Below are 288,358 nucleotides of genomic sequence, written 5' to 3' on the forward strand. Positions count from 1 at the left end.
TAATTCACACATTCAGAGATGAACCACAGTTGCATCACACACCGTGAAAAGACCATTAAGATGCATAACTGCATTTTCTAACAGATGTTCCCTGAAGTCGGCCTGATTGTGTGGTGGCGCAGTGACAGCGGTGGAGCTAACACTCCCCCCCCTCTCAAGATTGTCTTACCTTTTCAGCCTGGGGGTGGAGTGACAAGCTTGAACTATGAGGAGGGAGCAAAGTAAGGAGGGAGGCACTGGAAATAGCTTTTCAAAGACGAACAATTGGGTGAGGTAGAGGGGAAACGAAGGGGGACCTGCGGCTCCTATTAACCACAGCTCTCCTTGGGTTTCAGTCATCAGCTATATCCATTCCCCTATGCGCAGAACTCCCTATGCCTTCACAACAGGCGAACACAAGCTGTCACTGCCAGTTCTCCCTCCGTCACCCTGCTCCATTGGCCAATTAGCATTATGCTCAATGAGCTCTTCAGTTAACTAATTGAGTCCAATTAAACTAATTTTCAACATGACAGACCATCAAGAGGAGCCTCAGCAACACTGGCAGAGATCAAATCTGCAACAGGGACAGAAGAACTTTTGCTTGATTCCTCCCGTTCACTGATTAGCCTCACTTGTCAGTTCTGTTTCCCATCATGCACTGTTCTGCTGGCAGAGGGCAGGTACAGAGTGTTAGGAGGTGTTACGCATCTGGCAACTACCATGAGGTTGTTGGCATTTCCTGTCTGCCTGTGGGAAAGACTGTTGTGGGGCAACGCACAGCAATTTGTGACTGAAGAAATATTATAAAACCTGACATGCATGTACAAAACGTTCATGCATTCCAACGTTTATAAAAGTTTGCACAATTTATGCTGCACTCAGTAGACAGCTCCCTCTGGCAAATCATTGTAGATGTGTACGAACAGCGCCGGATATGAACTCAGCAATGCACAACAGCCATTCAGCTGTGCACCAATCTCAGATCCCACAAGAATCCCAATTTATTCTGCTTGTTATGAAAGACATATAGAGGCAGACATGAACTTCCACACCGCAAGCCAGAGGACTGGGCATCTGGCATGGACCCTTTTCCAACCGCTCTGAGGACACCCACGGGTGAAGAGGTTTTTCCGGACTCTGCTGACCATCACCCACCGTTAAAAATACACAATCGCTGACCAAGTTTCAAGCAGATGAGAGGGGTGAGAGAGAGCATCTTGGTTAGAGGAGGATGGAAAACACAAAAAGTAGCAAAGGCAATACAACATATGAACATAACCTCTAGACTAGACTAGCTTTTCTGCTCCTTATACTGCACAAATTAATGCAGGTTCTAGACCAAAGTAAACATGCCACCATTACTGTAGTGACGTCTCGCTCACAGCAACACGTTTTTATCAGGACTTCATTGCTTTTGTATAACTTTTGCCAAGAAATATGAACTACAACGAGTAAAAGCAAAGTATTTAAAATTCAGTTTGAATACCGGTTGTAATCCAGATGTCACAGAAATTAAGCCTAGTTTTAAAAGACACCTCTTTTCACCTGCAGATAACTAAGAAAGCCTGACTATGCTGTGTCAGCTGTAGCAATAATAAGTTGTAGCTGCTCTGTAGACGAAGAAGAAGAAGAAAATTTCACTTTTACAATTCAATATGTTTCTTATTTCTTAACTGATGTATTTCATCCACTTAAAAAGAAATAAAACATGCATTCCAAGTGTTTAATTATAATCCTAAAATATGATTAACTGCTTGGATAGGGCTTAATAACTACACTCAGATAATCCAAAACAATATATTTTTTCGCAAGACTTTGTTACAATAAAAATCGCTAATTTCAGACATTCACACACATTCCACGTTCACATCCTGTTCGGTCTTTTCAGAGAGAGAGCAACACATACATCACTCTGCAGATTAGTCTGTATTTAGTCTATATTCTGCCCAACAGATGCAAATTACAGTACACGATGTCTGCAAGTACAGTGATGCACATGCCCACAAAAGACTCAACGTTTTGTCCTGGCTCATGAAAGAAACATAAGTGCTGGGTGAGAACGAGTTGTCATTAGAATGTATTGTGTCTTAATAAGGCCATGCTGTGGGGCCTGAACATTAGTCACCATGAAAGTCTGGTTGTTAGGAAAACAGATTAACTATGTCGCCACATGACAATGGCCAGCCGGGTTGAAATGTGGCCATGCTAGCACGAGCCCCCATTCCAATTAGACTGGTGTGGTACGCATTGGTGTGTGTGTGTGTGTGTGTGTGTGTGATGTGTGTGGCATGATTGAGGAGTTTTAGAAAGAGTGTGTGGTGCGCCTGTCACACATGTTCAAGGCTGGCCAGCATCTCATGTTGAATTCCCTGTCAGGCTCGCTCTGTTTGGCATGCTACAGACAGCCTCCTTCCTTATGTCCCGGAGATGGATGAGCACTGGTGTGAATGTTCCATGGCTCCCTTGGGTGCCATTCCACCTTTCCAACTGTCTCTCCCTCTCTCTCATTCTCTTTCCATCTCTATCAGGTTGGAACTGAATTCACACATTCCCCTCGTGTTAGTTGGTATCTATTTTTTTTTTCCTCCACATTTCTCATTCATTCATACTTGTCTTGTCAGGATTTATCCCCTGTGCATTTCTTATCTGAATACCTGATATCAGTCGCTTATATTAGCATGCATGTTACGCTTGGAGCATGAATGTTAACTCACTAATTTGTTGGTGTATGTGTGTGAGCATGTGCATGATCCAGGACAGGGCCGGCTGCACTGGCTTGAGGGGTTGGAGGCAAAGCACGAACAGGCTCTCTAACAATGTGTTGTGTGGAGACTAGACCCAAGTGTCGTGTTCAAAGAAGAACTCATGTTAAATAAAATATGGTGCTTAAAAATTGCTTTATATCTCCTATGGTAAAGACAAAACCAACTCTGTTAGGTTTTCATATACATAAACTATAAAACAAAACAATATACTATACTACAATTAAATGAACCATTTCTTATTTTCCCTGCCATTTTGTCATATACAGATATGAAATGATGATTGCTGGATAATAAGTAGGTGGCTGTGCAATTTCGAGTCTCTATCTGCTCATGTGATGACATTATACTATATGGTAGCTCGGCTCCATCATAATAGCTTGCACTGGGACCCATTGTAACTACCTTACGCCACTGACCCAGAATAAATGAGCGTGCTGGTAGACAGGAGCAGCATTGATTGGCTCTGATTAGGGATTCAGGGATATCTGCTGCTGTCTGAATCTGCAGATTATGAGAGAGGGGAAATCAATGTTGTAGGGCTTCTGGACCTTCCCCCTCATACATCCTCATACTTACATGTATACACATTACCTCAGTTTCACAGACGGGATTTGTATTATATTAATGACACTAAAAACACAATGCTGGTTATCTTCACTACTGTTGGGCCAACAAAAGTCCACTTTTGACCTGGCACAGTACAACCTGGACTAAAGATAACTATACATAACTACATCCTCATGTATTTTCAGTTATTTCTTCATTGGCTGATGATGGTTATATTTTGAGTATTGGGAACGGTGGGAGAATTGGGTTGGACAGATTTGGGTCAAGCAGCCAGTTGCAAAGTACCTTTGGCATATTAATTGGTGTATATGTTAGCGAGCCTAGCTATCTTCCTTAGTTTCTGTGCTATTTCTTTTTTTCAGACATTACCATATGCTTAATGTATATTAACTATGACAGGAAAGCAATAATATAGATGGAGTTTTTCTTGAAGCAACATTTTAAAAAATGAAAAATGAATAACTGAGCCTTTAAAAATACAAAGTGGATAGAATACAAGAAATAAGTCATGAGGACGAGTGGGAAAACTTTGGGGTCCTGACACTGTATGCCTCCATTTAGAAATTGAAGCTAAAAAAAGGTATGCACGCTCTGGTTTTAATCTTTGTTAGGTTACCTTGTGATGACCCTGAGAATTCAGTCGGATCATTTCTCCAAGAAAAGGGAGGTAAGTAAAGAGAGAAGGTACACAAGTTGACACAAGTGTCAATATTGTTTATATAGCTTTTCCTCTGGCAGATAGAGGGTATTAAAATGATCCTTTGGCATGCTGAAATCTAAAGTTTTTAGCTATCTATAGGCATGTTGTTAGTGTTACAGCTCGTGGTTGCATACTGTGGCATTGACTGTCGCAAACTTCCTTAGTAGCACCTAATGCATGCTTTTGGATTGTCTATCCACAATACAAGAGGCCAAACTGATATCAACCATCCTTCAAACTCCTGGTAAGACAGCAAACACCAACACATTAATTCTCAAATATAACGTCTTGGAACAGTGATGGCTACAGGGAAATGGTTAACACATGTATGTGATTTTAAGTTCACAATCCTTTCCAAGTATTTATCCATTGAGCAATTTGTTTTTTATTTTGGTGCCGAGGAGAAATTTTAAAACTTTCGTCACGGCTTTGGTACAATGGGGCAATCATTAATGTTCTTTTCATCTTTGGTGGCTTTCTGTTACAAGTTAAATGTCCATTGTTCAGAATGTTTGACTGAATTCTCAGGGAGCAGGATAATGACTGTACATTTTCACAAAATGAGAGTAATATGCCAAGATGAAATCACATGATTGACCTGTTCAGTATCTAACATGAGTCGGGATGTTATTTGAATAAATTTATGTGTTTTCTCCAGGACTTACTCTTCTTGACAAATATGTTTAAATATTCCTGCAGTTACAAATGATGTGTATATAATAATCAGTACTTTCCTTTCTGTAAATAGCCTCTCACTGTAGGCACCCTGTGGAACATGCATGTATGCATCACTGGTTGTGACAATGTTTTATGCTAAGCACATTTGTAACATTTGCTTCTGTAAAATGATGATTCAGTCAAGAGGGTCTTTTGCATCAGTAATGAGGCACACAGCATTTTTCCATCGCAGGAAATGTACACACAGCATTACAGCTCTATTTGAAATTCAACCAAAGGCAGACTGTTTATCAGCAGACAGATTTACAGGCTAGATTTGTTTTACAATCTGGTTTACAACATCATATGAAGAGAGTGCTGAGAGAAGCATCCGTCTAAATGGCAATTCTCCATTAGCTGCTTCACTCTGATCAGAGATGGAAAAGGCTCCAGACGAAACCAGTGCCAAAGCTGGGAAGCTTTCAAAAGTGGTTTGTTTAAAATACAAAAAAAAAAAAAAATCTGACAGTTTAGGAATTGATCAAGTGTTCAAACTGAGTCAGCACCGATGCATTGCACTAGTTATGCAGTCTCTCTCATTAAAAACAAATTGGAGAAATGTGAAGACGAGTTATGTGATAAAGTGCTTCTGTACGGGGGAGGCCTGAGAGGAATGTTGAAGGAATGTGTGGATATTCTGAAGTGGCAGTGGGAAAATAATGAAGGACTCCTCATAGGGGGCTGAGAACCACACAGAGATGTGGCCTCCCACTGTTTCCAAGGTCCACGTGGAGAGAGATGCTGCCAATCTGGATAAAGATCTTCCAAAGAACCACATAAAAAACCTGCAGTTGAGGTTAGTTGACTCTGGACCATTTGCATGCATCAAAATTCAAAGAAGACTTGTGGCCAGTCTGAGTGTTTAAATTTCTGTTATGATACCAAGGTCACTGTCAAGGTCACTCTGAGGAAAATATTATCCACCAACCTTGTTATTTTTGTAGCAGAGGACATGCTACAAAAATAACATTACCACCGTGATTTAATGATCATATGGATGTACGCATTAATGCCTCGGAAACAATTACTGCTGCAAGAGTTGAGAGGTCATCTTGAGTATTGCAGTTTTGTCATCTTCCCATGAGTTTATGAGTTTTTCACGGCAAGAGGCAGACAAGGCGGGTAGTTCATTTATCCTCTAAGACACATGACAAATAGAGGAGGTGAAATATTTATATGAGAACAGCATGCAAGCAAATGAAGAGAGTAATTGGATGAAGTTGGTAGGAGGACTGAGGAGACGCCACTGCCAGATGGGAACAGTCAGCCATTGTATGTGAGAGAAAGAGATAGGAAAAATACCAGTGTTTGATTCAGCACAGTACTCTTATTTGATAGCTCTGCATGAATGAGATATGTGCTTTCTTTGCTGTCTCGATGACTACATAAATGAACAAACATTAAAACACCACATTCAGTAGACATTATTCGGATTTAAGTGGTCTCTCAGTTAAAATTCATGCATTCAGTCCTGTGTGATTTCTGTAGTTTGTGGTGTTCTAAGTTTTGTTTCTCCTCCTCTGTCCATGCTTGGAGAAAACCGGAATGTGCTTGGATTACTGAACAGAAAAAGTGCCAGGATACCCACAGAGACATACAAAAGCACAACGCAACACACCACGGGGAGCATTTCTCATCCACGACAGTGCCTGTTTACAAGAACAACCCCAAGAATTCGAGGATTGAACCATGTTGGCCATTGGTTGTTTTCACTTAATTCTAACCCTTTTCTTTTCATTCCACTCCTTTGAAAACACTCTGTTTTATCTACAGCACTTCATCTATTCCACTTTGAATGAATCCTTCCTTGCTACTTTTTTCTCCCCCCAACTCACTTTTCTGTCATTCTCCCCATGTCATTCATCATCATATTCTCTCCCTCCTTATCTTGCTTCATAGGCTCACCCCTCCTCGTCCAGTTTCTCTTGCTATTTCTCATTTTTCTCTACAATACATATCTGTCAACCCTTTGCACTTACCATAAAAATTTCTCCTTTTCCTGTCATCATCTGTCTATGGCAACCAGGGAGGGCTCGGTGCATGTGTGGAGATATGCAGATCTCAGTATGTGGGGGCTGTGTTTGCACAGACAGAAAGACAGTCAGACACATAGTAAATGTGATCAAGGGATGATGTAGCGCCGCAAAATGGCAAAGGGACAGGCAAGAGGAGGAGGCAGGCGTTAAAACAACTCCGAATTTAAGTTTTATGCATGACTGTGTTTTAACAGGCAAGGAAAACGTGGATCATGTGTTCTCATGAGTCGTATAAAAAAGAGAAAGACAGCAGAGAGAATGTGCACAAGAGAGGAAACAGTAACGAGATGGACTGAAGAAAAGAGACAATGAATGAAAAAAGGGGAAGGGATAGACCCGGTGAGTAATGTGTACATACTCGAGCACTCTGGCGAATGTGCTGAACTCAGGGTAATGGCTGACATAAAAACCCAGAAAACAGGCAGAATCGATGCTATCTCTAAGAGTCCAGGATGAGACTGGTTTTAGGAAGAGGACACAATGATCTCCCTCAGAAGGCTGATTACATCTGTTGAAACAGCACACTCATATTTACATAGAAACCCAGCTGAGGCCCGGCAGCAGGCCCTGTACGCTGGCCAATCTGCTACTCTCTCACTGCATCACTTTATTTGTAGGGAGAAACTGGTGTGTGTATGCGTGTGTGTGTGTGTGTGTGTGTGTGTGTGTGTGTGAGAGAGATGGAGTTTGTGTGTGTCTTTTATCAGATCTGGCTGTACCCTGCTCTTTTTGTCATTAATGTCTTCATAAAATCGTAGTCCTGGATGTGATGGGAGAGCACTCTGTACTTATCACTGGCACAGTACGAAATTCTAAAAATTCTCCTCGGCACCATTTTAATATGATTACATATTATGACCTTTAATACAATAATGAAAATGCCTCATATACTGTATGTTTTTGTGAATAGATTCATTGGAAACATAACTCTTAGTTTGCTCTATGTCAGACTAGGAATACCTGCCCAAGTGGAAATGAAAGCTTTTGCCAATCACCTGTTAGCATCTGCTTTTGCCATCCCTCATAAACAATATTTAAAACTCAGCACAAGCAGACCTACACTGTCCAAATCCAAAGATGCGGATTAATTTTCATCCAAAAAGTTTCCACCCAGTTTCCATTTCCTGTAACTGCTTTCTAATAGGTTGCAGGAGCTGTTCACTCGTCATTAGCAGATGTTTCGTACTGCATCAGGTTTCAAAACTATCCACACAGAAAAAGAGAGAAAATTAGTTTGACAGCAGTGAATTGATGCAATAAATCAGGTATAATATTGTATAGACTACTGATGCAGAGTAAAATTCATTTTATAAACATATCCTGATGCATTCATGGCACAGAAAGAAAATAATCAATATGCTTAATTATTTTTAAGTCATTGTTACTTTGAAGGTGAAGGAGACTTAACTTTAAGGTTCTTTTAGACCCAGTGTGTCACCTTGGATTACCCATCTCTTCATCCATGCGTTAAGACAGTTGATGATTTATTATTAAAGTGCAATCCTTGGCTATGAGTAGGAAGACGTGATGGTAGCTACTGTCCACACGCTCCCTATAGAGTTGGGCTTGAGATGACTCAGCTGTGTGCATATTAAACGTACAGATTTACAGTGTGCAGATGCTCAGAGATGGGTTGTAAAGTTTGCAGAGGTCTGTGTTGTATTAACTTCTTCTTCTATCCAGCTTCTTTGGAAGTGTGAGTGTTTTTTCCTTGAAAGGAGTGGTACAACATCTCTGGTGTTTCTGTAAAAAAGTGATGCAATTTTCACAAGAAAACCTCATCACGCCCTGAAAATGCCGACCACATAACTGCTGCATGTGTACACTATACTGACAGTTGCTCATTTGTACGCTCTCTCACCCCGGTACTCTCCCCTCTTGTTGCTCCTACTCTCTCCCTCCCCTCTTTTTCTCCCCCCCGGTCTCCTGAACCCCCCCCGAACAGCATCCTGCTCCTCATTAGAAGGCCTTTCATGGTCAGAACCAATAAAACTTCAATAGGAGGCAGCCTGAAGAAAACATGGCTGTTCTGTGGCTTTACTGAGCGTTAATTGCATGATCCCAGTACCAGACAGTGGAGAGCCAATCAGTTACTCCAACAGCGCTGCCGACCTATGGCCACATGTGTGCCACAGTCAGACACATAAACTTGCATTACACACACGTACACACACACACACACAATAACTGCCTCTGACTCTGAATAAACGTGCGCAGACACACATACGCATAAAGGTCATGCATACACAAACCCATATATAACACCGACAGACGTATTATCACACACACTCTTTGAGGCCACTAGACTTATTAACCTCTGGCCACATGTGCTTAACTCTGCCCAGTGTTCCCCTACAGCAACAAGAAAAGTGAAGCATTATATATAATTAGAAAGTGCTTTAAAGGTTGGCTGTATGGTACAATTATACAATTTTCAACTTTAGCACAGCAACTGCAATAGTTCCAGATTTGCACATATGCACAGGCTGCCAATGAGTGAGACACTTGACATTGCACAAGGTGTAATTCATGCCTACTCACTTCAGAGCTGTAATAATGGGAAGCAAGTGTATAGTCATTTGTCAGTTAGTGATATGTGAAACGCTGTCCTCTTTGTTTGGACTCATCCAGTCATGAGGAACAGACTAATTATAGAGTAACATTTCCTAATGTATTCATAAACAATGTCTGCCTTCATAAATAGACTGATTTGGGAGGCAGGAAATGACTGTTCTTGCCATGTGGCTCTGTCCTTCTCTCTCTGTCCCTTCTCGTTTCTCTCTTAGCTTCTCACTTTTGTCTGTCTGTCTTTTCGTGTGACGGCTGGCTATTTCAGGCTGTGCTGGAGTTTTTCCATGTGTCACTGTGATAATGTGCGGTGGCATCTTCTTGCGCAAACAATCCTTAAAAAGCATCTCCCACAGGAGTGACACCATAAAACGCTGTCTGACTCAATTTCACACACCGAGATGACTAAAGAGGCATTACGTTAAGTGAGAGAACTGCATGACTCTTTGTTGCTACAACACAACTATCCAGGACGAGGTGTACACAACATCAGCAGAGCACCATGTACGTATATAATGCGTCACAGGAAACATGTTACGCTTTGTGGTCATTTCCTGTGTTCACCTATATTTCTGAATATGCATTCTGATGATGCATGAAACTTGCAAAGCAGTGTAATCAGAAAGAGGAAATGTTGCTTTTACAGAAAAAGTGAGGGCTCTGGATTTTGAACCGACCTGAACTGAGGGAACTTTTCCCTCTTGCATACCAAATACGTCAACAAAAAATGCATTAGCTATGGACACATTGCTGTCATTGACCATGACAAGGCACTGGATCTGGAAACCAGGACTTAATGATCCTATTAGACGTAATGGATCAACTGAAAAAATGTCAACTATGTTAAAAAAAAAAAAATAGCCTGCTTTATAAACAAATGATTTCATTCACCAAACAGCCGTCATATGGGGAAAGCCAAGGGGGATTATGAGACAAACACAAGTGAAAACCTATTTCATACTGAAGGGGAGCATAGTTCATGTTTCTCATCCCTTGTTTCCCATGCTCAAGGCTGAAATTATTCAGGAACACTTCATGCTTGTGTTATCATCCAACACACACACACACACGCAGAGAAACTCACAGATAATGAAGGCATTCACCAGGTGACAGGTAAACTGGGCAGGTACCGACGTGTCATTTAATTGCACCTTGAGGAGTGATGGAGGGCCTGTGCAGTCAGTGTGTGTGCGCATATACTCTCTCAGACAGAGTGAAGGAGTGTGTGAGTGTGGTGTGGTGGGTGGTTCTGGGGTCGAGGGCACGCCCACAGCTCACCTGTGATACCTGGCTGGTGGAGGCCAAGCTGTCAGGACGCGTAAAGCGCGGGGGGAGGGGGGTGGATGCATTCTTTCACCAAACAAACATTTACGCACTGACAGACTGACACACAAAATGGAAAGCGGCACAAGCAAACCCACGAATCATTAGACGGTGATGTTATTATATAAACACGCCTAAAAATAATATTTTAGATGAGACCGAATGAAACGGAAATGGCAGGAGGAACGTGAAACCTCTCTCTCTCTCTCTCCCAGTGTCTCTCTCCCGCCTCCTTCTCATTCCACAGAGTGGCAGCGCTGGCATAGCATCGTTCAGAAAACCCTGAGCTGGAAACGAGCTGCTGTGGCTGCCTGTGCGCAACCCTTTCCTCAGATTCTCCCCCCCCTCTCGGGGCCGTCAGAGCCGGTAGGCGTGCGGGGACAGAAACTGACTGCACAGCGTCAGCGCAACACACTGCTATTTTCTGACACGACTTCAGTTATTTCAGCTGTAAACGCGTAACCTAATTCTTTCATCTCATGCTTCTCCCTCTCTAGGTGAACCAAAAAGAAAGAAAGAAAGAAAGAAAAAAAAAGACCCACATCCCATCTGTGGATATATGAGACAGGAGGTCTGCGCTCATCCTGGGCACAGTGTCAGAAGATATAGTTCTTTGGGGGTGAATTAATAAAGCTCCTGTCCTGTCCAAATCGGCCCTACGTTGGGGAAGATAACGCTGTGAAGAGTATCTCCTGTGCCGTGCAGCAGTGCGCGCAGAGCAGCCACACACTCGGCAGACGTACTCAGAGGGCAGGAGGAGATAAAGGAAGGTGGAGGATATTTTACGCACAGCAGCATTCAGTAGCTCCGTTTGACACGCGGCTACTCACTGGGAGTCTTCTGCTCCGTTTAGGACTCAACACAGTCGGATTTGCACTTGACTAAGTCCACATACAAGAGTCGTCTGGGATGGATTCCTTCATCATAGCGGCTCTGGCACTGTGCTCTCTAACGGCACCAGCCTTTGGGGACAAAGGGACAGGCAAAGCCCGGAGTTGTTCGGATATCCGGCAGTTTTATAGCGGGAAGGGATTCTCTCTGGATGGTGTGCCCCAGTCTGAAATATCAGGTAAGCTTCTTTAAAAATGTTGTCATGGTGTGCACACTCCTCCTCTGGACTAAATCAGATTATTATTATTTTATTTTTTCACCCCTGAACTCAAACACACTTTCAGGATCATCCAGCTGTCTGTAACACACTACATCCATTGTTTAAATTATACCATAATGTGCTCAAGACACTGGGACAGTTGCTATAAACTCATTGCCACTGAAAACCACAATCCCTCTTCAAGTCCCCACTTGGAATGTTAGTCTATTCTGGGGCTAAAGACGCACCTGCAGTAGCACCAGCATTATTGTATCTACACTTAAGTGTTGGTGTGTGGATCTGACATACCCTGTAAAATGAATGGGAATGAAAATAAATGATTGTAGGTGTGTGTGTGTGTGTGTGTGCACACTGCAGGAGACTAACTTAAAAATATGTCTTGTGAACTGCAAGCTTCAAATGAAGTGTATTTATTTGTGTTGTGAGAACAAGCAAACCCAGTTTCTATCTTTATACCTTTTTGAACCTGTAGTCTCATTTCATATCACATGGGGCGGTAAAGCAGATGAGCTCTACCTCTCGGGTATCTTTCAAGATGAAACGCTGCTTTGAAAAGATATTAAGACAGCACAGACATGTCGCAGACAATCTGGCTGTTTGATCCCTGATCAAAAATATGAGAAAGTCCCTTCAAGTTCTACAACACATGATATTTTTGGAAACACAGATGCGAGTTCAGCGCCTCTGTCTCTCTCTCTCTCTCTCTCTCTCTCTTTTTTGTGCTGTTGTTTCTCAGTTTCTCTATCACTCCAAACTAAGCTGCTACTCCTGAAGACACTCCTTAATTCTTTCATCTTCTCCAAGCTGCCTGTTTTTTTTGCACAGGGAATTCTTTCTCATAAACCGCCGGCCAAGTCACTTGACCATGTGCCGTAACCATGCAGATACAATGTTGCTCACTGTGTCATTCATGGTCTGATGTCAGACAGTCACAAGCCCCTGTGTGCAGTTCAGATGATTACACGTGTGCCTCCATTGGAATTCTTTCACAGACACACATACACATGCACACACACACACACACACACACACATGCTGTTTACTGCAATTTCAGGTTCTACAGTTACAGTGTCGTACATGCATGGGCAAGACTGGAGACTGTGACTGTGTGTGCTTATACAACCATATTCCTGTGACCATTTTCAAAGGACATAAAACACAAATTTGAACTTGAACTTTTTATTTCATTGTCCCAAAACTATAAAATTAGTGAATGTGAAGAATTGTTTTCTTAAAGTAAAGAGAGTAGTAAAAAGTAAAGAGTACAAGACTAATATCTGAACTAATCTACAGCCTTTTACCACCAAGAAATGAGCATGGACATGTGCAGTGCACATTTGAGTTTTGTGACAGTGGCTCTTATGTTACACTGCTGCAATCTGATAACATATCCTTTCCTCAAACTGCCCCTCTAGACTCTGCATCACTCACCTCCTCCGTGTTGTCCAATTCATTCTCCACAGAGTGCTCCACTACTGTGACAGCAGATTATCTCTTGTGAAGACAGTGATGTTTGTCTATTAGTACATGCTGAATGGTACTGAGACATACAGGGGTGACTTTTCTGCAATATTCGCTGAAAGGTCACACACAAAGTAGAAAGCGCTCTATTTTTTTGATAGCATATGGGCTCTCGCAGCACAGCATGGCTGCAGAAAGAGAATGGTGTGTTTTGGTTCTCATCCTACAGATTTGAGGCGATTTTACTCACTATCTTGAGCTGAAACGGAACAGTAAGAGTGAATACATCTGTGGGAAACATGATATCTGACGCAAGGATACACAGTAGATCTTTCCCAGTGATTGCACTGATAGGAGAGATTATAAGATTTGAGGGTGGGGCGGTAATGTGATGAAACTGTTAGCTCATGTCATCACGCTGTACATCATAAGGTAGTGAAGGCCATGTAGTAACTGGACACTTCTAATTTAATTGATTGACCATACTGAATAAATCATTTGACAGAATTAACGCCAACCCCAGTCCCTTAGAAACCCCTCTTTTCTTCCAAATGTCTGTAATCCATAATGCGTTAAAGAGCAAATCTGTCTTGTCATGACACCACCTATTCCTTCTTGTTTCAATCAATGATGTGGAGCTTACTTAAATCTGGGGTCAATGCATTCTCAGTAAGAGAGAAAATAAGGGAGTGGGGTAGACACTGAGGGCCGGGAAGAGATGAGAGGGAAAAAAGAGAGATAGAGGAAAGAGAAGATTTGGCTTTGACAATATTTCTCCCTGCGTCCCTGTCTCTTGGCTCGCAACCATAAATAACCCCCCATCCGCTCCAGTCTGGCATATTAAACACCTCAGTAAAATATGAAAGCTTTAATTTATGCCTCCAAATTATGAGCCACCCGAATGTTGTGGCTGATCTCTGACACATGCAGAAGGATATTTTTTGCTGTGACACCAAGGCTTGATCAACCTAATGTACTGGCTCAGCCTAACTCAAGGTCACATCTTGAATACATCACCCTGGTTCAGTCAGGGAGGACAATGAGAGACAACTTGCTTCCCAACTCTGAAAATAGTGTCTAGTCACAGTCACTTTCAAATCCTCTTCAATGCTGCAGCACAATATATGAGACACAATTCCTGAAGTAAATCTACTTATTATGCAAGTAGAGTCTCTACAATTTCTGCAAGTAATGTGCCTTGAAAACAAGTGTGCTTCTAAGCTAATGTGGTTTCATTTTTTTTTAAATTAAATTCCAAGTGTCCTGGCTTTACATTTGAATTACATACTGAACATGTGAGGTATGTTTGATTATGCCTAGTCAGCAGTGAAAGAATATTCCTAGATCCTTACGCGTCCTGCTTTCATATCGATACGCCTCATATAACAACTTGGATGGTGCCCTGTTGTTGAGTAATTTGCCCTGCAGAAAAAGCCACGTGGAAGAAAAGCTATTAAGTTAAGGGTGAACTGTTTGTTATCATTGTGTTGAAGCGGTGTTTACTGGACCATGGCAACATCATCAGTTGAGGAGAAGTGAAAGAAGATTGCTCACAAGTAATCAAGTAAACTGACTCATGCTCTTAAAAATTTGTGCGACGATGCTAGTTTAACTCTGTCAAGTGTAATCAGATTTGGAAGCAGCTTTTTTTTGTTGATGTTTACCAAAAAATGGATGATTGATTTTTATGAGACTCATTTGTTTCCTCCCTGCACTGCCCCCTCCCTGTCCCACTCCATCATTACAAAGTCTCAATGACTTATCTTTTTGTCTTTCGAGGGAAGACATTTTTCATGTCTCTGTTTCTTTCCCTCTCTCTGATCGGCTCTTGAAGAGAGAGAGGCACCAGACGCTCTTTGAAAGCATCTGGCAGCCAATGAGTGTTAGATGCTCAATGTCATATAAGCCTATACAAAGAGGCAAGCTGCATGAGACATCTGCAGGAAGGCGAGTAACATTTTGGTATGGTGTTGGCTTTCCCATGCTGTATTTGTGTTGTTGTTGATTGCTGGTTGCTACAGGCTGACTGTGAGTCGCACAGGGCTCTGAAGTGTCATCTCTAACCAGTGTTTGGCTAATGATACAGTGGGAATGCTGCTCACCAGGCCTGCTAGGAACTGTTGTTGACTAAAGACTGACTTGTGGCTGGAAATATGGGCTGATCAGCATGGTAACCCACAGCGAAAAGTATGGGAATGTTTTGAACTCAGCAGCTTGACTGTGAATTTGGGTATAAGTCTTGAAATGTGTAGCTGTTGCTAAAACAGAGCACGGGGTTTTCACACAATCTGGGTAGAAAATCTCTGCGGGCAGCTCCCTCACCACATTGACTGAGGGTAATGATAAGGTAATAGCTGCTAGTATGTTTGCTGCCCCCTGCAACACTTTGCAGTCAGAGGTTAAATGGATATAGGAGTCCGCTGCCAGCATAAAACCATACCTTGCCAGCCAGGGAGAGGCTGCAAAGCCAACAACAACATATCCAATCCAATCCACTTTATTTATATAGCAAGAATTTTAGCCAACACAAGGTTTCCAAAGTGCTGCACAACAAGGTAAAACACAATAAATAAATAACACAATAGAAACACAATAAAAACATGAAGTAGACAATAGAAAGATAAAAAACAATAAAATAAAATAAAATAAATCATAAGCACTGCCCGCACAAGATAAAAAATATGTGTCAAAAGCCAATGAAAAGAGGTGGGTTTTAAGAAGAATATATCAAAAATATGAATTCTGTTAAATGTATTTGTCACAGACCATCATAAAAAATAAAAAAAACTTTTATATTAAAAATGCTATTTTGTAAAATTACTCTGATTTGAACTGATACTTTTGGAGAATATGACTTTTTATTTCACTGTCTGCAGTACAATGCAGACCGAGCTCTTTACACTTACATACATTATATCTATATCTATATCTATATCTATATCTATATCTATATCTATATCTAGCTATATATCCACCACTTACTGTTAGCGTAAGACCCTCCAACTCCTCTGTCCGCACCCCTGGTATACTGCTTGACCTTTGACTATACCTCATTCAGCAATGTACTCTCATGCCAGTCAGTCACTAATCAATTATTTATTATTTTTTTAGTCATTGACATTGAGACTTAAAGCGTGTCCCAGTCCAGGGATACCAAAACACATGATAGGCGCTTGGTAAAGTGTGTCACTGGGAAGTAATTACAATACTATTTATATGTATATGTTATTAAATTACATGTATTTATATATTTTTTTTTAAATAACCTTTAATATCCAGCCTCTCAACCTGCACTGTATTCAGGTAAACACCCTGTTACATAATGGCAATTTAACATTTTTCTGTCTACGTCCAAATCCCTTATTTAAATTACTTTTGGGTGCATTTTTGTCATTATTAGACAGAACACAGTCGAGACAGACAGGAAACCTGGGACATAGCAACTTAAAACCCAGAGGCACCAGGACACGCCTGTCCGGGTCATCTTTATGTAAAATTGTGATGGCAATCTAAGTAGGGCTTGACATGATAATATTTTCATAACACTTCCAATGTGGCATATAAATCTGAATTGAATGTTATTAAATTAATGTACAGCACAGGCTGCAACATAAATGGTAAATATTGTGTGTGTTGAGATAAGCATGTTGTGTTGTTGTGGCCCTTCTGGGCAACAGCCTTATCTCCATTCCATTAATATCCCCGTTGATGTGGTGCTCTTATTCTACATATAGTGGACAACTAATTGATCACACTGAATTACATATTGCTGCTGTGTGAATGGAACTCGTTAACTGACTTTGAGATAAGAGGGCTGAGGCTTATTTGAGGGTTAATGTCGGCCTAGAGCTCTGCGCATCTGTTGGTCTTCCTCTATAGACAGATTAAAGCAAAAGCAACAGTTGTTTCTGTATCACAGTGTGCAGGCTCATAACTCTGCTGCAGTTTAAAGTGTGTGAATCCCTGCATCTGGGCTCCTGTCTGTGCCCGTCCATGTGTATCTGTGTGTGTGTGTGTGTGTGTGTGTGTGTGTGTGTGTGTGTGTGTGTGTGACTGTGCGTGTCTTTCTGCGTCTGGGTGTTTGCCTACCGACTGAATATGCTGGAGTTGTTAAAATGCTGAAGTCAGTAAGAAGCCTCTTGAAGCATTAAGCCATAATGGGCTGCAGGGAGCATGAAACAGACCACAGTGTGTTTGATGTTCACCATAGAGAGAGAGAGAGAGAGAAACAGAGAGAAACAGAGAGAGCCAGTGGACTGCTGACTCTGACTTAGGCTGCCCTGGTCTGCTTGGTTTTGCTATTCCCTGCTCCGCCCTGTGACTGGCTATATCTAGGAAAAACAACAGAATACTAGAAAAGATGGAGTTAAAAACGAGTCAAAAAGCTGAGCTGCATGTCCTTATGTAATCACTTTCATTCTCCGACCTGTTAGCAACATGGAAATCTGGAGGACAGTCTGTCTAAACATGTTTAGTTGCTCTGAACTCTGCAAAGTGTGGGAACCTTTTCACAGTTCTCACGCTTACCTGTTTTTCCAGGAAAATCACAGAGCATCATCACGAAATGACTCATTTTGGTGATTCAAGGTCTGACAAATATGTCCCTGTTTTCTTTTCTTGAAAAAAACAACAACATTTTTTTTCTCTTCTATTTGCTATGACTAGTTTCAGAAAATTACAACTATTTGCCTTGGTGTATAAAAGGTATGACATTGAGGTCCTAGAGAGCTTTTCCGAACATAATGCACTACCTTGACAAGTATCCACTGACCAGCAAGCACTTCAGCTGGTGCCACACTTCTCTTCTCTTCTGTCTCTTCTTGCGCTCCTTGTGTCTTTTGTTCCCTATCACTTGTCTTATGTGAGAGTAGGAGTTCACACATACAGCCTTCTCTTGGCAAGCACACACACACACACACACACACACACACACACACACACAAATAGAGATGCACAGATGACAGCATAGGCCGGTCTTTTTTTGTCACCACAGGGGGTTGCAGTGTCATTACAACAGACAGTATGTGTGTGCAAGTGTGCGTGTGTGTGGCATCGGGGGCATGTGTGCCGTTCCTCTGAGGGCTGCAGTGTGTTGGTGTGTGACTCCTCCTTTGTCTCTAGAGGAATTGGCTGTGTCAAAAGGAGAATTATTCCCTCGTCACAGCAAGCCCCTTCACTGTCTCAATGTGTACGTGTGGCACTCCCTAACACCCTAACTGTTGTGGCTCATGTCCCCTACAGCTGTGCTTTCTCTGGACTAGGTGAGCATTTGAAGTGACAAGGAACTGGCTTTAGCTCTCAGTGTGGCTTTACCACGGCTCCAGCTACCTTTCCTTTTGCTCTCCTGCTGCTTGACAGATGGTACAGACCCAAACCAGGACGCCCACAACTGTATTAAGTGAGGGCACGCAGTATAAATTTTACAGGGTGACACACCCTACACAAACACACATGCATTGTTTGCAGTTGTGTTTGTTTGGAGACTTTCATTCTTTGGCTGAGACACATCCCAGAGGAGAAATACTTGGCAGGCCCACTGGGATGGACAAACACAGACATGTTGGGTTGGGTATTCTTTGGGAATTTTATTGATTTTAATTATTGATCTTGTTTACCTGTGTACTAATTATTTGGATATGAACAGATTTGGGTTGCCATACTCATAAATAAAGAGGTATTTTGTAATATTTCCAATCTGGTCATCAAAAAAATGAAAGGCTGTGTGCATAGTAACTAATTGAAATAATAATAATAAGTGGCTGCAGATGAGATTACATTTTATATAAGAGCAGATATACCTCTACAATAAATGAGGAAAACATAAATAGATGAATAATAATAGTAATAAAAAATAGCTAAGTGAATAAATATAGATCGATCGAATGGAGATCTACTGCTTGTATTTGTCAGTATTTCTGAGTTTTAGGCTGTCAGTCAGACAAAGCCAGACATTTAAAGACTTTTTTTGTACCTTGAATTAGATTAGAATAGATTAGAAAATCATAATGTCTTTTTTCACAAGTCTCTTACAAAATGATTGACAGATTAAGTTATAATGGTGCTTCACATTAAAAGGATTTCTGGTCTGAGCCTCAGCTGGGGTGTTTCAGTGTGGAGTTTGCATGTTCTCCCCATGTCTGCATGTCTCTCCGGGTACTCTGGCTTCCTTCCATAGTAATTGGTGACTCTAAATTGTCCTAATATTTGCCTTGTGATGAGCTGGTGACTTGTCCAGGGTGTACCTCACCTCTCGCCCAAAGTCAGCTGGGATAGGCTCACTATGACACTGATGAGCTAAAGCAGTTAAAGATAATGAATGGATAATTTATAGTGAATATAATGCAGCCTAATTATTGATAATTGCTGAATCTATAAAATGTCAAAAACAAAGTAAAACATCTATATCATAATTTCCAGGAGCATTTTCAAATGACTTGTTTTAGTAATCTAGAGTAGAGAAAAGCAAATACTCTTATTTGAGAGAGTCAACAAATATTTGACATTTGACATTTGATATTTTTCTTGACAAATGACTTGAAGTGATGACTATCGATTATCAAAATGCAGAAGATAATGATTCATCAATTAATCAACCAATCTTTATTTATTTTTTTTCACTTTCACATGCTGAGCTAAGGCTAAGGCAGTGACATGAAGCCCAGTCCACTTTTTTTTTAGGGCTTTCCACATAATATCCAACACAGATAGATATTCTCTGATAAATATATATAAAAAGAGGATATAGGAATTGAGGAGATGTATATAAAAAGATAGAAATAGATGATAACATCAGTACAGTTGCTGTACATCTACCTGCTGAATACCTGAAATGTGTCCAGCACCTTGCTGCTCTGACACCGGGCACACACAATACAGATTTAATAAAGATAGGACACACAAGAGCAACGGTACACATATTCCCTCAACTACACACTTCCCCTTGATAAGCAATCACGTCTGTTCTGCTCTGTTCAACAGTAGCTCTTTCTTCTTCACATAGATTGTTATTAAAAAACACTACAGCTCACATCCTTGGAATAAAACAGTGCAGGAGTAGCTGTGGAAAAACTGGACTGAAACTTACCAAGCCTTCTGCATCGAGTTTCTGCATGTGTGTGTGTGTGAGGGTGATATCCCAGGTGTTTCGGGACATGAATATCTTCTTTGTCTCCGGTTTCCCCTTCTCTCCCCTGAGGTGTAAACATTATTCTTTATAATCTCTTCCAAACTAGGAGCATGTTTCCATACTTGGGATTCAGAACAGTTGCCACTTTTTCAACATCTCTATCGGATCCCTTCACTCTCTGACAGTTCCCTCTTTGGCTTTTTAAATTGGTCATTTTGGAGGATTTTGTTTTTAGCTCCTTCAGGCAAGTAGCTCCACACAATAGTGTTATTTTGCTTTATTGTTACTTGGCGTTCATAGTTTCCTGAAGGTTTTCTCTCATCGAGATAAACTATCTCACACTAGTTTCCATTATCGTAATTATTTTCTCCTCTCTTCATCTCTCCCTAAGTCGTTTCTGCCTTTGAGGCTTTTATCTTTCTCATCCTTCCCCTATCTGCTCCTGCAGAGGAAGTTGTGAAATCATTTATTTTTCATGTGAAATTTACTGCATGCTCACAGATGCTCTCAAAAAAAACAAAAAAAACATTGCTAGTTTGTTTTCTTGTACTTGTCTGTGATTTTTATGACCCCATATTTCTGTGATCTAATTTTATCATGCGTTTTATAGTCTGAACATTAAAGTCATATGTTTTGAGAATGCAATACAAAAATCCAAGAAATCTTCATTGTTTATGGGGCTTGCACATGATCACACCCCAGGACTCGTCTGTCCTGTGGGAATCCATTTTCTCACACTCCCTTCAACCATCCCCCCAACTTCCTTTGCTCTTAGATTGAATGTAATTACAGTGAAATCTGTGTGTTGTTTTATTGGCTTCCTGGAAGCCTAGCAAGCACAATTTTTTCCAGTCTCTGTGATCGTACTGCATGTCTCCATCTCCGTCCGGTACATTTTTGGGATCTCCACTGTATAATTGGCTTAAACTGCAGCAGGCCTTGGTCCCCCATAACATTAGTTCTTCTTGAAACCAGAATACCCAGATGAGTTGTTCTAGCTGTGCACTGCAGCCTCTGTATCCATGTCCCTGTTTGTGGTGAAGCAGTTTTCTTTCTCTGAGTCCACTCCAGCGTTCATCTCCTGTTGGATTTTGCGCTTTCTAAGCACATTTTTTTGTAATTAGATAGAGAGATCTGGTTTTATGTGACATCATTTCTCATGTGTTATTTGTGGCTAAGGAAAGACCTGTGTAGTTTATGGTGGTTTGCTTATTTGGCTTGACCATGCCTGGCTATTTTGATCTGGAGGTAGACGGACTGAAGATGGAGGAGCGGGATTGACCAGAGGATTACTAAGGCTTTATGAGAAGAGGGGCACACAAAAAAAGCTCATAATTACAGGGGTAATATGTAATTACTGTCAATTGTCATCCTGTTTGCTGGTACCGGATTAGCTTTTATTACCTAAATCCTTATTATCTTTTCCGACTTGCCCTCTCTCACTCTCTGTTTCTTTCTATCTGTCTCCCCTCCCTTTAGCAGCCCCTCTTGCTAATTCTGGAGTTTTATAAAGCGTTTCTATCTTTGGAGAAAGTTTCCATTTATAGATATCACCTCTGTGCATGCTACATAGCAGCATGTCCTCAATACACCTGTCACTTGAGCCAATTCGTAGAAAGATTCTCATTCTGTATATCTGAAAAGCCTTCCTCACATTTATTACAGAAACTGACTGAATTTCACATTCCTGAACTGAAACAGGAATTGAATTGAATTCTGTAAAAAAGGCGTACGTTTACTTTTATAGGAAACGTAGTGTTAAAAAAACAAACAAAAAAAAACTTAAAACTCATAAAGCAATTTACAATATGAGTTTCTGTTCCATTGCACAGGAGCTTGGGGGTTTTGCAAGTGCACAAATATACCTTTATACACTTTCCCCCCTTCTCCCCTTCCTCCCAGGAGAGGATGGCAAGCAGTGAGCTAATGAACTTGAAATGACAATGACTTATTTAGCTTGCATTTCTTCCGCTCAGCCGTAACAGAGGGCATTCGAGTTGGGCCCACTCATCATCGTTTGATTCGTCTCGTTGTTTGCTATCCCTTCGTTGCTCCCTCGCTATTTTCATCTCTTCTTCCTCCCCTGCAGAGTCTTCTCTCATAAATATTTTACATCTTCCAAATGAACTCTGTCAACCCAAGCTTAGCGCATGGCTGGCTGCCTTGTGTGTTTCTAACGCGTATAATGTTTGTGTATAGTATGTGTGTTTGAGTGTGTGTGTGTACGTGTATTTAAATATATCCTATGTATAAGTGTTGTTAGACTGTGTGGGAGTCTTGCTGCATTACTCGATGCACGACTCTGTTTATGCTTGCAGATTTTGATAAGTGCGCACGTACAGTGTGTCTTTACACAATCTTTCCGTTTGTTTATTCAGCCGTTATTCCATCAGACTAAGGTGACTAAGAACGTGTTATTTACAGCAATGACCTGTTGGCTTGTACAGCACACATGCGGTACATATTGCACACATACAGTAGGAACCTGCTGAGCGGTACACCAATCATTGAGAGCTATAATTATAATTAATTTCATTTAAATTGTTGGACATTAAGTGCCTTATTCAAGGTCAGTTTGACAGTAGCGGGTGAAGAAAGACAGACGAGCTCCTATCGTGAACGTTCTCCAGACTCAGAAACCTACTGGCCAAATGTTACCTGCAGATCTGCAGAATAGTATTCACATTGTTTTTAGAGCAGTACTCTTTACCCCTTATTCATTTTTTTAATATGTCTGAGCTGCACGTGCACAAGGTGATACAGTAAGTGCAGCACCGTGTTTCAACAGGGTTTTATGAGAATGATTTTTTTTTTTTGTTGCCGGAGGTGCTTGCTAACATAAGCTATGGTCTCTTTGTTTGGATGTTTTTATCCAGTGACTTAAGTGGTGATTGTAACAATAATCTTTGTCAGAGATAGTCGTGGGTCTTTTCTCTATATTGTGTTTGAGTGCGCTCTGGTTTAAACTAAAAGCTCTCTCTTTAAATCTTTCATGCCTTTGCTTCTTTCCCGCTGAGATAAAATGGAGACGGATGATGCGCAGGGCTTATAAAGCAATAGGAACTTTAAACCTCTCTCTGTTTCATCCCATTTTTTCTTGTTTTCCTGTGCCTTTCCTTATCTTTATTTCACTTCAGCATAATAACTCTTTTTACTCCTTCCAATAAGCAACGCATTACATATTTAACTAGCTCTTCATCTCTTAACTATACAGCACTTGTATCACAAGTTTCATCTCACACATCTATGCTTGTGTCTGCTAAACATGTTGGTGTCCTGGTTATGGACATCTACAGTATGTGACTAAATCTCTTCCTCAAGCTGTGAAGCAGAAGTATTTGGCGCCCCTGTCACACTATTTGTCTCCTGTGTTTCACTGTTCCCTGAACCCTACTTTCCCAGCAAGCCCCAGCAGCCTCCAACCCTGGGGCATCACTCAGTCAAATTGAATCACAAATCCTGTAGGGCAGAGGAGACTGTGAGGCTCAGGGTGAATGGCTCGGGTATGTCATGTAATGTCTGTTGATGAATCGCCACGGCCGAGAGGACAGGGTGGACTGAACCAAGTGGATCTGGTGTGGGTCATTTCAGACAATAATTATTTGGAAACTTGATGTTATGATATAAAAAAGTTAGACTCTAAAAAGGAAAACTGATAAACATACCTCTTAGGTTTCTCGCTCTGTAGCTTCTTCTTGTTAAAAGCACAGTTGGTTGGTAGATGGGAACAACAATGTACAGTCCCTGTCTTGCTTCTGGAAAATATACCCCTCATCGCAATGTGTTGATGATGCAAAAAGAGAAGCATAAAGGCTTTCATGTTCCATATTGGGGTGTTTTGCACTCACTGGGACGAGGTCTTAGTGTAACAGTGCTTCATTTCTTGAATCTCCCATCCCTTTTCTTGGCTCTGCATTTGAGATATGAGTTTAGAGCTGAGACTTTGTTCCCCCAGTCTCCAGTCTCCCATATATCTCTTTTCCCTCAAGCTCTCTTTAGTTTTCTTCACCTTCTCTCAGTCCTTCTGTGTCCCTTCACATCTCTCTTGGCTTAGTTCCCTTGATTAAGCACAGCTGTCGCGCTCATCGCAAAGCCCCTCTTTTTTCCACATTGTTGAATAAATTGGCTGGCTGTCTTTCTCAGGCCCTGGCCTTGTTGATTTTGGGTGACGTCAATAACTGTTGTTTATGCTTTGGACACAGAGCTAAATCTGCTGTCTCCTTTGACTCTGGCCATTTAACCAATACATAAATGTGTGTGTCTGTGCATGTTTATTAGTGTATGCACCAGTGTGGCGTGCTCATTAAAATGAAATCAATCACAAATTCCTTCTCCAAACATATCCCTTCCCTCGACTGACTTGATGATTATTTTTATGCTTTCGCAGGCCCAATGAGGGCAAATTCTTATTAATGATAGTGTCTGTAAGGTGGATGAGGAGGAGAGCAATACATGTGACTGGCACTGGAGCACTGCTTAGCTTAGAGATGCGTACCTGCAGGGTACTAAGTCGAGCCATACCAGACTGGGGTGTGACATTGAGGTGATGGGAACTTAAATCATTCTCCATTGTCTGTGTTTATCTGCTGCAAGCTGGGCAGGAGAAAGACTGAAGGGTGAGATGACCTTTGGAATTGGACAGTATGCTGTGGCACACACATACACACACACACACACTTGCACATTGGCCCTCAGTTTTCCATTCAGTATACCCACTGAGCACGCCATATGCTTTAACCACTACAGGCCTGATGGACTCGTAAAATTGGTTTCCAGAAAAACATGTTACCAAGATGAAGTTTAATGAGTGGTTAGTTGTCTTTGCTGCCTTCTGGGACAGTTATGTGGTAACATCGTGGTAGCCAATATGGGTTACATAAAATATTTTCTTTTTGTGGTGTGGTATGCAGGATGTGATGTCCTTGAAGAATTGTGTTAAGGGCTTAAATGATTAGTCAAAGTTAAAAGAAAATTAACAGTTAAAAAAAGAAGAAGAATCATAAAGATTCCAAACATTTGCTAATCATAGCTTTTCAAACTTTGCTTGCTTCTCGCCATTTCATTTCATTGTAAACTGAGTACTGTTGTTCAGTGGCACTATGCCACTTTAATTAGCATCAATCAGGTTTGTTAAAAGCATGGGTGTTAATATGTTTGTGGATCACACCATTTGTAGGAATTATACACTGCAAAGCTCCGTAAGCTGTGCATTGCAGTTATTTGCCAGTATTGTGAAACAAACGTCTTAGGCTGGTCGGCTGACATCCGCATGCCAGAAAAGCTTATAGTGGGGTGGGTGGAGTGTCGAGACATTTTCAAATAGACATGTAAATACTGCGTACAATGTGCAATAAGCCTTGTGCTCCCACAGCACTTAACCTGATTGTTAAGTATCCTCAAAGCTGCCATTGATTGATCTGTCAAGTTATTTATTGATTAATGAATTGATCTCTCCTTAGTTAAATTAAACTATCAGTCTAAAACCCAAAGATATTTAGGTGACCATTAGCCAACAGAGAATAGTAGAAAATGCTGCTTAAAATCTTTTTAAAAGATGACTTGACATTCAGAATTGTTGCAGATTCATTTCCTGACAATAAACCTTTCATTAAACCTATATATTTTTTTGTTTTGTTATAAGGGCGATGTAAACCGCCCATCCACATGAACTGTCCATGCGCAGAACAAAATGTATGTACGCAATGATAAATCTGAGTAAGCACATATGTGTACAGTCGTATGCTATTTGGACTGTATCTGGCACGAATAACACTTAAATGTGTACTGTTATATTCATCACTCATTTTAGTGGCAGTATAAATTGAATGGATGCTAAATGTGTCTCAGACGGCTCTCCAAGGACATTGCTCCATTGTGATAGGAAAGCACTTCAGCCCATCTGATGAGCTGCACCCTCCCCCCCCACCATAGTTACCTTTTCTAAAAGCACTTTGCTCTCTCACTCTCTCAGGTTGCTTCTCTCAAACAACCATGCAAACTTATTCAATACGGGCTCTTCTGTAGCTAAATGACATGCAGCAGTTGTTAGAAGAGAGAGCTTTAACTGTTCGAACTCCAAACCTCCCACATCACCCATTTTGTAAATTGTAGCTTGGCCCCTTTCTCTCATGGGAACATAGCACCTAATGCACCATTAGACTGCTATAAATACCCTTTTCCATAGACCAGCTCACACTTCCATTGTTATATGATTATGATTTTATTTCCACCTACTTTCATGGGCTTTAATGTACTATTAATGCCCGTAGTCTTTGGGACGAAAGGGAAGAGAGTGCAAGTGGAGTCTTGCTGTTTCAATTTTAATGTAAATAGACAAACGTTATAATGTCCCATGTGTCTGATTAATTCCAAAAATAAATGTTTGTTTAGCATTTAGATACAGCATTCCTAAGCAGTGTTTTTGCTTGATTGTGTTTCCATAATTGCCCCTCAAGTAAAAGTTGTTTTACATCAATGTGCAGCAGAAATCTTTACAAGTCTTCTTTATGTGTTCATGGTTCAAAGAGAAAGCACTGTGTACTTTTTAAAGCTAATGCTGCTCTATCTCTATAATCCTAAGTGATGATCTCTTGGTTCTCTTTATTAACAGCTTTGTGTATTTCATTCTCCTTTTAATTATAGAAAAGGTTGGGACTTGACGAGAGAGAGAGATTTAACCCTTATATTAAATTAAAGTGAATAATAAAACAAGGGAGTATATGCTTATATTTTCTTTTAGGAAATCCAAACGTGGTATTCTTGCTTATTTTTACTGCCTCTCCATGATGTTTCTGTGATCATTAACTCATGTATTTTAATGAGCTTTTCAGTACAAGTCGTAATAACATTTAGGATTTGCACAATTATTTAGTGGCATTAAAGTATGAGTCATTGCAAACTCAACATAAAGTTAAAAGTCAGGTGTTTTATTCTGTTGATTCTCACCAGGATGTATCCTCTTTAAGAATTCCCCTTCATAGTAGTTGAGGCGGCAAATGTCAGACAGCAAAGTCAAGGAAACTGTGGCTTTACTGTTTACTCACGGATTAGGTTCCTATCTTCTCTAATTAAGTCTCCTTGCTCTCCCAGCGTCTCCATGAACTCCTAGTGAGAGACATTCACAGTAGCAAGCTCAGATGTGTTTCGAAGTGAAGTTATCTTTTTCGCTCTGCAGTAGTCAGCTTTTAATGATTTCTTTTTTAGGTCGACAAAGAAGAAATATTCATTCAATTCAATGCGAAGCGTTGTGCTCTCCATGCTTTGGAGGCGTGTCTGTCTTCTTGCCAGAATTATATTGTCTCTGCCTCGTTTAGCAGACAGAATCTGTCACGGTTTAGAGTTTTTTTTTGTTTTTTTATTGTACCTCTAGGTGTTTCTGTGGTCTCTATGTAGTTACTGTGTATGTGTGTGAAGCAACACGGTGGAGATACCTGCTTTTATGAGCAGGTCTGTCCTTGTAGTTAAACAAGCCTGTAGCACTTAGTCGTGCACTGCAGCAGTATCTGGTGATACAGACATCTGCCCTGGCAGTTAACTGGCGACTACCCCCGTAGTTATTATTGTAGTCTGTAAAAGGAACCTATCGTGCTGTCTGGAGACAGCCACCTTAATAAGACTCTGTCAGGTTCATGTTCCTTTCTCGGAAGTAAAAGGACCTTCTCTTTCACCCCCCCCCCCCCCCCTCCCCTAACATTTTCTTTTTCACCCAGTACTTTTACCTATTTTTTTTTTTCCTTTGCAGAGATTCTTGGTAGGGACCATTGCCTGTAAGGTTTTGCTCCCTTTTCACCCTCCTTTTTTTTTTCTTCCCCTATATCTCGCCCAAAGCAGGCTTTGATGTTCACTGTTTTTAGTCTCTGAGGTAACACTGTTCTGCTGCAAATGAAACAGCCCACATCTTTCCCTTTTTTCCTTTTTTCTTTTTTAAGACAGCAGGTGAAAAGAAACCTGCTCTTCGTAGCCTGGACTTTTTTTTTTTTTTTTTTTTTTTTTCTTCAATGTGACAACTATGCTCAGCCAGCTGTTAGATAGCTGATATTTCTTTCTGTTAAGATGAAGCTCTCATTTCACCCCCATTTTCTGCTCGTGGCTCGAATCTCAGCTTGGGTTGCGATTAACACTAGCAAAGCCAAGGAGACAGGTAATTAGGAGAAAAGGTCGTTTTCAAGCTCACTTTATTATAGTTTCACCTCCAGTGACAGGGGTAATAAAAATAACTTCATACATTAAGGTTAATGTTAGGAGCACAAGACCGAACATTTAACTATGTTACTGTAGACATGTACCTTTTTACTTCCAGTCACATTTTAAAACACAAAAGACATTGCGGGCAGATATACTGCACTTCCCTTACATGTGTCAGAGCTTGTTTCCACTCTGAAATCTGTCACAGCAGATAGTTACTGAAGCATGTATATCTGCGATCATCATAGCATTCCAGACTGAGTTTCTGAATCAGTTAGAGCTATTTGTCCATAGTTGTTCTTCATATACAAACACAAGATAAATCAAAATAAAATCGAACATTTAGACAAATTAAAGTCTAGATTTGCTAGTTAGTAGTTAGACATACATAATACCTTTTGGCCTTTTCTTCCTTTTGAGTTTCTGAGTTTCAGAGAATAGAGCTGTCCAACCCATTCCTCTCTAGTCAGGGCATGTAGCACAGAAGCTTACTGTACACAATACCTCAGGAACATTCATAAACACACACAGACAGACACAAAACACCTGTTGTATAACTGCACAAAGGTGCACACGTAACAGGTAAAAGTAGACTGATATCTTATGACGTCTATGTGAACAAAGTTTTTCCTCTTTTTCATTTTAGGGGAAAAAATCCCCATAAAGATCAAATGGGGCAAGAGCTGACATGTATGCCTGGCATGGCTCAGTAGTAGCTGACAGATTTGAAGTTAATTAAAAGTGTTCTTTTGTCCGTTGACTGATACCAGTGCAGCGGGATCTGGGTGGTGTGATGGGCGTGGGTGGAGGGCATGGAATGGGCCACACAATAGTGGGCTTTGTAGGTGGCTATGATGCGGGGAAAGGCTACATGATGTCAGGCAAGTGCTGGCTTCAGTCCATATATTCAAGTCCAGTGGTCCTCCTCAGAGCATTTATAACACCTTCACACAGCTGGATGAGGAGGAGGACGAGTGGGAAGAGCAGGTGGTGGAACTCTATCCTACAAAAGGAACTGCAGTACAATGGATTACATTCCTTGAGAATGGTTTGGTGCAGAATAATTTGGAGCGTCTGATGTATTTTAATAGGGGCTTCAGTCGGAGTTATACAAAGGTACTTTGCAGCTGCATTAAAGATTAAATCAATCGGACTAAGAAATGAGTAAAAAGGCTTCAGAGTTTTGTCCAGAAAAAATGAAAGAGGGCTCATTACACTCATTTCAGTTCCTTTGCACTTCTCTCTCTCTCTCTCGCTCTCTCTCTCTCTCGCTCTCTCTCTCTCTCTCTCTCTCTCTCTCCTTTTAAAACTGATTTAAAAATGTTATAATATACAGTGCTCTGAATAGTTTAGCACCTCCATCCTCCGCCGTTATTTCTCCTGCTATACCACAGAAACAAATGATTTTTCCAGAGAGTTCGATAAGAAGATAATTAAATCTTAAGCAAACAACATAATAATAAGCTTTTGATCCCATAGATGGATTTTTCTACGGGCTAGCCGTTTTCAGTTTTTGTGATACTCTACGCCAACTGGCTGAATGGCAGCAGCTTATATTTTATTATATTTTTACGGTACAGACATGCAAGTGATATCAAGAACACGTTTCCCAATGTGTTGTACTATGCCTTTAAATGCAAAGCAGTTAAAACTAAGATGTATGGAGAGGCAGTTTTCTCTTATTATGGAGCGAACTGTGGAATAGTCTGCGCATAAAAACTTTATTGTGATTATGGGCACACTTATGAAGAAGAAAATTATGCTGATCTGTGTCCTGGAATATGCGTGTATAGCTCCAACAAAGACAGATTTCCTTTTAACCGTTAAAGACTGATAAAATAAATATATAGTAGCCTCACGTTCCAATAATGATGCCAGCTGTGTAAGTTCAGTAGAGCTGACCTCTGCTTGTGCCATTAGCCCCGGTAGTTGTGCAGTGATGCTGCTGACTCAATGCCATCTTGTGCCTGTTTTTTGAATGGTGTTAGGACTGCAGATAAGATTCAGAGTCACAGAGGAGTAGTATTGATAACTACAGAGAGCAGTTCAGTCCTTTTTTTTTCCTGTCTCTTTTCTGTCTCTATCTCACTCTCTGTCTTCCTGCCCTCATACTCTTGTCTGTAAATTCTTAATTTCTTTTTTTTACTCACAATTTCTCCAGCTCCCTTCCTGCTTTGAGGGATAACCATCTACCCTTTCAGCAAAAGGCAGTGCCCTTTCTGTCTCACTTTTGGCCTCCCTCTCAGCTCTCTCCCTCCTTCTCCTCTGCCTCCGTCTTGCTTTGGGAGGATAACCATCTAGCCTTTCAGCACAGGCTAGCTCTTTCTAATGACTGTTTCCAGTCAGGGAGGACAGTGGAGAAGCTTTGTACTGCTCACTCACTGTGGTGCATTTTGACGCTCCAGGGAAGTCTATAGATTTTTTATATATATATATATATATATAACATATATATATATATAGATATATATATTATATGGTTATTCACTGAACCCTTCTTTAGTGAAAAATAAAATATGATTTTTTTTTACTGGTGCACAAAATGAACCGTGCATTAACATCACCTTGTTCAAATAACAAAACCAACACAGTGCATGAACTCACAACAACTTACCTCAGTGTGACTTCTGCTGTTGCCTTTGAGAGACCAGTTCAGATATGCGTGGCTTCACCTTGGCAAGTGCCAGTCTCATGTCATTTTCACAGCAAAGTCTGTTCCTTTTCTTAGTTTTTATGTCCAGCATCCTCAAAAAACGATTGCTCACAAAGATATGTTGTAACAAATGGTATAAAAAATTCCAGGGCGGAGGCTCCACCGAACCCCTGAGACCAACTCACCGAACCCCTAGGGTTCGATCGAACCCAGGTTAAGAACCACTGATTTAATGTGAGATGAGATGAGATCCCTTCATCTTTAAATCTGATCAATGTTTGTTAAAATTATATGTCAGCTAATATATGACACCAGTGGCTACTATTTTTTTAAAGTCAAGTTACACAAATATATTCCACAACAGTTTAAACTTTAACACGAAGCTGAATGTCAAGGGCAGCATCAAAATGGAAAACAAGCACAGCAACTGAATGTGCGTTGGAGCCATCGGCACAGCATCCTGAACTTTTTATAGCGAATAATAAACCATCATGTTTCCCAACAGACCACATATCTGTAAACTGAACGCAGTCTCTCAAATGTCACACTGCAGGCGGGGAAGTTTTGATGACTGAAAACAAGAATGGGGAGTAAAAATTGGAAACAAAAGAAGGTTGGAGGTCTTGACAAAGAAGAAACAAAAAAAAGGCATGTTTGAGAAAATCTGATGTTTGTAAAACTGATAAAAGACAGGTGTGGGGAGATGTGGGGATAAAAGGAACTGAGAGGAGCAAGACGCTCCATGTTTAAACAATAGCTAGGCTGAAAACCAAGAATTTGCGACAGGAACACACTTGAAACTTTAAAGTTGACGGGCACATGAGCACTTAAAGGAAAAACTTATTAATAGAGTCTATCAGAGCCAGGGAGGAAGATGAAGTCGAGAAACAAAAGAACTACTGCACTTCCAAGTTCAGGAGTGCAGATTTAACTAGCATTTAGATTGTCTTTTTACAAAGAGGAACATATGAAAAGCCCTCTTTTCATGCCTGGACTGAAAGGTGGGATTAAACAGCGGTATAGAGTGTAAGACACAAACATTCCTCTAATCATCTTATGCATTTACTTGTCAGACTGCTGCAATAAAGCAGCTCCCACATGGGCAATATGCCAAGATTTTAGATTCTAAAGGCCTAAATGGCTCTCTGTCAAAATCTGAATACCACAGTGGCTCTATGTCTTTGTTAAGGGAAATACTTTTAGATTACAGCCAAACAACACTTATATATCTGTAATGTGTACATACCTCTGACCCTCACTTTCCAGAAATCCTCCCTACACTATTTAAATGTCCTGTTAAAGAAATATAAATCAGTCTTGGGAGTGTTATGCATATCTTTTCCTATTCCTCTGAGTGTTACATTTCAGTCTGACCTTTTAGCATCAGAGTTGTACATCAGTTCCAAGCCCTTCTGGATGTAATTTCCCTTACAGCTATGGTGAAGAGTAATTTGCTGTGGTTCTCACTGATCTATCTGTGAAGAATGCTCGGATTGTGCTGTGCAGAACATAAATTCTCAAACTGCGCATAATCTGTCCACTGTCCCCATCAGTGGAGAGAGGACTAATGATTTTTTTTTTTTTTTTTACATCATTAAGCTTGTACCAGGGCTTGAGAGGTCATTGTATGACCAGTTAACCATATGCTGTCACACTAACAAGTTCTAACCCATGACAAATTCAGAGGTATTTGGACTTGCACTTATTCACTTTTCAGCAGTGGAATGTGTGAAAGTCTTTTTTTTATGTTGTTTTTATTTATATTGTAGTTTGACAGAGATCATCTGATCCAGTCTGACCTCATCCAAATGGACCTTGTTCCAGGAAACACTCCTTTATTGTTGGTTCTGGGCAAAGATTATTACACCAGCGTGAAAGCATTTTTAAGGAGGCCATCCAGCATAAGCTACTAGACGAGGTTAAACCTGTGCACTGTAGAGAGTCCAGTCAACGTTTCTTCTTTCATTTATTCAAATTTAATGTTTATATTTTGGTTATAGTTATAGTTAGAGTATACCATAGTTGGAACATTGAAAATTAAACAGTAAAAAGGCACATCACAAGCTTTTTCCTGCAGTGACAGCAGCTCATTTATAGTTGCCAGTAACTGCCAGGATTGATTCTGTATTTACTGAACAATTTTTCATTGTTTTTTTCTCCATTTAGCAGTTTTTTTTTTCCACTTACATCCATGCATCATTGACTAACCCTTTTATTTTGAAATGGTCAGCAGGCCTAGGTTATTGTGCGCATACGCTTCAAAACACACAAACCCCTGAATTACAACAACCTACAATTAAGTCTACCCTGCAGCCGTACAGCAAGCAGTGAGTGGCAGTGAAATGTTTTGCACTTTTGCAGGTTAATTTGAAGTGCACAACTAAAAGCATAAATAATGCATCAATTATATATCATGTTATGAAAAGCTATTTGCCTAACTTAACCACTCAAGTGTACTGTCGATATTTGTAATGCCAAGTTTAAGACCTAAAGTTGATCAAAGGTCAAAGCGTCACCATGTAGGTTGCAAGTTTGGAATTGTTGTAAAAGTCTATGTTAGAGAAGCGTCTAGCCAATGTACCCTCAAGCTAAAATTCAAGGAAGGATGATTGAACACTGTAATGATAATATACTTTAATGTGTGGTACCATTAAGTTAAAATCATTTGTAATGTGTTGCGTAATTGCAATATGTGTTTTTCAAATGTCAGTATACATGTGTCTAGATTGTCTGACGAACTTTTGCTTTGTGTCTACACTGAACTAATTTCTGCTTTATGACAGTTGGTGAATCACTGTTGTGTGACTCAGCTTCCAAAAACAGCCTTTTTTTTCCAACAAGTACCGGCACAGCTGGATTTTGTGGTTCTTCAGTCATTATGTGTCATTGGTCAAGGCCCATGCTGCTTTGCATCAGGCAGAAAAAGAAGAAAAAAAAGTGTGTGACATCAGAGATGGTGGCCTATATAGAACAATGATTCCGTGGCCTGGTTTCTGAATTGAACTACTGTGGTGACTGGTGCTCTGTGATGTTTCATGCAGTGTATTTGTGGTGTGCTGAGAAAGCACGCTGGTTGGATGCGAGGAGGAAAACAGAAACCACAGACTTAATAGTTCTGACATTCTCTAAGCGTCTTCATATTTGTCTTGACAGTGCTGTTGCTTCCCACTGTTTTGTGTGCGTGTTGACTATTTTCTCAAGCAATCTTTGCTGTCAGCCTACCTGTGCGCCTATCTGTTAAACGTCTTCTACTCTGATCTCTCGCTGGCCATCTGCCATATGACTTTCATGTTTCTATTTGTCTCACGGCCTAGCTGTCAGTTCGCCTTTTCTATATGTGTGTTGACAAGACCTTTTACTGACTCACAGTGACTAAAAGAGGCCTAAAGTGTGAGCCTGTCCTGACCTGACTTCAAAATAGACAGCTTGGCACGCACGCCATGCACACACACACACCATCACCAAAACAGGGCTTTCCTTGTACAGCGATGGTTCCCATGTCAGGCCCTCGTTCAGATCACACGTTTAATATATCTCACTGGTTATCAGACAATATGAGCGATCGTTTCAGAACAATTGAAACCTGCAACTACTGCCATAATGTGTCTGATAGGAACACACACACACACTGGCGTACACAGCTGTCTTTTGCTTCACTGATTAAAGTGCCACTGTTGGTGCTATGTTGATTAATCAGACCTCAGCTAGATTGTTTATTTTATGAAAACCCATAAACCCATTGAGTGTGAATGGAAGCAGCCACGCTACATAACCAATAAGTCAAGCAATTTCATACCCATCAAACCAGTAATGCCACCAAATGACAGATGATGATACTATTTATCTTGATTTATATTAAATAGACAAATGACACAAAATAATACAGATAAGAGAAAAACCCCTGATTATTGTCTAGCCCCAGCTGTAAATAAAACATGCCAGTGTTTGAGGATTTGGGCAAGTGTGGATTTGCTCTTTGGAAGACCAGATTCCCTGGCCAAATTCCCAGCCAGAGGCGAAGGAAGGAAAGGCGGAGGGGGGGGGCGCAATGGAGGGAAGAGATGAGTGAACTAAGAGAAGGACTGACAGACTTGTCTGTGCTTTGATCGGATGACTTCTCCAAGCTCGAAGGTATAATCACATCACCCAACATTTAATACTTATCTGGCCCGTTATTGAAGATTACAGCAGATCTGATTGAGGATTGGACAACCTATCTGTCTGACTTTGAAAATGGTTGGGTGGGAGTGGCAGGGCTGTGTGCTTGTGGGTTAAAAGCTGATGATTGATGGCTTTTTGTGATGGCCTTTGTACTGCTACAGCAGAGAGAGAGAAAAGAGCTGGATTAAATAGAAGAATTACATTCAAGGCTTCCATCATATGTGCCATTTGTGTTCAGTTAAAAATGGATTTCTGTTCATTTCTATCCAAAGAATGAGCGCGAGAGAACAGAGAGTACATTCTTGCAGTGCAGTGGAAGCTGGAAACATCAATCTGAGCATATAACTTAAAGAGGTCTAAGTGGTTTTATTATTATTACAATTATTTATTATTATTATTAGTAGTAATAGTATTATTTAGCAACCTTTATCACCGCCTTACTGTATAAAGAGGTAATTACTGCACTAAAGTCCCTCACTTGACATTGTTGGATGTTACCAATAGATTCAGAGGTAAGAATTTGATTTGCACAAGTGCACAAAATGCATTCTGTATATTGTGCAACTTCAAGAAGTCACAGTGTGAGGAAGAGGGTTGAGAACAAAGAGGTGTGCAGGTCTCAGGTCTTAGTAGGTAACAGCTGTGCCTCCAACTCCCTTACAATATGCAGCAGAGAAGATTGGCTGATGCATCAACTGGCAGGAAATTGTTAAATTGCAAATTTTGATAACAAGTGCCATCTGAATGTTTTGAATTCTTTTGATGTAAAAGGCTCCAAAGAGACTTGCAGACTTTTCTGTTTTGTTTAGGTTGTTTAACTCCTGAGGTGAATATATATATATTTTCTAATTCACAAGCTAGTTGATAATTGTGTCTGTCATATGATGGGCAGATAGCGTACAAGGTTGTTTGTCTAAAAGCCTGTTATATCTGAAAATGGTTACCGTACGGTTTCCAGAGTGAGTTGATGAGCGAGATAAAAGTGAACCAAAATAGCAGCAAGGACAAAACAGTGTGTCTGAAATATTCTATAATGCTCTGTACAGAACTGCAGCAGAATGTGATTTAATGTCAGTGTGGATTATAGCTGCTTTAATTTATACTGAAAACAACTGTGCGTCTCTAAGGTTACTAAATCATTAAATTCCTCACCTTTCTCCCTTCCTTACTTTCCCCAGCTTTCGTTTGTTCTCCGTCATTCTTACTGCATCTTTGGTTCCTTTCTGAAGACCCTTCATCATCTATGCTTTTTCTTTCCCCACGTCACCACACTTCTTTTATGTGCTCACCTTCCCATCTTTCTTTTGCATGCATCTCTCTTAACTGCATCACCTACCGCCCTCTGTGTCTATGCCTCTGACTCAGACCTGGCTGAATGTGTTCCAGCTCTTGTTGCTTTGACAGGCCCTGACAACAGCAGGTCAGCTTTTATCTGTCAGTCTCTCCACCTTTGAGCAGCACAGAGCAGAGGGGAACTGGCTGCTTTGTTTGTTCTTTCACCATCGGGAGACGGCTCTGCCACAAAGAGAAGCTTGCAAGTTTAGAGGAGTCAAGCACACACGCACACACAAAAGCACAAATACGTGTACATTGCCATATGCATCTATGTGTTATGCTGTACCGGCTCTCCCTTTCTCTGGCTGTCCAGCCTTTTCAATACATACAATTATATGCAGTGGCATTTTTTCATGAAAACATTATGCACAAACATTATGATAAATGAAAATAAAATAGTCTGCACTTTCTAGTCTTCCGACCTCACTAAGCTTTCAGCTCTGCATGTAAAATTCACTCATACACTAAAACATTCATACACTGAAAGGCAAAGTCAGTGCTGCCTCTTTCTGGCAAATTTATCATGTGAAAGTACACTGGATTTGTTAAGCCTTTAAAAAATGAAGTATAATAAATCCAGCATATTTCTCAAGACCTTGTGTTCTTAAAGCTGCATTAAATTGATTTTTGTCCACTTGAGAGCAGTACAACAAGCTGTAAACATAATATTGATATATTATCACATCATAAGGTGTTTGCAAAGCCTATTTATAAATCCAGCAGAGAATGAATGTAGGACAAATATTCACCCTTTTTTTTTAGCTATTTTATTTTATTTTTTCATTTTTTTGAGGATAATATGTGGCTTTTTGGCTGCTAAATGGTCCGCTATGATAAAGGTATGTGGGTTTTACGTGAACTTGGTAGTGTGTACATCATTATCAGTGGCTATTTTCCCATAACACGTAGTCATCTGATCCACTGTTAATATGAAAATATAAACTTGTGCTGCTTAAAAGATAAAGATTAACAGAACATCAGTCAATTTTACCTTTATTTTTTTCTGACAACTGCAGAACATTCTCCATTAGTAGCTTGGGTGTTGTCCGACTAGGCAACAGAATTGGATGTCAGATAATCAGTGATGATAAAATGCATTTGAGGCTTAATGTGGAGCTGAATATCACCACCACCACTGACCAGGATTCAAGCTGAGAGAAAAACATGACGACTGACTAGCAATTCTCTTTTACTTTGATCTCGTTTTTTTCCAGTTTGTTTTTTTTCTTCCCCCCACCGCTCTGTTGCAACAAAATTTATCCTGAACAGTCTTGTCCTCTGTGAGAACAGAGAACTGATCCCTGTCTGGGAATCTGAATGCCAAAAAGTCTCATGGGTGTTTAATGCCAGCAATGTTACAGGTTTACTGTGTGAAAAAGGTCTTCTGTTATTCCTCCCTCCTCTTCCCACATCTTGAAGAGTTTTTGCCAAACTTCTAGACTTCATTAAGTGAAGTTTAACGTCTTTCCTGTGTGACAAGATGTTCTGTGTCTAATATATGTCAACTGTTGTCACTTCCTGTCAAAGACCTTTGCTAGATCATCAGTGGAAAACTCACCCACACACACATTCCTCCAGAAATGAGGTCAACTCTTTGCAGCCCCGGTGGTTGCCCCTTTTTATTTTGAGATGGCCTACGACACAGTGTGTCTCAGATATGGTTCAGATACACATCAACAAGATAACTTTAGAATAACTTTTTCCGCTCCCTGTCACCCGTATTTTTTGCACACACTTGAAAATCAGCAAGTAAGTCAACACACAGACAAGCTCATGTTAGGACATGTCTGTAAGATGCAGGAGAAGGGTGGGTTCTAGGGTGTAACTAGGACAGCGTGTCTGTACTGTTTGTACAGTATATTGTTAGATGTGTTTTTCTTGTTAAGTCTGAGTAAATTACATTCTCCTGCATTCCAGATCCGCCCAATTTAATCTTATTTTACATACACAGTGGGAAAAAAACTGGTGGGAAAGGATAAAGAGTGAAGATGACATTAAAGAAGGCAGGACATGGCTGGGCAAGTTGGCAGGCAGGTTGGAAAAGCTACGACACCACATCAGCACTGTGATTGTACCTGCTAAGTGAATGGGACAGGTTGCTGCCACCACTTGAAGAAGTTGGCACTCACACTCTTTAGTTATTCATCGGCCACTGGGATTTGTGTGTCTCTCTGTATGAAGCGGAGAGCCAGACGGAGAGAGAGAAGAGACAGGCCTTGAAGAGGAATATGTGTTTGTGTGCATACCACTCTGTGCCTGTCCCTTATCAGAGCGGGCAGTCAAGCATGTTTCTTAAGGCTACAGCAACTTAATGACAAACCCTGTTATAATTCATCGTGTTTCTTATAAATCACAGCTCCCATTAAAGGGGTTGCCACAGAACTGGGAACCTGCTGGTTCCTTTGGACAAATGTCACGCGTTCCCTTCCATTTATCTCCAAATGAACTACGAAATAAAGTTTCTGTGTAGCTTCTCTCTCTCTCTATCTCTCTCTCTCTCTCTCCCTCTCTCTCTCTCTCTCTCTCTCTCTCTTATAGGGGTAGAAGTTGCCATCCCTAATCCATTTTAATCTGTAAACAATGACAATGCCACTGTACTTCTCCAGTCTTATGTTACAGCATCTGTTTCACATCTGTTGCTATGAAAGAAATTGTGAATTTGGATGGTGCATCAGCATGAGCACACAGTAATTTAAAGAAAAACAAAAAACTTGTTGGTAGCCGTAAGCATATTTAAGGAAAAGATACAATATCCTTTCTTATCTTTCCACAAGACAGGATCTGTGTCATCCCGTCCTTTGCTGTTCTCCACTTCTCTACTCCACTCCATTTCTCTCCGGCCCATTTGTCGAGATAGGCTGACCACTGTTAGGCTGAATCACAGCCAGAGCTATTTAACTCTAACCAAGTAATCTACTCCCCAGGGGCCCACATCATTACATTATCACCTTATTTCTCCCTCCTGCAGTCAAAATGAGTAACTAGTCAATTTTTTTTTCCCAGCCCAATAAAATGTGTCATGGCAAATGGGTGCAAAAAGCACCTGTTTTGTGTGGCAGCAGTGTGTGGTATTAGTCTGTTACTGCCGTGGTGTATTCATGTATTAATGAATAGCTCTCTTATTAGCTAGCAGGTAGGCAAATGTGTGGGCTTAAAGAAAGCAGCATGGAGATCAGCTGGCCTCTGTAGTAATGTGTTATTAATGTGTTGTGTGGCCGCCACCTCGTCTGGCTCGAGGAAGCTATTTATGTGACTTTCTGCTTGGCTCAGATTACCAGACTGGTGAGCGTCTAGGGTCTAGGTTAAAGCCTGGGTTGCCCATAGGCCGTTCTGTGAAGTACAAAGAAAGACAGACAGGAACAGGAATGCAGGGTGGTATCTGTTGGACAGGGACCATAATGTTGTCTGCATTAAACATTTGTCTCATCTGTATGCGAAATGTCAATGTGTACAGTTGGCAGATCAGAAATGTAAACATCTGTTGCCAAATAGCCCAATTATTTTTCAGCAGTTTAACCCTAATCCACTGTTCAACTGTGTGTGTGTGTGTGTGTGTGTGTGTGTGTGTGTGTGTGGATGGGTGTGTGCACATGTGTGTGATTCCTGGTGTTCCATGGGTGTTTTCCCTCGCAGTGGCAATAACCCACCAAACTGTGGACACACACACTCACTCTCACACCAATGACTGGATTAGGCTGCTAATCTATCTGATCCCGCAGCATGTGTGCACATGCATGCCTGCATACAAACACACACACACACAAACACACACACACACACACACACACACACACACATATATTGCGAATTGTGGTTTGAAACAGTGTGAGTTATGCAATGGCAATCATTACCAGGAGCCATCAGTTATGTGCGTCAGTGTATCAGAGTGGTCTCAGTCATGTGGTTTTGTCAGATGTGCTTCAGAAGAAAAGTATGGAGATTTAGCAGCTGTTCACATGCAATGCATCCTAAATTCCTGTTTACATACTTCTCCAAGGCCTAAGTGCCAGCAGTGTCAGACTCAATAAATAAAACCAGAACTCAAGCCTAGCATTATTTCCAGTGTCTTTATTTATACTAATATGTGAATCATAGGATTTATTTAGACATCAACTTAAATTCTCTTCTGTAGTCTGTATATGCTCACCAGTCTGCCTCCAACAGCATTGTGCAGCCGATAGTGACATGTTGTGTTGTGTGCCCACCTTCACATATGATATGCAAATTCTGGTACTGACTATAAACAAGAAAATAAGAATTTTAATAGAAGTTAATAATAAAAAGAATGTATATTGCTAATTGCAAAAATGTGAAGATAACCATGGTGACATATGGCACCGCCACAACTAAAATAAGGTCTGATGCAACTTGATGCTGTGCTATTTATGTGCTTGATTAGACCAGAAATATCACAAAAGTGCTATTAGAACACATGAAAATTGCCAAGAAAATATATGATAGATAATATATGTTCATTTGAGACGCCCACTGTGCTCAATTTGATGAGATCGAGCAGCATTCGGTTTCCAGGTAACATGCAACTTATTTTAGTGCGTACATACTGTTCACAAAGTATATCACAAGGCTCTGTCCCATGATGTCTAACCCTAGAACAGTTCGCACATGCACAAGAGCAGATGCCAAAGAAAAGTCATCAGTGCCCGTAGGTCTAATAGTCTAGACAATATTTACGTCTAGACAGTTGCATATATGTGAATTGTGAAGAGTATCCCATCTATTCAGACTAGTTTTAAAAATGCTGGAAGCCACACATATTTTTCTGCGAGGCAAACCTCTGCACTGCTGAGGTAATAGTTGTCATAATAAAAAATAAATTAGATACAGTGTACACTTTCTTAAAGGCCAAGAGTCTCAGCAGATAACAATGAAAATACTCATACCAATTTTCCATCATTCCACCAACATGAAGGTCTGAATTGCTTAGCTCAAAATTCCATATCTCAGTCACACCGGCGCAGGTTAACATATTCTGAATTGATGGAACTATTGTATCATCAAAACTTGCCACAGCTGATGTGAAATAAACTGCTACAATGGCTGGCTGTGCATTTTGTTGTGAGAAAATGTTTTGTGTTTGTATTATTATCTCAGTTCCCATGGACCATAAAGAAACAAACACACACTAAACAGTAACACAATGATGGTGGCATAACTGGACAAGGACAGTACAGTACTTTGACTTCTCATAGACTACCAGACAAATGACGAAGACACTTGGGCTTTGACTCATTCTTAATTTCCTGTTGCCCTCTCCTCCGTTTCCCACCATCTCTAAAAGCTTCTGACTGTCAGTCTCTCCCATGCTTTATCACAGTGTGCACGACCTTATACTGGCTTCCCAGATTGCCGTTTAATAGGAGCCTTCCTCCCTGGTGAACGGTGATAAGCTAATGGTTAGGGAATTGCTCACCATTTAGCAGCCGTGTCTGTCAAAGGAAAAGGGGAAGAAGTGATGGGCGACTTTTATGTGGATTCAAGTGAATAGTTGGTTTTCTTAATTTTGCTTTCATGCATGGATTAATGTTTGTGTGGACGGAGGGGGGTTCATCTGTGTAATTTTTAGGAGAGGCCAAATAATTAGCTCGCTACCTCTGAGCTGATTGGCCTCACAGAAGGTGGCTGATTAATACAAAACGCCTACACTGTCAATTTTAGTATATTTGAATGGATTATTTCATTTTAAGTAGATCTTATTCATGTCAGGTCTTTGTTTCATCACTATGTGCCAGTTTAAACTCTTTATGATGCATTGTTATGACCACATTTTTCTAGTTTTTCATACATTCCAGGCTGCAGGTACAATTCAGGAACAATAGAGGCAGGAAATGGCGAGAACAGACTGGAATTTTCTTAATGAGTCTCTAATGTATGAGGAGTGGTCCATGTGGCATGTGATTAAAAAACATCTTTCTAAGCGCAGAAAATGAGATGTGTCTTGTATTATAAGCACAGAAAATTGAACGTCTGGAACATTAGCATCTGCTGCCCTCTCTGTTGTGGCCTTTTAGATGCTATTGCTGGAGCCTCCCACTAACACAGCTCCTCTCCAGATTGAGCTGTCCTCCTCTGCTGATTACTCTAGTATCCTCTGGCTATGAGACTGGAGTGTGTGAATGTGTGTGTGTGTGTAAGAGAGAGAGAGAGAGACAGAGAGGGTGGAAGTGTAAAAATCAGGAGAGCCTGTCTGGTTGTTAGGGATACATTTCCTCCACGCTTTGATTGAGAGTGGCTTACTGTCGCTCTCACCTAAATAGACACACAAACAAATGCAGAGGCTTACTCCAGTTCGCTGCATCAAATTGAAGACACAGCTCTGTCTGTAACATTAGCCGATCGTTAGGTTACCCAAGTGTAAATATAATGCTCTAATACAGGTGACCTTTTCTACTGTGACACATGTGTGCGTCCAGGAGCGGTCATTTGTATTTAAAACAGCGTGTTTGTGTCCTCTCTGCAGATGTTGTGAGTGTATACTGAACCCTCTGAAGAGATCATTTCTGGCTGGCTGCATCTGGAAGCCTCACACCTCCTACTATCTGTGTGTGTGTGTGTGTGTGTGTGTGTGCATATCAAAGTGTATATTCCTGTTCTGTGCACAGATGTCCTTCAAATGGGAGGCAGCAGGCAGATTGCACTGGAGAATATGGCCACAGGCCTGTAACACACATCCACACTAAAACCAGTCTAGGCATTTAAATGGCCGTCCCAGGGGCTGACAGATTGCAGCTGACCCCTGATAACACTGTATGCCATCCTGGCATCAAGCTTCTCCCTGACTCTTCCTATCCCACCTCCTTTTTTTTCCCCCTCTTCTCCATTTCTTTACCCCTTAACCTTAACTTGCAGTTTATTTTTCCCTTCACTGACACGCACAAAAACCGCACAGACTTGCATACATATGCCCTTCTCCAAGTCCAAATTCTCGCCCTTGATGTGTGTGTGTGTGTGTGTGTGTGTGTGTGTGTGTGTGTGTGAAGAAAGAGTGTGCTGATAGACGCTCAATGTCACCTCCTCCTCCGATCCGTCCTCCACTTTCGTGTTTGAAGAGGAAAATTGCCTTTAATTGCTCCACTTTAGAGTTGGCCTGGATGAGACTCTTAAAGGACAGTTACAGAAACTTGTGTGACAAGTGAATGGTTACTTATCATGCACACATTGGCTGTAAAATGTGGCGGAGATTGGCGACTGGAGTGGGAATACACAGTGATTAACTCAGGCTACAACTACAGTAAATGAAGGTGAAACGCCTGCTTGCAATCACTGAGCCAGTGCACACAGAAATCACTGGCTTTCATGATGAAAAGGATGGCAGGATCAATCTTATCGATAGCAGCAGTGTGCCTATAGACTTGCCCTCAGCTGCCAGGTGCATGATAATGATAGCCTGAGGGACATTAAATCATTAATCTTGTACTTATGTGTGTTAACTGCATTTATGCATGCCTTTTTTTGTAGTCTGTGCAAAGCTCTGTAACGTGATGATGAGGATGCATACATAATAAAGTAATTAAACATGTAACCTGCAAAGCTTTAATGATTAGACTAAGGCTTAGACTTGTTTTAAGATTTGGCATCCGACTTATTATTAGACTTATCTCTATTAACAAAGGATAGTACATGGGCAAAGATCATGGGATGTGTTACAGTACATGGTATGCACATGAAAAAAGTAGGTGTAGGTTTTAATATTACAGATAGATTCTGTGTTGACAGGTAAAGGACAGCAAAGATTAGAGTTGTAAGGTTAAACCTGAGAGGTTTCAAATATTTCAGTAAAATAAGTTGACTCTTTCAGCTGCTGATAACATTATTTTGCTTCTTATACTTAAATGGCAGTGGCCTAGACACCATCATATTAATCCCGAGTCATCACTGGTGTGCTATTGAGAAACAGAAAATCGAAAAATCCCCAAAGAATTCAAAACTTTTTTCAGTAAGCCACCAATAAAACACAGGAGGCCTTAAGTTTAAATTTTGTTAGAACACAAAAAAAAGAAACAAGTGATAATTGTTACCTTTAGGGTCTAAATATGTGTGTGTGTGTCTACAGTATGTGTGTAAATTTAAGTGAACTCTTGTAACAGGCTGATCAAGACGATTTTTTCTCTTCCCTCTAGCAGGGAGGAGAAGAAAGGAAAATGACTGTCTGCTGAGGCAGTTAAAATGCTTGTCACTGCGGGGCCTTTGGGTGAGAAGGTAGACTCGGTGAGATTCGGTTAGGTGCCTCTTCCATGGAGGGGGTTATAGACTCAGAATGTAAATTCTCCAATCTGCACTCTACAGTGTATAAATGCTGCTTAGCACAAAGTGCGACCAATGGCACACTAATATCAAATAACACTGGAGATGCCGGTTTCTGTAATACAGACTCTGGACTTGTCAACAACAAATACTATTATTGTTATCACCTTCTTTTCACCTGGCACTCCTGTTTGAACCTGTGAAAATGCAGGCATAGAATGACAAGTTCCATCCCATATCTCCAAAAAAACCTGAAAATATTTGTTTACTTTTTCGGAGTTTGAACTTTTTTAAATCAACAGTGTGATCGACAGTTGGAGAAATGAACTAAAGAAACAGTGTTCTGTACGTGTGTGTGTTTTATGGCTGTTACAGATACAGTGGGATTACCTACTAGGCCCAGGTATAAATTGATGAAAATTTACAACCCAACAAAAAGATATGACTTTTTAGCACTGAGCTCAAAAATGCTTGCCATCTATCCTTCGGCATACTTCAATCTTTCTTTTTTCGTCAACAACTCTATGTGGGTTCATCAGAAACTTTAATAACCACATCTATAGTCTTTAGAAGTCTGGCAGAATAATCTCAAACCGTCATTATTTCCTTTGTTGTGGTTGCTTCCTTGCTTTGGTTGCTCCATATTATCCAGTGTATCCTTGTTTTTGTTACTTTTTTTTTATCACTGTGTGCCTTTGTGGTTCTTTGTGGGTTAATATTGTGTATATAAGTGTGTGTGTGTGTGTGTGTGTGTCTGGAAAAAGGAACAGTGAGGTAAAACAATTTTCATTGTCAGTCAAAGTGTTGCATCATACATGATCTTTTTCCCATTTACCTGCAATTTAACAACATGAATTTTGTTCGCCTTAGGCTTCGGTTGATGTAGATGTTATGTTATTTCCCTCTGACACAATTTGTTCTGATTTCAGCTGCAGCTTGACTGCAGGTTTAACCAACTTTGACAGCCCCTGTTTAAACTCTCTCATATTGTTATCTGGTTTGCTTGTGTGTTTACTCACACACATAAAATGAGCTCACACATCCTTTCTACTTCCCTGGTTTTCTGAGTTTGTGTATCTGCGTGCGTGCACGTGCACGTGCACAGGCATGCGTGTCAGGAGTGCTCATTAAAACTGTATGGGAGCTGATGCTGTACTCCTGCTCCACTGGTCCCATTTCCACAGAGTTCTCCACATCTTGCCAGATAATCAGGCGGGCAAATACATGTAGCCCTGCATCCGCGACTGCCAACAAGCTGGGTTTGAGGTCGTAAAAACAGCCACTTCAGCTAATTCATCCTGTCATGTTCATGTTAACCACAGAGTATTTTATACAGCAGCAACATAGGAACTATTAATCACACAACTTATGTTCTTAACTGAATTGATGGAACCTGTTAATGTTAATGCCATGTTTCTTGTCCCTTTTCTTCACTGCTTTTCTTCATCCCCTCCTTCTACCCTTTTTGTTCTCCTTTCCTTCGCTGTTCCTGCTCCTTTCCTCCCCCTTTCTCCACCTGCTAGGGGAGCACCTGCGCATTTGTGCCCAGGGTTACACCTGCTGTACCAGTGACGTCGAGGACAACTTGGCCATGTTGAGCCGCAGGGAGATGGAGGGACTGCTCAGAGAGGCTGGCCGATCCTTACAGACCTCCCTCAACGGACATTACAAGGCCTTCGATAGTGAGTTTGCATATTGCCAATGAGTGTATGAGTGAGCTATACAAGAGAAAAAAAAAACACAAATAGATGTGTTTATATGTGTGTGCACTGCAGTTCTTCAACAGTAATCAGCTCAGACCCAGTTCTGAGTGTTTGTGTGCTGGTTTTGATAGGGCATTGTTTTGCCAGCTGTGGCTTCACAAAAGTGCACGCACACAGACTGACAATAAGTAAAGGAGATAAGTTAAAGGCCTTTTATCATACAGTCTGCAGATTGATGCAGAGCATTGATCTACTGTCATGCTTCAACAGACAGTAGTAATGCCTTGCAGTGCTTTTGCCAGAATGCCAGGCTGTTGTTTTTCTTAACTTTACTACTAAGCCTGCTAAGTCAGAGCCACAGAAAAATTCAAACGATGTAAAATCATTTAATCACAACGTCCCAAGTCAGGGACCTTCTTTCATGTCATCTCTCTCTGACTGCTCCCTGTACTACATAATAAAGACAGAAGTAGCAGAAAAAAAAATTAAATCTGAACTTTGAAATAATAATAAATGACTTTCTTTAAAGCAGTTTTGTTATCACATAGCCTCCTGAAGGGAACGGGGATTATTGGAAGCAGTGTTTTCATTAAAACTTCTGCTCATTCTACAACAGAACAAACTTTGTAAGTCTTCCGTCCAACCATACGGAACCATAAACACATTTTTCAGGGATTTACATAACTGTGTTTAAATAAGTTTGACAATATTGTAGTAGTGTAAGTAAGTATAACAACAGAACTGATACTGGTAAGATGCATATGTATTATTTGCAAAGATTTGATAACTTAATCAAAGAAGGCTTTATTTAAAAAAACCTCACCAATCGCAGTCCTTGACTTCAACTCCCATGTTTCATGACACTTAGCAGTTCCTATTTCAAAATGCTTTAACATTTCGCAGTAAAATCAGGACACGTAATTGTGATGCTTTAAGTGTGAGACTAGAAATGAGAGAGACAAAGACAGACAGAGAGAAAGAGAGAGGGATTTTCAATCTTGGAACATTGGTGCACCAAGGCAATTATTTGTGTCTAATGACCTGCTCCAGTTAATAGAAGGGTGTCTCTGTGCTCCACTTGTTCCCCTTGGCCAGTCGGTGACAATGGATCTGTCAGCTGGGGCTCTGAGCTTGGCTAGTTAGCCTGACCTTTCCAGATCACAGTGATTAGTGGCTGAGTGACATTTCTTTAGTCTTCTTCTATCGCTCTGTGTCCTTCTTTCTCATGGTCCCTCCTTTTCACTAAGGAGGGACCATGGAGGTTGTTGCTGTGCCAAAGGAAAACAGTCATCGTGCCAAGTACACACACACACAGAAATCGACACACACAGATACAAACTCAAACTTGTCCAAGACATACAAATTCTCTCCAAGTTAGTTTATGTCACCCTACAGTTCTTGAACTTTACTATTCTTCAGGAAAACACCTCATTTAGCACAGCATGCCAGTAAACAACACAGACTACAGACGCGCATCCAAGCAGCACTCAACGGCGACTTCTAAACATTCTAATGATGTGCATCCAAGAACTTGTGGATAAATACACACAGAGACCCACGTCATGAACATTGCAACTTGTGTTGTCTCACAGTGAAGTCATTTGGAGCTTGTTTTTTTTGTTCCTGCATGCTTGCCAGATGTATCACACTTAGAAAAATTCAGATAGCTGCTGTTTTTCTTGGAGACAGAAAATTAATCAGGCCGTTGACCTCAAATCTAGTCACACCTGTACATGCTCTGAATTCTATTCTTCTCCAAAGCAACCAACTACCGTTCTGTTCAACTTTTTTTATTTTCCACTGCTTTTCATATTCCCTTATCTCACCCCAGCATCAGATGTGAATCTGACAGAGGGAGGAGAGAAGTGTATGTGTGTCCGGACCTTGAGGTCTAAAAACCATCTGTTGTTGACTGTGTCCTCTGAAGTTGAGAACTGAGAGATAGACTGGGGTTAATTGGACCATAATATGTTACATTTGCTGCCACATGATCAGTGCCGTTTGGCAGGATTCAGATATTCTTACTGAACACATCCTGTTGTTATACTTAGCTTTTGAAAAGTAAAGTGTTTCAGGCTTTGGTAAACAACTCACTTTAACTTTTCTGAATGAAGGGTGAATGTGGGTTATTTATAGGGATAGACACAAAATATTCTGCAAGGTTGATATTTGTTATTAAAAATAGGTGAGGATTAGCTGATTTCTAACCACATCCGGAGATTTTTTGTTCAGTATACAGGAGAGCACAGTGACATTGTACCATGCTGCCAGTCCCTGCACATCTGGCTGTGTTTAGCAGGGTGTGGGCTAGCTAGCGCCATGTGGCTAAGTGTAGGGTGTTACTGTTCCAGCCCAGGCAGGCTAGGCCTTTTTGGGTCCAGGGACTTTGGAAGAAGCCCCAACTAAGCCGCAGATTAGAGGACCAGAATACTCACATACAGCTGGATCTGGGCCTTTCGAGTGTGCACATTGTATATATGTGAGCATGCAGATGTGTGTTTATATACATGTGTTTGTAAGTTTGTAATTTAGTGTGTGTCACTCTGAGTGACTGAAAATGGTCTTTGTATACAGTATAGAGTGTACGTGGTTTGCACTTGGTACTCCCAATTTATTCGCTGTCATTCATACCGTGCACAAAGATACAAACTAAATAATACATTACGTTAAACAAAGACACAGTATTTTTATGCTCAAGAGGAAAAAAGAAGGGTGAAGGAGAGGACAGAGTGAAAATGAGGCAGATGGAATAATAAAAGATTACAGAGAAAACGGGCACATACTGTCAGAGCGTAGTTGGACAGTGGTAGCCAGAAAGAGTGTGAAAGAGAAAAAGAGATGGTGTAACATATGAAAGTGAGAGAGGAAAGGTCAGAAAGGACACGGAGAGTGATGGCACCAAAGGGAGCTTTGTGTTAGATGGCAACCAGGTGTATTAGACAGACGGTAGCCTTAAACCTGGCAGGTGGTGTTTGGCCTAATGGTGCCATCACTGGCATCTGGATTATGTGTGTGTGTGTGTGTGTGTGTGTGTGTGTGTGTGTGTGTGTGTGTGTGTGTGTGTGTGTGTGTGTGTTCACTTGTACTGTAGCCACATGGAGCTTCTAGCAAAAGTGTGCTTTTTTACTTTGTAGAACAGGATGCTTGTTTAGAGTTTATATACACATTTATATTGTGACAAGATGAAAAGCAAAGATCATATTAACAAACTTTGAGAGTCACATGAGAAAATAAATTCTGGTGATCCATTTTCAAAGTCTTTCAACTTAAGAAAGGGTGGAAAAAAAAGTTATATTTCTAGGATAATCTTTAATTTCAACAGTGAAAACAGGCAAAGAGAGTATTGGTGCACTTTAGTCTCAAAGACATTTTTCACATGTTTTCACAGATTTAAAAAAAAAAAAAAATGAAGAAGCTTTGAAATACTGTCCTGGCAAAATGTTTTTTTCACCCCCTAAACAAAGGAGAAAATAATTTAGATCAGGGTTACGGTGTTTTTACAAATGTTTCTGAATACAGCGCTTCATGGCCCTGCATGATTAAGCATAAAACTACTCCTGTGCATATCCAACTGCTTTCACAACTTGAGTTCCTCTAACTCCTGGCTTGAGTCTGGCTTTATTGCAAACAAGGTCAAATAATGACAGATCATTTTTATCTGGCTAAAAAGACTGTGGCAGCATTACTTCGTTTAGAGCTGAAATGATTTTGATAAGCAACAAAAAAGGCAAATATTCTCCGGTTCCAGCGATTCAAATATGATTATGTACTGCTTTTTTGTCTAATATGACAATAAACAGGTTTTTTTTTTAGGTTGTTGGTCTGACAAAGCAAGACATTTGCGGATGGGGTCTTTGGGGGCATTTTAAAGATCATTGAATGGGCTAAATTCACAGTCTTCTATATGTAGATACAGAAAGCAGGGTCAAAGACATAGACTGGATACTGATCTTAACCCAGGTCTTGAATCAACAACACACAGAGAAACTACACACACATTTATACACTGGCACACAGTATTTATGAGCAGCCAAATACTTATTGGCCAGTGTGTTCCAGCCCATTTCAGTTCAAGGCAGATCAGTGGTCATAGAGCTTAATCTGATTTGAGGGGTACTGGCTGGCTGGCTGGCTGGCTTATGGGTACACTCATTTCTAGATGACCAAGCAGGACTCGCTTTCTTATTCATTTAAGTGGAGTACTGAACATCTCCCAATGCCATCTTCACCCGTGGAGACTGAGACGACACAATCTACGAGAAGAATGACATCAAGCACAGTCAAATTTATCAGATTTACGCAATAGGCAATAAACTTGGATCAAAGGACAAGTCTGAATCACCATTAGCTGATAGCAAAGAACACCCTGCTGTACTTATTATCAGTGAACAGTGGGACAGCACATTGGGAGTTCTAGTAATTTGTAAGTCAGAAGACTAGAATGGAGTATAGCAGCAACAAGTAGCAATACCATAAACTACAGCGTAAAGTCGAATCAGGGCCTTTTTAAAACAGTTAAGACAAAAACTGAGCACAATACATAATGTGTTTTATTTTCATTTCCAAATCACTATATCCATGCCTACTAGTAATGGACACTGGCAACACGTATATGTGTTGCAATAGTTCTACAATTAGGCAACAGATCTGAGTCACTCCTGCCGCCCACCCTCTAATTTCCTGCTTTCAGGGTCACCTCTGATGATGTCATGAAAGACAAGGACATCTGTTCCCATTGTGGTGCTTGATTGGCTCATTTTATCTGCATGCAAATCACGTCGGTGGGGACCAGGAGTACATTGGCCTAATTATGCCAAACACATTACTCACTTGGAGCTATGGCGCCTTGGAAGGATGAAATGAAAGAGAGTGGGAGAAAGCATGATGGAAGAAGAAAAAAAAAGAGGAATGGGGTGTTAGTAAGGATGGCATTGGGGGCAAGCAGTGGAAAGTAAGATGAGATGTGAGGGGGGGGCAAAATGATAGTGAGGGTGAGGGTTGGCATGGCATTTGGGAGGAAACAAGCAGAGGAGAAAGCTGAAAAAGAGAACCAGATGGATACAAAGAGCAGGCATGGGTAAATTGTGCATAATGCTAGCCAGGGAAAGTCACAAGAGAGAAAGTAGAATAAAGACTTCCACAGAGAGCCTGTTGATAAATGACATGCATTATGTAATGTGTCGGCTTGTTTAATATAAGAGACCTTTTAATAGCATCTAAATGCTGGCTAAGGGGCTTGCAGTGCTCCTGGGGCAAAGTATGTGTGTGATAAGTGTTGTTATTGATGGAGACTCTGACTGACACATAAACAGTCTAACTGCTCCCAGATCATCATTTGTGCATTCACTGTGCCCAGGACAGCAATGTTTGTCTATACCTGTTGTGTTTATGGGAAAATAACAAAAGGAAAAGGCTGGGGATCATTGATACACGTGAATGTTAGAAAAAAAAAACAAATCACAAAATCATCTGGTGCCTGCCGAAGAGTCTGTGGGTGGTACGGAATACAGGCTAGCCTTTTGGGGGCTCAAACATTGCAGCCCTGTGTCTCTCAGTCTGCCTTTCTGTCCTTCTCTTGCTCAAGTTACCTCACACATAGGACCTAATTAACATATTTCAGTAAAATTAAGGAGAGAGTAGTTAGGCTCTGGGACAAGGTTCAGTTAAGTTGTTTCATAATTTTTGTGTAAATTGGAACATCATATTACCATTTATGAGACACTTTACATTTTGAAAGATCATTTCCCAACCAAGAGTGATACGATAGAAGCAGGTTTCCTTGCTCAAAGACAAATCTGTCTGTATCTGCCATATTTTTTTTCAGCCAAAAATAATACAAATTTTCCACCAATTCTACAAATTTCATGCATGGCCAAATGCCTCTTGAATGCATCCTGCACCTTCAACCAAATGCAGATGACAGATCAGAGATCCTGGAAAAAAAAAGGTGATGGAGTTTGGCTGCTGGTGCTACAGCAACACTGCCATAACTGGTAGTCCTGAGTTTGAGTCACACGATTGTTGCACAACATTCATTCTTGTGCAAATATATAATAATAATATTCCCAGACAGGATTTGAATATTCTCCAAAATTCATTGCAGCCAACATGATTGTGTATTCTGATGTAGATCAGATCCAGATGTCGGAGGTGCTTTTTTATTTTTTTATGTACCATTGCCACCTGATTCTTATATTTCTTTTCTTTTCTTTTCTTTTCTTTTCTTTTCTTTTCTTTTCTTTTCTTTTCTTTTCTCTTCTTTTCTCTTCTCTTCTCTTCTCTTCTCTTCTCTTCTCTTCTCTTCTCTTCTCTTCTCTTCTTGGCATATGCCTCAACTTTTGCTCTCTGTCTCTCTGCCTCTCTCCTCCCTGCCAAAGAACCATTCAGCTAATATGATCATTCAGCACTTGTCAAATGGACAAATAGAATTACGTCTGTCAGATATGAAAGAGATATACAATTGCTGCTTTTGCAGCCCTGTTCTTCTCCCTACTACTCCCTCTCATTTTTTCACGGGTGCGCCGTCTCTATCCAATCCTCTTATGTCAGTATTTGGTACACCGCCAAAACTCAGTTGATCTGTCATGTTTTAAAGATACTTCTCTATTTATGGACTCTAACTGTATGCTTAAGCATTCATGTCAACATCAGAAAACGAGAATAGCTTTCATTTTTCTTACATTTCATGCATTAATGTGTATCGCCTGCAAAAACAGAAAAAAAAGAAGAAAGAAACAGAAATCAAGCTTTTCCCAGAGTTTGAATTGCATGTTTTATAAAGTTTTTTTCACTCCTCCACTATGGTCCCTGGTGTTATAAAACATTTCCTGCACATGCAAGACAACGTTAACTGCCAAATGGAGGAAACAAACACCAAAATGAGTTTTCACAGGAGACGGGGGAGTTAGGTGAGAACAGACAAGTTGTTAAAGATTCAGTGATTCAGTGATTGCTTATTCACCATCAGATTGTTCAATCAGCTGCTGTGGGTTGCAACTTCATTAGACAGTAGCAAATATTGCCAGACCCGCTAAGCTCTCTGTATTAGAAAACTGATTCTGGTCTAGAATAAACAGATCAAAGCTCGGTCAGTTAATACCCTTATGTAAGAAAGTTATTTAGGACCAGCCCAAGCCCTCGGTGAGAGTGATTGGCAGCTGAAGGAACATCAATGGTACCTCTGTGTTACACAGGATATCTTGTCAATAACAACTTGACACAGGAGACAGAGTGAGGAGGAAGAGGACTAAACATAGAAACACCAGAAAGACAGGGTGGGGAGGACGGCACATGAAGGGAGACGCTACTTATCTGCCTAAAAACACTGTAAAACCAAGAGAGTGTACTGTGGAAGAGAGTGAAATACTTTAATATGTAATTTATTGCTATATATGGTATGTGCACTTTAATGTGTGTGTGTTTAATCAGGTTTAGAAGCAATGGGATAAGAGAACGTAGGAAGAGAGTTAAAATAAGCCTCTACCATATCAAGGTGGCCTGGATGTGAAGCTCCGAGTGATTACAAATGAAATCATTAACTCCCCTTTCACTGCAGAAAGAAAGTCATTAAGGCACACAAGTGTGCGCATGTGTGTGTGTGTGTGTGTGCGCGTGTGTGTGTGTGTGTAAGTGTGGGTGTATATGTTAGACAGAAGTGAAGGAATGAAAGGCAGAATGTGCTCTAGGTAGAGTGTGGCAAGAGATTTTTCTAATCTACCGTGAGGGTCACTGTGGGTTTGTCTCTGTAGTGCAGCTGGGCAAACATTTGAAATATTGTCACGATATCAAAAAGGCATTTTTGCCTCAAAACTCATATGCATCACATATGAAACAGTCAAAATGATTTTTCAGACCAAACTCAGTAGCTCGTTTTGCTCTTTTTGTTAACACAGCTTGTTTGGAGTTATTCATTTGGACAGGAAATTACTGAAAGGATGTTATAATAATAATCTATTTATACTTGATTTACATGACAATATTGAATTATAGCCCAGTCCTACTCTGTTTACAATTAAACATATAATCAATGTGGTATGGTTATAAAGAGGCTCATATGCTGTACAGATTGTAAAGTCCTTTGACACAAATTTAGGATTTGTGGATCTGGTTATCAATGCACAGTAAAATATGCATCTATTCTAAGCTATATACTGTACAGAAAATCTTCATAATATATATATATATATATATATATATATGTATGTATGCCCAACCTTCATCTGATATAATTATATACTGTAAGTAAAACTGAGCTGATTTGGCATTGTTAGAGTTAAATATCAGTATATTGGATCACATGACAATTATGTAATCTGATGCATTTCTAAATGAGTGAGATGACATCTAATCTGAAAATGAGTAAAACTGCCCTACAGTTTGTCTCCTCTTTGTCCCCTCCACACCCAACATGCTGGAATAAAGCAATTAAGCGTCCTCTCCCATCACTCCTTCCTTAGAAAGCAGGCACTGGGGGAGAGAAGGGGGAGGTTGGGCTTTAAGGGATGATGGAGGATTGAGAGAGAGAGAGAGAGAGAGAGAGTTAAAGGAAGGAGGGATGAGCTTGTGGCTCATCATATCATGGAGACACAAACAGATGAAGAATGAGAAAGGTCATCTCCACACACACAAAAGCACATGCGCACACACATGCACGGGGGCTTTGAGTCATACTAATGATGATCATTATTCACTTTAGCTGAAGGGCAGAGGAGAACTGGACAGCGTGATTCCATTTACTGAGATCTGCCCTCCACACGTGGTGACCCCAGAGCACTTAAAAACATGGCCTAGCCACATTAGGAATCTAAACAGAAATGTGTATAATTACTTTAATGGAAAAAAACAACTTCCCTCCATCACCTGAATGCAACTATTTCTGCTGAAACCCATTTCGATAAGCCAGTCTAAAGGCGTTTTTACAGTATGGCTGACAGTATGCACAGCAGGAATGAATTCTAATGGGGATTAAAAGCAAAGCTGCACCTGTCACAGCCGCTCCCCGTCTGTCTGTCTGCCTACCACTGTGTACTCTGGAAAGTGTGTGTGTGTGTGTGATGGTCTGTGAACATTGTGTGTCTGTGTTTACGTGCGTATGTGCTGTCACTTTGAAGTTGGTGTCTCTCTGTTCATGTGTGTGTATGTGCTTTTCTGCAAACTCCTGGAAGTTAAATTGTGGCCGTTGGTTCGCACAAATGTGCACGCTTGCGTGAGTGACATAGATGTAGCTCTTCTGCTACTTTGAGGCTGGCCCAGAGCATTGTTTCCAGATAGTTTGAGTGACAGGAGGTCAGGGAACAGGGGAATGATGTGTCATCTAGCCAGGAAATCTCGCTACTAAACAAGTGCTGGACATATGGCTGCAGCATGTCAGGAGCAGTTATCTCATAGAGTGTTATAATCCAAGAAATGATTTGTTTCACACACAGAGACACACCATTGCTACCATTTGCTCTTTGCGCCAAGGTCTGCAGCTATAATAAGGAACTAACTAGATACCTGATATTTGTATTAACCTTTTCTGACTTAAAAAAAGGATTCTTTTTTTATTTTTTTATTTAAGATTATGTCACACAATTTGCGCCTGGTCCCCAATCATTACTTACTTACTTAATGTGGTTTGTTTTTTTCAGTGTTTTGCAATAGAATTTGCACTTTAATGACATTTCATTAAATTCATACATTTTAAAATACAATTTTAAACTTTTAAAAGAAAAGAAAGAAAGAAAGAAAGAAAGAAAGAAAGAAAGAAAGAAAGAAAGAAAGAAAGATATATATATATATTTGCTCACACTAGTGAGGAGGCATAGGCACAGGCTTTCGGCAACAGTACAGCAAAAGACCAAAAAGCGCCACTATTTAAAATAAAGTTGTTTTTAACAAAGAGCTGAAGAAGTCTGTGGACCTTGGTGTGTCAGGGTAAAGAGCTTTCCAAACCAAACCAAAACCTGGACTTATACATTTTTCAGATATGCTGTAAGCCTTTGGAAGTACCCACCAAGCACAGAATGGCTATTAAATCTAGCAAAAGTAATAATAGGAAATGATGTATGTCTCAGAGCAAATTGTCTTTACAGGAGTACATTTGGGCTAAATACATCTCCACAAAATCAACGGCACCGATGACATTTTTAGCTTTGAGTCTGTGAAAAGGTCAGAAAAAAGCAGCAAATAACAGCAGCAGGCCAGCTGCTGTTTATTAATGAGTGAGAAAGCACAACAGAGATACAGTATCCATCAAGGCCAGAGCTTAGATAATGCCACGCAGATGCGTCAGGATGAGCTTAGCATATTAACATGTTATGGAACTCCAAGTGATGTGATTGTCTTCAGGCCGAGCGCATGTGGGAGTTTGAGTTTTGCAACTTGGCTTAATTTTTCCATATGTTGTTGTCACGGAAACTGTAAGAAGATTACATGTGTTTGAACTGTGTGTAAATATAGAGAAGAGAAGTGTGGTTGATGATTTTTGTTTGTGCCTCATTATGGGGAATAAGGCTACTCGAGTGTCAGGCCACAATCTCCCCCTTTCTCATCTCCTCCCAATCTGGGATGGTGGCAGGCAGAGATAAGACACCAACAAATAACAGCTTCCCATCTCCCTGAAATGCACACACACACACCCACACACACCCACACACACACACACACACACACACGTGTACCAGGTTTGAACCCATTATATACGCGGAGATGCAGAACAAACATTGGCTATATATACACTTCATAATCTGTGTGTGTGTGTGTGTGTTTTCATTTTCTTGTCACCCCATGTAAATGAAGCGGATGGAGTATTAGAACATCATTGTAGGTTTTGGATCTGTTCCCCATGTTTCCATTTGCTTTTGATGTTCGTGCATGTCTCAGACATATTTCAAAATTCTGACAGGCAGCCTACCTACCTGTCTGTCTATTTGCCTGTCTGCTTGTCTGGCTGTCTCTGCCCTGTGTCCTATATCTGTAAATCCTGACTTGGAGCAGTATATACTTTACCCTGAAGCGCTGTCAATTGTCTGCAATCCCCTAGAGGGACATTTTCACATACTTAAACTTTAGGTTCACCAAAAGTATGAGGCAGTGTTAATATGCACAAAGCACTATAAATAAGATTAAGATTAATTTTTTTCCCCCTTCATCCTACATTTATGTTTTGAGTATTGCAGCACCCTAGATGTTCCAGAGGTGAGAATGATAATATGGTCATATAGAGGAGAAAAATGGCACTAAACTAAATAATAATATGCAGAGTGTGATTGTAAACAATGTAGAAATATTTTACTATCTGTACTTCCTTCTTCTGTTTTTAAACCATTACCTCTCCATATTTGTTTGCAGGTTACTTCATTGAGTTGCTGAACCGCTCGGCTGTTATTCTACAGGAGACCTTCACTTCAACTTGGGGAATCACATATTTGCAGAATTCCCAGGTCTTCACAGACCTGTACACAGAGTTAAGCCAGTACTACCGTGGCTCCAATGTCAACCTGGAAGAGGTGCTGAATGAATTCTGGGCCAAGCTGCTGGAAAAGCTCTTCTACCAGGCAAACAAGCAATATTTCATAAGTATGTCAGCCTTTTTTTTTTCATAGAACACCAAATAACAACAAAGGCTTACTAATTTGTGGGTTGTGTTATTGCATGAGAACTTCCTTTACAGCAGCAATATAAAGTACATACATATGAATAGAAGACTAGAAGAATTTGAACTTTTTATTCCATGTAATCTTTAGATGTATTTAGATTCTTTACTTAGATAAAGATTTTAATGCACGGGTATGTTGATTGTGTATATGCATTGCAGGTGAGGACTACCTGGAGTGTGTGTCAAAGCAGATAGACACACTACGGCCCTTTGGAGACACCCCTCGTTTGATGAAGACGACGGTCACGCGCAGATTCGTAGCTGCGCGTTCCTTTGTTCAGGGACTGGTGGTCAGTGGGGAGGTGGTGCGCAAGGTGTCCCAGGTAAAAACTCCCTTTCCACATCCCATTTCTGTTCTTCTTCCCTAAAAATTATAGTGCTAAGCCATACTGGTTAGTTAGTTTTATTTGTTTTGGAGAGTTTTTCATTAAGGGTGACTAACTGCTGAATGTTGAATCTGCTACAAAGCTAATACTCTCTGCTCCCCCTACATGCTCATTGGTATTCTTGTGTAAAGGGGTCTGTATTCATCTCTCCTTAGTGATCACCATTTCTCCTCCTTGATGTGAACACCTAAACACACACACAGACACGCACACACACCCACACACACACACACACACAGGCCTGTTTTTACCAGTCCGTGCGCATAGAGCAACGGCAGATCAATGTTGGTGGAAACGAGAGGCTCCATAAAGTATGGCCCCTCGGCTCAGACAATCAGCCCCTGCAACAACAGTTAATGTCAGCTCCATGCTGAAAAATGTCTCCCCATGCCGTGGGGAGGGTTAATATCTCCCAAGAGAAATGGTCCCCTCTGTGTAAAAGACAAGAGTAAGGTTAAGATCAGAGCAAGACTAGGAAATCATTTCAGCTCCTGAAAGGGAGGTGGCCAGTATTGACGCACAAGTGAAAAATATCTCCCATCAGACACAGAGCCAGGAGTGTGTTGAGAGCAGTGGCCCCATGAGAAATATACGCATCCTTTGGGGAAAACAGATGCTGTACCAGAAATGAATATTACAATTCTTTCCTACCATGAAATATTACAAGGTCAGCCTGTGTGTAAACATGAAAAGACGAAGAACGAGAGAAACACAGTAGCAAACAGACAAAATAGGTTGTGCTGCTGTTACGAGACTTCAAGGCCACACATTTGGATCCATGTCAAAAAAAAAGAATCCATATGATTCTTTTCCCTTCAGTCTGATATATGTGCTCTGGCTTGCACTGTGGGTGGCACATACAATACTGCTTGCTATAGCATCAGTGTTAGACAGCCTGGCCTAGCATTTCCCTCTCTTTCTCTGCCTCTCTTTGGCCCAGAAAATAGGCACAATGTCTCACACCTACACAAAGGGACCGGAGGATGTCTCAATTAACTACCTGCACGTAGCAATGCCTGGCACATCCACAGCCACATGGGAGTAAAATCAGGAATAACCACGAACACAGCTAGTCTAGTGTTGTAGGCAGCTAGTGAATAACAAGGCGCAGACAGTGACAGTGACAAGTGAAACTGGAGCTGAAAGAATAATGCAACTAGTTTAATAGAGCCGGAGACATGACAATTAGTGAGACTCAAGGAAGCAAACAGGGGAGTAAGGAGTAGAATAAGAATGGGCAGGACACTAAGTTGAAATTGCTATTCATGATTTGTGTGCACATTGGTGGACAAGCCAGAGTAGCTTACAACCCCTGCAGAGCTCTGCCAGCAAGATGCTAAACGGATAAGCATCTCTCAGTGCTGAAGGGTTCAGAAATACGTGCACACCTCATCATTCCATCATTCCCTTCCAACGGTGATGCACATTTCCCCCGTGTGGATACTTAATAATTAGCACAGCTTTTACAAAATTACAAAATGTCATCTCTGCACTAATGCCAGGGCACTGGAGTCACAGCCACCCTGAATGAGGTCATGGACTGCCTCTTGCCCTATTTACACTCATCAAAAGACTTAAGAGGGAAGGCGAAACTGGCACACCATATTGCAAGGACAGTTATTAATGGACACATTTGGTCAATTTCTGTAAGAGGGAATTTCCACTGAGCTGTGTAAAAAAAGACGGATTTTGCCTAATTTTTCTTTGACTCATTCATGTCAGGGCCTGTTTGGTCCAATATGATTAAAAGAAGCACAGACTTCAACGAACTGTTTCAATTTCATATTCATAATTTGTATGTGGCTGTCTGCCCCAGCACAGAATCAGTACTGTGCTGTACTTATACAGATTGTAACAGCGCTGTGATGGGAACAAATGAGACAGTGAGAAAAAGCACGAGAGGGAGATTACAAAAAAAAGTCCCTGACAAACTCCAGCATCCTCTCTCGCCGCTATCTTACTCATTCAATCCTTTATTCTCCTTCCTTCCCCATTAAATTGTACTCCAGCATTTCTGTTGATATTTCCCAGAGCTGTGTCCTGTGCTGTCCTCTGTCTCCTTTTAGTGTGAATAGCTCGGTATACGGGTTTGGATCTTAGCTTTCCCTTCCTTTCCCTTGTAATTCTATCTTCGATTGATTAGGCCCTAATGAGACAACCACTCCTATTTATAGCTATGTATTGCCACTTAAAGGGCCCAGTGACTGAAGATTTTTACCACACACTGCTCAGGGACGTATTGCACTGCTCGAGTGTAAAGCTGGAGTGAATAAAATGAAATTCTGTGTGTTTGTGTATATGTGTGTGTGCACTCACTGAAGTTTGTGCTACCAACTTAGAGGAAACATGACATGAATCCCTGCATTGTTTTAGTTGGATTCGTTGTGAAAAATAGGAGCTGTAGTGAATGGTGATGAAAGAGTCTGAGGAGGAGGCTGAGAACACAGCAACGCAGAGCAAAGAGAGACAGAGACGTCGGGGGGGAAAAAGTGAATAATATGAGAGGTGATTTTGATCGAGTGAAAAAGAGATCAGTCAGATGCAGTCTTTCTTTCTGGTTAAGTATTAATTTCTCCCTTCGCTTTGCTCCGGGGCTGCACCAGTTGCTGTGTCCTTAACTTTTTCCGGACTGTTTTATTCCCTCGGGTGAGGGAGTGGAGGAAGTAGGCCACGCGCCACATAGCTCACTCTAGAGGCAAGGAGTCTGGATTGGCTCGCTCTATAACACATGGGGGGAGAGGTCGCTCATATATCCTTACTAATTACAGAGGAAAGACAAGCAAGGGGGGGGGCAGAAGAGTCTCTGTTGCTGTAGGCAATATACAGTAAAAGGTACTGACAGGTATGGTGAGCACGTTTTGAAGGTGAGGCAAGGACATGTGAGGAAGTTATAACACAGTCATGTCAAAGAGTTACGCATACGAACATCAAAGAGAGAATATAAGACCTAAACCTGTCTCTTGATACCTCTTGAGAGGCCACAGTATAGAGATGATTCGAATCACAGAGCGTGTGTTTAGTCTTTTCTTTTACTTAAAGGTGGAGATTTGCTCTTATTCTCCTGTTTTAGTTTATCACATTAACAATCAATAATTTAATCATTAATGAAGATAATCCTCAGTTTTTAGTCCTAATTATAGGAGTTATTGCCGTTTCTAATTTGAGAGTCTCTCTTTTACCAGTCCCTGGAGCACCACAGCTCCAAGGTTACAGAGGAAGTTGTCAACATCAACCCCCAATTAGCACCATGGAGGAGTTACACACTGTTTCATGTCTGTTGTGCCTGGCCTGGGATTCCCAGCATTAATACTGTATGGATGATGTAACAGAAACAAGATTAATGGCTGTCTGTCCTTAACAAGTATTTCATTAACATCACCCTGGGTTTTTTTTTTTTAACTCCCCTGCCAACGCCCCTCTGTGAATCGTATAGCTTTTTTAACACTCCCTTATCTCTCTCATTTTCAGTCTTTCCCTCCGCTCATCCCTGCACACTCCCTTCCCTCACTCACCAAAAAAACATTCGTCTGACTCATCCCTGGCTAATGAGTGGTGGGGTAAAGATGGGAGGAGGGAAGAAAAGGAGGGCAGGAGTGAGGATCTGACTCATGTCTCATATGACTTCAGATTAAGCCTGGGAATGTGGTTATGGCTTTTCTGTGTCACTTATTTCTCTTTATACTGTTCTCCTTGTGCAACTGGCAATGATTATCAAATTCTATTGGTCTCTTTTATACATGCATTTACTAAATTAGGCTTATTATGTATTTTTTTTAAAATGTGGTTTAAGATTTTTATTTAGAGTTGAAACATTGACAAAACAAATAACTTTTGCCTCATGTGTATTAAATATGATTATCTTAAACTTTAATGATCCTTGTGGGGAAATTGGATTGATACACCCATAAATAGTTGTTGGATAAATAAAATAAAAAAAGAACAGAACACAGTGATGATTGTTTGAAACTTTACCTCCAATATTTTTAACTGATGAAAGAATGTATATAAATGTTGTAGAAAGTGTGGCTCACAAAAGAAATGATAAAACTAGAGGAGCAACCGTAGTTAATGCTGATCACCGCTTGATCAGAGGACAATTCTACTTTCTATGGTCTGAAAAATGACCATTTCTATGTCCAGTTATACCGAGCAGACTTGAACTTTTACTGACAGGTCTGTAGAGTGTAGAGTCTGTCCATTTGTTTTCCCACCTGATCCCTGTTGTTGTCCTATTTTGACCGTATATTTGTTAAAAGCTGTTTTTTACTGTCACTTTGCTGTTGGAAGAACAGTTTCCAGGAAAAGCATCAGGCTGGCCCAGATGTCAGCTTAGAGGAGCTTTGTATGCGTAGCTGGGCTCGTTCTCTCTCTCTCTCTCTCTCTCTCTCTCTCTCTCTCTCTCTCTCTCTCTCTCTCACTCCCTCTCTCACCCACACGCTTCCTGAGGTTTTGTATGCATAGCTGGTCTCTCTTGTGAACAGAGCTTACTGGTATTAACCCAGTTTCACTTTTCGCGCACCGAGGCTCTTTCCTGGGGGAGCAGCCTCATGAGATAGAGAGAGAAATGGAAGACTCGGGAAGGATGGAGTGAGGGACTGAGAATACTTGTATGAATGTCAGGGCCTTTTCATCCGCATCTGAAACAAAAAGTGAATTCTCCCAAAGTGGTTTCCAAGGAAACTGTGCTGAATGAAAGTCTGGTGCAAACTAAAAAAAAAGGTCACCATGGGAGGTGACCTCCCACAGTTCTGTGACTGTCATTGTCTGGACAAAGAAATTTCCATCTTCACATCTTATTAAAACTTAACTCTCCTGTACAGTAGCAACAGGTTTTTTTTAACTGTTAGAGTGGTCAGGTTTTTTAGACTATTAGTTCATATATGCTTGACTAAACAGTCATTTTTCATCCAGGTGGTGTGTGTTTATTTTTGCCGTGCCCTACCCCAGGTGCAGCTGAGCCAGGAGTGCATGAAGGCCATGATGAGGATGACTTACTGTCCCCACTGTCGCGGCATGGCCTCCGCCAGACCTTGTGCCAACTACTGCAGCAACGTCATGAAGGGCTGTCTGGCCAACCAGGCTGACCTCAACACCGAGTGGAAGCATCTGGCAGGTAGGGAGCACACACACTTTCACACTTTCACATGTGCATCCAATTCAGCCATATGTTTGCTTAAAAGTTCACCCGACACATGATGTTACTTTGTACCGTTAATTCAGCAGAAACGCTCTACCAATGTACTACATATGAACCATTTCACGCATTCTTCACACTAACTGTTCCTCCTGTCTTTGTAGAAACAATGATACAGGTGGCTGATCTCTTTGATGGCCCATCTGGTGTGGATAGCGTGATCCTCTCTCTCCCGTATCGCATATCAGAAGGCATCGTTACCATGAGCGAGAATTTACAGTCCATCAACAGCAAGGTCAGAGCACACATTGATACGCACATACAGTTGTGTATAGCTCCACACAATACAAAGACATCAAATGGTATTGTGAGCTGAGCCACACGATTGTAAACATAAGTCAGATCAACCCTAAATAACCATGATCCTATAATATTAGTAGATGTGATGTTTTGAAGCGTCTTCTGAGAGGAAATAAATATGCTGATGCATGAGGTGCAGAATGTATGCCATTTGAAATAAGATCATTTTTTAGATTATGTCTGGAGGTTGCTCTAGCTGTAGTTGAATGATGCAATGTGAAAAAAGGGTTGAACAATATTGAAAATATATTATAAATGCCAAATGTACATTTGCAGCAAACTACCATGGGTAAAAACATCCATCAGCCAGTACATGGCAGCTTCATGGCATTTCCTGACACTTAACCTCTCTAGTTAGACTTAAATAAATGTAGATCATTTTTTCCTGCTCGAGGGAAGTCAATCAAAGTCAAATTGGCAAACATATATATATAAAACTGTTGGCACTCTATTTTAAAAGACCCTGCAAGCCTGTTCTCTCGATCAGCTTCTATTATGAACAAGGTGGTCCTACGTGAACAAACTTAGAACAGTTTTATTTTTATTTTTTCTTTCACGAGAAAAAGATTTCTGTGTTCGTGTTGTTGTCTCGTCTGTTCGCAGTGGTGAGAAGGGTTGGGGCTCAGTTGGGGGAAAAAAAAATGTGAGGTCACACGCTTCCATTCACCAATCAGGATTTAGGAATGTTGGAATTGAAATGAGATGTTGTGAGATTGTTTACTTTTGTAGCCAGGCGACTGTCTATCAAACCTACTCAAAGCGCACCCACAGTCCCAATGAAGCGGATTAGCTGATTAGCTTTTTTACTCATGAATATTTGATGTTATGGAGAAATACAGAGAAAGTTTCAGGGGCTTTGAAATATTCATATCACCTTGTAAAGCAGTAGAAATAGTACCAAGAAAATAAAAAATCTTTCTTGTCTCAGGAAAAATGTGACTGTGCAAACTAATATACATACCCTGGATCCATCAATTCAGTCTTTTCTCACTACACTATTTCATCAATGTGAGCAATTAACACCTATCCTGCCTCTAAATTAATGCTGTTGCAAAGTTCTGTGTGCCTGATTGAAAATAAAAAGGATGTGAGTCATGTCAGAGACTGCAGGCCAAGCATTTACGTCACTGTTTAATGGTGTTTGAGCAACAGTTTTATATGATCCTTAAAAGGCACTGACAGCAATGGAAATCTGACTGAGTTGTTTGGTGAAGGTGGAAAACGGTGTAGACGGTGCGAGGAAAGACAAAGCTTCCTCTGTGCTGGTTTTTGCTGTTAAAGAGCCTGGCTGGCTTGAGGTGAGCCATAGCCTGGCAGACTGCCTCTGACCTGGTTCAGTATATGGTAATCACACTCAGCTTCAGCCTCTGATCTTCATCTCTAGGGTAAAGAGCTGTGTTGATCCCATAGAAGTCAATTTGTGACTATGGTCTAGTATTATGGTAGACACAGTGTAGGACAGATTATCTCCTTTTTACATAATCTGTTGACATCAAAAGCCATACGTTGTGTTATGTACTAACAAATGCAGATAAAGGTGATTGCAGAATGCGTAAAGTAAAGGTGCACAAGGGATCTGCCACTACTCAGACAACAAAGTCAGCACCATATCTTTTTTATGTCCATTATTCAATCTACTGTACTGTGAACCACACAAAACCAGCGAGTTATGCTGACAGAAACACCTGCAAGCAGGATTATTTAATAGTTATGTGTGAAGGTTCAAAGGCTTGAGGCTCCTCTATGCAAGCCAGATTGGATGACAGATTGACTGCAGTCTTACCGTGCTCCCTAGGCTCCATTTATAAAATGTAACCCCCATAGGGACAACTAGAATCATTCTTCTGAAGCGATGCTGTGATTGACTCTTGGGGTCATGCAAATAACAAGTACCAATCATCACTGTTGATATATGAAAGATATTTTTGCATGTTCTTGCTCATGTTCTTTGTGTACTAAGTAGGTTCAACAAACACGAAATGTTTTGCTGATGCAGTATGAGTATGGGTTTACAGGATTCTATTCAGAGAGCTAGTTCAAGTGTTAGATTTATTTCTGTCTTGTTAACACCAGCATTAATAACGTATGAACTACATATGGTTGGAAATATAACATTCAAAGAGTAAGCCTGAAGCCTTATTTAACAGTTGTAGATGAAGATGAACTTACTTAGATCTGTTTTAGGTTTTGCAGTGCTTGGGAAACTGTGAATAGAACTGAGTCAATTTACTCCCCTCTCATGTACCTTCTCTCCACATTTCTGTCTTGTATTTTCTCCTCCAGTTGTTCCAAGCATGTGGCGTCCCTAGAGAGGGGGGGACCGGCAGCACAGGAGTTGACGACATGAAGAAAGGGAAGGTTATAGTGGAGGACAAGTTGGGATCCAGCTCTAGCAAAATGGACAAACTGGTTAGTATTTGCCCAACTGAATCTGTGTCCTTGTTATTGCTCTCTGATGGCCTAATACGGCCCTTTTTAAAAGGATGGTTTATGATGCAGGAGTGATTGCTCATCATGGTCAATTAAACCACTTTTGCTGTTCGTTTCACCTTTACACAGACAACTATGGGGTGATTAGATGGCAATGAATACTTGGATGGATGAATGAGTCAGATGACTGAGCATTGCAGTTGGTTATTGAGGGAGCAAGAGTTTTCTTACTCTCCTGTTTGAGTCTGCTGTCATGCTGTAGTATCATTTGGACAAAATGTAAAACTTCATAAATTTGCTCTTGTCAACTATGTTTTAGGTGTCTGATGTAACCATGAACCTGAGGGAGTTGCAGCCGTACTGGGTTTCTCTCCCAAGTGTTCTGTGCAGTGACAGAGTGGCCACTGGAACAGGAGCCGAGGACAAGTGTTGGAACGGCATGAGCCGTGCCAGGTAGGTTATATAATCAGATAAAGAACTGTGTTTTCAAAATAAAATATCAAAGAATAAAAATGGACAATGATATCTTGTGAAATGGTGATGATTCATGCGCAATATAAAAGGAACTGCGAGCTGCTACTGAGGTGACCAGATATCTCAAGAACATATTTTTTTTGTAATATACTCAACTATAATTTCAAACTGCTGAAAAAGTAGTGCAAGCTACCAGATATCCTTTCCATAATGCATATTATTGTAATGAATCTGCATATTAAACCTAGACTGAGCATGTTTTGAAAGAAACCCATTTATAATAATTTAGTTAGAAATGGAAACTTGAATTCATAAGCAAAAATACAACATATCCATGCTCACTTCAGTACACTTTCAGCCTTATTTGGTCTGGTATAACCAGCATGAGGGCTAATGTTAAAAAAAAAAAAAATTCAATGTGCCATTATTCTGTCATTGCCTGTTTTAGCCACAGTGGCATGTGTTCATGAAATGTCACCAATTAAATTTGATGAGATGATGCAAGATTTCAGAGTATGTCTATATTTTATACATGTTGAACAAGTGTTCGTGTGTGGCAGGTACCTTCCAGAGGTGATTGGTGATGGTCTTGCCAGTCAGATCAACAATCCTGAAGTGGAAATTGACATCACCAAGCCAGACATGACAATACGCCAACAGATAATGCAGCTGAAGATCATGACACACCGCCTAAAGAATGCTCTCAACGGTCAGGATGTGGACTTTCAGGACACTAGTGAGTACTTTCCCTCTCACAGCCCACAAGTTTCGAAAAGACATTCCAAGAAAGTTCCTCTCAGATGACTCACTAATGATTAAAAACTTTTAAGTTCTTGATTAAGGGCAATAAACAACTATTCATCTGAGCAGGCAGCGCACTTCTATCTTTTTGAAGAATTGAGGTCATATTTTGTAGTGCATAATGTAACTAATACAGGGTGATGCTGGCAGTAAAATTCTCATCCTTTTTCTGGGGCCTGCACCTGGACTGTCAACCTCATATTTCTTGCTGGTAGTTAAGCAAATACTGTATATGCACAGTATGTTTAATATGTATGAGTATATGGCAGCGGTCTTAAAATGTTAATTCTATGAATACACAGCCAACAATGCTTGTAATTTCTCTGCATGCCATACCATTAAACTCATGTCCTGATCTCCTTTGAATAGGTGATGATGTTAGCGGTTCTGGAAGTGGCTCGTGCCCAGATGGTGGATCGTGTTCCCGGAGCCCAGGCCTCATTGTCCCTGCCACTGACCAACCCATAATCTACCAGTACCCTCCAGAAAATGAGAAGGTGAAAGCTTCGGCCAACCAGAACCTCCCCTGCATCACCATTTACTTGCTTTCACTGCTCATTTTGCTGCTCCGGCGATAATTGCTGGCGGAATCTACCAACTGGGACTGAGTTTGGGACACGGGTTGGGGAGAGTCTGAAAGGGGAAGAGGGAGAAGCTGGGGGTTAGTTACTTTGCCAAAACTAAATAAGTATATGGAAACAACAACAACAACAAAAAAAATCACTTGGATGGACTTCCTTTTGGTTTTGGATTAGAACAAAATGGAATTCCAAGTATTCATAAATGTTTCGGTTCTGCTCTTTTCTTTTATTTCTTGCTATATTATGACACCATTAGAGCTGGTCTTATCGCATCTTCTAATGTTTTGTTTCTGGTGTTTGGTTCTCTGAGATTATATCTGTACCTAGGACATGTGTAAGACTATATTGTTAACAGTATGTTGGTGTTGACACCACGGGGAGAGGGAGAATGGGGCTTTGCAGTGGCGCTCAGATACCTATATTTGATATTCCACTCCTCTAAAACAGCACTTGTGTTCAGTAGAATAATTTATTTATTAATAACTCAAACAATAGACCCCAGAGTATATAAATCACTCTCCGATATGTAAAGAAATGGTACACAGACCACAAACTTAGAAGAAATAAAATATTGAAAATGTTTAAAGGAGGATAATCTGGACAGAACAACCCACCAGGCCTGTTAATGCATTAAGCCTCACAGTGAGGATGAGGGCACTTCGCGTCAGCACTTTTTGCCATTTCATCATGTAAGCTGTAATAATAACCGTGATCACATTCACACTGACATGATCGTCTAATGTGGGAGTAACGTGACCCGTCCACCACTCCATCCATCCACTCATCCCTACCTCCCTCCCCCTCCTGCTGAGGCAGATCCCCCTCTCTCTCCAGAACCCACTGGCTGGCTGTGTAGGATCAACCCAAGAGTCTGGTGTAAGCAAAACACATGCTAGGCCTGGCCAGGTCTCAGATGACAGAAGCCTTCCCTCTATAGAGCACTGTATGTGGAACGGGGGTGTCAGTTTAAGATAGCCCCTGCAGCAAAAGATTGACAGTTCATGAATTTGGAAACGTGTAGCAGAACAGAAATGTACACAGAGGCAGAAACAAGGCTGTCATGCAGCGCTTCTTTTTTCAGTATTCTTTTTATGTGCACAGCAAAGCAAAAATATAATATGCATAATTTTGTGTGCTCTCTGCAAAGGCCCAGTGCTCCTTTTGATTAGCATCATAATTGCAGCTAGAAGTGTCATACAATTTTGAATTGCAGCAATGATCCATATCGTAGTCAAAGCCACACCATGCACATCTTTGAATTGTACTACTATTTCTATGGCAGACACAAGTGTACATATTTTTGATTGCTTCTTTGTTGTTTCCTAGAAAAAAAAAAAGCCAATTAGGTATCAACGTTTTTATAACAACCAGATCATTGTATGTTACAACTTTTATTTCATTCACCATCTGTCATAGTGTACCCATATCTGCCTTCCATTTTTCTGCAACTTTTTCTATATCAGTGCCTCTTTCTTCCCCACCCCCCCCCACCCCCTCTCTCTACTCCTCTCCCCGTTCATCAGTTGTAATGACCTTTGAAAAACGTTCCTCATGCTTCTACATGATGGCAAGGCAATATGACAATGACACAGTGCTTCATTATGTGTCAACCTTACTGGGAATGTCGTGGGAGACACAGCGTAAGGCTTTTTCCTGATGAGAAGCTTGCCGTTGAGGAAACACATTACCACATTTGAATTCAAAGAAATATCAAAGCTCTCATTAAAAAAAAAAAAAACGCTGTGTGCAGGATGATGGGACAGTGCTTGCATGGGTGTATATGTACGTGTGTGAATGCGTGTACTTGTCTTTGATTGATAGAGCAAATAAGAGACGGACAATAGAGGCTTTCGAAATATTGTTTGGTTACAGAAATGAAATGTATGGAAAGGTAATGGAATAACATTGTATGACGGACTGTTGTTCAACTGACAGCAACGGGAGATTAATATAGCTCATTTTTCAAAAAATGGGATTTTTCAACCTGCTACTGTAATAACTCCCAATCTATTTAGATGACATTGAGGCTTGCCAGTATTGTATATGACAGAGAAATTTAATGCAGAGGACATAAATTGACATGCTTTTTAAAGTATATCATTGCTTCAGTTGCACACTGGGACAATCCACTATAATTCATTTTATGACAGTTGATAATACTGCATATCCAATTAAGTAGTTGGGGACTCTGTCAAAGTTTGAGAAGCGCATCTATTGGATAATTAATTCTCTCAAAATGGGTAAGTTTGTTGTCATATGTGTTACCTGACAAGTTATTTTGATGGTATTTTCTTTTTTTTTTTCTTTCTTTTTTTTTGACATTCTTTATTAATGAATGCTATGTCTGCTGTGCATATGTCTAACTGTGTGAGTGTGTCTGTTTTTCTCTTAGTCCCTGGTTAAGAAATCTGCCTGTGACTGCCTTTGACACTTTGTCTAGGGTTGGGGTCAATTTTGAGATTTTAAAAGAGAGATGATATTAAATGTACCACTGGGGGGAAATATACACATTTTCAACCAAGAACAATTAGCAAAAAAAAAAGAACCACTTCCTTTTGTGGTCCTCTTGAAACATCTGAATATGAATGTGAACGCATTAAGCCCTGCTAAGGATGAGAGATGACTTCAACTGTGATGGTGACATTCCAATTCAAAGACGACTTGTAACTCACAACTTCAGTTTCAATGACTGCCTCACAATGTCATCGGCTGAAATTTGCACAACCCCCTCCCCCCCCTCTCTTCCCCTTCACCTTTTGATCTCATTAATTTGTTGCTCAAAGTCCCCCCTCCCGTTTTATAAAAAACCTGCACTTTTATGAGGCCAATAAATGGCGTTGTCTGCACAAAGACATCACAAAATAGTCGATCAATACGCGAGTCAACACCTTCCAGAAACGACTATTGATTAGCGATGTGTGTATGCAGATAGATATGGCCCAGCAAGACGTCTCCTGTTCAACTATGGTGAAACAGTGTAAACACAAAGACCCTGTGTGTGAGAGAGGGCAGGAGAAAGGTTTGTCCAGAACGCTGATCTAACATCAGTTTGAGCACCTCTGTCCTGCTCTCATTCATTAGGTGGCAAAAAATGCAAAGCTTGATTATCATCCCACCGTTTGAAGATAGCTTTATTCTACACTGAGTTGAATATGAGAGGAATTTCTTAAAGGTGCCAATTTATGAGTAAAAGAAGGTACTTTTAATTTTCTTGTTTTTATTTACTTTGGTTTTATTGTTATCAGAAATCTATGGAGAGTTTGTGCTTATGGTGAAAATAGATGCCAGAAAGAGGTTGAAAAATACAAATGTCTCATTTGCTGTTGTACCTGAAATCTTGTGTCAATTATATACATTGTAAGATTTTCAACATGCCTGTGTCCCGTGTCTTTAATAGTGGGTGTGTTTATGTTTGTGTGTTTGAGAAAAATATTATATATATATTGTTTTAAACTAACATCTGGTAGATCTTAAATCATCTTCCACAAACCATTTAACTCGAACACAACAACATGCAGATCCATTGTACCCTGTTTTTTTCAGGAGAAGGAAGTGTCTCCTCTTCTCCAAATTCTCCATCCCATCTGCTCAAGCTGTTTCCCATAGCGCACCGGGGCACACTGCCACCTAAAAAGGGCTAACTTGCTCCAGTGATGATGTCAGAGGTGACAGCTGCTGTCTGGTGTTGCCACACAGCAAAAACTGCCACATGGTCAGAGCACACTGAAGTGCTTTGTCTTGTTCTCTGTGTAGACAATGGAGTGATCGTCTCCCTCAGGATGGTTTTAACAAGGTGTACTTGACCGTGATCCTAGGGGAGACTGAGATGCCACGCTTCACATACAGCTGTGCTACATATGAAGAGGCTAAGCTAAGAAGCCTTGTGGTTCCTCTGCGACGCTGCAATGTTTCCATGTCTGTCATGAGGTTACAAATTATAGGAGCGAAAAATGCGAGGAGAGAAGCCAACATGCAGTTGGGTCAGGGCTGCAATATTTAACCAAGATTATGAATATTTAAAGTATGTCACAATAAATCTGCCAAAAGTGCCACCCTCTGTCCTTGTGGGTCGACCTTGTTCACACCAGCGTCTGTTTGATTTCATAGCATGGGGATTCAAAGAAACTCAATCTGTGTCCAAATAAATTGAACAATCCCAGCTCTCAAATTGTTTTTGAAATCAATCTTATATTTAATATATTTTAGTTAGTGATAGGCTGCATTTGTCTCCCAACAACGACAGTTGTATTATTCAATTTCACTGAACTTATTAGCCATCTTTCTGCAGTCCTCTTCCCTCGGCATCTGCTTCTGTGCACTCATACGGGCAGACACATTCACATTCTCGGCTATCGATTGCGTCTGAAGCTTTTCACCTTTTCTCTCACTCACAGCACACACAACTGCACAAAATGCACACCAGTTATTCTCAGGCTTTTGGCTACCAGTTTGCCCTTTGGTTCGCAGCACTTTTACGAGCGACTGCCTCGCAACCTTAGATGGTCTCTATATTGGAAATATCAGCTCAGCAGGGCAAAACACTTGTCAGTAAACTCTCCAAAGCTCAATACACCCTGAACTGCCTTTACCTTCAGGCTCCATTATGTCTTAGGATAAGATGCCACTAGGATTGTGCAATATTTCATGGAACCCATTGGAATATATCAGAAATGGAATCAATCGAGGGTAATGACATAGAACATAAAATTTGGAATACATTCTCAGTTCAGTATGAGAGAAAATTGCTGGGGAGCTGAATAACTTAAAAGAAATCCAATCTCTGGAGAGGTGGAGAAAATTGGTTTTCTGTCTTATTCTGTCCTCAGCAGCAGTGCAACGGTAAACCTACCAAATCTTTTTTAAAGCGACGTTAAAGTAAGTGAATGTTTGATAAAAAATAAACACGGTATTTGGAACAGTTATCTTATTGTCCCAGCTGCCTTATCCTTTCTATTTGAACTTGGATTTCACAAAGAATGTTCAGGTGTAATAGATCCATGTTCAGTGAGAAACACTCGCATGCAGTCTGTTCTCCATCGAAATCTCCCAGCGTGGATGTAAATGTGCACAGGGCTCTTTTGCCTTTTGGCTTATTAAACATATTCTCTCACCTTTTCCCCTTTTCTCTCTCTCTCTCTTTGATCCACTTTGTAATTGAGCTAAAGCCTCCCCCTCTCTCTATCTCTCTTGTTTCTCCCTCTCTCTAGTATTGAGCTGCCTGAGTTGTTATATAATTTCACATCAGTACTTATATTTGAGATCAAGGGCTTCACATCATTGCCTCTGTCAGATGAGTGAATATAAGATGGGTCAAACTACAAAAAGCTCACATGGATACACAGATGCCTCAGCCTTGTGTGGTACAAATGCACACACTGCCATCCAGTGGAGGAAGACAATCATTACACATTAAAGAAAAAATGAGCTCAAAATGAAAAACATGTCTTCAAATCTTCAAAAAGTATCTACAAACCCCATGAGGATAAGATATTTTGGTAATGACTAAGGGTCATGGGATATGTTGTACTTATTTATTAAATGTCTTGTAAAGTGGAATGTAAGCTACTTATGTACAGATTTCAGGTACATAACTTGATGCATAATCTCATGCCATTTTGGGAAATATTGTACTTTTTAACAACATTAGTTATTGGTACTATTGGTCACTGGTGACAATTTAAGAATTTTGAATACTTGTTGACTGAAAATTAAGAGGCAACTTTTCATGCATAGTTCCAGCTTCAGGATTTACTACTCTTCCTGAAATCATCTCAAGAACTTTAATAAAAAAAAAAAGTTCTACTTCCTGCAAACCAAACAATCAATTGGACAAGAAAGTAATCAGCAAATGAATCCATAATGCAAATAACTGTTAGCGGCAAGTCCAACCTAGTTAAAATGAACTCTGCCTGAACCAACTAAAACAGCAAAATCTGGCTTTTAATGCATGAGTGATAATAATGTAATGATATAATGTTGTAGATTTCAGGCTGTTGCGCTTCCATAACATGTTTTCTTTCAGACGGTCAGTAATCAACAGAAGTTTAATGGTCATCAATACTAGTTAAAAATGTGCCCTCATCACCTGTGCTGTCTCACAAAATGTATGTAATTTATTTTTTCAAAATCTGAGAAATCTCCACTTTAGTAGCGCTTACATACACCAAACTTCCAGTTTATATCTATGAAGGTTTTTACACAGGGGTTTGTTCATATATCATATATAGCCTGATTTAAATATCCTTTTATTCCTTAGAATGTGTCAAAAATGTTTTTTTTTATCGCTGCTGGAATTATTTTCTAATTTATGAAATGATAAAACAAAATTCCCTCTGTGTCTATGTCAACAAAAGGAACCCAGCTTTATCCACTACTCACATTTCTGCTCTGTAAATGTATGCAAATTAGCACATTTTAATGATATAATGCATCATTTACGCAATTAAACAGAAAAGTCTGGGGGGGAAAATTAATTAGTCTTAATTTAATTTTCTTTTCTTTTTTTATTAATAAACTGTAGTGTCTCCCCTTATTATCCATACATGATAACTAACATTTTCAAAGAGTATTTTTACAATGTGGTATTAGTACTCTTACTTTAGTACATGATCTGAATATTTCTAAACTAAAATATTGTGTCTGTCGACCTCTGGTGGTTGAAGTTCATGCTATCATGTAGAAGTGACAGGGTGTGTTTGGTCTGCTCAGCAGTGATGCTGGTTGTGCTTGATTGTGTTGATACAAGCATAAAAGCTTTGTGAAACAATACTTGGTTGGTTTCAGCTTAATGTTTAAAGGAGGCCGAGCGAATAATATAAGGGCTGAACTTTTATTTGAATGTCCGATAACTACTTCTCTTGTAATGTCTGTGCTGCCAAGATTGCAACTGTCTACATGATAATTGTTTGTGTCCATGCTGGTTTTGGGTCCCTTTGAGTTTGTTTTTTTTTTGGTTTTGTTTGGTTTTTAATAAGGCAAACAAGTTTAGTTGTGTTTGACTCTATGCCTTCCACAATATTTGCTAATGATGGCCCAGAGACTGATCCTGAAATAAGGTTAAAGATATGTCTTAGGCACCAGAATCCGTACTATACTGTCAATGCATGTTGAAGAGCTAAATGTAGTGGGTGACTAGGGTACTGTTATCATGGAGGTTATATGTGCTAGGCTGAAAAGGTGTTGGAGGGACTGGGGGGAGAGGAAATTAAGAAAAATCGATAGAGCATCATGTCTAAAGGTTTTGAGTTTTTTTAAAACTATAAAGACGCCAAGACTTATTTGAAAGAAAAATTATGCACTTCAAGGGTGGATTCAGTTTTGACTTGTCACCACAAGGGGTCAATGTTACCTTTTCTGATTGAGGTTGGCTCGCAGTGGATGTGGATAGCTGTTTATTTTCAGTTGATTGACGCCTCACAATAGGCTTTGCAGTTCACACTAAGCTACTCTTCCTAATTACAGTAGTAGATGTGTTGTGAGTCAAAGGCTAAGGCTAATTCAGTGAATTTGAATTTGGGATTACTTGGCTGCATGAAACACTGGATTTTCGGCTTTTCGAAAACAATTATTACTGGATAGACTGGCGGAAATACAAGTGAACAGACACCTGCTATTATACAAAACACACGCTCACACAGAACCACACAACCACAACACAATTCTAAAATTTGCCAAGAACATGCATTAACTGGAAATAACTATTGGCACTTACCATGATGGTAAATTGCTATCAAGTGCTACAAAATCATTCCCCATTGCCATTTTCAAGTAACTTTTCAGTCTAGCATCTCATCATCGCTTTAGAGCCCAAGCATCTATAAACACAAGCAGCTGGCCAGAACACACAGATAAATACAACTGCATTCAGGATTTTTTGAAAAAAGTCTTTTATAGATGCTTTTATGGAAGTCTGACATTTAAATAGCAGAGTGGGGAAGCAGCTGCTCTGAGTCTGAGCCAGTATGAAACAATGCAAGAAGTGCTAAGTGTTAGACATTACCTAATTCTCTGGTGTAAGATGTTATATAGTAGTACTCAATCTGGGAATTGGAGACAACATCATGTGAAAATAGGCTATCGGGAACAACGTGAGCTGACAAAATGTTGCTTTTATAAGTGCTAGTCGTTTTCTGGGTGTGTTCCTTGACCAACAGCTTCATAATTTCCTCCATCAGTCTGACTGTTTAGGGGGCCAAGCTGCAGTGGCATATATTTATAACCAGGTGGCGCTGTGGCATCACCACAAGGCTAGCACAACACAGCAGTAAAAGTCAAGGATTGTTTGGCACCACAGGATGTGTGTTCACTCACTGCTGGGAAGCGGCGGTGCTCCACCAACAGACATGATTTCCTCACGCTGCACACACAAAGAGAAAAACAACACAGATATATAATTAACACAAACGTTACTGTGTCAACACACTTGTCCAGCAGCTTTGAAAGATTCCGGATGACACTTCATGAATCCAGCTGACATTTGAGCAACCCACGGGACTTTAGCCATCTTCTGTGACCTGGAACAATCCATAATAACCTCTGACCCCCGACCTTCTCAGTTGTCATGTTTGTCCTGGAGTTCAGTTGGGAGTTGTTGGAGCTCTGGAGAGAGGACAGCGTGCTGAACTTGTCAATTTGTCTGTCTGGGAGGACAAAAGGAGGACAGTTTCTTTGTTAAGCCCTTAACACCATATCACATCTTGGTTATTCTTCATTGCGAGATATTTTGAAGGAAGCAGTGAAGCAGAAGTAAACAGTGACATTTAATAATGTAAAAGTTGATGTAATTAAAGAACCTGGAAAATTAGTAGACCCAAGTAAAGGCTTAATTAGGTTTCTTCTGGTCTCTCTGGCATACCAGGCATTTACGGTGAATTTAACATCAGTGTCAGGCTTACCTCCTCTTTTGGTTAAAGCATGGTTGTGTGATCAGAGTTTATGCAGTCTCTACAGAGTGTGAATGTGACACTAAATTACTGATATTCATTTTGCTGTCTTTATGCCAACCAACAATAGTTATATTGTAGCAGATCTGGATTATTGTAGCATTATCAGTATTTTGTTGTGTGCAAAGAAATTCTGGAAAAAACTGTATATGATTTTGAAACTGTGTTCTGCAACATGTCAAGGCTTAGTGTGCTTACTTTAGTTATGTCACAATTTGGTACTATATTACATACTAAATGAGTATTACTAAATTGAGTATGTACTATATACGTGTCATACAGGGAATCATTAAATGTGTGTGCGGACAGGTCTGCCAATTAAACCTCACAAAAAGAAAGGAAATGTTTTAATGCTTTTCTGTTACCCAGGTGCAACCCACCATTTAATTACATTTTCAGCATCTCTTCCATTTCTTTTGTGGAATACACTGCATCGCAACAACACACTCAAAAAATCAAGCTTTCAAACATATACATTTGGTCCCTTTTTCCAGTGTGAACACGCTAGATACTCCGTGTTTGCATGTTACTGCCACTTGATATTATTTATACAATCTCTTCCTGGCAACAAAGCCCTTTATAAAGACGCTGTCACTGTGAAAGATTTTAACTTTTTAGGAATGGGAGCACTGGGGGACTTTAAATCTAGTTCCTTCCACCTGTCTCGTGTCCTCATATGGGGAGGGTAAACCATATCTTCACACACACACACACCATACACACACACACATACATGCACACAGAAAAATATGCGACAGGCCATCCATCAAGCCCTCAATGAGCTAAGGATCTGGGGAGTGTGGTCTAAATGAGAAATCATTGACTAGGAAACTGTGTGGTAATGGGGTCTGCTTCTGATTGGATAAGGAGATTGAACCAAGAACAGAGAGATGGCTGAGTCACCTGCATTTATTGTGGTGGGGGTACAGACTAAAAATGAGAGGAAAAGGCAGACGCAGAAAAACGTAGAGAAGGAGTGAAGCGGCGAGAGAGAGAGATTGGATTGGAACTGTTAATTGTTTTTTCTCACTTGTGCTCATTGCTTCTAACCACATAACACAAAACACTGATTAACAATTAGTAATGGTCAACAAGTCAACGCTGAGTGATAGCGTTTTGAGACTGTGTATTACAGTGGTAGTTAGTAATATAACACACATTCTGTGTGCAGCACAAGCTTTTGACATTTAGGATTTGACATGGGCTTTGTTGCATTTATGTGTGTGTGTCTGAATGTGTGAGCCTGCAACAGGCCGATAATTCTCCGAGCATCACCTGGCAGCAATGTTTATTGATCTGATGATGCATGCTGGGAGAAAAGATTGCTTTCAAAGGTCAATGTTAATATCAGAAGGTCGACGTGTTAACTCGGCTATTGTTTGTTTGCATGTGTGCATGACTGGATAACTGTTGTGTAGATGTGTGTATGTGTTAAATGAGGTCATTATCTAAATAATAAATGTCCAAGTGCATTGTTGTCTCTCGGCCAAGTATCATTTTGCACTTTCAGTCCTCCAGGCGAAAAGCTTTGAGCACCGCTAGCATGGCATTTATTGACGGCTTGTGCATCTTTGTTTGAGTCCTTTTGTTCTTTTCTGCTGTCACAGCCACCATCACATCCTGTGCCACTGAGGCCATGTGTGTGTGTGTGTGTGTGTGTGTGTGTGTGTGTGTGTTTGTGAATGTGTTGTATGCAGAGCAAGTGTATCGACGGCTAGATACTACGGTACATCTTTTTAATTGGAAATTAGTGACCTTGTGTTGCAGAATAAAATCACAAATTAGAAAACTAAATATGGAAAAACAAAATCAGAACAGTGAATTCGAATAAACAAAATGCAATCACAAACGACAACACTCAACTGGCAGAGCAAGTAATAAGAAAAGAAAAAAAAAAAACTCTCCGAAATCGCGAAGCAAAACAAACAGAACTTTAATTACATTGAATCAGTCTCAGATAATGCAATTCATTAGACTTATAGTGATAGGCACACTCAGGCTTTGAGTAATGGGGATCCAACTTCACAACAATCTCTATCTGTGTCCCTGTGTTTTTTCCTTCAGCAGTCATAATAATTATGCCATATTCAGCATTCAACTACCAGTCAATAATATGAGCATTTAAAGCGTTGGTTCAAGCAAATAGCTGTCAAACACACTTTTCGTTCAGCTATTTCTTTGGTTAATGTTGTTCAATGAAAACTCTTCATCTGGATGTTTGTGGATTGTTTCTGGGAAGCTTTGTTGTTGTTCAGTTTTTTTTCAAATTAATTTTTAATTGTTGTGAACGCCACAAACAAAATCGTGTGAGTGAGTGAAAGCGAGTAAAAATACATTGTATGTATTATTAAATTTAGATGTACTAATGACGTACCCTTTAGGTATCATTTGACCTTGGACTACAGTGTAAACCATTTGCAACAACGAAAAACAACTTTCATACATGTTGTTCCTTCAATAATAACCACAGTTGTTTAAATCTGTGCCAGTCATATTTTAGGTTATTGTTAAATTAATTAAATTTGATGTCATAAAAATGCATTGTAGTAAGTAGTATGTTTATATGTTTAATGGAAGTAAATGTAATCATCTGAATAAACATTTCAGTCTACCACTGTCAAATAGAAACTCTCATCCACTGTGTCTCACTAAAGTGTTGCACTCATTGTATTCAAATGCAGCACAGGAGTTTCATTTGCTGGGTTTTGCAGAGGCCAGCCTATGACAGGGGATCAGTGTATGGCAGACAGAGGGCAGATTGATTTGACCTCTGTTTCTCTCTCTCTCCACCACCAGATGTTTATCCCATTTAGCGTGACGGACTCAGGGATGTGGGCTGTTGTGTGTGCGTTGTGTCCATACGTGGCTCTACAAAGCACTGTCCCTGACTGAGGCAGACTAAGGTTGATAGATTGTACTGAACTATCTGTCACAGGCCAGAGAAGGGAGAAAAAGACAGGTCGGAGGAGACGGAGGGATGCATTTTGATGGTGTCCCCGAGAAACAAACAACTAGACGGGGAACGAGTGGGATAGGCTGTCACTGGGAGCTGACATAAAGTGATGAGCTGTCAGCCTAGTTTTGTTTTTCCTCATTAACAAGTCCACCTCCTGAATTTTGCTATTGTAGCCAGAAAACTACTTTAAGAACCTCTCCAGCCAACTAGCCCATGATAACATGTTCGGGGATACAAGAAAACAATTTACCATGTGTCAAATGTTGTTGTTGTCAAGGCGCCTCTTCTAAAGGAGGAGGGAAAGGTTGGTGCATAAATTGAAATGTGTATTACACGAGAGGGGGCTGAGGCCACACGGTTAATAGAAAACTTTCTTAAATGCTGCAAGTGAATAGGTGCATGAATGAGAACCCCATTAACCTCATCTGTGATTAGAGATCCCTAATCACAAGAAAATGAATGCATCCTAATCACCATGGCCATCAAGAAACATAATTAATCAGTGAATTGTTATAGGGGTTTGTGCATGATTTTGGATAGTGCTGAATTTCGTGTGCTTTCCACATTGTTTTTGGACTGGTAGCACCTTTTGAGAGATGGATTGTGTGCTCGCTGCTAAAACATTGTCTGCAACAGAAAACCCTATGGCAGCTGACAGAGCATGGAGTGAGTGAGGAGGGGGGGGATGCACCAATCTATTATCCATCATTCTGTGTTCGTGTCAGCCACACCACTCATGCATATTTGAGCGTGAGCATATGCATAGACACACGCAAAGGACTAAATACAAGTAAGGAACGTAGCCCGCTCGCACGTGAACTCACACAGTCAACCGCTGTGTTTCCTACACACACACACACACACACGCACTTGAAGAAGAGCAAGCTATAATGATGCCCTTACTCATTCAATACTGAGCAGAATCTCCTCATTGTGCTGTTGTGATTAATGGTAACTAAAGAGCTTGAATCTTGAATAGAATGAATGTGAGCTAACAACTTATTAATCAAACTGCAATACTTAAAACAAATAATGCTCTCAGTGCATCTTAGCAAGGAGAAATGGAGTGTGATCCCTCTTTTCTCTCTCACACTTTTCCTACACAAAACCATAAACATTTATTAAATCTATTTGTGTGTGTGTGTGCAAAGGTATTTTCCGTCTGTTTGCTTAGGCTGGTGTGTGGATGTTTCCGCTTTTTCTACAGATGTGCCTGTCTGTGTGTGTCGCTCTGTGTCGGAGAAGTGGAATGAATGTCTCTGAAGTGTCTGTGGGCTGATAGCAGGGGACAGGTACCATCAGTCTTGGCATCATTGGCAGATTAATGAGAGCGCTGTATTTAGCTCCTGCCCCGTCTCCCTGTCTGACCTACTGTCAGAGAGTCGCTCTACTCCCGAATCTCACTAAAACATCTTATTTCTTATTTGAGTTTTTATTGCAACCATAACACTGACTTTCGAACTTCTTATACACGTCTGGTTGAATGTGACTGTCTAGCAGACAGTGGGAATTCTTCACGGCCGTATCTACATTTTTAGTCCACTCAAGAAGACTGCCTTTGGAGTTACACTCTGCAGTATAACTTTGTGCAAGCCTACACCCTTTAAAAATGTATTACAAGGCAAACTTAACCAACCTAATGCATTCCCCACAATGAACCTATTTTCCATCACCTCTCTTGAGCCTTGACCCAGAAAGTACGATTGTGGCTGGGACTCACTAGTGAGTCCTGACCCTCTATTTGGGGAACACTGGTCCACAGCATATCTGTATTCAGCCTTGGCTCTGTACTCATATTGTCAGTGGCCAGCGCCCACACTCCTGAAGATGGATGAAGCTAAAGCCCAGCCTAATAACCAGTCTATCCCCCCAGGGTAGGTGTAGCACTGCACTCCTCTGTCACCTGGGTCCCTGCACTGTCTCCATATTGACTTAGGCATTTCATTTTCATGCATTCATATTCATCACCAGACAAACCTTTCCAGCTTGCATGGTCTCTGGGATACATCTCTCTCTCTTTTTGCCTTTCTCATTCTATACCATTATAATCAGTTCTTTTTGGTGTGTATATCTTCTTATAAACAACTGTGCCCCTCTTATGCACTCCTGGATCACATCTCGAAATAATGAATGTACATCTGAGTAAACATTGCTCTCTCCACAAAATGCACTTTGCCTTTTCATCCTAAAAGGTCTTGCGTATGACAGATACTCTCTGTTCTCAGTGTTGTTGTCAGTGCACAGAACAAACCACACATCTTTTTGTATTTCCTGTCTGTTGAAAAACAGAAAACAATCGTGTGTCAGTTTTTTTTTTTTTTTTTTTTCAGCAGCCAAATGGGAATCAGGAAACAGAAGACAGAGAAGAGAAATGTAAAGGTCATGGCACACTGGCCATGGAGAGATAGACACTGGTTGGATGTTTACAGGTCAAAAGCGCAATAACTTTGGGGTCAGCTCACAGCATGCACAGAATGGAAAAACATTTAATCAAACACAAGTCAGAGAATACCCCCAAACCCAGAGAGGCTTGCCTTTTTCATTTCGTATTGAATCTGGTACTGAAGAGGGAAGTGGAGGAATGAGGAAAACAAAATGGAGCTGGGATGCTGCACTTGCAGGCTTAACCACACAGAAAAAATCAGGCCACGGAAAGAATGAGAGGCTCTCAACAATGTGTTTGGGCGCAGTATTGGTATTGGGCTGAGGCTCTTGAGCTGAAGTAGGCAAGTGCTTGTGTGGCTTTGTGTGGATCATTATCAGAGTGCTGTGTGGGTGAGCGACTGCACGCACATTTGTGTTATTGTATGCGAGCGTTTGTCTGCGTGTGCATTGTGAGGGAGGATGTGCTACAGCAGCAGCACTATTGTTCCCACCTTCCCTCATACTCTTCCTTCCTTCCTCGCCACCCCCCCCCCCAACCCCCAGGGTGTGGACAGCAAACAGGGACAGATTGCTCTGTGCTGCTCCTGTATTTGGAGATGACCTGTGGAGTCATAGGTGATGATGACTGGCCTGGTGGAAAATAAGGCCAGGTGGCTCTCATAGGCCTACACAGCAGCCAACACCAGGGGCCATGCTGTGCTGTGCCATGTCACACTATAGCGCCACTCCTCACCACACCATTAAAAATGACAAATGCTCTCATCAACTGCTTTCCCAAGTTAGCAACCGCTGCCTGATGCTCCTGAAGCACTGTGTCTGCCCCAGTTCATCTGCCAGCCTTTGCTACCGTTGGAACAACCATTTATTAAGTGTGAGTCACTTTTCATTTAAAATGCGTTTGATTTTTTTTTTTTTGTCATTGTAAAGGTTAGGAGTTGAATCGCAAAGGGGCACAAAAGATAGAGGCAGTGAAAAACAGTTCAGACTTGTTGGGAGAAAAGAAAAAGCTCCATGTACTGAATGGCCTCTTTCAGATTCACACATAATTGTACACACATTTTAGGCATTCATTTTTATACGCTTCACAATATTTTCAAAACCATACCGCTCAACCCATTCATTTCAAGTCTAGAAAAAGTAAAGCAGGTAAAAAGTATCTGGGCCAGTATGCTGTGAAGGGACAGCACTAAAGTATTAGGCCATCCAGTGGCCCCGGGTATAACCGGGCTTACTCAGGCTGTAGATTAACAACTCCATCCCAATTCTTAAGCTCCAGGGACCTGGGGGGGGCATATCTAGCCTAAGACAGGTGTATGGTTCTGGGCTACAGGGCGGCAGTCGCCCCCTTCCTCTGTCGAGGCAGACCTCGGTCCTGTGTGTCCCTGCGGGGAAAAGCCCATTGTGTGTACCATCTGTTGCAGCACACGCTCACACAAAAGGGGTGAAGGGGGCAAGGGGAGGGAGCTGATGTGCAATGCCTGTTTAATATCATTAGGAGGTGCCGTTGGAATTTTCTAAAGCTATTAAAGAATATTCTCATTCCAAATAGGGTTTGCACTTGTGCGAGCATAATAGGAGAGTGAAAGTGACAGACCATGGAAAAGAAAAAGAATGTTTAGCAACTTCTATGGCAGGGCTGGGGTGAGGGAGTTGGCAAACAAACTGTCAGGCTGTTGTTGGAATGAAAAAGAGAGTAAAATACCTAACTCAACTGGCTTTTGTGAGTCTTAATTATGCAAGACATCCTTTTGTTTTTTGTTTTTTTAAAATACAGTATAATATTCAGAATGCTATCCATTGTGGCATACACTTTCAGCTTTTAAGGGAAACTGAGCAAGCCAGAGCTTAAACTGTTCAACAGCAACATTATCTTGAACCTCAGTCTGACAGAGAACTGAGCAAGTATGCGCCCGTTTAAAATCGTCTCCCATGGGGAGTCGGCTTGGATTTTATCTGTCCTTGCTTGGTTGCAGTGGCTGTAGTCACCCGACTGGCGGCGCTATTCCCCTTCAGTGAAGCGGACGCCGCTTCAAATAGGTCAAGGAAAAGTTTTGTGTTTTGACAATGCGAGGTGGGCGGAGCTGCGGTCTGGTGATTGGTTAGTGAGTTTCTGCTCCCAGTCAGTGATTGGCCCGTGCTCTCTAATGGGGGCTGTGAGAAAGCAATGTCGGACCCCGCCACCACCCCCCACCCCCCCCCAACCCCACACACACACGCACGCACTCTCACCACCACCTTCTCCTCCACCTCCTCCTCCTCCTCCTCCTCCCCCTTGCTCCTCGCACCCCTCAGCCCCTTACACTCCGTTCTTCCCCTGTGCTGATTGTCACACATTGTTTACTACGGCTTGAAATGTGACTCACAACACAGGCTATCTGCTGGAGTACCGCTCTGTCAACTGAGGGATTCTTTTTGACGCGCGCCGTGCGTCTTGGTTATTTGGGGACAGGCTGTGGACACTACCCTTCTGCCATGACAGTGGATTTGTTTGCGCTTTTATGCGTCCTGGTCGTCACATCGTCTGCGATGGAAGGTAAATAAGAAATTGGAATTATACTTGTTGTAAATGTGGAAATGTTTTTGTTTTTGTTTTCCCCTCCCCAAGACGCGCTGTGTCTGGGGATGCTTGCAACGGGTTCTCTTAGGCAGCGCAGCGCCTTTGGCATAGGGATACAGGGATGTCATACACGTGGATCGCAGCAGATTGCTGTGGTTTATTTCGGAGCGGCTCCGCTGGTTGTCACTGCTGTCACTCGTCCATGTGAAGAACGAAACTCTGTTTTATTAAAATGTGTCTTATAGCATACAGTAGTGGTTTTTCTGTGTGCAAATGCTGTTTTTCTCACTCTTAAGTCCTCGTCCTATAGGAGCGGAGTGCAGCATATGAGGACTCTCCTCTATAAATGGTGTTATTTTAGATTCTCATTATCCCCTGAGAAATTAGTTTCTCCGTGGGAAACGAAAGGCTACATTGTAAGTGCCTATCAAACCTCCAAGGATTCCCGTCACGTTTTTCATTAAATTGTACGTATAAAATACTATTACTACAAGCCCCTGAGCATCATTCTGTGGCATTTTCAATTGCTGAGACAAACTCTCTTAGATTGTGGATTGCACTGATTGGATGTTTCCCTGTGAGTTTGCTTTTACACTTAATTTGTCTCTCTTTTTTTTAACTTTTGGAAATCAACCACAATGTTAAAAAAACAAATAAGTAGCTGTGTCTTCTCTTTTCCCAGACCCCAGACTCCCTGTATTTTTTTTTTCTCCTCATCTATCTCCATTCCCTTCTCGCTGGCTTTGTCTTTCTGTATCTCCTCCTATTTCCTCTGTTCTTTCTCACACACACACTCTTCTGGACAAGCGGTAGTACCACGGGTAGCTAATATCTTCCCAGTTAAACATGTTTTTCATTTCCGCTGTGGGACTCTGGGGACCGAACACTGTGCTGTACCCTCAGACATTGCCTGCTGGATGGATATCCCAGCAGCATCGTGGATATATAATGTCTGCTCTCATTTTATTGTCCAGTAGCTCATCCTCTCCTATTCAACATAGACAGGAAAACACAAGTTTCCCATGGATCTCTGTATCCACGGTCCAAAAAGCATGAATAAGTAAACTAGAAACACAAATAAAATTAGTTTTCTCACACGCAGCTTTGCTCTTTAATCATTTACAACTCTGCTCCTGGACCGTTCCCTGCTCAGACTGTGCTCTGTAATTCGGCAGTGGCTTTCATGTTTGTGCTCATCAGATTTCAACACAGCCATGCAATACCAAGCCCAGGCCCAAATTGCTACCTCTGCGAGGATGGATATTTTGAGGTTCAAATGTTTACCCCGTGTGAAATGACAGCAGAAATGTCAATTCAGATAGATGAGTGGAGGAGTGATTTTTTTTTTTTCTCTGCAAGGAAAGAGGTGTGGGATTTCTCATCTGAAAGATGGGATGAGAAAGAAGCAGATGGGCAGGGAGATGGCCCCTGAGTTACCTCGGTAACAAGGATGAAAGTGATTTCCTTGTTTTGGTCGCTAATTGAAAGGAGGATGTCCCATGGGCAGGTTAAAATCTTCACTGATCTGAACTCCAATCTGTTGCTCTTTTTATTTTTTTGATGTTTGTGTCTGTTTGGGGCGTGTGTGAGAGAGAGAGGGGAGCCATTGACCACATTATCCCGGCCTTTCCTGTCATCCTTGATCTGATTACGAGTCCAAATCATCTGTGTCAGAGATCTGTGTGTGCATGTGTGTGTGTGTGTGTGTGTGTCTGTAGAGTAAAGAGCAGCTCCGACCATATGGACATGTATTTGCGATGAATCAAATGATTTATTTGATCTCCCTATAAATGCATACACTCACAGTAAACACCGCTCACGTCATTGATGAACTGATGAACTGTGTGATGAAAAATCATAAGGAGGAATTACTCAAGGTGTGGATGGATAGATGGGAGACAGCTGATCATTACAGAAAAAACGAGACGGGAGGGTTGAAGCTTGAGTACGCGCTGGTGCATGTGTAAAGGTGTGTGTTTGTGCATCTGAATGAGGGCCAAAGCGGTTTAATTGAGTGTAAAGTTGATTAAACAACTTTGAGTTTGCTGGATTTAAACTCTAGGCGCAGCTACCCAGCGCACAGACACACACGGCAAGCGAGCACGATCTCATACACAAGGAGACATGATATCTGCAAACAGAAATGCATTCACCCACAAGTTATTGAAGGGCCAGTCAGACCTAAAGCGAAAAGGCTAACAGAGGGGAGAGTGAAGACATGGATTTGCATGCCATTAGAAAAAAGAAGCATGTGCAGTTCTCCCCTTTTCCCTCATTTGTCTTCTCTCCCCATTTCTCCTTATCATCATCATCATCATCATCACCTTCACCCTCTCTCTGTCTGCCTTCCTCTACACCTCCCTTTCCCCCCCCCCTCCTCATTTCTCTACCTCACTCTGTCTTCCATAATTCTCTTCACTAATCTCCCCGTTCCCCTCTTGTCTGCCTTCTCTCCTACTCCCGCTCTCGCTCTCTCACCATGGCATGTGGATGGTTCTTGCCAACAGCAGCAGTAATTCTCCCCTACTTACAGAGCCATTGCTTATTTCTGTTTGCCCTTAAACCAATTAGGCTTAGATAAGCCCGCTCATTTAACGGCCTGGAACTGGGTGGTGGAGGAAAGAGGAGCGAAGGGAAAGGGGATGAAACGGTGGTTGAAAAATAGACAGGGATGGAGAGGGGATAAAAAGATGAGAGAGACAGAAGGAGGGAGGTCAGTGAGTTTGAGAAAAGATACAGTATGCATGTTTTACAAATGAGTATCCTGCAATTGAACAAGGCTGTGGAAGTGAACGAACACTGGGCTGTCTCAGTAATCAGACGCCTGTGCCATGCTTAGACTAGGGTAAAACAGCACCAGCATTCAGTATGAGTATCATAAGGGAACATTAGTAATGCGCTCTAACCAGTCCCCAAGGATGCTGTGTTAAGTACCTGTACTATACTGTGATAATGCCTCATCCTTAGAGGTGAGAAGTGGATGGAATGGAGGTTATTGTAACTTCCATAATAAACAATAATAATATGATAGTTTAACGTATCAGTTGATAATCATGGAGTCAAAACTCCACGCTGTTGATATACAAATATCAAGACCATTAGAGTGGCATATTGATGAGAAAGGTTAGAGCATTGAGGGGCAAAGTTCCAGCCCTTGTGTCAGAAAGCATCTGCCCTACTGAAGTGTCCTCGAGCAAGACACTGATCATCTCCAGGGTCATTGTCTCCTAGCTTGACCCCCTGCTCTGACCTCACTGTGGTTAGGCGTCAGACTTTGCCTCCCAGGATTCATAAAACATCACATTATTATTATTCTCTTGGTGAGTTCTAATCAGAGCAGCAAAGCTTATCGGAGTCGTGTTAAGACTGTCTTTGAATATAGTAGTAGCCCTGCAAAGCTTATTTCTTTGCCAGACCACCATCTTACTGCATGTTTGGCAAGGCTCAAGAGGCATTTGCATGAGACGGATGTCAGTTTGAGTAGGATGCACAGTAAATGATTGACAGCTCTCTGCTTCACTCGGAGATCAACTTAAACCCTTCATGCACCTGACTGGACAGATGGAGACCATCTCTGGGCTCTTGTTGGTCATTGTTTTACATTTTTAAACTAGAAAAGCACGGGGGCTGTGTTAGAAATGTCTCTTTTTATCTAATATATCTACCAGTATCAGAGTAAAGCCAAAAAATAAAAAATAAAAATCATCTAATGCAGGTTCTTGTTGGCCTGACTACTGTTTCACGGACTTAAGTCTAGTAGTGAAAACTAAGGTGGTAGTGATATAGACTGGCTCTTCAATGCTAGCGTACTATTGAGGAATTTTTCTACTGCTCATTGATGTAAGTTGTGTGTGCGTGCGCTCACCAGCTGTGCAGAGGAGACAGCCTGTGAAAAGAGTCCTGTTGAGTCTCTAATGGATGTGAATGCAAGATTGCTCCTTTCCTCGCTCTCTCATTTCAAACGGTTAGAAAAGAGAAGAATGAAAATATAAGTGCAAAACAGGCCCATGGGTTGAGGTGGTCGGACTGAAAAGACTTGAAAGATTGTGGGTATGTGTTTGCTCACATGAGTGTACAAGTGTATTTTGGCCATGGGCACTACTGCTGACCTGGGACCACCTGAAGTAGAATTCAATTTTCCACTCGTTTTGTACCGCCTTGTGTGTATTGTACGTTGGGGTGCCTGTGTCGTCAGTATAGAGCTAAAGCCATTATGGTTGGCAGGGGCAGCAGACATGGCTTCATCCCATAATGGAGGCTTTATTTTGCCCACAGTGAAAAGACTACGTGGTGTTAAGGTGCGCTTATGCGGCCTAGTCGGCTATGACGACCCTCAGTGCAAACCCCTGCCTGAAGCTCATGTACCTGCAGTGCTGTAAATGTGTTGCACTGCCTTTTCTGTGAAAGTATCGGGCTTGCATTAAGGCAATGTGACAGTCTCTGCACATATTGCAGTCTTCTGTGCAGTGCGTATTTTTTCTTGGATAATATGATCATTGGCTCTGTTTCGCTCTCTCACATACACACACTCACACACACACACATAACACATACGCACATAGAGTCCCCCTCACAGCTCACCTTACCCCAGAGACATCTGAGCCTTGGGAAGGCCAGATGGTGGATGCAGGTTGGGGGCTGGTATGCAAGTGCGCATTTTTGTGTACGTCTCGGCGTGAGAATGAGCAGTATCAAGGGAGAGCGGAGAGAAACCAGTACGTACTGTACTATTTGTGTGTCCTGCTCTATCCAATCCAGACTTTGGGATCTTCGATTACTCTCTCTCTCTCTCTTGCCCTGTGGATATTTCATGTTCTTTACCATGTCGTCTTCCAGTGTCTTCCACGCATATTCCTGTGTCCCGGAGATTTGCCGCAGAGATGCTATCAGCAGTGTTATGTTCCGTCCCGCCTTGCATCATGCTCGGCCCTTATCAGAGCAGGTGGCTGACTGTGGGACGAAGGCTAAAGCCTTATCTCTCCAATCTTAGGGATAAGCGTACCCACTGCATCAGCAACATACGAAACACATTAGAGCGCAGGAGAGAAAGCGGTGACGCTCGTCACACAGTTCAACCTCAAACTGTATGAGTCATCTGTTTTCCCAGTAAAGCCAGTTCTCTAAAATGGTAAACTGGTCGACGTGATGTGCACAAGAGCACAAACTTAGAGATAACTCTCCAAGCCACACCTAGTGGAAAATGGCAACGCTAGTAATTGATTGGGCGCAGTGACCCAGCTTCCCCACCACTCAAAGATGGTGGTGTGAAAAAGCTTTTTCTCATTATTTTTTCTGTCTTTCAGACTTTCCCCCCCCCCTCCATTATCACCTGTCCTAGAGATTGGGTGACGGTTGTTCAGTCAGCAGGAAAGGGGAGCCTCTTCGATATTTGTTGAGTTGAGAGGCGAGAAGAGAAAGCATTGATTATCGAGTCTTATTTCCCACTGTTCACGCCGCCTGGCTCCTAGGGCCTCTATGCTTACAGCCCCATATCAACTGTTTCTCTTTCACCCCATGGCCCCCTTTAGCCCTTGTCAACCTCTGCCCCTCCCTACATCAACACTAGCCAGTCCAGATCCACAAAGCCCTGTTGTTGACTTGACTTCCTGGCCGTTTCTTCTTGCCCGCTTGATTTTTCTTTTCTTTTTTTTTTCAATAAATTTTAATTAAATCTGAGAGTAGTTGCAAGCTACACCTCCTCTCTCAAACATTCATGCTTGGGAGTAATTGGTTGTTTCTACCGGCCTCTCTCCCTCTTTTCTCCCCTCCTTCCTCCCTCACCTGACTCCCCCCCCCCCCCCCCTTTTTTTTTTTTTTTTTAGTTGAAAACAGATGCATTTATGAAACATTATAGGGGTTACTACAAATAAAAAAAAAAAGTGAAATATGAGCTTGTCCTTCTGAAGACGTAATAGACGCAGCATTGGCAGGAACAGGAAGAGGGTAAAGAGACTGTTTGGTTTGTAGGCTTGTAGGAACAAAGAGCTTCATTTATGACTGTTATAATGAGATCTGTTTTTGAGTCAGGCCCAGAATGATTTAATTTGACTTTTAAGCCCTAAGGCTCAGGCTTAAGGGCTGCAAGTTGGAAGGCTGCAGGGCAAAGGCTGGCTAAGGAGTGGGAGGAGGCGGATGTATGGGAGCAAAGTTTTTGTGATTGTGACTTTCAGTGCGTGAGAAACTTTTTTAGTCCACAATCAAACTGATAAGAATATCCATTAAGCTCACTATTCATACTTGATAACTGCACATTGCAAACTCTCTATGTATCATTTTGTTTGTTTATGTAGTTAATTCCTTGCTTCTTAAGTCCTAATGTACAATATATTAAGTTGCTAATGTACAGGGGGGAAAAAAACAGTTTTGTGGTACTTTTTTGCATTTTATGTGAATCAGCAGCTCAAAGGATGCTGTGTTTCCAGCGCGCAGAGGTATTAAAGGCAGAACGTTAATAGGGCTGAAATTACGGATGGTGGTGGAAGCTGCTCCACTTCTGATTAAATAAAAGCTGGCTTCTCCACAGGCTGTTTCTCATAGGGACTACTGACAAGCACACACGCACAGATGTAAATATGCAATAGCCCCAACACACACACACACACACACACACACACACACACACACACACACACACACACACACACACACACACACAGATATAGACACATACACATAGCTTTGATGTGTGGAAAGGAAATGAGTAGAGACGGAGCACTAAGGGCCTGGGCCTGGGGCCTGTCCCATTATTAATGAGTAAGAGCCAGTTGCCTCTCACAGGTTCAGGACATGTGGACATATTTCACCATTTGCCCGCCCTTCTTCTCACCATAAATGTAATCTCTTATTAAGCATTGGGTTCTTGGCAAGAAAGGTGCAGATGTAGAGAAATTGTGCATGAATACTTGTGTCTCACTGTGTGTCTGTACGTTAGCATGAGAAATGAAAACTTTGTGGTTGAGAGAAATGAAGTGCCTGCGCAGTGCAAAATGGAAATGCCAGTTTCTGAGAGGGACACTGATGGGCCAATAAGTAGCAGTGGTGGGAGGACAGTTTTCACCCTGGATAACACTGAATTCCTCTGCCAGGCAAATATCTGCCTGCCCTGTGCTGTCCACTTCTCTAGCTGGATAAGAAGAGAGCTTTTTCGAGGTAATTAACTATTGATTTGAAGCACAGAGGGTAATGGGAAATGAGTGGACAGCATCTCGATCTACCAGCAGTCGCTTGGCTGGCTCAAGTACAACTAGAAGACTGACTGGGTGAAAGAGGCATTTCCCTAAAAGAGCCAAGGTCAAAGGTGATTTGTTTGGCTTTCAAGTTCTGTTCTGTGTATAGGCGAAGAGAGGATATCAGGGCAAAAGCAGATAGGAATCAAGCCAGTGAATGTTGACTGGTTCAAGACTGTGAGTATCAGATTCTGCTATCTAATACTCCAGTATTATTGAATATATTCTCCCAGGTTGCATATTTATTATATTCATATTGGTAACCGAGCTGACAAACTGATCTCAGCCCATGTTGGCCTGCTGACCTCCCCTCCTCTTCATGAATAGTTATGACAGTTGGGGACTCATTTTATTGTAATGCATTTTATTGTAATGCAACCTGAGGTCACATCACAACCAAACATCCCGAGGTCATAAATCCTGCCCAATTTAATTGAACGTGTACTTAAAGAAGATGCACGTAGAAGATGGTGAAGTATTCATGCTTCTGTTTCATCACTCCACAGCTGTATGTGCTGTTCTTTTAGTTAGAGGCGAGCTAGAGGACAAGGATTAGGACTCATTTGTGTAAGAGAACAGAGGCGAAGAGGGACAAAGAGACAGGGGGAGAGAGGGACAGGCCTGTATCTGCCTACGATCTTATTTGTGCTAATGAGGAGGCTGGTGGTTCTGGCTGCTAACCCCAAAGCACATTCAGCCCTTTTAGAGTGTGTGCCTGCGTGTATCTTAGTGAGAGCACATCTCCTTGGATGTCTGTGGGGAGTGTGATTTGCTGTTTTATGAAAATCTCAGCTATAATGAAGGATGTGGAGAAGATTGTTTGGCGCAGTGAGTCAGTGTAGTGTGTGTGTTTGCTGTTGGTGTGAGCTTTGTTTGTTGAGGTTGCTAAATCTGTGAAGGACGTCTTGTTTCAACTAGTTAGCACAGCAGTCTCAGTTATACACTCAACTCAACCCAAACCTGTTCTGTAATGGGGCTCACTGAACAGTAAAAAAAACCCCATGCCCCTCTCCAATTGTTCCCTCCCTCCTCATCCCTTATTCCTATGAAGTCTTCCCCCCCTCCCTGCTTTCTCCCAAGGCTGGGCATTTAAAGCGGCATGCCTTTGATGTGAGCTTCACACACTGTTAGACACCCACTCATCAGATTGACACTGATGTCTGGGCGGAGTCAGCCCATTTCTGAGAGCTAGGGAAATGAAGTGCTGGAATATACTGTACACACATATGGCATTCAGTCAGGTAGTTTTAAATAAAGTAAAGTGGAATGTGGACATGAATGAACAGATGTGCTCGTTCAGATGCACACATTTTTTTATTTATTTTTTTTCACCATGGCCGTGCTGCACTCAGCTGATGATATGTCAGGATGACAAACGTTCCCACTAAGCCGAGCTGAACGTAATTGTACAGCGGTTTTCCTGCCTGTGTTTTACAAGTGTGTCACGTCAAGTTTTAGAGGAAACATCAAAAGAAACATCCTTGACATCTAAGTGATGTGAGATTATTAATGTATAATATCCAATGCTGGCCTCTTTTATCATAAATCCTATCTAAATACAGCACAGCTTAGATCTCTACTACAGGCTCAGTTAAATGATAAATTATTTCTAAAGGCCTCACCTGACAGGAAGTCTGTAATCTGTGTATGTACGCGGGTGTATATTGTACTAAATCAATTCCCACAATTATCACATAAATTGTATGGCGGTGTGTGTCTGGTTCTATTGTGTTCAAAGAATCTCTTACCCGACTGTCTTAGCTAAAGTTGTTCCTATGAGTACGTATTTCAAGGTGTAAAGCTCAGCCATGCCATTACATTTTCACATAACAAAAAATTACAGGTTAGAGAGTTACTTAAAGGTCCGGTGTCTAAAGTTTAGGGGGCTCTATGAACAGAATATGTCAGAAACTGAATGTAATATGCATAGCTGTGTATTCATTAGTGTATAATCACCTGAAAAAAAAAGAAATCATTATGCTTTTATTACTTTGGATGAGCCATTTTATATCTATAGATACCTTGGGACCTTTTCTACTGAGTCTGCCATGTTGATTTATATATTCATTTACTTAATAACTCATTGAATAGTAAATCTTAGAATAAGAAGAAACTTGTTGAAATTCCCCTAACACTGTGAATATTTCTGTAAACACACATTAAACAACACTGATCTCTATCTTACTGTCATTTTTATGCACCAGAGTGCGGCATGTTTCCCTTGTGAATCAATATTACTTCAGTATTACCATACTTAAGTCTGAAGGAAGCACATTACTCTGTTCTTTTCAACCATTATAAGTGGATATGTCGTGTTTCAACCTGCACTAATGTCAATACTGACTGTGCAATACCAATCACAAACCAGCTATTCTGAGAAAAGCAGCTGGCCAAGCAGAGTCATGCAGGGATTTATTGTAGTGTGACAGTCTCCCAGGCTTTTGTGCTCCATGCCAAGGCTTTAGTCTTCCGTTTTACAGACAACAAACAGGTTACAGGGAGATGAAGACACTGTTTTGCAGATATCCAATATAGGAAGTGAAATTTTATTATAGGAAGTTTGGCTGACAATCACTTTCTAGCAGTGTGTGTAAAGGAGGGCAGCTAAGGCTAACAGCTGTTAACAGTGACAAAAAAATAAAATTAGAAAGGAGTCAAGTTATTGGTGTCATTTGACACAGGAAGGTTTACCTAGTTCATATTAATTTCTATTTTAATGACTCGCTTCATAAAATACTGAGTTTAATTTGTCGGAAGCGCTTTGCAGCAGCTGTTGGCTTGCGGTTTAACCTTAACCTGACCTCTCCTATCCTTTTTTTTTTGTGTATTTTCAGTTAATTATGAAACTGTGCTGGGACAAACTAGACATTATTATGTGAATGATATGGAAACACCGGTGATATCCCCACAACTGTTGGTCTCAGCTGGTCTTGAAATAATAAAGTTCTGAGTACTCTTTGTCTGAGTCCGAGACAAGACCGAGTAAAAATCCGGTCGATTCCGAGACGAGACCTTCAAAAAGTGTTCTTATGTGGGCTTGGTCTGTGTGTTTGTGTGAGTGACTATGTGTTGACACTGTCAGCTTTCTTCATTGTGTGTGTGTGTGTTGATGACTCCCCTCTTTGTAAGTGAATAAAGGGGCTCTATTAAAATCTCAACAGCCCACCTGGTGCGAGCCATGTTTATGCTATTTTCAAGGTTCAAAAATTTGCTTTTACTTTTCGAACAATGACAAAATCCAACCATTTTCACATTCATAAAGACTTGATACACACGTGTAACGCTTTCTGTATATGATGGTTACAACTCCCGACAAGGTCACGTTGTGTGAGTGAGTGTCTCTGTGTGTATTTCTGTGCGGGGAGTTTCAAGTATAAAAAAAAAATCACTCAATCGTTTGCTCTAAAAAGGCTTTCAGACACCTGGCAATGATTGGCTGAAAGAGGACACTTTCTTTCAGCTATTATTGACAGTTGAAAATGTAGAGAAACTGTGGGGAGTGACTTGCATTTCCGCACATGTTCTCAATCAATTTGAGGCTCAGGTAATGCTTTGAAAATCTACTTCCTTTGATAAACATCATGCGGCAGCTTCTAAAAGAAAAAAGCATGATGGATGGTCATAGTGCGTCTGAAAAAACGAAAAAGACAAAACGCAAACAAGAAGCCACTCTCTCTCTCCCTGACTCTGTCTGTTGCCTTGGCTCTGAAGATTGATTGTGAATCATCCAGGACGTATGAGCGTGGCGATCATATCATGGATCACAGCATTGGGAGGGAATGACAGATGTCGTAAGCGTCCTCTGTTTATTTGAAAAAGGCAAGTGTGTGTCTGATGGATTGGTTGCGTTTGGTGGATACAAGGATGATTTGTCATCTCTTATGTCTCTTTGTGTTTTTGTAAACATTTAACAGGAAAAACAATGGGGTTTGTCCCATGTAGAAGAATGTCCAAAAGTTAACAAGAGTAACTACACAACAAACTTGAAAGTACATCACTTCAAGGACATTTTGTAGCTATAGTAATAAACTAGAATTACAGGTCCATGATTGCTCGTAGGATGTATTTCAAATATTGCCTTTTCACTTCTATATTGGGATTTTCTTTTAGGGGCAATGTACACCACCTCCCTAAGCAGAGATCATTTTAATAGAGCAATTATATCTCACACGAACATTCTTTACAGATTTTATATTACTCAAAGAAATGGGGCACCTCACTGGGGTGATGGGTGGTAAGGGGGCTGTTGAAGAGGAGGGGTTAAGTGTGTTTCAGTCAAGGTTTTGAGTGGCATATGTATCCTATTTGAGAGCCCCAGAAACTACTGAGAGCAGTGTAGACATGAAATGGTGTTGACAGGCCTGCTCCGCCGTGGTCGCTACAGTCACATTGGAGTTTAGTTACTGGACCAAACACACACAGGGTCCTCTGTGTGTACCAGACAGTAGATCGGGTCATTAGTATGGAACACCATTTCTACACTAACAGCCCCTGATTGCTTTGCCTTTCACATCGTGGTAACATCAGCACATTGCTAATTGACAGATAATTGCCAATAATCACGAGATGGATCGGTGAGAGTGCAATTAAAGGAGCTCGCTGCAGCAGGCCAGCACCTTTAAGAAATCTGGACTGATCAGTTTGCCCTCATTTAGCAGAGCAGGTTAATGAAAAAGGTTTTTTTTTGTGGAACAATATTGGAAGCAGCTACCAATCCCAGTGTTGGAACATCATTCAAATTTTGGTTATATATTTTAGTTCCAGCATTGTAGATGTCTTCTGGCAATGTTTAGGACGTTCCCTTTGCAACATGTATTACAATGTTTGCTGCTGCCTCAGTGAGAGATAACAGCCAGGTGCTGGTAATGGGATCCTGTCTGTTGGGAAAAGATGGAGGAAATCGCTGGGAGCTGGAATGCACTTGACTCGCTTGTTTGGGTCAACGAAGGAAGTACCAGTGTGTGTGTTCTGTGTGTGTGTGTCAATGCAGGTCTGTGCGCCGTCCAAAAACTGTGTTTGCTCAGCGATAGAAAACTGAAATGTGATCTGAATATCCTCTCCATTCTTCCATGAAAGTACCTGAAAATACCCCTGAAAGGGCCCCATTTAGGCCCGCTCCCAGACAATACAGTACAATGCCCTGATGACAGGCTAACTGGGGGAGGAAATAGCCCTGCTAGGGCCAACATAATAGCAGAATATTCTGGAAGTCACAGGAGGGATTTATGGAAGCAAATAGTCTTTTTCTAACATTCAGTGAAGCAGTGTGTGGTGTATTTGTGCGACTGTGTGTAGTGTGCGTGTGTCTGACACGCTGACCCTTTTTGCTGTATGTGCCCCAAATTCTGTGACGTGCAAGATGTGTGAATTGGAGCCTTGCCGAGCCTGTCAATCAGATGAAGAGATCATTAGAGGTGTCACACTGAAATCTCTCATCTCTCTAATCAGCTGTCATACTAACAACACCAGCTTCTACGTGTGCCTGTGACCAGCTGCCAAATACTTGAGTACATGAGCTGAAGCTGAATACACAAAGGAAATGACAATTTAGATATTTTCCTGGTGAATTTTGTTCAGGTGTCTTACCACAGCGAAACACCACTCGGTTGTTCTTTCTTCATATGATCCTCTAGTGGGCAGCAGATGACTCCATCCCGGGGTCCATATGGACCCCATGTTGTTCTCTAACAGTGGGGGAATAGCAATTAGCGCTACATTTGCTGAGGATGGCATGGAACCAGAGACCTGTCACCTCTGCTTCACAGCTCTGTCTTTGAAGAGATGCATGCGTATGTGTGTGTGTGTGTGTGACCGTGTGCATGCATGTGTGTCAGCATGCATGGAGGGAGGGAGAATCGTATCACGGCACCTGCTTCGCAGCAGGGGGTGGAACTGCTTCACTGAGGCAAGGTGTGGTGTGTGTGTGTGTGTGTGTGTGTGTGTGTGTGTGTGTGTGTGTGTGTGTGTGTGAGGTTGGGGGGGCAGGGTGTAGCGATGGCATATTGTGTGTGATCAGAGGCAGAGCAGCATCTAAATGCATGCGGTTTACTTGTAATCAATGTTACCGCAGTTCCCTTTGGGTATGCTAATATATTTGAAAATGTTAATGTATTTCAGTGCCAAACCTCTAAGTTGTATCATATGAGTGAATGAGCAGTCGTGCATACAGTGGCAATGAAATGGAAATCTTCTCCAGGAATGTCATACGGTGTCATGGGAAAATGAACTCCTGCACGCAAGAACTAAGAGATTTTTATACTACTTCTGCCATATGGATTCCTCAGGTGGAAGCCATTACATCATGTTTCTTAGAATTATTTGATCATGGTTTAAAAGTCCCTTTGATCCCTTGCTCTGTAGTGAAGGACTGATGTGACACAAAGTCCCTTGAGGGCATTGGGGAGTCTGTATCACTGATGGGATAGGTCCCAGTCACCTTTGGAGATTGGGAGAGCGAAGACCCCTGTACACAATGTAATAAGTCCTATACAAAAAAAAAATAAATAAATAAAAATCTAATATTAAAGGAATCATGATGAAATCTCTTGCCTTCAATAACAAAACGGTGCTCACAGCTCATTGAGGCTTGTCTGCAGATGGCTGATTTTTGGCGACTGGTGACAGACGACCAAAGTTCAGACAGCCTCAGTAATGAATGACCAAATTCTCACAATTTTGACTGATGCTGCCAACAAAAATAAGACTCACTTTGTAGCATTACAATTCATAAGACATTCATCACACAATCTGACATTCCATAAAAATGATCAAACTTCACACTCTGTATGGTTGCCTCAGTGTTGAACTTTGTTTAAGTCTGAAGACCTCGAATCAGATTGTGGACCAAGATTTTAATTAGACCCATCTTGCACATTGTGAGATGCAATGAACCTGCAACATCGTTGTTACTGCATAGTCGTAGGAACTCTCTTGCCTTTCTGTCTGCTGTTTTTTTAGTCCTGGGAAATCCAAACATTCACTGATGTCATTAACGCACCTTCACATGGCAAAAGGGTCATCTTCTTCGCACACTGCCTCGGTTGATGGGGCCATTGTTAAATAGACGCTTGCAATGAATTGTTTGTTCTCATTTGTTGTGTTGTTATGCAGCCTTAATCAATAATTCTTCTTCTCTCTGTCTCTCTCTCCCTCTCTGCTGTCTGTCTCTTTCTATATCTCTTCCTCCACACATTAGGGTGCCAGGTTGTGTAACATATTGGTTGGCTTTGTACTCTCATATGATGACTTCTGACAGTTGCCCACATTTCTGGAATTAGCTTTGTGTAGCGAGTGTGCGGGTGCATGTGTGTGTTTTTGGATAAATGTGCCCACTTGCCTGTTTGTGTGTGTCTGTGAGCGTGCATGCTAATGACAGCTGACAGGGCCCACGCTTCTTAAATTAGCCTTGCTGTCTGGCCCCCGGGGGAAAGCATGGATGTTCAGATATAGAAGAAGCTTTAATGCTGCAATCCTTGCTTTCCTTCCCTATAGTATCCAACTAGTCCCTATCCTAGTTCCGCTCCCATGCCTCCCAGTCAGATTGAACTTATCCCACGAACAATAATGACAATCTGTAACTGGGCCCAATGCCAGTTTCAATGTTAGAAATGCGTTTCCCTTTTTAGTCTTTGAAGATGGCTTGCACATAGAAAATGGATGATGTTTTTCCTCCCCTTCATGTTTGCAGACTTTCTCAAGCCGTGTGTGCTGTTGCTTTAAGATATTGAGTTTCTTCATGGTATTGAGTTGCGTTGAGTGTACAAAATATTTACATTCAGGGTCTTCACTGTCAGCACTCCAGTAATTTATTCTCACAGTAAAGTAGTGGACAGGCTATTGTCAGCACTATATGATTTGTCACGAGGGGTCATCGGGGACATCCCATCTCTAATGAAGTTCTACAGGTTAGTGATTTTCAGTGTGACTCAAATGATTGTAGCGGTGTTCACGATGATCACTATGTGTGATAATCTAGAGGTGATCAGTGTATTGTGTGTGTGTGTGACTAGATAGATGAAGGAATGAAAGGGTCCCCAAGTGACTTGGGCTTTATTAAAGAGAAGTTAATGAGTTCCCCTGTCTGCCTCTCTCATTTTTCCTCCCCTCCCCATCTATTCTCAACTCCATCTCTTCTCTTTCCTACCTCTCTAATATCCCTCTCTCTCAGACTTTTTCAAACTGTATTCATGTTTTTAGGCGTGCCGCCTTGCTCTTGTGAGTAAATTACAAAACGAAGCCAGTGCAGCCTTGGGAGTGAAAATATCTAACTATGTGCTTACATCCCAGTCTCTGTTGCCCTTTTCCTCTCTTTTCTTTCTGTCTGCTGGTCTTCTCTTTCCCTATATGTGCCAAAGGAATCTTGTCTTTACTGCTGTCTGCTACTTGGATTTTCATGTTAATTCAAGCAGATCTATCTGACTAATGCTGATCACAGATGTTCTGCACTGTCCCCAGTTGTTGGCGTGTGCATGTTAGTGCATTTTGCGTTTCTCATATCGCACAGTGTTTGATTCTTTTGATGTTCAAAGATCCTCTGACAGCAAAGTACAGATTCCCTGCTTTTGAGAACGAGATCTTTCTAAATCAAATGACTGTTGCAGAGGCGATATCAGTGAGGCTAATAATTTAATACAGTGACTTGGTCTCCAGTGTTTACTTGAGGCTCGATACAAAGCGCCCTTGCAGTCTCTCATGTTTCACCGACCTGCACTATATCCTGTTGACTTCAGCCGCTCAGCCAACCTGTGTTGTGTTGTGCAGAAGTTAGACGCTGGGGGAAACTCACCATGTCTGCAGGCGGTCGAATGCTGAAGATGACGAGTGGCACTTTGTAAAACTTGTTAACTCGAGGAGAAAGAAAAGCCTGTGGTCAGGAAAAGGAACACAAAGAGGAAGAGAAAGGGAACAAGGGATACGAGGACAAAGACAAAGAGGGAACCATGTTCTTGTTTTGCTCTCTCCTGAGGCGCAGGAGTGCAGCCAGTGACCTGACATGCTAGCGAAATAGTGCTCCACTGCTGTAACATCAGTCTGCTTGTCCTACTGCAGAGGCAGGAAGAGAACAGGAGCGTGAACACACACCGCTTTGTCATTGCACACTTTGTACAGTTGCTCCTCTGTCATGGTCACTGGAGAAATTATACACAGCAAGCAGACGTGGCGGCAAGCACACAATCTTACAATCACACAGAAATGGGACCGATGCTGCACTTCTCCCTCAATAACAACTGGGACATGAGAACAGCAGGTATGGCTTGGGGGAAAAAAGGGATTCTCTTACGCCGCTTTCTCTGTTGAAATCATATTTTGCTTCCCCATATCCTGCTATATTTATCTGTGCTGCACACATGAATGAAGGCAGATCTATCCGTGTGTTCTTGCAGCACAATGAGATTTTGAACTCAGTATATTCCATGTCATCTGATTCCATTCCAGTCTTTATACTGGAGGCTTTCCCTCTCACTCCCGCTGACTGTAGCCATCTGGGCTTTTGATCCAGTGGAAATACTCTGACAGGCCTATTTGAGGGGCCAAGGGAAGAGAGATGACATTGTATTGCTGCAAATCCATAGGAGTGACGTGTGGGGGCCACTACTAGAAGTCTGGTGGAGACTGTCTTAAAAAAGGCAGGGGGATACTGTAGCCATCTGGAAGATCTATAGAGTGTGATGTGAGTGACATGGAATGCTATTTGTTGGATCCTCATTGGACAGGGTGAGCTGACACATCTGTGGCAGTAAGCCAAATCAACTCTGATTTACGCAACCCCGCCATCTAGAAAGGGGCCTGCCCAGTCATCCAGCCGTTACAGAAGATGTATTGTGAGGGGTAGCACAGTATCAAAAAACAATCACTCACAGAGACACACACACACACACTCTCACAGACACACAAACACATTATAAAAGATCTATGATGAGTGGGTTAAAGTATCTCTAGTCACAAGTTATAGCCGCTCATGTTTGACATATATAAATTTCCCTCATACACGCAGACGCAGACATCAACCGCCTCTGCCGACAGATATTTTCTTAAGAGGAAACCATTACTGCAAATAAAACAAGCTTGTTGGCCGGGCGCCTGTCCAGTTCTGACTGCATTTTAAACATTTAGCAAACCCTCAACATGTTCCCCTGCTGTTAGCCATCACAGTGCTGTGTTTTCAGGGCTCATACAGCATGGTAGAAAGTGTGGAGGAGATTGAAAAAAAAAAAAAAGGAACGGGGGTTGTGGGTGGCTAAGTAATTGAGAAACCAAGAGAGATCTAGAACATTTTGATATAAAATAGAGGGGTAAGAAGTAAGTGGTGGCAGAAGTTAAGATTGATAGGAGAAAAGAACTGGTCACCCATGGAGAAATTGAGGGCAGTGATTTAGCAGAGGGGGGAGATGAGGCAATGTCATTCTCATTGAATAGCTATAATAAAGGGAGTAGGGTAGTTGTGGGACTAATAGGGTGTGTGAGGGAGTTCTTCAGCACATCTTGAGAAACCTCTTCTTTCTGGGTTTATAAATATGTATAGAATTTCCTTCAACTAAACACTGTTTGGTTTGGCTATTTTTTTAAGCTGTTCATTATATTCAAGCAGTGAAGTGGTGGTGAATCACAGCTCAGGACAAAATGCAGACCAAAGAATCTTTGAATGTAGCTTTGAAACTACTTACTTTATGTTGCTACAGCAAGAAGTTAAAGTAACTCTTTAAAGTCGAATTTAAGTTTAAGAGAGTAACTCTCTCATTTGTCTAAAACTTTCTAAGTGCATTCATCTGTTTGCCCAGCTATGCCTACGTTACACTTTAATACATTCGCTGTAGCTGTGAGGTTCGGCAAAAGCTGCAGCACTGCAGTTTAAACACGCACCTCGGTAATCTCTCTGCTCATTTAGGAAGCCCCTTAAACTTTCACACAGGCACATGCGGCCCAATGTAAACATCCTAATTAGTGATGAGGTTGACGATAGAGAAGACGGCGGCTGCTTGGCTTGGGCCATCTGGCTGGGTCTGGCTGTCTCATCTATAGGTCTCTGGTTTGCCAAGCTCACATGTTTTACATTGTCTCATGATGAAGGGAGTACGAGTCAGGTTGGAACCTCCTGCTTTCAACAAAACAAATGTTACCCATAAACCTACATGGAAATATTCATTCATATCATTCTCTCTCTCTCTGTCTGTCTCTCTCTCTCTCTCTCTCTGACACTCACACACACACACACAGGAAAATTAATTAGGGTTGGCACAGCAGCAGCAGCCTCATTCTAATAAATCTCTCCATTATCTAAAGTGATTGGTGGACACAGCAGCTCATTTCCTGCTTCGGAGTTGAGACCTGAGGACAGGCGGTATTAACCCCATGGTTCCTGTTCTGCAGAGTGGATACTCTTTAGTTGTTTTAGTGCATGTGTAGATATTGAAATCTCTAGAAATCTTTGAGTTGTGAATGTTACATACATGATAAGGCACAGGAGTTTTTTTAATTTCATTTGAGACGGACTCCCAACAACATTTAGCACAAATCTGGATGATCTACAGTGTGCACATGAGTGGGCAACATCATTAGCTGTCTTCTGTCAGCGTTGATTTTACCTGCCAGAGAAAATAAAATTACTACTCTAGGTCTCATTATGGAGTCATTAGAGTCTGTGTGGATGCTATACCCTACCAGCTGGCCTGCAGTGCCCAGTGAATGGGCTATTGTGAAGCGACTCAATAGCATGACATGAATTGGTGACCCAGAAAGTTAAGTTTTGAGTCATAACAATGTTATGGCCAAAATTAAGTAGCTCTGTATGCGAGCGGAATTTAGAGCAGAACTATTTCCTCTTCCTGTTCCTTGATGACATCACAGGTGTCTAGGGAGCCATTGGTGCACCTGTGTCCCATCTCCATGACAACTGAGCTCGAGGCCTTTGGGTGATGGAACACATAGATGGGGCAGGTTTTTACACAACCGGGCGTACACATGCACACACTTGATTTAAAAAAAAAAAAAAGAAAGAGGAAAGATTTTGAGGCCAAATAAATCACACAACATGGAGTCTGGGGTGAGAGCCCCTGATGAGATATAGAGCCCACAGAAATAGGCCATCACAGACCCCATTCCTCCTAGCTAGCACTAGAGTTAATGGCTTTCAGATCTCTGGGTGCCTCTCTGACTCTTTCTGTGTTAGCAGGTTTGTCTTTGTTATCTTACAGCTGTTATCTTTGCTCCACCAATTCCATCTTCTCCGCTGGCCATTGTAAACGTCTTGCTTTGCGCTGTGTCCTAGTGAATGCTTTGCTGTGTTGTAGGCTATTTGTTAACGATAAACCGAGGGCTCCTTTCTGTTCCTAATTCGTTTCAGGATTACAGTGTTTATTTTGAAATGGAAGGAAGAGCTGCAATAGAATAGGGAAGTAGAGAAAGATGCAGAAAGGGAAGGGAAAGTCTAGATAGGAGTGTGGACAGAAGTGGAGAAGGTAGGAGGGTGACTTTTACAGTTATACTGGCAGAGAGTCAAGTGAACTGAATAATATGGCTTGAGCATGGTGGGCTGAAATGTGTCTCTCCAAGTGTGTGTTTGCTTTTGACTGGTGCACAACCCATGATTTTCTACGCAGAAGGCTTTACTTGAATTTGCTTGAATGTCAGTTTTTATCTAACAGACAGTCCAGCCTAACACACAGAGCCACTAATTGGCCTGGGACTTACAATATGACTCAATGTACCATGGCCTTCTGGTTGAAGTGGTGTTTTTTTTAATACAGACAGCACAACTCCAGAATATACCTGTGCTCTGAATATGTGCTATCAAGGTCGCGGACAGTGAATCAGTGTCGTCGAAAGACGTAAGTACCCTACATTAAATAAACTGATCAAGTCAATCATGGATTAACCACACAGAGCATGTGTCTTTGTCAAGGTCACATACGCAGGTTGGGGTGTGAATATACACACAATTACTCACAGCCCCTATTCAATCACATCTGAATATGGGGTTGCCAGGGGCAACAGAGACCCTACAGCACCCTTACGCTTACTGTTTGCCAAGCAGCCAAATATCCAGCACCATTAACCTCATCATTGCAACGTAATCAGCTGCGGATGGAGCCGCCACTAAATCGAGGCAGCCTTCAAGGCACAATTAGAAATGTTAATTAAGTGTTGCTCTGTCTTGCATTGACGCATAATGCAAAACCATCATTTGGGGCTGTACAGTATAAGCTTTCAGTCACTGAGTGATCTGTAGCACACAGTATAGATCACAAATAACCAAGTTGAAATAGCCTTGTCCTGCTGTGGTTGCTCTTTCCGCAAATGGGCTATTGTTTATTTTCCGACGCTGACCATATTGATCTTTACAGCTAAATATCTTGTGCTCTTATTAGGTATTTTTTTACCCTGGATGTTTTTAAGAGCGTTGGAGCATTGTTTTTCTATTTTTATTGCTGTGCGGTGGACACACACTAATGACTGAATGGCTTTTGTGTGTATGAACATGTGCACTTGTGTTGTGTGTTTGTGTCAAAGCTGCATATTTAAGTGCTTTAAGAGCACCTATCGTTCACTAGACGACTGAAAGCTCTGAGGTCTCCAAATGTTAGGGGGCTATTTTGGAGTGTTAATACAACCACTAATGGCTGATAGAAATAGCACCACACTCCAAACCCAGAATAAATGCCTGTTTGTGCACATTTGTAGTTGATCAAGCATGTGAAAGTGACCTGAGAGAGAGGGTCATTTGTGCAGTGTTTGCCTCTTGCAAGTGGTCTTAAAATGAATCCATATCTCAAAGCATCTGCAATGAGAAAGAATGCAGAGACATCAGCCCTAAATGGATTGGACAGATTGGACTTTCTAATACCATTTTATTAGATGCTGCCAGTCTTTGCCCATCATCTGTGAAAGATTGCTTGCTTTGCTGTTTCAGTCCCACAAAGGCTCGGCTCGAGTGAGACTGCAGCTTGTGTATGTGTGTGTGTGTGTGTGTGTGTGTGTGTTCGGGGCTGGTGTTGTTTAGCTATGGATGGAGCCACAGATGAAGGAAGCCCAAGAATGACAAGGGAGAGTGAAAAGGATTAAAAGCTAACTCTATTTAGACTGTGCTTAAGACAGACAGGTCTGCTCTAAACAGGTGTGTTTATCCTTCTCCAAACTTGTTAAAAAGACTCGGCTGTGCTTTGCGCGTGTGTGTTTGAGAAAGAGAAAGAGAGAAAAAATATGAGACAGAGAGAAAAAGTGAGAAGGAGGGAGAAAAAGATAAAGGGTATGTCTGTGTATATAGTGTGTGTGTGTGTGTGTGTGTGTGGATTTGGGTGTGTATTGAGTGTCTCTTCATAAGACTGGCTAATTTAAACAGGATTAGAGGAAGTAGTGATGGACTGTTCCTAGTAAATTACACTGTTGTAAAGCACTGTACCACCCACACGCATCCCACACCTACATGGAAGTCCCATAGTGGTTAGCATACGCTCCATACATATACACACACACACACACAGACACGGACATACACACAGACAATTGCTGAAGAGAGTGTTGGTTGGAGAAGGGATATATTGCCAGAGTGCGAGGGGTTTGTGTGCTGTGTGAATACTTTCCCAGCTCTAATCCGCCCATTCCTGTTGGCATGAAAGACAGGGATTAACAGACGAAAGGTGAACACGGAGAAAAGGCAGGGCCGGAAAAGAACACAGGGAAAGAGAGATAGTATTCCGGGAACCTCTGCAGGATTCTTCCATCGCTGCTTTAGTGAATGCAGATGAGTAGTCTTTTGTATGAAGTTAAATCCTCCTATTGATCAGCAGATTAGGTGCTGTCCTCTTTCCTTCTTTAACTTCCAAAACTATGAAGAGACAATGTCTCATCAGCCTGCTCTGGGTTTGGATATCTCAAGAAACAGTCAAAATACTGTCAGAAAACATAAAAGAAATTTAATCGAGGGCATTTATTGAAGCTATATAGCATCAAACGGTAGACTACTGTTACGTAAACAAAGTATTGTATGTAACAATACCTTGAAAGCCTCATTTTAACACATGCGGTTCAGCATCTTGATTTGCTGAGTTACATGTGTAAGACTGTTTTTCATTGCTACCTCATTTTCTCTCATTTAGTGTTAATCAAAACATGATGATATTCATAAATAAAACTGCCATCCTGTCGGTAATGTAGCACTACACGAGCTGCTCACATCTAAGGATGTCTCCAGCAATGAGAATTTCTACTTAACGCCCACGGGAGAGGATCTCCCTCAGTGTGAGATAAAAGCAAGGTTTTGCATCATTAGAGGATGATACTATCAAGGTAATTATAATATAAGCCAGTGTTGTTTGTTAGTGTATAGAGGCTATGTGTTCTTCCTTGCTGTCTAAATACTATCATATCAACTAACATGTCAACTCTTTTGACAGCCCAAAAATGGGGTGACAGGCCAAAAAGGTTTAGACAGTCTGTAAATAATAGATGGTTATACCAGGAATACAAAGCCTGGTAAACAAAAGATATAAATGGCATGTGTAGGATATTATACTTTCTACACTTTTCTCTCCTTTCTATGCCACTCACTTTTGAAAGGACAGCATGAACACAGCGGCGTAAAAATGCCTCTGTCACTGCCAGCTATTTTTGGAGAGCAAGCTACTCCTCCATGACAAATATATGCATAAGTTAGGTTTTTTTTTAAAAAAAAGAACTCATCTTCTCTCAGTCTCGCGTCAGAATTCATTCAGACTGTCTGCCGTGGCTTTGTTTTGATAGAGGGCCTTCCCATCTCTGCAGGTGTGCTAAAAAAAAAAAAAAAAAAAATCACCCTGAAGACCGGTGCAGAGATTTGCATCACTGAATGAAAGACTGCAAGCTAGTTATCTGAGCAGCCATTGTGGAAAATAGAGGGGCGGATGCTTTCAGCTTGCTTTGTGTACAAGGCCTCATCTGTCTGTTGGTAGACTGAGGTAGCACACACAAAAATAACACTTAAGAAAAATGTGTTAACAAAAGGAGTGAGAGGACCACCATCTGGTGCACTGTAGAAATAAGGGAGACAACACAGATTTAGGAATGCCTTCTAACACACACAGTTAATTTATTAATGTGGATAATTAGAGTCTTCTTAGTGGCTATATATATATATATATATATATATATATATATATATATATATATATATGATGCTGACTTTTAGCATTTCAGCATTATATATCTAAACTCTGCTGGAAGGAAGAAAGACACACTGTGAACTGTAGCTGCACCCTCATCATCGTACACCCGAGTGAGGGTATGTTTGCGTTACCTGTCTGTGTGTGTAAGAGAGAGATTGTGTGCATGCATTTGTGTTTGCGTCTGAGATAGTGTGTGTGTGTGTGTGTGTGTGTGTGTGTGTGTGTGTTCTTGCATGCATGAGTGTCTAAATGGTTTCCTTTCCACAACAAAACAAAGTTAATTGCTTCAATTACTGATATTATTTGCAAATTACGTGTCATTGGTTGTCTGTGACTCTCAATTTGGAGTCCTATGAATTCCTATCTCAAGTATGCATTCTATTTTGTTGTTGTCAATCGTTATGTTAATGGAGTTTATTCTTACTGTCCTTAGGAATACTGATTGAGTTGCCTTTGTCTCCTTAGCTCACACATTGCCCTAAATGTATTTAATTGTCCTTAATTAGATATTTGAATGATATTTGCCACACACACTTTTCACACTCACTCTTACACTTTTCCTTCGTGTCACGTAACCAAACAGTCCAAAAGATGGATGCTCTGCAGTTCCTCCCTGTGGCTGTGTTGACATCCCTATAGGGGGGAAAAAAGAGAGAGAACATAAACTTTTAGGTTTGAAATGTCACTGTCATTCCACATATATTCTACTGTAAAAAATAAAAGTTTTGGAGCTTTGTTGAAGCCAGGAGCTGTTTTTCTGGTATGCCGTATTCCATAGGTATGTGGGCTGATCATTGAGTCAGTTTTGTGTGTGTTTGTTTGCCTGTTGGGTCATCTTTGCTGTGATGTAGGTGTAATGTCTGACAGGTTATTTTTAAGCCCACCCAGGAGTTGGGAAACCAAAGCCAGGCGTAAAGAAAAAACAACAAGATGTGTTTGCTTTTTATTGTTCTAAAAGCTAACGGGACATATGGGGAACATGATTTTTTTTTACAAATATCCTGGGTTTAAAACTCCCTTTATTTCTAAATGGTATGTTTTAGGTAAGTACTGTTTAAAATGTAGGAGGTACATTTACTGCAGGGTAATATTTAGACAGTGGAGGATACACCATATCATCTCCCTAATCACCTGTAATGAGCAGATGCAAGGCAGATGTGCATTGCTGCTGGCACAGGTGCTGCACAGTAAAGATGTCCAAAGTTTGTCTTGGAATCCCTGATAGCCTTGGTGCAATCTACTGTCCCTCTGCATGCCAGTCTGTTCTGTCCTTTAGTCAGGAATGTGTTTCTGTCTATGAAAGAAGAAAAGAGAAACAGTGCGATGAAAAAGAGAGCACAGTGCAGCCTGAAGAGTTTAATTACTATGGCATAAGTATTCATGAGCCTGTCCTCAGCATTTTTTTTATTTATTTTTTCACACTAGCTCTTTTCTAAAGCGAGCATGACTCTCAGCACTGGCTTTAGGCCGTGTTGAAACCAAGTGGAGAGGTTTTCAACAGCCAAGTTGCGTTGTTGGATTTGGAACCCTCACAGGTGGACTCCCCCAAAAGCTCTGCTGCCTGGCTAGGAGTAAGGCCGCAGGGGATCTACAGAAAGGAGACATATGGTAGCTTATGATTAAAAGTGGAAAGTTTCACGCAAGCGAGTGAATGAGTGTGTAACTGTGTGTGTGTTTTTAATGCATTTGCACTAACTACAGTTATGAATGTATTAACTCTATAAAATATGATAATATAATTAGTTCTAATGTCATAATTTATCCAGCCATGAACAAGCTGAAACCTCTGCAGAAAGACAGGCTTGTCTGTCAACTTGACTGACAAATAAAACCAAATTAATTTACCTGCAGCTCTGGGGGTGTCTCAGAGCACAACTGAATATTATATAAATTATATAAAGCTGCTTATAGTCTTGGATAAAAGTTAAAGCGTAATTCTGGCTTCTACCTACAGTATTTCTTATCACAGTTAAGGCATGTATATGAACCTATCAAGGAATATCTACTTGTCCGTGCTTGCCAATAATATGCGTGAGCTTGCCAATATTTTTCTTTTTAATAATTCGACCAAGTGGAAAACATGTTTGCTTGCTAGCAGTCTCTAGCGGCTACCCACTTGTTCATTTTACAAGTGAAACGTGTTACATAACAGAACAAAAAACAGAACTGTGACTTTTAGACTGCTGTTCCTCATTTTTCTTTTAACTGTGCTAAGCCTTGGTCTCTTCTTAATACTCTCAGATCCCTATATAGCCTTTCCGAGCCAACTGCTGTTGAGATCCATTCATGCCATTTCTTTCCAGAAGGCTCCCAGACTGCCTATATTGTGTACGATGCACCACTGATGGTCACTGGTTAATCTGCATGGAACAATGTTGATACCAAGGGGGCAGTGAAGCAGATGAGCAGAATTAGGCCTTACAAGTGGCAATACTATAATTGTAGATAGTAGAGTAGTTTCATCAAACCAATGGGCAATAATCCAGATTGAGTGTCATCAGCAGGGCAATGATCAGGTTCCTCGGTGTGACATTTTATTTAGGTATACAGTGATTCCACCAAAAGCTGGCAAACATTAATCCACTCTTCAAAAATCCATAGCCAATAAAAGCTGTTGTACTTCATTACAGTAGCTCTTTCAGCTGATGAGTTTATAGCTTTTACTGTATATGACGCATTGACAAGGCCACCACCCAGTGATGAATTTTATCATGTTATCCATATCTTGGCCCTCAAATCGGCCACAATTTTACACAACTTTACTGTGGATAAGCTGTTATGGAATGTGAAATTGGTTATTGTCAGAATCTCCAGAGCGTTTCCTCTACAGTTACATATGTACAGTCTACACAGCTGCTCATAGCAAACGTGGAAAATACATCATCTATGGCTGTATAAGACTAAGAGCAATATTGTGATGTTTTTATTGGAAAGACTATGAAAGATGCCGTAACTCAAGAAGTGTAATAAACATAATGTGCTTTGATTTTTCTATATTCTCTGTAATGTGGAACAGGCCTGGGGTCTTGCTTAGTTTGGGCCAAGGGTTTTATATGATCCTGTCCACTGGGTTTGACATATCAATCTGAACATTTAATGTGCTTTTTGACTGCATGGCTGGGTTTTACATGCACATACAATATACTTCCTTACATAGCATGGCCACACAGTGGTCTACCCTAAAAGCAAAATCAAAAGAAAAGAACAACCAAAACTAAACCCCTTTTGCTGCTTTACAAACCAGACTTTAGACAATATGCATCATGTCTAAGAAGTGTGAGGGTACCGTGGCCCCGCCGTGAACCAGCAGTGTGCAGCTCTTAGCCCTGCCAGGCGTGTGTCTCCGCCTGGGCTTTGAGTTATTGCTGCCGGGGTCTCAGACCCATTCATCAGCGCTTCATTAAAACCCAAATCACTTTTTCACTCACAGCCTTCTCTCTCTCAACCCGACAAGTCCCACATACTGCCTGCTCAATTTCTGGGCTGGTCCTGATGTTAAGAGGCAGTTCAGTACCATGACTTTGCAGCCCCAAGTCTACTCTTAGTTGAGAATAAGGTGCTCTAAAGAGTACATTACCCACTTGGGAACCTCGTTGGCAGGAATGGCTTTTCACCTGGTTTGCAGCAGAGCAGGGAAGACTCACCTGGGTGACATGGGGGGTGAGAGAGAACGAGAGAGACATGAGACTGTTGAAAAGAACTCTCCATTGGCCTTTTCCTGTTCCGTTTTTGTTTGACGCTATCTCACCGTTCCGTGTTATTCAAACCGCACAAAGAGGTACAAAGCCGGCAGCGGCTGCTCTTGCTCCATCCCTCCACCCCTTCATCCTCCTCCATATTATAAGTCATTTAAAACGGATTTTGGCAGAGTGGAGCTGAGGCAGGTGGAACTGGAATGTTCACAGCCCCCTGACCATTCTTTGCTCACAGGAAATTAGTTCTCCATTGTGTCTTTGCTGTGACAGCTCGGTTGAACTCGGTGCCACGTAGAAGACAATATCTTATCAAAATTGCAGTTCAGCAGCTCTGTCACGTCTCTTTTTAAAACATTGTCTCTTACTCCCTCTCTTTACTCCATGAAGTTAAAAGACGTGACAGACTAGGCCATTTATTTCTCCACTGCAAAACAACACTTAAGTGAGTGCTGTAAGTGAGAATGTAGTCCAGTAAGTGAGTGTTGTAAGTGTATTCTATTGATAATGGTTAGTATTGATTTTTACAGTAAAACAAATACTTCACAGCCAATTGATTCTTTATGGTTTTACTCACTTCATAGCTCTACTGATGTACATGTGGGTCAATCCATCAGTTTAACCACAGATCCACAGAAGTGAAGCTTGTCTGGACACCTTTGGTTTCACGTGTAATACTGCTGAAGTGTGTGCACACGCTCCCAAGCATTTCCAAAGAATAAATCTGTGTTTTTATTAGTGCTATTACTTGAGGTTTTTCTCAAGTTTGAAGTACTTGATCCTGTTTTAACTACACAGCCAGTGTGAGTGCCAGTGGCTGTATTTCTCCAGAGCACGCTCATTACATTTACTATGACATGTGACCTTTTCCTCTGGTAAATGTAACACAGACCACAGGGGAGGGGGATAGGGAAAACAGGATCGCACATTGTGCGGCTGTGAGAAACTAAGAGAAATGAGAAGAAAGTGCTAGTATTGTTTTTCTTTTCTAGCTTTGGGATTTATCGGCAGCCAATACACGCCCTTGCTCGAGCGCAGAGAAAACACTTTAACTATCACCATCACGCATATGTAAACTTGTGCACACGTACACATGGCGACGCACACTCGCACTTCTCCACCCTCTCCCCACATCCTGAGGGGAGAGGTCAGGTTAAGTGCTGTGTAGGGGCAGTAGGCCTGGTTTTTCTCTTGGCTGGCATCCTGCCCACGTCAACAGTCCCTCTCTTCAAAAGCCACTAATGCAGGACTGAGCGTTGACAGTGTTCTGACAATGAGCTACTATCTGCCAGCCATGGCCCCTGTCCGACTGCCGGTCCCACTGAAAAACAGATCTGTGGCGAGAGCAAAGGTTAATCTAGCAGTGAGGCTCCACTGGCGACTGCCTCCATGGCCATGTGTGACTGCGAATAGGCTGGGAGGAATTAACACTGCCGCCTCAGGGAGTGTTGACAGAGGTGTGTGTGTGTGCGTGTCTGTCTCTGTCTGCAGCGTCTGTGGTTTTGTGTGTGTGTGTGTGTGTGTGTGTGTGTTGATGATAGGAAGTGAGGAAGGGGCAGATGACGAGGTTTGAGGAGGAGGTTTTGTGTTCACAATCCATTATCTTCAGGGAGGAATCGCGCTGGATAAAGGTTGCTTCATGCCATTTCAGAGATGTAAGACAAATACCAGCAGACCGTGTAAACAGCGCAGAGAGAGTCTGCGTGCTGTCTCCCTTCTGTCCGCTGTATCAATCGCTCACTGTCAACCTGTCTCACTTCATTGTTTTTTTAACCTAACTTGTTTTTTTTGTCGTTGTTTTTTTTTTTTTTTTACAATCTTCTTGCACGATGCCATCACAAGTCTCCTTCAATCTGCAAGTTACTTAAGAATTCCCCTGTGTTTGCATTTGTATGCCGTATACATGTCTACATTTGACTGAATCAGCAAAGGTCAACTTGGTTCGTGGCCTCCTGAAGAGAGCATTTAAACCGGTCTCCCTACCACTGTGCCAGCTGTCTGTTTCTAGTCCAAACAGCTCTGTTGGCTAAGCCCCTGTTGCTTCATCATGCCCCCCTGCCTTTTGGCAACATGCTCACCGTTAAAAGCTTACCGTTGTTAGTGTGTGCTTACTCCCCTGAGTGTTACTCGTACCTTAACTGGCAAGGTTTTTCTTCCCCCTAAATGGTCTTGGAAGTGGAAGTTGACATTCTCTTTCACTTCCATCATCGCAGGTGTCAAATAGAGTATGTTGTTGTGAAGCGTTCGTAATACTGAGGTTGATAATAAATCAGATTCCTCACCTTCGGATTTTTGAGATTAGCATATTTGTCGCGGCAATAAACCATGCATCAACAGCTGGGGATATTTTCAAGGATTTGTGGCTTATAAATCACACAGAAGAAATACCCAATTTTGTGGATTTCTTCAGATTATCTTTGTGCAGATAAAGTGGGAATTGAGGGATAAATAAGAAGGGGGGGGAAAAAGGGAAGCATCAAGGCATGCTGGCTCTGGCTCATCACAGTCAATTAGCTCTGTGAGGTATCTCCTGGAGCTATTTCACTTCGGATAATGCCTCTTCTGTCATCACTCTATGTGTGTGTGCACATAGAAGCACGTGTCTCTGTGTGGTATTCTGTTGCACGTGGGTATGAATGTCTGCGGGTATGTGTGTGGGTTTCGCCTGTGCACACACCTGCCAAAATACCTTCATATAGCCCTCCTTGTGAGACGGGGCAGACTGGAGTGCTTGTTTTCCCACTCACAGTAGGTGTGCATTTCTTTATCTCCTTTGCCTGTCGTGTTGACTGATGGGTAATATGCTAAATGGGGCCTGTGTTTACCTCACCCATGCCACCGGCAGGCCTCTGTGTGTGCTGGGCTGTGACAGGGAGCACTAATAATGCTTTAACTGCCCTGTCAAACTTCAATCACATTGACACAAGCTCTGGTGTAGCGCACTGTCCTGTTGGCAGAGGTGCTGTCGGTGGACAGATGTAAGTGAATTGTGTCCCAGCAGTTACATGGCAAATGGTGACTACGCACTGGAGGTCAGGTAAATGGGCTGTGCAAGTGGCACCATGAGTGCAGATGTGCATTTGTCTAAGTGTGTTTATTTGTATTCATGTGTCTATGTATGCAAATGCTCAATATGTGTTTGCATATGCGCGAGTGTATGTGCCTGAGTAGCTTCTCCCCCCCCCATTCATGTGTGTATCTATTGCAGGGTTAGTGGAGCAGCGAGGCCTTGCAGTGAGTCTCTCTACAGGAGTGTGTGATTTACGAGCCTGGTGTGAGCACTTCTCCCATCCTCCTGCATAATGTCCCCATTAGAGACAGCAGACACTGTGGCTCTGTTCATCATTTAGCCCCAGCCACCAGCACACCTGGGGAGAGCGAGAGCGCGGGGGACAGCGACAAGAGACAGAGAAAGGAAAGGAGGAATAAAGAAGAGGAGATACCACAGTGCATTATCTCACCATCAATTATCGCCCTATGCCTTTACAGAGGCCATGATCAACTACATTTGAGTACAGCAGAGCAGAAAAAAGTGAAAAAGAGATTAAAGAAGGGGGGGGTATGTTATGACTCATACACTACCCCAGCCAGCCGCAGTCACCACAGCAGTAGCTATAGGTCTTGCCAAAGATAGCGAGTTGCCCCCCTCGCTCCTTCAACTCCTCTGCTCTACTTTCTGCTTGCTTTTTCTTTCTTTCTTTTTTTTTTTGCCTACTTGTGTTCTGTACCTGTGTTTGTTTTGGTCTGTCAGCCTCATTATGTGGAGTGAACTGTCAGGGGACACACAGGCTAACAACACTCCTGGGGAGGAGAAAAAGAGTAGCAGTGTGTGAAATCTCTGGGAGTCATTCCAACACCCATCTACAGTACATTAATAACTGCATAACCGCAGATAACAAACACTTCATGGAATGGTAGTCATATTTGCTCAGCATACACTTAAGCCTAGCATTTTCTGAAATGTACTGTGTGTACTGGCAAACATTTGGAAAATTGCCTTTTATAAATTAAGGTGAAATCTTTGTTCTTTCCACCGTCTCATACAGTGTTTTGTGTTTTATCTTATTTAAACACCTGCTGTATGTACTGGGCTTACAACTAAAGTTACATTGTTGTTTGTTTTTCAGTCCTGAGTAGTGTTATGACATATATGTAAATATGTAATATGAGTTAGTTTCCACCCTAACGACATCTATAGAAAGTCTGATACCACCGTTGAGACGTTAGGGGTGTTACATTTTATTTGAAATTCAAGCTGCTGCGGGAAACAAATATTTGATCTTTAATGACGTGTTCAAACGGGCCTTGAACTTGAACAGTAGAGGGGACGTCCCTAAATGGAAATGTTCTCTTTAAAAGCATTTAGGATTCAACACCATAGTTGGAAAAAAAAATATATGGATAAATCCTGAAATATGTTTAAGGCTACTGCCTTTTGTGGTGCAGTTATAATAAACGTAAAAAACATTAATTCCACAGCAGATTAGGCTGTGTGTGTTGTACTTGAATTAATTTGAACATGGTACGTGTTGGCTTTCATTCATTTACATTTGAAAAAGTGACAGCTCTACCATATCATTTATTAATTTAGCAGTTAAATTACTCAGTAAAGCAGCAATGTTTGCTATTAAGTAAGAAGCTTAAGTCAGCTCGCCTGGAAGAAATTATGGCCTGCTCATTTGTATATCAGGTTTTAATGTCAACTGCTTCAGAGAATTTTCCAACCTATTCACAATCTGCATAGGAAATAACTAAATCATTATCATTGTCGGCATAACAGTGGTCAGATTTATGTAAATTATGTCTTTGTGTGTGTGTGAGAGAGAGAGAGAGAGAGAGAGAGAGAGAGAGAGAGAGAGAGAGAGAGAGAGAGAGAGAGAGAGAGAGAAGAAGAAGAGAGAGAGAGAGAGGAGGAGAAGAGAGAGCAAGAAACTCTCAAAGATATTAATATTTGCAAAAAATCCAGAAATGTATCTCCTTCTTTGCATTCGTGTTTGATTGAAGTGGTACACTTAGTGCAAATCTGGTGCCACAGAATTGTTGAACCCCATGGGTTGAGTGTTAATTTTTTTCAGGGATGAGACCGAGCCTTTCTGCTCTACTTAACATTTGTAATGAAACCTCCCGAGGCTCTCTCTGTCTGTCTCTCCAACACAATGCAGGTCGATGGCAGAGATGACTGGAACACCTGCAGTCGTCATGGCTTCTCCGTTCTTTCCATGTTTCAAGTCAAGTCGAATCAATTTTATTTATATATCACAATAACACAAATCCCAAATTTGCCTCAAGGGACTCTGTACAGCACATGGCACGCTCTATCTTTAGATCCCTTGATTTGTATAAGAAAAAAATCCCCCAGAAAATGTGCCTGATTTACATGAGGACGTAAAGTGATGTCCAAGGGATAGAAATTCACAGGATTGATGGAGTCATTTGATATATAACTATGATTATTAAAATGTTGTGGCACACAGAAGTACAGTAAATTCCTGCCTTGCACTCCAAGCAGCTTTAAACAAATGCTAAGTATTATATACGCTTTCTCCCCCCCGACACACACACAACACACCCAAAGGTGCACTTATTCCCTCCAACACAAGCACTGTTGCCATTTCATCTAAAATACAGTAGGTCCTGAAGGGGTGCTGTTCTCTCCAAACACCTGCAAACCACTTGTGTCTCCCATCAGAGCTATTTACACTACCAGCAGATACTCACACCCACACTGGACAGACACCTGCATCTATTCTAACCCAGTGACATACAACTGGAGAAATAATTTAACAGCTTGGAGCAGCTTTTATTGTAAGCTGCTTGTGTTTCCTGTATTTACATGTGAATGTGTGGATGCGTGAATGTGTGTGTTTCTCAGTGTTGGAGAGCTGGGAGCGAGTGTTTGCTGCCACTGCTTCTTACGTGTGAAGTAAAGGAACAGCTTGAAGTGGGTCGGTGGCACTACATATTTAACGAGGCGTCTCGGCACTTTAGCTGCGCCGTTGTAGTGCAGCGCGCAGTGTCGCACTTTGACTCCTGGAGCACACCTCACATCGCACCAGCAAACGGCCTCATCTGGCGGGGCTGCCAAGTAAAACCCTGCCTGGAAACTCTCTGCTTTCCTCTGGCAGGCAGATCTTAAACTGAGAGGGTAACCACAGGCTGTCTTACTACATCCAGTAGTTCACCCTCTGATCCACCCATGTTGTCTCCGTTACATTAACAATCAACTGAAGGTTTGGAAGATCCAAAATGGCAGGAGGGGGAAAAAAAAAATGTGAGTAGTGTTGGTGGATGTTGCCTGAAAGATGACAGCTAGTACTGGCACAGTAGCTGTCACACTGTTTAGAGAGCAGAGATGGCCAGAGGGATGGCTGATGTTTGCGCTCCCCACTAGTGTCAGTGGATGGTTGTGACATTTGGGCTTGCATTGTGGGCCAGATCTCAAGCACCCAGGCATCCTAGATGCCAAATCTGATGAGGTCAGATACAGTGTGTGTGTGTGCGTTTGTATGAGTGGGTGGCACGAGATCAAAATTACCCACACTCTGCCTGTGGCAAAACAGACTGAATGTATTGTGTGTCTGAAATGACATTTGCTCTCCCAGAAGAGTTCAGTGCTTCGCTGAGCTATTGCTTTGCATCCGGAGTAGCTCGGAGAAAGTGAGAGAGAGATAAAGACAACGAACAACTGATTAAAAAGGAAACAAAGGAAACAAGCGGGCAGGTTCATGGTGGACATAAAAACAGCCGCATCAAATGGAGGAACATCAAACACAAATTCCTCCTGGAAAGAATCAGTCTTTTCCTTATTTTAGGGTCTCCATTTCCCCAACTCCCAAAGAAGGACTAAAAAGCATAGTGAGAACATTTTCCACTGCAGGATACACTTCCAGGCAACTACACTCAAAAAGGTCTGTCTCACTCTTATTCTCTGGAGGTAAAAATTATCTCTCTTTCCCACCTTCTCTCTTGTTATAGATTCTCATTGGAGAATCTTGCTCGTCTCTGTCAGCCTCATGGCATAAGGTCAAGATCCGCTGCTGAAAGTTTTTCTTTATGCCTCAGGACTATTTTCTATCTCTTATTCCCCCACTGCCAAATGCAGAGTCCAGAAAAGCCCCGAGGAAAACAAAGTCCATCTCCAAAAATATATAGACTTCCCCAGGCATGTGAGCATATGCTGCAGGAAGGCAGATTTAGTGTTTGCTTTTAATGGAAGGAATTGTATTTGCTTGGAGGCATTGAAGGGGGTTGTGGCATTTTTATGGAGATAAATAGTGAGGAATGAAGTGGAGAATGAGGGGTGATCTTAACCTAAGAATGTCTGCAATCGGCAATGGTTTGGCCAGACTCTAGGGATGCATTCTCTGCTTATGTAAGTGTGTTGTTGGTGAAGCTGTGTGTGTGTGCGTGCGTGCATGTGTGTGTGGTAGAGCTGCACTAACGAGATCCCCGAAGAACACCTCATTCGCGGCAAAGGGAGTGAGATCACACTGTGCGTTTCCTCTCATTCACACCGGCTTAGCTGGCACCGTCCCCGTGGTGAAGAGCATACAGCTGGGGAATACCAAACTGAGGCATCAATTACCTGAATCTCACTACATTGGTCAAGGGAGAACACGGCTAAATTGAATAACACTTTCCCAGTTGCGTGTTGGCATAATGTGCTTTCGCACACACACGCTCACACACGCGTAAAAAACAATCAGCGATCCGTCCCGGTGGCACCCTCTCCCGACAGGGTACAGTAACCGCCGCTCAGTGAAAAATACAAGTGCGTGATGTGATTGACTCGCTCATACCTCCATATGACTGTTAAATCGTCTTATATGCACAGTCAATTCAGGCTTAGTGCCTTTTCCCCGAGCCCCATGGGCGCCACTGATAATTTGACTTTTATTGAAATTCAGCTCCAGTGAGTTCAAGGTGGTTGAAGGTCGTTCTTTTACCGCTGCAGATGAGACGGAGGGAGAGCAATGGCATCAAACGCTCAAGGCTCTATCTCTCTCCATCTCCCTGACTCTCTCTCTTGTCTGCTTCCCTTCTCTGCCAATTGGGGAATTTTTCTGGAGGCAAGAGTCAATTTTGCGGCGCACCCAAACATGGTTAACAACAGCGTTTAATGAGATTGGATATAGCTAGCTGGTGTTTGCCTCTCCCGCTTGAAAACAGTCTTCTTTATTAGTTTTCAGTTGGTACACTTGTCTTATTCTTGAGGAGAAACTAGCAGTGACAGAGGTTAAGAAGTACTGAGTTATTCTTTTGGGGATTAAAGGGCAGGCTGTATTCATTTTCTTCATTGGTGTTTTCTTTTTTTAGAAGAGCTTTGTCGCTTTGCCGTGATAAATGCCGCCCAAAGTTTTGAGTGTGACTCTCCGATAGAGGCTTTAAGAGGAGCAGCTGGGCTCTGCTGTGTTTTTAATGGGAGTTGTGAGCATGCATATATTGTGTTTTCCTGCACATGCACATGTGTGTCTTTGATCCCTTTTATGCATTTCCCTAGCATGATGTTTCTGTCCGTGCTAAGGGCGAGACAGTTTTGTTCTTGTGTTTTTTTATTGTTCATAAATATTGCAAGTGCCACACAAGAGCAGCCGGTCTTTGTATATTCAGGCACCAGGACAGAAATGGGGTCAGGTGGTTTCTAAGAAATGATGTGATTCTTGTGTTCGGCTAAGGTTAGATCCATTTCTGAGATAAGATAACACAGGGCGCTGCCACATGATGCCCTCTCCATCTCGGTGTCTCTCGGATTACTCTTTCAATATCTTGTTCAGTATCTCTCTTCACATGAACTGCACCCTCTCTTCTTTTCCCCTCTCTTTCTATCTCAGTCCTGTCTTTCTCCCCACTTTCTCTTTATCTCTCTATCTCACTCGGTTTCCCTCTGTCCTCCATACTGGTCCCACATATTACAGGATGGTTATCTCAGTTCAAGTGTGTGACAGAAAAGGACAGTCAGTTCTATCTATTTCTTTGCCCTCCTAACCCCCAGTTGCTGTAAAATGCAACCAGGCGAGTCAAACTGAGATGCCATCAGAGACCCCGGACACATAGTTGACATTAACTTTATTGATTCCTGTATTTCTTCCTTTTTTTGGCCTTAATTTTGTGATTTCCCCACCTCACATTCCCAACAACATGCAGGACTGTGCTAATGACAATCTTTACTGTCTTAATTAGAGTGAAGGACTGCGGTGGGAGCTAATTGGGTGACATAATTTTGTTCATTCAGCATTTCCTGGTCTGCTTGAAAAACAAAGATGCTTTAATTGACTTCGTATACCCATTAGCTGTAGCTTATACTGCTAAATGTCAGCTTCACGCAATCCCAGTGCAACCTGAACAGGGTTCCTCACCGTCACTCGACTTGATGGCCTCTAGCCAAGAGAAGAGTTGTCAGGGCCAAGTTTAGTCAATGTCTAACTCTCATATGTGAAGTTCAGAAATGTCAGAGCTATAGTGGATAGAATTTCATTGTAAAGCCCTTCTCCTTATGAGAAAAGGTTAAATTACATTGCCAGTTCTCCATACTAGCTCTCCAACAAAAACACTGAGTTTGGTACTGCAGTTGTTGTGCTGTAAAGTGATATTCCTCTGGCCCTCATGGTTCATGTCAGCCACTCCGCACTTTTAATTTGGGGCATTGATCGGGGAATTCTTTTAGTCGTGTCATTAAAGTGCTCACATTTCTGCTCTTTATGTTTTTACTGGAAACAAAGAAGAGTAGGAGGAGCAGGACTTGCAAAGAGAATAAATGACAGTGGATGGGTGTGGCTGAGTGATTGGGAAGCCAGCCAAAGCCTTGTTCCACAGCCAGTGAACCATTGGGGAGTAGTCTCCCTCTCTCTAAATGCTGTTTTGTGAGGTGAGGAGCCTGATAAGAGTTGTAATTACCTAATTTTACTGCAGCAAATTGCCAGGTTTCTTAAAAGCAGACAGGCTGGCTGAGGTAATATCAGCTGTAATGAGTATTGTGATGGTTGTGGGAGGCTAGCGTTACTTCCATCTGGATTATTGCTTGGTCACTGCTGCTGGTCTGCTGTTACAGCAAACCTTAGCAGATCCTGGGCTCATTATTGTGAGGTATAAAATGGTTTGATATTGAGTTTCTCTGCACTATGTGTTGCAACCCGATGAGGGTGTATGCAGGCATTAACCTTGCATAGTAACATATGTGAAAATGCATTTTTTAAAATGATTTCCCATTGAGTTTTCTTACGTCCAAAATAGATATTTCATATCAGATATTTTCATTCATTCAACCTTTATTTAAAACCTGACAAATCATTTAGGGAAATGCCCTCAAGAAAACAAAGAATAAACTATTTTTTATCTTATATCGTATATTCTAAAATTAACAAAATTAGAGGTAAAATTCTTGCAAAAACCTGTCCACAAGCTGAATATCAGTGTGTAATGTGTATGCATGTGTCTGCATATGCGTGCACACACAGCATGTTGTGTATTCATCTTTGAAATCGGATAGTGACAAGCATTATCTTCACTGTATGGGAGTGGGAGACAAGAAGAGAAATGTTGGCTTTTGATTGGTCCCTGTGAGAATCCGTTAAATGACGGACTACTAAAGTAACTGCAGAATTCCCCAAGCGGTGTCATCACTGCCAGGCTCACTCCAAAAAATTTACATGAAGGGTGATCATATTTCTGCTGTGTGCGTCAGGAGCAAGGAGAAAAAAGAGACGTTTGAAATAGCATATCCTTTGACAGAACGCTGAACACTGTGTTTCACCAGATTATGTTGATATAATTTAACCTTTTCATGGAAATGTTACTATCCTCTCTGTTTGGCCTGAAACTGATACATATGTTTTGAAATATTTTCAAGGTTTGCTCAGCTCGCATTGATCTGTGCTTTGCGTAAACTCAGCCCCCTCTGTTATGTGGTGTAGCTATTACTCATGTTTACTCCTTTTTTCTTTATGTAGCAGAGGAGGATTCATTGGAAGTCTTTGCACTTACGCTTTTAGTAATTAACTTGTTTGCTTTAATTGATGGGACTAATTGTTGCTTAGATTCTTCCTGTCTTTCTCTCGTAATTGGTTAGAATATAGAAGAGCTTCGGTTTAATGTGTCAACAACACAACATGAACAATTGCAGTTTCCTACTGTTTGTCTCAGATCAAAGCATAGAGTCACAAAGATATACATGCAGACATTTACATAAACATACCCTCACATTATGAATGTGTATACAGTACATGCACAAACACAAATATATGTTTTAGCTGCGAGGGTAGAAAATGACTTGCCATTTGCAAGCTTTAGAAAAGAAAGATAGGAAGTAAATATGTCTGCAGTGGAGATCAAAGATTGTGTGTGTGTGTGTGTGTGTGTGTGTGTGTTGAGGATGACTCCTTTTGATTGTGAGCTGCATTTCTTTTGTAATAAGCACAGGTCAAAGGGTCATAGTGGAGAGAGCCCTGTATAAAGCCTGTCTGGAAAGCCTCAGCTCAGACAGTTGCTTATAAGGTGACGCGGGCATGTTTTTTGGGTGTGGTGTCCCTTCTCCTTCCTATCTTGCATTGAGCTCATGCAGGAAGGAGAAATCAACCCCCCCCCCACACACCCCTCTCCCTCCCCCGTTATTAACAGGAGGCAAGAGAAGAGAAGGAAAGCTACCGGGAAGGAATGGAAGCGAGAAGGCGAGAAAGAGACAAGGAGGAAAGTGAAGAAGATGAAAGACGGTGGTAAATGAAGAGTGAAGAAACGTGCGGAGAAGAGGAGGAGAAAGGATGCGCTGGGATTTAGGGAAGAGGGGGGGAGGAGGGATGGATGGATGAGTGGGAGAGGAAAGAGGGAGATGAAGGTAGAGGTAAAGAGAGAGCGAGAGGGGTGGGTGGTTGGTTGGTTGGTGGGGTTATGATGAATTAAAGATGACACTCTCCGGCAGCCTGGTTTCTAAAGATCACTCTGTCTGCTAATGTAATGTTAATGAATGCAAATGATGTGCCTAACCTCTCTCCCCTGACCAGAGGAGGGAAAGAGGGGGAAGAGAGAGAGAATGAAAGCAAAAGAAATGGAAGAAGAAGGAGAGATGGGGAGGTGTGACGTTGGGGAGGGGGGAGGTTATGTATGAATGTGCTGATTCTGTGTAAAACCTGTTCGCTTAATCAGTGACTGACCACCGAGATATGATAAGAAGCACACGTCCGTTGTCACCAACCTCTGGGTGTGCATTGACTGTGTACCTTTCTGTGTTCACCAAACCTGCCTCAGGGGTGCTGTTGTGTTTTCCTGCTTCCCTTCCAAAGCAACTCTATTACAAGCCGGTAATAGCGGGTAAAGAGAATGTAGCTGCGCACCAAGTGCCGCAAGGTTGAATCTTAAGTTTGATGCGACGTGGCAGCCCAGATGTGTAAGGCCAAGAGAATGTCACCTTGCTGTGATGATAGGATAATTTCATCAGGTTCTGCAGATACTGCATGTTTATTAATTTTCCTATCTTGTGAGGCTTTCTGCCTAACATCTGCTGCTGATCTCACTTTGGCTTCTGTAACTCCCCTCCTCTGTATTTCCTCTCATCTCTCTTGGCTTTCTCTCTCCTGTCTCTGATACTGACCTGGTCTTCTTTCATGCTGAAAATTTTATTTTCACACAGCCAAAGTGAGTGACTGCGAGCCCAGAATATTGTTAATACATTGTGTGTGTGTATGTGTCTGCGTACGTGCGATCTGTGATTTGTGAGCCTGTTCATTTAATTCTGTCTTTGGCTCAGCGATGAGGGACTTGTGTATCCCATCACTCTGCGCCAATGTCTCAGAGGATGGCAGATTATTTTCTGTTCAATTTTCAAATCAGGCACATTGTCATATCTGTCTTCGGGGAGACATAGACGTAACATATTTCTTTTGATGTATTTCTGACTGTTCTGTATCTTCTATTTAAAGCAAAAGCCTTTCAGTATGAGTGACACAGCTTTAGCGCGGCGCAGATTAGAAAAGTCTCACATCTGTGTTCGCAAGGATTGTCTTTTCTGTTGAACACGGTGACTCAATCACCTCTTTGATATTTTACCTTAAAGCAGCATTGTGCTGTAAACCTAGTCACAGTTTTCAAATCAGCTCAGTGCCCTCAACCATGCTGGACTTGAGCTGGTACTACCTTCCAGTCCACTAAACAATCTTTTTTTTTGTGTGTGTGTGTGATTTCCTAGGATGTGTTGAGCGGACAATGTCTGTCTGTGTGACAAACTTCCACATGATTTGTTCAGAAAATACTTAACTTTGTCAGATTTTTTTTAAAATTCATAAATCCCCCGAGTGGACGGCTGATTAGTTTGGGAGACGTTGCAGCTTTTGCTCTTGTTTGTTTGTCACTTTGTTTCCAGCCCTGTATTAAGATGCCAGCCTCAGCAGGCTACCATGGGGCTTCATCATTGTTAAGTGCTCATTTCAATCCCGCTGATTTCTCCTCTCGGTTTTTCATCTCTGCCTTTCCTTCTGTCTCTCTTTTCCCCTTCGATCTCTCTTTTTCTTTGTCCTCCCATCTTGATTCCATTTTTGAGAAAAGATAAAAAAAAAACCTTTAAATAATGTCATTCAAGGCCCTCGGATCTTGTTTCAGTTTGTTGCAACAATCACAAAGAGTAGGTCCTCACTGCCCAGCATCCAGCATCTGGACATGATTGTCTCATTGAATTACAAAGTGTACCAGCATCCTTGAACAGGAGGACATGGTGGAGTGGGGCGATGGAGGGGGGTGGGGGGTGGGATGGGGGGGTTAAATTATAGATGAATGGAAAAAGTGTGTTTATGGGATGGGAAGGAAAGTCCATGGAGAATTGTCTGTCATATTGACTAAGGAGCCAGAGAGCTTCAGAGAGGTGCTTCAGCACATGTTCTATCGACCGGCAGCCATACAATCATACAGACATGGCCACAAAGGAGAGGGGGATTACACCGACATGTTGCCATTCTGACTTGCAAAGTCTAGAATTAAAGTCCTACACGAAGTCTCAAAGATGCTCGAGAGATTGGACAATCCATTCCTGCGATTCTTTCTTCTTTAAACTGTCTTTCTATAGATGCTCTTTTACCCAAGTGCTAGCAATATGTAATCATGCGTGTCCATGTGATGTATCATGCGACTGCTTGCTGACGTGTAATTGTGTGAAGAGGTCTGCCTTATTGATCGGTAACGCAAGGCCCCATCAATGTTTAATGCAGTCTCTCTCGCTCTTTCATTTCTCTCCCTCCCTCTCTCTATCCCTCTCTCTCTATCTGTGGAAACAGCCTACCATTTGGTATTGATCTACCACTTGCCACTAATAAGAAGGAGCTGTGCTTGCTGGGATTGGAAGCCGTAGGCCCCCTGGTTGGGCCTTGGTTTTGGCTCGGCTTGCGACTTCTGGGTCTTTGACTAGTACACTGGCAGTATATTGGCTTGAGTGAGCGTTACCCACATCCATTGTATGGTTTAGAGTCGCTAATACTCTGCGATATAGTCACAGTACATCCCCAGGCTTTGCAGCTCTTTGAATCCATTTAAGACTGGCTACCATGACACCTACAAGCTATTGTTTTCCAATAGATTTATGAGCCATGGTCATAGTCAACATTAAGCTCTCTATGTTAATAATTTTCCCACAGACTGAACTGCTAGTGAACCTGGTGGTGTTTAATTTATTGGAGCTTGCAGGTAGAGCTGACATAGCAGAATATGAATGCAGGAGAAAACACTCTGGGCTACCTTCCAAACATGAGGGACAAAAGCTAGCTGTTGTCTTTCCCTGTCTTCCAAATAAAAGGGAAAAGGGAGTAATGGGATGTGTTTTCAGATATTACTGCGATCAGAAACGGGGAGAGAGGGAAAAGGAGGACTAATTGTTTTTACGAGGGTTTTATGGTCTAAGCTGAGGAGTAACCCAGCGTTAAACTACTGGAACCCACAGACAGTGAGGAGAGATGAATCAGTGTCGCAGCTGGTACAGCATCATTTTTTTGTCCAAGCAAATTACCGTGTGCACGGGTCTGGGGAAATATCCATTAAGCAGAGAAATATTTGATCTCAAAATGTATATTAATTTGTGTCTTTATCTGAAAGATGTTTTTAATATAAAATGGATCAGGAGCTTTTTTTTTATTTTTTATTTAGATGATTATTTCCCCCTGAAACCTAATTGTTTTGTAAGCTTAGGTCATAGGATGAGTTATAATTTCAGCAATAAACCAAAATGTGGCTCTTATAATTTTGAAAGAGCTTGGCTTTTTTTTTTTTTTAATTAATGTGGGTAGCTCATTTTGAAATGAAACTCTTCAAACCCACTTATGATTAAATGGATGAATGGTCCACATAACAGCTCATTTAAAATTCACACACAGACACGTACACAAGGGACATTTTCTAAATCCCCAGTGCCAGTGGACAGGTGTGCAAGCTATGGCATGATGGCTGTGCGAGCCCCACCCTGCTGCTAATAAGCACTTAGCATACTCCATTTACTCATCTGCTACTCTGATATTCTGCTAATAGGTCACATGACACAGCTCAGTCACCCCTCCCGTGGGCCTTTGACCTTTTTTGTCTCCTACCTTCAGCATCTTGTGCCTCCTTCCCCCCCCTCCCTCCTTTTTTTTTTTTTAAAAGGAAATGGAAAATGCCCCACCAAGTGCCTGTGTGATTTGACTAAAGCTTCTGTGATTTCCCCTGAGAAAAGGGTTGGCAGTCCCTACAACGCTGGCTGGTGCTGAGGGCTGTTTCATGCTCCTATCTTCCCAGCTGACAGCAAGTCTTACAGGCAGGCAGGCAGCCTGGAGCTGGCTGGCTGGCTGGCTGTGGAAACTAGACAAGGCAAGGCTGATCTTAGGGAAATTGAAATACTCTGATGGAAGCCGGGTGTGAACAAGGCTGTCACTGTAGGTGTACACAGAAAATTGCTCTCTGAGTTGGCTTGTGTGTATGTGAGTGTGTGTGTGTGTGTGTGTGTGTGTGTGTGTGTGCGCAGCATGTGTGTCTTAACGTGCACGTGGGTGAGTCCTTGTGTGTGTGTGTGTGCAGCTGAATTACCTAGGCTAATTGGTTTCATGTCTGAGGACAGTTTCTCCCAGTAAGTGGAGATTGAGAATGAAAGGTCTCTTTCCTTCCTACCGGTGGCTTGTCACTCATCCTCAGTGTACTTGTTTTTTACCAAGACCACTTGAACTGCACATGACGGGCTTCGAGTGCTCCATCATTTGGAATGATTTCTAAATCTCTGCAAGTTCAGTGAAATTTTAAATAAGCAACAGCTGCGGATGTATGCTTCCCGGTTACGGGAGGGCGCTGAGGACCTGAAACCTCTCCTTGTATGAGGCCAGCGTCTGCTGGTTATGCCTTTGCATTCAATCAGGATGAAATTTCTCCCTTATCAACAACGCGTGTGGGCGTTGCTAGCCAACCGTTTGCTGCGATAGTGGATGATGTCCAAGACACAGCAACCGCAATTCCTCTAAAAAATTCCCACACTGCTGCCATCACTGAGTCATACCATTCACTCCGCTCCCAGTTTCTTTTTTATCTGTCTGGACACAACAGACACTTCTGAGGGCATGTTGTGGCAGGGGACATAAAAAAAAAAAAAAACTTAAAATATATCCTGGATCACTCTCAATAAGGTTTAGGCCAGAGAATAAACTGTCTGTTACAGGGGAAATTATGAATCTTATCATTACACTGCTAAGGCCAACATGTCACCCAGTCCATCACTCTATAAATCTGTGTGTGTGTGTGTGTGTGTGTGTGTGTGTGTGTGTGTGAGGGAGTAGGGGAGACCTGTGGTTTGTGATAACTCTCTTCTTCCCCGGAGCTATATGAGGTTTCCAGATTTCAGTGTGCCAACAAGGCAGATATTAATCAAAACAGGGCTGACAAACCTCTTGGGTGAGCTGCCAGACTTATTTGTCTATTTTGTCACTAAGGATTAGCAAGAGGGGGGGGAGAGCAGTAACGTTTGTCTTATATTTCAAACATATGACACTTTGTGTAATACAAGTCCAAAGTGAGATAGATAAATTCAAATCTAGTCTGAATTGCTCCTCTTTGTGCGAGATTTCCTTTCTGAAGTCACATTTTTGTGTGCGACCAGTGTACCATATAATTATTGAGGGTATAGCTTGAGATGTTGTGCAAATGTTTCGGAAAATCAGTGAGAAAACCCCTTCTCATTAATGCCATACTAGTTTTCTGAAAATGTCCCCACTAGGAGTAAACAAACTGCAATGGCCTCGCCTTGTGGGGCTGTCTCTGCATTCGCAAAAGCCACTTTCTTTGTGTAAACAATGTGACAAAGTTCAGTGCACACACCCAAACACACTCCGTGTTTCACATGTGCACACAGACACGCACAGATACAAAAATATCCACCAGTTTTTTTTCCACAAATGACGGCGTATCGTGCAAATGCATGCACACACATGCACACAAACAAAGGCAGGATGCACATACTGTAGTTTCATGCTCACACAGAGAGAGCACAATACAGAGCTCAGCATTTAACAGCACGACAGAGGCTCTCAGACATCCCTTCCAGCAAAGTGCCAAGGCTTTGTTTCTATGTCTCTTGTCTTAACAGAAGTCTAGCAGAGATGGATGAAACGCTGTGAAGGATTCGTCTCCTTTCTGTTCATCGATGATAGTGTCAAGTGATCACTGGGGCTTGAATGCAGTTCAACTCTGTGAAATGATACTCAAAATAGCTTCTATTTTTTTTTTCTTTAGGCTAACCGCTGTCTTTCTCTCTCTCTACCTTGTTTTCTTTCCTTGCTACAGAGACAGTGATGGACACTCGGGTGGCCACAGCTGAACTGGGCTGGACGGCGTATCCCAATTCTGGGGTGAGTTGCTCATTGACAACAATCATAAAGAATGCATGCTGAGTAAAGAAATAGTTTCAAAAGTTTTGTGTTCAATTCTTTTTTTTTTCTTTTCTTTTTTGAGAGCGGCAGATACCTTTTATAGGGCGATGTGTAACATGAAACAGTGCACGTACACATCAGCCAGACAGACAAATAGGCAGGAAGGCAGGATAGGAGTATAGACTTAAGTAGTGCCCAATGTAGCTCCTATTATGGGTATTATTTTCTCTCTGTCCCAGCTCATAATGACTTAATGACATAATGGGTCCACGTAAGCCCCAGAACACAGTACCTAAGTCCCTGTAAATGGAAGCTGGGGGGATACCATAGACATAATGATACTGTAATGATACATTTATGCAAGGAAGTGGAGGTATTAGGATGAAACGAGGGAGGAGGAGCTAAGAGGATGGAAATGCTCAGGGCTTTTTTCAGATTTTAGGAGAACTATTTTCAACTTACGTGCACATGAAAGGAGTAGAAATGAGTTGCCAAGTCATCAGAATGAGAATAGAGTTTTTAAAAAAAAAATTCACAGTATCAGAGGTATGATTGCCCCATTACACTAATGGACCTAAAAAGAATTTTAAGGCCTTGTTCTCTGTGATATAATTCAATAATTCAATGAAAAGCGCCATAGACCAACACTGATAGCATGAATCTTGCAGGAGCTATCCCGGACAGACAATGACTGTTTCTCACATTTTCTGGGTCTTTGGGTTTTTATGAGGCATTTTACACACATGTTAAGGGAGCCTTTATTGCTCTTCAAGAGAGCTTTGGCTCTGTTTAAACATTGGAGAGTGTGGCAGGCAGGTCTCCCCGAAGGAGTACTAACTAAAACAACCTGGAACCTGGAATAATTCAGTGTGTTCATTTTATGCGTATAGCAGTATGTATCATTTCAACAGGACCTCATAGCTGAGACATGTCTGCTTGTATTGCTCGTATGAATAACAGCGAGTCTTAAAAAGTTAAATACGTATTTTAACCCAGGAAAAAAATGCATCTATCATGCCACTTTTACCGCTCTAAATATAGGAATGTCCTTTAATGCACTTGGTGGTGTAAAAAAAAAAAAAACTATAGTACATACAACTTAATTAAAGTAGCTTGTGAGCAGACCAGCAACAACATTGGTTATTTTCTCAAACATCTCTTAAAATGAACAACTAATTATGTTGCAGATGAGCCAACATATTTAAAACAACATCAGTGGTTTCTGTTGCAAATGTTTTACCTAATGTCTTTGCCCTTTTCAGAATTACACACTCTGCACAGCTTCAGTCTTTGCACCAAATCAAGAGATTTTTTTTATGGATGCTTATATTCCGCTTGGTGCTGTTCACTCAGCTATGTTTTTTTTATTTTTTTATTTATTTATTTATTTTCAGATCAGTTTGGTCAATACATGACAATATTTGATTGCACCTAACATGCAATGCAATAAATCATTTCCTCTTATTATTCAAGTCAGCCTCCCATTGTCATATCTTTTAGAGGAAATATCTATGAAGAGGAAATATCCAGAAAAGACCCACTGAGTAGAGACATCTACAGTGCTATTTCCATCCAAGCTTGTTCAGTTCAGAAAGCCTCCAGGCACACAGAGCCTCTTGTCTGTGTTGAGAATAGTTTTTTAAGCTACTGCTGGTGTAAAGGTTCAGGCATGGAGAGACCCGCTGTAGGGAGAATACAATCATATCGCATACTGGAAGAACTTATCCCACTATGTAGCTGCTTCGACCTTGCTGGTAAAGATGCAGCATGATTGTGTATAAATGCACGCACTCTCTAACATGTACACATGAACACACACACATTCAGTTCAGCAGGTTTTTAATGGAGTTCTGTTACATGACAGATGGAGATGTAATTATGTTAAACCTGGTCAATATCAGATAATTAATAATAATAATGAAGTACCATGCAGTTAATTGGGTATTTGAGTATTTGATAAATAATGTGATAGACTCGAGTGTACCGTATAACTTATCACTGTAGCCTACAGGGGATGTAAACGTCATTAGAAGGTAACAATACAGAATATACAATGCACTTTGACATGTATGACTTTAATTTTTAATGTATATCTGTGCATATAGCCAGTGGCTAAGTGGTCAATTTTCTTTTATTTGTAAACACAATAACTGCCTCTCCAAGACACACCCAGCGAGTGAAAAGGCACACACACTATTCATTATTATACTATTCTCATTAATTTCCTTTAGTGACTTCTCCTTCAGAAATTCACAAGAAGTGTATGTGTGTGTGTCCGTGTGTGTGTTTGGCTGACCTGAAGGGTTAATTTTGAAGGATTGCAGAAGCAGTGTCATTAGTTCCAGTGGTGTAAACACGAGGACATACTGTATCATGGCTTTGAATATATAATAGAGCAGCCGTATGCGAACTCACACTCGTATGTTAGCATCTGCTCAGAAAGAAAAAACAGATGTGCAGAACAAACAGTCTTACAATATTCCTTCATAATGTGCATTCTTGCTCCAGCTTTTTTCTATTGTTTCATTTCAGCTGAATATATTCCTTCTCCGTCTGTGGACTTTACCCTCTCATGTCCTCTTCGCTGTTTCTGCCTCACCTCCATCCTTATGAGTCACTTCTTTCTTTCTTTTTTTTTCTTTCTTTCTCACTGTCTTCTTGTCATACGCACACACTTTCTCTATGACAAATAAAATATTGAGTCCCAGAAAGGCGAATGACCCCTGCCCTTGCCATGCGGCGATGTGACAGAGCAGACATGAAAGACAATGACACACACACACATACACACACACACACACACACACACTGGCCTCACTAATATACATTTACGTGCACTTATTGCTAATGTGATTATTCTCAGCTTTCAACAGTAACCTGATTTCTATAACATCATCTAAATGATAAACTCGCTTTTCTTTATCGTATTAAGTGATTAAAAGAAAATCATTTGACACAACCTATTAACTATTACTTACAACCAGAAGAGTTTTATACTGCGCATGGAAAAACAAAAGCAGTGAGGGGAATGATGAAATCAGGATGATAAAATTTGAATGTAGTACTGAGAATTATGTTGTATATAATTTATCTAAAAAGCAAGGATCACAGCTCACGTCTTGTTTTTTTACCACTTACTGTAAAACTAGATAGTATTCTAGTCTGGAAGAAGAAAAACAGATTTGTTCAATGTGCTGTTCTCATTTATTCCATTTTGATACACAAATGAATGACTATATATTTACACGAGCTAGTTAGTTGGAGAAAAATAAGACAAGAGAAAAGCTAAAAAAAAAGCTAAAAAATAATGTGGTAATGTTTTTGTAGGGTATATATATATTTGCAGAAGATGTGTTGTGTTTTATACAATAGTAGTGTCTTGTAATCCCCTGTGGGATGGGCCTAATGAATGGTACAGAAATAAAAAAAAATTAACTGAAAAGAAAAAAACTTTACTTCTACCAAAACTGCTCATCCTTTTAAAGAAAATGTTCAAATGCAGGGTAGAGCTTAAAGTGAAAACGCAATTAAAAAGTTCCAATATTAGATAGTTTTGTTTCTAAAACTGAACTTTATGTCATGTCTTAAAAAAAAAACCCCATAAAATCCAAGAGTGCACAGTGAGAAAACAAATGAACGGCTCCCTTTACAGAACTGTGTTAACAGTCCATATGCTGTTTTCCTACATGTGAACTTTAATACATGTTAGAGGACAGACAGGAATCAGATTACTCAACAACTCACAGTTGTGGATACTAATGTGTTATCTGATCTCCTGCTTGATTCTCACGTTAATCTGGTTTCCCTGTGTGTACTCTTAGCACAGGTATTGTGTAGAGAATGAGATAAGGAAGGTGACAAGTTGGAGTCTTGTATTACAGAAAGGTTGTGTGTCCATTTTAACAAGCAGCATGGCGCCGGAGGGAAAAACACATGAAGAAATGCTGAGATACCGTGAGGCTCATAATGTTATATAGTGCGTAGCACTACCACAGGGAAATATATGAACATAAAAACCATAAACACAGAGCCATACCAGGAGTCAGTGTACCAATACATTCATACATATTATTTATGTCTTTTGTCATAATTTCTATGAGATTTTCTCCTATTTTTATCATTAAAAACAATGATGACAAGTTAAAACCCCTCTTTAACTTAAGGTGTGTGAATGTGGTAAAAACAGGGTCCTCTGAAATGAAATGCAATAACTGTTTGGTTTTGTAATGTGTAAAATAATTGTTTTTAAAAAAAAGAAAGAAAGATGCCAGCAACCTGAAAAAGGTTCTAAACACACTAAGGAATTCTAAACCATTGAGTTTCTTTATTCTTAATTTATTCTGCATCATTCTTGAATAATTTAGATAAAAGGGGAACCAGAAAAAAAAAAATTGCTTTCATATGGAGGGGGCAGATGGGATGAGGGGGAGTGTGGACTGAGGGAGACAAGAGCTGGGAAGAGAAATGTGGTGGTGATGGTGGAGGTGCTGAAAGGGGTTTCGGGGTCAAGAAGGGAAGAGGGGAGGGAAGGGATTAGAGAAAACCAGAGTGATAGAGGGTAAGAGATCAATTGTGTGTGAACGGGGTAAGAAAACAAAAAAACAATCCTGTAGAGCTACAACATTAAACTGTGTGTGTGTGTGTGTGTGTGTGTGTGTGTGTGTGTGTGTGTGTGTGTGCGTGTGCGTGTGCGTGTGTGTGTGTGTGTGTGTGTGCGCGTGTGTGTGTGGAAAAGAGCTTGGGTTAACTCATGTGACTCTGGGAGGTCACAGACAGAGTCCAGACTTTAAGGTAAGAGCTTTAAGGGTGGGGGTTATGGGTCAGTGGGGGCGGCAGGGTGGTGGTGACAGCGCCTGACAAAGGCTGTGGGTGCTGTCAAGTGTGGAGAAGCAGGGCTGCTTAGTGTGGTTGTAAGGGGCTTGGGGAGGAGAGGGATAAAGAGTGGGCCAAGTGAGCAGAGAAAGGGGCGAGGAGGATAAATGTTGGGGGACACAACAGACAGGAAAATGTGTGGGGAGTGAGAAAGATAAGCAGATTTTGTATAAATCCCTCTGTCCTTTGGGTGTTGCAGGTGCGTGACAAGAGATGGAGACATGTAGATGGAATGAATCTCACCGTGACATGTTTGTTTGTATTTACTTACACTCCCTTTCCACATGTGGGATTGTGTGTGTACTCAGGGATATCTTCAAACGCCTAAGTGTGCTTTTGCATCTGCACCTGCATATGTGTGCATGCACAAGTACAGGTGCCGTTACAGGAGATACGTCTTTGGGGCGTGCCGAGCCTAGCTCCCCTCCTGTGCCCCGTGCTCCTACGGGCCTTAACTGGACAGGTGTCAGCATACACTCAGCGATTCCTAAAGAGCACAGATAGATCCATAACAGCCATCTCACCATCTGCTGACCAGACTCAATACACCTCAATTATTCATACCCTGACAGACAGACAGGCTTTGGCTCAATGGGCATAAGGGAACACAGGAGGGGAAAGTAAAAGTGAAATGAAAGTGAAAAAGACTGAAAGGTAGAGAGGGAAGGAGAAAGGGGTTGATTGAATGTAGATGAAAATAGTCCGAGAGAAATGGAGAGGAGAAAAAAAAAAAAGACGGAGGATGAGTTTGAAGGAGCGAAAAAGGTGAGAGAGCGGGATGAAGGTGAACTCTGAACCTGCAGAGCTCGCGCTGAAATAGAATGAGAGGAGAAAAAAAAAACCCGACAGTGAGTCATGCTGGCTGCGATTCAGCGGCCAGGTGAGAAGAGTGCCTTCATTACACGCATGCATGCGCACACACACACGCTCGTACACAAACGGATGGAAACTGCACACATGTCTAAGAATTTACCCAGACATGGGCACATGCACACGTCCACAAATATAATTCCTTATAAACACTTGTGGAATGAGTTACGGTTAAAAAGAAATGAGAATGTATGTGCACATTCTTGCAAATGCATACACACACAGCTGATGTCATACCAGCAGGAGACCTGGTTTCATTTTGCCTCCATGGTTATTGAGTGTGATTTAGTTGTGTAGCCAGACAGCTGAATTTGTTCTGAGCTCAGACACAGACATCTCTGCTCGGCATGAGGGCCAGAATAGTAAGAGAGCGAATCACTTAGTTCAAAATGTATCTATGGCTTTCGGTCTGTGTGTGTTTGTGTTTAGGCGTTTGTTTGTCTATGTAATTTTGTTAGTCTGTGCTTTCCTGTAGAACCACTCCCATATCGTATTTTAGCTCGAAACATTTGTTCTTTTTTGTAGGTAAGATTTCATTTGCATTCCAAATCTCATTTGTGAGGGAGGCCGGAGCCAAGACAACAACATCTATGCTGCATGTAGTTACAGACACAGCAGAACATTACACTACTGTATGTGCGTGACACGCTGCTTTGAAAATGGGCCACTTTTCTCTCTCGACTATTTCTTCATTTATACCTTTTCTCCATTTTCTATTTTCCTCCTTGAAATAAAAAAAATAAATAAAAAAAACCTCAATTATTGATTTCCTTCTTGTAACGTTCTCCTCCATATTTCACATGTAAAAATTCTCTTGGATGTGTTAGGAACCAAGGACAGTTTTTTTTTTTTTTTTCGTCAAAGAATAAATAAAAGAACAAAGTGACAGAACTAGGGCAAAAAATAAAAGAGAAATGAGTCTATCCCTAATTTGGTATGAATTTGAAGGAGTGCGAAGGAGCGGCTAGAGGCTGAGTCTGACTTATGTGTGTGGGAGTGATTGTGTGTCTTCCCCTAGTACCTGCAGTACCTGCTATATCAGCAGTCCTACGGAGCTAGCAGAAATAGCTGTAAATCCTCCCATTCTTCTCCTCCATCTTTTTACTCACAGTGACTGTTTCCGTTTTTTTTTTTTTTTTTTTTTTTTTTTTTTTTTTTTTTTTTTTTTTTTTTTTTTTTTGCTGCTTTTCTTTGCTCTAGCTTGTCTGTCTCAGAGCTCAGACTCCCTTTTTACTCTATCTTCACCTAACCCTCCCGTTCCCCACCTTGTGTCTAGAGAACAGGGCTGTCAAGTGTCATGCTTTGCAGGATTTTTATATACACAGATACACACACAAAAACACACATCTACACACACACATATGTAGACAGGCAGGGGCCCCTTTTTGCACCCATAAGCCTTAATACCTTGCCATTCTCCTGTCCCCTGCTGACACACTCTTTGTGGTTTGTCCCTAAATGGCCTCGCCTTGAGCCATAGGGGGCCAGGGGGGCCTGCAGGGTGACAGCTTTCACTCTCTCACTCCCCTTTGCATTTCTCTTACTCCCTTTATTCCCTGTTATAACAGCCCATTTCTTTTCATCATTTTTATACCCATCGTCCACTCTGAATTATTTAAGTTCCCACTCTTTACATTATGTCTGCTTCTTCTGTAGTTTTCTCTTTCTCTTGCTCCTCTCCTTCTACTTTTAGAATTTCCAATTTCTTCTCTCAACATACCAGTGCATCAGGGCCCATCTACAATTCACAAGGATGGTGAATCATGTAGTGCTCCTTATCATCCTCCACGAGTAGATCCATAAAGTTGCAGAGGCTGTCAGGTTTCAACGCAACACACGGCTTGAGACTTTTACACGAGGTGACTCATGGCAATGTTGCTCCTAGTAACTGAACTGCTGTTGAGGCAGTGTCAGCTGCCTGGTTTCTCCAAAGGTACCTGAGTGGGTGTTACCAGGTGCATCCTGAGATAAAAAGGCTTCAGGAAACAGTTCTCTGTTTCAACACAATTACATTAACCTTGTTTTTCTCCTTTTAAATACCTTGTTGACTTAATGAAGTTTTCCTAAGCGTTAACTGATTTATTTCTAGGCTCATTCATAAGTCAGACTTGGTCTCCAGCCATTCCTTTGTACAAATTCTTGAATGGTAATTGTGCAGATCTGGATCAAGAAGAAAAATCGGTTATATACTCATTCCTCACAGATCTGCACAAATTACCACTGTTGTTTTTTTTTTCAACAGCCAAACTAAATAATTGGATAGTACTGGCATTCATAATTACAACTATAGTTGATGTCATAAGAAATGAAATGTGCAGTAGAAAAAATATGTTCCTAAAGATCAATAACATCCAAGAGAAAAGACATGAAGAGGTTTCAGTGGTAAATATTATTCAGTTGTATTGAGCAGAAGTTTCCTAGTACATTTCTCTCTATAATATCATCCGCTGTATAATTCAATAATTCACTTGTTTCTGTTTTCCCACCTACAATGTCAAGTAACCTTGTAAAAGCTCCACCACCCACAAATCTCTGTGAATTATGTTTGTCCTAATAATTAGATTTTTCAAATCCTCTGTAGGAATGGTGAGGCCAGATTGCTTGCAGTTAAAATTTGAATTTCATTTTTCTTGGGTGGAAAAATAAAACAGCTTTTATGATCGTTTCAAGCCTGCTGTATTCAGTGTAAACAGTAGAAGCTATTCCTACAATATCTAGGAGGTTTGTGTTTACGAGCAGCTCAGTCTAACAGCATCTTCAGGCCAGCAGATCGACTGCTGCTTCAAAGCAACCAGCACGTAATTGAAAATGCGTGTTTATAATGATATTACAAAAAAGTTGGATGGAGAAGTGGGAGACTGAGGCGCTTGGGTGGATTGTTCATTTGAATGGCGCAGCGTGATGCCACATTATGTGCATCACTTTCAGGATCTAAAAATTCATATCAAAGACCCTTGGGAGCATGTAATGATGTAATTATGCAACACACAGCACATTTCTCACATGGTATAAACACACATTCATATACATACAGATAAAGTTTGGTGTAAAAGCCAGCAGTAAAAAAAAGTCTTCGTTTATCAGCAACATCAATGTGAACTTACTCGCTTAACACCTCAGTTCAGCAAACATATTGATCGGGGGCATGGGCGTGGCTAGGGAGCAGATCTTCAATGAGTCTCATGCGGACGGAGTTATATTTGGGCTCAGTCAAACTGTGTGACTGTAATTATAGAGTGGCTGGGATCTGGCAGGACTTGGGAGTGTTTCAGACATCACCATTTCCTCCCCATCCATCACATTCAGCCAGGCGGAACTAGGCCACAGATGCCTGCAAAATAATCATTCCCATGCAACTGGCCTGACAGCAGCCCTCATTCAATAACACAGCTGATCAGAAATGATAATAGCAATCATGCCACTGCATATTTTAGAGGCTGCAGTCTGGTTGTATGTGTGTTCGCGTGTGTGTATGTGTAAGGTGGGAGATGAAGCGTTCAGCTTTCAGAATAAGAGATATGAGTATGTGTCTCGAAGATTATGAGGGGATGTGAGTAAATGTAGCTGCAGTTATTGTTAAGAGCAAACCAACTGTTGCTTTATATGACATGTCCATTCTACCGACTTCAAGGAACAGACCCAAAGGTTGAAATGCAAATATCCTCATTAAGTCAGAGGGATTCGAAACAGCCTTTGGAAAGAAAAAGCTATCTGGCTTGTGATTACCGTCAGCGGTGAGCTTTGCAAAATGAGAAGAGCATCTTTCAGCAGGGGCATAAAGAGTTCAATCCCTATCTCAGCTTTTCATGTCCACCTATAATGCACTGTCCTTCTCAGACCTTGGCCTTTACAAATCTGTCAATGTGAATTTCGCCTGCATCTGTGCCATTTCTTTTTCTTTTCTACTCTCTTTTTTATCAAACCCCAGCTCTTTAAATGCTGATTTATTCATGCCTAATTATTAAAAAAATGGATTCTATGAGGGTATACTTTCTTGGCCTCAGTAGAATGTTGTGTTGTCATGAATAACAAAGAGGCTCATTATTGAAATGTCCATCCTAAGCCTGTAGTATGAAAACCAATCTCCTGCTTGCCTCCGCCCACATGTTTTAGCCCTGCAATGATAGATGAACAGGCAACTCTTGGGCAGAAAGTGCTCACAAATGTGCCAGCCATTCCTCTGGGTGTCACAGATGTAAACACAACACCCTAGACATACGGTTGGCGGAAACACTATATAAACACAATCTAGTCCCAGAATCCTTTGGGGGAACATAAAAAATGAAGCAGCCTCACTTACTGACATTCTTTTTGAAGGGTAAGCTCAAAGGTGAGTGCTTTAACTGAAAAGGGCACAAAAAATCAGTTGTAAACTGCATCAACAGAGCGTAGTCGGGGACAAAGTAGAGGGGAACACTGTAGCGATGGAGCGGTTAGGTTTGGCCATTGCTGTCTACTATTTAATAAAACCTCTTGCCTTGGGTACTGCTGTAAAAGCCCATCAGACTGAATAATGGGAGTTTTGACGGCCGTTCAAGAAACAGTTGCCAGACACTCATCGACTATTTGCAATAGCATTTTGTAGACCTCTCTAGGCTGAAGAGGTTTAAACATGGACATGTTCTGAGCTGCTCATCATGCAACTGTGCTCAGTGTGTCTAAGCATGTAGCCGTATTAACTGGCACTGATGGATTTCAAAAGCATTTTGTGAGCGTGACCCTGCTGAGAATCCGACAGCAGACTGGAGGTTAAAGATCAGCCCAATAAATGCTTCTCTATTCAAGTCTCGTGTGAATTGACTGAAGTTGCATAATAGGCTAAAAGTAGTCAAGACTCGTCTTTATGTGTGTGTAGTAAAGCCTCAGCCACAACCGATCCTTCTGCTGCCAAGTGTTTTGGCTGGTTTGTATGATTGAGGGTAGAGTAACAGAACATCAGGACAGAAGTCAAATTGCTCATATTTTATTGCTGAATTTCATCTGGTTGCAACCGTTGGCTCCCTTCCACTAATAATCCCCTGGAACCGAATCAGGAAAGAAAAGTCATTTTTGCGCACTCTAGTTTGCGTTTCCACACCATCTGAGGAACCCTGAAGATTAAGTCAATTATTACACGATTTTATCCACGCGACAAGACAACAACACAGAGTCACTGTTGTTCTTTGTTATCGACTGCTGTGCAACTTTAGGATATTGGAAAGGAGACCTGTTGAGCTAGAGGGACTAAAAACTTCAAAAAGGTGAAACACCAGTCTCTAAAATAGTAAAACAATTAGAAAGTAAAACTCTTATTCGTCCCTTTCACTGGCTCGATCACCATTCACCCACCAATCTTTATTACAGTAAGTCTAGTCTTGAATAAAAAAGAAATTCCCATTACTATTAATAATATGGATACTTGGCACCCTGTTATGTGTGTGTACTGTGTGAGTGATTGCTGTAAACATGTAAAGGTTCCTGGGTTCCTATTTGACTTAGGTAAGTTAAGTAAGTCCCCATGTTGGAAAAGTTCTTGCGTTGGAAAGGGGCTATGTGACTTTTTGTACTACTGCTATCAGTAGCTCTTTATATTTCAGTATCTGGCTTGACTGTAATCTTGCAGCATGTGTACGGTAGCTCCTGTCATGTTCCCACCATGTCTGCTCTAAATGACTCATTAGTCCGGCCCATTTCTCCTATTATTCTCCACAGGTGTTACATCCGTGTTCTGATAGGTTACTCTCAGCTCTGTGGTTTGAGCTCTGATTGTCCCTAGCTCACTGTTGGATGCTGTAGTCCTCTATAGAGCAAGACTGTGGCCATCTGAGCTGCTCTGTGTTATTTTAGCCTTTGAAGGTAATGGCAGGAGATCAATGTGATGAATGGCCTTTATGAGGGCAGAGTATCGATGGCTTGATGGCAGTGAGCTGAGGCTGTGGGAAGGGGAACATCAGCCTGAATATATTACCCCCCCTACACACACACGCCCACCCCCCACCTCCTCTCCTTGATTCCTCTCCCCTCCTGTATTTTTCTTTTATCCATCACTCTGTCTCTTTCTTTCCTCCGCCTTCTCTTCTCCAGCTCAGCTAGCTGTGACTGGTCATTAACACAAACATTAAGCGCTTTGTGAATCCATAGCTCCTCCATCTCCTCGCTACTGCCCATAAAACAGAGCAGCTATAATGACACACACAATGGGCACACTTGACAATCAGGGGCAAGGGAAGAGTGTCTCCTATATTACTGAAAAAAGCAAAGCTATTAGAGCGGAGCCAATGGGTACATTTGGTTGGCGTAAAAATGAGTGTTGTGTAAAGAGGCTCTAAATATTTGTCTGCTGTTTCATCAGCAAGAAAGTTTGTGTTCAGTGATATTGGAAACGATAAACTATATATACTGATGAAGAAATGTGTACATTAAAACTAATTGACAGAGAGGCTTTATAGAGACACATAAAATACTCAAATGATTCAGTTTCATCAAGAGGTAATTCACATCCTCTACTGCTCTGTGGTTTCTTGCCTGACTGCCACAAAGACAGCATTATCTCTTATCACCTGAACTTACTGGAGATATACAGCAGGGCAAACATGTGGTGGGGCTAGTACAAAAGCACATGGGAACATAATGATGATCACGCTCCAGTATCTAGCCTTGTTCACCTTGACACGATATGAATGATACATGCCTGGAACATACATGTGCGCTTAGGTTTATAATGCAAGGACTAAATATATACAGAGCAGGACTAATAGTGTTATTTTATACACAAATCCTTGAAGAGGAAATGGATGGAAGAACCAGGGAATTCCATTATCAGTAAGGTGACAGGTGATGATAGCTTCTCTTTTCTCTCTTTTCTGGCAAGGTCAGGGAGTAGTGGAGGAGATGGATTTGATTTAAATGATGTAAAAGGTCTGCAGAGAAGTTAAGAAATAGAAATAAACAGAGGCGGTGTACTGATGTGACTGTGGGGCATGTGCTGCTCATGTAGATGATGTCCTTGCTTCTTAAACGCAACTGCCGCATGCATTGCCATGTTGTCGGAAGAGAGCAAATGATAAAGATGCTATAGAATGGATACTGATGTTAATACTCAGGGTATTCAAATGTTTTGTACCTATAGAAACAGAAATGTGGCATATATTCTGAAGTTCTTCACAAGCAAAACAACAGCCAGCAAATCAATATGTGGTCGGTAAACCATCAAATTATAAACAGCATGTTCTGTGAACACACACACACACACAAACACACAGACGTACGTGAACAGCAGATGAATGCAACATGCTGAAATAATAGGGGGAAATTGTGTCACTAATTTTGACTTCTGATGCACCTGTAATAGTTTTGTCTTTGACACAATGGTGACACCGAATATCTACCGAGGAGAAAAAAAAAATAAAAATCTTCTTCATTATTATATGAGCCAATGAATTTCTGGACAGATTTCAGACGGGCATTATCAGAGACGCCTCAGGCCCCTCTCTGGCGTGAAAGATGGTGGTCATTTGGCTAGACGTGGGGCAGTGAGGACCCCCTCCTAGACCAGAGCAGACGGGTGCAGAGGAGCCTAGGGCTGGCTGTATTAATGAACAGGCAGTGCTGAAAGGGACGGGTTCCTGTAATGCTGATGAATGGTCATTACAGAGCAGAGACGAGAGAAGAGAGCAGAAGGGGAAGGGAGGAGAGGGGGGGGAAGAGTACAGCGAAGTGGGCACAGAGGGAACAGCCGTGAAAAAAGGCTTTAATTTGCACCTCAGATTTCTGTAAACTCGTTTATCATGGCAGCAATGTCACTGTTCTCCATGTGTCTTCTCCCCCCTCCCTGTCCTTGCCCCCACCTGACCCAAACATTCTTGTTTTTTCCAGATACTGCCATGTATTCCTTGGGCCAAACAGTTTTATCAAGTTCATTGTTTTTATATGTTTCCGAACCCCCAAAGCCAATGCTTCGGGTGCATCCTGTATATCTTGGCTCACTTGGCTATCATTTTATGGATTCATCTATCAAGATTTCTGAATTGTATCCATCATTGGAATGGTTGTTGGGGTTGTGTGTGAAGAGTCAGTGTCCTCTCCTCTCCATTAGGCCTGATTGAGCAGCTGGGGCTTTAAAGGTCAGAAGAAGGAGGAAGCACCAGGAGATATATGCACACAAGAAACATGAACTGACTGGAGGCCCACTCACTCCACTATAGACCTCATTAACTCCTCCTCGCCTACAGCTGTTTGGATCATTGGTGGGGTGGGAATTTGAAAGAATAAATCTCTGAGCCAAGCTGTTGCTTCAAATAGGAGTAAAAAGAATGGTATTATTACAGACAGTGGAAGTGATCTGAGAGGAAAAAATTCAAAACTGTTTCAAATTGCTCTCTGTACTCCACAAAATATTCATTTCAAGTCGGTGGGGCTTTTATGTGACTGTCGCAATGCATGCAGCCTTAATGTTTTTTTTTCTGTCTGCTCTACTGCGGTGTGCCATAGTATAACACCCGCCTTATAAAAATAGATTTACAAATTAAGATATCACATTTAGAATAATATTAGTAGGATGTCTGTCATGACCAGCTTTTGATCAGTTGGACAGTTTCATCTTAAAGCAAGCTTCTGTTTATTACAGTGATTTCTCATCCTGATTCTCAGTGATTCCTGTGAAAGGTTAATGGCACATTTTCATTAGGATTTGGAGCACTGGATTAATAACCCAAGGGGCTTCTGATGCTCATCCAACACACTTTCTGGGTCACACCTGCAAGAAATGGCCTGTAGTGTATTTTAGCTCAGCCTGCACGAAAATGCATTTCCATCAGACCGGCTCCTGTCTCCCATGTAGTAGTCCCTGCCTTTCTAATTGTAATTCATTCAATAGTGCATAATCTTGAATTTGTTGCACATGATATTTTATAATGCAATCAACTCAGTGCCCAGCCACACTTAGTGTAGATGGCAAACAGCAGCGCATCCAAAGTAATCACTGGGTTTGTGCTTATACAGTGGCAGTACACATACTACAGCTGTTGAGCATATTTAGAGAACAAGGCGGAAAAGTGGTGTTTTTGCTGTTTTTGCACTTAAGGAATTGTTTATGAATCAGAAAAAAAAAGGACATTTGTGTATCCACGGTGGATAAATAAACCCCACAGCCATACAAGCTGATTCCTTTCTGTTAATCCAGGAAGAAGACTCAAATGTAAAGCCCTAGAGAGATTACTGATATGTGTACAAATTCTCTGTTGCTCAAACAACATTAGCATTTTCTCTGGAAAAAAAAAGAGAAAACACCACAAATTTATCACAGATGATTAACTAATCAACCATGCACTTTTTTTCTCGCTCTTCTCTGTCTTTCTCTTTCTGTAGTGGGAGGAGGTGAGTGGCTACGATGAAAATCTCAACACCATCAGGACCTACCAGGTGTGTAATGTCTTCGAGCCCAGTCAAAACAACTGGCTGCTCACCACCTTTATTGATCGGCGTGGAGCACAACGCATCTATGTGGAGATTCGATTCACCGTGCGCGACTGCAGCTCCATCCCCAACGTCCCTGGCTCATGCAAGGAGACATTTAACCTCTACTACTATGAAACTGATGCTGTCATTGCCACAAAAGGCACTGCCTTCTGGATGGAGGCTCCTTACCTGAAGGTGGACACCATTGCTGCAGACGAAAGCTTCTCGCAGGTGGACTTTGGCGGACGCCTGATGAAGGTCAACACAGAAGTGCGGAGCTTCGGCCCATTGTCTAAAAACGGCTTCTACCTGGCCTTCCAGGACTATGGTGCCTGCATGTCTCTGCTTTCAGTCAGGGTCTTTTATAAGAAGTGCCCAAGTGTGGTCCAGAACTTTGCAATCTTTCCCGAAACCATGACAGGGGCTGAGAGCACCTCCCTGGTTATTGCCAGAGGAATCTGCATTCCCAACTCGGAGGAAGTAGATGTCCCTATCAAGCTCTACTGCAACGGAGACGGAGAGTGGATGGTTCCTATTGGGAGCTGCACATGCAAGGCTGGGTTTGAACCTGACAATGGCAACGTATGTCGAGGTAAGTTATAAGTAGAACTAGATGAATTTGTCATAAACATCTGACCTATAGTCCTATTTGTGATTGCTACTTCTGCTAGTTTCGAGCACCCTGCTTTCAGATTCTTTTCTTTTCATCATTCACTCTCTTTTAAAGTGATGGACTGCTCATAATGAAACAATCACTTCAGAAGAAGACAGGCAATGTGAATTTGTTCTATTTTAGGCTTACATATTACAAAGGCATACCTTGGATCACAGATTTTCTGCATCATTGGAATGGCTGAATTGATTGTGTTTCATGCATTTTGCTGAACATGATGTGTCGCACTTCTTCCTTGATCACACCCACCTCCGGTGTACTAGAAAGGCACATTAGCATTGATTCTTAATCTGTAGCGAATGCCAGCCTTCTGTGCAGCCTACTTTACAGATGGCGAGAGGTTTGATTTTGCCTCAGCATGATGTGCGAAGCACTAAGTTCTAAGGAATAGATAATAACACAAACATGAAGATGAGGTTAATCTGGGTTTTTTGGTTTAATCTATCAATTCCTCTCTCTCTCTCTGTCTGTCTGTCCTCTAATGCACTTTATGCTTTGCACCCTCATGCACATGTACAAAGAGAAAATTTGCTCAAGGTGTCTGATGATAATATGAGTGGCTTGGGGCTCTCAGTATGGTGCAGTATTGGTTGGCCTGCCTCTGGAGGTTAGCTGGAGAGTGTGTGGAGCCCAGATAAGATTGATTGACGCACATCTGCTCTGATCAATAAACAGATATGAGAGTGCCACATATCTACAAAGCTCAGTGTGTGACTGTGTCTACTGTATCCTTCTCGCATTGCTTTGTGTCCTACACAAAACACACACACACACAGCCACACACACACACTCAGTCCTTGGCTAAGGTGGGATGACTTTCAAATGAAAATGACGAGGCAAAAGTTGCTTACCTTAAGGTCGCTCATCACAGGAAGTTTTCATTTCAGAGCAAATTTCCTTATCTCATTATTCACAGATCATTTCATTTTGCATGACTTTTTCTATGATTATTATATTTTGTTTCAGTGCAAAATCCATTTAATTTACATAGTTTAAAATGAACTGTGTTGTTTAACACATACCTCTGGGAAAAGCATTTCAGTGCATTATATGCAAGCTTATTATTAACAGGCTTTGGTTTGCCTGCTGTGACTCTTTATTCCCGTTCAATTTTCAATGGAAAAACATGAGAGGTGTTATATTTTAAACCCCAGCATCATTAGGTCTAATAGAAAGTTCTCAAACCTACGGAAAGCTAAACACATATAATACTCTCTGCTTTTTACACTATTAAAAAGAGTTACTTGTTATGTTTTTTAATATATAAGTTAAGTGACCATGTGATATAGGATATACATATTTCAATTTTCCCTCCCTTGTTTCAACAGCTTATTTTCAATAAGTCTGTGCCTTTGTTCTTAGTCTTTACAATATAGAAAAAAATGATAAATCCCTTTGGCAGTATTTTATGTTTCACTTTAAAAAAAAAATTGAAAATACAATATGTGGCTCCTTTTGGAGTAGTTTTACTTTGTAGCTAGATCTCACCAGAGCTAGTCGTTACTGTATGTGAGATATTTAGTTTGAAGGTTAAACATGTAAAGCTAAGTTCAGTACAAGAATTTGATAGCAAATAACCTTGTCTGTCTAATGCAAGCAAACCTCCAGGCTATGTATGCCCAGTGTATGAATACTTTTATTTTACCTGATGCTGATCCATCCTTTTTTTTGTCCAGAAATTATTTTTTTCTCCATTATTTACCTCAACCTTATGCACACTCACAGCACAGTAATTGGAGCTTATCCCCAAGTGCTGGTAGGGGGCTTGTTGTGGCTTGTGTTAGTGGGGAACACTGGAACTGCTGTAAACACCACAAACACACGGGCACATGCACATACACAGTCCCCCAGTAGGAACCGCACTACAAAGACTCTTTGAACAGGAGTAAGAGACGTATATTTCCACTAATTCCCACAATCCCCTTGACTTCCTTCTGTAAGCACCCACAGCAAGTAGACTTCCTGCTGTGTTAAGTCTGACATGTGTCTCTCTGATGGAACCGTAGTATTATGGGAGGTATGAAAAACAGCCTGTGGAGGGAGTTGTTAGTGTGTAGCCAAAGAAAGTTGTATAAACCTGTAAAATGTTGTGTAGGTTGAAACCTACAACAACAACAACAACAAACCTCAGGATACATACTCAAACTTGCATGCATGCATGCATGCATAGAGAAAAGAGTTAACAGAGTTAAAAGAGAAACAAAATATGTTGCCATTTGTGTCTCTCATAACTAGCTTACTCTCCGGAGAATTGTATGGAATCTGTTTCCCTCTCATCTCCACTGAATGTCCTCTCCAATAAGAGCAATCTCAACCTTTTATTTTCCACAGAGTCCCTTTCATGGGATTGCAATCCATTATTTAAACAAGGAAATCTAACCTTAAAGTGCTTGTGGAAGTTGAGTACTATGGGCAAGCAATCAATTGAGGAGTTGGTGCAATAACATGGCCTCGGCATTGGGTCTGAAGTAATTGCCCATTAGAGATGAAGTAACAAGGAATAAAAAAGAATATGAGAGCATGCAGTTTCATGCTGAAATAATGCCTCTCGCTGAGAGCTGCATGAGAAGCAAAGCTGTTACATACAGTAGGAAGGGGAAGTCAATGTGGTTCTTCAAAGCAAAATTGGAATTCAAAAGAATTAAAAGAAATTCCTGTCTGTCAGATCTCGTCACATTGTCTGACTATACAGTATGTTAGAAGTGGAAAATGATGTGTATACACCTACTCAACAACTGCTTTGTTGAATATGTGAAAATTGTCCATTCGGTGTATTTGTGAATAGTTGTTGGGGAAATATTATGCATTAAAATGAATTTAACTGGCTTAACCCAACTAATGACAAAATAGTCAGTCCCACTTGAAACTGGCTGAGGACAATCTCAGTGTGAATTAACATAAAATGACAAAGCAAAACACAAATTTACCATCGTATGCATCACTGTATACAACGCGACAAAACACACAGCTGTTAACAGTCACAGAAATCTTGTCAATCTTGCACAAATCCATAGTTTGTTTGTGCATACTGAAAGGCAGTTGCTGTGAATGAATTACAAATGTTTTGACAAACTAATGATTTTTTTACTTATTTGAAAACGGAAGTCATTTGTTATGACAGAGAAAACAACGCTAATTGCTACTGGGTGTGCATGTGTGTGTGTTCATGTTCAAACGTGTTTGTGGTGGTTGTGTCGGTGTGTGTGTGTGTTTGTAAGCCTCCCTGTACCTGATTGCACTTTCTCTAATCTATATGTTTTAATTAGTGACAGGTACTGTGGCGTGTGTGCGTTTGTGTGTGTGTGCAGCCTGCTGTCAGTTGGGCAGAGAGACCATGTAGAGTTGTTGTGCTCTGTAACGACGATGCCAGCATGCCATCCTCATTACCAGCTCCCCAGCTCCCACACAAGCCATTTGGGTATCCCCCCTCCTCCCCTCTCTCTTTTCTCCACTCCCTCTTTCTCAGTCTCTCTCTCTCTCTCTCTGTCCTCCATTCCCTCTTTCTCTGTTTCTCTCTCTCTCTCCCCCTTGGCTATGTAAGCAATCTGCTAAATATTTTATCACCTCCCTGTTAAATCGAGCAGAGACACTCCAAATAGCACCCCACTACCTCCTCCAATGCAAAGCTTGTCTTGTGTGTGTGTCCTGTTCAACTCGAGTGTCTAAGAGAGACTGATTTGATTGTTTTACTGGACCCTCTCATGGTCGTTGTTGTGGTCTCCAGCTGAGTGATTAATAGAATCACCTTGATTAGTTTTGCTTCACATCCATCTCTGTGTGTTTTTTATTTTTTTATTTTAATAATCTGATATAATCATTGATCATTTTAATGTTCCCTGTATTCTCATATATGACGTGATTAAAACTCCCCGGTAAGCTAATTATTCTGATGTTCAAACTCTTAAAAGTGAATGATGTGGCAGAAATTGCTTCAGAGTCAACAGAGCTAAATGTTATACTACTGTATGAAGAGCAATTCCAAACTTTGGACTGCTTGTTCTTCATTGTGCTGTTAACACTTTTTCCTTTGGGGAACCAAATTTTCTATGAGCTGATAAATTCCTGCCTGGAGTCTATAAAGCTGGCAGTCTTATTTTTATGAGACCCCCTACTATATTTTGTCTTATTTTGTAATTGGTTAAGCGTACTCAAAGCTTATTGCTTCTCTTTTCTTTTAACCTCAGTGGGCCATCCTTATGAGTGTCTTCACCTGTGTGGACTAGGAGACTGGGTTAGGGCCAGAACATTGCATGGAGGATCAGATACTAGTGAAATAGGATGACAAGAAACATAATTACTTATTATAAATATTATCCATAATATTTTCTGGTTACTTATTCATTGAACTCTATTTTCGTTCCACCCATCCATCCTTAATATAACCTAATGCACTATCCATGATTATGCATTTATTTAGTCGAGTATTTACGGAAATGCCTCACCAGAGCAGTCCTATAGGCCTACACTGCAATCTGAATCTTCTCATATTTTCTCTCACCGTTAGGCTCCAGTGGGCTTTTGACACACTGGCACATTAATATTACAAATATTCAAATAACTTTATTTAACATTCTGCAGGCTGACAGTGGCAGCGGGAGATTCACAGCCCATTGAGCAAGTGCGCTTCCCTGGACTAAGTGCCGATTCATCATGGCTGCCTTACTCCTGTCTAATGGCTGCCATCATGGGGCACGAGCACACACGCGCACTGACACACACGCATAAACACACATCTTGGGCACATGCACAGAAAGAGTATTAGTTCTTCCATGTGTGCATTCTTAAAATGTGGAATGTAGTGTTTCGAGGCATGTTTATCACATTATTGGCCCTTGCTTAAAACCTTATAAACCCCAATATATGCCCCTATAGAGTTCATTGTCATAGACACCAGCTGGCTTATTCAGTGATTAGAGAATCTAGCTGAAATAAGATCATATTTCTTTCAAAGTATGCCCGAAACACACACACAAGTACTAAGTCTCTCCAGACATTTTCATTTGCTTAGAGCTTTAAAGTTTGGCATCGGAGGTTATTTACTGTAAACTTTTAGTTTCATAGTTTCTGGCTCCACTGAGGCTTTGATTACTTCTTTATTTGTCTTATCTGAGTGTAAAGGATCTGGCAGACAGGACCCACAAAGGCCCGGTAAGCTATTACAGCCAATTCCAGCCCATTTGGCCTTGTCTATTTCCGTTCCACAGAGTTTACTTCATTTGCAGAGAAGCATCCATGTGTACTCCCCAGCACACACACACACTCCAAACACACACACACACACGCCCACACACCAATTTCTACTAAGTCACCTTGAAGCCCAATTAAGTAAGCGTCTGACTCTTCCTGTTCTTATTAGTCCTATGGCAGTAAAGACCAATGTGATGAAGACAAAAATGGAGTAGTGGGTGGAAGAGACAGAGAAAAGCTGTAAGAAAGAGCAGAGTGAAAGACTTCTTGTTTCCATGGCTCTCAATGGGCTGAATAGAGAGATGGCAGAGAGCAGTGGTGAAAGAGTGTGACCCAAACAAAGACTCTTTGAATATAAGGCCCAAACAGAGTGTTTAAATGACCCCAAACACAGATGCGCTGCTCTCACTGGAATGACAGAGTCAGTCCCTAATAATGTGCAGGGAATTCAGAGATTTTGTTCACACATAATGGAAATACCCACCACACACAGAGCTGTTCTTATCCCCCATGGACGGACACATACTCCTACTCCTATTATTTTTCACTCACTGTCTCTGTCTTTCTTTCATCTGCTGTTTTTTGTCTGGTTCTCTAAGCTTCAGTACCTTTCATGCCATGTATTTGGTCACTGGGCTTTTTTTTCAGAGCCATACATTTTCATTTGTCACTTGGTCTTTTCCTTACTTGCTGCACTTTTTCAAGACGGCTCCACTTTGACCCGACATTTCTTCCAATCTTACTTGTCAAATCCTTTTTCAGTTTTCCTTCTCTACTTCAGTGTCAGTCATGTTTTTAGTTCCCATATGTCCCGTCTTCTCCTGTCCACCTACTCAGTCGGTGATGGACATTGGGTGTTGAGGCCAGGAGACAAAGGACCCCCAACATTCAGCAGATGGTTGGGGCTCTGCTTAATTTGCCGTTGTCACCCTCACTGGCAAAAACACAAAAGCCCAGCGCTACGAGGGCCTCCACTTCACCCCCTCACCCCAACTGTGACCCCCATCAATCAAATCCCTCACTTTATGCTTTTAAGTTATGATTGCACCTTTTAAAACACAACAAAGAAATGATCAATAATGCTGTGGAAAAGTGTCTGTTTCTGTCTGTGGTGTTGTCTCTCAAAAGTTAAATTTGGACAGTGCATAGAAAACTGTCTTCTCTCTCCTTGTACTTTTCTGCCTCCACAACTCACCCCTTCTTTATTCTCTCTCCTTCTCCCTTTGGAGTATGCTCCAGCAGGCAGTAATGAGGAGACGTGGTGAGCCTCTCCACTGATGGCCCCCCGGTTGAGGAAATACAAACACCCTCCGCTCCTCCATCGTCCCTCATTTGTTGACTCTCCCTCATCACTGTCCATCAATATTCACTGTTCTACTAATAACACAGCCAGGCCTGTTTGGTTTGACGACAGAGAGACACATTTTAATTCTGGGAAATTGTCTCATCTCTTCCTGGAGGTTATCAGCAGCGGGATGATAGATGTGGATTAGTCAAGGTTACGTTGTGGAACTTGTGGACGGACAATCTAATTAGAATTGAATTGCAATTATAGTAAGGCCAATATACCTCTGCTCATTCCACATGCAGTGAGAACTAGTCGAACAAAGCAACCAAGAAGAATGTGGCAGTCTAACAGGCTGGAACAAGGTCCAAATTTTCTATTACTGGAGCAGATTAAAGGGTCAGCCCAATTTATAAAAAAACATATTTCCTCAATTACCGCCAGTGGTATGTAATCATGCGGAATTGCAAATCATTCGGGATTTATTTTACCAGTTTTGAGATATCAGTCTTTAGAAGTTTTGTCTTTTCCAGTAGTTCAACAAAATTGAAAGAGTGTGAATTTATTGTCTCATGTTTCCAGGAGTCTCCAAGTTACAAGCCTGTGCTTTTAAGGGTAGTTGAAGGATCATAGATTACAGTTCCTGTAGATGAACTGATGAACCTGGCATGGTGAGTTTTTTTTCAATAAGCAAATCCTGGAAGCCAAAACTACATTTCATCCATGGTCTCGGGTTGATTCTGTCAAACCGCGTGGTTGCTTGCAATCAATACAAGGCTCAAAATCTTTGGTCTTTGGGTTAAAGCTTGTAAGATCTCTCTTTTGTGGGAGGCCTGCACACAAATGCACAAATCCACACACGTGTATACACACACACACACACACACACACACACACACACACGTGTACACACACAGTTTCCATCACCTCAAGCTGAACTTTGCGTGTCCAATTTCATAACCTAATCATGTTTGCCATAATTCCCGCACACTTGAAGCAAACAGCATTACAGTTCCACTTTAAGTGCTCCCTAAGTATCCCTGATTAAACATACGTGAAGAATTATGCCTGTGTAATCTATGTTATGACACCATGCATTATCCTAGACCAGCTCAGCTCCCTATAACTGGGCAGGTCATATCAAACACAACCTTAAAACCTTCACAATATGCAATTATCCGGCAATTAGACAACTCCCATAATCTCCACTGCACTATGTCATTGTGCGCGTTTAATTGCATGTTTTCGTTGACAGTAAACATAGTGTGTACTTTTTCGGGTCAGGGCATGGGGTTCTGCAGAAACCAGAGGAAACGTCTCTTTTCAGCGTGACAGACAGGAAGACCCTATGAAGCTCAATCTGGCAGACACATCTCTGTGACAAATTATTGATCTTGGCTTTGTTGTCACTCCTCATGCCAAGGGCCCCCTGCTATGGCTGTCTTCCGAAAACGCCCACTGGTGAAGACATTGTGTGAATATTGAATCTTGAAAGCAAGATGGGAAAGAGGAGGAGTGTATGTCTGTCTATCTATATATGTATATATATGTGTGTGTGTGTGTGTGTGTGTGTGTGTGCATGCGTGTTGGGGAGGCAGTGTGAAAAAAGGAGAAAGAGACTTGGTAATCCTCTCTTTGAGCACTTTGTGCTTTGTGCTCCATTTGTTTACTGAGTTCCCACACTGGCTGGGGGGGCTGCAGCTTTTCTCCCAGACCGGAATTAGCATAGCCAGACTTGTAGTTAGATCTGTGTGGCACTTATGTACGTGCATGTGTGTGTCCCTGTTTATTTGTGTGTATGTGTGTGCACAGTTGGTGTGAGGTGAGCTTATTGTATCCTCATCAGCTGAGGCAACTTGACTTTAAGGAAATCTTCAAAGTGTGTGGTTTCATATAGTTCAATCAAGCTTGTTAACCTCTCAGTCTGTTTTTGGCTATATTTTGTAATAAAACCCACCACACACACGTCATGCTTTCGCTGTGTGATGAGTGGGAACATGGTCTGTGTCAACAGGTTGAGTGCTGCCTACATGTTGCAGTGGATGTTATGTCTTGTTGGAGGTTGGATTGATTGCATTTATTGTGCACATTTTTACAGAGCTTCTGTAAGATATAATATGACAGTGAGAGAAAGAGGGGGGAAAAAAGGAAAGGAAGTCTGCATTTTGAGAAATGCTGACATTTTAGCCCTCGCTAATTAAATCAGCAGCGAAAACAGACTTGGTTGAATTGATGTTTTGTGCTCAAAGAAGTAACCTTTGCACACCGTCTCAGTAGTTTGAATGTTGTGAAACTCAAATCAAACAATACATGAAATCTGATGACTGACTAAAACATCTTGATACCTATTAGAGTCGATAGCTCTTATCTTTGGTACACTGCATGTGCACTTCTCCCTTTTTTGGAGAAGACTCAAGATTTTGACAATGAAAATCCATCTACTCAGTGACTCACATGGAGATGTACAAAAGTTGATAAACTGGTGGTTGATGGCGACTGAAGAAGGCAAGTTCAATAGTAAAAAATAAATACTCGGGGGTGTGGAGTGAAATAGAGAACTGTCAGAAATACGACTCTGTGTTCGAGTTGTATTATGGGCAATGGGTGCCAAGGAAGAAGAATGAGTGAAATAAAAAAAAGCAACATCTCTGGTTCTGATGCATTGATTTTGATCCTTATTTATAGTAATCTAGTAACTAAATTATGTAACGCTGGTGATTGAGCATACAGCCTATTGATAAAACAATATCAATACATACATATTTCTAGTTTTGGGTGGGGTCCATGGAATATTCTGTATTGAGTTACTGCTACAAACCAAACATTTCCTACTGATGCATTTAACAGGCAAAGCATGAGTTAGCTTTTATTATGGATCAGTCACAGCTAATGTAATATGTACTACTATCGTTCATCAAAACAGCGTCATGACAACGGTCATTTTGTGCGTTTTTTGACAGCAGATTAGTTTGAAATATTGCAGCGAGTAATGGAACGAGAAGCCACAGTAAGCTGTAAGATGAAGAGCTTCAGGCGACAGGCTGCACACCTCCAACTTTTCAGCGAGGTAACCGACTCCTTTCACTGTGCCCTGCTGTTCACAGACTCATGCTATGCACTGATAATGATGTAAAAAGGTCTGATTTCTTTATTAAAATGATAAAGGTTTGTTGCTGCCTCCACAATTATGAGACCTTTAGTAATAAACCATGTGTTGCCAAATTAACCAGGACTGAAATCTTAAAGACTGTAACTTTTATAATTCTCCATTGTGGGTCTGACAATGTTATAGTAGTGCAATACTAAATTGGTGGAGTGCCCTTGGTTTCCACTTATTTTGTGCTGCTGGCAGATACCTTTTGCAGTTAACAATACTATCCTAATAATCCTCAAGGAAGGGCAAACATGTTGGACAACACCCTTCTAGAGGAAGTCTGACTAATATGGAAGGAGAGATTTTTTTTTTTCTATTAGAAAGATAATTATTTGATCTCCTGAGATACCTTTATAACCCTTTAACACTGTTTTACCATGTCTATGTGCCCACAAATACAAAAAGTCCTCTCTGAAAGAGCAGCGATGTTATCTTAGTGCTGGAAGGTGTTGCTGTAGTGCTAGGCCAGACTGCACAGCGGTATGTTTCTCAAAGAGAATGATATCTGATTAGTCCAAGTCCGAATAGAGGCAGAAGCTGACAAACAAATGGATTTGCTGTGTCTAGAATGTTCTCTGGGGGAACTGGATGGGCTGAGATACGGAGACGCTGCCTTTGTGTTGGAGCCAGCGCGAAGCATAATAAGACCCTTTGGGGAATGAACCAAACACAGAGTGATAGGGACACAAAGGCACACATGCTCATACACTCAGTCAATTTCACAATATCTCTGCCTTTCTCTCCTTCTCTCTTTTCCAACCTACCTATCTTCCTCTCTTACATCCACATAAACTGACCTTTATATCACTGGCTACCGTGGTTGGCCTATCATTATATGTTTTTTTGTTGTGTTTTTTTGACTCTTGCCAAGTTTACAGTGTCAGCCAAGTGTCATGTCAGACTCTCACAGCAGCCTTTTTTAGAAGAATATTATCGAGTGCGCATGTGTACATGCACGTATGCGTGTGTGCGCACAGACATGTCTGTGTGTGCTTCACACCCATCACGGCATGAATGGGCCAGCAAATCCTGTTCCCTCCCTCTCTTGTTTCCCCTCTCTATCTCATCTTTTCTGCCTCTTTAATTCCCTCTCTACCACTGTCCTCCTTCTCTCGTGTTCTGCTAGGAGAGCGGCCATAGAGGGAGTACGACAATAGAGGTATTAACCAAATGTATATTGAGCCTGCCTGACTCGCGCAGTCACTGTGATGCTTTTACACCCCTAATGCCATGTGAATAGGGCTGCTGCTCCCTGAGAAACGCCTCTGTGAGCACTCGGAGTGAGGGGCCCTTTTACTGGCTCTCGTGACCCGGGACAACGTTGCCTGTGCTGGCCCCATCTCAGAGTACACAGTTCTTCATTTTCATAAGCGCTTAATCTGGATTGGAAGCCTCTCCATTGTGGAAATGATTTGAGAGGGGGACCTCAGGCCAGACAAAAGGGCCCGTCTTTGGCTGAGGCTGGGGCTCCTTAGGCCCGTTCCTCCATTCTTATTCTCCCATAAAGAGAACCCCTAGCAGGAATGGCTAATTGTTGTATGGAGAGGAAGAGTGATGGGGTGTTAAGAGGATGTCCTGCTTAACACTGCCCCCAGTGGAATACGAATGTGCCAAAGAGGAAGATGAATGCAGACTAGAGAAACAGATATAGGAGAAGAGGAGAGAAGCTACCTTGTTTTAAAAAAAAGAAAAAGAAGAAGAAGAAGATTTATCCACCTCTCACAGTTTATTTATCATTTGATCCAGGTCAGAACAGATCCTGTGATGCAGACTGATCGTAAAGTTTGGTTTGATTCCTCTCGGTTACAGTGCTTTGGAGCTGGAATGTGTAACAAACTCAGATTGAAGCTTTGAAGTTTAATGCTGTTGCCCTGGGCTACTTAGCTCTGGGGTCAAATGAGATTACACCCTTGATCTGTGTTAGTGCTTTCTGATCTGAAGGATGTAGAGGTGTGTGTGTGTGTGTGTGTGTGCGCTTGAAGGCATATGTGCATGTGTCTGTAAGAATTTGCATGTGTGAATTGATTTATATGTATGACTTGTGTCTAAATCAAAAGCGCTGTCAGCTCTTATGATGAATCTCTACATTTTGTTTCTGTGTGTATGTGTGTGCATGTGTAGGTGTGTGTGTGTGTGTGTGAGACATGGTCTTCTCCTCATAGAAAGGGGTTGTTAACTAATTAGTAGTGTTGTTGGCCTGATCTTAGTGCTTTGTTGGTGTCTCTCAGGCTGCAAATCCTATTCTCTCTCTGCCTCCTTTTCTCTCTGACTCTATGTCTCTCTCCCTCTGTTTCTCTCTCCCTGCTCACTGCTCCGGAACACCTTAATCCAGTGTGAAAGCAATTGGCTCTCTCAGATCTAATCAATAGAGGGCCGGGGCAGCGAGCCAGGGGGAACATCTCTGGCCCCTGCTCAGCTACAATCAATTTAGAACCATTGATTCAGTGATTGAAATACAAAGAGCAGACGCGCTGGACCGTACAGGTGCTTTAGTGTTTGGGTGTGCCAACATGTTATATATCTCCCTGTGCGAGGGTTTCTCTGTGTTTATGTGTGTGTGTGTGTGTGTGTGTGTGTGTGTGTGTGTGCGTGCGTGTACTGTGTGCACGTGCAAATTTTTTCATGGTTGTGTATATGGATAGTATGATTTATTTTCGTGCCATCTGTAGTAAAGTGGGAATGGCATTTAATCTAGCACCTCGGAGACGGAGCCAAGGAAAAAAAAAAAAAAATCACTCCTAATCCAATATGTCCTGCCCAGGGAAGGTGTGTTTTCAAAGGTGTGTGTGTGTCTGTGTGTTCAGTTGGCCTGTGCATTTGTGTGCACCTAATGGTTTCCTGCTCACCACATGTCAGGGAAGGTTTGTACACCCCATGTGTTGATGCATTTTCGGGTGATCATGCATGCAGAGTTTAGAAGGGCCCTTGCATAACATTTACATGCACAATGTATGAATACACGGGAATCACAAGAAAGTGTGCATGACTGTTGACATGTGAGAACACGCATGACACCTACAGAGATGTGTTTTGACTTTTCTTTGCTATGCTTTGCATGAATCTGTGTGAATTCATGCATATATGATGTCACTGCATATCATATTTATTTGACCCTGTTTATGCACTTATGCACGGCCATGTGAATTCATCTGTGAGTGTATTCATTTGTGCAGTTTGTGGCTATGGACGTACAGCGCTGGGGTGCATGCTGTATGTGACTGTGTCTTTGTCATTTGTGTTTTATGCAAGTTCCAGTCGTGCAGAATGTGAACACACGCAAGACCATAAATGTTTCTGGGTCATCACCTATAGTAGCACTGCATCATTAAATGAAGCATTTAACATTTGTCTTGAAAGTGCTGTCTTTATTACACCTGTACAGCATGTGTGTGTGTGTGTATGATGTGCAGTTCTATTTGTGTGTTTATAAAAGGTTAAAGAGCACTAATGCCACCATCAGTGCCTTTGCTCACCCTGGCTTTGTATGTCTTAATGTGTGTTAATATGGCAACTGTAGAATTCTGAAGGAGGAATGTGACCGTGGCCAGTAAAGCTATGAATCGCGTTGAAATCATAAGCCATGTTGTCACAATTGTTGTATATTTAACAGAATGCGTGGGCTGCTGGGATTGATTTAATGATCAATTACGAACACCTAAAAATCAAACCACTATCCTTCATGCCCACACCGATGAACACTTTCTCTGTTGTGCACACACACACAAACATTAACACCTGTGCTTACTTGTTTAATGACTTTCATGTGTAATGGCTTTCTGCCATTTATACCTTTTTAATCCAGTTTCCCAATTGGTCGTGTTGTGTTTTCTCCTTAATTCTCTGCTGGACAAGTTACTGATGTCTTTCCCAATTTTCCCAATGTCACAAAGACCTAATGAGGATTTGTCACACATACTTTTAAGTAAACCACACACACATACCTAATCCAACTTTTACTATATACTTCACTATACACTATCTTCCTTATGGTTTTATCAGATCACTTCTGTCGATTCTGTCCATGCCCGCAGGCTAGACCAGCACAGTGGAGTTCCTACACTGACAGACCTGCCAATTTTCTGAAAGTTTTAACTGGCCTTTATATTGACAAAATGAATTCCTTATAACCTTAACCCTATACTCCAAACAGGGTGAATTGTTCTATTCCTTTTTTAGTTGTCACTGACGGATTCATTGGATCATAAATTCATATAATTTTTAGGGTTGTAATTATCACAAACCATCAGTATTAACCAGTGCTAAACTTATGAAACTTCTGTGATGTGTATGGTTACTTTTACCGCATACATAGAATAGATTTTTTTTTTTAAATTTCACCTTCAGTTCTGGTGTTTCACTTCTTAACATCCAAGGTATTCTTTACCCGTCAACACCTGTCTGTCCATCATTCTCTCTTCATCCAGATGACTGATTTCTGGTCTCCATCAATCCGACAATGCGTGAAGATGATCGTGCAGCGCAAGGACGTCCCACATGGCTGCAACCCCACACACAATGGGCACATATGTTTGCCAGTTTCATACCTCAGGGCATATTGACTAAGACTGCCTGATAAAGGTCAGCGCTGTCCGGATTTGGACAGGTGGGGTGTGGGGGCTGCAGTTCACACAAACCATGCCTGTGTGATTGTGCGTGTCTGTTTGTCTGGAAGAGAATACAGCTTTTCTGATAAGGTTGTATAGAGGTCATGCAGATGTAAATATGACATGAATATTGATGTGCTGTGGGCCTGGCTACCTTTGGAGGATTTCACGGCAGCAGGTGCATTGCGTGCGAGGGACTGGGGTCAACCTCTGTTCATTCATTCTGTAACAGAATGTCTGAGGTTTCTTTTTGTACAGTATACAGTAAGCAGAATATATTTCCATGCACGTCATTCATCTATTAAGCTGTTCTGGTCATGCCTGGGCCTGATGTCAACAGAACCTAGGTTTTTGTATTTATAAAAGCACACCCATCCTGAACCATGAATGGAGCTGTCTATGTTGGGCAGGGCAGATGCACAGTCCCTCTAAACAGCATATATTATCCAGCCTTTTTTTTATTTACCATTGCCCATTGTCAGCTTTAGAAATAATAGCTTGGCCGTCACTTGGTATGCAATGAGAAATGGCTGCTTTGCACACCACCCATATTGTGGGACTCTGCTACCAACAAATTGAGTGACAAGATGCACTACTTAGTGCTTTCTCACTTTGTTTTGCTCTCACTTTCTCAGTTCTCTGTATCTCCCTTTCTCACACTCTATTTCCCTGATCCCGTTCACTTTTCCTCTCCCACGCTTCACACATAATTTCTGTCTTCTCTTTTGATGCAGAGCATTTTATCATTACTTCCCATTAGACATAATAGCAGCAGTGGCAATAAACAGCGGATATGCTAGTACAGCTGGAAGAACATCTCGCTAGTGAATGCATAATTGTATTGATGTGGCTGTTTTGTGATGGTTGATGTCATCACCATCCTAGGATGCAATACTGCTCCTGATGACATCTCCATCACTGTGTTCATGCCACCCATCCCCTCATCCGTTCTCCGATCTCACCTACGTATCCACCTCTTGTCCTGTCGTCAGTCACGCGATCTACAGCCTGGCGGTCAGCTCTAAGCTCGCCACTGGCTTTTCAGAAAAAGCCAGACTATGTTTTTTTCTCGCCTTTCCTTTCTTGTCATCCACTTCCAAATCCACTTTGCTCCTAACCTCTGGCCTCCTACTGTGTCTGACAGCCTCTTTGCCACATGTGAAAATGTCAGCATCAGCATGACAGGGTGAGGACGCTTACTCGTGGGTTATAGGTCGGAAACATGTCACTGCACTTCTCTGTGGTGATGGTGTCAGGGATGGGGAGGCCTCCTGTGATTACACTATCTGAGATCATCGGGAGAGAAGAGCAGACCGTGTTCAGCTGTGTGATTCTGCCATGGGTACTTGTCTTTGCCAGAATATTTTGGTGTAAACACTGTGTTATGTACGCTCAATTAGGAATCAAATTAGGGAATGGTAAACAGTGAAGGGACCTTCGTTTTCCAGTTGTTTTATCATTCTACTCCTCTGCTACCTTCAAATGTGCATAATTACTCATCCCCCTTCACAGGCCTCTACACTCATTAGCGGGGCCTCAACCCTGAGCCAAGGGGCTGGATATTTTAGGATACATGGGTATTTGAAGCTATCGTTAAGCCTTGCTAGAACAATTCTCAAAGCATTTTAGCATTAAACATCCTAATAAGGAATTGTGTTTTTGAGATCAAGGCTTCTCAACTAGATTAGGATGGGGTAGTTAAAAGTGTATTAGCTTCAGACTTTTTTTTAGTCAAAATGCTTTAAATAATAATAATAATAAAATCTGTTTTTCTTCTTAGATTGTAGTTTTTAAGCAGTTTTCCAAATGTTTTGTGTTTGGAATTATCATCTCATCTAGTTAAAATCATCACAATCAGATACAGATGTGCATAAAACAAGTACAAGTGGATTCATAGTAATAAAATTCTATTAAAGCTAGGCGGAGGAATGGATAATAAAACCGCCTCTCTAAGATCTCACAGCTGTTGTTAGGCCTTTTGCTAATGTTGCCGTTCATGAATAGATCCATGTGCTTATGGCAATTATTTGTTAAAAAAAATAAATAATTAAAATAATAAATGGAAAGAAATCCATAACAGTTTATAGTATTTTCTCATAAAAAAGATTTCATCTTTGTGTGGTGTGTATATAGTTGATCGTCCTCAGAGTATTATCTTCTATCGCATAAACAGTCTCACTGAAGTCTCGCCATAACATAAACACACAGATGCGTCATACCAATACTGCTGACTCACAGTTTAAGAGTCTGTTGTCTGTTGTTTTGATATTATGGCTACAGATTTGTAGGTACCAGCAGGTACTCTACAACAGTCATTTTACTCTTTTAGAGTTCACTGCTTTTGGAATGCAAATACAACAACTAGGACAGATCTACATTTAAAGGTATACTTTCAATAAATGAATGAAATGTTTTTTCTCCTAATTATAGTTCAAAGGATTGGAACAAGCTGCCAGTGGAAAAAAAAAAAAAAAAAGAAATCAATCTGTTAACTTCTGACAGCTCCGTCAAGATCCTTGTTAACTGATTGATTTTTTTTTTACTCTAATAGTACACCTGAGAGGTACTCTTATTACAGTGCTGCATGAAAAGTGCATTTTATATTCAGTCAGTATTACAGGCACATTGCTTTAATGACACATACTGTGCAAAAGCATCTCAAATTAGAATTAACTAATGATGATCAGTTTCTTTTCATTCATTAACAACGATATATCATTTGTTTTATATTTAGTTGCTACTTGCAGCTAGTAAATTATATTCACAAGCTCTGTTTGTTTATTTTATTAGTGGAGCAAGGTTAAAATCAAATGAAACAATAAAGAAAATCAATTGTATGAAAACAACAAAGCCTATCAGGAAGCGGATGATTCTCTTTGATCATAAATGGCAAAACAAAATTCTCATTCGCATGTGTTTTCTTTTCACTTGCACACCCTGTCCTTTTTCTTCCATGTTTTCTGTTTTTAATGAATGTATGTGCTGTGCATCTTCGAATCATCATCAGTAATGTATTACTAAAAAGCTACCACCATACTTCCGAACTCACAACTTGGAGCTGCCATCTGAATCTTTGTTCACGTCCATTTTCATTTTCAATTACACACTATGTGAGGAAATAACAAAACCAAAAAATCTAATTTGGCACCAAAGCAAATATGCATTATGCATCAGGCAAAGCTACACAGGTATAGGGTCCCTGTGTTGCCAAACGATTGGCTTGGCTGATTGGATCACTTCTTTTTTTTTTCCATTTTCTAATTCTGCAAAGGTAAATTTCTGGATGAGCAAGCTCTTTCTCTCTGCCCCTAATTTGTTCTCAGCATAATGATTTATCGTTCATAATCTACAGTTTCCCATCAGGTTAAGCTCTGCTCACGACAGAACTATGAGGGGTGGAAAAAAGGTTTGAAGGCCGTAAATGTAATAGACATTGTTGAGCAGTGCAACAGCAAAGGAGCAAAAAGAGCAAGAGTGGGCATCTTTGGCTAACTGCTATAGATTAATTGATCTAGCCATGAAGTTAATGAGCTAGATCCTTTTTAAAAGAGACAAGTGCTGAGACAGAGGAAGCTAATGGTCTCTCACAACTTGGAGTGGTAAGAAAGAGAAGGCTATTTATCTTGGAACATATACTTTATTCACCGTGCGACAGAATCGCAAGGTAATTGACGGGGCCTGTAACTGCTGATTTTATTACCTCATTCTGATCATTCTTCTTAGCAAGTCTTGATGTGCAGACAACTCAACACAGAGCAACTGATTCCTGATTATAAACTCCAGGTAGCTTCAGAAGAGCTTCTTCCGCGAGACAGTTGACAAACAGGATTTAATATGACAACAAAGTTTGTGAATAACCTCACGCCGTCACATTAATGTGTCTAAATTGATAATAAATGAGGCTTTTGCTCTCTGACTTGAGTTAGATTGATCAGATCAGTGCTGCAATCATATCACGATCAAACACTGACAATAAAATGCTCCTTGCTCACAGAACTTCCCATGACTGATTTCACCCCTCATCGAGTAACTCTCCATCTCTGTCTGTCTTGCCGCTCCCCCTTTTTGTCTCTGTTAGTTGGCAGTGGGCAGTGAGCCTGGTCAGTCCCCTGTTAGGTTCTGATTACAGTGTAGATTGTAGTGCAAGCACATGTTACTGCCTGCCGAGCGGCGATATGTTTTGGAGGGCGGTTTTCTCTACTACCTTGCCAGCCAGGGATGGATTGGCACAGTGGAGTTTCCTGGAATACCAATGGCTCCTCATTTTCTCTATCTCTCCCCCCCCCCCCCCCCCCCCCCCCCCCCCCCCCCCCCCCCCCCCCCGCTCCTCTCCGACCACTCCTCTATCTGAAAGATATGCTCAGTGCTTTGGCACATAGCTGCATCTTCCTGGAAATAAAATTGACCTGAGCCAACGTGGCATGCGCGATACAGAGCGGGCCAACTGCCAACGCAACACTCGGTTATGACAAGTCTGTGTGGAACTAAGAGATTATACGGCTCTCTTGATCTGTATCATGCTCATATAAAGCACGGCACGCACATACACAGACACGTATATATATGCACATGCAGACACACAACTCGTGCGAGCGCTTTCAGTACGCCAGATTTCCCAGTCGGCTGGTCTGTCATTGGCCGGCTGTTCAAAGGGAAAGTGTGGGCCAAAAAAATACTGGCTGTGAGGTTACCATGGTAACAGCCTGCCCAGGGGCGTGGGCTGTCTGCTAAATTGTGCGCTGGTTTGTTAAGGCTCACACACACACACACACACACTCATGCATGCACACACACTTTAATTTTGACAGAATGTGTCTTCCTACATTCATTGTTTAGCTGACACCTGCTCGGTTCATTAGCATTGACAGTCAGACTGTTGGATTTAATTTCTTATGTGAGGCAAACAGATTATTTTGGAGGCCACAGGCCTATTTATTTTCTTTAGCTGGACACTCTCTCATCTTCTAGCTCTTTTACTGCTGCACTGCCCTCTATTGAATCCAGTCAGACATGATTTTCATTCTACTCGCATGGAGGACCACGGCGCTGAACTGCTATTATTTACCGAATATTAGAACATCAATGGGTATCTGAAATTGATCAGAGCAAGCGGGTTCTTCTCTGTAATGCAGATTTCTTTTGCCTTTTCACCTCTTCTTATGTGTTCTGTAATGCATCTCTTCTTGTATGTAAGACTACACAGCAATATAGCCCTGTGCACTGAGTTTCAAAGGTAGCCTAATTGGACGATATCTGAGCTTTCTCCAGGGGGTTTAAGCATTGTTCACTGGGGTTTCTGCAGCGTCAGACATTGCTGTATTAGCTAGTTGAGAGGACAGGTATGTCAAGATGAGTGGTGTTCGGTGAACAGGCAGCTCGACGAAGGCAGCAGAAACTTTAGAGTTGTATGTGTGCGAATGTGGGCGGTTGTGGGTGTAGGTGCGTGTTTTAGCTCGGAAGAGAGGCTCTGACAGGGCCAGAATGGACAGATGATTAATGATCAGGGGGAGTGTTCTGTGGGAGGAACTCTTCAGCACCGGAGCTCTTAACAAAAGCATACGAGGTATGCTTCAAGTGCTGCACTCTTTCAACCGTCCCTTTATTCCTGAGAAACCCTCTCTGGCCCTCTTTTAGTCCTCCCCACATTCTCTCTTTCTGTGAGATTAGAAGGTGATGACGGGGAGTAGTGGAGACTTACATTGACCAGACTTGCCAAGTGATGTCACCGTTGCAAACCGTGGATGCCTTCAAGTAAAGAAGAAATGACCACACTTGTGAGAAGTGAGACACGTTTTAGTTCCAGATCTTGGACTGAAGTGGGTTTCATGAGTCCTTGTTGACACGTGTTGGCAGTTTATGAGAAATATGCAAAATTGTTCTTGAATCAGTTTCTGTGACTGAATAAATCATAGCCCTAAAAGGCAGTTTACCCTGACTTTTAATATCCTGCGGGCATTTCCTGATGATTCTGACAAGCCTTTGTTTCGAGCCATGCCTCTGTCTCAAATAATTGTATTGTGTTTTTCAATGACCTTGTGGAGGAATGGAACACCTGGGTTGGAAAAGCGGCTCATTACGTAGATTGTGGCTGGAAAATGAACAATGACAGAAGAGTGAGACTGAATACCAATAGGCTGTAGGACTGATTGCCTTTTTGTTTTAAGACGTTAGCTGTCCTGCCACGTTTTGTGTCCCCTCTGTCAAACAAACATGTTTATTTCACCACTCGATTGATATTCCCTGATTTATCACACACGAAAATCTATACAGGCATGCGATTGGCATGCACGCTGTCCTCAGTGGTTTGAGTGGGATAAAGCTATTTTTCTGAATGACTGAGCAACATAATAGTGAAATAGGGGTCAACTGGGGTCTTGACCCGATCATAAGCCTGTCTGTATGAGTGTTTGTGAGTTGTGGGTGGAGGGGTATGCATGACTCCAAAGCCTGTTAAGACTGTGATCCATCCCATGTGATGGATGAGGGCCAGGGTTAAGGGAGTACTGGGGGGCCAAGAGTTGTACTTAAGGGTCACTGACGCTAACTCACAACTTGTGCCCTTGCATTGGTCACGCACCCTCTCTGCACAATGTTGTAAAACCTCAGACAAGCAGAGTTGATGTTTCTAATTCCAAAAGACTGTGTACAGATTTTAGAGAAAAGATATGTGGATTTCTTTCGTCTGTTTTATAAAAAAAAATGTCTTCACACCAGTCATAACTTTAATGCGCTTAACTTTGGTGCTAAAAGTCAACATCGGAGTGCTGGAGACATTTAAAGTGATAAATATCTGATATTGCATAATGGAACTCTTCCCTTTAAATCTCAGATTTATCACATAAGCTTGAGTACCTTTCCACATCAAACGCTGCGTATGTTTGACTGCGTTTCCCACAATTTGCTGCCAAGCCAGTTCTGGTGGTTTAAAACCCTCATACATACTTCAGAGTGATGCCAAAGGAAAAGCCAGGGGAGGACTTAGTGTACTGTAACTTTGATTGGGTTTAAGTTGAAAAGCCATTTCCAAAACCCATCTTGGTCATAATCCTTTGCTTTGGCTTCCTTCAACTCCTAACTGTACATTTCCATTTTATCTCACACACACCTGGTGATGCTTGCATGACAAGCTAATATAATTCTTATTCCACTGCCTCCATAAATCCCATGTCTCCAATTACTTTGGATTCCGATGTGTTATATACATTCTGCAAGAGCACATACTAAACACATGCACCGTATGTGACACAGTGCCACTGTGCTTCCATGTATGATATATTGCCTGCAGTGTTGCACTATATTATATGCTCGGCAAACACTGCTCAGTCTATAACCTCTTAGTACTAACTCCCAGCTCACAGAGAATAGCTCATATATTGCTAATCTTCTCGTGTAGCACTTGTCTCGGCCAATCAATACATCACTCTATTGTGTAGAAGATAAAGAGGATCAACGTTTTCTCCAAATTAACTTGGGATTTGGAAACGCGTGGTATACAAAGTTGCTCCACATGCTTGTTCATGAGTTACATTCAGATTGAGACTGTTGTCATGATCAGTAATCTAAAGAGTACCTGCTGGGAAGATGACTGACGAGTGAAGAGATCATCATCTCATCTCTCCCGGTCAGGTCTGCTGTGACATGAGGTCATCACAGTTAGACTGTGATGAGTAGCGAGAAGTGATCCACAGCTGCCATACCTCTGTCAACTCGCCGCAGAGTGAGCTCGAGACAGAAGGAGGGAAAGAAAGAGAGAAAGACAGCCGACCTTAACAAGGATTCAAACCTGTCAATCAAGGCAAGAAAACAACAAGGGAAGGAAAGGTGGGAGAAGAGAGAGCAATTCATTACCAGTGGGACGGACAAAAAGATGTGAGGGCAGAGGAGAGGAGAGAACAATGCAGAGAGAATACTGTAGAGACCACTTGAAAGGGAGGAATGTTTTGTTTTTTGCATGCAGTCAGTTCAGTTGTGGGTTATTCTCCCACTGGGGAGACTAATTGCTTGTTGATCTAATGTTCTATCCCCTCCTGTCCCCGAAAAACCAACACATTTGATGAGTGATGGGTCTATGTGCTTTTTTTTCTGCAGGACAGGAACTCCTGGCCTCCTCCAATCTAAATATTCACAAATCAAGAGAAAAGACTTTGGGCTCAGTTCCAAATTCATGAAGCATAACGCTATGCAGCCCACCGCTGCCCGCCCTCAGAACGAGACCTCTGAGGGTTTGCTCACATTGTTCACATCACTTTCTCATTCTCTGTCTTTCTCTCTCTCTCTCTCTCTCTCTCTCTCTCTCTCTGTCTTTGCCCATATCGCTTTCTTCCTCCCTCTCGCTCTGTGAGGCCGATCAGGAGGCAGCTAATTAATGAGTTTAATGCTAGGATTCATGCACATATTATGTGTCAATTAGAGAGAGAGAGAGAGTCAGCTCCAAGGTAGGAGTTAGAATCTAGACGGACATTCATCCTGCACGTGTGTGTGTGTGTGTGTGTGTTCTGCCTGTTTGTTTTAGCCTATCCATCACTTATCTCCTCTCCTGTAACGCTGATCATAGCATCTTCAGTTGTCCAATGAGAGGCGTTACATTATCACAGGTTCTCTAGAACGTGCGCTAGACAAGGGGCAGAAAATGTGGGTGCGCCATTTCATTAAATGGGGTCAGCGGTGGTTACATGTGTCGCTGTGTAAATCAGTTCAGTAAATGTATTCTGGAGGTGAGGAGAGCATTGATGGCAATATGGGAGTGTTTCTAAGGTTGTGTGTGTGTTTATGCCGGTGAGTGCGTACACTAGTATAGGTGTGTGTGTGTGTGTGTGTGTATGCATTCTTCAGCTTGCAAGTTTGCCTTGAGGCACTTTTGCAACACTGCTATCTCAGATGGCTGATTCAGCACAGCCTCCCCTGCTTTTCTCTTCACTTTTGCCCATTTATGAGTGTCCATGCTAGCTACTGTCTGTCTGTAAACACACAACCCGAGGGCAGAACCCAATGCACACATTCTCCTCACACCCCATTAAACATACCCTGAACAACTTATTGTGATCCCTTTTCATAAGAGTCAGGGCAATAGATTTGTGTGTGTGCGTGTGTGTGTGTGTGTATTTATGTGACGGCCATGTGTGCGTGCGTGTGGTTCTTTGCTTGCCCTGATGTATGAATTTTATACAGCAAGATGATACACGATGATGACACATAAGTGCCCCCCCCCCTCCCCCCCTCCCCTCCCTCCTCCTGCTGGAAAATGAATTTTTGATCCATGTTTTATCGTCTTGTAATCTCTGATATCTCTGGAAGTTATTGCTTTATAAAATGGCTCTGCAGCTGGTTCGTGCTTCCCCATATGGCCTAGGAAGGGTTTTTAAGAGCCTCAATGTTCCTGTATTAGAAGGAGGTTGATCTTCTCACACACGCAATCCGTGTATAACAAGCCAAGAGAGGTCTTGGACTCCTACACACTAACATAGAAATAGATAAACCCCTATAGGAACATTATTACCTTTATTGTACTCTGTTACAAACTCTGTAGAACTCTTTATATTCTTCCATACATGCACTTTTAGTTTCAAGACAGCACTGGAGCATCCACAGCACAGCATAGCAATGTGTCCTTGTGCATTGCAGCTTAGGTTAGTTTTATAAACTGTTTTGTGGTTGTTGTGGTCAACTCATGTATATGTGTTGGTGTGATGTGTCCGGCTGTGTGAGGACAGTGTTGTGTGACTAGACATGAGGACAGTTAGTTAGCCTCTGGTGTGTCAGTCAGCCTCCGCCAAAGGAGACGGTAGAGCAGCCCCTGTTGGGGGGCAGCAGCCGCTGGCAGAGTTGTGTGTGTGCACCACTTTCTCCTTCACCTGCTTTCTTTCTTACTTTCTTTATCTATCTATCCCTCATTAACAGTGCATCAGACAGGCAGGCTGAATGGTGTGAATGGAAGAGTCATAAAAACAGGCACCTGCCCTTTTTTTTTTTACAGGGAAATAAAGTAGACTCAGGCTTCTAAACCCAGCCTCTCAGTGCATTTTTTAATGAAGCATAACATTTTTTAATTAAATCTTAAAAGCCTGTTGACACAGAGGTCTAAAGGTTTTTCTCACATAGCTACTGTGCTATGTTCTCCGCTATTTGACCCGGCACTGAGGGGGTATGGCACCAACTCCTTAGTCATTATTGCTTTGAAATAACTCCCCATTTACCAAGCTCTTCATAAATATTGGAATGGAGAGACTTTAAATACAACAGACCAAACCATTATGTGGTTAGCAAGTTCAATACAGATTATTTCTTTTGCTTTAAATATCTGAACCACCTAACCAATGTCCCATCATTTAGTTGTCTGCTATTGTCTGAAGACCTTGTGTCAAGCCTATTGTTTTTGATATATAACTTGGCTGCACTCTGTTTTACACTGTCCAAATACTGCTGTCACAGTTTCTGTGAGAAAAGGAATAGATCTACATTACATTTGTCAGCCACAGTCAAGCCTTTACAATCTTTTACTCAGGCAAATAGACACAGCTGGAGAAACTGTAAGATGCTTGTCCCATTAGATTTATAACCCCTCCCCCTCTGGAGTGCAGCAGCACCACCTCCTGCATCAGTACGCCAGCTAAAATATTAGACATTTATCATGGTTATTACAGTCAGTAAATCCTTCCACACAGTGCAGAGACTCCTCGGCTTTGTATTCTTTTGGGATATGAGAGTAAATGGATTAGGTTATTGCCTGGACTTCAGCGCACTGATATCAGCCACAATAATCTTTGTCCTCCACCACGGCCTTTAGAATTTAGGGCTCAAACACATCAAGCCAACCTTTGCAAACTACCAACGGTTTTGCTTCACGTCGCAGCATGTCTTCTGTTAAAATGTGTTCTTGAACATACTGCAAATGCTAATGTACCTCTGTATGTTCTCTGCCTCTGAGAGAAGAAATATGGTTGTCAGGCTACTGATTGTGCACATTGCTCATAATTGTAGATTCATTATTAAAGGAATTCATAAACATTTAGGAAAATATTTGTTTTCTTGCCAAGAGTCAGACAAGAAGCTTGTTACCACTCTAATGTATTGTTAAAATTACAGCTGCAGTCAGCAGTTGGTTAGGTTAGCTTTGCAAAAAGACTGGACACAGGGGCAAACATCTAGCCTAGCTCTCCCTATAAGTAACAAAATCCACCTTCCTGCACCTCTAAAGCTAAAGAACAAGTTATATTTCATTTGTTTAATCCACACAGGCACACAGGTATAAAAGTCGGTTGTGTGTGAGACATTTTGCAGTCAGTGTTATTTTTATTTTCCATCATTTTGGACTCTTTTCTGCTTCAGTCTGTTTCTGTTTCTGCCCACCGTTCTCACTGATATATGACCCAGATACCTGGCTCATGCGTTGGCTTGTTTTTTTTTACATTCACTGTCACTGACATTGTTTTTCTGATCTTACAGCATGCCCACCAGGTACCTTCAAGTCAACCCAGGGTCCAGGTCTGTGTCTCCAGTGTCCTCCTAACAGCCGCTCCACAGCTGAGGCTGCTACTATCTGTGTGTGCCGCAATGGTTACTACCGTGGTGATGGTGATCAACCCGATGAACCCTGCACCAGTGAGTACATGACACGGCTTACACACTCTAAAACATGCACACACACACACACATACATTCTTGTGAGAACATGCACCTATAATAGGTATATCTATGTATAATATATTTTAGTCTAGGACAAATATTGAATAAACTGTCACACATATATATCATTATATTTTCAGTGACAGTGTACATTTTTTTTTTTAGATCTATATCCATCACTCCACTTGCGTTTTTTTTCTTATAACCATCAAACTAGCACATGTAGTAGCATTCAAATGAGCTTGTATTTAGAGCCCTAGTTGTCTTCTCAGTCTGGTCGTAATACTCACATCGCAGGGTTTCCATCATTGACATCTCCATCACGGTGCCAGTGAGCTTTGTTTCTGTTTCCTCCTCAGTTATCACCCTCTCTGTCTCTCTCTCTCTTTTTTTTTTTTTTGCCGTTGTTCTTTCTCTCTGTCTGCTATCATCCCCTGAAGTCCTAATTACTCAGGCAGATGCTGCGAAGCTCCGACACTGTCCTGCCGTTATCCACTGGAGATCCAATAAGGCCCCTCACAGCATCAAAGTTATCTTAATATGATGTAAAAGCAATATGCTAAGCCTTCCTGCCATCCCTGCTGGCACACAGTTACACAGAAGGAGACCCCAAAAAGTTTGTTTACCCCTACTTCTTTGCTGCCGCTGGGGAGTGTCTTAGTGGTGTTTTCCTCTCAACAGCAGTCATTGAAGCATTATCGGTGTGGTTATGTATTCATTTAGTCCTGATTTACTCCACATAAACCTGGCTAATTGGCCTCAGCAATGGGCTTCAGACCACATTGCTTTCCTAATCCTAATCAGAAGGGTACCCTTCACAGCTAAAACATGTAGTGAATCCACCTCTTGTGCGAGGTTTCCTTTTTTATAACTCTGAAGTGCTTTAAAGCAGCAGTACAAACATGGCTGTCTGTCTGAATGCTTCCCAAGTGTAGCCATCCACAACTTTAGGCTTTGGATGTTCTCAACGGATGACACCCCACTTTCACCTTGAGTTTTTTCACCCTCCCATGGTATACTACATAGCTCTCTGGTGAATTAGTGAACGCTCCATCAAGTATAGCATCTGCCGCTACCTTGAGGCCTTGAATTTTCCCCAAGCAATCTGCACAACAGGTCCCCAGTGGAGCTCCTTGAACAGATCCCTCTGGTCGGTGTTCAGTTTCCAAATTCAGGCTGTGTTACTTTTTTCCGTTTTCAATCACCCCAGTTTCTTTTTAGTCTTCTCTCAGTTTTTCAGCTTCTCGGGTTTTTTTCCTCTTTTTCACACTGTTTTCCGTCATTCTTAGTACAACATCAATCCTAGCTAAAATACTTGATAACAGGTCCAAGGTACCCAATTACATAAGTTAAAAGAAAAGACAATTTGTCCCCTTTTACAAACAAGTACACAGCGGACTATGAAGTAAAATGAATTTGTTACAAGAGACTTTATCCAAATTCTTTGAGAATGCTTACCTACACATGCATTTAAAATGTCCGCATGAGAATTGTGTTTTTAAACCTTAAATTAAAATTAGCATCTTAAACCAGCAGATTTAAAGCCTTGAGCAGTACAGTACAGAGGAATTTGAAGCTCAGGGTGCCTTAGTTCTCGGCAGGGGGGCAGTGAGATCACCCTAGTAAGAATCTCTTTAATACTTTGGGTCCTGATAAGAGCACTACTAGAGTAGCTTAAATCAGGCCAATCTGTAGCAGCAGAAGCTGTAGCATAGCGCTCCTCGCCAGCGTCAGAGGCGCGGGTCCCTGTGTGCTCCAGATCAGTCTGATTAGGTTGCTGATGGATTGTCCAGCGCCTGGCTCTGTCAGCGGGGGGGGGGGGGGCACCTCCTGCTATACGCCCCCATCTTTTCCCTCAGGGATATGCCAAGCCTGGGATGCACTTCAAACCACCCCGACACCTCTCGCCCCTCCTTCATCCCAATCTTCTGTCTTGTGCTGACTCCAGCCCTGCCTGAGGGGAGAAACACCAAGTGGTTCTGTCTCACAGCATGAAGCCCACTCCTCTCATCTTGGCTATCCAGCATTGTGCGCACTGGGACAGTGGTTTACATTGCACTGCATCCCTTTCTGGTCCCTTCTTCAGGCTCCAGTTCCCCTTCTGACGTACCTCCAACTCCCCATGGGTGTGCATGTGTGAAGAAGAATTAATGTGTACATGCAAGAACAGTCTGGTGGGGAGTGAGGTCAGATGGCTCCAGTATGCTGGCACCAGTGGGTTTCTCTCAATGTCTGAGTCAGACAAGGAAAATGACAAGCTGAGTGGTAACTGAGGAGAGTCAGAGAGGGAATGATTGGTCTGTAAGGGGAGAAATGAGGCAGTGATTGAGCATCCTGGAGTGAGGAATAGTGAAGAAGGGAAGGGAATGATGGGAGGGACGCACAGATGACAAAGATAGATAGACAAAAATCCATTAATTCAGTCGGAGGGATGTGACAAACTAAGACTTGAATCTGTACACTTCAAGGTTTAGTCTGAATATAGGAGAAATGATGGATTAAGAAAGCTGTCCGGGGAAGTTTAATACATAGCCCACGGGAACACAGCATATGAGAGAGTCCCTATGAAGCACAGTATGATGTTAAAGAAAAAAAAAAAAAGATGCTGTATATGCATGTTTACATCTTGGAAACCACCACTGCCAGCCACCAGCCAATTCATGGGGAAAATCTTTGGAATGTAATTGAATGAACATAAATATAGGGAAAGAGAAGGAAAATAGGATGGTTCTGATGGGTTTCGACATTCCTGATCCGTACCACATTGGCCCTGAATCTTGTGGCTCTCACTCAACACTCATATCTGTGGCCTGTCCCCTGCAAATCTCCTTGAGCCCTGTCAAACACTGTCTATGTCTCGTAACACAAACAAAACCCATCAAAATTCCTGACTGAAAGGACGGGCTTATCTGCTTTTCCATTCTTCTCATCATCCCATTTAGATTTTCTATTCACCGTCACTCCTCTCTCCTTGTTCTGTTTTCAAAGAGAAAGAGGAGTGAGGCATCAAAGTGCATAAATATTCTGCTCTTTTCCCCAAGTTTCTTTTTTTTTTTTTTTTTTTTGCCACATCAATTCTGTTGTCAGTTCTAGAGTCAGTTGAGGGTACTTCCCACAGAAGTCATCTGGCCAATTTCCTCTCTCAGCAATGCAGTAGTATGTGGAGTCTGGCTTAGTCTAATCCCGGTACTGGATAGAAGAACATAATGCTCCAGACTAATGTGCACATGCATGCACACATGTTCAAAAATGACACCACTCACATCTAAAGCTTAATAGATGCAGAATCAAGGTAATTCAGCATTAGAGAGTGATGCGTGGGCATGTCGATTATCCTTTAGTCAGTTAAAGAAAAGCTTTTGTGTATTCATATTGTGTTTCCTCAGAAGAGTCATTGTGGATGCACCCACACCTCCCAAGCTGCACTCTATGCTCACATACACACAAACACACACGCTGTATCTACGACTCCCTCAGTCTCTCAGTCAGACAGCATTAGTCCTTATAACATGTTTTATTTCATGTCTCACCAACCCACACAACCCTTCTTTCTTTCTCCCAGCTCCTCTGGCTGCGATCAGTATCTCCACACAGGGACCTTCTGTTGGTCCCTCAAGGCCTGTTTCACATCATAAAAACAAACAGTTTGAAGGAAGAGAAGCGTCGGCCTCAGACCATTCAAAGAGTGGATGAGTAAACAATGTGCCGAAGTGTTTATTTTGGGCACTGGGGCACTCTATATATGAGCAGCTGAGGGAGAAAACTGGGCCGTGGTCTTTTACAGTCCAGGTGGCACCTTAAAGCCTGCTCACATACCATGCAGCTACGCATACCTATAAATCTGTGAGTAGCCATGAGTCAGACAGTCCCTCATGTGTTTTTTGTTTTATTTTTAATTTTTATGTTTTAATTTTAGTGATCTACGTCTCCTTTTATTTTCCAACCTCACCCAGAACACCAAGACATATTTGCTCATACATGCATGTACTTGAAGCAAGACTTTTAGCTCCTTTCAATCTTTTGTTAGTGACGAACACACCCACCTGCAGATTTCAAGGTAAAAAAGTAGGTGGCAAGGTGCAACATCTTGTTGCACCTTGCTACCTACTTTTTTACCTTGAAATCTGCACAAGGCTTGATGTTGGCTGGGTGTAGAACGTGTGTTTCATAATAGATCTTATTTCATGAAGTCCTTTTTGTTTTCCGCTCAGTGATGATTTATCATTTGGTTCATAGATTTTAAAAATGTATTTTACATTACAAAATGATGTGACACAGCTGAATTACCACTGTTATATTTGAGGGTGTTAAATTCTTAGAAATAAATTCCAAACTCTCTTTAGATTGTTGTATGAATTTGGATTATTATGGGTTATGGTCAGTTTATATAGCCATGTAAACAGCTTACACAAACCTTTCCTTGACTCACAGTTTAGCCAGCAGTGACATTGTTATTGCATGTAAACACAAGCAAAACTAATTGAGCTCAACCTTATTAATCATGTAAGCAAAACAAACCAAAAGCAGGCAACAACATTTTGTTATTAGTAGTCTAAATTTTTTGTCTTTAGTAATTGCAATAAATGAATATTATGCAGCTTTTTGTTTTAAATGTGCATTATTACTAGATTTTTACCATCTCCACAAATTCAGCTTAAAAAGGCACATTGTCTGGCTCCGTTTTTGCTTCGCCATATATTTGTGCCTCACAGTATTGTGCTTTCTGGACAACTATATTGATTTTCTACCTGGTCTGCACTCGCCTATCCATTTGGTTTGCCAGTATTGTGATGTACCCATATGATTGCCACAGCTGTTAATAAGGTATAAAATTAATAATATGACTGGCTGAATATGGTTCGTCACTGCATGAGTACTCTTTAAATTCCCCCTCACAAAATCCTTTTGTGCATAATGCATCCCGAATAAAAATAAAAAATAAATAAAAAAAACATGTGCATTGATTTGTCCTCATTGTCCTTGTGCAAATGACCTAACACTTTGCACTGGTTGTTGTAATTGCACCATTAAAATAGAGCCCTTACTGCACAGTTCATGTCATAAAGAGCACATGAGCCGCTTGGAGATGATGTTTTGCCCGCTTTAGTGAAAGCAACATGTATGTGAGCGCAACCAAATCTGTCTGGCGTGGCTAAATGAACGCCAGCTGAGAGCCTGTAAGTAACGTTCTCAACAAATTAAATCCTATGGCAAATTAAAACAGCCACAGGGCACCTTAATAGTCTGCAAATCACTGGTTAAGTGGCAGTCACATCTGATTTCTTGTACCATCACTGCATATGTGGAGCTTGGTTATAATTGGGACGAAGGAGTGTGAGGCCTAATTCACACCTCGACCAGAAAACATTTATTTCTTCCACCGTTATATGACAACTTTAATACACAGTGCAGATATAAATTCGCATAAAAAAGATAGTTCAGGCATGTGTGTTTGTGTCGCATGTATTTTCCACACGAGCAGGTGTGCATTGCTTTCCCCAGCAACGCAAGTTTGGAGGCAAGTGCATGCATGTGATGGATGATACAGAGGATACAAGTGGTGTGTAACGTATGAAGTGCCTACTGTGCAGTACCCAAGGGGAAAGTCTAAAGTGCTACCAATTCCCTCAGATAGCTTGTTCCTACCAAAACATTCATATTTTCCCTCCACATACAAGAAGTCTGTTAGTAACCAAAAACCAAATGATGTGCCATTTAACCATCTATCTGAAACACTAACTGTCCTCTCAGCCAGATCATAATAATCACACTATGGAAGTCACGCCCTTCCTGTCACTGACCTCTCTGTTGTTGAGGCGCTGAGGCGAGGTCACGGCAGTAACAGTGCCGTTCCCTCACCCTTGTGTGTTCTGCCGCTTTGTCCCAGCTCCCCAGGGCTATCCCACATGGCTTCCCAGCAACAATGATTAATTGTGTCTGTGTTGACTGAAGTAACTATCTGCCCTATGCCCACAGGAATGGGAAACTCAAGTGCTGTATCATAATATGCTTAAAAATCCATATGCATTCTATTTGTTGTCATATTTTTTTATTAGCGAGCTCAGTAATTCCTTAAAGGGTCTCTAGAACTGAGAAGATTTTTAGTTTCACAGTCGTCATGGATCTAATAGTGGGTCAGTTAAACTTCTCTTTAATGATAAAGGTCAGGCTTTATGGAGGATGAATTGGTACTAGATCAGCTCTGCAGGGCATTCCTCACTTAACCTAAGCAGCACTGACTAAGGGCTTTAGAAAGCTTCTGCTTTATCGGCAGTGTTTGCTATCTGAGAAGTAAGAGCTGCCTCTGAGCAGCCGGGGGGGGCACAGAGTCTCGGCTAAGCAAAATTCTCCACAACCATTTGAACAGATTTTAACTCTTAGAAGAATTGCGCTGGAATCACAGGAGGCTGAGCCAAGCCACTTTTCCGCACCCTAATATTAAGCCACCACTTAAGCGAAACAATAGTTTTATTATTTCTTGATTTCTTTCTGAATATCATCTTTGAGGTTCTGCTCCAGCTGTGGGCTATGAGGGAGTGAATGGAAGCGTGAATCTCCAGAGCCACTTGGATAAGAATACTCACATGCAACACTGCATTTTGCTAAATAACCAATGTTTGATAGACACAAACGTTTCGCTGTATGATCTCTCTGGATGTGAATGGAATAAATTAGCATTCCAATTGTGCTGAAGATGGAGAAAAAGAAGAAAAAGACAAGTTGCTCTTGAACAACACTTATATTTATTACAGGGTTGTAAATTGACTAAATTGACCTAGCAGCAGGCAGATTTATGAAATAGTTTCCCCTTTTTCTTGACAAGTAATGCATTATTTTGCTTTCATAGTCGTGCCAGCCTGCCTTTTTTCTGATATAAAATTTTATTAGGCATAAATTTAAAATAGAATTTGGCTTACATTTTTTTTTTCTCTGCTTGTCTACAGGTGTCCCATCCAGCCCGAGGAATGTCATCTCCATTGTGAACGAAACCTCTGTGATCCTGGAGTGGCATTCCCCGAGGGAGACAGGCGGACGCGATGACGTCGTCTACAACATAGTGTGTAAGAAGTGCCGAGCTGACCGGCGCTCCTGCTCCCACTGTGACGACAATGTGGACTTTGTCCCGCGACAGCTGGGTCTGACCGAGACCAGGGTGTTCATCAGCAACCTATGGGCTCACACCCTATACAGCTTTGAGATACAGGCTGTCAATGGCGTGAGCAATAAGAGCCCATACCCCGCCCAGCATGTCTCCATAGATATCACCACCAACCAGGCTGGTAAGTGGCTACTATGGTCTAGCGTGATGATGAATCTTCCACACAGGTTATATGTTTTTTATTTTTTATTTTACTGTCTCTCACCTTTCTGTAAGGAATCTGGTCTCCCTCGCCTAGTCGTTTTATTTCAGTTTGTGAAATGTAAAATTCTACTATTATTGCATAAATGTAAGTCATTTCACCTCAAAAGACCATCATCTTGCACAATGTGCATTTCAGAGTCTCACATCATGGCATAGCTGACTTCAGGGCTACTAAGATTTCACATCACTCCACCATGAATAATGACTTTAATGCTTGAAGCGCTCAGCCAGCTGGTTTAGTGAAAGTTATACATACATGCTCTCTTTCTAAGCCTTCCTTCCCTGAATCAAAGTAATAGCTTTCCCTTTTGAAAACCCAATGGACGAGTTCAAACCCACACCCAAGACACACAGCATGTACAATTTTGTGGCAGGACAAGCACGACTCACTGCACAATCCCTCTTTCCTTTTTAGTTTTATTTACAAATCAAATGCGATGATGGAAATAGCCCCAGTTTGCATTTCTCTTTGGGCATTCCAGGAATTCTTCTTTCTTTTAACATTGGTAAAGGTAACCATCCCTTTCAAAAACAACACACGAGTCATTTACGAGACCTCTTTTTTTGTGGTTTACATCTGGATGTCGAAGGCTGATTGCTTCACAGACTGACGCATCTCTTTGTTGCTTTTCTTCGGTCTTTGTTTAATGAGACTTTGTTTTGATAGCATTGGTGCACAGCAAGTCAGTACTTCTCTCTTCACAGAAGCCCTCCCGCCGCCCCCCCCCGTTTGAAACATGTCTGAATGCACTGACACCATCCTGCTCTCTTATCAAAAATAACACGAGAATTAATCTTACTTAGCTCCCCTTTCATAGCTTTGAGGATACATTCAATATTGGCTGCAAAGCCATCATATTTTTTTTTCTGCACCATTCTTAGCTTAGCTGACAACAGCACTACAACTTTCACCTATAGTGAACTCTGTTTACTGTTCAATACTTTAATGTCAGACTGGAGGAGACAGCCTGACCCAAGATAGATACATGGACAGCTGCTGTTTTCAGGCCACGTTGAAATATTTTTCACTCCTGCTCTCTCTCTCTCTCTCTCTCTCTCTCTCTCAATCTAGCTCTGTCCTCTCTTTCTTGTTTGTGTTTGTGTGCATGTGTGTGCCTTCTCTGACTTTGCTTGTGATGGATCTGAGTCCAGCAAATGAAAATGACCTTCATCCGGCTATCTTCCTCCTTCTTTCCTTCTCCCCTGTCTGTTTTTCTGTATGCTTGTGTGTGCTCATCCTCTAACTATGCCTGTGATGGGACCTGAGCCCATCCAATGGAAATGACAGGTCGAGGATACTGTCTTTGCCTGTTCTTTTGTGCTACAGCGTTTTTCATGCTCTTGTAGATCTTTGACTTGTACACAGAAGCACCTATCATGGGACAAGTATTGACCAAGTGAAAAATTTAAATGAGGCACTCTCCTCAGTTTTTCTGTGTTTCTGAGGATGAGGCGAAGCGTAAAAATCACAGCCGTAGCTTGTGGGACCTAATAACAGACATAAAGTGGAGTTACACTGTGGCGAAAGACAAGAGAATGTTGAATTCACACTGGCATAAGTTTGTCAGCATGGGTCCCAGTTGGCCGTTCACTGTGATGTTCTGTGTCATGTACACTTGAGCGCTTGCATAGGCAAATATGTGGTCTGATCCAGTTATGAAATACCTAATGTCAAATGAATTCAGAATTACTAATGTACACTACATTTCCACTTTAATTGCAGAATGAATCACATTTATCTCAAAGACCAGTGTCCTTTATCCAAATTCCTTTTGTATAGAAGAACATTTTGAAATTAAATTTGGTCCGGTTTGCTGGAGGGGTACTCTTAGAGGAATGTAATGACCAACCGAACTTGTCTTTGTCTGAAAATGAGTCAGGGGAGAAGTGGGAGGGAAGACAAGGCAGGGTAGAGAAAGGGAGAGCTTTTTTTTTTTTTTTTGACCAGACAGGATTGTGACAGTGAAGGAGAGGAAAATGAGGGAGTAAATAGGTCTGATTATCAGGGTGGCCTAATGGTGCTGACTGTCCCCATTTGACAGGATAATAGCACACTTGACAGATAGATGTAGAAGAAGCAATGCCCAGGCCTATTGTTGAAGTCTGCTGCAGTAATGAGGTGTCTGCCAGTAATCTGCCAGGCCTATGTCCAGCCCTGTGTGGCCTTTTGTAGCCAGGTAATTGCACTGTTCCTAGTTTCGACAGGGGGGGGCTTCATTGGCAGGCCACTGAAGTATCCAAAAGGGATTAATGTTAATAATGCACTTCAAAAAGTAAAAATATAGGCACTCTTTAAAATATAGAGCTGTCTTTATTGTGGGTTCACAAAGTCTGTTGTATTAAGAAATACAACGTTGCACATTTTTTTGAACTTTGGAATCCTGTTGTCCGCTTATTAGGTGTTTTTGTTCACCGTGCTCTGATGCAAGGAGAGGTGGTGTAACAAAAGGCAAATTCTGTATAAATTAAGTAGCAATTGCAGAGGTGTTTGTACTGAGCCTAGAGGACCATGTAATTTCTCCATGCAATCCTGTCATCCAGTCAACATGCATCACACAGATAATACCAAATATATTGTAATTGTTGCAAATGGAAATGTTAAGTTAAAAAAATAAAAAAATAAAAAAATAAATAATAAAAACCAATAAAAGTCTAACTGTAATCCAAATGAATATAGGCAGCCTGTTGGTGCATACACAGTATATAAAGGCAAACATTTCCTTCATCTGACTATTGTGAATTGATAACAGCACAATCGAAATGCTGTTGAAACGTACTTGATTGCTTTGGCATCAGAATGACAACTTTAGCACTGTGAGACAAAAGCAAAGGATGGCACTGTTTGGACTAAACAGACGAACAATGCGCAACTCTAATTTCACATAATGTCCTATCAATGCTAGTGCCAAGACTGCCAGTAGAATAGACAGATTTCTTTGTTTATAGGACATGGCATTGTTTATGTGCATCAGGGAATGCACAGGTGCACAGATATCCAGGATGTGAAAGTTGAAATGTATCCATTGAATACTTTCAGTGCAGTTCTGTTTCAAATTAAAATAAATTAAAAAGAAAGAGAAAAAACGAAAAAAAAATACTGATTTGGACTGTGGATGAAAGAAGCCATGCCATGAAATTGTGCACAAAAGCTTACAAAGTTACACATGATAAAAATTAATTGATTTTTGTTTTTCTGAGTTTTAAAGTGAAGTTTTTTATTGCCAGAAGACTGTGGTGCAGTTAAAGGTAAAGGGTGCAGCGCTCAGTCTCCTCTAAATCCCTCTCGGCTCTGCGTTTCAAGGTGAGCCATTTTTGTCATGTGCTGTTGTGCTCGGCACAGCTGTTAAAGGGGATGATGGAAGAGATGAGTAAGATGATTGCCTAGCAGATAATAATTAATCAACCTACCCTCTTATTTATTTTCCATTTCACCCATCCTTTCTGCAAATAACAAGCATGAATGTGCCTCTTCTTAAAATGAAAATAAATTACAGTGCATTTATATATGCATTTATAGATGTCACTGTGGCCATGTCATTAAAATAAGGGCATGTAATGTCAATCACCTCCAGTACATCTATTTGAACTGAAGCACCACTTTTCTTTAATTGACCAGCTTAATTTCCCAATGATGATGTTTCCTGCCAAGCAAAAGCAAACCGTTTTCTTTGTGCCAAAGTCTAGTATTAAGTTTTTGTATTTACAAAGTCTCCCAGTTTTGTCTGGTTAAAGTAATGACAAGAGGCCTTGATAGCAAAATAAATCTTTCTTGCTTCTTCTCAGCTCAAAACAACATCATTGGGGATTGGATTTAGAGGATAAATAAAGCCTTCCCATGAGATATAGACTGTTGACAAGGGTAATGCTATATTATTACCCTTCTAGTACTTGAAGAAAGTCAACCAATGAGAAAATAGGTGAAGTGGCCCTTTACATCAGATTACCCAGGAAAGAAAAAGTTTGTGCTCGTCTCAGTGGAATCTTTTCTAACTTGACATGGCTTTAGTGCGGACTCTTGTGAGATTAAGGAAAACCAAGAGACCACCTAGAAAACAGTGAGGCGGCAGTAGTTAGAAGGGTAATGGTGTAAATGGCCAAAGGTGAGAGGAGGAAAAAGAGAGCGTGGGTGAGGATGAGGAGAGGAGGGAATAATGGAGGTGAGGAAGGAGCTGGAGGGATTTAGTGTGAATCACAGAAGAGGCCATTTAACTGCCCTCGATCTCAGCGTGTGTCTGGGAGGAAGGACTGATCAATAGTGTGATTTAAGAGTTCATTCACGGCTTGTGCTCTCCAGGAGATACGCACACACACACATACATACAGATACAGACACACAAAGGTTATATACTGCCGCCTCTTAGGCTATCATTCACCCCTGGCCTCAATTTAGTCATATTTATCTATGTTAGCTATTGAAAAAATAGCCATTTTATGTCTTTTTGTGAAATAGTGTGGTTTAATTTTAAGGGTACGAGACACTCTCTGCTTCTAGTGAATTTATTAAATTGCTAAATGACCGTAAAGTAAATATATATCATAGTCACACTGTGGGGGATGAAAATAAATGTGAAAACTACTGACAAGGCAGCCATGTTTTTTATGTAATCCATCCTGGATACTTAACCCACATACACCAATGCTTCAGATGAGGATTTTCATCTTTTACACATTTTTACAACTCATTTCTCCTCTGAGTGGTTATACGGGGGTGGTTTGGTGAACAATGCATGAGAAAAAAAAATCATAAACCTTATGACTGGTGTTATCTTTCTCAACTAATGCCTGATGCTCAACAGTTCTCTGATCTAACTGGCACAGCCTTCTTGACCTAGATTGTGTGCCAACAATCCCTCAGACCACAGAATGCCAAGTATATCTACAAACAATCCTCCTCCACTTAGCTCCTCTGTTTGGAGAGCTATTCCCACAGAAATGCAAACATCACTATCCTTGGCCCTTTATGGGCAAGTCCAACCGGGTGGGTTGCATTCAAGATAGTAAGATGCAATGTGCTGGATTGAAATCCAAACAACCAGATGAATTAAAGAGATCTGCACTCTGTGGGGTTCTAAAATCAGATGAGATGTTAGGCAAACGTCTGTGGAGGGTATACAAGACACTACTCATTATGTCTTTTTAGTTTACAGGCTGCAGAGACTTTCCGTTTGTTTTCGAGGGGTTGCTTTTTTCCCTGTTTCTTTCTTCCTTCTCACTGCTGCCGTTATGTATCAGAGATTGGGTGTCCAGTAGTTTCATCATCTTAGACCGTTCTTGAGGCTCTCTCTCCGGGTGCCATTTTTATTTCATTTGATGCCTGTTCTCATGAATGTTGGATCCTGTCCCTGCACCCAGAAAGCGAGGTATTAGCTGCAGGCAAAAGTGTGGGCTTGAATACCAGTGAGTCCCCTCAACAATCCTGATATCTTCATATAGCGTATTAAGTGATTGGAGGAAGCGTGTGTGTGTTTGTGTCTATGTGAAAGTATGTTTATGCAGTGTGTGGGTTCTTTTTTTTTTTTCTCACATCGAGCTACGTTTAGAATCCTGCACGTATAATGTGATTTTAAAAATAATTCCAACCATGTTTCCTTGACAGAAATCCATAGTGCTGAACTGATCCCTCTTTATGATGTTTGAGAGAGGCCCATTACCATATAGTCATGGCTGGCTTGGCCCTCTGAGCCCCTGCTAATAGGGAGGGTAGTAGTTAAACCTACGCCTTTGACAGAGGCATAGCACATGACTATAGGCTGCTCTCCTCATCTGAGACACTGAGCCCCTATTAGGAGACTGCATGGTTCAATGGTGTGCCAGCATCTTAAAGCACAAACCACAAGTACACTAGAGAGCAAGAACAACTCGGCTTGTATATGTGGTTGTGAATGGGTCCATATGTATTTGTGTACAGCTCAAGAGTTGAATGGAAACAAGATCAGCTGACCAATTATGGTACACATTTCTGTCCGATCATTTTAACTGATAGTAACTGATGCAGAGCAGGAACTTGCAGCTGGGAATTCAGATGTGAAAGCGGCGCTGCATGAGGAACACAGACGGCTGTCTCTGCTCAGTCGGATACCAGGAATCTCAAAGAAAGGACACAGTGAAAGGAGAGAGAGAGAGAGAGAGAGAGAGAGATGGAAACTTAAAACTTTTATGCTCATTGGGATGGTTGAACTAATAAAACTAATAATGTCTCTTTTTAAAGGGTACCAAAAGACAGAATTTGTACTTACCCTTAAAAAGGGAACTGGGGGACAAATCAAGTTGAGTTTGTTAGTACTTCTCAGTACTGTGAGCACAGTTGTATAATGTCTTCAGCAGCTCTAGAGGAAGTTTTCTAAAGTCGGAGAAAATCACATCATCATGGTCAATTTGACTTGGTGACTACCAAATATGAATTGAAAGACTGCATGACAAACTTTGGTCATGGAGTTTGAAAGAACTGAATATTTGCAAGGAACTTTGTCTAACAAAGACACACCACTGAGTTGCATTATGGGAAACATAAGTTTTTGGAGCCTGAACCGTGCAATGGGGAAACAATTTGGAATATCTCTGCATCAGTTTTGATCAATCTTTATAATTTGTCTCATATGGAGTATTCTTTTTAGATGTAGAACAGCATATTATATGAATTATGGTGAGTACACAGTGAAGTAACAAATAACAAAAACAGAGGTACAGGTGTGTGCCAGATATGTAAAGTGATGCTTCAGCTCATCTGTATTCCACAGTAGATTAATTGTGAAAAGGTAAAGAAGCATTTCATTCTTTCATCACTTTCGCCACCTTTTCTCTCGCTGTCTCTCCTTTCTGTCTCTTTCTTTTTTTTCTTTTTCTTTTTCTTTTTTTTTTTTACTTTCTCTCTTTCTCAGCCAGACACTGGGAGGCTTTGACTTTGATTAATGGTGAGCCAAGCTCTGCATTAAAAGCCAGGGGCAGCAAGTGGGGCCAGATAAAAGTGGAGCACAGGAGCAAGGGATGGGAGGGATGGAGGGAAGAGAGAGGAGTGCAGGACACAGTCACCAATCACTGTCAGCATCATCGTCCCAGGGTGACAGTGGGGGACGCAGTTGGAGGGGACAGCGGTGCTTCATTGGGCTGAACCTCACCCTCATACAGGCACAACACATTGTCTCTGACAGGCTCTTCACACATAGGCTACTAGGACACAGACACACATACGTGTGCACACACACTTTCTCTCTTCTCTCGAAAACACGGTCACTCTGTCCAGTGGGACCCGCCAGTGAGAAAAGTTTTTTTCTTTTTTTTTCTTTAGGGAATGTAGTGAGAATTTGTGTCGTAAAGAAAAAAGTTTATGATCAAAAATATAGAACTCACACTTGCTGTCTTGATAATAAAATCCTCGTCAAACACAAGCTTGAAAAAGTGCCACAGGAAGATAATGTTTCAATCTTTAATCCCACCTACAAAGCTCTGATTGGCTCAGTTGTTTCTCCAAATCAGTAAGTACAAACCTATTTTAATCACTAAAAAAAAAAAGACTATACAGACTTGCACACATTTAGACTTTGGACATTTGAGAACATGCAGAAACAATTCTCCATGGTAAAAATTAATGTTTTTTTGTCTTTGCGCCTGAATGCATGAACTGAATTGGGACCAGGACTCAGGGCTGGGGTCTATGGAAATACTTCTCCTTTTTTAACCCCCTTTTCCACTGCAGGAATTTCTGTGTGGAGTGCCCCTCCCTTGGGTCTGTCAGGAACAGTGTGTGCCTGTGGCCGGTAATTGATAATGCGGCCCAGGCAGCCCTAGCCCTGGTCAGTGGAGCATGAACCAGCCTGAGAGGCAGAGAGGCTGAAGTGCACCGAGGTGAAGCTTAGCCTTCACACTCTCTGTCTGGGGTATGAGAGGGAGAGGGGAGAGAGGGAGGGAGGAAGGGCGGGAGGTGAGAGCCAAGGGAGGCAGAGGGAATAGAATCCATTCACACTGACAGGATAAACAGAGCTCATTCATTTGTTTACATTTACATTTTTTAGGTAATTATCTGACAATCAAATTGAGAAATACTTACACCAGAACTGCAGAGCCGCTTGCCTTCCCTGAAGAAACATGATTTACAAGCAATCACATTGAGCGAAAAGGTCAGAGGCTTTTCTTCTTACAGCGCTCCTGTGACCAGGGAGTGCTTATGCAAGAGTGAAGTACGGAGAAAAGGAAAAGAAATAGAATAACCATTAAGGAGTCTGATAAAAAGGATCATTTAGTTGAGAGAGGGTGCTATTTGCTGCCTTTTGAATAGAGGAGTTATTCAGAAAGATGGTGTGTGGAGACCAGGTGGAGCGATGACTAGGCCTCAGCAGCGAGCAGGCTGAGAGCCAAGTGGCTGATAGGCACAAAATGTAGAGCATGGGCCTGTGCGGGGCTGTATTTATGCCTGCAGACATGGGGGTGGAGATTCCTTTCCAGCAGTGTATACAAACACCAAGGCTTTGAACTTAATACGAGCAGCCGCAGAATCATTTTTTAATCAAACTTACTTGTATGTTCACAAATTGGTTTGATGAGTAAGTTTGGTCTGATTCATCTTTGAACTTTGAAATGAGAGTTTATGATAGCACCTTGAAGGAGTCTGTGATCATACAGGAGATTCTGGTGCATACCCACATGTCATTAAAGGGCTTCATCTGAGCATAAAAGCTATGCGATTTGTATTTCTAGTTAATATTTTGTGACATTTTTTACAAACAAATATCTGTCTATCATAGATTGGTGCATTTATACTAAGGATTCTACTTAAAGCCTCCTAGAACTTGGCTACAGATCGTCTGTAACATTTAAAGAGACATAGCTGAATAAGCAACACTAAACCTAAATCAAGAAAAACATCCTTAGGTGGTATTTATTAAGAGCTTAACACTCAAAAGTTAATCTGCTTACGTGTGGTTTGATCAGATTTTATTGACAGTGCTGAGCAAACAACCCCGCAGCTATCAAATCCTCATTCAAATGTTGCTCTACCCTGGTGCATGAAAGTATTTTTCCAATCAAGCCCCGTCCACTTCAACACAGTGAGCAGAGCATGGAGAAAAACACAAGAACAGAATCTCTGAAGTACAATAAATAAAACAGTTTTGACTTAGGCAGGTAAATAGTGTGTTCATGTAGGACCACATCATTTATAGTAAGAAGACGATGAGAAAATATGTTTTCGGGGCCTTTAAACTCACTTCCTGAAAAGTTTTCACATTTGCTGCTCGAATAATCTTTTGTCAGGTAGGCTTTCAGATGAAAAATCCTCTGCTGCACAGAAAATGGTGCATTTTTTTTTCTCTCTAGCCGTAACAGTGTTTTGTTTAGAATAAACACCTTTATAAGTTGATCCATATGATTCCTGGAAAGTGTATAATGATTTGAACAGATTTTAGTGGGCTATTCTGCTTGGCCAAACGAGAACTGTCTGTGACATTTAGGAACTTGTCAGCTTCCCCTAGATTACACATATTAACACGACATGAAGCAAAAGCGAATATCAGCACCGGGAAGATATGCTTTTTTCCTCACAGAGGAGACAGTCCAGGGTATTGAGCTCCCTTGGTGCCACTGCCAGCAGTCACTAGATATCCACGGATTTGTTAAATGTCAACAGTGAGGAAATCTGCCAAGGGATGATAGCAAAAAGACATGACACCTGTACTGATGGTAAAAGTAAAGGGTCAATTCAGTTTATTTTACTTTACCTGTAGTCAATATGGATAAAAAAGATTAAAAGAACAATGATTTCGGTTGATCTGATGCAGCTCTTGTTAGACCTGAGTACGGAAGATACCGTTTTTCAACAGACTGTGGTAATACTGTTCCATATTTGTGGCTTAAGCCCTTATAATGCCTACAATAAAGACAGGCAGTTGTAGACTTCTAAGTGACATTTAAAGATGTGAAACCGCACACACACTCAAATGCTGCGCACACATTTATGCATGAGTTTCATCGCGGGTGATGTCTTCCTTCTGTCCTATAACACAATCTCTGAGCGACATGTGAAGAGTGACGAGAAACAGGGTTAATTCTGGGTTAATCGACAGCCCATGTGTGTTCATTCAGGTGAATTGGGGCTGCAGCATGGAATAGACTGTTCAGCTGGGCCAAAGCAATCACATTACTAGACCAATTTGATTCCAACTGGTTTAATTTAATGAATAATGTGTGGTTCAAATACAGATGGGGTCTTTTACATGTTTCATCTTGACTAGAGAATGTCATCTTTTATGAATATAGTTTCTATACAGAGTATTTAGAAATGTAAAATATTTCTCTGCTATTGGACACAGCATATATTTTTCCTGCCTGCACTGTTTAGCAATTTCGTGGCTCACAATGACCTCATTTGTACTGAAATCTCCATTCTAGTATGCAATAAATCAGGCGACACAAATTTTGGCAGTGTTGCTGCCTTGTGTGAGACTGTATATTATAACATAATACATTTTGTGTCATCTTTCTACCAAGTTACTAGTTCCAACACGTTTGGTTCCCTAGCTCAAGCCAGAGTCGTGGTGACTGACTGTTCTGGCGCAAAGATATCCCGAGTCCTGCTGACTTGAGCCGACACTCAACCGAGTCCACACCCTCAAATCAGCAGCCTTATTTTAGCCAAAACCGGCACATATTTGGTCCTGCAGTGCCAGAATATGGCTGAGTGCAGCTCTAATCGGCCCGACTCAGCTGGCTACGTGGTTGCCGATGAGAGTGGCAGTTAAACGTCTGTGCAGAGTTCTGATATATGATGATTCATTCTAGGTACACACATTGGATGACACGTGTTGCAATTCTACTATACTACTAAAATGTGAACTATCATTTCTAACATTATTAGTCTGGATAATATACCATCTGTAAGATAATGTCCCGTAACTGACTTGGTATACTTATTCGGAAGTAAAAAATCAACTACAAAAGACCTCAGTTACGCATGTTCATGTTCATAATCTAAACTGGAGTGACTGATGGAATACGGGACAATCAAAGTAAACTTTCCAGACTAATGTCTTCACCTCACCTTTGCAGTCAGCATTAGCAAAAGAGACTCTCGTAGGATTTTACCACCTCTAGAGACACGCCTGTAATATTCAATGTTATTCCTGATTCTAAATTTGTTACTCTTTCTTTGCCCTACAGCTCCCTCCATAGTTCCCATCATGCACCAGATCAGCTCCACCATGAATAGCTTCACACTGTCATGGCCACAACCTGAACAGCCCAATGGCATCATTCTGGACTATGAGCTGCGCTACTACGAGAAGGTGAGATTTGTGTGTGAGTGTGAAAATGCATGAATTTACATGTTTATATTTGATCCGACAGCTATTTGTGATACTGGTGCTGTCTCCTACTGTGCACATGCAGAGTGAACTGTATGTGAAGCTTCCAAAAAATCTCAGCTCTCCCAGATATCTGTGAGCAGAGTCCCTTGGGTTGATAATATGTTCTTTCACTGTGTTCACTCTGTCTCTCCCACTGTTCTTTGGTTTCTGCTGCTGATGAAGTGAATAGGTTGACCTCTGCTCTAGGCCCACTCTGCTCAGTGCAGCAACCTGTCCCGCTGTGAAAACGCATTGCATTCTGGTGGGAGTCACATCGACCCGTCTGCTCACACACAATACGTCTGCTTTATTAAGTCGCCAGCCCTACCCCACAGCCCCTATGCTCCTCTTGTATTGACCTGTAGGCTTTTCCCAAGGCCCAGGACATAATGATACCTAGAGATCCAAGACTCTAGCTTTGTGTTTGGACCCTTGTTTGTCCTCCTAAAGCTGATCGATAGCAAGGTTGGTCATGCATGTTCTTCCCACAATCTTTTTAGTCTTAAGCTAAGACTTTTGCAAGACTCGGTTCACTTTCACCCATGTTCTTCTTTCTAAGCAAAAGAAGAAAAAAAAAATCTAGCAGAGTTTTGTAAATGTTTTTTTTGTTCTTTTCTTTTCTGTTGAGTTATTTATTTCGCACAAACTCATTGTGGCTAAGGTTCATGGATCAATATTCACAGCTCTATCTTAGAAGAGTGTTTGTCACATTTAACATTTTCTATCAGAGAGAACAGCAATCATGTTTTTAAATGATGTTTGCAGTTGGAAAACTCTGTTATCCAATAATAGCTGCATTGCTTTCTGTCCTCCCTCCTCCAGGCATTGCACAGGTCATAAAATTGAATCCGATTGCCATGGCCCTGAGAAACCTTATCTGCCAGACAGCTTAGTATCGTGTAAATAACACTTATACAGCCTCCCATTAGGTCATGAATATCAATGAAACCTAATCCTATTGATGTTTATGTAGCGTGTCCTTACACAAACAGATGAGCACGGCATAATCACAAATTAGTGAATTAAGGAGGACAAGATTGCTAATTGCACTGCGATGATTCAGGTGACAGAGAGGTTTTGCTCTACGTCGTCTACCTCTGTTTTAACGTACCTTCATATCCCCATGTTCAGTATGTGTGTCTGTCTAGAAAATGTGCCACCGTGTGAGTGTGACTAAGACACAGAAGGTGAGTCAGAGTGATTGCTTTGTGACACACTGGGCTGTGGAGATGAGATTTCCACATTGGTGGTCCTCCTTTGGCACTCTGTATTTCGGACCTGACAAGGCTTTTTATAGGCTCTAAACAGACTTTTCTTCCGCCAGCCTCTGCTGTCCAAAGTGTCACTGCAGATGTGCTTTTCTGCCTGATTAGGCACCAGACCTCAGAAGAAAAAGAAAAAAAAAAAAAAAAAAAAAAAAAAAAAAAAAAAAAAAAAAAGCAGGTGGTGGCAAATTTGGGCAAAAGAATCATGTGTGTAATTTTCATACCAGTTAAAATTTATAGAATGCTTGATGAAAAGTCCACATGAATTCTGTCACGCTTTTTGGATTGGGTTACTTACATGCATGTTTAGCCTGCTCATTGCATGGAGAAGCAGGGAATTAAATTCCATTGCATCGAGGTCAGCCTTGCCAGCTCTCCACTGACTTTCTGAATGCTTGAGAGGTCCAGAAAACCTGGAAGTTCCACGCAGCCGTAACACGATGATGTGGCCTTTTTGTCATAAAAGGCAATTATGGACGGCTGTCTCTACCCATGTCTATCACACACTCCTGTGCACAGTCCCAGCTTTACCCAGCAGCATGGGTAACTTATGCTGTACAATCATAAAAAAATGGGCTTTTTTATATAAAAATGGCCTTGCTATACTCGCCTGCCTTTTTATGCATTTCACCGATGCCTGCATTAATCTGAGAGTAGTCACACTGTTATGGCTCTGGAGTTGATTGTCTCAGCGTGCCTGGCACAGTCAGCGAGTCCTTAGCACAGTGGAGAGCTGTCTCTCTGTACACTCCATCTCACAGGAAGCCTCCTATAACCATTTACAAAAGCAACTTCTCCAACAGCATGGCATTGTCACAGTAATACCACAGGGTAATCATAAAAGCCCGCTCCACAGCATTTGTAATGTTGTAGTTTTAGCCATTAGTCTGATCTTTATTTGACAGTCCACAGTAGAAAGTGGTGAATAAAGTATTGAGATGGGGGATGATGACATAGGACATAAGGCCTCGAAATTTTTTAACTGTGGACATGTGCTTAACATGTGTGACCTTGACTGTTGGGCCTCCAGAATGCCCAGGGGTCCGAAACATGGATGCATTAAAAAGAAATGAAAGTTGTTCACCAAGAACATGAATGTGACGAAAATATTTAGTTGCTCCGGCTTTTTTAAAACATTCCAATTTACATTGAACCCATTGGCTCAAATTCTTACAATACAGTCAGTCATGTCAGAGTGTCAGAGGAATGTATTCATCATTTTGATTTATTGTGTTGCATGGGGAAAATGTTTTTTCTTTTCTTTTTACTATTGGTGGGATGTGCTGTTTTAAAGTACCAGTGAGACAATGAAATGTGATCTAGGAAGTTTAAATAACAGTTTAATGTGTTTAAAGGCATATCAGATGCAAAGAACTGCAGAATGTAACAAAAAAAGGCTTTAAAAAACGTACAATGTCCACATAAATATATATATGTTATAAGGTTATTTGGGGTAATAACATTTTCATTTTCACTTTGATGTAGTTCAAAGAAATTGGTAATATTGCAATTGTTAAAATCTGTCTGTGGCTTGTGTTTTGTGGCCTTTAATAGCTTTGATGTGTTTATTTTATGTCCACAATATTTGTGATTTTGGTTGTGTGTGTGTATATTGTGTATATTTCCCCAAACTACAAAAATAAGACCCAGACCAGCTATAGCAGTTTAGGCTGTGGCCCCATGAAGGGAAGGGATGGTAATGACTCAAAAAGACATTTTGACAGTTTCACCTGAAAGCTGTAGTGAGTGCTGAAGGCTGTTCTCTCAACAGGCTTCACTCCCTTCTTCAAGCTACTTTCTCATTACAGAGTAAGTGGTCCCGGGACCCTGTAAATTGGGAAGCGAGATGAAGTGAATTAGAGGTTTGCAGAGAAAAAAGTCAGATCTCATGCTGCCGGTCTCTCCATTTTCCTTCTGCCCCTTTTTCCTCTGGATGCCTGAAAATTTGGGGAGGGTGGAAATAACTCAGCATAGCGGAGGTCAGGCCTTCCATTAAGGCTGGAGCACAGCAGCCACTGGCTCTGGTTACTGATGGCTCTGTGTATGTTGGTGTCAGAGAGAGGGTGTGTGCATGTGTGTGTCGGCAGTAGTCTGGGTGCATCTATTCTGGATGACAGCAGTACTGTCACACTGCAATGTGAGAAATTAAAAGAAATACAAGTTTACAGCATATCAGCAAGAGCTGCAGAATACTGACCATAGCACCATCTGTATTTTTGGCACTCTGAAATCCCCTTTGTACTTTACATACAATTAGCAATTCCTTAGAAGAGAAGCCAGGAGAAAGTATTTATTATTCTTTTCTTCTCTCCTTGCCAACCTTCAGAGTCAACCATAACACTTTTGTAGACACACACAGATGTTGTACAGACACGTTTAGATTTTTAATGGAACCTGTGAAAAGCAGGACTTCTGCAGCAATCTCTCGGTCCCCAAGCAAGGGTATTCACATTTCCTCCCTGAGTCGCGTTTCTCCTCTCCCTCTTTGTTTGTCCCCCACTGCGCTCACTCAGGTCTCCTTGTTAGTCTTCAGGTGAATGGAATGCATACAAAGAGTCACTTCAAAAGGATGGTGGTTGCAAAGAACAAGAAAAACAAACTGAAGGCGCTGAGGCAAATAAATATCCCTTCCAAGTAGATAGATGAGATAAGATGATTCTTCTCACCTTTTTCTTAACATGCACACTAGTGTTTAGCAGGTGGCTTTGCAGAATAAGAATGAGAGGAACATCCTTTTTTTTTTTTTTATTGCTGTTGCCTTATGGTAATATCATTTATTTTTACATTTTTTTTAATTCTCTAATTCCCAGAATGATTAAGAAGCTGTAATGGTCTTTAATATCAGATTTTTATCACCATTGTATTTCCATACAAAATAATTACCATTTTCGTTTCAGATTAAAATTCATGAGGTAATAGTAATTATTTGCACTTGATAATAAAACCAATCTAGTCTCTGGGATTTAAATTGTTAGCCCATATATCCTTTTCTTTATTTAACCGTAGGCAATACATTTTAATTTTACATTAATGGGAGAGATTTCTTTCTTTCATTTCCACTTTACAAACACAATATTAGATTGTTCTCCCTTGTCACTTCATCCCTCCCTGTGTGTGCTTGTGTATTTGCATGGTGTGCATGTGTGTGAGCCTGTGAGAAGGACACATGGTAATCCACCATGTGTGCCTTTGTGCCAGGTGGCCATGCTGTCCGTTTTGGGTGGTTGGCTTTTTTTTTCTTTTTTTTTTCTTTAAAAAAAAAAAAAACACACACACACCAACCCACACGTGCACACACACGGCAAGTCATGTCTAACCAAGTCACGTTTATTTGTATAATCCAATATCACATATAATATCTTGGTGGCATTAACAGGCACACAACGATGATGTTTTTCGACTGGAAAACTCACCACCCCTCAACGACTTTTAGAAAATAAGCAGGAAATAGCAGAAAGTGTCAAATGGGAAATTCAAAGAGAAATCTCCCCTCTGCAGTCCACTGGCAATGAAATAGCAATTGCTAGGAAACTGGCAATTACAAAAAATGAATTGAAAGTTGTAAAATATATATAATAATTTACAAGTATTGGATTTAGTAATCCAGAAATATGATTATAATAGATCCAGGGCAAATGTAGTTTAGTGCATCTTGTAAATGTAGTCAATCCTATAAAATGGTTTGAATTAAAAGCCCAAATAAAAGTAGGCAGCGCGCATAGCTTGCCCATTGTTTTATATATATATATGTGTGTGTGTGTATATATTTATATTATATATTATATATATATATATCTAGATATAATTCCTGAATGCCTGAATACAGAGACCAAACTCCCTGCAGCTCTTCCTGTCTGTCACCCCTGGCAATGCTTTTGATTGGCTGGCTCTGCCATCTGCCTTCCCACCTGCAACTCTGTCTTTATTTAGCAAGTTAAGGTGTGGTCCTCCTAATCCCCATTTGACTGGCAGCAGGAGAGGACCTCTCATGGCTGGAAGTCCCTCCTGGCATGGCCTTTTATTGGCTATCCTCTAACCCGCTGGAGTGCCAAATGCCAGCTCATTTTTAAGTGGCAGATGTGTGTGTATGCATGTGTGTGTGTCACATAATCCCCTTTTGACTGGCAGCATGAAAGGGCCATTCCTAGCTGGTGCTCCCTCAAGGGATGCACCCCCATTGGCGGTTTGCCATCTGTCTGCTCACCTGTCCTCTGTTCAAACTCAACAGATGGGGGTGTGGCCCTGAGAAATGCAGGAAGACTGAGATCTTGAGTCTGCGATTCTTGGCCCCAAGTTGTCAATGTGCACTCAACCATGTCTTATACCCAATGAATGACTATGCTTTTAATCTCTCATGGGGCTTCGTGTCTTCTGCAGCTCTTTCAAATTGCACAAGCTGCCGCCTTAAAAAAAGAGTTTCGGATTTTCTTTTGAGCAGGTGGAGAGATGACAGATTGTGTGATATAACGGACAAAAGGTCTGAGAAATGATTAAACTCTCTAAACCAGTTACTTCCCGTGCTCCATTTATAAACATCTCTTTCCTCTCAGAGACAGAATGAAAGCCTGTTGGTGTGATGCTCTCCCATCCCAAGCCCAAACATTTGTCTTCATCAAGCCCAGAGTGTCCAATAAGAGCTAATGTGATTGCACACATCATTATGTGGGGGTTTGGAGGGTGAGGGCAGATTTCATAGCTGTGTTTACCTCGTCTGCTCAATGACGGAGCAACCGGAATGATTCAATTACTCCAATCAGATTGGATAATGATTTCGATGTGGGTTGCTTCTGCCTCCAGTTTCTTATCGCTTCCTGCCATCATCTTCCTCCTCCTCCTCCCCTCCCTCCCTTGCTTCCTCCTTGCCTATCTACTTTTTCCACTCCACACTGTTGTCAGAATTTTGAATTTATATTTTCTCCAAGCAGTCATACATGTATTATAAGATGTAGTTCAACATTAAACAATAGTGTGTTTACCAAGGTTAAAAAAGAAAAAGAAAAAAAAACAGCCTGCCTCTATTTACACTGTTTCACTGACACAGGGAATTTTGCCCCTTCACTTTCAACTGCCCTCCTCCCTCTGTACAGTATGTCTGCATCTAGCTATCAGCAGCCTGCAGTAGTGGGTGTAGTGTAGGTGCAGTCTTATTTTCTGGCTGTCATATTCACTCTGGGTTATGGGAAGGTGACAGGCCTAAGTAATTACTGATCCCCCATAGCAGATACCTCCAGCAAGCCCCAAACTACACTGCAGCAGTCTGCCTGACTGGCTCACTTGAGCCCAGGAAGAGAGAAAGACTGAGATACAGGATCTGGAGGCCAGTTCTCATGGTCAGAACCATATATTTACATAGTGGATGGCTGTATGTATGTATATATGCATCCATGCAGGTCTGAACAAATCCATATATTCATAATGTACTTCCAGACAAATGCAAGTGTGAAAATAAAACTTCTGAGTGCATCTAAACAGGCACTCACATCTAAAAGCATAAGACAGATGGGAAAATACCTAAATAGAATGTTATAATAAGTGATTGCACAAATTATTTTTATAGCATTTCCTTTCATGAAAAAAATGGAAATGTTTTCTGTGGGTGGGACTGGCCTGTCATCATATTTAAAAAGCAACGTAGTGCAGACGACAAAACAAGAGGACGTAATGTTCAAACTTGCAGTAATTAAACTGCCTCATAAAGCACATCTGAAGAGACAAATATGCCATGCTATTCTATTACAGTTCAAAAGTAGCTGTTGTAATTTTTGTAATCTACAAGAAATGATTGCCTTTTACCATATTGTGTATGTATGTATATTACCGTATGGATGAGATGTGTTTGTGTGCGTATATCTATAAAACAATGTTGTGTATTTAGATGTTAAACTGACCAAACCTTTTATATCTCTTCCTTAAATGGGCCATTAAAACCTAATCTTTTTTAAGAAAGCTCCCTAACTGTTCTGTCTTTTCAATTTATCCACTCTTCTCTGCTATCTACTGGTTTAATTTGCCCTCTATCAATGTTGTTTATCAAAAGTACACTACATTTCCTGTATCTGGTTTACAACAACTACAATATTTGCCCTGAACTGATTTCCTCCGAATTTGGTCCACACTATTTCCTGAATATACAATGCTTGGTTGGCCTGTTTCTTGTCTCTACCACTGGATCTTGTTTTCTCACTTTTGCTGTTAAACACTTTTCCGCTGACATCCTCTCATCTTTAAGTCATGCCTAACATGCTCCCTGTGTTCATTGCTTTTTTTTTTTTTTCAGGACCACGCAGAGATTAACTCCACCATCCTGCGAAGCCAAACTAACACTGCACGCGTAGAGGGCCTCAGGCCAGGTACAGTCTACGTGGTACAGGTGCGGGCGCGGACTGTGGCTGGCTTTGGCAAATACAGCAGCAAGATGTGCTTCCAAACCCTCACAGATGGTAAGGATCGTCGAGCCAGGAGAAACGTCTCTCTCTGTCTGTCTCAATTCTTCTCTCTCTCTCTCTCACACACTCACACACACACACACACACACACACACACACACACACACACACACACACACACAACTCTTTCTAACAATCTTGTTGCTCTTTGTATTTGTTTTTGCATTATTATTAGTAGGTGAGATAGAGGGGAACCGTAATGTTTGATTGCTCTTCTGTTTCTACAGCTAAATTAATTTCCTTCACGGTCAGATTTGTGTGTTTGTGTGTGTGTGTGTGTGGGTGGGTTGGTGCTTTGAATATGTAGAATGCTGAGTGTCTTTTGTTTGTGCAACTAACTGTGCTTGATCCAAAATGCTTAGCTAATTGGTTTTTCACCCGGCCCTTCTGTTGCTGTAGAGCCATCCCAGAATGCATAGCTGTGATTAGTAGTTGATGAGATTAATTTTTTGCCATGGGGGGGCTCGATTGTTGGAGAGGGAAGGGGCTGAAGAGGAGCTGAAACACCTGCTACTCTGGCAAGGTTGTGGAACTATGTTTATTAGTCTAAGTGCAAGGAGGTGTGTGTGTGTGTGTGTGTGTGTAGGGTTGGTGGTGGTAGCGTTGCATATCAGTTCTTCGTGTGGTACTTTTAGCCATGCCAGGCAGTGAAATCAATGCTAAAATTAACACAGCATGATTCAGTCTGGATGGATTAAACATTTGACTGGATATGTGTTACGTTCATAAGATTTGCCAAAGTGCCGCCTCATTGCTGAACTATTAGACTACTATACATGTGTGGCCATAGTTCATAATGTATCAAAGACACGAGTGACATTTCCACATTGTACTGTGTTAATGAGGATGATAACGATGAATGAGACGGCGATGATCTTGAGGGAGGGGAAGATGGGAAGGATAATAATGATGATGAAGATGATCATTGGGGCTATTTACCTCTGCAGAGCAGATGTAGTGGCATAGTCATGGCCCCTTTGCCTTCCCCTCCTCAAATTATCGCTCCCTCAAACAGGCTCATACCCACAGCCGCTTCACGCTCGCTCACACAAACACGGTTCATCCGATGGCTCGCTGCCACAGCACGATATTCGTCAAGGCAATTAGCAGCAGACGCTAGAGAACTGCTGACAATCACACCCCCGGCTCCACCTCCTGCCCCACTACTGGTCGCCTCTCCCCCCCGTCAAGCTGCTCCAATGTCTCATGAAGGCACCACCTCACCACCCAACCACTGTTCTCCCAACGAAAAAACAACATATCATCCCTTTTGTCTTCCTGTCAACACATTTTCATACACCTCTATAAGGTGTCCTTTCACCACCTCTACACGAACACACATACTCACAAGCAGGGATGAAAAAGACTTGATTGGTTCATCAGTAAGGTAACGGGTGGCACAGTCCTCCAGTGCTCTAATAGTTCGAAGCTCTTAGGACTAACTTCTTGTTATAGGAGTCTGTTTACCACTGGAACAGGTAGCAGTGTGATTTCTGGCTGTCAGGAAAAATCACATTCTCATATGGGGTGAAGGGGAGATTTATCTGGACCTCTCACACCTAATATGCATCAAAGGAGAACAGGAAGACTGCCTGGAAGCTCGGATAGCTGGAACATCATTCACACAGTTTGCTTGAAACGTATTTGATAAATGTGCAAGTTAAAAGAGTGAGCAATTCCTGTCACATTGAGTTTCCTCATATATCGGCACTCTCACGCTGCTCCAAAGATGCATTAGTTCTCCCTTTATCATTTTAATCCAATAGGCCCATTCTACACAGGGGATTGGATTTAGAAGCTGCTGATTTGCCTGCAGCATGCTAAATCGTGCGTTGCTTTAACTACAGTGTTTGCCGCTGCCAAAGTCGCGGGAAGGCAGGCACACAAAAAAGATAACTGAGGATTCTGCTGTGTAGCATTTTTAGGGCTGGCATTTAAGCTGTCCTCACCAGCCGGCTGCAGCCACATAGGCTACATAAAACATGTTTGGTCTATATGTGATTGGCAGCAGATGACTTCCTTTTCAACACCTGAGAAACAACATTTCAAGGTGCACTTTCTTGTCCGCTCATTTCTGACAGGTGCAACAGAGAAGGCGAAGAGGCCCCCCCTACGCTCTCCCTCGCCATCAGTTTTATGCTTCTCTCTCACTCTCTGTCTCTTTCTTGGTTTATCAAACGCAGCCTGTCAGTCAGTCTTACTAAAGCTTGACGGATTTCAGTCAGCACCGCTCAACAGAGAGAGAGATCTATATGTTTTCTTTATCCATCATCAGTACAACCAGTTTTTTCTCTCTCTCTCTCTCTCTCTCTCTCTCTCTCTCTCCTTGTCCCTATCTCCTTCTTTACCTCCCAAAACACTGCACACATGCATTCCTCCAAGTAATCATATTCTTGTTTCTTTAGCTCTGAGCCATTCATAACATCAGTCTGCTTTTCTCTGTGTGTGATATAGATGACTTCAAGTCTGAGCTGAGGGAACAGCTTCCACTGATTGCGGGGTCAGCGGCAGCAGGAGTGGTCTTCATTGTTTCACTTGTTGCGATCTCCATCGTGTGCAGCAGGTAACACTTTTTTTTAATTTTTTTGGTTTGTTTTCCGTTCCATGTTTTCTTTTTTCTGCTATTCTGCTATCAATTTTTGCGTCTTTTCAGGATCCCAACTTTTTCTCCTTAATATGAAAGTAACAAAAAAAAAATGACCCTACTTTTGTCATTGTCATGGCGGAATATATGTTCCTAGAGAACTGTAATATAAGGGACACATAATAACATCCAAGCATGTTCCCCCATTTGCTAATAACCTTTGAAAGACAGATGGCAACATTGCATGAAGTTGGACCTCTGGCACACTGTGATGGATTTCATAGTTTCTTAATAAGAATCCGACCCTACATATAACAGTTATATAAAATTTTGACATTTTGTTTTAAAGTTACTGAGATTTGACACTGAGACAGACTATTAGGGGCATGGCCACATCCCCAGGTTATACTTTGGAAAATTGGTTATGTGAGTTCCTTATATACAGTCATTGAGCATTTAGTAATAGCAATCAGTTTGATGGAAAGGAAAGCTAAGTTGACATATCTCAAATGGAATATTCAGGTCCATAGAGAACAACCACTGCTTTGCCCTGTTAACTGACTTAAGTCAAGCCAATTCAATTTTCCAGCAGTTTGTCACATTGTCACATTCCTGTCTTGCTCAGCTTTAGATATATGAAAGTCCAATTTTCTGCAGTGCTGTGTGCAACTTTGAGCAACTAAAGTGTTCATCAAACGGGCCGGGCTCTTTTGATGCTCAGGCAGAGGAAACAGATGAAAAGCAGAGAGATCCTATCAAGGTCTAATTAAAAATCAGCTCATTTTCATAAACTTCATTTGCCATTGCTAACCCTCTGCAACTGATTCAATTTCAGCCACGTCATTTTCAGGTCATACAGAGAGAACATGAGCAGTAATAAGGCCTCGTTTACACATCCTTTCATCCTGTCATCTCTTTTCTCTCTCGCTCTCTCTCTTCTCTCAATATGCATTGCTCCCTCAGGAAAAGGGCATACACCAAGGAAGCTGTGTACAGTGACAAGTTGCAACATTACAGCACAGGAAGAGGTGAGTCCATATTTACAACTTCACTATGAGCTAGCAGTTAGTTTTTGTTGCCATTTATTTAGTTTTTCTGTTAATTTGCGGGATAGCTCAAAAACTACTTAGCAGTTTTGGACAATAGGCACTTTACGTTTCGGCTCATAACTCATGTGACACTGTGAACTGTGACATTTTCCGTGGTTTTCGCACATCAGTACCACACCATGCAAATTTCTGCCTGAGCAGAACAATGTTTTTATAATCTCTACTAGGGTCAGATAGTGTCGCATGCTGTACAGATTGTAGAACCCCTTAAGACAAATTCTGATTTGTCATACTGAGCTATATGGATCATATTGACTACTCAACAAATTACATCATCAGATAGTTTAGTTTAAAACTGTCAAACATAAAGTAAAACATGTAGAGAACTTCCTAGGTTGAGATGTCTTCCCTTAGCATTCTCACATTTGTCAAGTCCTCCACTGCTGTCATATAATGTATGATATAGTACATATACATAAAGTATGTACTATTACATAATGCATTTGTGTAAAGGAGGTAAGGTAAAAGAGAAATAACCTCAGGTAACAGGCATTTGTCGATGTTAATGTCTTTTCCTTCCTTTACACAATGACACTGACTGACAGTCATCTCTAAGGGCTATACGATATACTTGATTGAGTCATGTTATGAGCACCCTCTTGGCACGGAATGACGAGGGGAAGGAGCCTGGAGGGACACACATATACCATGCCACACACACACACTCACACACGTACACACAAAAGGGTGTGTATGAGATTTGTACCTCAAATGAAAGCCCTATGTACTGCCGACCTAGCAGTCTGAAAAGGGGCTCACTCGAGGGGATAGAGTTTTGTTGAGCCTGACACAGCAAAGCGTTTCAACACGGTTACTTTGTGTCCCAGCTACAACAGTGGCAGCCGGGGGCTCATTAAAACTGATGTGGGCAGAAGAGTCAGTTTTGTCACAGGCTATCTTTGGGAAAAGCAAATGCAATTAACACAAGTGGTGAAAATAAACAAAAGATCAGAGACGCTTGCAGGCCTAATCATCAAATAAGCAAGTGGAGAGGAAATAAAATGCTGATAAGGGATCCTATTCATAGGTTTATTCCTTCAACCTTCAAACTGCCAACACTCATGAAGTAATCCCCCACCCCACAATTCATTGTTTTCTTCTATTCTCTCCAGATTTGACTGACAGTTTTGTAATTACAGTATTCAACGCAACAATTAAATAGCGCTGCTCAGCCAATTGTTTTGGGTGAATCTCCAAAAATGTGTTGCCGGCATTCACCCAGCTGCCAACTGTTCCAGCTGTTGCCACACACGTCAGGTGATGTCCCGTCATTTTCAGCCCACCTAATGTGACAGATGTCAAGAGGGATGCTGCTTATACAGTAAATGCAGTAGTGCTGCTGAGTGGCCACGGTTATGAAAATAATACCTCTAACATTACACCAAACACTGGGTGGGATGTCATGACGAGCAGATTGGAAAACACACATGTCAGTCCCACAGTTTGATCAAGTGTTTCTTGTGTGACTTGGAATGTAATTTCTTGTTTTAATTGCCCACATCAGTGCATCATCAGTACCACCAGCTTTCATCCCAACATACTACACACACTGCACTGCATCTGAGCATTTATCAATTCTTCCCAGTGCATATATTCCATTTTATTATTTTCCACATCACACATCAACAACCTGTCAACATCAGTTAATTAACAGACAGATATTTCTAAGTGCTGCATGTTTACTATATGCCCTAATGCTTCTCTGCATTCGACTACCAACACATCTTAAAATCACTAATGTTCAAACCTCGTTTGTCACTTTGTAGCTTCAGCTGTTGTTTGTGCTCCAGCATCTGGTGCTTACACTGAATGACAATAGAATTCAAAAGACTATTTAACACGTCTAGTTATTGTTAGATCTGAAATATGTTTATACTTCTGATTTCTTGCAACTGCATGCTGCATTCACGTGAATTCAGTGAGATAGCTCCAACATAAACAGAACTGGTAACAAACCCAGCTAATACAAATGTGACTGTTAATCTCATGCAATTTTTAGATCCCCTCTGTGATTTCCATACTAATAAGCTGCAGTGTGTGTCTGACAAATGATTTTCTGACATCAAACAATGGATAATTAGTCCGTGTTTAGGAAGTAAACTCAACTCATTACATTTACAGAGTCACAGATTAGTGTGCATCTTAGACTAACGCGAAATGGGAATGTATTCAATATAGGCGTACAGTGTCCTGCAGTCGTTGATGTAAAGTGTATAATAACATAAAATATAATTATACTGAAATTGCTAAATTACAAATATTGTCAGGCAAAAGGAATTAGAAGAAATTACGGTTCTTTGGTGAAGCACTAAAATATGGAAGAATTCCTTTAACTCAAAAAGATGAGCATTTGTGAAGCTACTGTTTCACTTACTGGCATTAGTGTTTGTCTTTAGGCAATATGTAAATTCTGTATAGTAGGACCAGTAATTTAATTGCACTCATAGCCAGTAATAGATTAATGTAAGCATTACTGCTGTACGGTTGATTTGTGGATACATTAGGGCCATTCAGTAAACGAGCAGGGCAGACTAATAGCAGGATAAATGCTGGACACTGGTGAAAATAACATGGTTAAGTGCAGTGCGCTAAAGTATAATTTATAATGCCAGTCAACTAAATACTTACCATTTTAGCAAGTGTGTCATAGCCCATGGATTTTGTTTAGATTTATAGTCCAAATTATTTAATGAGTTGTCCATTCTTTTCCTTTGTATGTGGCCATTTCTTGAAAAGGGTATGCAATAATTGTACATATTTAATGAAGACCATGCAGTCCCTTCCAGCAGGCGTGTTGCTTTATATGTTGGGTAAAAATAGAACTGACGTTTGGATACACTTGCCTCATACACGTAGATGAAGAGTATATGAAATATTGAAGCAGGAATCTATTTTTTATCTGATGGCCGTAAAAAGATGAGTCCAGTTAACCGGGGCTGTACCAGAGGGAGAGAGAGGGGGAGAGAGAGAGATAAACTGTTTGCTTTTTAAATTATACATGAAAGTGGGCTCTGGTTTGTGAATTATAAAGTCATGGGTGTACATATGTGACGCACATGTGTGCTTTTAGATTTTGAACCTCATGTGTTCTCATAAACTTGTTGTTGGATGCCCCCCTCTGAGATTTTGACCCACCCAGTTGTGCTGCTGAGCGAGCAGCTTGGCGACACTTGTAAACAGAACGACTTTATGGAATGCAAAGCTGTAAACCCCCCCCCTGATGGATTAACTTGAACACAATCTGTATGGAATCTTTAATGAGCAATTACATTCACACAGACAGCGTTCAGTGCAATTAGTGCAGTAACTAGAATCAGCTTCTAGTCAAGAGCGAGGCGAGGCACCTTGATCCCTCTAAGACCAGACCTTATCCTCCTCCTGTCTCTTGAGACCCCTCCCTCTCTCTATGTGGCTTATGCAAATGAGCAGGCACAAATTGCCTTGATGGAGATGGGTTTATTCCAATCATGGTTGCCAAGGTTTTGACAGCTCAGAGGAAGAGGGCAACCCTCGGGTGTCACAGTAGAAATGATGATTCGACGTCTGCTTGCTCACTGTAGTGTCCATCTTGTGGCAATGTGTATCGAATATGTTTACAAGTGTTTTTCGGTATTTCTCCCAACGCGGCCTTTCAACGTACAAAATCTGTCCTCTATTTGCACACATCTCCAGTCTGTGAACTGAGCTCACCTATTGCAGAACAGCATAAAGAGTTAGTTGATAGCACAGTGGTTTTATCTCTTTAGGAGCTCCTATAGGGAAAGGCTGCGGGGAAATTGGTTCTCCCCCTATCAAAGGCCAGAGACTGCTAGAGTAAGGGATAAAAGGGTAACAAAAAAAAACCTGCCTACATTTACTCTTTCTATATCCCCCCTTTTATCTCTTGATCTTTCTCTGATTTTTTCTGGTCTGTTTACCCTTTCCAAATACTGAATCATCACACCACTATTTGGTTGTCTGCTCCAGTTGTAACCATTCCTGTAATCATCCATCTATTCTATTTAATGTGTGCAATATGTGCCAATATTCTTTTACATACTGTAGTGCAATTGCTCGTCTCTGCAGAGGACCACAGAACAAATAGAGTTATCATCATTTACCACCGTTAAGAGCTTGTAGTGATTGTAAGTCATGCTGTGTCACACTGTGATTTAAGCTACGACTTGAAGGGCAATTGCAGTCATCAATCGTTAACACTAGACATTAGCCGAAGTAAAAAAAAATAAAAAATGAAAAAAAAAAAGTTTGCTTTTTTCTGGAAAGCTCATTTAGCACTTTGGTTGTTCTAGAACTCTCTTTGCGAGCCGACATGTCTAACTGCCCCTCCCCACTGGGCTGCCCGACCCACTTCTCAGGCTCCCCGGGGATGAAGATCTACATAGATCCCTTTACCTATGAAGACCCCAACGAAGCAGTACGAGAGTTCGCCAAGGAAATAGATGTCTCCACTGTCAAGATCGAAGAGGTCATTGGTGCAGGTATGGAGAGTGGGTGCTGTGAAACATCTGTGTGTGTGCACTTATGTGTGCAAGGTGAATATGGATTGCAACATTTCCACGTATTTCTTTATATGTCCATAATGTATGTATGCATGCATCTCTGTTCTTGTGTGCAAACAAGCTTAGCCCGAATCCGTTCAAGGTCATAAAGCCCAGCCCTTTTGGCAGCCACATCAGATGCGAACATGTCAAGGGCCCATGTCAAGTGCACTAGCAGCATATAGGCCAGCTACCCTGGGACCTAATGGCATTAGAAATAACTCAAGCCTTGCGGCCTATTCCCTATGCTTCCCTGTTTTTGGATCCTATTAGTGTTGCTCTCTAACATGTTCTACCTTGCATCATCCTTATTCATTTACATCTAAAAAAGGGAGAAATGTTTTATTTTCTGTCCTCGTTTCTGACTGATCTCTTATGTGTTGTTAAAACCAATGAACAGGTAATGGTAAGGTGATTGCTTTGAAGTAAATCTTGAGCAACTGGAGGCTAAAATAGCTTCAGTTTCATACGTCCATGTGTCTCCAACATTTCTTTTTCTTGGGACAGGACACACCTCTTTTACGGCATGGAGACCAAGCTGACACCGTATGTGTTGGTTCATACAGAGGCTAAAATACTCCTGGTAATGAGACTTGCCCTGGAATAGCTCCTGTGGACTGGCCTACTCAGCAAGCTAGGTGTGAGGAAGTGACAGAGATAGGATAGGGGTAAGGATGCAAGGGGACTAACTAATTAAAGATTTCCGTTTTTTGTTGATTTCACTGTGTGGTGTCTCAGCAGGACACCAAGGTAGTGATAATTAATCAAACAGGTTCAAGATATTTACCAGATAGTGCTTGGCTTTTATTCTTTGATTGGGGAATATGAAGACACTTGGCAGGCTTTTAGGATAGATGAGTACTGTGAGTCAGAGGAGCCACACTGTTAAGAATATCATAAAGGAGCAACACTAGAGGAATATTGGACAACACTCAGCGTGCTTGATATAGACTAAATCAAGATCTATAATAGCACTGGGAGATATTTCTGCCTAGAGACGTGAGATGCCAATAAGCTTGATAAATGAATAGATTTAGATCTCATCAGCTCTACTAATCTTTTGTCTGATCCTTTTTTTTTAGTGGATAAGTTCTTGTTTTTCACAGAGCACTAAGCACCTCTTACTGTTTCTCTATAGGTGAATTTGGGGAGGTGTACAAGGGCCGTCTGAAGCTGCCTGGTAAGAGGGAGATCTATGTAGCCATCAAGACCCTGAAGGCGGGTTACGTGGAAAAACAGAGAAGAGACTTCCTGTCTGAGGCTTCAATCATGGGCCAGTTCGACCACCCAAACATTATCCGTCTGGAGGGTGTCGTCACAAAGAGCCGTCCGGTTATGATCGTTACTGAGTTTATGGAAAATGGTGCCCTTGACTCATTCCTCAGGGTGAGTAATTTTGATGAAAGCATATATGTACTATGTCATACAAAGCTGCAAACAGTTGAACGTGATTATGTAAAGTCATATTCGGGAGTGGAATAGCAATTGCATTATGGAACTGAGAAGCTAATTGGAAATGAATCGTTAAACAATCCCAGAGAAGTAGTTCAGGCTAAGAATCCATCCTAATACAAATTAGAATGAGCCTTCTAGTGCCAACAGAGAATATGTTTCATGACAATGAACATGATTCCAATCATTCTTAATTTGAAAATTTCCATTAGCTTGCTGCATCTGCCTTTAATTTCTCTATTAATGCCTGGAGCTAATAATGGACTCTTCACTCTTTCTTTTATAGTCAGGATTGAGTGGACATACAGCTTAATCAATATTCAACTCGCTTTTTTTCCTCCTTCAATCTCATGGATTGGTGTTCTATTCCACTTTGATCTAGGGTGGGTTTAAAGGGGCTCTTTGAAGTTGGCTTTGCTAACCGCCACATCCGACTTGTGTTTCCATCGATCTCCCTTACCCTCTTATTTGTTACTGTGTTTCGGGGGTTCAAAGCTTGCTCTTCAGAGCATTCACACAGGGTTAGGGGCACCATGCGTGGATGTTAAAGAGATGGATGCCTGCATGCCCAAATAGAACAATGCTTTAACAAATACAATGAGCAAGATTGGCTTCCAATCCATTTTGCTTATCTAATACAAGTATACTTTTCCTCTTGACATTGAAAGGCAAGAAAAGAGCTCAGCGTGTTGATTTTGTAATGGAAAAGTCTAAACAAATGATTTAAAACAGAGAGAAGGAGAAACTCAAATAGATGGGAAAATCAGGTAGATTAGACTATTCCTTTGTTATGTACATGCCAGGTGTGACAACATATCTCATCCCATTGTCAGTGTATGTGTTTGTACCCTTTCTGGCTCTGGTAATAATGAAATATTGCTTTTCTAATTCTGGATGAGAATTCCCCTGAGCAGCCGTGTTGCTAGCTGAGTTTTTGATGACATCAAGATTCAAGGTTCATTTATTATTTATTTAATAACACAGGATTGTACAATGAAATGTAAGCTGTAGCCCCTTTATGCTGCTTGCAAAACAAAAAAAATACTATTTTATGGTGGAATGTGTAAGATGAATTAAGGACTATCACAGCCTGAGGAAATAAGTGTTTCTGTAGTCTGGACCACAGCAGATACTTCTGTATCACTTGCCAGGCGGCAGAAGGGTGAACAGGCTGTTGCTGGAGTGGGTATTGTCTTTTAGTTTCCTTTGGGCCCTGCGTGGGCACCTCACCTCACCAATATTACTGGTGCTTAGTAGATGGGTAACCAGTGATGTTCTGTGTGGTTTTAATCACCCGCTGCAGTCCTTCTGTCCTGGGTTATGCATTTCCAATGCCAATTTGTCATGTTTCCAGTCAAGATGCTTTCTATTGCTCCATTGTAAAAGTTAACAAGAATGGGAATTTTGCCTTCTTAAGTTTCCTTAAGAATTACAATTATTTCTGAGCTTTCTTTATCAGACTACGTGCTGTTTCAATTCAAATTCATCAGAAAATAACACAAACATGTAATTTATTTTGCACTGATATTTCCTGATAGAGAATGAGATTCAAAACAACTTTAAAGGCTGTAATTTTTTTAGTGAACATATTTTTTTAGTATTTGCTGAAATCTCTACCCTCCAGCCAATCTCACTTGTGTTAATCATGGCAAAGATGATATCTAAATAACCATTTTGTTTGTTTTTCTCTCTGTCCTCCAGCAAAATGATGGTCAGTTCACGGTGATCCAGTTGGTGGGGATGATGCGTGGCATTTCAGCTGGGATGAAATATCTCTCCGAAATGAACTACGTCCACCGTGACCTGGCTGCACGAAACATTCTGGTCAACAGCAACTTAGTGTGTAAAGTGTCTGACTTTGGCTTGTCACGCTACCTACAGGATGACACCTCTGATCCCAGCTACACCAGCTCTCTTGTGAGTACTTGTAATGTCGAACTTTTATTTTGCTTGAGTGCAATGTGTGCCAACATCATCTCTTGAACTGAACTAGGGTTTGTCTGCATGTCGTGTATCCTTTAAATTGTTTTCATCCATATACACCACAATCGAAACAGCCATCCGTTTAATCAGTTTTGCTTTTATCTGACACTCTCATTCTTTTTGAAGGTCTCAGAAACCTTTCACCTTTTCAGTGCCTTTCATTTTATATGAGCTGCCTCTCTCGCCTTCCTCGTCCTCCTTCATCCTTTTTCCTATACTCTGCAAGTCACGGACCGGAGGTCTGTCACATCTTCATTAGTGTGGAGACAAGCCTCCTCTGGGAAGGCTCCTCTCTCGTTGACATGCCCAGAGTGCAGAGAAACCAAAGGGCATTGCGGCCTCTCAAACTGACAGCTTCCACCGCCTCTTTCTTCCTCCCTCCTCTCTCTCACTCCTCATTCATTATTACTGGGGCATCATGGGAGGCTTTGGCTCCTCATTAACTCCTCCACACTACAGATCTGTAATTATTAGCAGCCATCGTTAGTTCATCTTCTGCCTCTCCTCTTCCTAATTCAAAACACACTCTTACACCCTCGCAAACACACGCACAGGTCATTAAGACTCCCGGCATGCTGGAGTTTGTGTGTATGTTTTTATTTGAGTTTTTTACACTGTGTGTGTGTGTGTGTGGCGTGTAGATGTAGCGTAGTGTGTGTGTGTGTGTGTGAGAGAGAGAGAGAGCAATGATGTGTGCATGTATGTGTGTGTGTGTGTATCTGTGTGTGCTTGTGTGGGTGGGTGTGTGTCGGCCCATGTGCATGTGTCTAGTATCACTTCATTGATTCTGCTTTGAGACTTTAGTGCAAATTAACTTGTTTACTCCCAGTGAATCATGAGTGTTGCTGCCTGCATTTTGTAGACAGGTCACCTGCAAATTAAAAAAAAAGAAACGGGTCAATATAGGGTAAAGAGAACAGTTCTATATTATTTAATCTAAAGGTAGATGCAGTAAAGGTAAATAAACCCTTTTATTTTGCAAGTCTGTGCCCTGTCCTGCATTTTACCTGTCTTCCTTTCTTTTGGGTCACCAGCCTCCAGTGACCCTACACAGCATGATCTGACAGTCTTACCTGGGAATAGATATTTTCTCTTGTTTTATAAAACAGCCTTGGGGGTTCTTTTCTAAAAATGATTCATCGTATACATACAGCATTGTGGTAGCCCTGTATATATTATGAATAAATATGAATATATTATGCTATTTTAGGATTAGCTTCAGAGGTATTTCAACACATGCAAAACTTGAGATCAAAAGCATGCAGTCAAATAGGCCTGTGAGTCAGTGCTACGCAGGTATGAAAAGAGAGTTATGAAAATAATTTGTTTTCATCTAAATATAGGCAAAAATAATAATGCAAAACACACCATGTGCTTTGCTTCTATTTTATTTCCTCCTTTGTGGCTGAGCTCAGGTAGAAACTGATCTCGATTAAAATTATTACTTTAGGTCATATGCAAAAACACTCATAAATAATATAATATCGTGTAGTGTGAGCTCAAGGGAGACTACCAATTGGCAGGAGGTGGTAGCCTAGTTATAGACAGGAAGCGTCATATGGGCCAGAGGAGCTATGACCTCACAATGGTGTGGCTGAGAGCTAATTGCTCCCCTGGAATAGCTTGCTTTGTATGCTTGACCCCCGTGGCTAAACCTTGCTGAATGGGTCTTATGTAGCAACAAAGATGGGCAGCACCTCTGTTGTCTGCGCCGCTGAGCTTGCTAATAAAACGAGGGTGTAAAAGGTGGGGATTGGATTATAGATTGTGGTCAGCATTTTGATGTTGTTTAATGCAAACAAAGTCTCCTTGAGGGCATTATCTTGACAGTCAATAGAACAGGTAAGGTTTGAAGTTTAAACCTGGGGAGCCGTTTTGATGGTAACACAGTCAGGGTTTTTTTTTTACTGATAGAGATTTTAAAACAAACACATCAAAGCTTTGGATGTGCTTTACTATTATACTGACTGCTGCCTTATTATCATAAGATAAAAATGCAGTTCCATAACAATTTTTGTTCCTTTCAAAACAAGAGAGCAGTTTGATTCACATCCTACCCCACATGCCATCAGTATGCCTTAAAACAGTACTAAATGTGATCAGATAACATATGTTGACAGTTCATTAAGACTTAGCCGATGTTGCCATAGACTTTCATGTCACCTGTCCTCCTTATCCCTCATCCCCTGTATTCAAGGGAACATGCAAACATGCGTGGGGGATTGTGGGGGTCCACAGGTCTCACACAGGGTCCTACACTGTAATTAAGCTATGCATGGTGTCCTTCACTCCACAACTTCTTAAGCTATGACCTGATGCTAACCAATCAGCGACCAAGGCTGGCGTGGCAGACAAGGCCGAGGGAATCAGGGAAATTAAATTGCGCTGACATGCAGTGATTTACATCGCCATCGACCTCCTCCTCCAGCAAATTAATCACCTCTTTCCCTCTACTGCTTTTCTAATTTTTCCCTGCAATTCCAGTCACACAATTACAGTGCCTGTGGTGTGATGCTGGATGTATGGTTGGGAAGACATGCTGGTAATTGCGTTAACCCTGGATGTGGGTTCACTTTGGAGCAATGTTGTGGAGGTTTCAGACAGAAGGGGGCTGTCCTCCCTCTCTGTTGGCTGCTCACCAAAGTCGTGATTAATTAGGCTCACAGGACAATGCTTGGACTCCACTGGTTTTGCTAAGGTGATGTGTGCTAATTTTTTAAAAGACTTTTTGTGTGTTTCATTGCAGCCATGGCTTTCTTGTATTTGTATTGATTTGTATGTTTGCATCTACATGGCTGCTTGGTTTAAGAAGCAAGTAAGCACACAATCACAAGTCTAGGTGAGATGCTCATGACCCCGCATACCCAACATAAAAGAAGATTGATTTTTAAACACCCTGTGAACCTGTAAAACTTTAAGAGTACTCTCTTTATTTACCAATCTATCTAGCTAAAGAGCCATCCATCCATACATCTATGTCATCTTTCCTTTTTCTCCAGCTGTCCACTTCATATTCAATTTCAGGGCTTCTCCCAGGGCAACAAAAAGGCACATCAGAATGGCATACTCAGCGTAGGTGTGAAGACTGATGCATCAAACTGTTTGCAGCGGTGATGTGTCATATGTTTTATAGTGTGTTTTGTGTTCATGGGTGAGCGAAAGTCAGACATCTCGCCATGGTCGCTGGGGTTTAATGCACAGTTTGTGGCCTAAGATAAGAGAGCAAGAAGGTTCGAATCTGACCTGCGGCCCTTTGCTGCATGTCATTCCCCATCTTTCTCTCTCTCCCCACATTCCTGTCACTCTTCACCTGTCTCTATACAATAAAGTTTCAAAAGGCCAAAAAGAGAGCAAGTGGTCGATCAGGAGTGTGTTTGTGCGAGTATAGCGTGTCAAGTCTATAACAGCTTGGACAAAAGACGTTACCCTTTCTATTGAGTGTTCATGCCCACAGGGCCATAGTTAGGAGGGCAGGTATGGGTCAAGAATTTTTGCTTGTGCCTCAGCTGATGATGTGAAAACGCTGTCATTGACTTGCATGTTGTGCGATGTGTACTTTATATCGTAACTGAGTAGGTATGTACTGTATGTGGTTACTTAGATGTGTGTGATTGTGCTATGTTTCCTGCGTGTAAACATAAATGTCCCCTAGGTGTCTTTCATTCTATGTGTGTGTGTGCATGTATGTATGTCTTTGTGTATGTGTTTGTTTGAGTCATTGAGGCTGAGAGGGGTTGAAAGGCGAGGTCACACAGAGCCAGTAACAAAGCTCATCCGTCAAATCCCTGTGACCTGAGTGACATTCTCTCAGCTCCGCTCCAGTGCTCACACTATGTGGACCTCACTGCTGTTTCTGTCATTTGTCTGTTTTCTATTTGCATCCTTCCCCCCTCTCTCTGGCTTCAGGCCCATGGACTTTTTTTGGCTTCTCTATTCAACTTGTAGTGAAATATTTATGCTCTGCATAAAGTTAAAGGGACAGAGTCTGAGTAAACAAGAAGTGAAATGGGAACACATCCATATGGACCAGGCCAGAAGCAAACAAAGGGACTTTCTTGTAGAATTTGTTTCTGACACACCACATTTGTATGCAAAAAATAAAAAACAGTATTTAATTTTGACATTATACTGTATATAACCCAACAAACCCTGTTGTCATGGCTTCTCAAGGGTACTGTGGCACCATCACCATGATGGTGATCATCATCTCATTCATCTCAATGTTTGGATGTCCACGGTTGGATGTTCTTACGTCACACCACACAGCAAAGTAAACACCCCAAAATCTCTCCATTATCACAAGAGATTTCAGGCAAAAAAAAATCTGCCACAAAGATCAGATTAGCACAGACTGAAAATTAATATCTTGACATTTTCATTTTCCAGTAAAGCCACTAAGAGTGCTTGCATTTTTTTTTTTAAAGACCAACTGTAAATACAGATGTCACATTTGTTGTTTAGTTCACACCACACCGCATTGTGATTTCACACTATTGTCAATAATTGACGTATGCTTCACTCTTTGTCATATCAAAATATTTTAAGATCAAGAGCTTTTTTTCCCCCTTTATTTCCTGGCCTAGGTAAAGGGAAGACATTATTCATTGATTCTCTTTGATGATGCACAGCATGTCAGTCGCAAGCTTACCGTTGGCTACTTTTGATGTTCAAAAACAACACTGTGTATACACAGACATTGTTGAAGTTCCAAGACAAATGTCAGCTCTTGTATTTTGTAGATGGAACAACAAAAATTCGGATCCATGTTTTCTCTCACTCTCACTAGCTATAGTTTGTGCCGTGATATTGTGGTGGAAAGCAATCTATTTGGATTATATCATCCCTCACGTCTTTCGCGTGTGATGTGTGGTACAGTAAAGTCCTCTTTTTTTCTGCTTTTCTCCGCAGTGTAATTGTCAGTATTTACCACAACACCCTGCCGTTTCCAACTCCCTTTTTTTTAAAGGCACGGCATAGACTTTTACACATGACCGGCACTCACTTTCAATTTCACTGAGAGAGCATGTAGAGAAGTTCACGCTCGCTTGCACAGATCCCTCACTGCCCTCAAGTATGAGTCACCACTGCAGTGACCAAGCATTATCCCCATCTGGCTTCCCACCTAAGTGTCATGCCAAGCTGGAGGCGCCTCTGCTGGGAATTGAACCCCAGTTACATTCATTCATAAATGCAGTGAAATCTTTAACATCCCACCCTACCCTGGTTTGTTGTTTTTCTATCTCTTGGTTTTTCTTTTGAAACTAATTAAGATGTTTCCAGGCTAATTTTATTCAGATTGTAGAGTTTAATTTGCTCAGTCTTGGGGTACATGTAGCAGCAGAAAATATCCAGGAATGGAAATGAATATGAATATGGAGGAGGTTTTGAAAACAAGAAATTAACATGATCCATACCTGGTCCCTGCATCAAAGAGGGAGCAACCATCCAAAGCGCTCCACCTTGATTTATACCTTCTGTCATGTTTGCCAGAGTCAGTATAAGGTGGGCATTGATTCACCATCTGTGGCTGTTGGACAGCATTTGCATCTGAGCAGGATTCACAATGAAGTAGTTTGTGTATAACTAAATCAATGAAAGAGATAGCTTCTCCCTTAGCAAGCCTGTGTCTCTATAAAACACTTTACTGCAGTGTTACAAAAGGAACATTTCATTTGTTGGTTAACCAAAGCAGTAACTCCCAAAGAACTTCTGCCTTTTAAAATCTTCAAAATAAAAGTGCTGACATCACCATTGCTGTTTTTTATGTTGTTCTCATTAAAGGGGCCTTCACTACCTTTCCAGTAGCTTTGAGAACTCTCACAACATGAGAAATTATATCAGACTCAGCAATAAGGGAAATTCAGGTTGTGCTCCAGTTTGATATGACTGCCTGTAGATGTAATTGCCTATTATCCACATCCTGTGAAGGAATCATGGGGGCCAAGGTCACTGTCTAATATTATCATGGAACAAGTAAAAGTAAGATGGGATACTTCCTAGGATTAATTTAAGTGTCTATTGGTGATGTATCCCTGAGGGAGTATAAATTTGTGTTTAACGAAACACGGTTAGGTGCTAATGATGCTGGGGAAGGGGGGATAATTAACGGAGTAAATAATAAAAAGACATAGAGAATGCTTAACACTATATAAAACATGGTGATGAATTGTTTTTTTTTTCTTTTCTTTCTAATGTTGTACTGAGAAAAACATGAAGTAACTCTAAATGATAAATATATCACCATACAGTAGGTGGGTCCAGCTAAATACGGACAGTTCTGTTATATTCAAATGAAATCCACACGAATACAAATCCACATGGTTACTCTCATGCCATGGCCGCCATGTTGCCTTCACCACTACATTACATTGTAGGCCTACAGCTGTGAAGGCTAAGAATCTATTAGTCTGTAGCAGATAAGTCAAAATGAGACAATGAATAATATAGCATGTCCTGTATGTTTTCTGTGATATCTGTACAACTGAGGCATCAAGATAGAGACAGACTCCTTCACTTAGCAATGCCAACAAGCTGTTAAAAGTTAATGCTTGCCTAAAGCTAAAGCTGTCTAATTAAATTGGTGGAAATAAAATACTGTTAGCAGTACTATTTCTCACCCAGTGCTGACAACAATAGAACTGCACTAAATCTTCTTCACCAAGCCAAACTGGTTTATTTGTGGCTTGAATGTATGATGCATACAAATATTGTTCACAAAAATATATATTTTTAATTTTTAATGGTGAAATAGGAAGGAGTAGGAAAATTGACCACCTGTGCAATACTACTATAGGTCAGAAAGTCACCATTCTCTCAAGTCTAATTACACAATAACTGACCTCTGATATTTGTCAATGATGATGCCCAAAAGGAGCAGTAATATTCCATATTTTGGAAAATGTACTGTTCTGTGAGAAAGTCCCACCCTACTTAGTTACTGTTGCTTAGTATGTCGATACTTCTGTTCTACAGTAGCATTTATCGTAGACTTCTTATTTCTAAATCTATGAAGCTAACGTCTATGTCTGGAATCAAATGATTAAAGCTGAGCATAAAGTATTGAATCAGTGAGCACGTACTGAGTAGTTTTTAATGATGTAGGAGACATGTAATATTAGTTTCCTTGAGTTTTATTACCTTATAGATTATCATATTATTGTGATATTGTGCACTAGTCAGTGACATCTAAAATGACCTTATTTCTCAGCTCTAAACACAGTTGCTAAGAGAAAAAGGAAACATATTACTAAAATAGTACAATATCAGTTAATTTCTTGATATCTTGCGCTGTAAATTATACTGTAACCTGAATGGCTTTCAGTTCCTTGCAACTGAAACTTGAAACTGGATCAGAATGCTACAGGCAGAAAGTTCCCGGCAATATGCAACATAGGTATTTTTATCTCAATCACAATTTGATTTTGAAGTAGAGCAATTATTGGCGACTATTCTGGACTTATGTTTTTTTGTTTTGTTTTTTCATTCCCCTCTGTTATCTTCCCACGCAGTATGGAGAAATTTTTAGAAGACATTTGTTAATCAAATCTAAAAACAAAAGGCCCCAAAGAGTTCCCAGCCTAATGTGAGACAGTTTGGGATCTCTGGAACACAAAATCCAACTTTGACAAATACTTCCCTCAAGTTCTGCATGACTCCATTGTATATATGGTGAGAGACCTGTGTCTCTCTCTCTTCACCAGACATTCCCATGGGTGTCTAAGAAACCAACATCTCTGTCACCAACCCCTCCCTCACTCTTTTTCTTGTGCTATTTTTCCTCCCATCTCTCCGTTTCACTTTTCCTTTCTCCATCCCGCTCACTCTCTTTCTCATTCTCATTTGGGCAGACATCCAGGGCAGATCGTTGCTCTCAAGATTTCATTAAAAGGATGTTGATGGAGCACCCTTCCCAGCCTAAGTAAATAGGCTCAAGTCCATTTGAGTGTGCATTGTTTGAAAATGGATTACCGAAGTTGGAGGAGTAAAGAAAAGGAGAAGGAGTGCATGGGTGAGAGAAACAAAGCCAAGGAGAGAGAGAGAGAGATATCTACATGTTTGTCTCCCAGATGAAGGAGAAAGTTTATTCGGAATTTCTAAATAGCTTCCGTCAAGTGAAAAAAAGCGGGGTAGAAACAGGACACAACACTGGACTCTTCTTTTTCAATTACAGTAAGTTTATCTGGGACATTGCTGCATGTTAGTGATGACTGTTATTGCACTCTGACAGATATATTTACTCCAGATATTACTTCATTCTGCAGCAGCATGTCACTGACAGTCTACATGAAGGTATCTGGCACATTGGTGGATGCTTAGCTCAAGCCACTGCAAAGACATGACAGGTGTTTCATATCTTTTGCAATGTGTATTAGTGTCTACACACACAAACACACACACACACAGTATCAATGGGCTGAGGGACTATAACAGGCACCAGTAAATACACACATTACATGGCCACCACATGTTTATCCCTCATTTTTTAGACCTGGCTGTCACAGGAACACACTCGTCTCACCATGATACCTCTTAACCTGACAGTCCTAGCACATTCCGTTGCAATAGCACTTCAGACATATCGCTAGCTGTCACAACTGGTCACAGGCGGTCACAACCAGGTGGAACCAGTCATGTACTGTAATCTCATTCTGGTGACATAAGGGTGCCTGCATACTCCTGTGTCTGCTCAAGGTGTTCCAGATAGGAATTCTGTGCACGAAGAACGTGGCTGTCTGTTTTCCATGTGCATCATGTGGGAATTTACACCAAGACAAAAATCCCACATTGGTAATGTCACTGCTTGTTTTTGACACCATATGGTAAGGTGTCTTTGTGGTGCATTTATTTTTCAGGTTTTCACTGCCTCGTGACTGCTCGCTTTTTCTTCACAGTGGCAACATTTATCAACCAGAAAATACACCCATCCAGTATCTCTGAAAAATCAGGCACTGCATATCACCAGCTTTATTTATTATCAAGAGAGTTTTTGCGAAGTATCACTTGATATCGTTAAAGATTACTCTCTCTCAAGGCCTAGAAGTTCTGCAGCCGCAGTGGCTGTGCTACAGCCTCACAAATTCATAAGTTAACTGTCCAAGATAATAGTGGAGCGTGTGAATTCTGTTTAAGGGGCGATATTTCACTTCAAGGCAAACAGAAAACAGCTTGTTCCTCTTTCAGTAGCCAGCAAAATATACCATATCCAAAGAGCTCTCCCCATGCTTCGAGGCTTCTCAAAGCACTCATCTTTTTGTGTTGACATTAGGTCTGTTTTAATTCCCATCATCACTTCTCCTACCCTCCCAACCCATTCCCTGTGGTCTTACTCTTTTTACTGAAAAAAAAAAAACAAGAAAAAAAGCCCAATTTTATTATGTTTTTGCCTTATTTCCTATATGCATGAGCTGTTCAACACTTCATGTTATTAAAGTAGGATTTTGGCAGAGCTATCACTGGCCCACAGCAGTAATTACCAAGGGTTTGCATAGCTGCCTCTGACTCACCCGCCTTGGAAATGTTATTACTAAAGTCTGTCTCATTGGAGGTGCACAGGGAGCGTCTTGTGAAGCCTGTGTCTTTGCTCAGGCCATTCCAGCGACACTCGGCTCATATCCCAACAGGGTCCTGGGGCATGAGACCAGATGTACAGCGCGAGGGAGGGAGTAAGCGAGTAATGATGAAGAGAGGCTGTAATAGATGGCATATTGCTCGGAGCAGCTATTTTTTTTATTTTTTTCATGTTATTCTGCGTTTATTTCTTCGTTTTTCATCTTATGTATGTTTCTCCAAACAAAATAATTGACTTGAGGCGTTGCCCCTGACAGAGTGACAGATGAAGAAAAAGGGCATTGGCCTTTTTACATTTTTGTAGGGAAGGTATTTGGCTTGTATCTGCGTTTGCCCTTAGACACTGGGGTCTCAGTTTAGATGAAACGATTCAGATATGAATGAGTCTGAGATATGAGCGAAGCATTGAAGTCACTGGGGCTTAGATAGCCTTTATTCGTCTATTGATCTTTTCCTCTCTGTATTGCTTTCTTGTTCTCTCATTTACCCTGTCTGTCACACACTCACACAACCACACACCATACCATTGCCTAATTCTTTTTCTCCACTGTGCTAGTGTGCTCAGTCAGACCTGAGTGTTGCCTTTGCATCATGCAGTTGTGTCCTGGCAGCAGTTTCCACTCGGGGTCAGATGTTAAATCTCTTTTCAGGGTCAGCAACCGCTTAAAGGTGAAACCCTAAAGAGGTGCTCATTAATAAGCTCAGCCTCTCCACTTCTGCGATGCCACACAGCACTGACCTGTAACACCTACGTAAGTGTGTACTGATACACACATACAGGAAGACTCATAAGTGAATCTCATGTTTATTCTTGTCCAGCCTGGAGTATGAAAACAGCCCACAAGAACCATTTTATATGCTCACTTATCACTCATTTCTCTCTCTCCCCCTCCCTCTCTGACTCCTCTGTTGCTCTCAGAGAGCAAGCAGTGAACACGGTGGTCTGTGCAGGTTGCTCTCTCAGTTTGGGTTTGTTTCCAACAGCGGCTTATCTGCAAATGCTCAGGTTCGGCTAATTGGCATTATTAAACCGTCGGTGAGCTCAACTCAGATATATGGGGAGGTGCTATGGAAAGGGAGGGTGGGGGGCACAAATAAGGATTTATGTGTGACTGTGTGTGTGCGTGGGTGTGCCCGCGTCATTTATGTCTGTGCCTGTGCATATGTTCCCAGCTGTGTCTGTATGTATATGTGTGTGTCTGTGTGGGTGCGTGTGGAATCTTAAACAAGCAGCTGTCAATTTCAGTCACCAGCCAGTGCATGGCATGCCTGAGGCCCAGGTAGCCCAATTACAGGCAGACACGCTCGATGTACGAGCAGAAGCCCGGGCCTATCTTCCTTTATCCAAACAGGGCAGTGGGAGAGGGGATGCTAAATGTGATGTTGGTCGATGTATGAAGGCTGAACACTGTTGGGAGTCACTGCTGAGACTGGGGCACAATCATATGTATTTTTTGTCTTCTGGAGGATTGATACACTGGGTGGATGAGAGGGATAAAGAGTTAGAGGGATGGAGTAGGACAGTCAAGGGAAGCGTGGTTCTGGACATTTCTGTCATTTCACTTTCTGCCCCGTTTGTTCCTTTCTCCTTTCTCAGGGTGGGAAGATCCCAGTGAGGTGGACTGCACCAGAGGCCATCGCTTACAGAAAGTTCACCTCAGCCAGTGATGTGTGGAGCTACGGCATTGTTATGTGGGAAGTGATGTCATTTGGAGAGAGGCCCTACTGGGACATGTCCAACCAGGATGTAAGTTCATTTGTAAACATGAAAATACCCATGAAATGATATCATTACTTTCTTAATGCGATGTGTTTCCATTTGAACAGGATGTTGACATTAGACAATAAGACACAAAGAATCTGCATGTTATGGAGAGACCGTCTCATTGTCGAGCGAGAAAGGCAGAAAGCTGTAATCATCAGAAGAAATGTGTTGCCTTTTTAGTTGCACCCACGAGTGCAAGCATGGCCCACTACTACAGATGCACCTTCCTCTGGGAAGCAGCAGTTTTCTAGGAAGTTCAAGTGCCCATTTCATAAGATCTTTAAGCAGGATCGTAAAAAGGAACATTTCCGTTGAGTGTTAACACTTTTCTCAACTTCCATGCAGTAAAAAGCAAGTTTGAATCCGAGTAAACTGCCTCATTAATTGGATGGCCATTTCTTTACAAATGTGATGATACTGTCTTTTCACCCCTTACACACAATCAAGGATAACACATAAGAGAGGAAGCTGTAATAAATCACACATTTTTTATCAGTTTCCATCTCATAGCATCATCACTGAAGATGTCCTTGACTCTGACTTTGAAAGCAGACTTATTATGGAAACAGTCTCATACTATCCCCTTTCCTTCCTGGCTGGCTTTTGAGGGGAATGAATGATTGCTGAGAGCTCTGCTTTGTTCCCCATGTCCGTTTGGAATAAGTCCATACATGCAGACTGCCATAGACACACAGGCACCGACACAAGCACACACAACCACTGGATATAGTCCCATACTATGAGGTCTCTCTCCCTAAGCTCCTTCAGTGAGATAACTAGCCAACCATCAGGCCTCTACAGACCCCACTCCACGAGGACCGTCCAACCAAGCAGATGTTGCCTCAGTGGGCCAGGAGCAAACACTGCCTGGTGGGACTAATGCAGAGAAGAGGACTGGCACTGCTCAGCATGTCCGGCTGCTTAGTCCACACACACACATACACACTTAAACACACACACACAACCACTTCTCCATATGCACCATTTGTCAAGATTTTGCTGAGTTGCACTCAACTCCGGGGTGGAGTTGGCAACCTACAGAGAAGCCTGTAATTTTTAATGATAGTATTTTTTTACACTTTCACACCAGACCCTTATCTCGCAACTATGCATTTTCAAGAAAAGATTACTTCTACAGATGGTATGGATGTATGGATACGGGTAAGAACTAGGTCCATCAGTGTGCAATGCAGCAATCTTTAGCTTTTGAAGTGTCTAACAATTAAAGCTGGCAGATTAAGCATGTTTGGCTGAACTTTTGTATATTTATTCCAATCCTACATTATAGCTAACAAACAATGTGTGGAGTGTGAGGGGAGGTCATTAAATTATAGGTATTCCTTGTCTGGCTCCAAATCTGCCTCAAGTTCTGATTGAACTTTTTTCAGTTGTTCCAAAACACTTGACTCCAACTTCATCTACCCTGAAACTCGTAGTCGTAGCTCCCCTCTAATAAGGCCATGATTGTCTGTGCAGCCTTTAAGAGACATTGTGTCAAGTGGCTGTACTTCACAGTGTTAATTAGGTGCGATCTGCCCATTCCAAAGTGACTTCTTTCTACAGTGACACTGCCTCTGCTCTCATTTCTGTCTCTTTCCTTCTTCTGTCTTCCAAGAGTGACATGTGATTGGCTAGAATTGAAAGTATGGGCACATCGGCCTGAGAGTTCACTATCTCTTGTGTGACCACAGGGAGTGTGTCTGTATGGGGCTCTGTTGTTGAGGCACAGATAAGCATCTCAGGGTTGCAGAGTGGGTGTGTTTAACGTCATCAATCACTGAGTCAAATAATATTTTGTGTTTTACTGACAACCAGCCAGCTTGAGGAAAAACTGAGATAATTCAGTTACTGTATGACCTAAATGTGGTATAAGAATTAGGATTAGCGGAATAAATAACAACCTGAGCATCCCCCACCCACCTTTTCTCCACCAGGTGATTAATGCCATTGAACAGGACTACCGTCTGCCACCACCTATGGACTGCCCTAGTGCCCTGCACCAGTTGATGTTGGACTGTTGGCAAAAGGACCGCAATGTACGACCCCGCTTCACCGACATCGTCAGCACCCTGGACAAGATGATCCGTAACCCCACCAGCCTCAAGGCTGTAGCCAACATCCCTGCAGTGTGAGTAAAAACATGCATATACACATTCACCCCAAACTGGACATTAAGTACGCACAAATATGTTTTTCATCTGTTTATGCAATATTTACACAGGCTGTCTGCACAAACTAACCCAGCATGCACATGCTTACTTGTCATCCTCTCATAAAATAAACATGCATTTATTACTGTTGATTGCATCAAACTTGAACTTTTGCTCCACAGGATCTGTTTTCCCGCTGTTTATGATTCTCCCACACATCCAGACCCCGATATTTGCTTTAGAAAGATCCATTTTTCTACATTTTGTGGTGTTATATATTTTTTTCTACCCCCTAATGATGGAATGAAAACATATTTTTAGAAAAGATGCAGTAACATTTAATTTACATGCATATTTAGAATGTTTTGTGCATTATTTTGTCAATGCACCAGTGGCCTTGATTTGTTTTGAACATTGTTGGGTTGCCAGTTCGGCGCAACATGTTTTGGACAATTTCTTCCACCGTTCCTCAAAGATTCTCTCAAGCTCTGCCAAATTAGATGTGTGCAGTCTGTGAACTGCGTGCTTCAGGTTTCTTCACAGATTTTCCATTCCAATTTCCAGGCCTTGGCAGGGCCACTGTGGGTCATTCAGAGACTTGTCCTGAAGCCACTTGTTTTGGCTGTGTTCTTTGGGTTACTGCCATGTTGAAAGGTGAACTTTTGTCCATGTGGGAGATTTTGATTTTGTACAGTGGAGCAGGGTTTTTATTTCACGGTCCCTTTATATATAGCTTGGTTCGCTGTCTCTTTAATTGTAACCAGTTTCCTCATATTTGACACTGAGATGCAACACAACAGTATGTTACGTTATGGGGATAGTATCAGCCAGGTAATGAATGGTACTTGGTATTCAGGCCAAGAAGCAGATGTTTTCTCTGATGATATCAGATAATCTTTTCATGTATTTTGCTCTTTTTAAACATTTCTATAGATATGTGGGTAAATGAGTATCTAACACCAAAATGTGGTCACAAATAAAGGGGTTAATAGACTTTCCAAAGCCAATATTCACACAACATGCACATACACCATATATCCTTTCTCACAAACACCATAACCACAGTTTCTCCCCCTCTTGCTTAATATTGCATCAAAGCCCTTCTATGGTATATACGTCCTCTAACACCCTTCCTTCGCTCTCCCTCCTCCAGGCCTTCTCAGCCACTGTTGGACAGATCCATACCCGACTTCAACACCTTCAGCTCAGTAGAGGACTGGCTCGCTGCCATCAAGATGAGCCAGTACAGAGACAACTTCCTTAACTCAGGCTTTACCTCCTTGCAGCTGGTGGCTCAAATGACCTCAGAGTGAGTTCACCTGCTCGTTTTGCAAATGCAGTTTCCAAACCCATGTGGCACTTGATGGGCACACTTGTCTTGAATGACTCAACATCAAGTGTGTGTATTTTTAGCGTGAATGCGCCCAGTGACTCACATCTTGAATAACTGCATCAAAGCAAAGCCAGTAATGCATAAAAATATAACTTGTTATTACAGAAAACATCATAGTCAGTGTAAGAATATGACCATCTGTGTCTCCTAATGACTAATATCTAATAATAATTAAGGATTTTCTAGGAACAATTTTAGAAAATGGATAGTGATGTAAATCCTTTAAATACACATTGTTCAGATGCATATTAATTCATTTCTGTTTCTGTTCTGGAATATTTCATGGGTCATGATGACAGTTCTTGTGGGTCTTGTGGTACCAGTAGACAAAAATATTGCACCTCATTTCTTTTGATTAACAATGTTTGCTTGCTCTACAAATCTCTACAAATTTATGTGAAAAATGTAAAATCATTCTAACATTTTCTTTATTAAAAATGTATGCTTGGGGGTGGGTGGCATTTATGCAGTCACTTTGCAATGCAAAGCAACATGCATTAGTAAGTCCTCTCTCTAGTGATAGAATTAATTTTTGTAAATTTGTGTTTTCATTGCCACTAGCTTTTCCATCCTGAAATTGTGCTCTCATATCCTATAGCGATTGTAGGACTGTAAATTCACCTAATGATCTGATGATGAAATGATGCATTTTTTGCTAGTATAATCACCTCAAATGCTCCAATGATCCATTCCAACTTCAATATTATGGAAATCCTTTCATCTATTGCTTCAAAATAAGTTCTCGCTTTTCAATTTTCTTTATTTATGCCTCTCTCTCCCAAGGGATTTGCTGAGAATAGGTGTGACCCTGGCAGGCCACCAGAAGAAGATCCTCAGTAATATCCAGTCCATGAGGGTGCAGATGAGCCAGGCACCTACAACTATGGCATGACTACAGGAGGCGCTGTGCCATGGAATGGGCAGCATTCGTAGGACCAACAACAATGGGAGCCCACGAATGACCCCCGATCCATCGGAACGCGCCAGGGTCGAGACTATTGTCTTAATATAATCCACTATCATGACAACAGGAGACCAGGGTCTACACTACCACGTGGTTATCAACTATCACACTTCCATGCAATCCATGCCAGGAGTTCAGGTTCCAGACTTGATACCTATTCTCCATTTTTCCAGAAAAGGAAAACAGACATCAGTTGCTGTGGTTATAGACTGCCATTCATGTCACTGTAAACCAAAATAACTCAACAATCTGACATCGACACAGGGAGCCTCTCACAATTTCAGACTGTATGGTAAAATGAGTAATATTGTACTTCTATATTATCTGGACTAGAAGATGTTAAAATTGTAAACTGAAGTGTGAGACATTTAGAAACAACGTGTGACCTGTGATTTTACCGTCGTCATTGTGTACAATGAAGATGCCTTGACCTGGCCAGAAATAAGTCCCAGAAGAAAAAGCAATTACCAGTGGGAATAATTAAGGGGTGAAGCTTACAGGGATGTACAGTGGAGCAACCATTTTCAACTTTCACATCATCATTTGCTCGTTTGAAGAATTTGAAAAATGTATCGTAAACGGACTGGTGAAAAATCAGAGCTAGTTATATTTTTGTCTTTTACCATCTGTTTGTTTCTTTGATTGTTTGTTTTATCACTATAGCAAGATGCCGCCCACTCGTATTTTAACTTTAACACTACCTGTGGAGTCCTGGGTGGAAGGCCTTGCCAAAGGACTTCTTAACCAGCTCTGCCCAAATTCAGAGAATATAAATATGTTTATCTCTTGCTAAATATGATTATATCTTTCATAATAAACCTTCATATTGAAGGTGATAATGTATGAATATGTATGTACAGAACTCTCTGCTTGCATTTTTGGCAAAGACATGTTTGTTGAATAGATTGTGATAGACACATGCAATGTGTAGATTTCTACGGTGCCCTGGTTCCCTTCGGACAACTGAACAACGGACACTGGGTTGTATGTCTCCTTGCTCCAGGGGCACGAGGACAATCCTGACTGAATCTTAATCTGTGGAAAACGTTAAATGAATTATGGGCGGAGAAGTGGTATTGTAGATCTATATGAAAATTGCTGTAGGAGTTAAAATAATTGACAAAATATCCATTTATTGGAGATCATGTTTAATGTGGGTGTACACATGCTGTCTTGCTGGTGAGCACTTACTTGTACAGATATGTTTTATGTTTTTATTTCTTTTTGTTCTGTTGTTGTTTGTATTGGGAGTTCTCAGCACCATCCAGAGGGGAAGGCAAATCCACGCCCAGGCCAGCTCACATCCATGGTAAGTACCCGCAGGAAAAACTCTACTTAATTGCTCTATATCAGGTAGGTTTTATTTCAGGCAAATCCAGTTAGTCTTTCTCATGGGTGGTACAAATATCTCAGTCAAGGCAACGTTTTCTGCGAGTTTGAAATGCATAGGAGAGTAGCTAATCAAAGTGTTAGAAATCGGAGTGAATCAGCATCACTTCTCTACACGGCGAAAATGAACATCTGGGCTGAGGTTTGCCAACAGACGCCTGATGCCATTCAGATGAACATGCGGACTTAAACAGCCCACACGGGCGCACTGCTCACAGTGTAGCACATCCTTCTATAGACCGCCTTGGCTAAACTGCTGTGTAAATCTATGCCATCTCACTGTATGCTGCTGCCATATGGGTAGGCAGGTTGAACGCAAAACGCTGTTGTGCCACAGAGAATTTCACACATATATGAATCTCGCAGGGTGTCACGGATGACTGCCTATGAAATTGCACTGCAGTATTTGGAAATATAATTTGCGGGTTGTTCTGTATAGTGAATTAGGATAATTTCTCTTTTTTTTTTTTAAATCCTGGCATGGCACTTCATGATTGCACTGTGTTTGGCCCATGCAATGTGTTGGTATCACTGCAGCAACAACTTCAGGACAGCTGGGTGATGAGTAGTGGTGGTTTAGCTGTTCATCTTACTTTTTTTTTTCTTTTTCTGATCACTTGCTTCCGGCTGAGGCTTTTTGAAAGCTTTGACAAATTGTTGTTATATTTTATAAATCGGGTTTTGAAGAAATAATGTTATCAACATTGGCCTTTAAAACTGAACGCAAACGGAGCTGAATGTTCCTGTGGCAGTATTCGTTTGACATACAGCCATGGCAGCAGAGTCTCTTAGCTCACAGACAATTATCATGAGCTATTGTAGTATCAATCCTGTGCAGTAGCTGTGACCCTGCTGAAATCCCTTTTGGCCCTCTTTGAAAAGACATGAGTGACGACAGCTCTAACCACCTTGCATCCAAAATTAGAAATTGATGGCAGGCCCATTAGCAGATTATTAAGTATACTCACCCCCCCTCAAGTCATCCTCCTCTTCAGTCTGTCCTGCCCTCACTCCCTGGCTACTCCTGCTGGCTGGCACACCTCCAACTCGTTTATACTGGGTGTAACCAAGCTGTCCTGGGTCAAGGCTGGGCTGGGCTAGGCAGAGCTGGGCTAGGCCAGGGCCAGCCTGAGAAATGTTTGGCTCCATGCTCCAGTAGGTTCAGGCAGGGGTGCAAACACCTGCTGGGACTCCCCATCTGACAGGCATCTGATCAGCCACGGGGAGGGAGACTGATGGGAGCGTCAAAAAGCAAATACACACATGCACACACACACACACACACACACACACACACACACACACACTTACACTGAAAAACCCTCAATTATGTTATTCTCGTCTGGTTTCCAGTCTGATGCCTAATGAAGAGAAAGTGGGCAGCTACCCGACAGAGTGTGTGCATATGTGATAGAAAAAGGGGGATGAGTCAGTTTACAGGAGGGTGGAGATGCAGGGCTGAAATGGCATAAATAAGGGATACTTTAAAAAAAAAAGCTAGTTCGCTGAAGTGAATCAGCCCCTGTCAACTTGCAGTGTGGTTTACACGGCAACATCTTAGCTATTATCTAAATGTTCATTTCTCTGATTTAGTTTGGTAATGGAAAATATTGTAATCAAACAACTGATTTGCCTCATGGGCAAAATCAACTACTTTTTCCTTTTCAATTCTTCAAGTCATTGATTTAGTATTTCTAAATATAATCACATGCTCCTTGAGATTGGCATAAATCCATTTTCGCTAAAGCCAGTGATTCAATTTGAATGCATTAGTCCTCTATTCAGCTCCGTCTCATGTATTTGCTTTTCAACCCAAGAGCCTGTGAATGAGATGATAGAATGTATTCATTATGCAACAGTGTAATTCTTTTTTTTTTTCTTCCATTTGCTCTGTTTGTCTTTCTAAACATCTGACTGTAATGACACTCCAGTGTGATGAATGGAGAGGCGGTTCGCCATCCCTCTCTGAAAGCCGTTTCATATGGAAGCCATTCATCACACACTGATACAAAACACAAGAACAGAGCTTGTTAAATGTTTCATGGCGCTGTAACTGTCGAAGAAGTGACCGACGATCCCTTTAGTAGCTGATTTCATGCCTGTCATTTATAGGTTAGAACAGTAGAAGCCGTGTTCACCTGAAAATGACCTGACATGACACCCTACAAAACTAAACTTATTAAACTACTTTCTCTGTTTCTCTGTTTCAGACTGTGGACTCAAAGATTTACACACATATAAAACAGCACACACACACACACACACACACACACACACACACACACACAACACTTCATGTTTACACATTCACATGCACACACAGTGAACACTGTGGGCAGCCAATGTGGAGGAAGATCAGTTCAAGTGGACCTTTCCAGGATACTCACATTCTCCCTATGGTACACAAATGGATGGTGGAGCTGAGTGCACATGTCATAGTTTGTTTATTTGTGTGTGTGTGTGTGTGTGTGTGTGTGTGTGTGTGTGTGTGTGTGTGTGTGTGTAAGAGAGAGAGTGAATGTGGGTGTGTGTATAGCAGGCACATTTGTGTGTACAGACATTTATGTGTGCACAGGTACATTGTTTATGAGTGTGAACGGTTTCCTTTTTCTTTTGTTTCTGTATAGCTACCACTTGTAAATTGTGACGAGTACGTGTCAAGAGTTTGTAAGCTGTAACTTTCTGAGAACTATTGTACTAAAATGCACTCAATAAACGCCTTGGAAAACAAGTCAATCACTTTATGGTCTGTGACTCAATGGGTGATAATTCTGTTTTCATTAATGGTGAGTCAAGAAAGCAGAGAGGAAGGGTTATTATCCAGTAACACTACTGTCAGCACTGTGCGGGAGTGTGACGTCTAATGCTTGGTTTCATAATGGCTAAGGAAATAAACAGCTTTTTGTCACCGCCGGTCTGGTTGGCAGCACGTGTTAAAAGCCATCAGCCACTAATAAACGAGCCGTCACTTGGATTACACGCAAGCCCAAAAAATGGCTCTCCAAGAAAAGTGACAATATTTTGACAAACTAGTGGAAATTATCCTCCCATCTAAACTCCTATCTGCGTATCAAACACACACTTACTCACACATAGAAATACACAGTCACAGTAGTCTTGTAAGTTCCAGTTGCCAGAGACTTTTAGTGCACTTCACGCACTGGAAAGCGTGCTGCACAGTAATGATATGGTTAATGAGGTGAGTCGAAATATATGGGGATGTATCCAAGTCTCAGCATTCCTCCGTAACTGTCTATTGACTCTAATTGATTAATAATATCCAGCTTCATATTAGCAGAGCGGCTGCTGTGAAGGGACTGAGCCAAACTGAGAGGAAGCCAACAAGATTCATGAATCAGATTTTTTTTCAAGTTTGTAATATTAAATAAAGTGCTTCACCTGTCACTTTGTCTGTTTATAATATCTGTGATGTCACTAAAGAAGTGGTGAAAGCATGTGGCGAATGCCTTCCATTGCAAATCCTTTGGCATGGTCTTGATGAAAATGGAAAAATGAAAAGCAGCATTTCACTGCCCTCTATAGTTTAAAAGTTTTAAGTCCATTTGTAACCTCTGTCCAGGTGTGCTTAGGTGGACCTGTAACCACACCTAACACTGACATCACAGAGTCCTGGAGTACCCCTGTACATCACCACACCAAGTTGAGGTTAAACCATTGGAGGTCAGCAAAAGCACGATTTTTCAGAGGCTCTTAAGTTACTATTTACGTTTACATGTCAGCATTGCATTTCCCCCCTTAAAGGGAAGGTCCGGTTTTATATATCTAAAGATACCTAACAGCACTGCTGAGATTGGTAATTGCAACTAAAAAGAAAGGCAGTCAGACAATCATACTGGTTTTAAAGAATCACCCAGGTTAGCCAAAGAGCCTTAAAGCTAATTGTCTGAATGCGTGTTTGTGGTGAGTAGAATGTTACGATGACCTTTAAAAATGATAGCCAAGCCTATAAATATAAGGATGTGTGAAAGACTCAAGTGGAATTTCCCTGTAATGGATATGAAAAGAAATGATTTAATACTAACAATCTTACACACATTTCATGTGAGTTGTCATATTGCTCAAGAAAAAAATTTCAAGGTCATGTGGGTGCTTTAGTTGTGCTTATAGAGCTCCGCTAACACTTAAACAGATGTAATGACCATAGATACGGTGATATTCTTTATGGTTGTCTTTATGATTGTCCTCCTGCGCCTTAAGCTTAATTGGACCTGTTTGTCACTTTAATCAGAGCAATTAGAGAGATAGTGAAGATATGGGCCCTCATGACAAGGAACACTACATTGCATTGGGTTTGAAAGCTGACTTGTGTGTGTGTGTGTGTTTGTGTGTATGTAAGAGAAATAGGATGAGCTAGAAAGATTGAGGCTGACAGAAAGCCAAAGAGATGAAGACAGAGATGAGTATGGAGAGCGTTCAAAGTGTCCTTTATTCGTAACAGGGTGTTTATCACTGACGAGGGAGTCAGCTCACTTTATTTCACATTAAAGTCACAGGAAGTTTGAAAAGTGACTTCTCAGCAGCAAATCTTTGCCTTAATCAATATTCCCTGAGCAATCACCTGCGAGAAAGGGATTGGTGCACAGCAGGGAACTCCTGCAGAGAGAAAGGGAGAGACTTGGAGAAAAAGCAATCCATCCAGCAGTGCAGATCAGAGTGTGGGAGTAGAAAACTTGGAGTGAATACTGAGTGAAGGACAGTGGAGAAACATAGTGAACTTGGAACCGTGGGACAAAGATGATGGCACAGAGATGGAGAGAGAAAGTTCTGGCACGGAGGAGAGAGAGGGATTATAAAACTTTAAATTTCTCAAACCCTTGTTCTTGTGTATGCATTTTAAAGGCGTAATTATTTAGCAAAAACAAAGAAAACATAATACGACTAGAGTTGTGTCGATCCCCAGTGACTGGTTGTTCTCCTTGTGAGATTGTCCGAGGCCTAAATCTAATCTCTGTGCTTGCTGGCTGCAGGGCCTCAGTAAGCTGTCTGCATATTTACAGTGATCTTGGGGGTCTAGGAAAAGCTAGAAGCACAAACTGCTCTTGGAGACTTGAGATATGGTGTACAAGCTCTGTGGAGGATTATGTTGTTTTGTGCATAATTTTACAAAAAAATAAAATATAGCATATGATGGGTGACAAATTAGAGGAAACCAGCAGCGTAGCTTCAGTGCATCTTTGCATAGATTTTATGCACTCTACTGGATGGATGAATTTATTTCAAAACATATTCCTTATTGGGCATTGTTGATCATGGTGATAGGGATTGCTGTCTTGCACATCGGTCCTAAATCTCCCATGGTTGTTTGGTCTGATTTGAGACTTGGGTTATTTTCATACTCATGAAACCATTTAGTGAACTTTTTATGCATGATACTGAAACATCTGCAACCGTTTTGTTTCTCCACTCAATACGATTTTTCTGCTTTCTTTCTCTAATTTGTCAATGAGGGCTTTAAAATCTGTGCACAACATGGAATTGTCAATCTTTAGACTCTTGGATAAATATAAAACTCCACAGCAAAAATGCATGGGGAAAAAAGGAAGAAACCGCTGGGAGGACAGAGTAAAGAGGTAATTGCATTGCAAACATGTACAGAGAATGTGGATCAAGGCCTCAAACAAATGTGCTGCTCAAACTGAAGGGAGCTGGGCTTCATGACCTCCTGGAAAGATGATGGACGTAGACAAATAAGAGGCAAAACCAAGGATAGCACTCATACAAAGCAAGAAAAAAGAGGTGAGACAGAGTCTCCTAGAGAACATAGAAGATCAGAATCTGAGACATCTGGAAGTGTTTGTAGTGTACAGAACTGACTCCTTATGTGAATTTCATAGCTGATGTGTTTACAGCTCACTTTTTCAGCGAGACGGCTTCACAACTATGAAGTTAAAAAAAAAAAAGTAAATAAGTGGAAGAGTACTCTGTGTCTGCCTCTATAAACAGTTTTAGAGCACATGTGGAGCCCTCTGACTCATGCAGCTATGTGTGGTCTGGCTGAACAGGTATTGACCTTCAGCTTATTTTTCTTGCTTCAGAAGCCAAATTTTGGTCTTTCATAGAACAACATAGTTAATCCTGCTTAATTCATTCCGCCGTAACGTTGGAGAATTTGCATTTCGCTTTTTTTCAGTAATTAAGTTATTGATGGACCTCAGTGAATTCTGCAAATGTGGAAATACTGCTTTGCTTAATCAAGATGTCAGTTTGCGAGATTCAGAGTGTATCTCTCTTAATAGTAGAGGACATTTCTCCTTTTGTGTATAGGAGGAGAAATCCAGCACCTGGGTCAAATGAGATTTTATGTCTCGGAGGAGTTCATCAAATTTAATTATGATACATATAATTACCAAAAGCAATCTTCTGTGTGGTAGGAATAATCATTTCAGAGAGACGTTGGCACCTGCAGGGGTAAGGCGTAATTTAGAGACAGTGTAGAGTGACAGGAGGAAGAGAGTGGGGGAGAAAGAGACAGAAACTAGTGATTGCTGTATACTCTACAGGGAAAAGACAGCAGTCGCCCTGTTACAGTCTCCTCTTTCTTAATGTAAGAGCTCACATAAATGAAAATGTAAACCCTCTTTAAGCAACATTAGTGTCTTTTCTACTGTTTAGTATCCAATAGGATTACAAAAGAACATTTAACAAATACTTGATTATGAAAACATGGCCATATTTCATCATGCTTGTGCTTGGGATAACACAAACAAAATAATATGTGAAGAAAGACAGTCAGCAGCAGGTACGGAGTGAACAGTGGGAGATGGAGGACGAGGTTAGTTATGATGGCTCGAGGATCACATCTGTAATTGGTTCTTGGGTGAGAAAGGAGTAGGGGTTATGAGGAGGGACATTACCCCCCATCCACACACACACACACACAGTGCCTCACAAGCTCCCCACCCATTCTAGAAACCCCCCGCAGAGTCTAATCCCACACAGAGCCCCTCTCAGCGCCGGCCTCCTTCGATTGCTGCAAAAATCAATGAAATATTTTCCCACCAAAATGAAGAGGAACAATGGACGAGATCCATGAGTCAAGGTCTTCCTAATTAGAGAGTTCACACAAAAGGGCTCCTTTTATTTCATGGCTTGCAGAACAGAGGGAGAACGGGTGGAAGAGGAGAAATAATGGATAGTGAGTGATGAAGGTCATACACTTTACACTCATTGCTGCCTTTTCTCTAATACTTCATAACTCATAACCTTGGCTGCCAAAGCACATCTGATAGGCTGACATCCCTCCATGTTTCTAGGCGTAGCTGTGCACACAGCATGCCACGCCAGAAGCTACAAGCTTTTCCTCTCTTTGTCTCCTCCCCTGATGTGTATAGAGATATGTCACTGTGTTTTATCACATACAGCCCTCGAAATGGAAGCAGAAACCCTGCCATATTGTTGTATTATTGAAAGGTTTTCTGATCTCTTTGCTCCGTGTAAGTGCAGAAGGTAAAATGTGTCGGTTCCTGCGTAGAAATTCAACAATGCCCTTCATTTGACTGCCCTCACAGGGTGACGCAAGAGAGCAGATGATAACAGACAATGCTGACCTCTCTCTAATGAGGGCTTTGGGTAAGATAAAGATATGCAAATTTCTGTGCAAGTTTTGCCTTCAGCTTTTTCTGTCAAGGATATACAGTTTACCTCTACTTCAGCAATACACTGCAGTAAATTATCATGGCTGCATGAAACACGCATCTGTTCATCATGAAAATGCAGCACCTTTGTTTCTACACTTGCAACTCCTCAAAGTATGTTCTTAAAGCCCAGCACTATACAGTAGTGATGCATGCAAAGCAGAATTATGTGGAGCAGTGAAACATTGGTTAATGGCAGTCATTACTGCTCTTAACCAGCACCTGCCATCTTAACAGATGCTCATAGCATTGAGAGCTACGTTGCATAGATGCACTTCAGCCAGTATAATGGTATTCATACTTGGTGGAGAGAGATGCACTGCACAGTCATACTTTATGTGACTCCGTTAACTGAGCTCCATGGGGAATATACAACACATCCAGCTTTATGACTCAACAGTGTGGGCATACTGACTGAAGAACATATAAAATGTATACTCCCGGGCCCAAGCTCTGATTGGTTAAAATACCCAATAAAAACAGACATGTCAGATAAACACAGAGCATCAAGCTGACTATCAAGGCAACAAAAACCTGCGGTGATCCAGTGACCTAGGGGTTTATACATTTACAGCGAATTGCAATGTCATTCCACACCTCTATTTCCCATCATTTTGTGTCATCTCTTTACTTTAACTATCAAATAAAGGTATTCAAATGCAGGAAATAACGATACAAAACAGACACACTAACTACAATAAACAGTGAGGATGTTTGTGAAGTGTGAAGTACATTGTGTCCCTACAGTGTAAAAATAAAAGGAACACAGATGATGCTTCATGAGTCTGTTAGAAGGCTATGTTGTTTAGAGGAACTATAGTCGAATTACTTTGATTGTTGGATTGATTAAAATGCTCAACTGACACAAATCCCCTCCAAAAACAACAACAAAAACATAATTCTCACTTACCTCTATGGCATATCTAGTCACGCAGATGGAATTGGTTTTACTTCCCAGGCTTTAAGATATCCATCTATGAGATTTCTTCTGCCAGAACAAAGATGATGGAGGTGAGAGATATTTCTTTTGTGGTGATCAAAGCTTTGAATAGAAAAGAAATAACAACATGCAAAAGCAACACGTCCTCGCAGAAAGAAAAAAAAAAAAACATGCCCCATGTATTAATCATTTTTACAAGAGAAATGATCCCATGACAATTTGATAATTGGCTCAAATAGGCAGATATCTCACTCTGCATTCATTTGAGAGGAAAGAGACGACGGGCTGTCATTTTTAGCCACTTCACATTCACATTAATGCCACTAGAACCTGTCGATTTCTGTGCAGGCTTGTCATGTGAAGACTTGTAGAGAGGAAAAAACCTATTCATATCTCATGGCTACAGGACTTTGAGAAGCTGTCTCCTAGGGTCAATAGAGTGGTCATGGATACACATATACTGTACGGTATATGTGTGAATTTTTGAGTGTTTCCATGTGTGTGTGCGTGTGTGTGTTAGAGCATATGCGTGTGCAATTTTTGTGTATGTATGTGTGCTCAGATGGTGGCCTCTAAAGGAAGCATGTGTGTTGGTGAGCTGTAACTCAAGAGGCTGGATGGAGGACAGACTAAGTGGCTCTCAGGGGAGAGTCGATCGGTTGTTAAAGACAGTGGAGAGGGACACAACAGCCTCAGTGCACGCTAACAGCCAAAACAGACACAGTCTTGGTTAGTGTAATTGCTATAGACAGGCAGCCATCTGAATGTCTTCTCCTAGTACTCTCTGTCTGACGTGCTCGTAGAGGCCTTTCACCTTCCTGCAGTAACTTGTGCCAAAGGAAGAGGATGGATTACAGAAAAATTCATGGGTGAAATCGAGTCTGTCCTCTCGTCTTAGTAATTTACCACTTCTCACACTGGACGTTTGCAGTTGCAGTCGAGCTCCTGCCTTCTTAACATGACATGCTGGCAGATGTACTATAATGTTTAACAAGACAGCCTATGAAAATTTAATGTTGTTTCAAATGAATCCATTCCTCTTTTTGTCCATTACTACAGGTTTTTTTTTTTTTTATTATTCTCAACCCTGGCGTGTAATCAGCGCTTCTGTCATCCATCAGTGAAAGCTTTAATTGTACTCAGATCAGATGCCTGCGGTACGAGTGTTTGTAATAAGTCAAAGCTCAAACAGCCTGGAGGAACATGGGGTGGGTGGGGAGAGGTGTGGGGGGGGTAGGAGGGTGGTGCCTTCACATCTTCAATACAATTCAAAAAATTGTGTCTACCTAGAACAAGATCCTTCCTCTCCCCAACACCCACCGCTTCCCCATGATACCTCCCTATTCCCCCTACACCCACATGTGAGGCATTATCCAAAGTGATGAAAGGAGAATAGGAATGTCAAATGATAACTAAGTCCCCCTAGACGTCTCCATCCCATTCCCAACTCTGCCTTTCTTTCTAGTGTCCTCTCCACTTACCGTCTCCACCAGCACCACCATCCTCACAAGGCCCGGGAAATGCAGCTGCTGTCAGCTGCTGAGGGCCTCCAGGCTGATCCCTCACTTTACTGGAATGTGCTGTGCCATAATGAGCACTGCCCCCTCCTCCATCAAGATCCAAGTTCTGCCTCCATCTTGTTTCCAAAAGACGCGCTCTTCTCCTGCAGTGCAGCGCAGGTGAACACACACACACACACATGCTGATGAAATGGAAAGAAGGAAGGTGATGAAAAGTATTATTTTTTCCAAATTCAGCTTAGTAGTGAATCCTTTTGACAAATTAATGAGTTTTTAGTTTTTTATGAAGAAGTCCCATATAATTTTGCACTCCTCAAATGAAATAAAAGTGCGGCAAAATCATATAAAATACATTTTATTTGCTTCTAGGAGTGAAAATCTCTTATTATTAATGAACATCTTTTGTTCACAGGCTGCAGAGTTTTCACTAAATGATAAAAAATACTCACTAAATGACGGAATCCCCAGGGAACTAAGGTCTGCATACAGCTGTGCGTGGCCTGTGTGCTTATGTTGACTCATGACCTCTGAACTTGAGTCATTACTTACACCTGTCAGTCAGTTGAGGCCTGGCCTCTGGAGGGGATTTGTGACAGCTGAAGGGTGAATGAGACATGCCTAGCACCCTAAATCCAACACTCCATACTCCCCTGTGGTTGCAATAATCATAACTCAAGGGCTGATCTTTGACACATAACTTATTACACCGGGGACATGTGGGACTATATAAAGGGTACAATGTGGGATCGTATCTCCACCAAAGAAACACTGGTGAGGTGTTTTCATGTTGGTATCAACCATTTTGATATATTCTCTGGTTGAAGCATAGATATTGTATAGTATATCCATACTCAAAGTGAACTCAAAGTATCCCTCACTCACTATTTCAGTGGTATTGCTTTACATACTGACTCTTGTGGTGCTTCTCATTTTTACCTGTAGTGCTGGTAGCCAGGATTACGTTAGATTTTGGTGTAGCCCACGGGCCAGGAACCGAGAGGCAGACAGCCTAGTCCCACACTCATAAATTATAATAGGCTGCATTGTTTAGGAGGGTAGAGACCTGCCACAGATAGAGTCAGAACAGAGAAGCTATAATCTCATGCGTTTGTGAAGCTCTATATTACTCAGGGTAATTTGCCAAACACGACACGGTGGGTATCGACTAACTTGACAGTATTCTCAGGCTTGAACTCAACCTTATCTTTGTTTTGTTCTGCAACATTGGAGAACATTAGCGGTACTTATTTTCTTCTTTCTATGTTTGTCTATCTGTGCATGGAACTGTATGTATTCTCCCTGCATTACATTCTGTCATCCCATTAGCATATTTGTTCATTCTACTCTCAACCCATTGCGTGGCCCAATCTGTTGTCTACAGGAAAAGATATTTGCTAAAATGAGCCCCTGGAGCAGCCACATAGTGTTGATAATAATGATAGAAATCTAGTTTTCCTTTTGATGCATGAACGCCTTTTAGATTTAATAGCCATATGCTCGAGCCATTGTTTTGGCGGCTGCTGTTATTGTTGTTGATTGTTTTTAATCTTGCAGAGTGTTGGACATCAAACGGACGATCCAAGGCTACCCCTGACTGGGTGATGTGGAGGATAAAAGAACCAACAGACTCTTAAGGCAGTGTGTGTGTGTGTGTGTGTGTGTGTGTGTGTGTGTGTGTGTGTGTGTGTGTGTGCGTGTGTGTGTGTGTGTGTGTGTGTGTGTTGTGGGTGTGTTGTGGTGGTTGTGTGGTTGTGTGTGGTGCCTTGTAGGTCAACGGTGATGTGTGCCAAAGTGAAAATGCCTCAAAAAAGGATGTGCATGGCTGGACTTTTTATCCATGTGTGAACACATTCTTGTCTGTATATCTGAGTATGAGTGTGTTGTGTATGAAAGCATGCCCTAATTGTGTGTGTATGCTGCAGAACCTTCTATCAGGCATTAGATAAGCTGCAGCCTTGCTGGGTCAGGTCCTCTGAGAAAAGCAACCTATGGCAATCTGCAACCTACGGCCACTGCTCAGACAGAAGATTTCTCTCAGAGTCAGGCCAATTACTGCACGTGGCAGACATGAGGTTGGATTGGGGGAATGGATATGTATAGTAAGTGTGTATGACTGTTACATAAAGCAAGGTTTTTTGTTTTTTTTTAAATGCCGGTGTGTCCACTCTTCACTGACCTTGTATGTACAGGTGAGGGCAGACACATGGCGAGATTGGATGAAGTTCTTCAGTATGCTTGTAAGATGAACATTCTGTTTTTGCCTTAGGCATGTTCAGAAACTTGCTGTTATACCCTTCTACAAGAAAACAACATTTTTTCTGTATTCAGCCTCTGCTGTGCTCAGGTTGGTCTGTCTGGTCTTGAACGTTCTGTCTTCCAATAGGTGGGCCTTGAAGCTGCACTCTGTGAAATTGAAACTTAGTACTTAATCAGTTTCCAGTTGTGACAATAGACTTGTCTTTACTTTGCTCTGACATTGGATAGCTACACTATAGACATTTCTCAGTGAGTGTGGATGCTGTTCTTTTGAGCATTATATATACTCCATATGTCACCTTTCCTCTTGGGTTTTCCAGTAAAATAATGTTCCAACTGATGCTGGTTCTGTCTGATATGGACCTTGCTAATCCAGTATACATCTGGGCCAGAATGACACTCTTCCTTTTTGCTGTTTCTTTTATTGGACTTTGGCAAGTGAGTTTGGAGTTAGAAGTGTTATTGGAGAGGCACTCAGGCATATTTGTACGAATTTGAATATCAATTATTATACACCTTTTCCTGCTGCATGAGTTATACGGGTTATAAGTGGTTATACATACTTCCAATAAAATAAAATAAAACTCACATCTGCAATTCAACTGTCTTTCTTTTTCTAAGCCATCAATAATTATTTACAACAAACTTTATGATTTAAAAAATGCAGTTATTTAGCTAATGCATTTTATTTCAATTATGTATCTCATGCTGTTTTCTCAAGTATATACATATAGTGAAACACCAGATCTTCTCACCTACCCCTGCCTAACCAAATAACAAACCAATTGACAAATCTTACAGAGAAAGTAAGGTGCACTTAAAGGTGTTCTTTCACAGTCCTTACTTAAGTGGTCTTTATTTGGTCAAATTTGGTAAAAAAAAATATTCTTTAACTTTTCAGAGGACCCAGTTTTCTCTAGATACAGAGAGGAAGTCATTTTGTCTAGAAGCAGGAGCACAAGTGTATTCATGTCTTCTGGTTACAACTATCCCATGACCATACCAGTTTTTGTACATTGAGAGGCAACAACAGAGCATTGCCAAGAACCAATTTACCTGTATCTTCCTTTTATACTGTAAAAATGTCCTCCCAAAAATGTATTAAAAAGAGTGTTGCACCCATATTAATTAATTTGTTCAGCCTTTTAAAGTAGTGGCTGTTGACTCTAAATTGTCCATTAAAGTGAATATGAGAATGAAAAATTGTTTGTCTTTATGTGTCAGCCCTGTGATGAACTGGTGACCAGTCCAATACCCCACGTCTCACCCAATGTCAACTTGGGATTAGAGCCCCTCGCCACTTTATAGGTAATGGACTCTTTTATTTTGTCTGGTGCCTATGCTACCCAAAATGCAACTGGAACACTGACAGTTTGACTGACAACATGTTGGTCCACATCCCCCAATTTTGTTCATTTTTAAACTTCAGCAACTCAAGTGACATCACTTCAGACAATTTAGCAGATTTCAGGCAGCTTGCTCTGGAGTAACCCTTTTGTCAGTCACACCACTTTCAGCAGCATAAAAAAAAAAAAAAAAATTAAATGAATGACTATATAGTGAAAAAATAACAAAAATGTTATACTCGTTCAATCAATTTCATAGGATACAGAAAGGAATCTGTGGTAACAGGTAGTCTGCCAGACTATAGCTTGTGATAATCCAGGTGTCAAAGAAAAAGAATCTAGTTAATGAAACTGTCACCTAATAGCAGATGCATCAAATTACCTTGTCGGATCTGTTCTGATTTAATGAAGAATTTGATCCCTGAAGCAGCGGGCCTTAAAATAAAAGGATAGAGTTGTCAATTACTGTAATCCATAATATGGGGAAAATATTAATCTAATCACTTAAAGACCTACCTGGGTGTCTGATCTGACTTGAAATAAGTGGATATAAAGTTTGTAACTTTGAAATTGGAAAAGAAGTGTGGGTTATTTTGTTACTCTGTGGGCTATTTCAAACCAGGACATCATGTTCCACTGGAATGATTTCCCTGGAACCAATCAGTGGTGCTGTGCATAATCATGCAGATGGGCCAGGCTGACTGGATTTCCTAGAACAAAATAAGAGTCTAACAGCCTCGAATGAAGGGGAGGAGAAGGAAGTAAGGTAAGGTGAGGAATTAGGAGACCACAGAGTAGGACAGGAGGAGAAAAAGGGACAACAGAAAAAAAAACAAGCAAAGAAAATATGACAAAAAAAATGAAATTTGAAGAGGTCAAGACAAGGGGGAAGTGCAGGGCTGAATAGTAAAGAGATGACAGGGCAAGATAGGAGAGGGCAGCATAACAGAAAAGAAGAATGAGATGCACAGGTCCAAAGATTTATTTATTTATTTATTTATTTTTTAGGAGAAGGGTGTTAACATAATGACTTGTCTAAAAAAGATGGCAAGAAGACTGGAGAAATTATGAAAATATAACAGACCGAGACCTAGAAACAAGAGAACAAGAGAGCAGCAACACAGAGAGAAAACAAACAGAATAGGGGAGGAAAATAAATCTAGCATGCATGCAAGAAGGGAAAGGGAAGGAACAAGAGATAATAGCAGACCAAAGCTAAATAGATCTCTTGCATCTGTACTCTGGATGGGGAGATATATGTGTCTGCAGAGCCCTGCCAGATAGATAGGACAGCGCAAGATGAATGAGATGGGTAAATATGCTTCTGTGCATCTTATAACCATCATGGACATTTTGATGATAACAGCACTCCCTTATCTTTGTATGTGTGTGTCTGTCTGCATCACTGTATATAAACTGTAGGTGTGTGTCATTTGTGCTTGATACTATTCATCGGAATAAACTGTTAAATAGTATATCATGTAACTAGGATTGTATAATATCATTTTTATATAATAATCATTTAATCAAAGTCAGATAAGATGGAAATGGATTGACAGTACAATTAACTGGTGTTATCGAATAAAAGTCTTACAAATGTATACATTTGTTTAGTGTCACTGAGCGATTTTGAATGTTTGAATGTCTGGCTCTGGCCTCTTCACCATATTCGTAATCCTGCCTCCTAGAAAATCTAAAAATTGGCAAAGACATGGATCATCGGTGGACCTGAGGCTGACTAAATGATGCCTAAGTGCTTAAACAAGCCATCTGTAACAGCATCCACCTGTCAATCAAAGTGGCCACGCTGTTAATTATTCATAACTTTAAGCCTCAATATAATTTGAACAGGATTTTTTTTTTTTTGAATCAGACTCGGTACAGTACAGTTGCCATGAAAGTAGAAATTAGCTAAAGACACTAAAACCATTTTTTGTACCAGGTTGTAAACATGTATATTTCTGCTGTTTAGTTGGATATTTTAATACATGGTAGAAGATTGGCATGTTCTGTAGCCAGCCTCAAGTAACTGTTTGAGGAACTGCAGTTTTTGGCACTTTTGTATAGGTTTCACTTCACAGCCATGGAGGTTTCCACTTGGTAACACTTTACAAACTTAAGAAGGACAGACATTGTAATAATACATTAAGTTTTTCAGAATGTTCTCTTGGATGCCAGTTTTTACATTGCTTTGCTGGATTTGTGTTAAGAGGGAATGTTTGCAGTCCAAGGTACTGAAATATCTTATTGACACTAGTACAATCTAATATGACCAACAATAGAAGCAAAACAAGTAAAAAAAAAAAAGTAAAGAAAAAAAAACCCAATAGTGGTTGATTTAAATTGATACTTCTAAATATGTGAATTGGAATGCCAATCCAACCGAAGCATTATAAAACCAGTTGAAGTTTTCAATAAAAAAAAAATGAACTTTTTAACTATGAACTTATTAAACTATAAATTGCAGTGAGGTCGGTCATGTTTGAGGTCATTCAAGTTTTCATTGGTCCTCACTGGATTACTAGAGAGCAGGAGTGCAAACTGAGAGGTATGTCCACAGTGCTGTTTATGATTCATTCTGCGATGCTACACACACATATGTACTGTTGGTGTATACTGTGTTGCATCAATCTGAATATGTAACTATGGTTATTTTTTACTCTGGTGTATATTTTGCATATAAAGCATAAAGTGTATAAAGTGTCATACTCTGTTTTCTTTACATAAAACATTGAAGAAAAAATGAAAACCCTGCTTTTTTTCTGTAAATGCTGATTTGTCAGGCTGAGTGACATTTATCTTCAGTCTAACTTTATTTTCTCAACAAGTTGCTGTTTTTTTTATTTATTTTTATTTTGTGCCTGTATGTGTTTTTGTGGTGGAGAAATAAAATAAATAAAAAAAGCTCCATCAAAGTTAGCCTTTGCCGTTTGCCTCACTTCTATGTATAGATCACAGGCAGCTTCTGAGACTGTTTGTAGCCTACATCTGAGCTATGCAGGTACACAGTCGGGGGCAGAGACTCATGTCTGCACATCTTTACAGAGGTGTGTTTGTGAATAAAAAATGTGTTGTTTACTTCTATATCAGTTTCACCCTGAAGTAAATCAGTTGTACAACTGAACTCTGAATGGAAAAAAGTTGTTTCATTGCTTAAGATTTCAAAATTCTGATTTCCTGAACAGCTCTGAAAAGTTTACACAAAAGCAAAATCTCTTTTCAGTCCAATCAACCAGTTAACACTGTTGTTAAACCATGTGTGCATTACACGGGCATTGCCCTGCCTTGCATGCACTCTATCTGTTTGAATGGTCAGAAGCAAAGAGATTATTATCATTCTTATCCCAGTGCATGTTGTGGAGCTCTGTAGATGTGAAGTAAAAAGACTGATTATCAACGGCTCTATCTCTTTCAAGAATGTATTCCCAGCTGACTTTAAAGAGACTGACTTCAAAAGCTGCAGGAATCAGCCTGGAGTGAGGAACACGGAGCTGACCAGCCAGATGCTGGTCTCCTTGAATATCTCTCCAGCACCTCTACTATCTGAACACATCCAGCCTTTTGATGTTTAGACTTAAAAAAAAAAGTCCCCATAAACTGTTCACACTCACATTATTTGTTACTGCCTGTACTCTTTTAGCATGCAAAAAGTCTTGATAAAAGAAGCTGACAGATATTCCTATTTGTGGTTTGTGGTTTTCAGTCAAACTTTTTGGGGACTATGATGACACAAAAGCTTTTGTGCACATTTTTCCATTTTTCAGAAAAGGATAAAATTGTTGTTGGACATATTCGAGAAAACGGAATCTAAGATCAAAAGCATCTGGGCACCCATGGCAGCTGTTGTTGACTGACATTTGATAGCTCATAGCTATGAGATGTGCTGTCAACTTCTGTGGTGCACTACTGACTGAAAGATGTCATAGCCCCGTATAGCCAAAAGACATCATCTTACCCCACATAATGTTCGTTATGCAATTTACTATGTCTGTTATTTTACAACTCTGCTATCAACTATGCTATGCTATTGTGCTATCAAGTTTGTATTCCACTTGGAAAGTGGAACTAATGTGTTATGCTAACTAGTTTTTGCTGTGAAAGCTAACTAATATTACTGATTCCCTCTCTTGGATGTAGTAAGAAAGCTGGAAATGGTTCTGTAACTCAGCCTTGTTGCCAATTTGTCCCGGTTGCCACTTGTGGTATTCCATCAGAAAAATCCCCTGGGGCCCAAAATGCATTTTCCCTATATGCCACCATTATAAAAGAGGCATCTATAAAACTGCTGAAAAGAGGCTCTCTTTTCCCCAGGCAGACAATTCTGACTCGGGTAAATTCAGCTTCATCACATTGTCCAACACGTAACCGTCATGACGGGAGTATCTCTAGCTGGTATTTTGTAAACAAGAGTGCAGGGTGAAAGTGAATAATAAATTAACTGGGAATCATACTCTGAATGTGAAAAAGAATAGAGAAAATAACAAGAGAACAAGGCCATAATGGATGTTTCAAAAACCTCTTCAGACTCCTAACTTAAATTGGATTTTAACTCCACAGAGTGCAGGTTGTAGATGTTTATTTTCATTCAATTGTCAAGCGCCACTGATGACAAGTTAACAGCCCTGCCACAGAATGCAAATCACATTGGCTTTCTCATTTTGCTGCCAGGTGGAGTTCTCAATATGTCGTTCAAGCATAGCTTGCTTCCACTACAAAGTCTAAAAATTGTATAATTGAAAACTCTGAAATGGTTCTATTGTCAGCAGCTGTTGTTAAGTCTCGGTTTCAATGCCTGTCATCCTGACAAGTTACCAAAAAACTATTTTTAATACCTCTGGCATTTCTACAAATGAAACATGCCATTTAAAAACCTGCCATTAGAAAATCTGGTGCCATAACCATGCGTGTATGGTTATTTGACCTAAACAACATTGCAATAAGAAATACAACATCTTAATTTTGATAATGAGATGTATAATACATGAGAAAATTACACTATGCAATCTTAAGCAAGCAAAGAAGTACAGAATCATGCATCTACTTCAATCGACAAAATCTCATTTGATGTGAGGGAAATGAACAAAAAAAAAAACAGGAAAAGAGCTTTGACTTGGTATTCTTTATGTGAACCTCTTATTGTACAAGCAGGAAACATAAAATAAGATATCATTTTGGGGATTCTACGTGCCATTTACAGGAATTCTGACCACTCATATATACCCTGCCTGCAACCACAGCTATAAATGGGTCCCCTGATGACAGATCTGTGCATTATAATCCCACTTACTGTCATGTAAAAGAGAAGACACAGAGATTCCGCATCAAGTGCTGAGGACTACATGTAATTCTCTCTGAGAAGAGAGAGAAGAGGACGGCATTGCAAATCTTGACAGCTCTGAGTGTTCTCTTAACATACACACTTGTGCCTTGACCACCTGCTACACCCTCTTTCTACTATAGAGAGACAAGCTGATAATGGTGTCACTGTTGAGGATATTTTCAAAGCAGGAAATTCTCTGAGGCAGTCATTTGGTTATAGTCGGTTCACACAAACACGTGTCCGACAGATGTATTCAAACAAACAGGGATTTATAAAAGTTTATAATCTTGCTCTCTGATGCAGGCATCAATTTACTTAAGGCTAGAGCTTTGTGTGTTGTAGTTTGTTGCTATTTTAGATCAGTTGGAATCACATTTGTGTCTCATTTAAATGAAAAGCAGAGCGAGAAACACAGCCAGCAGCATTTATGTAAATATGTCAGCTTATACGCAATAGTGCTATGCCTCTTTCTCAGCATGTCTGCTTCAAGTGTTCAGTGGATGTGATTTAAACATCAGTTGAGCCATAGAACCATCATGCATGTTGGATTTGTGGGCACACGTGTACATGTGCATCTATCCTAGCATGCATGCTTATCTTTTTCTGCTTTTTTATGATAAATAGAAACCTTCTGTGCTAACCCTAAAAGAACATCTCTGCGTTCTTTTTACTCAAAGTGGATAATGTGCTTTTTCCACACTGGGTACTCTCCCTGTACAGCCGATCAGCATCTGTAATAACAAAATCATGTTAATCAACACACTGCATGTGCAATAAGCCAGAGGCAACCAACATCCCTCCTCCCCGTCTTGGACGACACAAGAGCACTAGAAGGCAGATCACATTTACACTTATAAGTATGTGGAGAGGGGCTGTCTTCAGCCATTAATCTATGGCTCCACATGGAAGGAATATAGATGGCATTATCCCATGAGGAACCTATGTAAATGTCATACAGAACACCTTGCAGGGTTTGGTTTGACAGAGATAGAAAACAGCTGATGGATCAAATATCTTTCACTTGACATGCCCAGCAAATAATGCACTATTCACAGGAGGATATGTTGGTACTGCAAGCTGAAGAAGTGTACACATGAATGCCCACTTCCAAAATGCCTTATAGGGGAAAGATTATTACTCTTTTTCTATATTTGAATGAAGAAAAGTCATTTGTTATCCTGGCATCCAACAGAAGAAGTGAAACAGGAAGAATGAGAAAAAAAGGAAAGCTCAAGTTAAGGACGACAGAGGACGAAGAAGAACTAACAACAAGAGAGAAGGAAGAGTACCGAGTAGAATAGTACTACAAAAATGGATTAATGCCTCAAGACAACATGATGTCCCCATCTCTCCAAGGGAGCCACACAATTGAGATGTATACACTGTGACACCTGCAGCTCCCTACATGCAGCCTCAGCATGTGAGGTCACCCTCGTCCCCAGCCTTTTCCAGTCTTTGACGGAATAACTAGTTTTGCCATAGAACTTGTCTAATAGCGTCTTTTGTAGGGGCCACCATAATGAGGCAGCCCAGTGAGCTAACAGCTTTGTACTGGTGGTGATTTTAGAAGCTGAGGTTAGATGTCGCTCAGTCAGCACTATGCCTTTTGCAATTGTACCAGTCACAAGCAATGGTGTGTCCATCAAATGCACACATGGTGTCTGCAGTGTGTGTGTGTGTGTGTCAGTCTGTTTCTTTATTATTCTGTGTGTGCCGATTCTCTGCGAGGAACATCAATGTCTGTGTCGCTCTGGAAGAGTGGACTCAGCCATTACAGCATGATGTGGCCTTGTCTAATTGTATCACAGAATTATTCCTATTATTCATCGCCCTTGGATAAAAGGAATAGGAGACAGAGCCGAGAAGAAAGGACTGTTGATTCTGCATTATATCTGTGCAAGTGATTCAGAATTCATGGTGGGAGTAGTGAGCAAGAACAAAAGCCAACGCAAAAGGTTGCGGTATGATGAAACTGAAAAGGAGAGAGAAGGAGAGGGAGGGCGAGAAGGACTTTTATAAAAGTAGATAAATAACAGGGTGTTCTTATAACAAAGATGCTAAAACAATCGCACATGTGAGGGTCAGTGTACTCACACTCCGGATTTTAATGAGAGGCAGATGTGTGTGCCACTAGTGTAGACAGTGCCTCCAGTGTGATCACAGATCATCACTCAGATATCACACAAAAGAGACGGAAGGAGGAAAAAAAAAGAAGAGCGGAAGGGTAGTTATGTTTCTTTTTTGCTTTGAGAGCATGTGGGCAGACAGACACAAGTAAAAGGCAACTCTCCATGAGAGAACTCTAATCACTAATCTCCTCCCCTCTTCATTTCTCTCTTCGACTGAACTCCTCATTTCTTGAATTTCCTTTTCTTCTATGATTAGTAGTGTCCTGTCAACACCTGCCATATTTCTCCGACAAGTCGTCATTAAGTACAGAGAGAAATTTGTTTTAAATTGAACACAGAGAGCGCTCTAAGAGTGTTTGTGCAGCACTGTCAAGCTTTTTAATTAAGGCGGCTTAACAAACATGTTTTCCATGCAGAACAAAACAATACAGGTCCTTTCAGAGTGTCTCACTGTGAACCGTTGATAATGGCTGTACCGTACTGAAAGCAATTCACATTGGACAGCCTAGACACGAATGGTATCCATAGACGACAAACAGGCATAATAGAAGCTGTTCCTGTAGGCTATGTAGGGCACATTTCATATATGCAGCAGAAACCAGATTTATAATCTTTAAATTGAAATAAAACCTTACCCACCCAATTCAATTAACTTTTTAAGACATGCCGTACTAATTGTAACTTCTGACTGTGAGCATTTCACTTTGAGAAACAAACAGGGTGTTAAACATTCACATTAAATACTTAAGCTGCTAGTGGGAGTAGATGACAACAAATAGATGATACACACATTAAATAGTCTTTATTACAGTTTTTCATTAGCATGCAGTGCACTCTGCAAGCTTTCATGAATTCTTCATTCACTAGGAGATGTAATGAAGTCTTTCTTGTAATTTGGCCCATCAATAATTAGGAGACCTCACTGAATGGTCTCTGGAAATGGTGGCTGTGAGAAATCCTATACCATTAATATTGCATTGAACTCTTTGCGAGGCTAGGTCCTTAATGAGCCAATAGTCCTTAGTATTGTCAATATTTTATCCTTATGTACCTTTGTCGATTGAGATGGGATCTCAAGCGTTAAGGTTAATGACCCTGAACATGAGGGTCAAGAAGGTAATGGAGAGCTGTTTTTCAGCAATAAGAATAACTGAGTTAAAGAGGAAAATGTTTAAAAGATGATCTCTACAGAAGTTTCTCATTTGGGTCACTCTGACTGTGAAACACTTTTCAAACTTTCTTATTACCTTTGCTGCAGCATGCAGTATCGTTTTTGCTGAAGAGTTATAAGAGTAGAAACATTATCTCCTCATGTGGCACCATGCCGTTTTTAAAAATAAACTACTGTGCGCACTACTAGTGCGAGGTAGCTTAATTTCGCCTTCACTTTTATTTGGATATATCCATATGGAAGCTGGTTCTCTGTTGCACGAAGTCTTTCATTTTCACTGCAGCATTCTAATCAAAACTCTCCTCATATTTACTGACTGAGGAGAGTCCAGGTACTGGCAACAGAGTCAGGGGATTCATATGCTCTTTAATAGCACCACTTGTTTGTAAGCCTGAGTCCACCTACACACACACCACTAATGGGCTGCGCATAGCCCAGTCATGAATATGCATTCTCACCTTGGCTGATAGTTTGGAAATCTAGACCACAGAATGAAAAGGAACAACAAATAGTGTCTCTCTGTAATTGGCTCTCAGCAAAGGTAATATGCAAATTTAGCGCCTTTATAGTCGTGGTATTGTATTGAATGGAGAGCTGCTTTTTGATATGTGAATAAACCATGATCAGACAGCAGTCACTTAGATTAGACTGGTGGGCCGATAAAACGGCTTCATATTGTTGCTTTTGTGTTGTTCAAAACAAAAAGTTTGTTCCTTTACCAATGGTCATGCATAAAAACACATTTTCTGTATGAAGTCATAAGTGAAATTTAGTGTGATTGTAAAAAAGAAAAATGAAAAGCTGCTGAGCTTAAAAGAAAGCACATTAAAATTTGTGTGGTATCAGAAACAATTAAGGTGCTGGGAGACACAAAAAGCAACTATAAATTTGAATAACCATGAGCATTAATCGTACATCAAACACACCCAGAAAGAAACTTTTTTCATTGTAAGTCAAGGCTCTGTCAGCATACAATGATGGAAAACAATAAAGATGTTATCCTCTACACAGTACCCTGACAGCTATTGAGCTGTCATTATACGATCATGAAGTCATTTCCATGCCTAACTTGAAAGCATATTATTATGATTAAAAACAACAGTGAAATGTCAATCAATGCCATGCCATTATTGCCTCACATTCTGTCTCTGGAGATACCAACATGCTCTGGTTTCATTTTTCTGTCCATTTTCTATTATGATCCTATTACTATCACAGTGGGGGGCACTTTATTGCATGCGATCCCGAAAACCTGGGTAAAGTGTTTTCTTAAACTTATACTCTTGGAAGAGTCTAGAGACGAGAATGTGTGAAATGAAGTAGTCATTTTTCAGCCATAGTAGACAGATACGGTGCTTGTGAAAACACAAGATAGAAATTCGATGCAAGACGTCCACTACATTCTACCATGAATGGTCTAAAATGGGATTATTATAGACCATAATACTGTGGGAATTTGCATGGAGGCATTATCTTTTTGCCCATTTATTAGTTAAAGTGAAGCGTCATAATGATTAAGTAAGCAACAATTAGAAAAAAAACATACTTAGTTATTATTTATTAGGAGTCCATCACTTCAAATGCCTTCGGCTTGAGCTGATTCCATTGACAGTGGCATTTCCATAAATAAACAACCCCACAATTGTAAAAATTATATGTTTCCAGTTCTTCTCTTGCTAAATTTTGATTGGAGCAAAAAAAAAACATGTGACATAATATTTTCAAACAAAGGACACGCGCACAAACACACACACACACACATGGAAATGTGTCTCTAAATGCAGTACCACATCGATCATAGAATCAGGCTCATTGAAAGATATGTTTTCTTTAGTAGAAGATGTTTGTATTCCTAGTAGGTTTAACAATGCTGTAGTCCAAAAAACAAAATGGAAGTATATCAAAAATACATTACATTACATACTATTTCTGAAACTTATACAAATGTATATACTTTTCTCCTATAGTGCTTTGAGAGAAAATTCAAGAACTGTGTGCACTGAAACATTGCTGACTGCATGAGCTTTACTGCATGACAGTGTAGGAGACCTTGACTTGGACTCCAGAATGGTCAAAGCTGCCCAGGGTGCATTCCTTATCTGCATATTCGTGGCTCTGCATTTCTACATAAAAGAAAGGGAGTTGGCTAATCAGACTTCAAGGGTCAAAGGTTACAGAGCTGGTGGAGAGAAGAATCCTCCCGGGAAGGACATGTCCAGATGTGGCTCCATTTCTTTACATCTACACCATTTTCCAACATACCTGCTAGTCATGCAGAACACGCTGTGGACAGCTGCAAATTAGATAGACGAGGATGGTTAAATAATCTGTTCACGGATACATGAATCCTGTATTTTTCTCCAATGTGTTGAAGCGTTGGGGCTGTTTGTGGGGTATATGTTACATTCACACACCACCACTTCAGCAATTGACAAAGGATTTGTGTGGGCCATTATTGTCAAAAGATGTGAGGTGGCATGCGGAACGCTCCATTCTACCTCCTGGCTGCAGGTAATTTAGAATGAAATGGGGAAAACCCCTGTTTAAATATGGTTGTATTCTACAAAACACATCATCAATTACTAAACTCTGTCTCTTTGATTTATAAGTGGTCCATGAGCAATATCCCCTCACATGAGCAGCCTCTCCATCATCTTCAATTACAGTGAGAGGACATCTGTATCTGCAAACACATGCTGAGTTTCCCTGCTTTTAAAAGCCTAGTAGTAAAAAGCAGAGTACTTGGAATATATGCAAACAAATATTGATTCATATGGTTTGTGTGTGCAGTCTGAAAGATGTAGCATCAGTGACATAAGTACCACCGGGCAGAGAAGGGACCAAAAATCATGATTTGAGCTGTTTTGTGCCTGACTGCACAATCATGGCAGGCACATGGTGAAAGCTGAGAAGAAGCTTAAGGCCAATTCTCACCCACGACATACTGCTCAGAATGAAATATATTCCCAATCCTGACTAACTGCATTATCCAATTTCCGTCTATAGCAGTAATAGATAATAAAGCGAGGAAATGTGAATGTAAATGCTCCGGTACATGATGCATAATTGCCCTATTAATTGCTTGTTTGCTGCAGAACTGTTGCTGGGCTTTGGTACAATATCTCAGAGCATGTCCCGGTGGGGTGATATTCCTCTCTTCTCCCAGCCTTCTTCACTCCTCTGTCTTCTATCTTCCTTCCTGTAGCCTGTGTTTATGTACTGAGGCAGAGAGCAGCAGTCTCATCACCATCATTTGGATGAGAGATGGAGTCATCATCAGCCAAGTCCCATCGCTGCGGCGGCCACACCACAATTGAAAAAGGGGGGGGTAGGGTGTGGGGTCCTACTATGTTACTATGACGACCACATCAAATTGAACAAAGTGAGACCAGTAAAGCCAAAAAGTTTGTTTTACTGTATGTTTTTCTTTTTTTCTATGACTGTTCTGCTATTGGTGGTGGGTGAGGGGGGGGGGGGGGGTAAAACTGTAATGAGGCAGCTGTGAGGGACACCAATCTGCAGGGAAAGCTACTTTATGCAGAAATCCAATTTAAGAGATTGGCTTAGTGACTGAGTCATTGAAGGTAAATCCAATGGTAATTATAGGTAAATCAAAGGTGAAAGCATGCAAAACACTCCCGTACACAACTCTTTCTCTCTTCCCCCCCCCCCCTCCTTTCCTCTCTCTACACTCCCCTGCTATACTCATTACCACATATCACTATGTTGCCAACCAAAAAGAGACAGGGGCAGAGTGCATAACAAGAAATATAAGCACAACGGTGGGTTTTAGCCTTCATGGCTTAAAGGGACGTGACACTCATGCACCACCCTTCATTCTGAATCATGTTAAAGATAGTTCAGTAATTAAACAATATCCTCTCATTGCAATGCCACTGCACAATTTAAATTTCATCTTAATACCTTTGCCCCTGCCAATCAATTCCATCCACTTGTTGTAAAGGCAAGTTTAAATAGCAGGGACATTTTTGTCTTTCGATTGTGTTGGCATTTGACCTATGCAAACAGCCTCGCCTTTTCTAATCACCCTTATACTATATCATTAACCACAGCTAAAGCAGGGATAATGATGACAGCAGAAGTGTGCCAACTCTCACACCTCCTGCTGGGTAAGCGCCAACTTCCCACTGGGAGAGAATGATTGTGAGAGGGAGGAAACAAAAACAGTCAAATCTTCATAGCCAAAGAAACCGATTTATCAGACAATAGAGAAGCAATACTAAGAACACAAGGTATTTTTAAAACTCTGACATAAAATCCATGGATTGACATTATGGAATGACATTTTAGAAGCAGCTTCCCTGCTTTCCTATTTGTTCTGCCCTCTGAGAAGCACAGGAGCAGTAATTTGTTAGATTGTAGATAGAGGCCTAATAAATAGCTGAGCTAGCGGCACACAAGTCATTTATCCTGACCTTTTATTTCAGGCAAAATCAATTTTCTGTTAATATGCCACTAATAAGGAGACACCTTTTATTTGTTTGGCTCTCAGACTGCATTGATGCTTTTTAGCAGTGTTGTGGCCAGACGTTTCGCCATTGCATTTTGATTTGTTGACTGAAATGGGCTACTTTGAAATGGTTCACTGAAAGCTGTAAAGGTGAATGTTAATGTGACAGCTGCAATGAAACTGGTGTACGGCGCAGGAGTCCAAACATGAGGAAACAAGAGCACAGAAATTCACAGCAGACGGCAGGGCTCAATCTTTTTTTTTTTTTTTTTTTTTTTTTTTCAGTGAAAGCAGCACTGAATGGGGTTTGCAAGGACACATAATCTGTTATATTTATAGGTCGCCAGATTATGTCTACTGAAAAGTTAAGTTTAGCACACCTGAACATTTATAGGGTGTTTTCTCCATCAACTTGACAAGCTGTTGACATGTTGACTTCTTAGACCTACAGATGATAGTAATCATGAGTGATATAGTAACCCACTTTAAAACGGTAACTGTCACAAAATGTAACAATAATATGTTACTTTACCATACCTTACTTGCTCCTTGAAAAGTCATAGCTCTAACTGACATTGTTGATTAGTCAAAAGGAAAAGTAATGAAGGCCTGTAACAGTTTCTGTATCTGTGTGGTGCCACTGTTTAGTGTCTAGAGGACCAACAAGTCAGTTACAGCAAAACCCAGAGGGTATTTCAGTGCTTTCATATCTGTTTAGTGTGCATTATCTGTTCATATTATATGTAATGTGTCTGTTTATGGCTTCATTTCCTGGCTGTATTTGGTTGCACTTCTTGGGAAGAAGAGTCAACCCTATAAAAAAAGAAGAAGAATTCATTTACATTGTCAACATGGTAATTATCCATATTTCAGTCTATTTGCAAACCTTCAAATATGTAAACAGTGGGAGAGTCCCATTAAAAAGTCAATCAGATAGCAAATCAGATCACAGTTAACATTTGGTCATACCTCCGCTTGACAGCTGTTGCTAGGGAAACCTGTGCAGGTAAACTGATTTGAATCTACAATAGCTTGGGTAAGACACAGAGAGATTGTTGAATATGCATAGACTGGACAATGCTGTGATCAACATTTTGGGTCAACAGAGACTGATAAAAGGCAGTTTGAGACTAAGTTTCTCTGACAAAACAATCAAGTTGAGCTATAATGCACAATTTCCCAGTCATGCATACATCAAAGACAGTTTGATAGTCCAATGATTTGGTTTCAAGGCCTCCTGGTTAATCTCCAAGGGTTTGGGGTGAAGACATATCAGCAGGCCTGTTGTTAACTATTGTCTCCATGTGATTTATTCTCTTCCTCTGCCTGGAGAAACACAAAGAGGCTGTGAGGGGGGATCTTGAATGCCCAGCAGCTGTATTATGGAGATTTGAGGCAGCAAAACATTCCTGCAAACATGCGCTGAGATCACAAATGCCAGCCTCGATCATAGCACAACAACCTTGTATTGTCAGTGCCCCCGTCCTTGTCTACATTTTTACCCTTCTCACTTTCCTCCACTTCCCAATTTATATGTAAATTCCTTATTCCTTAAACAATGTAATATGCACATCTATCCTTCAGTGGCAGAGGCCCAAAAGCATACAATAAATGGCCTGAGCCCTCACATGGAAAGCAACCATGTGAGTCATTGCAATTTAGTACTTTAACTGTGGCCTTGTGAAAACACCTAATGGCACCTAAGAGTGCACATTTTCTACCATCTGTGGCAGCTTGTGACTAAAAATATCATTTTGTACATGTTGTAACAACCAAAGCTGGCAATAAAAAAGAAACAGGAACAAGCTCTCTGTTAAACAAGAGTGTGCACGCTACGGTACACAACTTCCCCATCCACAATGTACCAAGTGCAAATTTCACTGACTAAGCAGTACAGGGAAAATCAGGTGGCTGTAACAGTCAAAGATGATGTTTCATCTTCTCTTCCAGTGTACAAACTTTACCACACCAGTAAAACCAGACCTTGCACAATGTCAAGACTGGATCTGGCTATTTCTCTCTCTGTATATTCCTATCTATCTATATTGAACTGTTGATAGTGTGATAAAAGTACAATATTATGGGAGAAAAACACAAAATACAAGACCAAAAGCAACTGCACTTAAGGCATGTATAGATTGTGTATCTGCACTGATGCACACCCACACAAATGCATTCACACCGGATTGCCAATTTAAAGTTTCCATTATTTTTTTTTTCCTCCAAGGAATACTCTACCCTAATGATCACCTATTGATACGTTCATCAAACATTTATCAACATTAACCAATTGCCATTTGTAAGCCTTAAAAGATTAATGACCCCTAATGAATGTGTAATTCTTTGTTTGATTACACAATATTGGAGTTGGTGGTAACAGCACCTGTTAAAAATTCTCTCCCATAATCAGCAACAAACGTGCCTCTTAATGCATTTGTTTCTTTCGAAACACCTCAACAGCGGAGTGCTTCTAATGGCACTGTCCAAAAAAAAAAAAAACATTATGTTTGCAAGATTACCCCATACTGAGCTTGAGGGCTTTGAGAAAATAACTTGATAAGAAATTCTGAGAGCTTGCAAGCGTTATTTGATGCCCCACCGCTGTGAGATGAGTGGCCAAACAATATTTTGATGGATATGTTATTTTAAACTTTTCACTTTGGAAAAAAGAAACTGTGACTCAAATTGCAGCGTCTGTCAACAGATGGTGGCCAAAACGTGTTAGGTTCATCAAACACTAATATTTCACCACTTAGAGAGAAAAAAGCTCACTTTTCATTTAAACCAAAGAGTTTTAAAGCAGTGGGGATTATTTGAATGTCACTTAGGTTCCACTTGAGAATAAGCTCCTTGGTTTTGTTTGATGTTGTGTGTTTAAGGTCACCTTGATCACAAATGTTCAGCCTAAATATATATATATATATATATATATATATATAGATATTCACATGATATTGCACAATATAAAAACCCAATTTACACTTGTAGAATATTTGGCTGAAGAGCAGGGACTGGTGTGGTCTGGATGCTCTACAGAGAGCGATAAACGTCGTTGAGAGGGTTGCTGTGGTGTTGAGCTAATACAATTTGTTTCCTGTGCCTCTGCTGCTTTGCTATGCTGGATTAATTTTCTGCTTTCACGGCGCTCCCTCTATCCATCTGAAAGGAGGTAAGCCACCAACCACCAACAGAAACGCAGAGACCAGTGTCAAGCTGGGCTCAGCACTGTGTCTTTTTACACTGTACACGAGGCTGTGCACATACACACACATCTATGCCGTGTACATGTATGGTGACCGATTTGCCAAACGCTCCATTGCCCAAGCACAGAAAGGGATTAATGTACTGGCAGTTGGTCCTCTAGATCTCAGTTCACAATGCCCACCTCCCGTACCCCTTCTTTCAATACAAAAAAACACATCCTCAGCATCATCTCATCTACATTTGCCTCTTTGTCAGCATTGATTCTTAAATTCAGACAATGAATTGTGCTGCTCGGATGAAGAGAGAAGCAAATGGAGAATGCAGGCTGAGAAGTCAGGCACAGAATCGAGAGCAGCACGGCAGAGAGAGGGATTTAGCAGGGGGAGAAATTCATGAGTGTGTGAAAAGGGGGGAGGGAGTCGGGGACATGGATGCAGTGAGGACTAAAGATAAAAAATAAAAATAAGATGAGAAATCGGAGAGAGGAGGTGGAGATGGATTCAGATGGAGGGCTCACAGATGTGGTGGGCCTCTGAGAAGCCAGACTATGGGAACAAGGTGAGTGTGTGGGACAGCATGGTGAGCGGGTCAAATCCATTTACCCCTCAGTGCCATTCAAAGAACCTGTTGTAGCAAAGATGCCGGGGGGGGGGGGCTGGTCTTCAATTCTAAATCTTAAACTCACTTTGAAATCAACAACTGAGACAAATAGCCAATGAAGAAGTGTGTGAGGGTGGAGGGGAAATTGTCAATTCAGTCCCATGAAGCATTACAGTACATAACATGTCTGCGAGGGTCAGCATTTGCTCTTTCACTATTAAATATTCCCAGAGTGATGTATCACTCCATATTCATCATGATATCCATACACAGTATCGTACAAACTTATCTATTTAAGGATTATAGCAACACGGACAATTGGGTTTTACTGTAGAATGACTTTCCACTGGCTATGCACTTAAATTATGCAGTAGCACCCCCTGTGGTTATAGTAGCTCGTACAGTACAGCTGGATTACTGTGTAAGTGCATGAAAGCCACACAAAATGCCTGACAGACAGTTAACTGCTTCTCAGCATAATATAATTTACATCTCCTCTGTATCAGGCTGATATACAACTATTTTTATTATAAAGGGCTTAAATTGCTACATCTTTTTGTAGTGTGTAGGTGTATTGTTCCCATGTCTTGTCCTAACTCCTAGCTGAGCAAAACACAAGTATCTGTCCTTGATTGCTACTCATTATCATACACTTAAGGCCTGAATAAAGGATGGAGAGAAAAAGAGAATAATTTGATGCCGCAGGAGACCTCTATCTTTAAAAGGCTACTTATGTGAGATCATCCTTTTGGAGTGTTTTGATATGTCATTCAAGTGGCTGGATCTTTTTCTTCTTTCCTCTAGTATACTCTGTGAAATATATTTCACTACTGGTACCCCCACACAGTGGTGCTGACTAAATAGGACAACAACACAGATAGACCCAAACACACAAAAGCTCTTGAAATTCAGTTCAAGAAGAGCAAAACACTTGCGGATAACAGCAATTTGCATGGACCACAAAGGCCTTCATCAGTGCTTCAGTTTGCAGTCATGCCATTTTACGGTGCCCACGAACTCTATTAATAACTTTTGCATATGGCATTTTACAACTCTTTCTGTATGTGCAAATATACCTTATTTCTCTAATTTACAAAATTTTCTGTTATTCTGAATAGGGTACAGAGTGTAATGCATGGTGGTAATACTATCTATACTATACTAATATATATATATATCTACAGTAGTCATTATATATACCTTTACAAAGCATATAGCCCAAATCCAGGATTTTCTCATATTATGAGTCTTAATGGTCCTTTTCACACATGTATCCATCGCACTCCAAAAGAAGATTGAAATGGTGCTTTATACTTAAATTTTGCACTTTACTCCAACATTTCACAGGCACTCAACCTCTTAGTTACGATCCAACTTCTTAATGTGCTGTGTTCAACTAGTCACACACACACACATACACACAGCGCTTTTGTGTGAAGGGCGTTTCATAAAGCAGTGCATTATTGTTATTAGAGCACGGGCGCCGTGCCCAGTTGCCAGTGCTGGGTTGAGCGGAAGTAGTCATTAAATTTAAATTGAGCAATATTTTCTTTTGATGCTTCGGGTGCTCGCGTAGGGTGGATTCATATTGGCTTGGCACTACTCGTTTATTTGTTGCATAAACTCAACTTTATTTGCTTCACCCTTATGAATGTGTGCGTTCATCACTGGGACACTTTAATAAACCTGATGCAACAATGCTAAATTGCTAACTTATTAGCATCCCATTGATAATGAAGTTTATTAGTTGAATGCACTTTCTAATCTAAAAGGGTTAAATAAAGGTGCAGCTGCATCAAGACAATTTGAAAAATGAAAAAAAAAAACATGATTCATGAATTAATATAAATTGATAGAGGGGCACATAGAGGCGAGCTGTATCTTTGAAAACAGCTGCAGCTTCCATATTCAAACAGCTCCTACAATATGCAACTATTCAACATGAGCCTGCAACATGTATTATTAGACCTTCCCTCCTCCTCTTCCTCCCCGTCCTCGTCCTCCTCAGTTGGTCAGGTTCACCCTCCAACAGTTGCCAATCATCCTGCTGTCTTCTTTGAAACAGTCTCTAGCCCGAGGCTCAAGTAACTGGTGTATCTAGAGCCACCATCATCTCTGACAAAGCACACAGTACAGTACAAGCAACTGCAGCATAAAAAGAAATAGCAATGTTTTGTTGTCTGCACATTCTGCTGCAACCCGTTCTTCTTATTACTTTCTAACATTTGCGACCTTGGAGATACAATGCTGGGTCTGGCTGGACTGCAATCTTGAAATTTCCAGCATCAAAAAGTCCAAAAATTACATAGAAAATGTGTTGTCTTTGAATTTTTTTTCCATACTCACATTTGTGAGACACTGAAAGAATAATGCATTAAAAGATATAACCAAAGAGATTATATTATTACAATATTATTACAATTACAATATTATTACAATAGAGAATAGAGATTACAATACATTGTTATTGTCATATCCGGCCTACATCACCTTTATATTTACGCAAAGGATATGGAGTATGTTTCAAAATATCCAGATAAAATTAAATTAGTTGGATGTATTGCAATAAAAGAACTGGCACTGGATCTGTTCATTTCAACAAAAGGTACTGAGCTGGTGCTCATCCTAAAGAAGTCCTTCAGCTTTTTATATTTTTGGAATCTATACAATAGAAACCTTCTCTCACTAAACTTAAAATAAATGCCTAAAAATGATAAGGTGATATGACGAAAACATACATGCACTCGAATGTTAGACTGCATCTCTGTCAATAGATCTGAGTGCACAATGTGACAAGATTTTAACTATAGCCACTACGTCATAATCGCTGCGTATCCTGGTGGTTCGTGGGGGTTCTGTGAAAACCAATTTAAGAACACAAATGGAATCCAAGTGCTATTTATCTGTTTGTATCCTGATGTAAAATGTTTATTCTTGGTTTAAATGTGCTTTTTATTCCACATGGTGTTCGTATCTTAGATGCCAACACAATGTGAGAGCACCTCTCCCATTATCCGTTCCGTCAAAGACTGGCAAAGCAGTTAACTGTGTGGCTCCTCTGCCCCTCAAGCTTTGATCTTCCCCTGGCATTCTTTCAGCCTCAACCCTGTTTTCATCGGTGTGCATTAGCTAACAAAAGAGCGCGAAGAGAGGATAGATATCTCCCTGAGAACGGCGAGCTCTCTACCTAGGGACTTCAAAGCAGGCTTTGAAGTTGAGCAGGAGACAGCAGCATCCACACAAGAGAGGAGTCGTTCCACTGTCCTACCATGCTGCATCATTAACTCTTCGATGCTACTCAGCCTACTTATTCTTGAACAAGGTGTGACTTATTTAAGTGTTTGAAGACCAATAATTTCTTTGCTCAAAACTGATTTTCTACACAGGGCTGTCTTTAAATTTCAGCACTAATCTCAAAATATGCCAAGTTCAAGGAACATACAATTATGTAATCAAAGTATAAAGAGAAACAGTGGCAAAATGAAATAACTTTTGGCTTGAACAAACTTACAAAGGAGTTTAAATCAAGAATTCCCATTTATTGTATTTCTGTAGACTTATCTCTCAGAAAGCAAGAAATTCCTCATATTACATTTTTAAAAATAAAAAAATTAGGTTTTGGATAAAATCTCACCTGCATACCTTACTGTCAACTCTTAAGCCACACAAGTGGTATGAAATCATCAGTCGGTCTTCATCTGTTTGGCACCAGTTTTTCAAGAATTTAATATCTCAACAACTACTGGATGGATTGCCTTGAAATCTTTTTGCAAGAAATTCATCCCCAGAGGAGGAATCCAAATGTCTTTGGCAATCTCCTGACCTCACCTTCAGTGCTACAGTAAGATTCACATTTGTGGTTTTGAGTGAAACAGTAGTATGACTGTACTCTTACTTGCTAACTCTTGTGTAGCAGTCTCTTATTTACTGCATGAAAAGCAGTAAAACAAGCACACATATAGTCTCCCTTTTCACATCATAATGTCTCCTTTCTAATATTAATTCAAACATAGCAGTTACCGTTTGTTGTTATTTCTTACAGACCATGTATCACTCTCTTAATGACCTTGAAGATGAAAATGATGGTGACTACTAAGTAGTTGTTGATGCTCTGCTAGATCTCTGTTATTCACCTGGACATTCTGACTGTGTTTCTCAAGGTTTCTTCTATTTTCCTCTAATGGGATATTCGTGAGAATTTTACTTGTTTCTAATGTTTGGGGGTCTAAGGTGTCATTTTCATTTGTTGTTTTTACTTGCTATTCTATAATGTGGGTTTTGTCCTTCTGTTTTATGGATGCATTGTGTTGGCAGTGCCTTTATTTTCCTGACACCAAACAGAAAAATCTGTCTAATCTAACCTTTGGGCCAAACACTAAAAACAGATCCAGCACCCAGGTACCGCTGGGTTTTGAATAACCTTTGCTGCTGCACTGTGAGAGTGTTTAGGGGTTCTGTTTGAAGTAAAGCTGGAAAATATCTGAGGTGCTTCCATAAACCAATCCCAGAGGACTTATTTCTTTGTCTTTGGCTCTGGTTCCACCTCCACCTTTCTCCTCCTCCCTCTGTACCTCCCTTCCTCTCTCTGTCAAAGCAATAGGGCAGATATTGATTACCTCAGAGTGTGTGCTATACCTAGGAGTCATATGCAACTTACCAACCTCTCTGAGGTACTACACATCTTTGTTTTATCATCAGTAACCCCACAAGGCAATACATCTCACACAGAGATGTTTTCTTCTTCATAAGGGGAGTTGTAGAATTGTGCATTGATCACAAATACACCTAACTCTAATGTGAAGTCAAACACTATCAAATGAGTCTCAATTATAGTATTATGCTCTCAATTTTTAGCATTTTATTTATGAAATGATGTTTGAATCTGCAAAGACTTGCTCTAGGGACAGGCTTGTATCTACAACTAGAACAACCAAACAAAACAGCAATACCATAATCTGATGGTACAGTACAGTGAATGTACATGTGATATATATAAATTCTGAAAATAAGAACAGATCATCCACTAAGCATATGATTTAGTTATTAGTGCATTTTGCCATAAAATAATCCAATAAAAATGAAGGGACAAAGTTGTTTGTGGAATTGAAGGAGTTTGGATGAAGCTGTGTGAGTCATGGTGGTTTAGTGATTAGCATAGTGATCTCACAGCAAGAAATAACCCTAGCCCTGGGTTTGAAGCCTCCAGCCAGCTGGAGTCTTTCACTGTACAAGACATGGAGGTTAGGTAGATATGAAAGTCCAAATTACCCATGTGTTATATGTGTTATTTTTTTGTGATAGAGTGGTGTCCAGCATGGAGGCCAGATTACAGGCCAGGCCTGCCTTACACCCAACACGTGCTGGGATAGGATCTAGTCTCCCAGGACCCTTGACAGGATAAGTGGCATGGAAAATGTGCAGATGGAAGAAACATGAAAAACAGTCTGCATTACCCCCCCCCAAAAAAAAAAAAAAAAAAATCAGAAATTAGTATATTTTTGTCTATCTTATCAGCAGTGTCAGAGAGACATATTTGTGTTTTCAAACATTAAGTATGAAGGGATTTTGTGTGTTTGAAGGGATCTACCAAAGACAGAGTTATCAATAAAACCAGGTTGTTCCTCTTAACAAGCAATAAGTCCAGAGAACTAATTAAGATTTTCTCTTGTCTTATTCCCACTCGTACCAAAGAGGCATGGTTGGTTCAGCCTAGGTGTTGATGAGCCAAGTCATTCTAATTAGGGCAGCACCAAAAAGCAATCTTTTTTCAATTGTTATCTGAGGAAAATAAGGCTGGAAAGGCGAGACACAGCAAACCAGAAGGAGGTGTTGATAAGAAGTGGACTACTGAAGATCGGAATCATCCCCAAACATGTTCTACCACACAGTGTAATCGTATTGATTGAAGGAGAACGCGCACAATTTGCTGTTAAGTATTAGCGTTTTGACATTTGACATTTCTGATATTTTAGGGGAATAATATGCTGTGAGGCATGTCCCTTTGACTTTTTCTGGAAATGTTGTATGATATGGTATGTGGATGTGACCACTTAATGATCATCCAACTGTGTATTTTATTTAGCTCACTATCTTGGTGTTACGATACCGTCATGTGCTATATGGCTCAGTTTCACCACTCTCATTTTTACATCCTCTGATAACCCACTGTAGAGTTACTGCTTACCAAACAGCTACAATATTTCTCTTAAATGGTATTGTATTAAGAATGAGAAGGGATTTATATCGGTCCCTATAACAATAAATCACACTTCAAGAATTAGACGAAATTGCTTTGTTGGGTAAAAACCCAGTGAAATATTTCACATCATAAGTAAGTTTCAGTTTTAATTTAACCTGGTTATATTTAAATACCTTTACAGTTTTAGTTGTTATTCAAATCATCCAGCAGACTGTCTAGGGCTTAAAGTGTTCCATTAAGTGCAAAAACTTTAACAGCTCCATCAATCATAATGCTGATCTGATGGAACTCATCAATCAGAAGCATAACACATTATTTCATTATTTCTGCTTAACGCTCTATGGAAAGTGGCTTCTTGTTTTCTTTTAGGCAGAAACTTTGATAATTAGCAGAAGGTGAATAGTCCCTCCTTGAAAGGTTTCACAAGGTATTAAACATGTAGTGTGTAATCATGATAAATGTAATCCTTTTCATCCAATATTATTCTTTGCTAAAACAGGTGACTTGTTCTTCATTTCTACTGCCTCATCTTATTGTTGCTTTGGGCAGGTTGTAAATTGTAAATTGTGTTCCTTTTTCCTCCACTGTATTTGGCTGTATGTATTTTTTTTATCTTTCAAGTAATGTCCTTGTATTTTATTTTCAACCTTGGTCTCAGTTGCAAACACAGACGCAGACCAGATGGGGACTGGCAGGATTAGGTTTCATTTATGTATGTGAGTAAAATGAGCCATTTCCACTTTGGCCTTGACTAAGGTCTCCAAAGATTATAAACCTTCAGAAACAGACAAAAGATGCACTTACAGTATGCACAGAAATTAATTAGATAGTAATTCTGGATGGTTGCCACTGCACTTTCTGTGAGTGTGTAGTTAATTTTTCCTGACCTCCCGGCACAGTGGAATACCAAATAGACAATTTTAAATTCATAGCTTTACTGCCTGTCATATAACAGGCCCAAATGCACATTTTAATAAAGGAAAGAGACAGGTTAAAACACTGTATGTAGAAACCACATAAAGCATGCATAGAGCGATGACCCTTATTAAGAAGCACACACTGTCCAAAGCCACACATTTCCATCTTTAAAGCAATACAGAAACTGTTATAAAAGCAGTTGTCACTGTATTGTTCATATTACAATAAATGTTTTGCTCGCATTGTCCCTATACTTCAGCTACGCATTAGACAAAGACTGTGTTGAAGAAAATAAATCTTTGATGCCATGCTGCAGCATGACCCTCTTGCTCCAGTTAACACTTTACCTGTTGTGCTCTAGTGGGACCTCAGAATGCCACCACCTTGAATATGCAATCCAGGCGTAAACACAGAGGCACTTTGTACCGACGCTGAAGCCTAAACAACACTTGTCACCTCCCTTTCAGACTAAGCAATCAGTCTGTTCCTGAATGATACAGCAGCCTTTAGAAAATGCTTCAGGTGTCACCTCTTTTCTGGACGGTTTTAGCTCATATTTTGGGTCTGCCATGAATAAATAATGCAAGGCTTTTATGACAGTGACAGTGAGGAGTCAAGCCATGGTTGAGGGGAGAATGGAAAGGGTGTATGTATGTGTGTTTGAGAGAGATACAGAGCATGCATGTTTGTGTATTCGACATATGTGTGTGTGTGTGTGTGTACGTGCAGTGTTTAGTGGATGCAGCTGGACTGGATGTATTATTGATGTGCTGTTAGCACTCCCAGGGAGTTGCAGTCTCATCAGAGTTTGCCAGGGGATTAACAGACTCAAAAAAGCAAACCGGGGAAACAGAGAAAAGGCACGGCGCATATCCCTCATCCGAATCCCACCACCCACACTCTCCCCCCGTACAGAAATGAGCCATCATTTAAAGGCAGAAGGCATTATCTTCATATGAGACATATGGCTTGGTCCGACACAGTAGAATTATTGATTAGTTTTGATTTTATTTAACAGGCTGCTACTGTGGTGCAGTTTTCAAATGTCGCCACATTTGTAATGACTTTCCGCATGATTACACAGTTGGCACAGTGATGAGATGTTTAACCATTTCTAGTTGCATGCGTCTGCCTGCACTGTTTACTAAATCTCTTTCCCCTAACAGCACACACATACAAACAGTGATCCACAATACAGGTCCAGTCAGTGTATCAATGAAGGCTGCGGCCCCGCCCTGCTTCCTGTCATCTTCTATTATGGATTCATTAGGCCAGGGAGAAGCACAGCCAGTAGATGGATGGATGGAGAGGCACTATTCCTTTTCTAACTCACCAATCAGGGCCAGGCAGACCAGCACAGAGACTCATACATCCACCTGCTTCACTCGCTCTTTTTCCCACTTTTGCTCATTTGTCTCACATCCTCTGAATTTGTGTTTGCATTTTTATTTGACATACAAGTACTACAGGTTTTTATTGTGGTAAGTAAATGGATAAACAAAATATTCCATTCATTCAGGAAACAGTGTAACCATTGCAATTTACAAGACTAGAGTGTCCATCCATGTTTACATGCTCTGTGAGGCTGGACTACAAAGCACAGTGGTGCTTGGAGCTAAACGTAAAGCATTCTCACTTGCACACAATCACGATGGTGATGTTTTGATGTTTAGTGTGTTAGCGTGTTCATTTCCTAATCAGAACAAAACAGAACAAGTACAGTTAGGGCTAATAGGAATATCATCATCACAGCATAGTGGCACTAGTGGAAAAGTCAGAAAATCACCAAAGTCATCCTAAAGGGGAGCATGCATGTCTGTAGAATATATCACAGCAGTCTATCCAATAGTTCTTGAGATATTTAAGTCCGGATCGAAGTAGATGACTGACTGATCAACAGTCTTTAGAGGTATGCTGTCAGCGTGGCTAAAAAATCAGTCAGTCAGTTTCTCTTCTCTGAGTCATCATGAGTGTGCGTGTTGATGACCTTGTGCCTGAGGAAAGATGATCAGCGCTAACAATGGGTTCACATCGTCTTCCTTAACAGTTATTAAGCATTACTATCTGTTCTCTTGTTAGGATAATAACCTGTTTGAAATGTATATGCACATGTGACAGTGTTTGTGAGAGTACATATGGGTACACACACACACACACACACACACACACTGACAAAAACAAACAGACCTATTGTCAATGAGTTTGCACATGTCTGTGGAAGTGTGGGTGTGTGTAAAGCTCCAAGGTGTCTCAGCACAGCAGGAGAAATACGTTCAGTGCGGGGGCACCTTCAGAGGGTTGAGGCAAAAGGCAGATCTCAGCCTCCTGCAGGGCCAAACTCCAGTAAGCTGGGAAGACGGAAAGTAGAGTGTGGGGTTCAGTTCTGGGAATCCACCCTGAACCCACATTAAAGACCGAAGATGCCAGACCGCACCAGCCTTGAAGATCAAATAGAACAAAGATGCAAGCTGTGAATCAAGAAACTTTAGCCATGGCAGTGTTTAATTATTGACATTTTCAGCGCTGCAAGTCAGTTTTGTCAACTCAGCAAGAGAAAACACACTTACATTTTGCTTTAACGTAATTAGTTTCGTCAGACCAAGGCTTCTATGAACTGCAGTATGATGAGCTAGCTGTAAATAAAGTACTCCAGTGCTGCTGGATGAAAGATACAAACGCTGTATTTACATATGCTTTGAAATTATGGATAAACAAAATGGAGGAAAATAGAGTTTCAAGTAAATGTGTATATTTCTGCACATTATGACAGCCACGGACTGACATTTATTGGTGGCATGCTTTTAATGTATTATTCAGTGGAATGTGAGTGCTTATCAACATGTACTTTAAAATGTGTGCAATCCTATTATTACTTCTTGATAAGCTATATTCTGTCAGTCAGAGCACTTAAGACAGTTCAGCGTCTGTGAAACAATCCCCTCTTATGAATGATTGAAATAGTAACATCAGAGCCTTGGACACCATACATACAATGTCTTTGCCTTAGTTCTTATGACTGACAGCTGACAAGGGTTTCCTCACAGTCTAGGGTCTAAGAAGCCCACATCCCTGGGCACCATAATCCTAATATAATTAGCTTTTGGCTGTAAAGCCTGTTGCACTCTAAAGCAAATCACATTAACGTGCAAGGGGTTTTAGACATGTGCCTTTATCCTACCAAGCAGGCACAGTATGTGGCCAGCTCATGTGTCATTTCCTATAGACCACAATCTGACTGACACCCAGGGAGATGGTAGTTCCCTCACACTGCTGCTTTTCCAGCTGAGAGCAATGGGAAACGGAGCTGCGGTGCTATACTCCATTAATGCTGTAGCAGTAAATGTATAACTTCAAAAATGTTTAAAGACCACAGCTAATAGGGGACTAAAAGAGAAGGTCAAGCAGCAGGATAAATATAATATACTCCGGTGATAAATGTAGAATTTCAGGTTGTACAGGAATCTCTCAGCTCAGACCTTGTTTCTCACACAACCATTAGCCAATGAAACTGAGCAAAATGCAGATGCTTATTTTGGTAGTTTTAGAATCTTTAAAGTCATCACGACTGATGGAACTATTGTAAAAGCACACAAATCCCCACCAATGTAGTATTTCCCTGGCTGTGGGAGCCATTGACAATACTTCTACATCACTGGTGATGTGGTAGTGGAGGTAAAGTGGCATACACTGGAATAACAACACTGATACTTACTGTACTGTTGGTAGCTTGTTCAAATGCCCTCCAGCTATAGCTTGAAAACTGGTTGAGAAAAAGCACACATTAGCAAGTGTATAACTATCTAAATAAGACTGTGGGTAAAGAAATATGAAAGATCATTCATTGTCCTCCTCCTATATTAAAGATTAGATTGAAATCTTTATTACTATATATTGTCTGGAGAGAGGAGTTCTCTGATTAGCCCTGGAAGGTACTTGGCCGTGATGAACTCAGAGTGTGTTCCTGAAGTGTGTGCCAACCAGCTGAAAGGGATCAACAAAATAAAACCTAAGCACAGCTTCAATTTATTGGTTCAGCCCCCACCTTCCCCAGAAACTCATATGATCAAAGTACTTAAACAATCATCCTCAAAGAGTAGCCTATCATAAAACATAGTTCTCCTGATTGAATAGTTTTATGTTATTAGGACTGATTTGTGTCACGCTTTATTACTGCTGTTTTGTTTTTGTTTTTAGTTTTTTTGCAGTCTATGCAAATAAACTGAAAATGTAAAACTCGAACTATGATGAATGAATATTTCTGAGGAAATGAGACAACAATCAGCTTCTTTAAACAGACTGAGTGTTGTATCTGTTGAGAGTAAATTGCTTAGTTTTGTCCACATGTATTCATTACAGGTTGAGTTTTTTCAATTAACACAGATTATTTGTACAAAGGCAAACCAATTAATATTTTACGATATGGCTGTACTACAAAGTACCCATGTTAGTCAGGCAGACAGCATGCAAATATTGATATTCTCAGTATTTGTCTGTGGTTCAGCAATATTAGCACGCAAGTTGTAGGAACCAGTTTTATCCAGTAATTCTTAAACTGCTAGGGAAATATTAGACAGACAGAAGAAGCTGCTGTCGTACTTAGACAATGAAACCACATACAAGAGGCCTCAGGTAGTGAGTGACAGTTATTTCACCCCTAAGCACACCCTCTAAGAGATCCTTTATCCCTGCAGCAGTGAGCCATCTGTGCAAAAGCAGGTTACCTTAATTGTGTGAGCATGATTTTAGAGTGTGAGTATGTAAGCAGGAATCTACTAGACTGTCATTGTATTGTATTATAATAATAATATCTATTTTCATGCTTATACTATTCAGGACCTTATTGTCGGCTGAGGGAAAACTCCCAGATATAATAACACTTAAGTTGTATTTTCTTCTTTCACCACTCGCGCATGTAATGTTTTTAGAACACAGAGCCTCATGGTGACCTTTGTTGCTGTGCTTCATTGTGATAAGAAAATAAAAAGGGAAATGGAACCATTATAAACAATTGATGGAAACAGCTATTTCCCACATCATGATACCCTTCTACTTAAAGAAGAAAGGGCTAACAAATAGTCTTCCTGCTTATCCATGGTTTCTGTTAAGAGGACTCAGTGACGTCAGTCAGGTATTTTTCTGCCAATAATTATTGCTTCTGCAATTTTTATTCCGAGTTATATGATCAGAAGCACAATGTGTTGTTGTGTTAGCTGGTAAACATTGCTGTGGCACATGACTCCCTCTCTCACTTCTCAATACAGTTTAGATAACTGCAGGTTTCAACATGTATCATTTCATAGCAAGTATTCCACAGAGAGTCATTGTCCCTGGATGATATTTAAATGGCACAACAGTGGTTCAGTCTACCATGAGTTGAATCAATAGAGATACAGTATAAAGGTAAAGAGTTATCTCTCTGTGGCTTTATTTCCCTCACAACCAACACAGCTATCTAGCAGAAGGAATTGTCACCTTTTCAAGACCATGAACCTAAAAAAAAATATTTCTATGTAACTATATAATTTCAGGGAGAGAGTAGTCTACTGTATGTGTCTAGAGACTTTGTTGCAGCAGAGGAATTTACTACCAAACTGCTACTGATTTTGACCAGTCAATGCGGTCTGGCAACTCAAGCAAAGAAACATAAAGTTAATTATAAAAGTTGGGAGAGTTACTGTGGTTTGTTGTACCCGAACATTAAATGGCAAAGAACATGTGTGAAATATTTTTAACATATCTCTGGAATATGGAGGCTTTTGTGGTAAGTAGTGACCTTGTATTTTTCTATTTGAGTCTCAGTCACTGTCCACTATTTGAACCCTGACGTTTACGCACTGATTTCTTTTTTCAAACCTATCCCAGTATTGATACATGTCTGTAATGTAAATACATGCTCTAAGTCAGGGGTCCCCAAATTTTTTTACGTGTGGGCCACATCAACTTGCTTTTCTATAACCATAAATGATATCAGTCCCACCAGGATTTCGCAGGCCTTTTTTGAAATAGTTGCGACCTAAAATGCCTGATGTTGTATGAGGTTTTCAAAAAAAAATGCGGTGAAAGTTGCGGTGCTTTTTACATTTTTGTTGTGAGAGGAAGTGAAAGTTGCGATAAGTTGTGATTCGACAGTCGCGGAGAGGGCGCAGCAAGCACTAAGTCCACGGCCCCGGGAAGCGGCGAGGTCCGGGCAGGAGGGCGATGCAAAGCTTGCGGCCGGAGCCGTGAGCCACCTTCGCCCTCGAGCCTTTCCAAGCCAACCCAGAGCCAGTCGCGGCGCACCGCCATGAAGGAAATGCGCCTGGAGGAGGCCAAATTAGCTAGTACTGTAAATAGTTTGTAAATAAGGTAGATTTTAATTAAAATGCCAAGCTTAATCATTAAGTGTGGATATTTTGAAATGGGAAAATGCAATTTTGAAAAATAGGCCATGTTTAGAGGGATTGTTTGGGATCGTTAAGTGGGCCACTCCAATTGTTTAGGTGGGCCGGATGTGGCCCGGGGGCCATAGTTTGGAGACCCCTGCTCTAAGTGAAGATATACAGTATTTTCTCATCAGTACATTTTCTGTAACAGTCCACTGCTGCTACACAGATCAACCTCTTGATTACAGTATAGAATGTTTCAACGGTGCAATATGTATGTGGCTTTTCCGCCTTTGCCCATTTTGTTTGCCTCCTGAAAAAAGAAAAGAAAAAAACAAGAAACTTTCAAACTGTCAGACCTTAGTGACCTCAGTCCATGCCAAACTGTTTATCCTGCATCTGCATCAGCTTAACCTTGTCAGTCTCCGGCCTTATTACCAACTCTGCTTATTCCATACATTACTAGTGCATGCAGATGGAGACTGTTCAGCAAACTCAGTCAGGCATAACTAATCACTCTTGCAGATTGGTTCCTGGTTTTGACAGGTAGCTCTGGTGGCACTCTTGAGTGTGTGATTATGTGCATAAATATTAGTGTGTGCACAGGTTGCCATTGTCCTCACTGGTTCTCTGAAAACAGACTGGGAGGCAAGGTCATGACATTAACCCTCTTTTTTTTTCTACCTGCTGGACATGTGTTTTAAGTTTCTGAACAATGTGAGAAGTATTTTGAAATAAGTTTTTTTTTTTTTTCCCCTCAGGCAAAATCTTACCCACATCCACCCTGTCTTTTAGAAACCCTGAGTTTTACAAAGACCTCTACTGTTTCATGTATGAGAAAACAATGCAGTCATTTTATTTCAACTACACCCCAACCATACAGCAATTCCCAGATTTCCAGAGTGGAGTAAATGAGTAGAAGAATTCCAACTAAAAGCATTTAATCATTTTTCTTCGGAAAATTGATTTGATTCGTTTCATGGAGTGATCACTCAAACAACCAAACCCAGGCACAGACAGAGTAGAGTTGTTGTCATCGATGCCTTTAGATACCAGATTCAGACTGTTGCTGTCTCATCTTAGGCAGAGAAGCTATTCCAAGGGGAGACATTAGTCTGTAACTCCGTTTTTCACTGCAGAGTGGCTCCTCTTACTGTAGTATGGCTCCAGCCTGACAATTCAATCCACTGTTCGTTTTCATGCACTGAGCCTGGCAGCAAAATCACATCTAAATGCATGGAGTGGTCTCAGCAGCCCCAACTGTAAATGAGGCCCAGACATTGTTGTACATCACATAAAGACCAATGGGAGAAAACTCACAGTTTTCAATTATTAAAAAGGCATGGGGAGTTTCTGAGGTCTCATACTTTTTGTATGTGGGTGTATCTGCTTATAAGGAAGTCTGTTCTGCCAAGATTTTGGCAGGCAAAAAATGGTATCTTTGCCTCTTTTTAGTTGCAAGTCAAATTGACCCATTCCACTGGGAAAGTGTATTCCTTTCAGCATTCTACCTTCCTTTCTTGCCTCAGTGTAATGAACTTTTAGAAAAAGAGAAATAAATCTTTTCTTTCCCACCGTGCCTTAATATCACAGAAATAATCTGTGAGTGAATTTGACCCAGTAGTAGGTCTATCTGCTGAAAAACATTTTCGTGCAAGATGAGAAGACCTTTTTCATTTACTGACTTCTATTTTTCTCCTCTTTTCCAAACTTCTACAGAGCAGTCAATTTTCAGTGTCGATTATCACTTAGCAGGAATGGGGGGCAAAACAGATGAATAGAGGATCTAATGTGGGGGTCCTACCATCATTACACTCCACATGAATCATATGCACTGATAGAGGAAAAGCTAACTTTAAGACCCTAAAGATAATCAACACTGAATTGTTGTTGGCTGACAACACTGTTGCCAGCTGGTTAATCACATGGAACTGCACATCTGTGTGTTAAAAAAAATATGGTTGTCATCAGCCTTACGTATCTATGGCACCTACTCAAATACACATTGAGGACACTATGAGAATATTGCCCACTTACTGTAGGTGGCAAATACATTTTAGATGATTACAGTGTGGCACCAAACTGCACATTGAAAATCCAATTTTCTCATCCATCACTCTTGTAATCTCAACAGCTGCAATGAACATGGCAACACACATGCATTATGTTCCTGTGTGACATGATATGATCACATAGGTGAATCTAAATTAACAGGAACATTTTAAAAGTAAATATAAAATGTTGCCTTGATTTGCTTTAAATTGATATTGTCAGCCCAAGATCTTCTGCTTGTGGGTGGAGGAAAGGAAAGGCAAAGGAGACAAATAAGAAGAAACTGCACTAAATGAGATCACTGATTCACTCGACTGAACAGTCAGTCACAGAGCTCCCGCTCACCGAATGCCTCTAAAACTATTCAACATGCTGAATTGCAGTCAACCGAGCAAATAGTTCTGGACATCGTGCAAAAACTACATAAATAGCACCGGTGGCTGAGTGTGGTTTGGTCAGAAGTGAGAAGTAACAAAGTACAAATACTTTATTACTGTACTTGTCTCACATATCTGTATTTTATTCTGCCCCCTTTCAAATATCTTTACTTTGTACTCCTTACATTTTTATTTTATATATGACATATATTATATATGACATTATATAAAATGAAACCCTATTTAAAGTTTCAGAGGAAACGTCCTTGAGAGAAACCAAGAGTTATTTTTCACTTTAATTGAGTAAAGAAGTTGTTTTACTGTTACTTGAGTCCAGTTTTAAACAAGTATCTGTACTGAAAGAATGTGTGTACTTTCACCAGCCCTAAGGGTTGGTGTGTCAAAGCCTTGGATGGATTACATAAAATGTTCCAAGATAATGCCCTGTTCATTCCCAGGCTCCTCGAGTGCATATGGTGAAAATGTATTTTCAGACTTCTGCAGATCTTTGCATTGTCAGGCCCATAGAGCATACACACTGGGGTCCTCCAGATGAATGGGTTGAGACAATGCATGTCAGTGACTTTCTCTGGCTGTGCCAGCTGACTTCCTGCCGCCTCAGTGCACACATGAATGGCATGAAATAAATCACTGATATGGCTTTTTGAGACTTTTTTTTTTTTTTTATTCATAGAGTGATTTTGGTGTTGTTGTGATGCTCAGAAAATGTACTCATCATTTCACAGACTTTTCTTTTGTTATTATTTTGATAGTGTGTCTTACTGCAAAAGTAAATGTGGCCACCAATGCCGAAATCACACGTCACGACCGTTTCTGGGGCCTGGTCAGGGCATACTGTGAAGAAAATTAGGACTGCAGTGTGGGAATAAAAGTATATTGAATGTAGGTCCTCAAAAATATTGTAATACTAGCCTGTTTGTGTGTATGCGTGTGTACGGGGTATATATCTCTGAGTGTATTTATGGGAAATCTATAAAAGCAAAGCATAGCACTCTGGAGAAACCTGATTAGGTTTGAGTTGAGCTCAGAAATCAAAATTAATTGCTGAGATGCTCCAGCTCTCTACCATTACCTGAGGCAGAGCCATTTAGCTAAGGAATAGCTCCTCAGCCCCACCACGTGCACGCTTAATCTAAACTGAGCTGATGCAGGCTTTCTATTGGTCGCTAGTGCACCACTGATGTGAGGTTCTGGCATGTGAAGTAATTAACATTCATAGATGTATCATGGGGAACATTCCTCACCATCATGGTCTCCATATGCAGGTTGCATGCTTGTATAGCTAACATTACTCTGGCCTTAGTGACAGGGCCCAAACAAGAGAATTCATTCTAGAGATGGTCTCTTTTAAGAAATCAATAATTTGCTCGATTGTAGTCTCAGGTTATATGTTTTAAAAGTTAGTCATTAGGGACTAATGGGGATTCATAGTCTTTTTCCCAGCCATTCATTAGTCGGTAGCCTTAGCCTACATACTTTAGCATGTAATGACATATTTGCATTGTGCTTACTCTCCACAGGAATTTAATTGGAAGAGAGACATGCTCCTTTGTACGTGAATACAAGACCCAATGAGGCTTGTGCTTGTGCTTTTAGCACTTCTCTCTTATCTGCTTTTATCCTTTGTGATGACATGCAGGGTGACATTTTCATTTGCTAAACTTACCCAAGTAGTACAAGGATGCACCTGAGGTGTTTTACAACAGGACAGAGCCATAAAAAGGGTTAGAGATAACTATGAAAAGGTGACATTGTGTTATTTATTTTATCAAGTTACACTCGTGAGCACCTCCATTTAATGATAGATACGCCTCAGTTGTAGTTCACTAATGGAGAACTAAAACCTATAATGTCGCAACAATCTGAAGGCCAAGGGCAGTTTGCCTTTGGACTGGATTGTCTTAAACAAGAGCAACTCATGTTGATGTTGTAGAAATACTTTGTGAAAAAATGGGAACTCACTTTCAACCAAGGTTTATTCTTGATATATCCTCTGATTATTTGTGGGCTTAGGCAGACGTTAGTTTTGAGCTGTGTGCCCACATATCCCCTAGCCTTAAAATTAAGCCCTATAAGCCAGCCTTTACTCCAAAGATTCATGATTTTCAAAATCAATCTGTTCGACTTCTCCCATGGGTATAAAATCTAGTTATGAATGGATGAGAGATACCCATGGATGTGATACAAGGGATATTCATCCAATCCTCGGACTGCCTTTTTATTTTACTTTCTTTTTCATGAACATGCACAAAACACCCATCTGCCACCAACAACTCACAATATTGTGTGCCATAGGCCATATCATCATCAGTCCCTGAACTGTCTCAAATCAGTACCAGCATTATTCCCTGAAGGTTTCCATTCCAGAGTAATGTCCATTCAGCAATATGTTATGAATCTGCACTGCAAGATAGTCCAGATGTGGCCTCCTTAACGGACATTTCTAACTCTGTTACACTTACATTCAGAAATGCCAGATCATTACCATTACGTACAGAACTAATCTTTTCATATGGAAATGTGTTAGAAATCTCTCTATACCACGAGGTAGCAGAGGGGTTAGCTAGATCAATTTTAGCAGAATACATTTCCCTGCCAGAAGCAATAATTTGTCAAGTAATTAATATTTAAGACAGGGAACTGACACATCTTTACAAGGGGAAGTCAGCAAGAAACATCAGAGACCTTTCCTAATCTTGTTTCCTGTTACATTTACACAGAGGAAAACAATTGTGATTTAATTTGTTCTGGTTACATGTAGTCTGTGAAGAATTTCAAATTTCCTGTTGGGTTTCTCTTATTGTCTAGCAATAACAAAGGTTATTGTCTTTTGTCATGCACAGGTTACGCTCAGTTGTTTGACAGAAAAGCCCATCCACTGAAGAACGGTGTTTGATAGCTCTGTAAAAAGTTACTCCTGCACAATGTTTTCTTCTTTTTGCCAAACACTGATGAAGTAAAAATACTCTCTACCTTGCTGTTAGTTTTGTAAAGACTATTATAAATACAAAGTGCTTTGAACATTATAAGTGCATGCCTATTCAGTAAGAAACAAAGGTGGTGTGAATGTTAACTGCTGTGTTAATTGCAACACTGGTGTTATAATTCGCCGCACCTGTACTGCAAACAAGAATGTGTCAAATTTCACTGACTTCAGTGGCCTTTATGCCAGGAATGATAACAAGATCTCTTATTTCATACCGAATAGAGCTGTTTGTTTTGAACAGGTTCAGAATTTTTTTTTTCAGAGATTCTTTAACGTCCTCATTACGTTGATCTCTCCTGGCAGGGGGAAAGGCAGAATGTGACAGAGGATTAAAAGAATGGTGCAGAGTAAAGCTGAATGAAGCTGATAGAAGAAGTGTGAGTGTTGGTGTGTGTCTGTGTGCGGTAGGTGAGTTGGGAGTGTCGAGTGAAAGCTGAGTGAGATGGCGAGAGCAAGAAAAGTTGTGGAACGGCAAATTTGCAGTAAGCTAATGAGCGTACCAAGGGGCACATTAGTTATTTATTTCCTGAGCTTGTTTCGTTAAGAGAAGGGCACAGCAATTAGCTTTGAGGAGATGACATCCCTAAGCGCCCTTGTGCTTGGCCACGAAGCAGCACAAGAGTCCTGTCTGAAATGCTAAACAACCTGTAGGGGCTGGCGCGAGGGGGAAGGGAAATAGCGGCACGCAAGTGACCTGGCATGACATCTCTGAAGCGTCGTGGCCAGCTGGAGCTACATTATGTGGGAGTGAGAGAAAGAGATAGTGGCTGGCTTGAAATCCACCATACCTCAAAAAGAGAAAGGTTATGAGGACTGATGGCTTAGAGGATGTAGCTCTGAATATGAAACAGGCTCTGACATTATTTTTTTCTCTTTCCACATACTCCTTTTCTTTTCTTTCCCTAAGAATCATCTTTGAACAAATCTCAGTTCAGTTCAGAAGAAACGCTATCACGTTTTCTATTAGCCTGTGTCATCTGTTTGAGTTTTGATTCTATTAGCAATGATGAAAACTATCAGCGCTGCCTTTTAAATTGTAATTTCTGGATCAGGAAATGAATGAATATTGCAATCAATAATATGTCATTAAAAGAGAGGATGAGGTTTTAGGAATAAAGGTAACAGTATGTGGCCCACTTTCAAGCAAGCCCAAGGCTGACACACATGCATTTTTCCCTAAATGTCATTAAGTCAGTCCTTCTGTATGAATCTCATTAAAGTGCAAAAATCAAAAATCCCATTTTTTACACAGAATATGCCAACAGTAAAAACAGATCAAAGGAAAACACCTCTTGTCTGCTACACCAGAAATTCCTTTTTGTGCACTTTCATTAAAGGAGGCGATGTGCTCCAAACAAGAGAGGCTGGAGCCTCATTTGAAATGTCAGCCTTCTGAGCTATTAATTGGAGCTGAGGCCCTCCAATCAAGGGAACAAAACAGTGTGTCCACAGAGGTGAGTGCTAATGAGCCACGCTTTGTATGTCAGGGAGGTTTGACTGATTGAAATTACACAGCAGTATCTGACCAGACCATAAACATAGTCATTCAGTCCACAATAAGTCCAGCCTGCTCACTGTGTGATTTCAAGATAGTAAGTGTTTTAATATTAACATCACCCTCCCAAGAGCAATATAAATCTATATGGAATCACATTGGTTTGAATTAGTGTCTTAGACCTTTATACATTGGTAAAACATGTTCTGTCTTAACTAAATAACTAACCTATCAGTAATTCATGAAGCATTTTACCATTATAACAAACAGCAGTCAAGAAGTCTAAATGAAGACCACTTCACTGCAGACTTAAAAGGGACTGCTGCTGCCAATATGTCTGTAAATGATCAGCCTTTAGTTAATTATTAGTGTCTAAAATGTCACTTCAAATGCAAGAGATTTGTGATAAGAGTAAAGCACCTTACCTTGTACAACCTTACAAGCAAATGAACACTGGGATTTAACTGCTACTAAAGCAACAAAAGATAGGAAGAAGACAACCAGATTAGTATTCAAACACAGCTGTCTGTAGTGGGCGTTTGCATTGCATGTTTGTACTGGCTTCCTGATTATTTTCTGTCATAAAATTATTAGCTATAAATAATAGACTGTTTAGTGAATGTATGTGCTTTGATTTTTTTCCCAGACTGATACTGTGTATTGGATGGTCTGCCATACATAACAGCAATGCTCAAAATTCCTTCTTCAAAACCCAAGCTACAGTAAGCATACCAATCTAGTTTCAGTGCTTCATCCATGTGGCTGTGTACATTTATACATGGTCAAAAAAAAATTTAAAGTAACTTTCGGAAGGAAAAAAACTTGATATGAGTTGGTAATGAAGCCAACTACATCAAGCAACAGTGCCTGGAGCCAGTGGATGGCACACACACTGAAAATGAAACAGCTTAAAACTTCAGTACCTCTTGTAATTACCTGGAAGAAAAAGAGGTAAAATATTCTTCAAATATACAGACTTCTTGTGTTTAAATACACTTCTACATATGCTGATGTGAAATGAACATTGTTCATGGAGCTTGTATGTTTGCATATTTGACTACATCAAAGATGAGAGAATTGCCTTCAGGCAAGGTGCTACAAGGTGAAGATGCTCTTTTTACATTTCTGTTGGGGGACTGTGGAATAGCCCTTAATTGATGAAGCAATATGCTAATAGAAGCATAAACCCACAGGAGCAAAGCTTGGTTTTCTCAACAAAAAAACAAAAACAAATGTTCACTGAATGCTCTTCTGGACATTTGAAAACATGAAATTCAGTGAGCAAATATTAATATTTTTCATGGCTGCTATGTGCTGCACAAATTCTTTGAGGCAATAAGAACTGTTACAGACAAAACAAAATGTTACAGCTGCTATGCAATATGACTGAGAGTTCCAGCCACCCACTCAACCTAACAACTTCAGAGCAGAGTGCAACAAAACGGAGGCGAGAAGACGAAGAAATGTACTCAGCAAACTTTTTCATCTTAATTGACCACAAATAAGTTATGATTTTAACTCAACAACACAGAGTGTGTAAACAAGTTGAGAGGGTTTACTGACAGTAATAGTTAAATGAGATTATGATACGACATATGCTATTAAAAAAATGTTTTCTTTTTTCTTTTTTTTTACCTTTCCAAAATTTAGCTTTTGTATTTGAAACACTGCATGAAAAACTACAACTGTTTGGTATCATTCTTTGTGCAACATATCAAATATATTTTGAGTATATTTTCCAATGAAAAGAGTCATTTCTGGTGTATTCTTTTGGTTGATAGCTTATGTGGGGCTGACGGCACAACAATCTTTTTGTCTGGCATGTGATGACACGTATTGTTCAGTCAGACACGCACACAAAGGTCATGCAGAAATGATTATTATGTCACTCAGTAATGACTGATGGCTGAATTACTTCTTTCTTTTCACATGACACTGCACTTTTAAGCTGTGATGAAGGTTTCAGTGAACAAATACATAATTTATTTGTGTGGACTAGACATGCTCAGGACATCCTTAGGTTGTCCCTAGTTGTCAATACTTAACATCTGGGGGTCAACCTGTCTATACTGTCTGTAAACTCCTTGTTTTTTTACCTCCATTCCCAGCAGTATCTGCCTCTTCCTCCTGGGTGAGTACCGTTAGCTGCCTGTCATTAGGAAACTTTCTCCACAGTCTCTTCTGTCTCCTGTAACTGAACAGCCGTGTGTCCAGTTTTTCTCTGCAGCCTCAGACCAATGCAGACATGTCAACGCCATCTGCTGCTGCCTGGTCCAAAGTGTCACAGTCAGCCAGCCTGGTGCAGACATGGCCTGAAAGTCTAACACTAAAGCAGAACAGCAGCATTTTATCTATAGCGTCTCCTCTGCTGCTCTGCTGCCTTGACATTACAATATTTTCTATTTTTCATTTTAAGTATTTCAGGCAGTTATATCCAACTACAAGAAACATACTCTGTTAACCTCCAAGCCATGTGTCATTTAATGTCATCTGCATTCATGTTCTTGTGTGTGTACATCTGCACCTGCCAGATAAACACCTCAGATAAAAATATTTGACTTTGACAGGGTTGTTATGTAACCCATTGATATGTAATAGAAATTATCCATATTCTCCTGGCTTATCAGGTTCTGATGTGTCTATGTTCCCATGATAATTTTTATCATACACAATCTGTTTGTAGCACCATAACACTGTAATATCCGTAAAAGCTATTATAAGCGATGTACAGCACCAAACAAATTGTATCCTTGCAATCAAATGTGTTGGTCCTTTGGTGACAAAAAACATGAAGGCTATAATTTATGTTAGTTACTTTATCATTTAGCAATTTGAGAGACACAGAGGTTGATTTTAAGACAACACCACACCACAAGTCTTTGTAATTATATCAGCAGGCCTTTGCCCCTTAGAGCTAACAGACAGAAAAAAGAGTACTGAGGAAAGTAGAACAGACTTTCACAATGTTGGATGTTAAATTGTTTGATTCCATTAACACTAAGAACTCTATCCCATATCTACTACAATCGATTTAATTGTTCAGGCGGTTCTCTGGTTATAAAATAACTGTAATCATCAATATTATTTATGAACAAAGAAGAAAGATTCAAACCATTCCAACAAACTATGACCAACTAATAGACAAAGTGAATGAGACATTTTATCAATGGATGACAATGTTCATATTAACATGATTAAAATAGTAAAATATTACCAAGTTATTTTACCTGTTTCAATCACTCCCACTTCCACTGCCAGGTTTATATTTTGACAAGCTTATTAGTATTTTTAGTAAATTTGTTTGGAACAACAAAAAGTCTCGGCTGAGGCCGTTAGGCTTTTCAATACGAACTTATCCACATCCAAAAAATAAAAATATATCTAATATAACAGTGAAGTGTGACCTCGGTGCGATTTTGGGTTTGGGTTTACTTCATTCTGGATCGTCATTGGTGGGTCAAAGGTGAATGTGGGCAGTACTAATCGATTCTCCTGACTCTGATTGGTCGACAGGTAACAGGTGTCAATCATCCACACTCTGTGTTGTTTTAGCCTTAGTAGCACCGCTAGCTGCTACTTCATATTTTTAATACCGCTTGTTTCAAACATCGTGTCGTATTAAAACCTGAAGTCTTCTTTCTTCTGCCACACTGGTGAAGACGTGTTCATTATTAGTCTGGCAGAGACGGGGCCAGGCTTGGGTCCTGCCAATAAGCTGCGATAACTTTTGGGGCTACTTGGCCTGCAAACGTCTGATGAGTAACATGTTTAAAAAATCATCTGAAAAGTTAAATTGTGTGAAGTTGAAAAGTGAAGATTATGGGGGGCTGGCTATGAGGTCCTGGCCCGGCCCCTCTGTCAAATTTTAGAACCCAATGTGGCCCGCAAGTCAAAAAGTTTGCCCACCCCTTGGCTAGATTATGGCTGCTATACCTGCCCTGTGAAATGGCAGGGCTATGGCTCCCAAATCTAAAACTGTATTATTGGTCTGTCCAGTTACATTCTGCAATGTTTTATTTCTCATTGGAGGCCCCACCAGCCTGGGTGAGTGTTGAGCAAGCATCAGTACCAAACTTACCATTAAGGCTGTATTCTGCAGACCCAAAAGCTAAAAAGATCAACAGAGAACACTTTCCTCAGAAACACTATTGACGTCTAGTACAAAGCACATCTCTCGTTTCTCTCGTTTGAAGAGCAGATGGTGGATTCAAAATCTGGGCAGAAAGAAGTGTGCAAAAAATAGAGGACCTTTATATAAATGGCAATCTTCTTACAGCTGATCAGATGTGTCAGACATAGCATATTCCTAGAAAACATTTCTTTAAATATCTATAATATCTGAAGCACCACTGTTACATCTTGAAAACCTCACCCTTCTGGAGAGGAAACAGGTTTATTTATACAGCTCTGATATCATATAATGACAGTCCACCATTGACTCTGACCATAAGGCGGCTGTGGCTCAGGAGGTAGAGTGGGTCGTCCACTAATCAGATGATCGGTGGTTTGATCCCCAGCTCCTTCAGTCTGCATGTCGAAGTGTCCTTGTGTCCTACTGATACTGAAGGCCAAATTGCTCCCTGTAAGCTTTGGATAAAAGCGTCAGCAAAATGACTAAATGTAAATGTAATTGACCGGTTAGAGGCATGGAGACTGGATAGGACATACTGTACAAGAGGCTGATTGGAAATGGACATGTTTTAAAGGCCAAAAACAATCTATCAATACTAGAATGAAGCTAAGTAAAACTAAATCGTTGGTCCCCTTATGCCCTAGGGCCTAGGCACTTGTATTAAGAGCTCGGAAGGAAAGGGTACTCTGTATCACCGTGTATGGGATTTCCCAAAAATTAAACAGAAATACTGCAAACAAGTTGTTCTGACTTTATCTGAGATTATTGGAGTGAAGGTGCCTGACGATGTAGAAATATGTATACTTGATATATAGCCAAAGAACACTGAGTACTCTGTCCCTGACTGCAAGGAACGTGGGTGTGACACTGGATGACCACCTGGCCTTCGCTGCCAACAGTGCTGGCAGAATACATCTGTCCCTCAACCAGGAAGGGGCGCAGGTTCTGGGCGAGGCTCTTGTCAGACTAGATTATTGCCACTTGCTCCTGGCTGATGTGCCTGCATGTGCTCCAACCTCTGCAGCTCCTTTGGAATGCAGCAGCCAAGCTTGTCTTCAACTTCCCCAAGTTCTCCCACACTACACCACTCCTCCTCACCAGCACTAATGACGAATGTTTGCTCAAGATAGAAGATAGATATAGACCACTAGATGTGACATTACGTCATAACTCAAGGGATAACATTCCAACATCTTACTTGGGCATTATTTACAATCGCCATCTATGGGCAGCAACTATGGTTTTCACCTCGCAGCACCTCGTTGCTTTACTAAAAGGATCAAAGAGACCAGGCAGACTAACATTACTATCCACACTTCATTCCTAAATCCCATTTCATAACATCTCAAGACAATCCACCAGGCCAGCTATGGTACAATCCATACCAAAAGTAAAGCGATTTATCCACATTGTCATTGTAAATTTAATGATGTCCATAACAATAAGAATGAAAGACAATTGTGACAAGTCCATCGGGAGTTTTGCTGAAGGCATTACAGGACAAAGTAAGCTCTTTCTCTGGTGCCTAGGGGTATTAATTCAGCTAGCCAGTAGGCACTGCATGTGACTGGTGCGCTAAATATCTATAGAATTGAGGAAATCAGGTCATACAGTTATTATTATTAATATAACTATACTATAGAGCAATTATGTTACATAAAAAAATAATGTTTCCCAGTCTCACAGTCCCAGCTCATCATATCTTCTTTCTAACAGAGAGAGGGAAAGAGAAAAATATATTGCCTCTCTCTGAACACATTTTTTACATACAGTATATAGAGTATATTATTTTATTACAGTACGTGTATGTCTCTCTTGTGTTTCTTGTTTTATAGGCACAACATAATAAAATCAGGCATTAAATCAAAGACAGGGACAGTTGTCTTACACTCACTTTGAAAAGAAAACAATATAATATTGGTGTTTGGTAGAAAAATCAAAAAATTATAACGACAACCATAGATTACAACTGACTAGAGAGCAAAAGGTGTCAGGGCTTAGGAGGGGTCAATTACAGCAACTTTATAATTGGACCCAGGTAACATGGTTGTCATGTGGTTCCATCTCGGTGTAGGTACCAGATGCACTTCATGTGCCAGATCGACTTGGGATGCTGCGATTACAGGTGCTGTAACCTGTTAACACGGTAAGAGTGGCTGTGCATTGAAACAAAGATGATGAGGAAACAATACGGCTCATTTGTTAACTACTTGTAATGGACAAATTCTGTACTTCTCAGTATTAGCTAAGGTAAAACTTTGGTGCCACCTTTGATAATGCTAGGTTATCTGATCGCTACATATGTATAGTGTATGGGCATGTATGTAGATGTAATAAGTCACCATATATACTTACATCATGTACCACATCAAACTGCATACAGAAGATGTTAAAAGTTATTCCACTGAGCTGATGATAAAAGTAGCTAACATATGAAGCACCAGTCGGGCAGGTTGTAGGGATCAGGCAGTACAGCCAATCATAATGCGTGACACCATCTGTAAATGCAGGACCTCGAGCAGAACTGGCAGAACATCTGATACACAAGTTATTATTATGGAATGTCATATCTAGCGTTCTATATCTATGCGAACAAGCTCCCCATTGACATCAGGCCAACAGAAACTACACATCATCTGTTACAGACTAAAAAACTAATCTGTTCAGCCTGATCTCTTATTATTTCTAAATGTAGCACTTGAAGCAGTACAGCATAGTTGATGAAGTTGGTGTATCTGCATGATTCTTGCAGTTTTTGTTTTGTATCTAAATGGTTGAATGCTCTAATTTTAAGTCGCTTTGGATAAAAGCGTCAGATAAGTAAATGCAATGTAACGTAGCCTGCAACGGAGTAAAAAATGCTCTATTGATATCATGTGCATGTGTGGCCTCTGATCTTTCTCAGTTTTTTATAATATATATATATTTTTTGTGCCTCAACTGTTCTCTTTACTGGTTTTTGTTGAGTTATTCTTGGGAATACCCCTGTTTAACAGCAAGGTGATTCAGCCTTCACGTCCTCTATACACCACACACTGAGAAGGGGAAAGGGAGGACAGAAACAGAGGGAGGGATAAAGATAGGATGTGGAGGCTAAGGTAAGTAATGGACAGAATCACAATCAAGACAAAAAGGATGAACAGTGGAGTAGAGAAATAATGGGCATGCAGTGAGGGGTAGGTGGGTGTGTTACAAAGATATATCATGGCAGTGTTTGTACAGGTACAATATGTGCTTGCGTACATGAGGATGCATATTAGGGCGAGCACTAGAGCCTCAGTAAAGTAGATCCTGTGATGTTTTTCATTTGCCTTCACATCTGCCTGGTTAGGTTTTTGTCTTTCTCTTTGTTGTATGCTTCAATAAAGTTTCCATCAGAGAAGAGAGCCAAGAAGAATTTTCTCCAGCAGCAGGGTGGAATGAGGCGAGAAGAGTGGTGAAGAAATTTCCTTTTCAACATATTTACTTCTCAGATAAGAAGATGCTGCTGAAAATTCAAACGACTGTCACTGACTGTGACTGTTCATTATTGTATAGGAAGTCGCATGGAGTTTCTCATTGGATTTGCCAGGAATTGCACCATATGCCTGCAGGGGATGATTGCAAGAGCACTTAGTCATCAAGTATACAGTACACATGCAGCTCTTCATATCATTAACCTCTAGATGTTAGTAACATAGCTCATTCATATTCTGTCAGGATTTCAGAGGCACTTTATTACTGTGCTGCTGATGGAAAATGAATAGAATAACTGGATCCAGTATTACTGGCTAAAATGAAGTCTGATTATTTTGATGTTCAACCCATTCTTTGTGATAATTCATTTACTTTTGTCCTTTGCGTGAAATACTTAGATTGGAATTCCAATTTTTTCTCAAACAACATTGTCCTCGAACCATCCTCTTATCGCAAAACACAGCTTATCATCCTCTACACGAATCAATTACGCACAAAGACTTTGGCAAATTTACACAGCAGGGCATTAGCTTTGATGAGGGAGCCACATATCCAAACTATTTACCTCTGTAATGTTTACCCTTTCTGTTTACCCTCCGAAATACATTACCATGTTTTTTTTTTCAACCGTGCTCATCTGCAATTTTTTTTTATCACCAGAGCATTACAAAGACATTTGCCACACTGTATACATTTTCATTAAAATGCTCTTTCCCTTTTCAAAATGCATGAATGTCTTTAATTTAAGTGAAGAGGCAGTGAACCGCTGCAAAGCTTTAATTTTAGTTTCTTATAACACCCCTCCCTTTTCTATTTTCACATTCTTTATTCCCAAGGGACAGACAGAGAAGGGAAGAGATTTGGGTGTTTCAAGGCAGGACCGCGCCCACCCAGAGAAAGCTAACAAACTCCAGCAATAGAGCATGAAGGGGAAAGAAATGCTTGCATTTGTATAAATTAGCATGCAGCATAAAAGACAAGGTCAAAAATTGTTGGTATTCACATTGGGTGAATTAAAATTCAAGGTGGAGAGATGGTGGGCACTATATGAGAATTTAAATCAGATGCTTTTCTTTTTTTTTTTTCTTTCAGACACATTATACAGGCTCTGTGGCTTCACTATCGAAATGTGTCCCATCTTATTCCCTGCTCCTGTCCTTTAAAAACCCGTCACCTGCCAAATACTTGTCAAATTATTTCTACTCTCTTTGTTCTGATGTCATGAATACACAGTAAAACACGGGGGCCTCAAATGGAAGTGTACAAAGAGCTCTCAGACGTATTTTAAGTGCAATTTACACAGTGTCTGCTGGTTTGCATGAGATGGGTAGCAATACCACCCCATTAATCATAGTCAGGTCTGGTGTTTTTATCTTGCCTTCTCCTATCAGCTCAGCCAAGAGGAACTAAGATCATCTCCGCAGACCTTTCTATCAGCCATCTTCAGATGGGTCTGAATGAAATCTTGAGAGTAAATTCACGGAAGTTAAATTCAAAGGCTGACCATATCATTTCACGAATACAGTAAACAGCAGCGACTTCCTCAACGTCAAAATACCCCTGAGGTGATAAACAATGCAACAGTGGTTCTGGATCTCTTCGAAACAGATGGTTTGCATGGTGTTTGGCAATAAGGAATTGTCAGAAGAACATCCAGCAGAGCAAAAAATAAATAATGCCAATAAAACCGGCCTGAGGATTACTTTGGCATCAGATTAAAGACGACATACAATAAATCTGTGTTGAGGGGACATGTTTATGGCACTGGCAGTTATTAGCAGGACACGGCCTTGAGGGAATTGGATAAATCCTATATTTGGTATGATAATATTCTGTTATGAGAAAAAGAGTAAGATATGCCAATACATGCCTGTATGGTGAGCTATACCAGCAGCCACTTAGTCTAGGATTGCTTAGTTTAAATTACCGTAGTGAATGGAAACTGGGGTTGGCGGCAGTCAACCTGTCTATCTATCTGTATATCTGTCAAAACAATACATTATGTGCCTGATCATTGCTTGGCCAGGTGCTGTAACTGTGATTTTTTTTCTGCTGGTAACACCACTGAATCTCACAAGAAAACATGAATTAACCAAACAAGATTCAAAGTGTTTAGTTAATTTAGTTTTAAACATAGATTGTGTTACTTTTAGACAGAGTCAGGCTAGCCGTCCCCCCTCTTTTACAGTCTATTTGCTCAGCTAAGGTCAGCTCAGCTCAGCTAAGAGGCTGCTGGCTGTAGCTTTGCATTCACAGTGCAGACATGAAGGTGGTATGAATAAATCTTCTCATCTAACTCAGCAAGCAAAGCAAAGTGAAGAAAGTGAATATTATATTTCCCAAAATGTCAAAGATATACACCCCTGTGAATGGCCCCAAAATAAGAGCTTTATGTTTTTGCTCCTTACAGTGAACTGACCCGACAGAAATTAGGATGGCGGAGTCAGCGTAGACACTCTGTCACTTCAGGCTGCCAAGCACAGTTAACATCAGATCATATTTGATTTCTGTCAGGATCAGTAACCACAATTCTTAGCCACT

At 41.0% G+C, this 288,358-nt stretch overlaps 2 protein-coding genes and 1 long non-coding RNA gene across 4 annotated transcripts in view; 2 read left to right on the forward strand and 1 right to left on the reverse strand.

The window, feature by feature from the left end:
• Positions 1–10,707: 10,707 nt before the first annotated feature.
• Positions 10,708–71,828, forward strand: gpc1b (glypican 1b). Its single transcript, XM_019262196.2, has 11 exons — positions 10,708–11,024; positions 11,156–11,727; positions 46,475–46,633; positions 57,986–58,213; positions 58,452–58,615; positions 63,626–63,791; positions 63,977–64,107; positions 66,456–66,581; positions 66,922–67,055; positions 67,637–67,812; positions 68,247–71,828. Exons 2-11 carry the CDS (start codon positions 11,568–11,570, stop codon positions 68,453–68,455), a joined length of 1,653 nt encoding a protein of 550 aa, XP_019117741.1. The 5' UTR covers positions 10,708–11,024; positions 11,156–11,567; the 3' UTR covers positions 68,456–71,828.
• A 13,144-nt stretch (positions 71,829–84,972) lies between these two features.
• On the forward strand, positions 84,973–226,657 carry ephb1 (EPH receptor B1). 2 transcript variants are annotated; one of them, XM_019262195.2, is made up of 16 exons: positions 84,973–85,274; positions 130,119–130,183; positions 145,292–145,973; positions 171,727–171,882; positions 178,851–179,186; positions 190,418–190,542; positions 198,145–198,307; positions 200,768–200,876; positions 201,861–201,925; positions 206,296–206,484; positions 207,683–207,930; positions 209,698–209,913; positions 221,144–221,293; positions 223,246–223,439; positions 224,615–224,770; positions 225,638–226,657. In XM_019262195.2, the coding sequence occupies exons 1-16, from the start codon at positions 85,214–85,216 to the stop codon at positions 225,744–225,746; spliced, it is 3,024 nt and encodes a 1,007-aa protein (XP_019117740.1). In that variant the 5' UTR covers positions 84,973–85,213; the 3' UTR covers positions 225,747–226,657. The 2 variants fall into 2 exon arrangements, with proteins under 2 accessions (XP_019117740.1, XP_027141483.1); XM_027285682.1 differs by having other exon boundaries at positions 206,362–206,484.
• A 41,991-nt stretch (positions 226,658–268,648) lies between these two features.
• The window catches only part of LOC113747140 (uncharacterized), a 140,444-nt gene continuing 120,734 nt past the window's right edge, over positions 268,649–288,358 (reverse strand). Inside the window, exon 4 of the long non-coding RNA XR_003463374.1 lies at positions 268,649–268,696. This is a non-coding gene — a long non-coding RNA (uncharacterized LOC113747140). The remainder of the gene's footprint in view (positions 268,697–288,358) is intronic.

The sequence above is a fragment of the Larimichthys crocea genome, chromosome XII (assembly GCF_000972845.2).
Source record: "Larimichthys crocea isolate SSNF chromosome XII, L_crocea_2.0, whole genome shotgun sequence".
Lineage (NCBI taxonomy): Eukaryota > Metazoa > Chordata > Actinopteri > Sciaenidae > Larimichthys > Larimichthys crocea.

Excerpts from the sequence above, each read along its gene's own strand:
- gpc1b (XM_019262196.2), top strand. The coding sequence starts at position 11,568 with ATGGATTCCTTCATCATAGCGGCTCTGGCACTGTGCTCTCTAACGGCA. Across the intron at positions 63,792-63,976 it reads CGAGTGGAAGCATCTGGCAG|AAACAATGATACAGGTGGCT; the intron begins GTAGGGAGCACA and ends CTGTCTTTGTAG. Across the intron at positions 67,056-67,636 it reads AACGGCATGAGCCGTGCCAG|GTACCTTCCAGAGGTGATTG; the intron begins GTAGGTTATATA and ends CGTGTGTGGCAG.
- ephb1 (XM_019262195.2), top strand. The coding sequence starts at position 85,214 with ATGACAGTGGATTTGTTTGCGCTTTTATGCGTCCTGGTCGTCACATCG. Across the intron at positions 190,543-198,144 it reads AGCTGCGCTACTACGAGAAG|GACCACGCAGAGATTAACTC; the intron begins GTGAGATTTGTG and ends TTTTTTTTTCAG. Across the intron at positions 201,926-206,295 it reads ACATTACAGCACAGGAAGAG|AACTCTCTTTGCGAGCCGAC; the intron begins GTGAGTCCATAT and ends TGGTTGTTCTAG.